The 288,358-nt window shown below is 38.2% G+C and overlaps 1 protein-coding gene across 2 annotated transcripts; it reads right to left on the bottom strand.

Annotated features, from left to right (window-relative positions):
• Window positions 1-82,314: 82,314 nt before the first annotated feature.
• PDE10A (phosphodiesterase 10A) lies at window positions 82,315-273,106 on the bottom strand. Of its 2 annotated transcripts, XM_082049801.1 has the most exons (23): window positions 273,018-273,106; window positions 271,884-272,181; window positions 197,391-197,519; window positions 165,280-165,308; window positions 154,031-154,151; window positions 152,129-152,178; window positions 137,949-138,089; window positions 135,819-135,974; window positions 133,022-133,072; window positions 130,980-131,038; window positions 128,285-128,336; window positions 123,950-124,092; window positions 121,653-121,745; window positions 120,838-121,024; window positions 119,243-119,385; window positions 117,123-117,206; window positions 114,070-114,220; window positions 111,028-111,183; window positions 107,576-107,748; window positions 105,591-105,702; window positions 101,215-101,295; window positions 97,097-97,185; window positions 82,315-89,075 (listed from the first exon to the last, which is right to left on the bottom strand). In XM_082049801.1, the coding sequence occupies exons 2-23, from the start codon at window positions 271,945-271,947 to the stop codon at window positions 88,958-88,960; spliced, it is 2,382 nt and encodes a 793-aa protein (XP_081905927.1). In that variant the 5' UTR covers window positions 271,948-272,181; window positions 273,018-273,106; the 3' UTR covers window positions 82,315-88,957. The 2 variants fall into 2 exon arrangements, with proteins under 2 accessions (XP_081905927.1, XP_081905926.1); XM_082049800.1 differs by lacking the exon at window positions 273,018-273,106 and having other exon boundaries at window positions 271,884-272,970.
• Window positions 273,107-288,358: the final 15,252 nt, after the last annotated feature.

Here is a 288,358-nt window from a genome sequence, read left to right as displayed (position 1 = left end):
GTCTTCTGCCAAAGGCGGGATTAAAAAAAAAAAAGAAAAGAAAAAAGGGGGGAAATGTAGAAGATATAAGACAGTGAAAATAGTACAGTGAAATCAAAGTAGTTATCCTTATAATTCCACTATATGTTATTGGAACTGCATTATGAGTGCCCTGGTTTAAGCACTGTCTAAGGCAGACAAGACTGCAGCTAACATCAGTTTAGTGCCTAGAACAGGGTAGACGTGCCTTGAAAACATTGCCTGAATCACCAAGCCCAGTTACCCACAGAGGAAAGCAATGCACAACAAGAGGTTTTCCAAAAAACTGCCATGAAAGCATCTTCCCCACATGTTACCACAGTATACACTCCACTACACACCACCTCCTGGCAAATACAAGTCCATCATTGTGGCTTTCAAACGTCTAATGCAATGGGTCACAGGAAGACCCAACTCTGTTTCTCTTGCCAAGTGTCTCAGGTCCCCACAATTATTACCAGGTTGCTAGATAAAGGCTGCACTCTCTGGAAGCAGTCTCTGTGCCATCATCACGCAGCAGTTCCCTGCTTAGCCTTCCAAACAGAGCTGTTCACATGGACCTTCTGCTGTGGGAACTTCATCCGGCTGCTCTCCAGAGGTGGGAGGCAGAGTGGGACAGGGGGCGAGGAGAGCTGCAGCAGTACGGGCACTCAGAAATCCTACACCTCTGGATGTAGCTACTTTCTCCAGCATGACCTGTGTGGTCTCTGCTGTCATGTTCAGGGGGAAACAAATAAGTAACTGACAGTCTGAAGATCCAGTTATGGCTCTGGCCTAAAGCAGTATGTCATGTTTCCAGCAACAAAGATGTCTATTCAAATGCAAGTGGCATGCTGTAGTACTTGCTTAGTATTCCCACCTGGTCTTCCAGCTGGCAGGTTGTCACCTCACTTCTGAGGGTACAGCAGGGCTCCAGTGAGGCAGAGCTGGGAACCTTGCCTAGGGGGCACTGCCCAGCTGCTACGAGATGCCACACTGCGAGAAGTTTGCATGTGGTAAAGTTCCACATACAGCAACAGGCAAAGGAGAAACTCATCTGCCATTGCTGCTGAAGGGCAGCCAATGCTAGCTGCCCTTGTAGAAGGAACCTTGGTGCACAAGACACAAGATGAATGCTGCTTAAATGGGAGGCTGTTGATGAGAAAGTAAAAGCTGCAGACAGCTGCAGAAGAATGCCAAGGCTCTGGGATCTCTCTGTGTCTGGCAAAGTATCAGTCCCCAGGAGGATGAGTAAGAGAAGCCTTCAGGGAAAGGGGTTTCTCTGACCCAGCAGCAGCTGAAAGGATCACACCTACATTTGGCCCTGGGAACAACAGCTTCAACACTGTGTTTAGGCAGACCATCTGGAAGATATTATATATCATCTCATCACAGTAAATGATGGAGTAATTCTAGGCTGAGAAACAGAACTTCCAGTCACATCTTCTGATTTAAACTCTCTTGATCCGTTCCTGGTTTACATATAGCACAGAGGACTTTAATGAGTCCAGTACAATCCTGAACAAAGACCTGGGCTCAGCTCTTTGGCACATGTTTTCTTCCTACATGTGCTTCAACTCCAAACCACCAAAAAATTTGATGCAAGTATCTTCTAAGACATTATATAAATATTTTCATACATGGTGCCCCTCGGAAAGTTCGTTTTCTTTCCTTGAAGCTGTGATGTCTCTGCCCTTGCAGTTTGTCAGGTCTGCAACTAGAGTACTAAAAATGTGCTCCCAGGAATCCACTCGTCAGATGCAGTACAGCAATTCTGGTCAAAGCTGACAGGCCACACAATTCATCCACTGTAGTAGACACAGACCGTTTTCTTTATGAGAGCAGCTCCTTGCTCTGAACTGACATACAAATCCCACACCTTTCATTCGGGTTGCTGCAGAAACTACATCCTAGAGTGCATCTTCTCTTGGCATTTCTTCCCTCCCTCTGTTGTTTCAAAATCCAGGGAGAGGAATTTAGGCAGAATCACATTCAAGTGTTCTTCCAAGCTACAGAAATCATGCTTATGCTATATGTTAAATCAACGTGCTAGGCCACGTCTGCCATCTTGTTTCAGAAAACTATTGTTCTACTTATCCATTTCTGCATCCTCATGGGAATAAGACAAAGCATTTCTGACAAACTTTTATCTCCCCCATTTACAATAGACATGTTACTTCTTTATCTTGTTTAAAGATGTATTTTAAGCTCATCCATACTGAAATATACTAGCAAAGCCAACAAGAGGATATACTCTTTCCTGCATTTTCCAAAAGTTTCAGAAAGTTGTGTTTTATGTAACATTAAGATTGCTCATGATATTTTAGTTCAGCATATTTTCACAACATTTTGGTTTTGTTGGTCTGTACTTATGAAGAAAAAGGTCTAAACTGTGGAAGTCTGGTATTTGTATTCTATTGCAATAATGCAGAAGTGGCCCTACCAACCCAGGACAGACATCCATCTGGTTCACAGTTCTGCTTCTACTGTGGCTAAGGAAGAAGGCAAAATCAGAGAAAGCATGGCCAGATGTTCTGAGAGCGTGTCCCCAGATCCTAACAATTAGAAAAGAGGAAAACAGGAAAGAATACTCTCTCTGGGTGGGGTGAAGTTTCTTAGTTCTTAGTTTTTGTACTAGCAGCATACCAAAATGTAAACTGTGGTTACTATGCCTAGCTGTCTTATTTCATAAATTTAATCAGGGGTCTGCATTTTCTACTCTACCTAATGTGGACTTTTCCCACTCACTATACTCTTCCTAGGTGTGAGGAAATTAAGGTGGCTTTTAGTATTCTTTGTACAATATCTCTTCTGAGCTGTTCCCAAAATACAAAGAACTTTCTCGGAGACCTCTATGTTCCTGTGTGAATACCAACTCTTCCCCAAAATCAGCCTCCTATCCCACTTTCTCTTATGGGCCAGAACATTACCTGGAATAATTCCAGTGATTCAGATCTGTCTCTCAATGCATCTCTTGCTCCTTCATCCTTCTCCAGCCCTTCACCCTGCATTAGCTCCCTGTGCAAGGAGATCCTTGTAAAACAGACCAAATTAGGGGAAAAGCTTCCTCTGGTTCCCATCTTTCTTACACAGCAAGCAAAGGCTGAAATAAAGCCTAGTGCTCTAACAGAAGTCCTCCACCACCTATCAGAGCAAAGAGTACAAAAGAGCCTGGTAGAAACATAATATTTCAACATGAACACAAGGAACATGCTAGTTTACATTGTCCAGGCTTACGCAATTCAAAGTCATTCCCAGCATAGAAGTTCATCTTTAAAAAGTTGATTACTCCTCACTCAACAGAAAATTTGAAAAGCAGGTCAGAAATCCCATTTTCTTCTATCTACTTGGTATTTGCTCTTCAGAGGTGTAATAAAAAAAGCTTGCTGTTACTGGAAGCATTAGAAGGCCACAACACCTCTGCTTCCATACCACCACTGCCAGAGTCTGCAGTAGTGACATCCTCCTCAGCTTTTGAAAAATAAGAGCATAATCCCTGAATTACACATGCTCTTTGACTTTTGTGATTCCAAAGGTAGTTGGAGTGCTTTAGGTGCCTATGGTCCATGATATATCTTGAGACTGAGATACAGAATTAGAAGCAGCAACCCATCATCTTTTGACGGCAAAACTGGGGCAGAATGCTGTGAGGAGAAGCCAGAATTTTCATTGCCTCTCCTTTACCCTGCAACAACCACATTTGGACTGACAAAAAAAAAAAAAAGAAGATGGAAGATCTTACATATGACCAAGGGAGGCCAATTAAAAAAAAAGCTGCTATTACTATCTCTAAAATTTTCCAGCTGGCCATGATACTGCACAGAAATGTCGCAGCAAAACCTACTTTTCCTGTAGCTATACAGTAAAGACACTTGTGCATCACAACCCAGAGCTGAAGACACAATTTTCCTGGAACGAGATATTTTTCCGCTCTGAATCTCCCCTCTGGGATCAGCAACATTTTGTTAAGAAGAGACAGCTTCAGAGTGAGGCTTGTGACAGCATTGGGTGATGGGGGAAAAATTCTCAGCTATTAAAAGACAGGGTCTAATCTGATTCTTCTCTGTTTATGAAAAGAGCAAGTGAAAGCTGATGCACCCCCTAAGAAGGCAAGCACTGTCATCACTGACCTTAGCAGGTGATTTGTGTGTGCCTGTTAGAGCACAGCCTCCTATTCTGCTCTCTGGCAGGAGAAAGACCATTAATCATCATCTGGTGGCTTCAGTGGAACAAGACAAAGCTCCCCGCTCCTTCCTCCACCTTGGTCAGAAGCCAAGAGGTGCAGCCTTGGGAACTGGTTCTGATTGGCCTCTAATGTAGTGGATATAACTGGGTCCTGCATGCATCCCTGTCCTTGAATGGATGTAATGTCAGCTGTGATCATGTGCTCGTTATGCCAAACGTATTGAGCTGGCCTGCAAAACAGGCTTTTTACTTTGCTGACACCACATGGAGAGACTGCTGCTGCTTCTATAACAACCACCTGCAACTGCGGACCTGCTGGTCTTCAGCCAGAGCCAGGACCCTGTCTCCTTATTTGCACTGATCAGACATTGCAAAGTAACTGGGGAGCCAGATAACAAAGACCTCTCTGCCCCCTCCCACCCCTTCAGGAGAAGTGCCCATACCTCAGCCAGAGCCCTACAACACGGAGCAAACAGCACACAAGCAGTGCCACAGCAACTTTCCAGCATACATTTCCTCCCTTATATTAAGACTTGAGGTGGGGTGTCTATCATCCAAACTATAAGTTACACGAAGCCATTCTGCAACAGCCAGATCCTTAATTGATTGCTGAGACTGAGGCCATGAAAAGGACAAAGTTTACATGCACTGTGCCATGAACATAGAGTAATGAAGAACCAAGTCTACAGGATCACATATGCTTCCTGTTGCTGCACTTACAAGCTTCCCAAGGTATTACCATACATTTGTCTCTTTGCAGAAACCACTTGGTAAGTTTCTCATAGCTCTGACAATGTTTAATGTCAGAAGCCTTGGGCATATGTGACAATTCCTTTAGTGCCTTGTATGAAAGAATACAGAAGGTGAAAAAATAAGTTTCCTAAAGCAAACTGTTTTCTGTCCCTTAAAAAAAATAGGAAAATGTTTTTTCATAAGCTTTACTAAAAGCTATATTGACTAAGAATCATGCTCTGAATATATGTGAGGCAGATTATGATAGAGTAGGCAGAAAATAATATTTACATTGTTGTATAGCAGTTGTTGATATTAATCACTGGCATACAAAGGGTAAAGATAATGAAGAAGGATAACTGAGAACTTGACATAAAATAGCTATTATTTTTTGAGTGTTTGGGATCTCTAATTAAAGGGATGGGATTTCAATATACACACTTGACAAGAGAGCTCTATAAAATTAATACCAATAGAAAATCCTCTTCATTTTGCTGATGGCACCAGACTGCTTGAAATATACAGGTCAGTTGTAACTGATGGGCTCTTATTTCTTTTAATACAGCAAAATAATTTCCACACATTTGTAAAAATCTACATTTCATAAAGTCCAGAGAAACAAAAATGAGCCCCTGCTGGCCTCCATCATCTTTTTCCAATCCAATACTCCTTTCTTTATCCTCCCTTCTTTCATAGATATTATTTATTTTCCTAAGAAATCTAAAATTAGCACTTAAAATATCCCATATATTTGATGTTTTTAAAATTAGTTGCAGTTTCAGGCATTGAAGACAAGGATATGAACACATCTGAAACCCATGACCAGTCTTTTCTTTCAGTATTAAAACCATATTTTTAAAGTCTTTCACATGACTAAACTGCGAATCCAAAATCTTGTTATACACAGCCTTACATTTCAAGTACCAGAAGGATGCTGAGTGACAGTTTCTGTGCAAGAATTTCACAAGCCTTACTGTATAACCCACTTGTTATTCTTGGACAAACAGCAGGGCTTTTATTACAAAATACTTTAAAATGCATTGCAGTGACGTAGACAGAAACTCATGGTTGTTGTTATACCTTATTACTCATTCAACTGATATAGAAATACACTTTCACTAATACTGATGCTGTTTATTCAGAGGAATATTTTCACTCATAGTCACACAAGCATCATACTCTTTCCACTCTTTCTATTTCTGGCTGTGATCTTATCAGAAACTTCAGGGCAAACAGAAACAAGTCTACACATTAGCTCCAAATAAACCCCAGAATTTAAATATCAATAGATCTCTCTCCAAAACAACGGTTAATAGACAGTACTTGTCAATTCACTGAATTCAGTGGAAACGATGTTTAAGATGAGAACAGCTCATCCAAGTACAAAGGCAGAGCTGTAGGCTAGTTCAAAGACAAAGTCCCTAAACCATTTCTTCCAATATGACGCTGAACGGGATCACACTCCTAAACCTGCACTCACACCACATTGCAACTCAGGTAAAAGTTGTGGTAATTTACTGTTGCACAAAAAGAATGTAAAATGCTCATGAAACAGCTCTGCAAGGAAGGTTCAAGGTAATAAGGTTTTGAATAAAGGATGGCATCCAGACCAAGCAGGTGCAGACTGTCCAGATAAAGGGAAGACTAGAAAACATAGCTGTAGCATGTATAGCATTGCTATAAATAAAATAATCAAAACTGAATCTTCAAAGTCAATTCTCTCCACAAACAATTGTCTCCCTAGAGAAAGGGTGAGATTTAAAAAACAACAGAAAATGTAACCCATGTGACACAAATCATGCTGCTTAATGAACTCAGATATTCTGAATAATATAGTTGTCCGAGAGTCTGCCTAAACCAGAGTCAAATCACTAGCTGAAGATCTGGCCAAAATAAATAGAAGATTCTATTTTGAAATACTAGCGTGGGACCATGCCACCAGTGTGGCACACCAGCTTTTCACTTGTATTAATTACAGCATTGTTTGGGACTCATGCATGATGGAATACATTTTAGTCTGCAAGCAGAATGGCAGACCCGACATGAAATATTTTATCCTGATTTTCTCTGAGACACAAGTCAAAACTTTTTGGTAGATCAGTCTCTGGCACTGAAAATTCTGCTGCTATGGTAAGTGCTATTTGTGTAAGAACAAAAAGAACAAGAAACAAAAAGTCCCAAACACACAACCACCACCACGGAGAGGAGAAAAAAACAAACAAACAAAACACAAACCAAAAAACAAACCAAAAACCACAAAAAAACCCACAACCAAACAAAAAAACTCATAACACCAAACCTGACCAGTGCTACAGTTAAACACAGTACAGTCACTGAAGAGGCTTTTTGTAGATGGAGCCTTAACTTAAATCTGACCTCAGATTTTGATCACCTGAAGTAAGCTTAATATCTTATCACACTAAAATATACTCAACTTCTACTTTAAATCCTATTATTTTGATTAGACTGTAATTCTGCAGAAAGTCTCTAAACCCAAGAATGAAAAAAGCAAAAGGGTATGCATGAAACTAGATGTTCCAAGGCCAGATTGAAAGCCTAGCCTAAGAAAATAATAATACTTTAACTTAAGTTGGTTCACCCAAGTAGCCCTATATTTAGAGAATGTTCCAAGTTTTCAGGCAAGAGGCATTATATTGTGAAATGATGCTCATTGTTCAATAAATATAATACCACATAAAGATGGTGCCCAAGGGATTAATTTGCAAAAGTGTCAGATACTAGAGATATGGATCACCAGCTGGTAACCTGGGCCTCATTAGTGTCCCTCTCTTCACTACTCCCAATTCTGAGAAAATGGTCAAAATGTGTGTTCCAGAAACTGCATGAAGCCTTTGTGTCCTCAGGGACGATGCTTTATCCACCTGCAGCTGATTTGAGACCTATTTATAGACAGATATTATAATACAGCTACCTCCCCCAGAAGAGAAAGCACAACATTTTTAGGTAGCTAATGAGATTAAGGAGTGATAAAATTGAAAAAGGTTACTTTTCCTGACCTTTTGTGCAGGTCTTACTGTCTTAATGGATTCACAGGCTGTAGCAGATGGGCTATAAACACTTAATCCCAGATTCCTTTACAATCACAAGCAGAAAGATCTTCCCAGACTTACTGAAGAATTTACTAATGGTACAAGCAGGCGAAAATTAAAAAAAAAAAAAAAAAAAAAAGAAAGACACAGAGAGGGAGAAAAAGAAAATCATGCAATAGAGTGTTAACCCCAAATACTTAAGTGGTAAGGGGAGGTCTGGCTGGATAAATGATAAGCAGTTATAAAAGCACCCGAGGGGGAAGTTATCTGTTGGAATCTGAGGGAGGGACAAAAGACATGGATGAAAAAGGAAAAGGGACAGAACTCTTGTTTTATAAAAACTGGGAATACAAAACAGTGAATTTCCATAAGAACTTACTAGGTGCAATCCTAGCTTCCCTGAGGTTGTTCATAGGAGCAATGAAGGATCAGTTTCATCATTACATAAAAAATGACATTAATTTTAACAATCTTACACGTGAAATGGACCTACAGCTCCTTGTCCTTCTCTGTAACAGGCACCAGCAAAATAAATAGTTCTTTTTGTCCAGAAATAGCTCTCACACAAATACCTTTGTAATCCCACCCTCCTTTATCCAGCTTTTTGACCCACAGCCACCACTTAGTCCAAAGACTGAAGGAGGACTGCAGTACTTTCCTGTAGCAAAAGCTACTGTTCAAGATGAAAGGTTTGGAGGATCCTTGGGGAAGGGAAAAAAATGAATAAAACACTGATTTAGAAAGTTAGAATTCTAGCACAAGCTTGAGTTAATACTACTGCCTTCAGTAGTGTAGATTACTGTAAAAGGAAATAAAATGTAAGGATGTATATTGCATTGATGGTTTAACTATGTAATTTCACTAATTAAATTGCCTCATGTTTAGTATGTTTTGTGCACGGTTATAACTGTCAAGTGAAATTAATTCACAGACTTCTTTCATCTCCAGGGTTTATTCCATTTTTGTGCAAACGCAATTATCTTCATAGAGTGCTCCTTTTCTTGCATGCCTGTTGCTATATATGTTCCTTGAAAGCCACAGACAGCACCATGCTCTAGAGATACAAACACACAAAAAAATTTTTAAAACCCTAAATATCTTAGTATTGTTGACAAAATGTCCACATTCAGCTTAATGCTCATAAGCTTTCTTGCAGAAGTAAAATATTTCTGAGCCCTAGCAGGGGTGATTTTTAATACAGAGCCAATTGTTATCAAGAGTTCAATAAAACAGTCAAGCTTTCCATTTCCAAGGCAGGATCATAAAATATGCCAACATGGAGTAAGTGGAGACACAGGGCAGATCAAGGGCTAGGTTTCTCAGAAGGAGGCGTCAGCTAACCTTGGCTGAAGATATGGTCTAGAATTTAAAGATGAAAATTCTCTATACTTTGCAAATTTGCAGACCCTGATTAGAGATGTTAACTGAAAGCCGTCAGCTAGTAATGTGAAAGGCAACGTTCAGTATTATACTCGTCAAAAACACACCTTTGGCTAAATCCTCGAGAAATTGTGCTACTAGTAATAGTGCCATCCAATGCTGTAGCTCTGTCTTACATACCAGGCAGAATGATCTGCCTGAATATCTACAGGGACTTGACAAGCACATGGCTATAGCAGTTGCTGAAAAAGAAGCTTCCTGAACATTTCAAATAGCTACATGGAGCTTTACTTACCTTGTTCACCCTAAAGCTGTGTAACAATAGCGAAACTGACAAAACTCATCTGTCAAGAGAAGATCTCCATAACTTTTGCTTCCCATTACCAGTACCACAGCAGCAGAGCACTAAATGATTTATCTGCACCTGGTAAAGCAACAACCATTCCAGACCCTGTGAATGAAAAGCAGATTATTCATTAGGGCAGCTGTATGAGAAGAGAGTGACAGACCTGTATGTCCCATAGCAACGGGTTTTCCAGTAGTGATTATGATTGCATACAGGCTAGTGTCTGCAAGAAGCTCAGAAATCAGAGACCTCTCCCAGGAAGCAAATGGCACCAAGTTTTACTCACTTATTCATTCTTCTGTCCAAAGCAATCCATTTTGTCTGCAGACAAGAGTGAAGATATAAACCCATGAAGATTTCTTAGAACACCTCACATGTGTTTGGTCTAGTTTAGGTGGAAAACCACATGCAATAATTTTAGTAACAAGTGTATTAACAAGTGTATCAACCCTTGCTGAATCAAAAGTAGTTCAATCAAACACAGATGCAGAATAATTTTCTCCATTAAACTTCCTTTATCTCAACCCACATATATTTTAATCTTGTTTTCTCTCCCTGTCCTGCTGAGGATGGGGAGTGAGAGAGTGGCTTGGTGAGCACCTGGCAGCCAGCCACAGTTAACCCACCACAGTCCTTTTTGATGTCTAATTCCAAAAAGACAAATGTCACAAAGAGTCATAGTTTCACACAATCTGTACACAGAATGTATGTAGATAGACTATTCAGAAAAGCATAACTGTATAAAACGTATATTTGCATTTACAAAGATATTTCAATTCCTCACTTCCTGATTTCGTACTTTCCTTCTCTTTTCTGACAGCAACAAGGCAGTTCTGCTCTATACAGGCAAGACTCAGAAACGGTTTTGTTACGAAGAATCAGTAAATCATACAGAATTGAAATACAGTTGTATCCTGAAAAGTGACTTTAAAGTAACATTATGGATCTCTAATAAATCTCTAAAATGTACTTTGGACTCTCCTCTACCAGACTCCTACCCATTCTGCAAGGGATTCTCTACCCCAGCCCTCAGCCACGCTGCACAGCCCCAATGCTTCTTCCAGGGATTGTATTTCTACCTTGAAATTTGGTGTGGATGCAGGTGATTCTTTTGGGGTTACATCAATTTTGCATAATTAACAGTTAAATCAATATAGTTTTTGTATGAACTGCAGCTCCAGAAAATTTCTACACTATTTAGATCTATATATTTAATTGTGTTTTTATGGGGCTTGGGTTGGTTCGTTCGTTTTGGTTTTCTTTGTTTGTGCTTGTTTTTGGTGTGGTGGTGGTGTTGTTGTTTTTGTTTGTTTGTTTTTCTTTTTATAATTTAGTAGATACATTTACATGTTTCACTGTTTCAATAGCACGATGTGGTACATGTTGCTTTCAAGGCTTACACATTTTTGCTTGCAACATAACTTGACCCTAAAAATTATTCCACAGTGATGCTTGAGAATTAGAGAGTAATACCTAAGAATTTGTTATTTAAGTAGCTCTGATTAATCCTGCCACCTGTGTTGGACAGTTATGCTTTTAGTTCACAAGCATGAAACCTCACTCAAGAACATTTGTCTCAGCATAACTTTAAGCATAAATTGCTAGAATCAGTGGACCTAAATGCTCCTCCATAGTATGGATGTTTTACCACATTGGTGTTTGAACATTTAAACACTAGCGGTAGTGTCGTTGAATATAAGATATATCATAAGATAGCAGCATGGAAGGAAATTGAGATGAATGCAGAGATATAAGGTTAATGCCCTTCATAGAAGAAACACTTTTTGCTTCGCACTGAAAACTCAAAGAAGAATCAACAAAAAAAGCTGTACTTCTCAAAGTATCATGCAGTAGTCAGCATTGAAAGTTAATTAAGATAAACAACTTTCTGCTCAAAGACATTAAAACAATTTTCTTTCATATATTCATTGCGCTCCATGAAGCTTATCCTGACTGCCTTTACTAACTTATAAAAAGAACTGTAGTAGCTCTTTCACAAACATATCACTTCTTCTTTATACTTATTCCTCTTTCAGACTTGCAGGACTTGCTGTAGCTTTTATAAAAAGGCAAAACACTACAAAGTCTGGAATAGCAGTTTTAAAACCAAACAAACTGATAATTGCACTAGGCAATTCAAAGTGGAATTTTATAAGAGAAGAAAAAAGGGGAGTCTCTTGCCTCATCAAAGGCTAATATTGGAGCATTACCTTTTCCACTTGTTCAGTCTAAGCATGCAATAAAAATATTTTTTCTATTGTTATTGGGTGGTATAAGAAAAGAATCCTCAATTACAGTTGTTTGGACTCAAGATATTATAACACTGATAAAAGCAAATAGTTTGAACAACATAATATTTTTCTCAAAATAGGAAAAATAAAATTTTAGATATACAAAGCATTCAACAACCAGTCGTTAAATGGGGAAGTGGTGTTTTGAGCAAATGATATCTGCAAAGCATTTGATTGTGCAGCATTATTCATTCCAGTCCTAATGTAACAAACCTGAAAGAATGAAACATGATTTCATCTGAATACCCTCCCTCCTCCACACTTCAATTATTGTGTCAGTATCTTGCCACCTCTGTGGTTGACTACACAGATTTAAGCAGACATAGTACAGTATATTTCCATGTAGAACATCTGATTTTAAGGGCTAGGACTTTAAAGCCAAGAAGCTTAATGGAATTTAAACCAACAAAGTTTCTGTCTTATATTCACAGTTTATGCTATTTAGTCAGTAATGAAACATCAGCATGAATCCACTCAGTTGTAAAGCAATCAAAGAAGCCTCGTAAATGAGAGGCAAAGCCCTTTCTAGACGGGTGAACTACAAATGAACTTAGGACTAACTCAATTTCATTAGCAGCTAAGCATACAGATGAGATACTCAAGGTTCAAGAGTAAACTTACCATGCTAGCGGAAAGCTCACCAATCACTTTTTTATTTCACATTTCCACAATGTGCACACCTGCTCTGCAAAGGTGGATCTAGTATGGCTACAACCAACATCTGTGCTCACATCATGCTAATAGACCTCTAAATCTTGCTTAGTAACACCAAGGAACTGCAGCTTTTCAATATGGAGCAGAACATCTTCCAAAGGTCTACATATGCACAGAAGCAGTTCTCCCAGTACTAGAGAATATTACTGGCATTACTGAAATTTCTGCTTTGGGAAGAACATTGGGTTTCCAGAGCAAAAGGAAGAAGCTACAATCAGCACCCAATTTATGCTAATATGTCCTTTTAGAAGACCAAGCCAGATAAATGAATAAGCTTGTTCCCTTTGTAGCAAATAAGTAGGAAACTAGCATGTCTGAACTCTTGGTCACTTTCTAGAGTTTAGGTACTGAAGTAAGGCCTGGGTGAATCCCTTTCTTCATTCAGGCACCTACAAGTCTCCTGAGAAAACCAAACCAAAATAGAACTAACTTTTCAAACCACAGGTACTAAAAGAAGAAGAGAGGACACTGCTGTTGCCCATCATTCATATAACAGCTTTTTTAAGATGTTTTGGATCAAAAGACCACAGTCAGCCTTCAAAATCTGTCTCAGGTAAGGACAAGTTATCTGGCCAATAAGTAAAGTGAGACACTGTTAACAGTCACCTGGTTCCCACTTCAAGGACTTTTTCCCTTCAGTATCCTGCATTTTTTTTTTTCCACAGAGATTAGAGAAACAATCCTGAGCTACAAACCAGAAATGAGGCCTTCCCAATCCCAGCCTACAAGCCTTACTTTAAGCATTTTCTTCTTTCTCCACAAAAGACAGTGTACAGAACACAGCTTGTAACTCTCATGTCTCGTGAATGTCTAGGCACGTGATGACACAGACACAGCCTTGCTCTGCAGCCCCCTCCTTCTGAGCAATTTGGTCCAGTTTCCTGCAGGAGTGGAAAAGCCCCCAAAGATTTCCAAGGCTGGGTTTTTAAGGTGGGCTGTGAAGAGGCAGAGCTGAGCTCTTCGTATTCAGCAATTGCCTAGAGATTGTTAAAAAGATGATCAGTTGAGAACCAGATCTAAAACACATTACAGAATTAACAGGTGAGACTTCAAACCTTGAGCATATCTTATCTGATCAAGCGTGCCACCTCCACATCAGACTGATGAATGCAGAGCATGGCCCAGCCAAGCACATCAGGAGGATGGACCGAACCCCGTCTGGGACAGAGTGGCAGTGGCAAAGGGCTGCCCTTTCTGCGACAGCTGAAGCCACCACAGGCTTTCCCTCTGAGGCTACACCTGCTCCCACAGGGGTGTGCATAGAAGTGAAAAAGTCAGAGCAAGGGAGGCATCAAGACTGACACAGGAGGAACAGTGGTTTTCCTCCCAGGGCCCCAGTGCCAAAGTGCCATGTTAGAGGCCAATTTAAGTTGTTTCGATGTAGCTGAGCCCTCTAGTCAACAAGGTAATCCTCAGTCTTTTGCCTTGTTCTTTGTAAAGCCTTTTGATACCTCTTGAATGCAGTGCTGAGCATGGCCTTTAATCATAGCCCTTTCCAATTCTTTTCTGCTGAAACCCAAGGCAGAATCTAAAGTGAATTTGTTACAGTCTCCCTTTGAAGAAGATTCAAGACAATGTTGATTATTATGCAGCTGCGTGAGTCTGCTACTGACTATTAATAGTAAATGGAAAACTCTTCATTTGAGACTTGCTATTGAGGTCTATCTTTTACAGTTAGGGTAGAGAAGTAAACTTTAAGAGTAATATAACTATGGATACTATACCTTAACAGGAAAAATACTGTGTAGATCTAGTCACCTTTCTGGTTTTGTTTTTGTTTTGTTTGTTTATTTGTTTTTTCCGGGGTGAGGGGGTTTTTTAAAATGTATTTATATTTAAAAGTCCTGTTTTATTGAGGAGAACAGACTTTGGGGATAACTACTAATTAAATAATTTGGATAATCAACTACCTACTTAACCTAATTTAAAATGTTATACTTGGTTTTGAAAAAAGGCAGAAAGCAAGAAAAATGTGAGCAGGCATTAGAGCCAGTCTTATCAAAGGTCTCTTGGCCTCAAGAGCACTGATTTCATGGGACACATGATACAAACCTAAACATCTTTTGAAAAATGACAACCAAACCAACCATTTTAGAGACAATCTCAGAAGGCTCAGGTAAGCAACGCACTTCATTAACAACATTATGACTATGCAGTAACTACACTAGTTCAGCAGTCATTTTTGCCTTAGTGTGAATGCAATAGAGCAGATGTCAGTCCTTTTCCAGATGTCTCCTGCAAATGGCCCTTGAAGTAGCCATAAAACATTTGGAGGTGGATGAAAGCCTTACCTGGAAATGTTTCGTTCTACATTAAAACCATGAGACCAAGGGCTCCTATGCAGCAACACTTCTTAAAGTTATTCTGAAGATTAGTTTGGGGAGGGAGGGAGAGCATGAAACCCTGACAGATTGTACTCTGAATTTGTGTCTGGTGGAGGAACAAGTAAACAGAACCTAAGCACAGAAACAGCAAGAAGTCTTTGAGATGAGGCCTTCGGGGAAAAAGAAAGCAGTATGGGGTATGAGAATTGGTTGGCTGAGCAAGATTAGAGGGCCTGAATAGGAGTAGCAATGCAGAGAACAATGTGGACAAGTGACTTCCTTAAATCTGAGCTATTCCGAAAATGAAAATGAGCCAGGGCACCAGAGAAGACTTCTCCTCTGCCCCTTTTAGGTGACCCACAAGGACAAGGTTGAAGCCCAGTACCCACCACAATACCAAGTAGCACAGGACCCCCATGTAGCTGCAGCTGCTAGAATGGAGCAGAGATGATGTCCGCTTGAACCCCCAGACAAGAAGTTCATGCAGGAGCTAGGCTGCAAAGCTACTGAGAGTCACAACCAGTGTCTAGAAAATAAGAAGTGAGGCTGAGGAGGCTTGGAGTGCTCTGATTTTACTCATAAATGTATCAGGAGATTCTCTTCCCTGAAAAAAAAAAAAAAAAAAAAAGAAGTCTGGAAACAGGAGGTATTCAAATGGCTCTACTTGTGTTACTTAGGGATATGTCCTGTGCTAATGAAAGCTTAGCTGGGCCAGCCACTTGAAGCTGCTATCTCATCACATTGTGCCATTTCTACTTCTAGTTGTGGCCAGAATGAGGATGTGCAGAGAAACGTGACAGAGGAAATGAACCACAATTATCGCTCAATTCCTCTGCAGATTCCTCTGAGTCAGTTCATAGCATCAGCGAGTCCAGTCAGACTTGCTCCATCTGTACAACTTCTGTTCCAGGCACTTCTTCCTCAGCAAGAATATATAAATTCCTGAGCAGCCTCTAACAAATTATGAAAGACAGGACCACTTTCTAGAGGATTAACCTAATAGTAAAAAATATAGACTAACAGTAGGTATGCACAAACAGGTATATTGTGTTAGTCACAAGCAGCATGATAACTATGAAGTGCCAGAAAAAGGCAATAAGGGTACAAAAAAAGAATCCATAACGTGAAGCAGTACTGTGCCTCCTTTGATAAAAAATGCCTTAGAGCACATAATGGACTTGTTAGGAAGCAGTGAACATTTTGGAAATATAAGGATTGACACTTTTTCACAGAGCCTAACCATCCAGTTATCATGTGAGTCCACTGCAACAGTGAACATGGTGCTGGGCCAGCCTGCAACATTATTAATACCATCAGACAGATTAACACAAGGCAGTAAAATCACTTCAGTGGAGCCAATCTGAATGATCACATTAAAACCTCTATTCATGAAAATTTGCAACTTGTGTATTAATAAGATACTTTGCCTTTTAGAACCACTTAGTAGCATCTCCACACAATTGATTGACATGTATTGGGGGCAAAATCTACTCTGAGCTCTCAGGAGTCTCTGTGTAGGGGGGAGGGAAGCCACACTGATGGAGATCTGTTAATCAGAAGTGAAATGGTGGTTTACATGCCATTTACCACAGGCATTAGCCCATCTTGCTAGCCCTGCACTGTTAGGTTGAAGTTCATAGAGATACATACAGTGCATAAAAACACAAGCGTCAACACAATCTTTGAACGATCCTGACCCTGCAACAACATCAGCAGAAGTTTTAAGAATTGTGAACTCTTTCAGTATATATTTAGACTCTAGCTTGGAAATGAATGTTATGTCAGATAACAGTTCTGGTAAATGCAATATAACAACTGGCACATTTGTAACTAAATATCTTATCTGATGCTTGCATTTGGCTCAGAATACCAAGCAGCACAATTCCTCCCTACTCACTCCTAAAGTTTTGTGTCCTAAGAACAGATTATTTTCATTCCCTTTCTTTCCATGCAGCAAACTGTGCTCTGAAGGCAAGTCTGGGTGCATTTGCAATCCTACATGTGTAAACTCTTGGATCATGATTTTTCTGACAACAGCTCCACGACATGGCATGCCAGTCTATTTGTAGTCTTGTTGTTCAGATTTGTCTGGACAAGCTTGAACTTAGCATATTCACATTTTCACCCAAAATCTTTTTCTACTCTGCTACAGCAAGACATTGGTAGAAGCTCTGCTTGTGGTAATCCTGACAACAAAAGCATACACAAAAAGCTATTGCCACACTGCAAGAGGAACCACAAATAGAAAAAAGGTAAAAAAAAAAAAAAAAGAAAAAAAGAGAAAGAAAGCACTGATGGTCCAATCTAGCATGGGAAAAGGGTAACGTGTAATGAAAAACATCATCCTCCTCGTTCTCCTCCTTAAAGTTAACTCTCATTTAGAACAATAAAAAGTAGTCATTGCATTGCTTATGGTTGAAGTAGTGAGAAGCATCAGAAGAAACAGACAAGAAACAGAAGTGGGTGTGAGAAATAAAGCAGAAAAAAATACCAGAAATTTTAAGCATTGTAATTCCAAGTCAGGCAGTGGATATACTCCAAGGTACACCAACAATATTTATGTCTATTTTATCTGGGCATAAATGCCAGAGACAGGAGTGCCTAGAAAAGAGAAGGAAACACCTTTTTGTCTTGCACTTTCATGGGGGCAAAAATACAAAATTTGTGCATATAAGAGTATGCAATTTTATTTTTTCTTAATCTACCTGGGTATGATGTTTTTTATATCAACAAAAAAAACTGATTTAATTGCTAAACAGCTGTAGATCTCTATATTGCTTCCAACCACTTCAACAGTGATCGTATCATTGCCACAAGTCTCCTCTGATGAAGGATGGCATGCTGGCCACTGCAGAGTGGAAGGCAGCATAGAATGAACCGATCAACACTTTTGCATGGAGCTGTTTGCTTGCCAGCTGCATCCATTGTGCTGAACAGGTTTCACAAGTTGATTTCTTAAACTCAGACTATTTTCAAAAAATGAAAATAGTTTCAAGAGACACTGAAAAATTCTTAAATATCTAGATTTTGAGCTGCTGATCAAAAACATATTTAGTTTTTATGTAAAAAAAAAAAAATCTCAATTTCTGATGATCATTTGGCAGCAAAAATGAAGAACAAAGCTAGTGAAACAGCTTAGCCATTATAAAAAAGGAAGAGTCAGAAAAATCATGTTGGTCATTCAGATAATATTTTTAAATCAAAGTTCTGATTGCCAAGCTATTAAAGTAAAACTGACCTCTTTCTGCTTAGCAAACTAAAAGCAGTCACTTTTCAGCAGGTATCATAGGTGTTTCACACTCAAAAGGAAAAAAACTAAACAAAACAAAACAAAACAAACAGGTTTGAACTGTACAATCTGTGAAGTTGTCATGCTCTGGATATTCACTTTTTGCACTGAAAGGTATTCAGTACTCGCCACTATCAATACCACCTTTTCAGAGGATGAATGATGGCTCCAGAAGTTTGTGCTTCTTACTCAGAAGTGAAATCTATGTTGACTGTCAGTAAAAAACTACTCTTTATACCCAAAAAGGTCTGGAAGAAACTGAATACAGCAAGGCAAAAAGCACAGCAAAGGAGCATCTCCACCTTGGCTACTCCCTACATGAGGGGTCAGGAAGGGTCCATTAAGACTCTCTGGGCCAAATTAACCCAGCAGATAGTACTAAAGAAAATCACTACATGCCATGTGCACTTGAGCAGAGCAATGAGCTATGAACCTAGAAACCAGTCCTTCAGAACATAATTTTCATAGCGTATTTACATCACAAACATCATTTATCCTGGCTGAATTGTGTACATTTAGTGGCCCTTTTCTAAAGTGTGTGATGACTGTCATAGAATTATACCAGTGAGCTGAATCATAGGGCAAATATGTAATTTTTTTTTAAATTGCATAGTGAACTTCAGATAGAAAAAACACTTCATCTTTTTTTCTTTTCTTCCATGCTTGAAATAATCCAAAGTTGCTCTCCCGGACAAAAATTCCCACTCTCCATCTATTTCTCATGTGACTCAAAAACATATTGAAAATTTCCCTTAAAATAGTTTAAATTACATTTTCTCAAAACATATTCTTATTTTGCTCCCCAGATTCAAAGATAGAGATGTCTTGAAATAATTCATATAATGAAGATATCAGCTCAGCTTATACTGTGCTGCACATTTAACTCAAGTAGATACTTCATTTTTCAGGACTGGGAGATTATGAAGGAAGAAATCAAAATAGATTGTGGTGAAAGAGAAGCTAGTTATCCTGATGAAAAGGTCTGACAGAATCACAGCTGTATGCAACTGTGACCCTTCACATTTTCTGTGTAGAGACAGAATTCTGTCTCTGTGTTCAGAAAATAAAGGTATATTATTCATAGATCCTCCTCAAATCTGACTATTGACAACTCTATTGTTGGTTTACTTTATAGGTTCATAACATTAACACCTGGGATTTGTAGAGGCAATATGGTGGATTTCAGTTGTAAGGAGGAGACAGCATTCAGGAGTTTACTTTGTCATGTGGGCAGCCAGATTTTGACAGCACTTTCTGCACCTCTAAACTTTGCCATAACTCATCACTTGCATAATTCATCCACGTTTTGAAAAAAGAATCAGTGGATGATGGCAAGAGGATGAATGAACTTATTTCTCTCTATTTCCTTATATAAAAATGAAATATAAGGGCAGGAGGAAGAAAAAAAAATGAAAAAAAAAAAAATCAACACTACATAAACCAGAAGCAGGTAAGTAAATGTCTCAAGAAATGAATAAATACTAGCAGACTTGAAAGATGATGTGGTTTCCATCAGGCCATGCTGCTGACACATTTTAGGAGAAGAATAGAAGGCCCAGTGAACTAGTAGTGGATTACAGCTCTTCTGCTTCATCTGAATAGAGCCTCAAGGCTACACAAAGCTAGGAAGCTATTGTCAGTTCACTATTTTCCACCTATTTTCCATTTGTGTGAAATGAACAGATTGCTCAAATCAGCTCTGTAGCAGAGTGTGAGTCACAGAAGATATCATTACAAGCCACATTAATCTGCAACTTAGCAATCCAGTTTGCCCTTACAAAAATGGGCATAGTTACATATTCTTTTAAACTTTAGTAGCAGGCTCCTTTGGGTACAATATGTAAGAGTGTCTGAAGAACTTTCCATTGCAGTGTGTTATTCTATGTCTATTCAGAGAGTTCATAGACAAACTTTCAAAATCCGATGTTTTTAATAACAGAAAAACAGAAGTTACTTTCTCTGTTACTTGCCTACACTGTAGTAACCATGGATGCCTAAAAGCTATCAACAGAAGAATTTTTCAGATCAAGTCTCAAAGCAGTGTACAGTGTGTGTTTGGAGTTGGGAAGACCTGCTGCATAGATGGAGCATTCATAGATAAACTGTTGTAAATTTAATCTAAATTACCCACAAGTCTGCTCAGGTATATTATGAAACCCTAGGAATGACTTAAGAGGCTCATAATTATCATATTTCCCTACAGATTGTGTGTTTCTTCCTTGCATCTTGATCTCTAAGCTGAAAATTATTCTTTCCCTTTTGGTGATCTTTACTTTTCCTTTCAATTAAAGAGCATGGGAAGAACAGCAAAAAAAATTATGCTCACTGTAGAGGTGTTTGATACATGGAGCATAGTTCAGAGACTGACGTTATTTCCTGGCCCTAGCAATCAGAGCAACAAAGGCTGCAAGAGTCAATAAACCCCAAGACCCAGCTCTAATTTCACTTGCTCTGCTTTAACAAAGGTATAACTCTGTCTCCCTTTCTCCCAACTTACTTCACTGTTGAAGTAAAAATATTGACTGCAGAAAAAATTGTAGAGAGACTATAAACAAAAGTAGGTATTGTAAGGGAAAACAAATGGTTGAGAAATTATGTGTTATGTCATTTCAAATAAGTCAGAAAGTCACAGCTCTGCTGAAGTCAACTAGGTAGTCAGATAATCCATAGCACAGAAGATGCTAAGTATACGTGTTTGGGGAAGGACAGAGTAGTAAGTTTGTGTGATGCTTGTGGCTAAACAAAATACAGATAACCTTTACCATTCCCTTTTCAGTCTTTGAGAGGCAATGACTCAGTTTCTACAGATGCAGCCAGCTTTGTACGCTATTGCACATGGATACACTTTCAAAGACCTCACAGAGTAACTCCACTGCTGGCGCCACTGCAAAAGGACAATGACAAACTGTACAAAAACTTCCCTAAAAAGTTATCCAGCAGAAAACTGGCTGGCTTGGGAGGACTGGTTTAGGACACAAGCATCTCTATTGTGAAGTCTTCTGCAACGCTCATAGCCTGCTACACCTGGGAAATACACTGGCTTTCAAAGTTTTTGTATTCCAAAGCAAAACTGACATAATTTCAGCTCATGTAGAATCTCTGGTTTCAAAAGGTTCATTGCTTTGCTGTTTCTGAGTCACATTATTATGAAATATCTTTCCATATATAGAATTTTCAAAACATTCATCAAATCACAGTAAGTGTCAGATTTGGTATCCAAGTGGATTAGTTATTTGTCAGTGGAGAAGGCTTTTCCAATCAAAACCCTTTGTCCATCTCTTTCTATAATTAGCATAATGGGCTACTTCTCCTTCCAGCTCATCCCACTTCCCCCTAACCCTTGGCAGAGCCGCCTGCAACACTCATGTGGAGAGCTCTGAAGATTATGACATCTGGGAAAACCTGAAAAGCAGAGGGAGATGGAAATATTGAGCAACAGCAGCTGCATCCCATTCAGCTGGCTTGTCAAAGTACATCCTGATTGGAATAAATTACATCTCAGCCTTTGAACACTGGAGGGGAAACAAGGTGTTTACAACATAACACCTAGTTGGATCAATTCCAAATTCTGACATATGTCACACAAAGTTGCCTTGATGGAGCTAAGCACAGGTTTCTCTTCAAAGTTGAAATCAGTGCATTAACATAAAAATGTTGATCTTCATTTTGAATGACAGCATCATCACATTAGCACATAATCAACATAACTTCGCAGAGAAAAGCAAGACTGTGTTGATGCAAGAGGACTATACATCTTGAGGAAACATGTTAATACTTTATAACTGAATAAAGCCTACAGAAAAATAACAAATTCCCCAGATAAGCTGCCAGTTATGTTTTCCTTAGCTTCTATAAAATGGTCATTCTTTATGGCAATGTCTTTTGGAAAACAAACCAAAAGTTAAAAAATAAATTCTGCCATTGGTAGTAAGAGCAGTTCAAAGCCAGACTCTGGATCCAGGTAGCTTCAGTGAAATCCAGCCGCAAGCTTTCCATGCAAGTTTCTCTTCTCCTTGCCTCAAAGTGGCAAGTGAATTTTGCCTGTTGTCAAACCAAGAGTAAGAGCAGACTGGAAGTTAGAGCCAGAGGCTGCCATCTTACATGAATTCACCATAGTATACCTCAAGACAGACTTATTGCATCTTTATTAGCCATGTGTTGGGCCTCTGCTGATCAGAAAAAAGGTAAAGCCCTCCTGAATGTATGACGCACAGTTATGCCACATGAACAGAAGGATAGATAGGACCCTGAGAAAGATAGGTCTTACACATCTCCAGCTTTTAGGACCATTTTAGAGTATTAATCATAACAAAATTAACAATGATAACCTCTGCACAAGTTGCCTCTGCTTTGCACATAGAGCTCTATCATGACCAAAAAACAAACAAAACACACACAAAACAAAAAAAAAAAAAAAACAAAAAAAAAAACACACACCAAAATGAACACACCCTATGTTACAGTACTACAAACCTACATGCTTTTTTCTTCGGTGCAGTGAGGATTTAGTACATACTTCAGATATTTTACAGTCCCACTGAATAGCTGCATCTGCTCCAAGAGAACAAAGAATTTAAAGATTGGAAAGGAGAGAGAAGAATGTCATAGAGTCCTCGTTTCATTAGATTTATAGCACAACAGTTCTAAGATTATAACATTAACCAAAGATGATGTAAGAAAAGAAAGGAGTTACAGGGACTTATATACATTTAACAAACATTAGCCAACACAGAAAAATCATGTTCATTCTCCCCTATGCCCTCATGAGACATCTGGTAATTTTTGAGCCCAAATCAGATTTGCTTAAGCATGTGTAAAAACATGACGTTAAGCAAATATGAATTAGCACCAAAAAAAAAAAAAAGTTATTTTTCTTTTAAGTTATTTATCACTTATCTTTCTAATTGTAGAATTTTAATACTAGTGATTATTTGTTCCAGGGTGACAGCCTGCACACAGTCCAGTTTTCTTTGTTTTGAAAGACAGCTCAGAGCTGAGACTGCTATCTTCCAGCATTGCACAGCCCTGCTGGCTGCTTTTCCCAATACCTTTCCCAGCAGGTAGTAAAGATTATGGAATAATTAGTGTTTTTGTGCTTACTCAGTGTCCAGGAGGCAGTCTCTGTTAAGCAGGGATCATTTTGCCACCAGTCCTTTCAAGATCTAGCTCAATTATTGCAGAAAGGAAAATTTCTCTCAGTTTACCGCATCAAATGGCAGGTTACAGCAATTACCCTGCTGTCTCCCTGTCTCCAAGTCTCATTCAGATCACCTGAAGAGTCAACCTTCCACCCTCTTTCTGGACACCAAGCATTATCAAGAGTACAAATAGGCCCCCTGACCTAGCCCTGTTGCTTCACCTTCATCATTGAGTTGCTTACTTCATTTACAGATAGGCAGCTGAATAAATGTATTGAGCTGTCTGCATTTAAGCAGAAAATGACACTGATTGTCACTAAATATAATGAGTGCCGTATGTATGTTTCATTGGAACCATAAGCTCAAATTAGCCTGTCAGAATCTGACTGTACCCTGATGCCAGCCTGTCAAGTGACACAATTAGCTGAAGAGAATAAAGAAAAGGCTTGTCAAAGCCATCAAGACTTTCCACTTGCTCAAGTCCTATACCTTTGCTCACTGTCTTTATTAAATCTAACTGCATTTTGTATTTGCAGATAGGTTGATGCTGTCTCTTTGCTCCCTTTTCTTCAACTCCCTCATCACCGGCACTTTCTTACTAAAACCCCTTCAAATCTGTGGAGAAACGAAGTAATTTCTTTATGGGTCCCTAAAGCCTAGTTTTCTTACAGTGAAAGGAAATGAGGTAATGTTTACCTGTAGATAAAACCTTATCAGTGGCTCAATTTTGTTTTTCTTGCGGAGTACTAAAAAGTATTAGAATAATATTGGATTTAGAGATGAACTGAAAGAGCAGAGACTTCAAGCAGAAGAGCTGTCTTCCTTATAATTCTTTCTTTCTCCACCAGCACATACAGAGGCACCACATTTCTTGTCATAGATGTCTCAGAGCAAGATGTCTAGCAAGAAAAAGTAAAAGTGAAATCAAGCTCAGAATTTCTATCTGTTGTCTTAAGGGCATTGCCATGCCTAATGTAAACCGCAAATTCAGTGATCCCAAGCATGTCCAAAACTGCTTCAGTGGCTGCAACTCCAAGCTGCAGTTGGATCTCCAAAGCAGACAGCTTGTTGAGACCTCTCTTTAGCAACAGCATCTTTTCCCAGGGACCACCTCAGCTCTGTCCTAGCTCTCGGCCCCTTGTAGCCCTGAATCCACACCACCTCTTTGTAATGTCAAAGGCTCTGAAACAACACCAGCTCATCAGCAAAGAGGAAAAAAACAAAAAGTTCTAACCTCTCTGTCATGAGTAGGGATACCTTCCACTAGACCAGGTTGCTCAAAGCCACATCCAGCCTGACTTTCAACACTTCTAGGGATGAGGCATCCACACCTTCTCTGGCCAACCTGTTCCATGGCTTCATCACCCTCATAGTGGAGAATGTCTTCCTCATTTCTAATCTAAATTTACCCTCTTTCAGTTTAAAGCTGTTACCCCTAGTCCTATCACTAGAGGTGAGACTGAGTGGCCTGGAGTTCCCCAGACCTTCCTTTTTTTTCCTTTTTAAAAATAGGGTTATGTTTCCACTTTTCCAGTCAGTGTGAACTTCACTGGGCTTCCATGAGTTCTCAAATATGATGGATAGTGGCTTAGCAACTTCATCTGCTGGTCCCCTCAGGACCCATGGATGCATCTCATCAGGTCCCATGGACTCGTGCACCTTCAGGTTCCTTAGGTGGTCTCAAACCTGATCTTCTCCCACAGTGGGTGATTCTTCCTTCTCCCCATCCCCGCCTTTGCTTCCTGCAACTTGGATGGTGTGGCTAGAGCACTTGTCAGTGAAGACTGAGGCAAAAAAGTCATTGAGTGCCTCACCCTTCTCCATATTGTAGGTAACCAGGTCTCTTCTTTTCTTCTTTCTTTCAGGAAAGGGATTACATTTTCCCTAGTCTTACTTTTATCACTGGCATGCCTATAGAAGATTTTCTTGTTGCCCTTGGTGTCCCTGGCCATATTTAATTCTAGATTCAGAATGATGGGATGATATATCCACTTCATCAGTATTTTAGTGGGTTTTCTCCATTGACCATGAGAATATTCATATTCTTCTAATTGTTGAAAAATATCAAAAAACAACAACAACAACAATCACAAAAAAAAAAAAAAAACCAAAAAAAAAAAAAAAAACCAAAAAACCACCACAACCCACACACCACCCTGATCAGTGATCTCTTCCAGAGGCTGTTGGGGTTTCACAAGATGAGGAACAACACTCACTACTGATCATGGAGCCAAGGGCACCTTGTGACATGCTTTGGAAACTGCCTCAGGCTGCCTCATGTCTCCAGGGCGGTAAAGAAGGAGTGCCTGTGTTCTGCTCTTTCTGTGCCAGTGGAATCACAATTCAGCAATGCCAGTTCCTATATGGGCCCTGTAGCTTGGCAGAAAACGCTTTCTAACCCATCACACACATCACAGAACAGTCTTCTCAAGGATTATGCTCTTACCACTGTATTTGGAATGGTTTCCTTTAAAGAAGGAAACACTCCAAATTTGTTGAATCCCCTTGGGGTCACCTCCAGCGGAACCTAAGCATTAACAACTAAATTGGTTTCATTAAGGAAATAAAATCGTATTTCTAGCTCTAAGACTGAAAAACAGGTTACAAATATTAATAAAACATAGCAGCTCACACCAAGATCCAAGGTGGTGTTTACAAGAAGATACCCTGCCAGGTCTTGACTCTCACGTCTAGGTTCTCAAGATGGGGTCTTGCAGAACAATCTAATAGTTGTTTTGAGAACTGCATACCATAAAGAGGTCACACTAATGCTAGATACACACTATATGAAGTGCCGGTGCAGGATTCTACCTGGCAGCAAAGACCAACCTTCTACTTTAGTGGCACATCAACTGGCCTGGTAAGATAGTTGCTCTCCTAAGCTGATACCCTAAACTTTTAGCCAGTGCTCTTGGCCTTACTGCTTGTGACTTGGCTTCAACAGGGAGAAAGGGACTGAGTAGTCTGGGCTCAATGGCTGCCTCAGCTTCCTACTGGTCCCTTTGCTGGATCGCTGGCCCCATGGCAGCAGAGTGGGGCACGCAGCAGGGCTTCCACTGCCCCAGCTTGGCAGCTCAGCATGCCAGCACAGACCTGTAGTCCTCAGCAAGTCCTGATTGACCTGGTGATGGTAGATAACAAATGGAAAGTTACTACGGATCCACATATAGACCACAGACAGCTTTGGGGATCCAGGAAAAAATCTGAGAAAGAACCAAGTCACCTCTTCAGCTATTCTCTGGTTCTGTGACCAAAAAGAGATGGGAAATGTTGGCACTGAACTGCTTGCTTCACATTTCAAAGCACTGCCTGATCCTACACAAGATTTACTCGGAGTCTAGAGTTTCCATCCGCTCCATGTTCTGACAAAATACTGCCAAGAGCAACCAAACATATGGTAAAGAAGAGTTGGCCTCAAACTGATGGCCTCTCTTGACACATCTTGTGCACTAGCATCTCAAATTGGACAGTTTTCCTTTAATACTAGTCTAATACAAGCCTTCAATACTAGTCTAATACAAGCAAATTCTACTCTTGTGGCTGTTACCATTAAAGTCAGCTCTTCTTACAGGGGATGATTACAACTCATGCCCTCTGCACAACTCTCACTTGAATTCCATATTTCCGTATTCATTAGAAAATTTAGCAAGTCATTGGCTGTGATGATGACAGACATTGCCTTTGGAATTTCTGTTATGTGAGGTTGTCATTTTGTATCTGTCACAGACGAAGCTTTCATCCATATTGCATATCCATTTCCAATAGGTATTTTTCATGAAGGTGATGTCTCAGAAGAGAATCCACCCCATCTACCATGTGTGGATTATTTAATTAAAGGCTTCACCTGAAGGAAGGGAAAAAATGAATTGGTAAAGCATCTAGGACTCTTTCCACACTTCCAAAATGTCTGAAGCGGAGAAAAGACAAACAGTGAAGAAAGAGAAGGAAAGTGAAGGGTTGTGTGAAAGTTTCAGAAAATAATAAAATAGGGGCTTCTAGTTTCTTAACACTGTTTTGGGATACGTAGGCTCCTTGATGGTATCACTAATTACCATCAGTGTCTATCAGGGAAAGATTGCCCCAGTGTCTGCATGCAGCCAAGGAAGAAGGAGAGTAAATTAACACATGAAGCAGCAGGCACCCTTGGCAGGACTTCTGTTCAGATGTCATAGTTTTGCACTTGACATATCTTTTCCCTCAAAGACACAACACAACATCAGGTCTTATTTTGGTAAGGACAAGGCTTATAGATGAGACTATGAGAACATTTCATATAGCTCAATCTGTATTTTGTCAAGATATTGTCTAGCTTAGAACCAATATTTCTGCACTTTAACAGATAACAATTGCTCAGCCTAAAGTCTTCCCTTCGGCTTTGCTCTTGAACAGCTTACTATGCTGGCAAGTGCAGCATGTCTTTCAGGAACTAAAATTCAAGAGGGCATTAGAAAACTTGCTTCAGTGCGCACTTACTTTTAAATGCTAGTCAAGACAGAAAAATGCAGGTCTGAGGGATGCAAACTTCTTAAACCCATGTAATACCTCCCAGGCCCTTTTCTGTTTATTTTTTGTGACACAAAATAGCTTGTGTTCATCTGTAACAGAAAACATTCCTCATGACCTTTACACTTCTGAGGTATCTCAGGATCCTCAAGTCTACAACAGGCAGCCTGTATACTCCGTTATATGGCTTGTTGAAGCTTCAACCAGGGGCCATTTTTAGTTGCGTTAAAAAACAAAAAGAGCATAAGTAGTACACTAACACTTAAATATTAATTAGACAGGACTGGAAAATGGAAACATTTAAAATAGATGTTCTTGGTGGTATTATTAAATGTTAAATTTTATGCATACTAAATCATTTTGCAGCCTGATAAAATAGCTTCTTTCTGTGCCCCAGGAGACGCATAATTAATATTTTTTTTCTAGCCATCAGTGTTTAATAATTAAAGAGCTCAACTAACATTTAGATGGCAAAAGCATAAAAGTCCTTTGAAAAATCCTAACATTTTTGTGAAGAACATGACTGAGAGAAATACTTTTTATTAGCTATTTTTTATTATAATTTATTTTAAAGTAGCATATACCAGTCTTTTTAGGCCCTTCTGAAATCTGGGGTAAGGAGAGGGTTTTTGTTTTTTCGCCCAAGTTCATTCTTGAATATACAACTGAAGTATCTTCTTCTTGCACTGACAAACTAGGTGTAAGGAAGAGCTAAATAAATACAAGAAACTAACTTACAAAATAATTGGAATTTTCATTTTTAGATCATCTTTTATATCAGCCGAAATTGAGACTTCTAATAATAGCTAACACTTTTCACTACATATTTCAGTTTATAAATCTATATCCTGTATATTCGATAAATATGTTTGTTTTTTTTTATACAGGATATAAGTTTATTAAGAGAATAAAGAAAGATCACACAAACTTGCAAGGCTGAGAAGGGAACCCAGAGCAGTGTTGCCTGTTTTGACAGGAGTTGTGGGAGCATCCTGGACATTCAGAACACAGGGACAGAAGAAATCTCTGTAGGGCAAGTACTGAACACACAGCTGAGTGACACCGCTGCTTTTATCAAATTGTGAATAAAAAGTCTTCCATCACTGTAACAGCTCGGCACACATCTATTTTAAACATCTGTGTACTCATATAATGGATTTATATCATCACTGGTTATCATTGCCTTTTCTGCTTCCTATATACTGAAAACATTGAGAGAAATTAAATTTTTAAATACATAGAAACAAGGCAGTGGATGGGCATTCCCCATTATCTGTGGTACAAATTTCTTGCCTTCTCACACCAGCCTGCTGGTCACATATCACAGCCCATAGCACAGGTAGACAAGCAAACTGAGCATCAATCAGCCTCCAAGTTTGGGGTCTGACCATGGGCAAGCGTCTCAAAGTGAGGAGAAACCAGCACTCAGCATTGCAGCTGATGCCAGACTGTTGGTGACCCAGCCCCTGGCACCTCAACTCTTGTCAGGTTTCTTGTAGGTATTCAGGGAGTTTTAAGGAGAATTTAAAGCATTTGAAAGAGAGCAATGAAGTCACATCACAGTAGTGGAGGAGAGAACTAGAAATTCTCAAAAGCACCTGTACTAACATGTGACAGCACAAAAGTACTAGTCTGAGAACATTAAAAAATTAAGGTGAAAGCATCTGGAACTTCTGGTTCCAGATGGTTACCAGAGATGGGAGTTAAGCTCTTGGTGCTGGGAGAATGGATAGTTAGGCTTTAAGAGAAAAGTGATGGCTTATATTTGACATGACACATAGAGAAGAGTGGTGAAAAATGGTGTGCAATACAGATGATGATTGCAGCAGCAGCACATAGTTGTATCCTAATGGAAGGGGAAAAACTGCATCCTTGGAAATAGTTTGAAGTGGAAGAGGGAGAGCAACATAGAAGAAAAAAACATTGGGTTTTTTTTCTGGGGAAATAAGTCTCAAGTTAAATTATTCTATACCCAGGAGTGCAGATTCAGTATAAAAAGAGACAGAGAACCAAAATGCAAATCCACAGTAACTTTCTTATCCCAGACTAAAAGCCAATTCCACTTTTTCCATGCTTTTCAAAGTATCACAGCACCACTATTTCAGGAAAGTCCAGTAAGAACCAGCTTGAGCTTGAACAAATGCAGCAGGAGTACTACTGCTTTAAAATAGGCTTTTTCTGGAGCTTTTTGCCCTCATTCTCTGAAGGAATAAAACAAGCTGATAGCTGAATAATGTAATCAAGAGCAATTCATCGCCTTGAAGTTTAGTAAATAAGCAGAAAATATAGGCTATGGGGTAATGTACTTTAGAAGAAATGATTTTATGGAAGCAGACTGGAATTTCCTGTGTTAATTAAAATTTTACGTACATTGTACTTTATGGATACGCGGTTCAAATGCTATACTTCAGCAGATATATCATGGTAAGTATGGAGTTCAAAAGCATTAATGAGAACTCTGGTCCAAGCCTATGGATTTTGTTAAACTATTTTTTGAATAAATGTGAAATTACTAACCAGGAAAGTTTAACTCCCATCCAAAAAGCAATTAAGAGCCACTTTAACTCAATGAATTTGACTTGTTCTGCTAAAAGGAGAATAGGTTATTAGTGAGTAAAAGAACCTGTTGCCTTTGCTCTCCTGAAAAACACGAGAGATAACAAGTCAGAACTGAAGGTTTTGTTTTGTTTTTTTTCAGCACCACAGACATTTTCCTACCACCCTGCCATACTCTACCTGGGGGTATAGTGCTAGCGGAAGGTGGCTTTGATGTCCTACTGCCCAGGTTTCCCACTGGCAGAACCTGGGCCTGCCCTGGTCCACAGCCCCACATAAGCGAAGATCTGGTGAGGAAACAGTAAAGTTTCCCCAAAAGGGTGGTGAGAAGAAAAATCGCAACAACTTCTGAGCAAAATGAAATATATCAGATACAAATTGTCATCCAGGATGCCCTGATGCCTGGCTAACACCAGAAGTAAGTACTTCTGCATAATAATAATTTGTGGACTAATGAATGCAGCCCATTCAGAAAAAGCCTAGGATGGTAAACACATAGTGAGCAGAGGGAAGTCTGCATGCTTTTCATATAAGTAGCAAAACTATTTTAAACATAGAACTCTAAGGTATTAGTTATCAAATACAAGTTAATAGACATACAGAGAATTTAATCTGAAATAAAGTTTATAAAAAACATTTAACCACTGATAATGTGTCTTACATTTCCATAACCGCAACCCACATGAATCTCTGATAACAGACATTTGCAAATCAACTCCCTCTTAACTGAAAAGTGTAACACAGCAATAAGATCTCTTCTGAAAGCAGCTGAAAGCATTCCTCATCATACACAATAACATGAAGGAACAAAACACAAAGTGTCTACAGAACTGTCAGAAAATCTTGAAGATTACTCTCTGGGTTGTGTGACTCTAGGACAAAATTCAGCTACCATCACAAACACACACAGGAAGAACATTGAAAATAAAAATTAATTGTTAAAACAAAACAAAAACACACACATACATACACAAAAAAACACAAAAAACTCCTATTTAAGTTTCTACTCAGTACCCATATTCTTCAGATGTAGAAGCATTTAAAAGCAGACACTTCTGTGTTAGAAGAGGAAAAAAAAAGTGAGACAAATAATCAACCTTGAAAAAGAAAAAACAACAACAACAACAAAAATTTCAGTGGGATTTACAATGGAACTTGCCATTGTAAAGCCAGAATCTGATATGATCATTCAGAGATATTTTTAAATTCTTCTGTTAAATCCACCAAAGAAAACAGAAGAAATCTGCAGGATTTTGTTTAGAGGTTTTTTGCATTTATTCTTCATGAGCATCCAACAGTGAATAAAGCTCAAACTCTCCCTACAAAAGAACAAACAGCATTTTAAAATTAAACTGTTACCTTTAGAAATGCAGATTTCAGGTCTGGCAAGCTGAAGTACTCCTTTCTTTCTGGAAGCCGCTTTGTATCACATCTGGGTATCACAAGCCAACTACTGATGAGTCCAAAGTATAAGAGAGGTGACAAGGGAAAGTCACAGAAATGAGTTTCCCAGTGCAAGAGGAAGATTTCAGATTTGTTGAGCTGTGACATAGAGGTTTCACACCTTGGAATAATACGAGTCATCTCAGAGCACTGATATAATTAATTACAAATGCTACTCCATTAAACAGGTCACTCAAGTACATCATTTCGTTCTGAGCTTGGTCTTTGAGAAGTTAGTCTCTGTAACCTCTTGGTTTACAACTCTGCAAACAAGGTATGTAGCCACCTGCTTGGTATGGGCAGTAGAGGTAACAAATTCAGAATTATTGTTTTGTGAGAAATCCTGATGTTTCACCACAACTCAAAGAAAAATGGTTTTTTGCTATTCCCAGCAATGAAACACATTTTGAATTTTCAGTATTTAATACACCAAAACATTTAAATTTTGTACATTACATGACAAGTCAGCAGTAATACACTACAGACTTTACTACAGTTATCAATGACTCAGGTTGCTTTTATACAAAAGCTAAAATGTTTTCCCCAGCAGTTAATAAGGATTGAAATATTTGCTTCTTCTCAATCAATATCTCCTGCTTCCATTGTTGTGAAATATTTTGACAGAACCATTTGATCGCTTCATGACAAATAGGAGAAAACCTGAAAATTATTATATTCCATTCATTTCTATGGAGTAGCCTCCTTGATTGTTCAAGCTAGTATTTTAATTGAAAGCTAAAACTCAGATGTTAAGTCTTAAAATACAATTTAAACCCAAATATAATATTACTGAAATATCACTAACTACCCAAATCTCTGAGGGTAGAAACATAAAATTTCTAGGACTTCACAGACCAGCCCAGACCAAGTCCACATCCTCAAATAGGTGCAATATTCTTTTACATTGATTCCAAGGGTAAATACCTGAAAACCTTTACAGGGAAACTTTCCATGAAACCAGGCCAGGAGTTTTATTTTCAGTCGTGACTATGACGTAAGTCCCCTGATGAGACAGGGTCAACAGCAAACCCAATTTCTGCTCATACAGTCTCTGTGGAATATTAGAGTGATTCTAGAGTAAAACTAAATAATATCTTTAGATGTCAAAGCGTGAGTAGTATCCTCTTCGCGACATTCCTCAGATGTCTTAGGGTTTTGCATACACTCCCTGAGCAGCGATACCCAAGTCAGCTCAGAGCCTTTTAGCAGGACAGTTATATTTGCTTGTTATTCAGCCTACACTTGTTTTCACTTGCAAGAAAACAGTCACCTTGCTTAGGCAGAATATTATTTAAAACATCTACCAAAGGTCCAGATCCAAACTAAGGTTTAGTACCTGAGAGTGTGAAAACAGCCATTCTCAGTTAAATCAGAGGTCCAGCTAGTCTGATACCTTGTCGCTGACAAGGCATGAGCAGATGCCTTGGAAGTAGTACAAAAAAAGAGGAAGCACGTTTGATGCACAGCATCTCTCATGCCTTCCCACTGCTCATGTTGGAAGAGTTTCCCAGATATATGTGGTGTCCATGTCATTGGCATCCCTTAATCGATTTGTCTTGCAAGAACTTGCCCTTTTTCCTGATCTCCAAGACATTCCATCATTTATCTTACATGTATCCTTTTATTTCATAAGAATTCATTGCTACAACTGGTTCCTCAGCTCACACTCTTACTTATTTGCCTTGCACTGAAAGGACAGCATTACTACCTCTTGTAACTGGAACTCATTCAATTAAAACTAAATAACTTGTTAATAAACAGGATACAGCAAAATACAAGTGAAGAAAGGCAGCAACTTAAACAGATGGTAAGCCATAACATGGATATTTCTTTAACACACACCACCTAACCCAGTACCTGCAGTTTTGGATGTGAAGACATTTCTCCATTTACAAAAACATATGAGTTAATAATTTTCAGACTACGAAAGAAAATGTTACATAAAAAGTGTTGCTTTGATTTTTTTCTTAAGAAGCAAAGGATAAATAAAAAGTTAAAAAAAAAAAAAAGGAAAAGCTGATGTTGGGACAAGTTTGACACTTGAAAAAAAAATAATCTTTCATTTCAGTATGCAGAAAACAATCAAGAGTTCTCCAGTCTGCATTATACTGGTTGATATAAATGTCTGTAGCTCATAACACAATAAACCAAACCAACAGCAGTCATGTTGGCACTAGATTCTGCAAGAAACTTTGTATTCCTCTGGATGGGACTGGAGCTTTGCACACTTCCATGTCATCCTCTCCACGTCCTCACCTCCAGAGCCTCCAGACCTGGAGCTGTGGGGGGTGCCCGCTCAGATCCAGCCTCTGGAGCAGATTAGGGCTCAGATGTGCTCCAATCTTCTCCACTGCAATCCACACACGACTCATTCAAGGAGAAAGAGAACATCTTGGCTGAAGCTGCTAGTACAGCAGAGGCAGGAGTTGTAAGATGTCCTGCAAAACTTTTTCCCACACACAAAATTATTTTCTGATTTTTTTTTTAAGGGTTTAATACTAATAAGGATATTATTAAAATTAAAGCAATGTCCTTTGAATTCATGCAGTCATTCATATAATCATTTGCAAAGGGGAAAACAATACTGCATTGAACCTCCAGTTGTACAAAAATGCAATTAAATTGCACCAGGGGGAAGAAGGGAGAGGAGGTGGTGGATGGGAGTTATGGCTATGAAGCATTTTGGCAAAGAAACCAGTATTTCAGCATGCATTATAACGAAATATAACCTCCCTATTCTTATATTTAACTGGGTTTTCTAGATATATACACACAGGTATTGGAAGGGGAATTTTCTGCCTCAGTTTTTCACTAATACAAAGCCTGACTCCATGAGTCTCAGCTATGTGGATAGCCCTTATAAAAACTATTCATGTGAGGAAGGAGGTAAAGTATTGGCCTTTCTTAGTGCTCTACTTACTTAATTATAGATTATAGGTATCCACAGTATGGGTGTCAGTCACCTGTTGAACTCAACAGAACCATGTTTTTGCCAGCAAAAATAATAGGCCAAAGAAATAATTGAGTGTATAAGCTAACACATTTTTCAAATATGCTGACTATTCCGAGCACTGTGCATGCAGATCCCTAGTGAATATTCAGGCTTTTCTCAGGTTTTATATGTCCAACATCATGGTCTTTCCCTTTAATTCAGCTTCTCTGACCCTTGTGAAACCACTTGTAGGTGGTTTTCATACTTTCTCTCAAAGTCTCCTGCCATTGGTATGTTTTGGTTTTTTACCAATTAAAAATGCTTTCAACCATACCCATTTCTGGTCAAATATGTCCACGGTGTAGTAGGAAACAGATAAACTTCCCCTATTCCTTCCCTTCCCAAGGGAGGTCAATGCCAACCACAGCATTCTCCTTTTGAGGCTTTTGTGTTCTCCTCCAAAAGTGACCTCACTTATCTTTTCTTGTCTCATCACTGTAGGGGTGTGATTTACTGCAACCAGTGTAAAAACTGTGTTATGGGAACTCTCATAGTAGGCTATGCCACCAGTGACATGAAATAGAGAAAATTTGAAAACATTACTGCTACTTTAATTAGTCTTTCATTTTGAGCTTCATTTTCAGCAAATGTAATCATCCACTCCAGGCTTTAGAACATTAAATTCTCTGACTTGCATTTTGGATATTAAAAATCCCCATCAAGTTTAAAGATGAGTGCAGAAAAAAACTGAAAAAAATATTTTAATTGTGCTCACTCCCAGGTCAATAATGAAGACTGCTAAGGGCAGGCATACCAGCAGAGAACAGGAAAAAAATGGCCATGGCTTGTGAATAGTACCTTAGACCAGCAGACTGGAGTATAATAGTCCAAATACTATTTAGTAATTGTTCTGCCTGTGGAGCTTCACTTCTTTTCATACCCTCTTCCCTTCCCCAGACACCCCAATACTTTTTAACTAGTAACCAAATAAGCATCACACAGTATTGTCACTCAGGAGCTAGACCGATTCTACTGCATGCTACTTATTTCAATGACTTAGAAAGACATAACTATTTGCCCTTCAGCTGCTGAAGCGCACATCCATACACAAGTGATCACCATTGCAGTTCATACGCTTCTCTTTATGCTAGACGTGGTAAGAACACCACAGTGACATTATTTATAAAGGAAGTTTGCGTACCTTTAATGGAATCCATAGGTTCTGTTTACATGCATACTAGCGAATGGAATTTAACCAAGCTGGGCAGTGGGAGGAGGGAATAAAATCCATCAGAAAGCTGAAATTTCCAGACTGCACCAAAAATAAAATTGTTCTCATGCAGATGTTGCCTGCTGGGAGTTTTAATTAAGTGCCTTAGGGGGCATCCTCAGCAGATAATCATGCTCCTTGGCTAGACTGCCTCAGTTCCCAGCATGCCTTGTCATTTCCACACTTAACAATACAACCTTCATCAAGTACGGGATCCTACTGCTGTTAGGAACGTCCATTCCAGAAAAAAAAGTGAATGAGAAACAAAATTACAGCTTCCCAGCACATCATTGCTGGATAGCTGAATAGAAACATTCTAACTGACAACATGCATTTTGAGGAGAAAGCTTGAAGTTTTTACCTGTGAGCAGGCATTTTTTCACACATCAACAAGTAATTGAGTCAAACCAATTCAAAAAAAAAAAAAAAATACTTAGGTCTAATACACACACAAACTAAAATTAGTCTTTCCTGGGGAGCAGCTTTCAGTGTTGGTGGGTTGGGTGGAAGAGTGAAAGGAAATCATATCACTCGTTGTCAGGTCTTAAGAAAAGAAAAAAAAAAAAAAAAAAAAAAAACAAAAAACAAACAAACAAAAACCAACCACATACACACACAAAAAATATTAACAAGATTATCCCAGTGTAGACTGCTTGCACAATGCCTGGACACCACTGAAGTCCTACTTAAAACATCAGCAACCTTTTGACTGTCTAGTGGTCCTCCTCAGCTGGGTGAAGATTACCCTCAACTAAGATAATTATCAATAAAAATATCTGCACCTGTATTATCTCTCATGGTTATGGCTATAGCACCATCACTTTTCTTCCCCTCACCACTCTGTGACCTCATCATACAACTTAGTAGCAGGTGATAAAGATGTTTGTTGCACTAACTCCATGGGAGGCCTACTTTCAAAGGTGTCAGCAACAGAATGTTGCCTGGTTTCGTGTACCACTGCAAATACTTCATCTGACTCTAGATGTAACAGCAGGTTTTGTTCAGCCATTATACAATGCAAAAATGAAAATCAGTTGAAAAAATACATGAATGTTACCATAACAAAACGTATTTTCATCTTGGTTCTAGGCTTCATTTCTAGGGGAAGTTAGAAGTTCAAGAGATAATTTAATTTGCTTAAACTTTCTCACAAAAATGTAGCTGACTTGTAAATTAATTTCTTTTGCCTGACAATACTTTTCAGCTGCAGGCTTATTGTCTGCCCCAGGCCCTCATGGCCAGCAGTTTCCAGCAGACTGATGTTTCCATTCCTTTGTTTCACAGTCAGCCTATGAGACTGGAGGTAAAAATTCTGTTTGGGGAATGCACCTTTATTATTTATCAAGAAATACTTTATGCAAGTCATTTCACATCAAGCAGTACTCTGGTCACAGGGGTTAATAACAAAAGTCTGCAGTTATGGAAGGTGGCTTTACAGCCTTAGAAGTTTTCCCTGTTGTTGTCCCAAGGTGACATAAATATGCTTTAAGTGCCCTTATATTCAAATATACTTTGACTTTGCAGCAAAGAGCAACATTTGTTAAGATAACAGTGTGGAAGCATTGCAAACAGTATAAGGTGCCTTTCAAGTTCACACATAATTATGGTGAAGCACAACACACATACACTAAGAAATAAATTAATTTATATATTTAACAAATATAGTATATTGTTTAATAACCCATCACCTCCATGAGTGTACATACTTGAGACAAATATAGAGAAACTTGCCCATCCAAGAGAGAAAATGTACAGCATGTACTTTTTTTCTCCTGGAAGGGCTGATCAACCTAATTTGCATGCACAATATCAAATATGCGTACCACCATAGTACACCACTTCCACATGTAAAACAAATGTCTGAAGTAACATGGTAATTCTTACAGAAAATCCTTTCTTACAGGACAGACAGACATGCCCTTGTTAACCCAACTGGAGCAGTTACAGTAGCAATACCACTGTGACTCATGAATTCCCCAGTCTGTTTTGCTTCAAGGTGGAATAGCTTAAAACAGCAATGATCAGGCCTTACCTGCAATGGTAAGACAAAATGTGGCGTTTTTCTACATTATTCATCTACAGAGCTAGAAATTATCTACCAAGTTAATTGTGTCCACACCATACTAAGCTACTTCATTGTATCAAAGCTATCTTGGGCATGAAGCACCTTGATTGCCACTGTCTAGACATGGGCCATGCTGGTATTTTAGTTTTCTGAGGGGTGAAACGGTTGAGCTTAGCTGAAGTTACTAGTACCGACATGGTTATATAGCACGAAATGCAGAAGATAATAACGAAGATGATCTAGAGGTTTCTGTAACCTTATGTTTTTCTAAATAGCTTTAAAGTGAATTTCATCACATTGCTATTACCCAAATTCTATTTTGACATGCAAATCCTACTATTTTTCCTTCTCTTTTCTTACTATCCACAAGATTATGAGTAAAGGATTACAAAGCTAAGGATTCCAGCTGTTTTGCTGAAACCTCAAAAGGTAATGCTCAACAGTGCACACTGCTGTTGCCACCTCAGGGAAATACCAGACCACACTTGAATGCCAAAGGTGTCATTTAGGCAAACAATTAGGTACCTGCACAAAAGAGAGTAAACAAAAATTCTCAGCAATTCACTTAGGTATCTATGACACCAGAGGATACTAGAAATTCAAGCAAAAACTTAAGACTGTGCTACCCTGCAAGCGCACGGCACCACCACCTTATGTAAGCAAATGCTCAACATCAGGAACTCACAAAATAGATGTTCACACACCTGAAAAACACTACCCAACAGGCAAAAGTAACACACTGAGAGATGTGTGGGGAAGCACCATGGGTAGGTGCAAGCTCACTCTAAGAGGCTGGTGATTACAGGCTGAGGTGAGGAAGCTGCACAATGAGATACTGAAGTGTTCACCAAGTGTGGGAGAGAAGAGTAAATAACTGATCACTGGGACAGCTCAGCTGGTAATTAGGACACGTGGGTTCTGGCAGAATATTCTATAATTCTCAGCATGTACTTGCAGGGGGGAAAGAAAAATGCCTCAGGTGTTTTTACTACCTTATTCAGAGCAGGGATCTGGGATAAAAAATAAAGCATACTAGTGGTTAGGAGGCCTGTGTTTCATGTCCTCAACTAAGCAATAGTAACAAAAGTCAACACTTGGCAACACTGACTGCAAAGACAGAGGAACATGTGACAGCAACGAAGAGAGTCTACTAAATACCTTTGTTTTTACACTGAGACAATATGTAGATACAGATGGTAGCATTATACTTATGCCCATTTGCATGCTACAGAAATCGGATCTTAGCTTAAAGCTTATAAAAACAGTGAATAAAACAACATCTGCAGTTCTCCATCCAGTGGTAGTGTATACAGAAAGGTATTGCTCTATCACCATAAACTAAGCTTTAATTCCAAATTATTAAGTAAACAAATGGCATAGTCGTGGTTTACTGATATTGTCGCTGCCTTTTCATAGAAGCAGACAGGAATTCCTTAATTTCACACACACAGGAAGAAAGCAATCCCTCAGCACCTACCAAACTCCCAGAAGAGATTTCCTAAGCATCCGTACAGATGATTCAGATCAGTCATTTACAGGTCCTAAACGACCACCCAGCCCATACAACTTTTAAAAAGAGATTATTCTTCCCAAAGACACAATTCCACTCAGTGTTGTTAACAACTTCACGCCGAAACTTTTATTTTAAAAAGCATTACCTGTGCCACTGTAACCAACAGCCCAGATTAGGACTGTGAGGCTACTTTAGGAGTCTCTTGGGCCATCTGGCAGACCACAGGGTGTCATTTATCATAGAATAATTTGGGTTGAAAGGGACCTTCAAAGATCATCTAATCCAACCTAAGAGAAGACTGCAGCTGCCAAAAGATGCAAATGGCTCATGGCAGATAAGGAAATACCAAGGAAGTCCATAAATCAGTCAAACTTGGCAGGCACACATGGAAACCCCAAAAAAGGCTACCCTCCAGGAACACTACAGACAAGTCTAAAGAAATGTACTGTGACCAGTAAAGATTTCACCTCCCACACACATTACTGCTCCATAGGCAAAGGAGTGAGGAGCTGCTGTCTTCTAAAGCAAAATAACAAAAGAATACACAGGAAAGACCTCTTTTTGAAACTCATACACTTGCAGAACTCCAGTACAGAGCTACAATTCAGCCCAAGTGGATTTGAACCCCTGCACATCAAATTGGGTACAAGATACAGAACTATAAATTGGTGCTGCATCACCTCCCCACATCATCACTGAAAAGATTCACAGAACCCACCACCAAAGCACATCAGATACTTAAAAAAAAATCCCAAAGAGAAAAAACAGGTTTACCTGTTTTTTGCAAACAGCTTTTGATGTTCCTGTAAGGTGAACGCTTCTCATTTTCTGTTCTGCTTACACCACTTGCTGCCACTGTTCCTCCCCTTATGCAGACTGAAGCACACCACACCTTATCTGCATGGGTTTTCCTTTTCTAACTGGTTGCTTCCCATCCCTATTATTTTTATAACATCTCTAATTAAGATCTCAGTAATTCTTTGGCACCTGAATAATAGGTAACTCACAAAGACTTCAGGATTCTTATTTAGGTTCAAATTTGTCTCCCCACTCCTATCTTCAGTAAAATAAGAGAGACAGGCTTGTGCAGGCTTGTGTATTTCCACTTTTTTAAAACAGCAGAGCATACAAGTGTAAATATTCTATGTAAAAGTCTACCTCTTCCAAAAAGCAGCTTTGTGCATTGAATTTATATTGCTTCAGCAAGCTATGGCTGTTCTCATTAGTGTATCTTGCTCTTGACAACTGCACATTCTCCTCATTATATTTTTTGTGGGATCAGGCTACCTCCTGAGCAAAGTTGTTCTCCAGCTTGGTCCTGTCTTGGAACACGATCACATCTGCCAGACATACTTCAAGGGGAACCATTACTACAACCTTAAATATATGCTATGTGGGCCTAATACTAGGAAACACTGTCTGCAATCACACAACTCTTCCTCTTTGTTACCATCTTCACCAGGTGCTGGTGCTCTTTTATCTGACACAGCTCTCTGAAGGAAACTCTTCTGGTGCAGACCCAGGCCATGAGTGGGTGGCCCCAGCAATTAGACAGGATAATCGACTACCTGTGTGACCCTGAAACAGGGAGGAGGGGCAAAGCAAGCAGAATCTGTGTGAGGGTAGAACCCAATGTCTGCATGGAGAAAGGGTGGTTTGCAGGTATTAGGAGGGGCTGTAGAGCAAAGGTTTAAACCTCAAATAGTTGGAGGAGAGAAAAAGGGGAGGACAAGGTAGGAGAAGCAAAGAAACGAGGAAGAATCTTAACTCACATACCTCAAAGGTGTCATTAAACCATGTGATTTGTATCCACAGCTTCCTAAAACCATTCATAAAATATCACTAGCTGCTCCCCCATCCAGTCCTCTGGCACTACACAGATCCTTTCCATACCCACCTATAGGTCCTGAAATTTCCAGACTCCTCCCAGCTGTTACTCTGATGCCAGGATGTCCTGAACTGGTTCTACTCCAGAGGATCCTCAAGAACACATTACAGTATTTCCTAGTCCAGACATTGGTCCAAAATGTTCTGCTCTATGAAACAAGCAAAGAGAAAAGGATGATAGAGATTTTAGATTCTTCAGTCTGGTCCCAATTAGACAGATAATGCAATGTAGACATTAACAAGTGCATCACTTTGCTCACAAAGTGACTTAATAATTAGGTTTTCACTGCATACACAGGCAGCTATACGTATTCCATTCTAAATTCAATTAGATAACTGACTAATTTCATCACATGTTTGGGTGGGGTGTTTTTGGTTTTGGTTGTTTTGGTTTTGCTGGGTTTTTTTTCTTCATTAGCAGAACTGAATGTTAACTACAATATCTTACTATCACTACCCACTTCTTGCATTTCATTAATGGAAAAATAAAAAAGACTGAATACATCAACTGTTCTAGGTTAAATAATTCAATCACTTCGGACAACAGCTTAATTAACCAGATAAACAACATAGAAGAAATGCATGCCATGCTTTGATTGTATATCATGTCCAGATTTTGTAATGACTTGAGGTAAGGGTCCTCTTCGTTGCAGCTAATAATGTGGAATGACTTGCTCACTTGAAGCAATATTGTGCTGGATTCATAATCACACAGAGTAGGTCCCTAGCAGGGGACAGACAGACATTGCAAAGATCTGAGGAGCTGAGCTCATTCCCTTTAAGGTAGTAGAGAATAGTAGGTCCTTTTTGCCTGCTGATGGTAATCTGCCATCCTGAAATTTATTTCCCTTATGAGTGGGTAACAAAGGTTTTCTGACATAACTGAGCCAAGCAAACCAAGAGACCTGCAGAACTGAAAAGCCATCTGTGACACTGTATAGGCACATATAACTACAATCACTATCTAACATGAAAGTGATAAGAAAAACCCTTTCTGGATGTTTACAAAATGGATATAAGTTGATAACCCTGCAGAATGAGCCATCACAGGAGACCTTCTTCATTTTCTAATGACTCCTGTCCCCAAAGGTCTTCCTCAGTCCACAGATCTCTCTGTGAAGTTTGTTCCTTTTGAAGCAGATGTTTTTCACACTTTTCTATGCTTACCTCTTGTAATCTGACAATAACCACAGTCCTCTCTCTGCATCATTTGGCCCATGATACTAAACTCACAAACGAAATCCTAGTATTGCTGGTGTGGTGGTAAGAGTTTGCCATTGAAAGAGTTCTGCATTTAAGACAGACTGTTCTTGTATTCAGAAGCCTTGGTTCTTTTTATTATTTAAATGATGCTTCACTTAGTGAAGGACACAGTCTTCTCCCTTCCATCAAACTGCATGACTGAAACCTCATTAAAAGGCAATTCCTGTTTCAAAGACTGCAAGAAGAAATCAGCCAGATACGCTCCTAAGAAGACTTCAGGTTGCATTTCAGAAAACTATTCTAGCTATCTAACAGTCAGGAAAGTGAAACACAAGATAAGGCAAGCTATAGAGGGTGAGCATCTACTTCACGTTCTATATTTTTAATGTTTGAGGAACATGTTAGACAGGTATTGAGACTCAGTTATGCTTCATGAGCACTCTTCCAGCTCCACATTTCTGTAATTCAGGCATGTGGCTCACTATTTTGATTTTAAAATTTTGCAAGTTTGATCTTACTGGATAAAGACAGTTTGCTGTATCAGAATAGAATGTGATAGGAAAAAAAATAACAATCTAAGGCTGTGTTATCTTCATCACAGTGTAAATAATGTTGGCTTTAAAAATCGTTCTTTTTTCAGTATAATTTCTCATTTTATGACTATAAATAAAATAATATTTACATATTATTTATAATTGATTTTCAGAGTGAAGGAGAAAAATACATCCAAAAAGAGAATATCAGTTCTGCGACTAAAGAGAAATGTCTCTGTTTAATGAAAGTTCCAACAGTACCTCTTTAAATCCAATTAAGAGGTCTGCTCTCCTGGGACTTAATGAGAGAAATGTTCTATTTTAAGAGTCTTGTGGAAACTTTACCAAGACCTTGAGTGTTCACTAGTAGAAAATATTAACCATATAGGCAAAAGAGAACCTAATTAAAGACACTGCGTAAGAGGTGCAAGCATATACAAGAGAAAAAAAAAAAATTCTTAAGTTTCCATTTTGCAGTAAGTTCGTATCTTAGAAATAGTTTCTGTATTACAAACACTACTATAAGTACCATAAGCACAGTAGGAAAGAGGAGTGCCATGTGCATGTCCAAGGTGGGTTTATGTAAGTTCCTAGACTCGCCATTAAGGTAAAGAAAACTGTCTAGAATACACAGGATTTACTAACTGTTCATATCCTACATGACACTCAGTGTTCCAGGGACTGTATCTCCTGTGGTTAGAACATGGATGGGATTTCTGTCTTAGTTCCTTAAACTCTAGTACTTGGCTTCAGGCTCTTTTGCTAAACTGCTTCCAGGTGTGGAACAGATTTCTTGCTTGCAGAATGAATCAGAGCAGTGCCTTTTCTCTTTTAATACTTCATTTAACATCCTCCACTTCAGTTTGTGTATTCTTCCATTCTTACTTCTCCTCAGCTTATCCTCTCTAGGTGAAGTTATGAATCTTGTCTTATGTTTGTAAATTAAATGTTGGATACTACCAACTTCTTTTAGAATTAAGCTATTCTATACTTAACTAACACTGTTAGCCAAAAGAGGTTTCTATCATCAGCTTGCAAACTGGCCCATGCAGCTGGGCAGGTGCTGATGTTCTGTTTGCAAACCAAGAGCAATAGATTTTCTGGACACTGAAGAAAAAATAAATAAATAAATAAATAAGATGCAGTCAAGTTTAAGGTTCCCTACTCAAAAGTAATGGATCTTGACATTTGCCAGCAGCCTGAAATCAACCTAAACTCAAGTCAAATTAAGGCAAATGTAAAATAAACCATTTATTGGCAGAACTTAAAGAGATAAGAGAGTTACAAATTTACAGAAAAAATTAATAAAATATGAAAAGAAAGCTTTCTACTTCACTCAGCTCTACAGGATCACATGGAACCCACTGTTCAGAGCTCAAGCCCCAGCATCTAGTTGCTTAGCACAAGCAAAGGAAATAATATTTTTAGACAGAACAAGACTTGATTTGGGATTCTTTACTTTCTGCTTCTCCCCAGCCCCTCAGTTCTTCTCTTTCAAATCTTCTTTTTCCCATCACTTCTTCCTTCAAGGATGTTCTTTGATCTCTCACCCTCTGGCTTCTCCCATCTGCTTTGGAAACACTGGTGTCCTCTGGGCATGGTTAGATGTGATTATCTCTTACCCAAATGGCAACAGTCGGAGAGTGACAGCCGTGGTGTTTGACAGACCGCTCACCCCTTGTGAAGCAAAAGGCCAGTCTGGGCCCTTTCAAATCCTTATGTGGATCTTCTTCATGTTATTAACTTTTATTCCTTTATACACAGGTAACCTTGCTCATCACACTTAATAGTCACCCTGCAGGGATTAATGTGTGCATGATACACCCAGATTTCATTTGGGAACAGACATAACTGTAACCAGTCACTTCAGGTTTATATTGGACCTCTATTGACTGCTCCCTAAACCAATATTTGAGGTATAATCTGAGATATTTTTAAACAATAATTCTGCTCATTACAAAGGGAATTATCATAGTGTACCTAGCCATCTGTTCTAATGATTTTACATCTCAGTGCCAAAATCAGAAAGAACTGGCTGGCATTTCTAAATCTCAGGTTAGTAAGGATGACTTTCTCCTGAGACAATGTCCCTAAAATTTGGAAGTTATCAATACAGTAACATACCAAGTTTTCTTTGGCACCACCTTCTCTCCAGGAGAAATAATACCAGGAACTTCCAATAGTGTAACAGTAATGACCCATTTTTCACGTGGAAGTAAATCCTCCATTGTCATAGAGTGCCTACTGCAGTAGTCTGCCTTTATAATTAATATCACACATAAAGGATAACTGAGATGGTCTTTAGACAATACCCACAGAAATTTTAATTACCTGGAGCTGAAATGGAAGGAAAACAATTGTAACAGCTAGAAGCTTTCCATTTCTACCCATAATTAGATGTATCAGCGTTAGGTCGAAAGGGGCTACCAACAATACAGGAATTAAAACCCTACAATGAAAAATAAAATTTAAAAAAAAAAAAAAAAAACAAAATAAAATAAAATAAAATAAAACAAAACAAAACAAAACAAAACAAAACAAAACAAAACAAAACAAAACAAAATAAAATAAAATAAAATAATACTGTAATGAGACCAACTTGAGTGAATACGTGTATAAGAATCCACAACAGAAAAAAAACATCTCCTCATCCTCTTGGGCACATCTTATCAACCAACACTGTAAAATCATTAGAAAATTGAAAAGATTCTGTGCACGGAAAAATAAAACTAATCAAGAAAACTGAGAGATCAGTTTATAATATGAGCATGAGGTACTGATGCAAAAGCCACTGTTGTCAGTGGGAACATGTCTTAAAAGGAACCACAAAAAATTATTTGTGCTTTGCTTGCTATCATCCTGTGCCAGCAGCATACACAAGTGTTAGTAGCAACCAAAGGTAAGGATAAACATTATCTTTAACTATAAATACCAGCCTGAGTATGTGAAACCTTTATTAAAATAAAATGCTGTCAAGTTTTGGATGATTCAGAAGAAAAAGAAATGGCAACTTCATTCATTAAAACAGTCTCAAAATGTAAATAAACAATGTGGCAGCATGCTTACTGGTTAGACCCAACTGTGGGACTGGGAGACAGTGTAAGAAATCTATTCCCAATTTTCTACATGATCCAGGCCACGCCATTTAGCTCCTGTTTGTTTATCCATCTGTAACATGGGTGTAAGAAAAGTTATTTCCCAGATGGCAGCATGGTGAAACTTAATTGATGTTTGTAAACTTCTGGCGGAGTCCCTGATGAGAGGTGAGCACAAAGTAATATCACGTTCACCCTCTGGGAGCTCCTACATTTATTTCATAAATGCAATAAAGATAAATTGAGGGTTACATGAAGAGAAATATTAAAAATCTGCTGTAATAATTAGTGAGTTCAAAATGCAAATTCTTTTTCACAGAATACTGAGCAGTACTTGTACATGAGTATAGATCAGACTTGGGTAATGGCTGGTTTATATTGTGAGGAGAATGCATACTGTGTCCCCAGAAGAAAGTTCAAACAAAATCACCAGAAATGCTCCAAACCAAAAAAAAAAAAAAAAAAAAAAAAAAAAGTAATTTGGGATTTTGTGGCTATGATATTTTAAGTTACCCTCATAGATCACATTTCTGGGTAACTGCAAATTGCAGCAGCTCTCCATTTTCTGTCTCTAAAACAGGACAACAGGACATGGGAACTGGCACCATGGGCCTGAATTCAGAAAGCATTTTCTCCAGAACACTGTCTCCAGCAGCGAGCAGCACCATATGCTGCTATATGATGTTCTCTCCCTACTCCACAGATTAGATATTACTGAGGGATTCTGGCTTACTTTCAATCCTTTTTCTGTATTAAACAGTAACTGTTTTAAGTCTGACTACTCTAGTTACCCATAGAAAATCCTATCCTTCTCACTTCTTAGTGACAATGCTATTCTAAAGCAGGTTTCTACAGCTAAATTAAACCTTGGGCAAAAAAATCATAATAATATTACTTTTTCCTTTTTTCATCATGGATTGTTTAACTGCTCTCTAGTGGCACAGCTAGCAGAAGATGGTAAATTTAAAAAAAAAAGTGGTCCACTAGAAACTGGGAGACAGTAATCAGTGGGATAAAGGGGCAAATCTAAAAGAAAATTTAAAAATAGTTTAAAAACATCTCTTAGGACAAACTAGATTTGTGCTCTGAGATATCTGTGTACTAGACAGGGACAGTAATGCCTCATTGGCGAATCCCATGGGAGCCCAATGCAAGTGAAGTACTGAAACGCTCTGAGACCACATGCACTATTACAGAATTTAGACTTCATGTGTCTCTTGTCTTCGTGGCTTGAGCAAGAAGGGAGGGAGAGGCAGAAGGCTAAGGATAATTTACAGTTACATATTTTTACAGATCTGTGCCTAAAACAAAACAAAAACCTAACAAGTCAGCTTCATGAATTATCTTTGTCAACTTGATGTCTTGCAATGTCACCTACTACAGTGAAAATCTGTTCATGAAATTTGATAAAAACACCTAGTTGAAAAAATATCAAAAAAATGACTGAAATAGCCTTTTAGTTTTCCCAAATAAGAAACAGCTTCAAGGAATCCCAAGACCCCTGGGTTGCTGTGGAAATGGTGGGTTTGGTTGCTCCAACGAATGCAAATACATGCATTTGACACATTGACATCTTTGGGCTTGTCTTGCTTGATGCGAAGTGTGAGTGTTCCTGCCTCCCCTTTCTATTTGATTACTTATTAAGTTGAGAAAAAAGGCTCCATTTCCACCAGGTTGAACCTGCATGGGCCAAAAGAAGGTGTTCCATTTGCATGGATACAGCTATGCAGTTGGTATGATCTGCCTCTTTCCTACTTTTTCTTCACATTCTTTCATAAAGATAAACAGAAACAATCCTCACAGCAAAAGTTTAATTATGCTTATTCACAACACCACCCCTTCCTGTTGAAAGGGCTAGTTCTTTTCTTTGACCTGTTATTTCAAACTTTATGCAAAATCAGGCAGATGCTTCCACTTGATCTGAACCTGACTCACACTTTCAAAAAAAATCTGCTGCCATAGTCAGATTTCATGAAATGAAAACCAAAATTTGGAGATCATGAAAAGACTAACTCTAGGCAGAAACCTACCATCCACCTGCCTGTTCTCAACTGGATGCAGCAGCTCTAGAATGTAAAGGTATGCTGTTCCCCCTTACACCTTTCTAAAGAACAGAGACCAAGAGAGAGACATTTTCTAGATTTGGTGTCATGCACTGAGAGTAAAGATGGTTTAAATTTATGGCACTGGTCCATAAGGTTTTATAATGCTGAGTGTGGACATCTTTGTTTCCACAGCACATCTTGCTTTCCTGCTGCCTTCCTTTCTGAAAATCATTAAGGCATGGATCAAATAGAGCTGTTAAGACCTGACAATAAATACAGGGATTTTTTTATTCATAAATATTTACTCACTTTAGAGATAATGTATTTCATCACATTTTGTAGGGTTTTTTTCTAGTCACCTTCTACAAAGTTCTGACAGAGACACTTGACCAATACAAATGAGAATGGAAAGCTAGGTCCAAAAGGAATTTCATTACTTCCACTAGAGCTGTGGATACAACTGTCTAATCAGGAAAGTAAATAAAAGCATATGACTTAATCCATCCATTTACAGTTAAACAATAGTGGTCAAACTTGTAGATTTTGAATATTTTTAATTTATCAAATGAACATTAAAAATAAATAAGTCTTTCATCAGATAGCTGCTAAGCCTGAAGAAAACACAATCTTGTTGCAGAAAGAGTAGAAACTTGGCTATGAAAATTGTTTGCTGCAAATTATTTATGTATCTGCAGACACAGACTAAATATTTGCCCCAATTCACTGGAGAATATCCTTGCACCTGAGGGAAGCTTCTACTGCAGATATTAAATAAGTATTAATCCCTGCTTTGCCTCTAATTAAATGTCATCTAAGTTATCTTACGTGCATTAAGGGCAAAGATGATACAGTTTTGACTTCAGATAATTAGACACCATCCTTTAATTATGCCTCAATACAGACTTTGATTCAGAAATCTCGTGGCACTGTTGATGTTTCTGTCTCCCTGATCTGTCCTGGAGAAAGAGAATAATGTCAGCTCTAGAAATGTTATTCATAACATTGGGCGGGAAGGAGGGAATTTTAAACCTTCATTTTATAAAGGATCATCTTATGCAAATATCCCAAGACAGCGTGCATCTTTAAAAGCTCTATGCATAAACTCTGCTGGAAGCAAAATGTAAGAGTCTTTCTGTTACATTTTTTAAAACATTTAGTGAGAGCGCTTCTGTAAGTATCCCAGAGCTGATTACTTTTAATAATTAATGTCATAGAAATGAGACTAATTAACCTTGTATTCAACTATATCTATTACTAATTTCCTTGATGTTTTATTTCTAATAGCCTTTTGGCTGACCAATTATTCCATGTTAATGATGTTCCCAAATTTTAACTTTTCACAAAATACATCCTATTATCCTCTCAGACAGAACAGAGCTTAATTTTCTTCCAAGTTTGGTCTGTCAAAGGACATTGACTCTTATCTATAAAGTTCCATACCTGACCTGCAGGTCATGCTACTCTCATTTCAAAATCAAAGAAATACCAGAAAGTAGGTTCATGCACAGTTTGGTAATTTCTAAACAGATGCAAATGTGATCACGTTTTATCATCCTCACTGCACCTTTCCTGTTGTGAATGTTCTTAGATCATGACCCATCAATATCTTTTTGAAGGGAAGGATTAAAGGCCTCTCCTATTCATGCAGGTTCTTTATGTCATCCTTACCACCTCAGCTACCCTGACTTATGTTCAGTTCCTGAAGGGAATGTGACTGTCAGCAACCAACACACTTTCATGTAATTTTGCATATAATTTTAAATCAAATAATAAATTTCTAGATCTACTAGCACTCAGCTCTGGCAAAGCAAGCTTTGCAAATTTAAGCAGGAGGACAGATATATGCCATTGTCTAGGAAGTGCTCTCCACACTGTTTGTGAGGAGACTGTTTATTTAGATTTCATACTTTGCTTTACTGTTGTTCTCTTCCAATTTCTCCCATTTCCCTCATTAAACCTAATGAATGCGTCCATCCTGGAAATTTTAACAGCATAATATACCGTAACTTCATTCTGTGAAACGGGTTACTTTCCATGTTCAGGAAATTATCATGTATTAGTGGTCTTAGATTATTACATAGCAGCTCCTGAATTGAGACCTATTTGCACTGTCACCCTCCAACAACAGGTTACTGTAACTGTACACACCACCTTGTGAAATATGACACTGGCAATTCTCAACTTAAATACCCAGAAACAGTAAATTAACTGAAGCTTAACCTTAATTTTAAGATTCCATAGAGTCCTAAAATTCATAATTTTCTATTTTAAGCTGAAAGTTAACTGAAAATCTTTATATCTAATAAGACCTGAGTTCGGGGCGGGGGGGTTCTGAGACTCAAGTCATCTTTGAAAAGAAAGATAATTCTTAGTCTCCTAATACAATGTAAAAGTAAAAAACTTCTGCCTGTGTCAGCAAATAAAACATCCCCTTTAACACCAAATGTTGGCAATAAGATGAAAACAGAATCCTTCTTTTCTGTATTAGTGGATCTTGTTCTTTGGAGTCTATAAGTACCATTATAGATTTTTACCAACAATCTCATAACTGTGCATGAAAGTTTACAGCTCACAAACAAAACACAACAGGGACATCCTATGACTGTTCTGAACCCTCTTGCACAAAGCACCACCTGCCATCTAAATTTGAGAAACCTATCTCTTAGATAGTGTTGTGTTATGACAACAGTAGAAAACTCCATTATGTCAGCCTAATGAATGAAAACCTACAAGGCTGACCCAAAATGCACTAGGTTCAGTGAGACTTTTTGTGTATTGCTCAAGCCTTTTGCTAACCTGCAATGTCCACCACCAGATGACAGATTTAATCATTTGCATTACACTTGCCAATATAAGATAACAAACTAGTCATGCAGCAAACGAAGGAATTAAAATTATTGCAGCCTACCCCTACCTGGTTTGCCTGGGTGCAGGGATTCCTTATACCACTAAATTGCAGGTGTGAAAATGCCCGTGGACAACAGCAGGGCACATGACTGAAAAGCCACCTTCTGTTTCAACAATGAACTAGACTTTTCAGCTATTTTATAGATATATTTTTTTCAACTCATATGGAGCCTTAGTTATGGGTGACATTTTCTCAGTTTTTGTAAAACTGTATTGCAGGCATGAAAAGCAAACTTGTGAGCAGCACTACAAGCTCACAACCAACCTGAAGCTATGTCACGTATGCTGAAACCTGTACCTATTTGTGTATGTGCATTTCATGGCATTAACAGTGGATGAATAAATAGAAACCGCCTCTTTTCCATGCTGTTTCAGCTTGGATGGCTCCTCATCCAATGCTTTGGAAGATTAAAAACATAGCAAGAATGAACAGGCTAAACTTAAATACTAAAAGCATCACAGCAACAAATTTATTCAGCATTTACTTCTGACAGGCAGCATCAATAACCAAAGCTGCATGCTTTAACCTTTTAAAACATGTTACCTCAAATGCTTGAGGTGACCCCATAATCCACCTCCTTCCAAAAAAAAAAAAGAAAGAGTTGATTATGTAAAACAAGTCAAGCCAGTTCCCAACATAAAAAATTCCACTTCACAAAGATGTTACCAAAATTGGCACTAGTAAGCAATGTCAAGGAATGGAACTCCTCCATGTTAGGTATGAAAAAACATCAGCAGATCACTGTTAGAAAACTTTAAAGGCTTTAACAAGTACCATAATGTGTCTCTTCTGTACCTAAATAAACAACTGAAGCAATCAGAGTTGTTAATCAAACACTACGCATAAGCCCCATTGTTAATTTTTCTTATTTAACACTCTGGGTCATATTGAAGTCAATTCTCTAATATCTGATTATGACTCTCAGCTGCTACTCTACTGTGTGTTCTTTACAAGGAGCACTTGAATGCAGCTGTTATTAATAACTAAGCTGTCGTACTTTGGCCCAGCAAGTTGTTATGACCGGCATTTCCATCACTGTAACACTTTCTGAGTAACCACACTGACACAGATATTTGAGCATTTCAGACTCACCTTTTTTTTCCTGAGTGATTCTCAGTTTATCAAAAATTTCAGTGATATTTTCTTCAGCTTCCTGTAAAAAAAAAAAAAAAAAAAAAAAAAAAAAAAAGACATAAATTTTGAGAAACATTGAAATATCCTTCAGTACATAAGAAAAATCTGCAGTGATACTAATTGGCAACATGTCTGATCAGCATTTAAAATACTCCGATACTTTTTACTCCATTAACCTTGACATAAATTATAGTAAGTAGTTCCTGTGTGACAGGAGTTTTAATTTAGCACTACATCTCAAGTTACACAAGTCTTTGAGTCTGACATAGAGCCTCACTTCTTGCCAGTTCTCGTACCCTGAGGGAAACCTATCAGACAGTAAAACCAAGTCTTACCTTGTAAACAAGAAAGGGTGTTCATAGCATTGCTTTTGCTAAACCGATTACTTTGATACAAATGACTTGATTTAGTCTTTCAGCATACATGTCCATTTCTGGCTTTTAGATGGAGTTGCCAGACGCAACTCTGCATGCAAAAAGCTTTGTACTTTACATTTCACTAACATTTGAAATAATGCCTGCTCTTTTGGCTAGTAACACAGAGCTTTAGATTTCAAAGTGTGCAGCAGAATATCATTTGAACCAAAGATTGTTTTATTCAAACCATTACTCACTTTTCTTCTCTCAAGACATCTGTTAGTCCTGTGTTTTACAGAAGTCTTTCCAAGTTCTTCTTGCTGAGCTATTCCATGGATTTTTATATGTTGGATTTATCTACCACAGGCTCTTTAGCTCATTCCAATGCCTTCAGTACAGTTGAAGGCAGAGAGCTTTTGCAGATTTCATTTATGTATTTATATCAAAGTACCATAATAACTCTTCACAGTAGTTAAAAAAAAAAAAAAAGGAGGTGGTGGAAATATATCTGGTATCTTTCAACTTGCTAGCTGACAAAGCACACCAGACCTAATCTGGAACTTGTTGAAGCCAAAAAGCAGCTTTCTAGTGATTTGGGATTAGACTCAGTGAAAGTAACTCATGTATAAACTAGTTTTCATTATGCCTGAACCACAGGCATAAGGTTCTAAGGAAATAATTTACTTCTATTTGGCCTTGGAGAAACATGTTTGATTAGTTAATTTTCATAGTTTCAGCCTGAAAAGGCAGTAATACATCAGTTAAATTGTCACACAACATCCCAGCAAAAGCAAATGCGTCAGACCAACTTATCCTTTTAAAAGTGCAATCTGTGTGGGAAAGAACACGTTGTACTTATGTAGCATTATGAAATCATGTTTTTAAAAGAATATGGAAATGCATTAGTTGTTTAATTAGATTGCTCTTCTTAAATGATAATAGGCTTGCCCTTTCAAATGAGGGATTTTAAATTCTGAATTGCTGTTACAAATAGTAATAAAAAGTCAGTAAACATACAGAAGCATTCAGCCAAAGTACGCTTGGAGGGCCAACTCTCCAATGGCCTGGAGGGGTCACTCCATCTTCCCTCATGACTTCTTAGGGACTATCAGAGGTTTCTCTACCTTGGTGATGTGGCTGTCTCCTGCTGGAACAACTATACAACATTGCCATCTGCTGACCGTACTTTTTCATTACAGTACAGACAAAGCCCACCCCCCACCCCCTGAACACAAAAAAAACCAAACACAACACTCTAGAAAACAGCAATTTATATTTAAAGACCTTCTGAATATTCATATTTAGTTTAAAAAAGCAAAGAGAGGAAATTCTCAGAGTGGCTATTTTTTAGAGGACCAGATTTCATATACTCATTTGTTATAATGCTGTGGGAGCATATCTTACAGAATGTACACAGGAACATTTCCAAAGGCATGTCGAGCCCAAGATATCCTGTTTGCAAGCCAAAAAAATGGAAGTTGTCACGACTAATTGCTGCTGTTCATTGTTTTAATATCTTGATACCAAGTAATTTTGTCTAGATTAAGCAAGAGTTCATCACCTCCCCCACAGCTCTCTGATGCTGGAGGCCTGCTAATTGCTTCAGAAACAAGTGACAGACTCCTGTCTTCTACTCTTAGATAGTAATGCAAAGGTTTGTTTGAAAAATTTGGCAGAAGAACAATTATTTTAAATATACCATTCAATTTAAAAGCAACAATAGCTGCACAGGTAAAGAAACAAATACACACTTTGGGCAATTTTCATGTTATGTGTTCTTCAGAGGGTTTTTTTTTCAACTTGCGTGTGACTTTCTGGCAGCTCTGTTTTACTCCCAATAGAATTAATTATCTAATTTGATGTCCTGTCAAGAGGCGTAACACTGCTTCAGGGGACAGAAAGTTTGGAGAAATGTTTGACCTTTTAGCTGCTTAGCCAAACAGAAGTGCTATGTAAACAAATGCTGTTTGCCCACCATTAAGAGTGACGCATTTTTCCCTGCTCATGCTGACTGTACTTTTTAGCGTCTATTTAGCTGCATGAAATTGCCTCCTCTCTTCACGCAGCTGGAACACTTATCAGCGTAAACAGTGACAAGGACAGGTTAAAAATGCCTTTATTGAGATCATGTGCTGTTTCTAACTGCACAACTGAGAGTAGGAAAGGAATACTGTTTTTAAATGCCGAGTGCACTAATTCTGCCAAAATTTGAAAGCATCTAACTTTTATAGTTTAAGTGGTCCTCTCAGTATGCAATTTTTAGCACATACAAAAGACTGCAAGTTTTGTTCTTTGGATTGTACAATATTCAATACAAGCCTGTCTCTCACTGTTTGCTTTGTACAACACTAATGACAATGAGAGCTCTAGCAGTAATGATGTATAGTGAATTTAAAAAAAAATCATAACATTTTTCTGTAAACAAGTATTCATGTTAATATTTGTAATTTTACTAAAACCCAATCAATTTGATATCAACAATCCATCACAGACCTCTTTTGCAATGTAGACTTACACCTGACCTTCCTGTCTGTGTCCAAAATGTGTTGACAGCTATGGTCATTTATATATACCAGTGAATCATCTGCAATTATGTTCAGTTATTTAAGCATCTAGATATGTGATTTCAAAGGGAAACAGGACTGCTATTTAAGCATCTAGGTATGGGATTTCAAAGGGAATCACAAGACTATGCTATCTCTCCCCCTTTGAAGTTACTACGCATTTCAGTATTCATTTCAAGAGTAGATGATGCCAACTTGGGATACTTGAAAACCCCACCCAGAACCATCCCATTCTTCAGGCTGAGAAATACAACAAGCTAAAAATAACAATGCTGTAGTCCTTTAATTACAGTTGGTTACAAATCCTCGAATTTGTAACATGAATGCAGAAATAGCCCCAGACCATCATCTGACACAGTGAGGATCAACCTACAAGCTTCCTGTTGCAGGGTCAGAGGCTGGACACTGTGGTGATCAAAGAAGCTCCTGGACTAGGCACATATTATGTTCTCAGAAGAGAAAATAAAGACCACTGAGTGACAGCCTCAGTGCTGTCTACCATGGTAGTACCTGGACATAAGTATTTATCAAGAAACCTTGCTAGGAAATGTTTAGAATGCTTCCATTTCTTTAGGAGTGTTTTCCATTATATCCACCATCCCAGCATAAACCACCATTTCTTTCTTCTCCCTAGTACGTTCATTTCCTCCTGTTTATCAAGAACTTTACACCTTGTAGATTCAAGCTGTTCTGAAACAGAAATCAGTTTTCGCACTACCCTCTTTGCCTCATGTCTGCTGCAGGTTTCTGGAGGTATCAAAATACATGCACAACTTAAAAGACAAAGCTGGTAGTAGAAAGCTAATTGGCATCTAAAGCTGTGTCCATTGCACTTTCAGTAGGCATACCCAATTACTAGCTTGAGTTAACCACACTAAGCAGTCCAGACCAGGAGCACCCAAAAGATTGCCCCCAGTTCAGCTGGACACGCACTCACTGTACCCATGCTTCATTTCTGCCAGTCCAGACACTGATACGTGAGCTATGCTGCTCACCTTTCACAGCCACCGCAATGAAAGTCCCTTGGCACTTCATGCAAAAACATGGTCAGGGGCTAGATACACCGGGAACACAGCCAAGAAGGAAATCACTGCATCCCAGCGTGGAGAATAGATAACAGCATGCTAAGGAGCAGAATAAACATTCTGTACTCCCTTAGGAGAGTCCAGAAAATGCACTTTGGATTTTTATAGGCCAACTTCACTGTCACCTCACCCACTCACCTCACTAAAACAAGTCAATAACATGATCCTACAAAATCCTACAGGGCCAGCTCATGCTTCTACCCAGCTAGGGGCTTATTTGAGTCAAAGACTTTTTCAGCTTTTTACAGCTTCTCAGTGAGCTCATCTGCAGCCTGTCAGTGTCTGGGCTGCGACAGCTGGAGCTGTATTATGGGGCCTTGCCAGCTCCTCGTCCAGGGAATGAGGGGAGCTACATGCACAGACTGACAGTGTACCTCACTCCAAGGGTCTGTACTGACACAAATTATTTTCTTCCCTGGTGACAGTGCAGCTCAAGGTCACGCTGTTTTCTCTGTCTCCCACACCTTGGTTCACCTCTTGGTGTTTGTCTCCAGGGGGAGCTGCAGAAAGTAGAGCAGCCCTGAGAGATGCCAGGATGCAGGATTACACCTCCGAGGCTCTGCAGTTGCAGAGCCAGCAGAGAAGGGAAGGAAGGAGGGAGGGAAGGCACTGGTGAAGGGACTGAGAACTGGGAGAAGAAGAAGAACTGTTCTGTTTCTGCCATGTGAGAGCTCCTAATTGTGCAGCCTGGCCTGTCTGACTGGTGACTCAGGGGCTGCCCTGGGAGGAGATTTTGGAGCCTGCAGTAGCTCATCAGCCACATTTGCAAAGTAACGGCTTTGTGCCATGCTGTCAAATTCAGGACTAGGCCACTGTGTTAGGTAATGACAAGATTTCAATGATTAAAGACTGCCTATTGTGATCCCAGGACACCAAATTTCCTACTCTCTAAGCAGCTTGTCATGGATGGCCAACCCTGCCCTGTCTCCTTCTGCTCTGCGGTGCAGTATCAATGCACAGTCAATAGGTCCAGTGAGAACCGTCAGAGTGGATGAAAAGTGAGGCAGGCTGGAGGAAGAGAGGGTGAGCCCAGCTGGAGTGATGCACCACCTCACAAAGGGAAAGTGCTGATCATGTGTCCTGCTGCTCCCTGTCCCAGGGGCTAATGGACACAAGCTTCTCAAAAACTCTGCCCTTTCATGTGAGCCACTGACACTGATAGAGAGAGCATCCCCCCCTCTGTGGATCAGGATACCAACTGGTCCTGGAAGGGCCTTACAGAAATGCTACCTGGAGACAAACAAATAACTTAAGTAATTGCTTCTTTTTAAGAAAATATTAAGAAAACATTTTATTCCATTTTAAAAAATAGATCTCCATTTTTTTCCTTTGGGAAAACTGTAAAGTTCTCATTTTAAGTTAACTTGCATTGAACACTTTTTAAAATGACTTAGCATTCCACCTCACCAAAAACTAACCAAACAAAAACCTTACCAAACAACAAAAAAACCTCAACATTTGCAGAGCCTTGTTCCTATACTGCCAGAACATGTTAGCATACTTGGCCAAAATTTCTTGGCTTGGGTTTCTAAACACAGCTGTAACAGAAAAAGAAGAACAGCAACATTTACATCTTTCTGACTTGGCTGGTTTTGATTCCTCAGTGTGTAATTGAGGAAGGTAGGGAGGGGAAGTTTGAAGTTAACTGAGTAAGTATTTTTTAAATTAGTACCTGATAGGGAGGAGAATGGGGGAAACCCATCATTTAAATATCTTTTAGCTCATTTTATGCAAAACCATTCCTCAGATATGCCTTGGCCTAGAGATTTCTGATTGTTTTATTCATTAGTCCTGCAGGAGACCCAGAACCAATGACTGATTTTATGGCTTTTTTATTGGTTGGCTGCAAAGCTCCGGAATGCAAAGCCTATACCATGCTGTAGAAACAAACATAGTCAGGGCAGCTGCATACAGGCGCATATTCATTGACAGGAAGACAGTTACATGAGGGAGGAATTTTTTAATTGCTATGGGGGGAAAAAAAAAAAAAAAGGAAAAGAAAAAGAAAAATAAGCAAAAGCTGGTTTGATTGTTCAAGCATTGTTCCTACTGAAGGTCTGTTTGTAAAAGTGAGTTATAGGCCAGTGACAGGAGCTGCCCACAGTGAAGCAAACAACAGTTCACAGCTTGGAACAGGACACTAGGACACTGAGTCACTACACAGAAAGCAGATTTATACCCTCCTCTATCCTCAAGAGGAAATGCAGAAGGCATTTGAAATCACCACTCAAACAGCTATTTCCTTATTTATCACATAATTTGCTAACTGGTATGTTCTCATGCTCCAGAAGAAAACTGTGCTTTGAGTACAAGTTTTCAATAAAGTCCTAAAATGCAGGTGTATTACAGTCAGACTAGTTACACTGTACTCTACCCTAATGGCATTTCACAGGATTTCTCAGTTCATTACTTATCTGCTTTTCTTTTTGCTCTTCTACAACTTTTCAGATTTATGAATTTCATTCTGCTCAAAGGTCCTGATCCAGATTCCACTGACCAAAGGCCTTACCAAAAGACACTCCTTTCTCGAGCAGTACATAAATAGACTGTAAACCTCATTGCTGTTACTGAAGCAAAGTACCCAGCAAGCACCCAAGAGGGACAGGACTATTTTATAGGTAACTAGAGCATCCAGGACTGATACAGTGAAGGCTGAAAAGAGGCTTAGGAAGGGCAGGTGAGGGCATGTGATTCATGGCATAACCTACTCATGATAAGCATGAAAACCAGTTATCACGTCTCTGCCAGCTGAAGGGTTTCATGTACCATCCCCTGGGATGTTTTTAACACACCAGAGTGCTGTGACTCTGACAGTGCTAGAATCAATCACAGACTCATAGAGATGATTTGGTGGTTCCCAGGTTTCTTCAACATTAGAAAGCCTCCCAGTGACATTTACTGCTTTCAGATAAGGCCAAGAGTGAACGAAGTATAAGAAAGATGTTCTGCACCCGATTTCATTAGTTGTCAGCACATTTTGGTCATACTAACAGGAAAAAATCTCAACAGCTGAGGTACTTTTTGGTTGGTTTTCTTTACGACTCTTTAGAACATGTTATTACCATAATTTGTGCCATATTTCTTTTCTGCTTGACTCAGAAGTGTTCTATCACTCACCTGTTCTATCCTCCAGGATCTGTCTCATCCATAGCACCATTACTAATTCATTCTACAGTCCAGAATAGAGAAAAGAGAACAACAGTTTCACAAATATCTTTTCAAGATCATATACAAAGTTAGATGTGAGCAAACAGTTGTTACATATAATGAGGATAATTACATATGTCCAGAGGACAAATGTTGCTCTAGCAGGGCACAGAGCAAATTCAAGCTCACTGAACTATAGCAAAGTGACTCCAGAAATGCTCAGTGATGCAAAGAAGAGAAGAATTGACTCTCTGTGAGGAGCTAACAGGATTCAAACAGTCACCCTCTACTTATTAAAACTGCAGCTTTTTTCCTAAGAGGGGAAACCTCTTGTTCACTGAATGAAAATTCTGAAAAAAATTACACGTTACTTATACACATAGTGAGAGGCATAGGTATCACAATAGCATAAGCGGGCATCTTGGTTCTTTGTTTATACTGTAATATTCTTATTCCACCTTTCCTCATCAGATCTCAAAAATCCTACCAGATATTCTAACATCTACTAAACAATGTTGTTTTAAAAAAGACCTCAGTCTTGTATGAAATGTTTTTCCTCTGTCCACCCTCCAAGGATGGTTTCCCTATACACAGAAAGAACTACACATGGTCCATGGCAAGAGGAAAAATTTGGTCTTGGGCTCCCAGTAGCAACTAATGCATGCAGATTTTGATTATTAGTTTTCATGAAAAGCTAGAAAGTTGTCATTAGGATAGCACAAGTTCCTAGACTTCTTTGGAAATAGATCACTATCCAGAACTGAACAGCCTTGCAGGGTGTTGGATTTTTATACCTATAGCTGTCAAATCTCCCAAGAACTCCTTTCGATCATTCTCGGATGTTTATCATTATTCTCTTTCAGCCATTTGGCAGAAGACAAAATGTCGTATTTTTCCCTTTTACCTCTAAAATATTTATAAAAGCTTTCACAAAAATCAATCTCTGTACCTAGATAAAATTTGCATATGCATACTCTATAAATATTCCACAGTATGCTCCTGATCCATCTTAAATTCATGCCAGTTTGACTTTATCCCACAGTAACACATCATGAATTCTCTTTTGGTAGACAAGTGTAGACATGTAGAGTACTTGTCCACTGTTAATTATCTTCCTGCTTATACTAGCGGAAACCATTGAAGATGAGTCTCTTTCACACTTCTTAACTGCAGAATCATCCAAACTACATTTTGAAAGCATAGTGCACATGTTGTAGTGCGTATACATTAAATACACTGGAAACAACAATTTCAAAGATAAAAAAGACTTCTTAAGTCATCTAGTCTAGCTAGATTAACATGTACCAGAAAAAGGGATGGGTAAGAAGGGGAATCAGCAGCTTAGTGAAAGAGTGACTTCTTAATTCTTCAGGTTCAGACAGTGGAGGGGAGAAGAACAGGAAAGTTGGTAGGGAAGATGTCCTGCTAGGACAGCTTTCAAGCCGAAAGGTTAGAGCTCTAGAATTAAACAACCGTTGAGGGTAGCAAGCCAAATCAGAGCTTGGAGTAGGAGATTTGAAAGGGGCATACAGCAGAGGCATGGAAACACTGGGTCAGTCCAAAGAAGACAGGAAGCCTGAGAAAGTTTGAGAATAAGTTAGTCAAAACAAGGAATTCAAACCAGGTCCTGTCTTAGAGGCTCAGGCTTTCTTATCTCCATAATAGAGAACAAAGTCAACGTCCCGGCAAAAGTGACACAGTCCAAAATTTAACAATGCAGGTGGCAGTCTGTGTGGTCAGGAGACTCCTCTGTGATGACATAAGTTCTTTGGTAGGGGTCAGTTGCGAATGGCAGAAGAAAGCCTTTGTCCTGCTCAGAGCTAAACCGTGTCCCCCAGCGTGACTGGTACAAAAGACAGAAGTGGGACGGAGTTGGACGCAAACAAAAATATAAATTAAGAAAGGAGGAGGACTTTTGCCTAGGACAGGCCACCTACACGGTCTAATACATTTGCCTTCCCTCCGAGACCTGAGGTTTGTAAAAACTTCAAGAACTCTATCTGCTTCTGTTTTATCCCGTCTACCTAGTTGCTACTAGAGAGACTGATAACACTTGCAACACTTACTCTTTTTTTCTTTCCGGCACAGTACTGGCCTTCTTCATCAGAACCTGCACTTCTTACCTGAGTTCCTATATTTCTAGATCCTTTGATGGGTTTGTTTCCATCTCATTGATGGGAGCCTTCAGAGCCTATGAGAATGCTTGAAAAAGAGTAAAAAGTAAAGTAATGTCATTGAATATTTATTTCCTTTGTTACAGGTTCTGGCATTTTCAGTAAAATTCAGTTCTGATTTAAACTTCTGAATGAGCTGGTCATAAGACTAAGAGCTAATATGGCCAGAAATGAAAAAAACAAAACAAAACAAAACAAAACAAATTATGGCAAGTTTTGGAATCACTCAAACTTCTTTCCATTTGTAAATAAAGTTTTGTTACAGATACCAAAGAATATGTATGATTCTCTCTTTGTGTTGCAGCCAGTAAATATGAACACTCAGATTCATGCAAACCCCTTGCTTTTGGACAACACTTTCAGGTGTGTTGCCACTGAGTGGTGTGTTGCTCATCCTAGACAAAGCATTTATGCTGTCAGCTGTGCCACATTCATCCTTACCTTTCATTTTCATTCCAACAGATTGTCAACATCACACAGGAGCTCCCAGGTTAGCTAGGGTTAAATCCTCAGAAAAAGTCCAAAATATTGGTTGTGGGTTGATGGAGAAGACAGGCTTAAAAACCTAACAGGAGCAGAAGGGGCTAGTTTCGAGTAGGAAAAGTGAAAGGAGTAAGAATACAAAAGGGTTAGATAGAGAAAGGGACCAGGATTGACAGGACTGGGACTGTCCAGGCTGGGCTGAAACAAGGTCCTGTGCCATGGACAGGGTGCTGTATGAGCTCTTTCCCAGGTTTCCCCCAATGTACTATGTGAGTGCAAACACACGTATTGCATGTTACACTGCTGTCTTGTAACCTAGGGGACACTGCAGAAAAAGTCAACGCTTACCACTATATGGTTAATTAAAGGCATGAAGTAGGAACAGTGGGACACGTGCAAGGGCTTGTCATCTCACCATTAGGGCCAGAAGCAGAACTGGGAATGCACTAAAGATAAAAATCATATGGCTCTATAGCCATGCAATTTAGTTTGCTGGTCAGGTATGAAGAAAAATTGAGGGAAACAACACACACACACACACACACACACACACAGAGTTAAGGCCCTAATTTGAATGAACGAAAGCAGTGACTGAAAATATAGCCTGCTCCTGAACCACTGAATATGAGCAATTTCCAATTCATCTTTTTCCCGGTGCTTTTTCTTCCAGTCTTGTGGCCTTTGCATCTACACATGATTTGCAGAGGTGTGCAATTCCTTGTGCTTTCTCCTTTCACCATGAGCATGATGATGATTATGGATGGAAATTATATCAGCTCAAATCATTTAGCGGACTGGAAAACAACCTTCTATAGAGGTGTATCTCTTAACACTCCTGGTCTCTGCTCTTGCTTACTTACCTGTGTACAATGGGAGAATGAGTAAAAATTAGGAAGAAATCAGTCATCTCTTTTGAGACCACAAGCGACTAAATAAATAAAAAAAAAAAAATGCTATGACCCCATGAAGTTTGTTAGGTGTGTTTGATTTTTATTTCAAAGCAAGGGGAGTAGAGAAAAGTCTCCTGAAGAATATAAATCCTTGGGACACTCACTTACCTCACTGTATCTAAAAAGAGTTAGATGTCCTAGATGCACCAAGAAGAAATTGACAAAGAGCACTGGGAGATAATGCATTTAAAACTTATGTTGTGCTAAAGCTTAGGAAGATTTCCTATCTTAATTTCCTTTGAATATCAACAAATATCAGAGAACTGTAGCATATGTCTTCAAATACTTCCTTGACAACCTGTCATCACTTGTAATGGAGGGGATCACAGCTATATATTCTCTGGAGCTCCTGTACAATCATCAAAATGAATGACTACATACCTGCATGTGCAGAAGGTGCTCTAAAGCAGTTACTGTCAGAATGTATTAGTCTGTTCAAGTTCATGCCATTTCCCCTGACAGTATGCAGCAAGAAATACCATGAGAATCCAGATCAAGTCATGGTCATAGCACGAATTCTGTATTTTGATCATCAGTAAGACGAAAGCTCACATTCAACAAGACAGAATCTACTAATCATCTAAAACACTTATAGAAAACAAAGAATACACAGATTTGTGTGGCAGAAGACAATTACTACATTATGCTTCAACTTATAGTTTAATATCTTGCTTACATCTTTACAGCCAATGCTTCCATAAGTATAAATTAGTCCACCAATCTCCACTGACTTGGACTGATCATCTCCAGGTTTAGAAGCAGCAGCCCTTGGAACACATCGCATTCCTTAAAGCAACTTAGCTCATAGACATAATTAATATATAAATAACCCAAGAAACCCAGCTAAGAAATACAATAATTAAAATCATATAATATTACAGTTCAACGTACCACCTCTGAGTACCACCTCTGGAAGAGAGAAAGAAAGGATCCCTGAGGCAACCTGTGCATTGTGTTCGTCTGTCACGGGAACTTTAGAGTGCTGCTGGCCTCACTTCAAAGTGCTGTGTTATTAAGATCAAATTTTTCACAACAAGCCTCTTAAGTAGATAGTAGATTATGGCAGCTTTTCACTTTGTGGACATCCTTGTTTCAAGTTAATGCTGATAGAAATTTTGACCATTTAATTAAAGGACAAAGATTGCCATCAGTGCTAGTCAGTACAGCTTTCTGCTAAACTTCATCAGTTACACTCTCTCACAAAAATCGTACAGATTTAAATTGTTTCTGGGAAAAATCTGCTTTAAAAATTACAAGATCAAGCTGTTATCCTGTTATAATACTGCACTTTACCTCTTCTGTTTTCCCTGATCCCCTCTTCCTTTTACTCTGGCCTCTCAGCACAGAGGCACAGAAGAAAGGCTGCTTAGGGGTAATTACAGAGGTAGGAAGTAGTCAACTTTTTTGTTAGGTTAGTTAACTGCATGTCAGATGATATCTCCTAGAATCCAGTGGAATATGGATTATGCTCCTTCTCCAAGAGTTATACTCACAAGAAGATTGAATTAATTTGTTGCCTCACTTCCCTCATTTTGCATAACTTTTTTGGAAAAGCTTTGGTAGCATGTTGGAAGTACACAAGAAAGACCTCTGTTTACTTGCTTGATCATTTCTTTGACAGTTTCTGGTATACATAGCACTACTGTTGGGATGGCTGTTTCAGTCAAGCCTGACTTCTATTTTATCTGTCAGCAGCCACCTCTCCCCTGGTACTGCAAATACCACTGCTTAATTCTCTGTACAACACCCTCAATAAAACAGCTGGCATCTTCCAAAGAATGAAAACCTGGCCATAAGTACCACAGGGAGGGATGAGGTGCCAAATTATTTCAAAAACTACTCTCATCTACATGAAATGCCAGTTCTTCTCCAGCCCACACTAACATGCTAATTTCTTAGTTTACTGACCCCCAACTGCTTTCATTAAAGTCTATCCCTTATTTCTATGAATCCAGTATCTTAATCTCCTTCCTGCACTTGGCTCTGAGAGCTGATGAGATTGTTAATGCTGCCCTCAGGGCAACAACTCAAGCAACACAAGCAACTTCTGCAAGGTGTGTGTGCTTGCCTGATCAAATTCACTCCCCATCCCCCTATTACAAGAGGCCAAGCAGAGTGCAGCAACTGTCTGTGCGTAAAGAGATAGTCCACAGCATACATAGAGAAGGTAGCTTCTTTTACAAATTATCTAAAATGAGCTGCTGTACAAGACACTGAATATACAGTTCCTGCAGAGCTGCTGACCGACAGCAAGTTTTCCCGTACAGATCACCAGCTTGCAAGATCCTGCTTTACTGCATACTTAACACATTTCCACATGATAATAGATGGAAGGTTAAACAGTGGCATACAGCTCTGGGCTCAGGGTTTTGGAGCACATACTACATATGTCTTACAATAACACAACTACGAAAATACATGGGATCATTTCTCTGTCAAGAAGAGTGCGGTGATTTTACCTAAACCCATTCCATTTTCCTGGAACACACATAACCAATCCACTCAGAAAGATGATGCAAAATTTACCTTTCCATCAACTTGGGGACTCTTTTTCTTACCTTAGCCAGCTTTCTTTCACATTTCTCTGATGCTTTGGTCCCTCTGAAATCATTCTGTAACAGGTTATGCCTTGCTATGAACTCCTTCTGGAAATATAGGAACTTGTTAAAATATTCACTTCTAGTTACACCATCCAAGTCTGAAAGTATGAACTGATATTCATCCTTGGCATGCTCCATAACACACTGTTGTCTGTTCTTAACTTGTTTGTTTTTCAGCACCAAAATCTCTGACACATCTAACTCAGCTCTTTTGAGACACATATGGAGGCTGTCCATTCCCTCTTCTACTTTCTTTTTAAGAGCTTTAAACTTTAACATTTCCAGCAGAGTAGAAAAATCTGCTGAGACACCAATGCTGGTCACAGGTGACAGGGGACGTCTGTTATTAGGGCAGGAAAATTCACCTTGTGCTGGAAGCAGAGGGATGCTGGAACAAAAGTTACCTGAAAATCTTTTCATCTTCCTTGCTCTCTCATTTTCAGCTGGGGATTGATTTCTTTCTGTCATGAAACTAGTTTGTTTCCTGGCAGAGTACAATCATCCCTGTTTTATTTTCTCTGAAGTCTTACAAAGCTTGCTATGATTTAAGTGTCCTGAGGTGTAAAGTTTAACATCTCTTGTGTAGGTCATGCCCAAGCTATCAAAGAGATGAGCCAGGCTCCTCACTTATCAAGTTCCTCTTCATGATGAAATGGATGGCCGTAGCATACAACCAAAAGAAAGAGGAAAGACAAAATACACTTAAAAAAAGGAAAAACTTCAGAAGACAAAAACTTTCAACATAGAACAAAACTCTTCCACTTCTAGAACAGAACATTTTACATAGACTTAGCCTATACAAATAAGCTACCTTCCTTGTTATCCACAGCTTTTTACAAATAATTAGACAGACTTGGAAACTTGCGCATTCCTGCCAAGCTCAGCCTCCACCTGCATTTCTTGGTACTACAGACTTTTTTTCCCCAAGGATTCTCCATGATCTCTGCTGCTTGAGAGAGCAGCTACTTCTGCCCATTCATCAACACTAGGTCTAAGGCTGGTCCCTTTTTGTGGTGTGTCAAATAATCCCTTTTGGAAACTCTCAATGTTCTTATTGGTGTGTTGTTTTAGAAATTTAGACTTCTTAATTTTAACTCTAACTTTGTTCGTTGTTAGATAATACTTTGTTACCTGTGAATCTTGTGCCAGTTCTTTACTTGAAATAGTTCTTCCCTTGTCTTCTACTCTTTTATGTCATTTATAGGAAGAAATCATGGCTCCTCTCAGACTTTCACCCAAGCTCAGTGTATGTTGTTTATAGATAAACATATTTTTGTGAGGTAGGCTCATCATTCTTCCAGTCATTTTAGTAACAATGCTTTTCTCCTCTTACAGTTACACTGAGGTACAAAATGGTTGACATCAAAAGGCACCTCAGGCGATCATCTAGTGCAATTCCCCTTCTCAGAGCAGGGTCAGCTACACCAGGTTGCTCGGGGCCATGTCTAGCTGGGTTTTGATTATCTGCAAGGATGAAGTCTCCATAACCTCTGTGGGCAACCTGTTCTGACATTTGACCACCGTCACCATATTAAAAAGTTGTTTCTTGTGTTTAAATTGAATTTCCTGTGTTTTCACTTGTGTTTATTGCCTCCTGTCCTGTCACTGGGCACCACTCAGAATAGGTTCGGTCACCCTTATAACTCAGAAGGCCCACAAACATTGCAGCAGATAACTAGCTGATATTTGTGGTGGTAATGACTTCATCATCCACTTACACACAGCATTACATAATGCAATAAACTCAGGTAACATCAGGATGTCACCAGCATGATCTTAACCCTTGAGAAAAATGGTAGTCTGCTTTTCCTAACATTTCCTGGAAAGTGAACCATTGTTGGTTTTGGTTTGTTCTGTTTTGCAGTGGAGGAGGGACTTTTTTGTAACTTATGTTATTATTATACTCTGGCTCAAAGTGACCTAATAAATGAGTCAATGTTGCACTCTGGTGTATTTAGAAGTATTTGGGCTTGTGCAAACAGATACTGTGGTCCTGCGGGACCTTGTTTCCCTGGGCAACAAGGCAGTGAAGCACACAGATGCAGAATTAGGGGGAGAAGAGATGGGTAAGTTGTCTCCAAATGGACAGCAATTTGGAGGAAAACAATGTGATTCTTTTCAATGTTGCACTGAGGCAAAGGACCAGGCAGCAACCAAGGCACAGGTTGCTGCTTCAGCCAGCTCTCTGTATCTCAGGGAGCAGGAGAAGACCTTAAAACTGCTGTACACCCTGACAGACACCCACACAACATATGAAAGACACTCAAGACTGCCAGAGGCCATGCTAGAAGGCAAGGGCACAGCCTGACCTCAGTATCCCACACTCCAAACCCAATGGCAGCCCACAAGAAAGCTAAAGAGAAAGGCAGGAATATATTTGCATTTTCAGCATGTGCCAGAATGCCCAAGTGGCCTCTGCTCTCAATGCCAGTAACAGGCAAGGCCAGCTTCAAGTAGCTAATAATTCCAAGTGGCTCTCACTTTTGTCTACTTAGCACAGCTGGCTTCACCTCCTCAAGATGGTGACAACCTAATGCGGCTAAAACAGGTTCTATTTGACCCTCCTGCCTCTCCAGCAAAGCCAGTTTGCATGTCTGCTGTATGAGCAGCACACCAGTGCTTCTCCTGGCAAGCTGGCCCTGCCCAATGGTGAACATGGAGGGCGTGTAGCAAGGGGGGACTTTGACTCAGCAAGCCAGCAGTGATGGTACGGTGACAACCTGTGTCCAGCAGCTCTGAAATGAGGGAAGATGTTTCTTTGTGACAGGATACAGTACCTCCACAGAAACACATAGAAGTACTGCCTCTTAATTTCAAGCAGTACAAGACACTATGAGCTGAATGAATTAACATTAATAGCAAAAGCAAAGAAATATGGCTATCCTGCTTAATAGGAGGGAAGGGGGCAGAGAAGGTCAAAAATGCCAAAGTGAGCTTTTTCCTTCAGTCATCACTGAAAAGGTGAGCAGGTAGCTTGTACTGGTAACATCAGCAAGAGAAGGATAAATAAATGCTAAAAAACCTACTAGCCTGGTTGAGCAGGCTAGACAGCACTTAATGTACTGCTAATTTGGCTGAACCTGACGAACATCTGTCTAGCATATGTGAAAAACTGCTTGAAACAGTCTCAGACGCATTAGCAGTTTCTTTCGAGAAGCACAGCTGGGGTCTGGTCAGCCACCAACAATGGGAATAGCTTAAGCACAGGGTCTGTGTTTAAGAGAAGTGGAGAAGGGAGAAAGCAGACGAGTAAAAGCACAGCAACTTTACCTTCAACTTCCAAAGAGAATAAACATCCTGGAAAAAAGTAAACTTGTTCTAACCGCGGAGGTGAAAAACAAGGAGCTGAATAATAACCAGTATGACAGTTTAAGAGTGTTAGTGCAGGGGAGAAGTAGCTGTTGTGTATTTTGACTTAGGCTTTTGGCCTTGTCTTGAGTGGCATTTTTATTAGAAAGCAAAACAAATTAAAAAAAGAAAATAATCTAGAGGGAGATAAGCTAGCATGGGTGCAAAACAAAACAAACCTCTGTAAAACTATATTCAAAAAGTAGTAATAAAGGTTCCCTGTGCAAATGGAAGGACAAGCAGTACTATATGGAGATTCATCCTGAATCTGTATCTAATTTTTCCAGAATTGTTGTTTAGTTGTGGGTGATAAAATACACTGTATGCTTGTTAAATTTGAGGATGACGTGAAATGGAGAGGGTATGCAGATATTCTTAGAGACAGGTTTGGAACTGTAATGCTCTTGATAAATTATAAAATTCTGAGAACAGCTGGATGAACTTCAATATGTGCAGAAACAGTCATCTGCTCAGTGGTCAGCAACAGCTGGATCAGTAGAAAATTATTTAGAAAATATCTGGGTAATATGCTGAATGACATGGTCAGCACAAATCAACAATGTCAGTATGGTGAGCAAGAAAAATGCCATTCTGGCAAATACAGGCTAGTGTTCAACACATACCAAGTGGGAATACTCCTGTCTATGCACAGCACAGAAGAGGCTTCAGCCAAATGTTATGCCCATTTTCAGGCACTGCATTTCAGGAAAGATTGAGGACAACTGGAGGATTCCACAGAGAGTGAGCTGAAACCATAAATGAGAATAATATGTATGTAGGTGGAATAATTAAATTTAGTCAGAAGAAGAGACCAAATAAGGGAGATGTAGCAGAAGACACGCTTGTAGCATGACTGCACAGATTTCAAGAATTCAAGTACAAAAAAACATCTTCACTGTTACAGAACATGCCTTGCTGTTCCCAGTTTCCAAATGAGCAGCCTGGGGTGGCCAAAAGCAGACCCTAACTGCTCTTGCTACCCAGAAAAACAGACTGAGGACTGCTAGAAACAACCAGAAAGTCAAATTTTGACCCATCAGCCTAGACAATACAATAATCCAGAGAATCCACTCACTACTAAATGGTATTTGAAGTGCATATTTAAATGTGATACAGTTGGAGCCTTGATTTACATATCAAGGAGCAATGAATTTAAGTGGGATAGGCTCACTGGAAGAAGGACCACTAGGGAGAAGTAGCAGAAAGTGTGCAGATATGGGTAGGTTTTAGGTAGCACAGGGTAAATGCTATAAACTGGTATCTAATAAGGCAGAACTATACTACTCCTTCAACAAAAATATGATACAGGGAGCAAGGAGGGGGAGAGTGGAAATAAACAATTTAATTTTCCCTTCCTACCACTCTGATCTTATCTCTCTTTTTTAATTGTCACTTCTAATTCCAGAACTCTTTAACTGTACCCATGATTGACTTGCATAGGAAGGATGGAAATGAGCAAGATAATAAGGTGGTGATTTTTTTTGTTTTTCACAGAAACATGCAAGATAAAGAACATACTGCAGCATGTTGAACAGAGGAGTAGCAGCCGATTATATTTGCTCCTCTTTTCTGTCTTTAAACAGACACAAAACCTTCTTGTGGAGATTACCTTCATTTATTCTGGAAATGTTACAGTAGGCTGGCCAGCTATAGGGCAGAAAAGGAAACTAATCATGTTTTCTCATTCAGAATATAGCCTGTTATTGCCCTGAAGGGAAGTCTGGAGCTGGGCTGTGATAAGTTCATACTCAGACGCTGTCCTTTCATTTCCTCTCTGGGCAGATCATGGTTGTCTGAAAACCTCCACACAAAAGCAGTCTTGAGTTCAGTCCTCATCTAAGCTGAAGCTTTTAGGTCTAAGTGGATAGGAGATGACGCAAAGTACAAGGTAAGGTACGAAGCAAAATAAAGCAAATTGTCTGTTTTAAAACAGTTTTCCTAAGCAGTTCAGAGCAGGAATTCACTAATTTGTCTCCTTAGTGACTCCATCAATGAGCAGATAACAAAGGTGAACACCTCAGGGTCTGTGTTTCCTGCTGGGGCACAGGTGTGCATCCTGTCACTATCGTTTTTGGTGGTAAGTGGGAGGCTGATAAGAAAAAGAAAATTTCCAAAGGCATTGGGCAACTTGCTGGGTAGCACAGGCACTTCCCCTTCCAAGACTATAACCTCCACTGCAAGTAAGAGTCTGCTTCTGAAAACTCAACCCACCATGCCTCTATAGCCTATAATCAAAGAAAACACTGCTCTGAAGAGGAACAAGGTCTTTGAACTTGTCTGTATAGAATAAGCACAAGCAGAAGGGAATAGTGGATAGAAAAAACACTGGAGAGACTTTGACAGGCTGGAGGAATGGGCCAGCAGAAACTTCGTGGAGGTCAAAAAGGTAAAGTGCAAAGTCTACAACTGGGATGTCCTAACCCCACACAGCTGTACTTAATAGGAATGAACTGGATAGCTAGCAACTTTTCAGAAGAGTACTGGAGGAGTGCTTTTCGGTAAGCTGCACAAGAGACAGTAGTGTGCCTTGCAATGAAGGCAGCTAACCACATACAAGGCTACACAAAAAACTGCATAACCAGCAGACAAAGGAAAGTGCTTATTCCCTGCTAGTCTGTACTGGCAGGGTCACACCTGGAACATGGTGTCCAGCAAATAAGACATTGGCAAACTGTAGAGAATCCAACAGAGGAACACTTAGATCATTGAGGTTGGAGCATGGGCCACCTGAGGAGAAACTTTTTGCTGTAGCCCAGAGATGAGACCACTAGGGAGGGGCAGGAAAGAAACTGCAGTCTCCTACTGCAGTGAGTGGTAAAGAAGAAAGAGCCTCCTCTCAGAGGTGCACAGCAAAAGGGCAAGTGGCCACAGCCATGTATTGCAATGAGGGAAAAAATTGGTTGGATATAAGGAAAAAAATCTTCACAGTCAGAATCATGCAGCACTGAAGCACTTGTCCAGAGAGGTTGTGAAATCTGTCCTTTGGAAGTGCCTGCAGCTTCACTGGATAAGGTCCTCAGTGTCTGATCAAAATTTCTTAGCCCGACATAGAGGACAGCTGGACTGAGTGACCTCCAGAGGTCCCTTCCAACTTAAGTTTCTCTTTGTTTCCAGTAACGTCTTAAAGTTTGCAAATAAAACACTGTAAAGCTAGGAAATACCCTGATGTGCTTCCTGTCATCCTCTGTCTTGTGCATTCAAGCTGTGCACTGTAGGTGGCAGAGAAGCAAAAGGAAAGAAGATGCAGGTTATTGTATTCACAGTGCCTGAAGGATGGAAGCGAGGCAAGGTCTGTAGGAAGAGGTAATGTCTTTTATTAGACTGACTGATATAGTTAGAAGAACTTGGACAGAATTTCAGGCACGCAAATGCTTTTTCAGCCCAAAAATAGAGCCAGTTCACTTTGGCACTAAATGCAAGTTGAAAGCAGTTACTCTGAATTTAGCTATCTATATTTATCAACTAGACCATCTGAGAAAAAAACACCTCACAGAACTGGCACTTGCAGAGTGGAAGGGATGGCAACTACATTTTCATCTTTCCTCTCAACATACCTCCTGAGAGAGGCAGGATACTTTTCCCTAAAGAACCTGTGGGTGGAAGAGGGGTTTGAAGCATGACAAAGCAGCTCAGTATGGCTGAGCACAGCTTCCCAGAAATTGGGAAACTTTAGGCTGCATACTGCGAAACACAAGCATGTGCCAGGGCCCCGCATGAGGATTTGGTCAAGGCCACTGACTTGGGGCAGCCCCTCGGCATGTGCCACACTGATCCTGCTTACCAGCATGCACCAGATGCCCCACCTGGCCTTCAGCCGTGGCTGGCTGACAGGAACCTGCACCTCAGCCCTGAGGTGCCTTGTCTGATCCTCTCACCACCACCAGCGCTTGGAAGGGTTCGGGTCCATGCTCATCATGACCCCATCCATCATCACAGACAGTGGCCAGAGGCCCCATTGTCCCCAGGCTCCCACCCTGCCCAAACGCCCAGGCCTGAGCCTTACCTTCCCTCACTGCGTTTCAGCCCGACCTGGGCTTGGTTTGGGATCAGCTCTGAGATGCTTGTCTGCTACCCTGCTGCCCCCCACCAAAGCTAAGACAGAGCCTTCAAACCCAACCTAAATCTACTATAGGACCATGTTGCTCCTTCCCAAGCCTTAACCTTTGGTTACAAACAAACTCCTCTACACCATGCCGCCAGCCCTCTCATCGACCCGTCGCATCATCCTGGAGGAGGGGTGCTGGGATGCTCAGTGCCCCCAGACAGGATTTTGGGATAGGCCTTCCAGCTCCCCAAGTACTTCTTGTTCTAATTATTACTGCTTCTTGGACTAATTACTGTTTTCTCCAGTTTTTGCTTATGAATGGCCTGACTGACACTATTTCAAACCCCCACAGACAACCAGCACCATGCATCCTTTGTCTAAAAGTATTTGTTATCAAAGGAAAAAAAGATAGAGAGAAAAAAAATAAATAAAAAAGCATTTCTTCTAGCAAGCCCTGTTTTTTGTAAACTCCCACACACACACCATTTCCTGTTCCTTCCATGTCTTTAATTAGATTTACTATCAAAATTTGTCCTGAATCTATATATTCCTCATGTAAGTAAAGGTCAATTGATTTGGACACAGTGCCTAGCTGTTACTTCTTCCCTTCCTCTTCCTCTCTCTCACTATCCTTGAATATAGGTGGCACATCTACCACATTTTAGCTCAGTAATAATAACCTTTATCTGACATCCCTTTTTAAAAAAGCTCTCAGGCTCCCAGTACCATGTACCAATCCTTTCTGCATCCATGTGCCGTGACCATTCAGACTCCCCAGAGGAGACCTGAGCATGGCTGAGCAGCTGTAGTTTCTGTTCAGACAAGGCTGACTCCTTTCCTCTCAACCTGGTCTCTACCCCTTCTCTTCCTGCCTGCATCTCTTCTCCACTCACCCTCATTTGCCTCCTTCCACCTCATTTAAAGAAAAAACGGTGGCAAAGAAGGTGCAACTCCAGGCCACTCAGGATCATGCTTGTAGCAAATCTGAGGCACCAGCACCCATTTCTGAAGAAATTCCTGGCTCCTGGAACACATCAGCATCCACCTGCTTCTTGTGGTCAGAGTCTGTGGAAGTCCCAGGCCAGCTGTAGAGATCTGAGAGAAATGCCTACACAGAATATATTATTGTTTTGGATATTTCCTGCAGATCTATGACATTGATCCTGTTCCCACTACTTAGCTCCTACCTCTCTGCTTTATTTTCACTGACGCTTATGCCTGCAGATGCTTCTTTTTCACTGGTACAATTTCCCTTCCAAGCCTTGCACTATCCTTCCTGTCAATGTAGCCCTAGAGAGGACCTTGGTCACCTCCTTGAAGAGTGAGGCTTCATCTGTTTCTAAAGAGATTGTGTTACTGAGGTATTAAAAACACAAGGGAACTGAAGGACTAAGATTTTACATCTAGTCCTCTGGTAACGCTTGATTTTTCTCTCCACATTAGCTAACTTCCAAAAAAACATAGTGCTCTTGTATGAGGAGATTTCTCTCCTTGACAGAGGGTTCCCTGCTTTGCTTTGCTGACAACGGCCAGTGACTAAAGATTTTTAGCCTTGAACTGAGCTGAGGTGCCGTGTGGCTGCAGTGCAAAGGACTGGCAACAGGCCTAATGCAGCAAAGCTGAAGCTCCAGTTCCTCACACCATCACACCAGTATCTAGTGAGAGACCAAGAAGCAGGATGAAGTCAAAGCATGAACCTCTCCAGGAATTTGATGTGGGTGAGAAGGACCTGTCATATGGGAAACAGCCTATAAGGAAATCTGTAGTAAGACTCAAAGATGAGTCTGTACACTTAAATCAAACAGGAGGGGCAACACCATACAGTAAAATGGCCTATGGAAGACGTGAAAGAAAACAAGTGATAGAAAGTCTTCAGAGCACAATATCTAGCAAAGCCACAGTCAAACCAAGCCTCTGTGAGTGTCAGACCAGACTGCTGAACCAATGTCAAGTTGTTGAATCAAAACCATAGACAAGCTGATGACAGAGTGAGAGTATGTGGGAAATAAGATTGAAGATGACACGAGACACATCTGAGTGGCTTCAGGACCATGAGCAAGGCCCCATCTTCCTAGCACAGTTGTCCCATCACATATGCTCTAGCTTGAAAATCCCATAATTTGTTCCCAATGCAGGTAGAAAGGAAGAACTACTAAAAAAACAAACGAACAAACAAACAAAAAACACATAAAACAATGATACTGATGTCTATACATTAAACCTACAAGCATACCTAATGAAATCCATTTCCCCTGAAGCCTGAGTAATATTAGACTGTATGCCTAATTTCTAACAAACTAGAAGACAATCATATTTGTGAACATCGAGCACATCACTGATCATCACACCTGCCAGACTCAAAAGGCTGTCCTTGGGATGACAGACACCCATCCTGCAGACCAGCACACAGCAGCCTGAGCCCCTCCTCCTGAAGGATCTTTGGTTTATGCTCAGTAGTCACAAAGTAGTTGGACCCAGTTATAGTTGAGAATAAACATGAGTCCCCACATCTGCACCAGCCAGCATTCCTACATACAGTGACCACAAATCTAACTAAGTCAATCTAGCTTTGTCACTACTGAAACATGTAGGCGCCAAGCTGCAGAGCCTCTCTTACCTCTGAGCTACTGCTCCTGTTCCTCAAACTATATGTTTGTGTAAGGGGAAAAGAAGCAGCAGCATTCCTTCCATTGCTGTTGATGCTATAGTGGGACTTTTGTTTGCAATGAACAACAGAAAAGGCTGTGAAGAAATCAGATCTACTGCTACAAGTTTTATGGATATTATCTTTCCCCTCAAATGCCCTGAAATGCAAATATCTTACGGTTGTTACGTATTTCGTCACAGTCATGAGTTCCTTTTACTTTAATTTCATATTGTCATTATGTAAAAGAACGCAATCAACCAGAGGGCAGGAGGGCCATTTGAAGAGTGGGATGTACTAGTTCTGCAAGCCTCTGTGAGGGCCCCCAACCAGACTACTATGGCTGGACTGACCTTGTGCTCAGCTCCATGAGGCAGTTCAGAGGCTGCCCAGGCACAATGAATTCAGCCCCACAGAGACAGCCCTGCAGCATATGGAAGAGGCAGGATGAGGACAGACTCTTCCTCAGTTATCCCCTGTGGATGCTGTGTTGAGCCAGATGTATAATTGGGGCCATGTAGTGTGCCTGGGCAGGCTCAGACAGGTCCCTGTGTCAAAGGCAAGCTCCAAAGCTGGAGAAAGGGGGCAAAGAGCATTTGCATTATTAGAGTATGTCTTCTGGGGTCCATCACCAACCATCAGTGATTACACTGCTACCTTCAGAGGCTAAAGAGACATTGCACTTTAGGGAATAATGATGATCTAGACATTTATACCCGTTGCAGCCCCCATGCAAGACTGGTCTTTATGAAAAGAATCAGCAGGACCTTCCTGTGAAAAGCCTCCATGAACACAGCCAGGATCCAGCTCCATTTTTTCTGTATGGACCAGGACACAGCTGAAGGCTCTAGGGTACAGAGGGGAAAAGGTAGGAGGCTGAGGAAGGCTTACCGTGGAACTGGGATAATTCAAACCTGTCTGCTATGCAGGACCGGCTTTACACAAAGGACAAAAATGGAGACCTTACCTACTTCCCATCCATAACAAAGTGTTTACAGGACCTGGGCACAGCAACGCAGACCGGCTAGTCAGCAGTCACAGCATTCTCATCAGTACCACCGGGAAGGCTGGTGTCAACGTCAACAGGCTCCAGGATTAGATTTAAGAGAGTTTCTAAACTTAAATTCTTAAACAAAACCAGAAGACCTTAACAAGTCAAAATCTAAGATCATTTTTAAATATGTGCTACTAAGTTGTTTATCTCCATCCCAGTTTTGTAATCGCACTTTTGGCCTAGAAATATAACCTGTACATAGTCCAAAACATTGCTGCACTCAGTCTTGAAACCCAGACTTTTCTGTTAGGAAGCTTTGCTCCCCACTGCAGACAGAGGTAAATATCTCTACATAATGCATCTTAAACAGAAAAAGAACAAGGCAAGCCGCAGGCAAGTTGCATTTTTTAATTTGCTTATTAGGAATGCGAAAAATAAAACTTTGCTGGTATTCATACAGTATGTGGGGCTTCAACAGATCTTGTTCTTTTACCATAGTTCTAAAGTCAAAGTTTAAACCATAAAGCATAGTCTGCTATCTTAGGTGGTTTTCCAGCAATGTCAGACCAGACCTTCTACTCGCTGGCGCCTTCATTCTCCTTCCATAAAACTTTTGAATATATTGGTTGATATAATCCAAACTTCAGAGGGGAACAGTCTCAAAAATAACAGAGTTCCACATTTTGTAAAACTGCTGGCTCTTTAGAGAGAGGACAGGAGTCTACCCCATAACTTTTCATTCTGTTGGCCAGTTTCTACAAAATATGAGTCTGTTACCACAGCAAAGGCTGGATTGCAATGGGAGAGGAGAATTTCAAAGTGTGTAAAGACAGCAGAAAATGCAAGTTAATTTTTTAAACCAAAGGATAACAATGTAAACCCATAGGAACCCAGGCTTCATCACCCTGTGGGTCAGAGGAATACCTGTTTGGGAACACAGTGCTGGCTCAGGCCCTTTGATTGGGATTTCACATCAGCTTTGCTCCTGTGGATTCCACCAGTTAATATTGCTGGGAGCAGAGATAAGCAACACCATGGACTTCTATCCCAAAATCTTTTCTGCACAACAGCCTGTTTGGTTTGGTTGTGGTTTTGGTGACTGGCAGAGATCACCTTACCAGTGGTACTGACCTCTTCCTCATCAAATGGAAAGGACTCTTTTCAGTCACACTGAGCACCTTCTGATCCTATTAATGCAGTGACAGTGACGTACAGAACTGTTTCTGGGACAGATCACTGTAAACAGCCAGTTCTAAATGAGGTGCAGTACCATATAGCTGTACATGACTACAAGAGAGAAAAGTGACTGCAGCTTTGCTAAAGCTTTGCCTGTCCTGCCAACGCCCCATTTCCAACAAGCTGGGGATCTGCCACATGCTAAAAGTAGTTGAGGAAGTTATTTCTCATCATTTAAGCATTTTAAAACACCAAAGTTTTGCTTCTTGTAGTTTGTTTTTCATAGTTTCATTATGAAGTCTGTTTCTGTGTGTTTCCACTCTGTTGTTACCATAAGTGTTGTTACCATTATTTCCAAGAATTGTAATCGCTGTTTGAAGTCTATATAACCTGGAGAAGTAGTGTCCAGGCAGTCTATTATCAAGTTAAACACAACTCTCCTTAGAGCAAAAGAGGGTGGTGGGTTTTTGTTGTTTTCTTTTAGGTTTGTTTTTGTTTTTTGTTTGTTTTAAATACCACTCTCTGTAATGGAGTTTTCCCATGCACTTCCCTCTCACCATTTCTTGGCATGTAGAAATTAAAGCATGTTACAGTTGTCTCTACTTGTGTTTGAAACAGACACCAAATGCAACATGGGTATAGTGCTGGAGAAGCATATAGGCTATAGGATAATCATGTATTTTAGAAACATGTGCTTTTACATACTTACACATGAAAAAGCATATGAAGGATTTGGACCAACCCTGTCGGGTCATGTGGAGAATTACACAGTTCTTATTTGGTTTCTAATCTTATTGCAGAATGTGGAATATTCTATTTATTTGCGCTTTTTGTTTTCCGCAAAGTGAAAGTAACACTAGTGAAAATGATGTTCCCTATCAGTGCAGCTCCTGGATAACTTGATGAACCAAGTTCTAGAAAGGAAGATAATTCAGTCTGCCCCAGCCCATCCTCTCTCTCTTCTGAGGTTACCAATATCCCACTCAATTCAGGACAAGCTTACAGAAGACAAAATATTGGTTGATATATAACCATCGTCCTACCCTGTAGAGATCATAGAATAGGCACTTCTAGGCTGTGTCAATCTCATTAGCCTTGACTGCAGAAGCGTAAGCATTAAACTGCAGCATTCTCAGCCACAGGACTCTCTTGTTTAAAACATAGGGTTGTTACTTTGTTAACATAGCAAAATTGTTAGTTACAAGTCCTTGACATAAAGCTATCCCACATCTGCAAAAGATAGAATGTTTTGCTCCAGAATTCCCATGGTATGGTTTATATTGACTGACTTAACAGAAAAAGATGACACAGATCCTCTCTTAGTACAGGTTCCAGTTGAAAGAATGTGAAAAAATTCTTTCCTGTTTGCCATATGGATGTCTGCCATGGCATTTCCTCTAGCATCAATATTTCTGGGGAGAGTGAACTCTTATCAGTATCAGAAGGTAAGGTTAGATAGCAAACAGAAATTGAACCTCAAGAAAAATTCTGCAAACTCTGCCCTGTTTTATTGCCACTATTAGCTATGCAGCAAGAAGACTAAGATGCACAAACATCATCATCTGTGATGCAGGTTATGCAAGATCAACTAAATTCAGAAAATTGGTAAAAGGTCTTGCAAATTAAAAACCCTCTTGACCTCACTCCGTAGTCCCTTCTTGTCACTTCCTAAACAGACCTACAATACACCTTCAGCTTCAAAAGAAAAGTACCAGGATCCGCAGCCACTTTCATTTCACCTATGCCAACTCAACACAGAGACACTGCCCAAAGCACTTCATAAAGCTCTCCTGCATGGTAAGCGTTACAGGACACTGTTGGGAGGCAGAGGGTGATTCTGTATGAGGCCTTTACACAATTCAGGGCCAAACCTACTGTGCAGGAAGACTGGGGAGCCCAGACTTCAGGTCAGCCTCCCTATTTTAGGCCAGCTGGTGGGTGAGAGAAGCTTTCCCTATATGCAGAGCCTGTCTTTCATTTTAGTTCTGCCCTTGCCTTACTCTGACATGCCACAGCATTTACTTTGTTCCAGGCTTTTCTGGTATCTCTAATACTGCACGCAAACTATTACTCTCAGGGCAGAAAGAAGCTAAAGTCTCTTTTCCACAACTCCAGCCTACAAACTCAGTATTTGGTACATACCCTCTTCTCCATGCTTTCAATAAATCTTGGAAACATAGCCTTGCAGAATAGCTTTACACTTCCAAATCGCTTGGAATTAACTCAGATCACAGGAGTAGAGAGGGCAGAAGAGGTTGTAGAGATGGCAGTCCTCAAAGGTGAAAGAAAAAGAAATTGCTTCACAAGGAAAGCAAATTCATAGGACAAAAAAGCAGAAAGAAAAAAAAGGCAGAAAATGAGGCACCTGCCAACCTTATCAGTAAATTCTATTTAATGATTTCAAGGTGCTGATTTAGAAGCTTTCAGATAGCAACTACATGAGTCCATCACAGGATATTAGTTTTCCTGTGTGCAGGTTCCTTTTAAGTCAGTGGTACAGTACATCTTGCTTTTCTGAGACTGGTGCTCTTACGGTTCACATGTCTTGTGGTAAAGGACAGAAAATGTCTTCAACGGATCCCTTACCAGCTAGAATGGCAACCATCTCTAAACAGTAGGTCAGCTCCCTCTGATCTGTTGGCATTGCAAAGGTTTAGGACAAACTCAATGAAGACTGCTGTCCTTGTGCATTTAGGAAGCAAAACCATACTAGCAGACATCCTGGATTAGCTCTGAGTCCCAGACCATGTGGAAGTTCTCTAGGTTTGCTTGACGGACTCAGCACTTACTTCACTGATGCTTCTGGTACATCACCAGTTAAAAAATAGCTAGCTCTGATGGCAATGATCTGCTGGGGACAAGAGAGGGATTTCAGAGAGTATTTTTCCATAATATGCAGAAAAGCGTAATTAAAGACAACTTCCAAAGGAATATTTTCTGAGTTTTTGTGTGTTATTTTATGTATATTCCCAAAAACAAACAACATAAAACCCCACTATTTATTCCTTGGAAACTTTAGTTCTATCATGCTTGTGATTCTAAGGTACTAGTCCTGTGGCTAATTAAGAAGCTTTGAGAGGAAGGAAGTCAGTACATTATACATGAAGCTCTGCGTAAGGCTACAGCACATCTTAATATATTTGGTAACTAATAATGAAAACCAGGGAGAACTCCACAGACGATAGACCCAATTCCCTAGACAGGTACTCAAAAGCATTTGCCCTCACATAGAAGTCGGTACAGATTCAAAACAAAATCTGGCACTGTGTTAAATTAAAGGAGTTTGAAAGGAGTTTGAAAATTTTAAAGATTGTATGCCACTGTGATAGCTCAAAAGTTGTTAAATATGAAATTACATATGCCAGCTTGAAAGTTTGCACCGTGATTTCTTAAGCCTTCCCTCACAGCTGCAGAAAATGGAAAAGAAAGCACTCATCTATGGTACTCATCAGCAGCATCTGTGTGGACATCACAGCTCTGTGATATGTGTCCTTACCTGAGAGGAAAGTCAACACCATCATACGAATTATAAGGTGATTAACTGATTGCCTCTCTATTTATGTTGAATTCTTGAATGCATGTAACCAGGGATATTTCCAAATGTTCATAACATAAAACAAAGGTGTTCAGAAGCTTGAATAAGTTAACAAAACCCCAAACCATCTACTTTTGGGCAACTTGCACAAGGTCATAATGGAAATCTGTCACAGAACAACCCAGTTCCCTCAAGTTCATGAGTAGCATCTTATCAGACATCCATTGTCTTTCCAAATGTGCTGTAAATATTGTTTTCTGCAAGCTTCAGTAGATTTTCATGTTAAGAGAAAATTCATGTGTCTCTGGCCCTATTCTCAGGCTAGCCACATGAGAAAGTACTTTTTTTTTTCAGCAAGGTCCGATTTTTTTGTCATGAGATATAAAATATGCCCAATATTGAATATTTATTTTCTCTCCATAAGTCAGCAGCAAAAAACCAACTTAGACTTCACTAGCTGGAAACTAATGCTATCATACTGCTTCTTTTCTTTATGATCAACTAGTCCATCAGCACTAATTCCAAACTGCCCATATGCACCACTGCACCACATACACCACTGCTGATGGTAAAATTTTCAAAGGTTTCTGGCAGATACTGACTTTCTTAGGTGCTTCCAAAAGTTTCTTTTTTTGCGTTTTGCTTGGTATGTTACAAGCCTATTTTTTTATTTCCGTATGCTCATTAAATAGTGTTTATTAGCAAGTCACATTGCTTCCATAAGCAACATAAATACAGTTCAAGCAACAGAAGTAGTTCTACAAACATTCTCACCTATATTCACAGGTTTTACATTTCTATAAAAAAAGAAAAATAATTAATGCCAGCTAAATGCTAACAGATGATGTGGTGAAAATCATTTAGCCCTTCCAGCAAAGTTACAAACCAAAAAAATCGTGAAAGAAAAACATTACCTGGTATAATTCATTCTTTCCAAAGTTCTTCGGTCTTAGGTTTCCCCTTTCTTTTAGAAGACTTTTATAGAATATATCTTACACACCTTCTGAAGCATTTCTCTGTAACTCATTCTTCACCCAGAGACAAAGATCTTCATGTTCGTAACCACTGACGGTACAGGTCGCTCTTTCAAAGAGCGTTACTGAAACAAAAAAAAAACCAACAAACCTTTCTCCCTAATCTGAGGAAGAGTGGCTACAGATTGAGGAAGGGGAATTTCTCCTTAGTAATTGTCTTCAGCAAAATAAGTACACCAAAGTAATCTCCAGTGCTTGTTGAGGAGGTGAATTCCACTGAAGTCTGTTCCTTACAATTGACTCAAATGAGCACAGGACCTTAAAGAGCACTTGGATACTTTCAAACAAGCCTAACTCCAAGATCCTCAAAACATAAATGCGGTTTTCCTCCCTAACCTTCAGTGAGCTTCCGTTAAGGTGCTTTTACATTCATATTTTCCAATATCTGCAAGGGAATATATGCAGAGATCTCTGACGATGTTTTTCAAGAACAAAGGGTAAAAAGCATCCTGAGTGGGCCATCAATAGCAAAGCACCACGCTCTGCTATGGGAGATAAGTCTGCATGGCAGGCAGAAAAATACGAAAAGGCATATGATTGCTGGCCATCAGTTTGAAAAGCTTGACCAGAACATTATTGATTGACTTCAGCCTACAGTTCCTTGCCAACAATATAGACACAGGTGGAAAGGATGAATTTAATACTATTCACAGAATATTCCTCTTGTATTGCTCAAAATAATTCAGAAAATTTTATCTTAAATGAAGAAACCCTATGCATTAAATGCCAGTGCAATTTCCATGTAATCACAGAAGTTCACCCTTGCAGCAAACCAAGCTTTCTGGAAGAGCTGGTCACAACTGCACTAACCCAGTAGTTTGTAAAACTCATTTTTGACAGCTGTTTATGGTAGTTAAACCAAAACAGTCGCCCTGGAAATCTCTTTCTGGGCAGGTTGTCCCAGCGGTGCTGAGCTCCTTCAGTGAGGAGGGAAAGCAGGAACATTTTGGAGGCCATGCTGAGAACTAGAGACAGAGTTCAGGTTGAACTCTCTGTCCCAGGCTCAAGATCTTTCTCTGAGAACGGCAGGGTCATGCAGAGACACAAGGCCACTCTGAGATCTATAAAGGGTGAATACTCCAGTTGCTGAGCATGAACAGTGCAAGGGATCTTTGAAGCAAATCAATGTATTAGGTAGATAAATGCGCAGGATATTTTTATCCTTTTTTTTGTTCACCTATTTTATAAATATCTGCTTATGTGTTGTTTAGAATTTATTTCCCTTTCCAGTTCCCTGAACCTACCTTGTATTTTCATGGTATTGGCAGCTTCAGACTAACAAACCTTAAGCATTTGAGTGTGAGATTATTTTTCTATAATATTTTCTACAATATTTTTCTGAGTATCTCCGTAATTCCCCAAAGGTAGCAAATGATTTGGCATTACCTGCACTGCTGTTTGACAGTGGTGAAACAAGGATCTGTGAACAGCAAGGTAAGTTCTCTGGCACAGGAGGGCAAATGGAAAAGTGCATCCTTTTGCAGTTTTTGACAACTGGAACTTGCAATAGGTGATTAAAAAAAAGATTTTTTTTTTTTTTTTTTTTTTTTTTTTTACAGAAATGACCTTACATTGGGAAAACACATCACAAAGAGCAAAATGCAATTACAGGGAAAACCAGGCGCTACCTTCTTAAAGGACTGCATTGGGCTTTGATTCCATTTCTTCTGTGGATTACTTGTGGTCTAAACACTCACATACACATACTCACTTCCCACCCCACACTTTCATGCTCAATAACAGCAAAAATAAACATGAAAAATAATATTAAAAAACTCTGTATTCAGTAATATTCACACCAAAGTATATGTATAGATATATCCATTAAAATTATGAACATTTCTAAATATATTTTATGTATCATACATATATTTATATGTATAATTACATATCCACAGAAGTAGTCTTGCTGTGCTAAAGCCAGCAGAAAAAGCAAAAACAGGTTTCACAATAGGACACCCATATATGCATATGTACTGGCTGTTTGGTTTGTGAATTTATTTACAACTTAACTATATCATAATAAATGCTTACTGTTCTATTGTACAAACGTAATAGTAAAGGTTTAGGTTTGTTTTGTTGTTTTTTTTTCTTTTTAAATACAAAGACTGCAAATGAATACATGAAAAAAATTACACACCATGTACAGTATTTATAATTTATAAATGCAAAGTTAAGACCTCTTTAAATTATTGCACTTGCATATTTTTTTGTTTTTTTACAAAGATAGTTTATATGTATCATATGTGTGTGTGTGTGTGTGTGTGTGTGTGTGTGTAAATATATATATAAAACAAATTTTTCAGCTCACTAAATGTAGTAAAGTCGAATGTTGCTTCCTTGAAGTTCTTTCCTCTTCACATAACAGCCCAACCTGAATTTTGAATATATATGCATCTACTCTACAAATCAGTTTGATCTACCCTAGAAAGCAGTCTGTTAGTTTAGGTTGTTTGACAGAGTATACACCCGTATTACAATCGAGCACAGTTTTTGGTCAGAAAGCAAAATAAGAGCTATGACTTGCCTTTGCTAGATTGGGAAATACAACCTAAAGTTTGACCATGAATCTCCTCATCGTAGTATGCAGAAAGCCTTTTCTGTGCTTAGAATGAACAAATTAATTGTTCCACTTCACACAACTGTTCCTGTATCACAGTGTTCGAGGCAAATGCATTTTTTCAAGAGGGTCATAATTGTTTTGAGCATCTAATAATCTCTGCTTTTTAACATGAACCATGCTATTTGCTATCCCTACACTTTTGACACTAAATGCTCTAAATGCAGTCACAGCAAAATGATCACACTGTTCTAAGTTTAAACACATGAAAGGAGTCTGTGCCACATAAAAATATTAATTCCACGCTGCATGTCCCCTCCAATTGAAATATGTTTTATCATATACTCCAATTTAAAAAAAAAAAACCCATATTGCATTCCTCTAATGTAATAACTAAATGGATACTTTAACAAACCATACTGCCGAGAGTTGAACCCTTACAGCAGAATGTTGTACCACTGTACAAAACCCATCGATTAATTATAACCGTGGAGTTTCTGTCACTGCTGTACTAAACTATGCAACATCTCAGATGAGTATCACGCTATGTCAACTATTTTTCTCATTTAGTGCATACCTTTCAGGCACCATTTCATAATGTATTAGAAACACTCAGATATGGCTTCAAACAGTCCTTTTACCTTTACCAGCCTTAGAAGGAAAAGCAATTGGCACTGTTTACAAAAATAATGCAGTTCTGGGAATATAAAGCCGAACACTTCTAGGAAAGGAGAGGTCTGCTGGCTTTTTATAGATTCTTATTGATCTTGGACAAGATCAGTTTTAGTAGGATGAAAATGCAAGGACGAATGGCTTTTGGCAGTTTAACTTAATGGGCCAGATGTCTTGAAGATCTAGATGTCTTACTGCTCTGTGAGCCCAAGTCCAGAATTTTGAAAAACTAAATCTCAATGTGTACTTGAGCCATGAAATTCAACTGCAGCTTCAAAGTTTTAAATTTTGGTGGTTTTGATTTTGGAAATGCAGTATAAGTTTGTTTCTACAAAAAAATTACACATCTGAATCTGCACTCTGTAAATGTTTAGACAGACTAAACTTGCTTAGAAAATACAGCCCATTGTGGCTACTACTGTGGGTCTATGTTCTACCAAAGAGTAACATTTTGTCATGACCTTTCTCCTTTTACTCACCAGGAAAACAAACCAAACCACAACCACTGGAGTCAGAATTTTTAATTCCAATGGACATTATTCTATAGCAAACACACATTTTATGTGGTTTGGATAGTTCTATATTAGAAACAATGTCTGATTGACTTGAGACATTCCTAGAACAACTTACTGCCGATTTGACAAATTTGTTAAGGAAACATGTTCTGTAACAGTACTTATAAACTTTAAAACATTATATTTTATGTGATCCTGCCAAATATTTTGAATGGTAACTAACAGAACTAGTGAAGTCATTACTGTCAATGAGTAAAAGTTGAATTAAAAGTTTTCCATAATGCAGACACATTGTGATAAGGAATATTTTTGCAACACTTGTAAGATCAGCATTCAAAGAGGGAGAATAACAGAAAATACACTCAACCTATGAAGGAAAAATGTTCCATTCAGTTGTTGGGGTATCTGAATGTCAGACAGCATTTTTGTAGTCACCAAAGATTTGGATAATTTTTATTTAAGTATTAGGAAATGTGGATTGTCTCTCAAATACTTAGTGGATGAAAGGTTGCATCTACGAGATTTAATTAAAACAGAACTTCTAAGGAGTAAAGCAGAGGACACAGCATGATATACTGTTAATTCTATTTTCGTGTCATTGTCTTCTGCCTTTTTTTTAAAATTCCAAAATCAATTGTTGTGTTTAACAATGAATTTCTGCACTTAGAATTGGCAAAACAAACAAAAAAAATTACGAAGCTGCTGCTAGGTAACCTGTATCATACAAATAAGGTAACTTCATATTGAATACTCAACCTCTGGGATATCTATGTACTGCAAAGGCTCAAGTGCATTTATATATTTTGTGATTATATATCATACTCTGCACATGTACAGATACTGGTATGTGCTCGACCATAACAGAAGGCAAAACTCAAGAGTCCAAGTCATTTACATGAAACCCATAAGATGGGGTGCTTATTAGAGCAATACAGCTCCACAGACAGGAGATGGAAAAATAAAACCTGTGTTCTGTCTTTAACTCACTACTACCATTTGTTGCAGTTACATAAATGGCCATGTTATCACAGAACCTCTACAAGTGAATATCATCTGTGAAAAAGCATATAATGCAGTATAGGCTGTATGTGAAAGGTATGCAAAGACTGTCTTTTCACCTACTGTGTGGAACAATATAAAAATTTTTTCTGATTTTTAAGAGAAAGATGAGGGCAAACTAAGTGTTGTTGAAACATACTGTACAATTGCACTAAATTTATAAGAGCGGAGTGGCATTAAATGTAAGGTCCTAAAGTCTGTGCAAAAGTTTGTAAGGCTGAAGCCTAAGTCAGCACAGAACTGTAAACACAATATTTTAGAGTACTTTTCTTCAGTCAGCTATTCTTTCATTGAGAGTTCTGAGCCTGGAAATTTTGCTGAACTAGGGTAAAAAGGCAAACAGACTAATGGAGAAATTTGCTAATTTCACTCATCTTGGGAAAGGGGAAGAGAACAGTAGAAGACATGCAGTGTTACCGTGCAACGCAAGAGCTAGTCAATACAAAAACATTTTTGATTTATTGTGATGGTACCACAATCCCTCTTATCAGACCTGACTTTTCTGACAAGGCTTTTGTTCCCAGCAGATAGCAGACTTCTGGTATGTCTCTGATACCTTTTAAAATACAAGTCAGCAGGTAGAAATAAAAATGATTATTCTGCTTAATTGTGAGCTAGGCAAGGAAATCTTTGCTGTCACATTTAAATTTTAATGATACTTCTGTCACTATGGATGTAAAAACTCCAACCTGAAACTCTCGTATTGAAGATAAATATCCAGTACTTCCAGTGTTTTAAGGAAGGAGTTGTCTAGGTTTATAAATCATTTTGAAGAACAAAACACCATCACTAGTTCTTTCAACATTTGCCTTGTGAGTGACAGACAATTTGCATCATGATGCTTAACGAAGTACTTTAAACCTTTAACCTGAAGGTTGGTTTTCCTTTAGTTTGCAGCAAGAGAATTCACTGTAACCTAAGCAAGAATTATAGTCTTCAAGGATTCTGCTGGAGTTCAAACTGATTACAAGTAGATCACACATAAACATTCACAATAGCAATGGGTATATGTTCTATTTATAGCCAAGAACTCCCAAGTGACACTGGTGTTAAAGCCAGCCACAGTACGGTATAATAAAAGTACCATTGAAACCCTTACTAGAAAGATACAATTTAGAAGTACCCCCTTGGATTTACCCCACCCCCCATCAGTTTTAAATTAAGGCCTCAGCAATATAGCCCATGAGATAAGGCCAGTCTTTTATATTCACAAGTTGTAAGTTCTCTTTTGATAGCTGATTCCAAAACATTTCCCACCGTTCACGTTGTGTCACTGATGTAGGTCAGGAGATTGGCTGCCAGAGTCATTTAGCTGAGGTAACCCCATGGGCGTTACCTTCCTAGGCAGATATGCTTCTCAGTCTGCATTTTGTAGCTTTTCTTTTTCTTTTTTTTTTTTCCAAATAAAAACGAAACAAAACATAAGACAACCCCCAAAACAAGAAGTGATGCTTTTCAGGTTAAAGCAATCTGCTTCTGCTGTTCAGTCATCAATCTTCACAGGGAGTGAATCTGAGGTCCCAGGAGGAAGGGACTGGGCAGGCATCCATATAGAGGCTTCCTCACCTCTTGTTACTTTCTCCCATTGGCTGAGATTGTCCCTGGAGATGCAAAAAAAAGTCAAGAGGTAAAGCATTGTTCATAAGTTCACTGGGATTTCTTCCCAACGAAACCGTCTGCTGAGATGTAGCTTTATGGTGTACATAAATATTTGCATGTCGAATTTCTATCATCCTTACATTATTTCGTCCTTTACCTTCAGGATCTCATATTGTAATTTTGTGTGGATCATACATATGTTGACTACATATAAACGTACATCATACCTTCTCCAGAAGGAGCCCTGGAGCTAGAGGTTAGCACCTGCTTTCCATTACAAATTTCTAGCCCTCATGGCTGCAGAGAAAACTCAGCTGTGACCCAGCAGAGAGATGTCTGCAGAAACTCTGAAACAGCAGTCTGGAAACAAGCAGCCTTCGTCACTTCAGACTTCAGGGATTTTACCACAGCACACTTTGGCCCTTTTCAAAACTACGACAGAGACCAGGACTTTTGCCAGGAAACTTTCTTCATCAGAAACCACAGAAGCGCATTAAGCCTTCCGAAACTCCTGCACATGGGCTGCCTGACAGCATATAAAATTTTGCATGCCAATACCATAGTTACCAACTTTTGAGTTCCTACTGTGGTGATCATATCATCAATCTACTACATTTAAAGAGTTTCCCTTCCTCAAGATAGAATTTTTTTTTTTTTTAGTGTCTCACAGCCTGACCAGCTCCCAAGTCCAAATTTTGGTTCACAAGCCATAAAATGATGAGAAATTAAACTAGTAACATTTGAATGATCTGAAGAGAGTACAAACCTATAATCTTACTTGTTCCACACTACTACCACTCCAGTGACATGGTAATCTATGGTATCCAACAGTGGACCATACCTGTGACCTATGGCCAAATCTAACATTCAGTATTCAAATACACAGAGAAAGAGAGCAAGCTCAATTTTTTCACAGTTTCATACTCTCACATACCTAGTTACTAAAGCAACAGCTCTTAGATGTCTTCAGTAAACAAACACCTTGGTAAAAGCACTAAAGTCTTACATGCTATGTGTCATATTATCGTATTACATAGGAATTTATGTGGCAGAGCTCTTCTGATTTTTATGTCACAGCTTTGCTGAAACCGTTGATAAAACAGCAAATAATGAGATGAAAGCACAGAGAACAGGTAAGAAGAGAAATTGTTGCATTTTCTGGAGGTGAGGGAAGGCAGGATCTGATGGTTTCTACCAAAGAAAGCTGGTGCCCTCTAGGGGAACACTGACACCATTTTCTGCACATAGATGGAAATTTGCTCTGCGTAGTGCTCTAGACCAATTGGAACTCTTGAAGCCAGCTTTAATATGGCACTGAATCTCAGCTAATACAAACAGGCACTAAGGATCAGAAAAACTGAACTGTCACTATTTCTAGGTTCCTTTCCTGAAACTAGGAAAGTAACGAAGAGAATTGCAGCAAAAATATTTTTAAATTATATCAGTTTCAGCAAGAAGTGAGAGACATGAAATCACATGAAAAATGGTTTAAAATTATTTGGTCTGAAATAATTCAGTTCAACTGAGGTGATTCTCCCCCTCTGCTCTGCTTTTGTGAAACCCCACCTGGAGTGCTGTCTTCAGCTCTGGGTTCCCCAACATAAGAGGACATGGACCTGTTGGAGTGAGTCCAGAGTAGGGCCACAAAGATGACCAGAGGGCTGGAGCACCTCTCTTGTGAAGGCAGGCTGAAAGAGCTGGGGTTTTTCAGCCTGGAGAAGAGAAAGCTCTGGGGAGACCTTATAGAAGCCTAATAGTATCTAAAGGGGATCTACCAGAAAACGGAGGATGGACTTTTTACAAGGGCATGTAGTGATAGGACAAGGGCTGATGGCTTTAAGCAGCATGAGGGTAGATTTAGACTAGATATAAGGAATACATTCTTTACCATGAGGACAGTGAGGCACTGGAACAGGCTGCCCAGATAAGCTGTGGATGCCCCATCCCTGGAAGGGTCCAAGGCCAGGCTGGATGGGGCTTTGAGCAACCTGGTCTAGTGAGAAGTGTCCCTGCACATGGCAGGGGGCTTGGAACTATATGATCTTTAAGGTCCCTTCCAAATGAAACCATTCTATGTTTCTATGAAATAAAGGGGAAAAAATATCATGCAACCTCATCCTCAAAACAAATATACTATTAATAAATTTGCCACTTCAGTAGGCCTATTGAGTACATATGCTACAAAACACACATAGTACTTACTCTGAACACTGTAACACAGGTGGCTGGTAGTTTTCATCTATACAGAATGCACAAGATATTTAGAAATGTTCTAAATAAGAACATAAATAAATTGTAGACAAGTGAGTATTTAAAAATGTGGAATGAAACACTGGTCAAGAAAACCTTATAGATTCTCAGCTGCTACCTTACCTCAGGGAAATCAGTGACTGATACCTTTTCTTCTTAAGGATTCAGATAGTACGATTAATTTGCCTTTATGCTCCCAGTGAAGCCCTGGCTCCTAAGTGTCTGGACTAAATGCCCAGAGGCTCTCAAAATAAAAACCTTTATGCTGACAGGCTGTCTTGGCTGTTTCTTCTACTATTATTTGCAGCTGGTGCCTGCATTCCAAACAACTCAAGGACATGGAAGCTTAAACACTGTGTTCCAAGAATGAGCACTGCTAGTGAAGAGGTGATATCAAAATCGTTTCAGTCAGCAGCTGAGGCAATACCAAACAGCAATGAGTGTGTATTCCTATCATCACACTGAATAACATTTAACTCTCTCTCCCTCAAAAAAAAAAAAAAAAAAAAATAGAGTAGTCCTGTGCAGACACTCAGTCCCCAAAATGGGTTGGGGGAGAGAATCAGAAAAGTAGAAGTGAGAAAACTCATGGGTTTTATCACATTAATATGTAAAGCAAAAGCTGCACAAGGCAAAACAAGGGATTCATTCACCACTTCTCACTGGCAGACAAGTGTTCAGCCATCTCCTGGAAAGCACAGCTCCATCATGCGTAACGGTGACTTAGGAAGACAAACACCATAACTCTAAATGTCCTCCCCTTCCTCCAGCTTTTATACTGAGTATGACGTCATATGGTGTGGAATATCCCTCTGGTCAGTTGGGTCAGCTGTCCTGGCTGTGCCTACTCCCAGCTTCTTGTGTACCATGCACAGCATGAGAAGTTGAAAAGTCCTTGACTGATTAATGACAACTAAAACATACACGTGTTATCAACATTGTTCTCACTCTAAATATAAAATACAGCACCATACGAGCTACTAGAAAGAAAACTCTATCCTAGCCAAAAGCAGAACAACCTTAAAATAACTTACATTTCCTTAGGTTGGTGCAAAAGGAATTGCCATTTTTGCATTGTTGACATTTGCTGTTTGATATTGGAATACATTCTTAAATAAATGTGGTTATGTCATACATAATTTTAATGAGTTTTTCTTGCTTTATGTATTTTTTTGCTACTAAATCATTACTTGCTGTGTGTTCTGTACTTATTTTAGACTATGGAAATGATGTTAGACAAAAAGCAAATTTGAGTGTTTTCATTACTCAAGTTCCAAATGGGTCAGAAAGTAGCAGAGACAACTTGCAACATCAGCAACGCATTTGTCCCAGAAACTGCTACCGAACGTACAGGGCAGTGATGGTTCAAGAAGTCTTGCAAAGGAGACAAGAGCCTTGAACATGAGGAGTGTAGCAACTGGCCAATTGAGAGCAATCATCCAAGCTGATTCTCTTACAACTACACGAGAAGTTGCTGAAGACTCAACATCAACCATTCTACGGCCATTGGGCATTTGAAGCAAATGGGAAAGTTGAAAAAGCTCAATAAGTGGGTGCCTCATGAGCTGACCAAAATATCAAAAAAATAGTTTTAAAGTGTTATCTTCTCTTATTCTATGCAACAACAACAAACCATTTCTCAGTAAGATTGTGACATGCAATGAAAAGTGGATTGTATATTACAACTGGCGATGACCAGCGCAGTGGCTGGACCAAGAAGAATCTCCAAAGCACTTCCCAAAGCCAAACTTGCACTGAAAAAGCTCATGGTCACTGTTTGGTGGTCTGCTGCCAGTTTGATCCACTACAGCTTTCTGAATCCCAGCAAAACAATTCCACCTGAGAAGTACGCTCAGAAAATCAGTAAGATGCATCAAAAACCGCAACACCTGCAGCTGGCACTGGTCAACAGAAAGGACTTAATTCTTCTCCATGACAACACCTGACTGCACGTCGCACAACCAATGCTTCAGAAGTTGAACAAATTGGACTACGAAGTTTTGCCTCATCTGCCATATTCGCCTGACCTCTCGCCAACCAATTACCACTTCTTCAAGCATCTCGACAACTTTTTGCAGGGAAAGCACTTCCATAACCAGCAGGATGCAAAAAATGCTTTCCAAGACTTTGTCAAATCCAGAAGCACAGATTTTTGCACTACAGGAATAAACAAACTCATTTCTCGTTGGCAAAAATGTGTTGATTGCAATGGTTCCTATTTTGATGAATAAAGGTATGTTTGAGCCTAGTTATAAAGATTTAAAATTGATGGTCTAAAATCGCAATTCCTTTTGCACCAATGGGAGATCTTTCTAGTTGATTTCCAAATCTGCATCTCCAAGTCTTAACTCAGACAGAAGGCAGAGAGTAACTTCAAGGCTAAGACAAAACTATCAAACTGTTCATCAGAGGACCTTATGCCAGGGTGTGGATTTTCAGGAAGCTTTTTAGTCTTACGAAGATCTTACACCCCATCCACACATCTATACCCCAGTTCTGCATCACTGTAACCTAAATTAAGGAATACACAAGAGCAGAGTAAGGAGCTGTGTCTGTAAAGAGCTGTGCTCAGTCTGGAGATTATGCCAGTGTAGCCATCAGAAGTAGCAGTATTATAAACAGAATTCCAAACAACAAAGAACTTCTACAATAGAAAATATTCATATGACCTCTGCTGGGAGTCTGACTGTCAGACATCACACCCTTTGCAGAGAAAACCACTCTTGAAGAGTTGTTCATGCTTGATCTTCAGAAGCATGGAGAACCTTTCATCTAGAACACATATGTATGCAAGTGCTTGATATCCTAGAATTCAACTTCACATTTCCTCACCTAAGTACAGAAAGACGGACCATCAAGTAGTACACGCCACTTTTGAAAATAAGCCTCATTTGGATACATGGCTAGAAACCAAAAGATATGGGTCTTCCCAGAATCCTTTTCCTGAAAATAGGTTGTGCAGTCTTAAGCACTCAACCAAGCCTTTCTTGGCCTCAGATCCCAGTAAGTGGAATAACAATGCTAACTTCTTACCAAAGATACTGGCAGGCTTATGCAAATATTTCTACACTAAGCACAAACCTATTTTTAAGACCTCCCATTTGATTGTGCAAGTAACAGAACTCTGACAACCAGCGCTGAGGTTACTTTATTAATCATACAGCTTCTGAAGACATTTGCATGTTAAAAGCATAAAGACAGTGATTTGTGGAGTGAAAGCACACCTAAACATTGACAAATGCATAATACAGAGAAATCAACATTTTCACATATATAAAGCAGTTTGACAGTATTCCTTAGCTTGAGTAGAAACAAGTAACTAGAAATGCTCATAATAAGCATTACTGCATTTCTAAATGGTGGGTATCGTAGCTGATGCTATTTAGTCCACATAAACAGTATAAAACTCTTTCTGACTGAAAACATGGTTACGCAAAGCAGAGTCTATGTTCCAGTTACATGGATTGAATGACTGATTATTTAGCTTTCAGCCATCAATACAGCTGAAGCAACATGCCTTCAAGCAAGAATTACAAAGAAAAAAAAAGTAGTAAGAAAATTTACAAGACCTCAGACTACCTCTCTGGATGGATGATTCAAGACCTCGTAAAGACTGAAAGGATTACAAGTAGTTCTATAGCAGGGGTGTCAAACTCATTTTCACTGGGGGCTACATCAGCCTCGCAGTTGCCTTCAAAGGGCTGATTCTAAGTTTAGGACTGTCTAAATAGCCTCCAGCTATTGTATAAATAGTCTTAAAATTACATTCAGACCTTTGAAGGCAACTGTGAGGCTGATGTGGCCTCTGGTGAAAATGAGTTTGACACCCCTGTTCTACAGTTTAGTTCAAGTTCTCTGATTATGCGCTGAAAGCAACTCTATTAGTCAGAGTATGCATCACTCAGCTATCTATAATCAAACTATCAACATGTATATGTTAGGTCAATTTAGCCCAAGGAGTACATATTCCTGTACTGTACTGTAACTCTGAATTCCAAAACAGGATTTGGACTTTAATACCATCGCGATAGTAGCACACTCCATGGCATTTTGAAACTAGGTAAGAGTTTATTGCTGTATTGTAACTGATGGAACCACTAAAACATACACTTACGAATACTTACATATTACTCAATTTATAATAACAAATTACCAAACACTGATACTTTCATAGATTCTGAGGACTAAAGACACTACTATAGAGATCAACTGCATGGAAAAGACAGGCCCTGGAAATTCCATCACAGTAACTGTGCCTCAGACCTGTATCCATTTTACCTTGCATCTCTCTTTTAAGAAGTACACCTAGCCGTGGTTTAAGATCTTCAACTGACATTATTCCAAATGCTAAAAAAGACATTCACCATATTCCTTGTTTGAACCTTTGGGCCTCAAGTAGTCTTAACCTGCTAAATCAATGAGCTTTGTCAAATCAGAAAACACACTATGGGGACAGTTACAGATTTTGACAAAGTCTTTCTCTTGGATAATCAATACATTTCATCAGATATTTTAGTTTCTCGCTACTAAGATCTCAAAGCAATATTTAAGCTCTTTCTTAATCTCCTTTTCTTTATTAGTGTCTTTATCAACTCTTCATAAAGCAAAGATGTATAACAGAATTCCTAATGTAATAACTACCGAGGTACAGTCTCTAATCCTACCTAGTATTTCCTCCCTATCTTTCTAAGGGTTGCAGAGCCATGCCCAGTGGTGGGACCTTACCGGGAGCTGACTATTAACAATGACACCTAGATACTCACTGTTTTTCATAACACAGTCCCTCTGTCCCACTGGTACAGACCTACATACTCACCTCCTAGCTATGTGAAATAGCATTTGGGCGCAAATGAAATTATTTTGCTAACCACTACATTAAATTTCATGGCATTTTAAATACAGTAAGCACCCTTCTGTTACTTCGCACAGATCATTTAGCCCACAAGATCAGGAAAGTGACAAAGTAGGTAAATCTGCTACACAGAACAAAGAAAAGTTCAGTGCTACGTAGAATTTAAGGACCACAAGACCCCCCCAAAAAAATCAAAACAAACACAAAAAGAGAGAGCTGCTAGTAAGAGCATAGAAAAACAGACCTCTTTTCCCTGGATGTGACTGAAGGTTGCTGGCATTTTATGAACCAACTGTTTTTCCCTAGAGAATACTGATTAACCTGAAACGGGAGCATTTTTGTGAAGCATACTGGTTTCAATAGAAGTTTTGTCAGAAAAGATTGCAGGATATAAGTATTGGACAGAACTACACTACCTCCACAAAGACATCCACCATCGTTCCAGGGTGGAAGCAGCCAAGTAGTTAAGGACTGTTGACTCTCCTCCAGAAGATCCCAATCGACATCCCAACTGACTGATAGGACAAAATTTGCATCTCCCACATCCCAACCACATATCCAAACCACATTGTTTTAATGATATAAAATTCTAGCCAACCTTAGCTGTGAGAACCATGTTGTAAAAAGGATACAGAGAGAAATTGCACTGAACCAGCCTACATGGGGATACATAAGCACTGAACCTGTTTGTCTCTAAACGTTTTCGGCGTCAAACACATTTTAATCAGCTGTGTCTGTAGATCTGCATTAGATCGTCCCAGAAAATAGTTATTGCATAGACTAATGCAAGATGTGTATCCTTGTTTATCTGCATGCAAATTCTAAAATTCAGCATCTGTATATCCAGACAAACTTGCAAAGCATGTTTGTTTTCTCTTTAACGAAGCTACAAGCTATGCAAAAACTTGCACATTTACTCACCTGCATGCCCGGAGTAGTGGCCCAGTTGAAGGAAAGATCTTTGCAAGTGTGGTGTAACATGGGATGGCTACCGCATTGTAGAACCCAATCTGTAAAAAATGGCAATGAAAAAAAATAGTTAAATGTTGCCAAACTACAACACAAAGTTAACAGCCAACTATAATGGCTCAAAGCTGTTGACTACTTATTTACTACGTATTAGTATGTCATCCTTCTGCATCTCATCTTAATAACTGAATACTTTAAAATTAAGCACTAACAATGAAGTCTCTGAAAATTACAAGTTGCTTACATGCCCCTCTCATCACTAATGTGGCTGCTTCAGATAGGATTTCCTACAGGACTTTTTATTATTCAACTGATTTGCCCGGGACTTGTCTGGCTTTTTGGCGTCAGTAGTGACAGGAAGTAGGTGCAGATGGTGGAGCCATTTCTGCAAACATTATTCTTGTGATGAATTTTTTTTTTTTTTTTCAAAAGAAAAGTTGTGCAGCATTGCCAAAATATGATGAAATTCTAGATTTTTCTGGTATCTTTTAGAGTATGTATTTCATAGCTCAATGTACTTGAGATGCTGGGGGTTTGCACTTTTGCAAAGTTTCTAAAAGGGATGCACTGTGATGACTAATTGGCTTGCGATTTCTTTTCATGTATATGGTTCTGTGATATTTTTACCATTATCATATAAATCTATTTAGAGAACATCAAATGAACACCTTTTAATGATATCTGAGTCATTCAGGCTTAGGGGCCTACGGCAGCTACCATGTCACAACTGAGTTGTCATGATAAAGAGGGAATTTTTAGAAAATTCTACTTATATATTAGCAAGGATGACAGGTTAAATTCAGATCCATTATAACATCACTCATTTATCCCAGACTCATGATAGTTACAATACTGCACTATGAACCCCTTCTTTGGGCAGAGTTTTTAAATGCCTTTTAATGAAACAACATATATTGTACTGTGACCAAAACATTTGATAGTAAGCCTCTTATTAACAGGCTAAACATTGGCCCTTATTCAGAAATCAAAGAGCAACTCTCGTCCTCACCTCCATCAATAGATTCCCCCCATGCTGCTATGTAACCAAGTCTATTCTATACTCAAAAAAATAAGATACACTTTCTGACCTGAGAACCCAGCAGTCTGAGTTGAAGTAATCATGGTGTAACCAACAGAAAGAAAATGCAGCTGTCAATAAAGCAAGGCAGAACACAGACACAAAGTCTGCTCATCAACAAAATATTTACTATTTTGCATAATGCATTGTTTTCTTCCTATGTGGTGGGGGTTTTTTTGTTTGTTTGTTTCTGGTTTGGGTTGGTTGTTTATTTTTTGGGTGTTTTTTTTTTTTTTTAGATATTTTTTTTAAGGGAGGATATCTTATTTTACTGGAAAAGAGCAGATTATTCCATAGCTATCAAAAATTAGAATAGGACCGTAAGTACAGTCCAAGTTTATACCTGGCTGAATGACAAGTGTGTTGCCGTTGGAAAATATAAAAGATTTAAACCAAACTAAGTTAATCTGCAACATATTCTGAACAAGCTTCTCTTTGGAAGCCCAGTATTTAAAAATTAAATATGTCCTTCAATATTCTTACAGCTTTTAAGTTAAAATGCACATCAGTCAAGGAGGAAAACTCCTAAAAAACTTAATGGATTTAGGTTTTGAACGAAGCCAAGCTAATTAAAAACACTACTTCACGAGACTTTCCATTTCTGACCAGAACAAACTAACACAAATCTCTTTAGTACAAGGTTTAGATTACCTAAATAAATTATTCCAGATTTATTTTAGTGTTGCTGTGGCTAGACAGAAAGCCTAGAGTTCACTCAGGTATGAGCAAACTATCGGAGTCACTGCAGGAAAGGCAGTGTATGCATATCCTAAGATGCATATGCAAGAGGAAATAAAAAATACATTTTGCTTCTGAAATAAAGTGCTCCTGTCTCTCCAACTGTGTGTCCTAAACATACTGCTAGCTTTAAGAGCTGGATCTTTTATGTTCTGACTGAAGTAAGAAATCACCCTTAGCATTTTAATCCTTGCTACATAAGAGTAAACTTTCTATTTTCAACTTGAAAACTGTATTTCTGGGATAAAGTTTGAATGGCTGAAGCACACAAACCATTCCTTCTCTCTCCCTTTTTCACTTGGGCTGGCCTGACTTGCTTATTAAAAGAACTTTCTGCATAGTTTTCGCATTTCTATTTTCTTCATAGGTTCCGTAAGCAGAGGCAGAAAAGAGGGTGATGAGATCCTTGCTGAGTCGGGAACAAATGCTCAGTGCAGGCTGCAGAGCAGACACACACCAAACTCAAGAGACCTCCTTGCACCAGTTGTGCTGCAAAGGGTGGAAAGCACAAGAGAGAACAACTGATCCGGCTGCTCAAGTGAGATGAAGAGCTAAGTACAAGTTATTCTCATCAAAGATGAGTATTTAAGGCAGCAGTAGTTTTTTTCAGAGATTACAGGTTTATACAAATCTTCATTTCCTAAACAGAATTGTTATTTAAATAAGGTATTAATGATTTAATTAAAATCCACATAAAAATACTCATTAATGCTCTTTTTTAGAGCTCAAGGAAATGGATGATAATGCTTTATTAAGTTCTTCAGTCTCTACATACAGATAGGAATGGTCACTCTCACAGAATTCTGTATGTCCTAAATCTCACATTTTGCTGTAATGCTGTTGTAAGATACAGCAGCTACAACTATATTACAGACAATGGCTTTTAATCTCCTATTTTGCTTAATATTTTCCTGCTTTACTATTAAAAAGCACAAAACAGAGCATGAAGTAAAAAAAAAAAAAAAAGAACCTGATAAATACAGTATCTGGAAAAATACTTACTGTGTTTTAAAAAGGAAAAAATAATCTTATTTTTTAGATCTGTGTTTTCACCCCATTAACAATTCTTTCACAAATGCCAAGATGACTACATACTCTAATACTGTGTATTTTTCAAGACGGCTAAAGATAACTGATACAGTGTGTGGAAAAATGAACCAAATGCAGAAAAATGTTCCTTCCATTTTTAGGATTATACTAAACACAAAGATAGAGTAAATTAACTGCTAATTCCTTACTGTGATAAGGGTAATAGTTTTTATGCTAAATATAATGGAGTATATGGAGTAAAGTGTCAGAATAAAAAAAAAATTCCATAGTTTTGCTTTCCAAATAACTAATCTACAGGGATTTTGTGATACTTTGTCATTTCTAATTAATTATAAATATTATTGTTAATTTCACAGTTCACAAAATGCTTTGTGTGCTAACTACTGAAAATCAAGACATCGGAGACCACTGAAATGTAAAAAAAAACAAACTCGCTTATACATTTACATATACAGATGTATATGAATGGACAATTTAAATTTATTTTTCTCTGCTCAGATAACCAAAGGACAATTTACTTTTTTTCATTTACCCAAAAAAGTTAGTTCAAAGACCCTTTTTTCCTCTCAGATTTATGTTTACAAAATACAAATTTTCCCTAAAAAAAGCAGTCATTTCTGCACATTTGTCCACAGGAAAATCAGTACCCATAGAATTTGAAACATAGACAATTGAGGTTCTTAGAAATATATCCTCAAGAAACTTTTTTTTTTTAATTTATTTTTTTAGAAATGTCAAAAGGCAACGGTTGGAGTTCTCCAAGAAACTAATGAATTGGTCTAAAATCACAAATATTTTGAAATCTGAACCTGAATATTTTAATCAGGAACAGGTGAGAATGTTCATTTTGCATTCAGGATAAAACAGTAAAACCTTTTATATAAGGACTGAAGCAACCACTTGGAAGTTGAAAGTGTTATTGACACTTCTCAAAATCATAGGTGATCTTGGTTTTAGCTAGTTATGAGTACAAAGAATGGAACAGGTGACAACAGCAAAGAGCACGTTGTCATTTAAGTAAACATTCAAAAACAAGCTTTCCACTGCTACTTAAAAAAATTAACTTTGTTTTGCATGTAGAACATAGAACTCAGCAGCCCACATACACTAAAATCAAATGCAATATTCACTAACATATAAAATGTTTTTTCCATAAATGTTTTATTAACAGTATAAACGTGTATTTTATAGAGAGAGATCATACCTGACCCTGAGGGACTTCATCTTTCTTGTCTCTGTCCATCATAGGAATAGGCTGAATACCTGTTTTCTTCATCTCATCACCCTGGAGAAAACCAGAGAGAGAGGTTAGGAAAACAGAAATCAAAACTATGGAGATCTTCATTAATATCCATCTTCTAGTGTATGTCAATTTCATTTTATACATTCACCTAAATGACAATGCAAACAGCAGATCCTGAAAAGTAAGTTTTTGTGTCAATATACACACATTTACCTTATTTCCAAGGGCATCTCCACAATAAAAAGCAACTGGAAGAAGAAAACCAAAGAAATCAGTCCCTTCTATTCTGTTCTACTTACAGTTAGTCTCATCTTTCAAAACATTACCTATTTAAAGCACTATAATACAATGACCAGTATAACGCTACTCATCCATCCAAGGAAAAGCTGAGTAAAATAAATTAATTTACAATGTGCCTTCTTTGTCAACAACCTGATCTTTTTGACCATGCTGCTTTGAAGAAGCTGTCAAACAGCCTTCTTAAGTAGGTTATCTCTCTACATTCATTAGAGGAATACTAGGAAAGATGCAGTATATCCAAAGACCAGATATATGTAATGTACAAGAGAAAACCGGCTCCTTGTATTTCGCCCATTACCAGCATAGCAGCCAAAACATATTTCCTAGCATTATACCGGGCCTGAACATAATTCCTCCTTAAATTCCATAGGTAGATGGCTAATTTCTGTAACAAATGGAAGTTTTCCAATAGTCTTATGCCTCAACTGCATTATCAAAACACCACAGATGTTTAATCTTGAGGTTATAATGGCAACTACAACTGTAGAAACGCTTGCTTTTGCCTTCCGCTTGTGTCTGAGATTACAAAGTCAATGTGATCTTCAAACTGCTATAAGCTTGTGTTTTGGGTTTGTGTGGCAAGGTTTAGGTAGCTGGGGTCTACAGGCGTGACTTCTGTGAGAAGATGCCAGAAGCCTCCCCCTGTGTCTGACAGAGCCAATGTCAACACTGTGAGGGCTGCCATGCGGAAAGTTAACTCCATCCCAGACACCTGAGTTAGGGCAAATGTTTATGCAGGGTAACTGCTCATAAAACATTTGCTTATCTGTGTCCTTTAATGTGAGTTCAGCTTACAGAGGTTCAGCTATCTGAAAACTGGGATGTTCCCTAAATCTGTGCTCTATGTTTCTGCTACAGTTAGTGAAGGCGTCTCCTAGAGACAATTTACTACACCTTTCCTGTAAGATTTTATCAAGCCATGTTTCACATGTCCACATACCCTTCAAAGGAAGGACTTTTGCACCTTTACTCGAAGAGAAGTTTGCAATTTAATAAATTGATTCTGGTCTGACCAGAGTATCTGACTGCCTTGCAACTACCTTGAGTGTAGAAAAGATGGGGGCTTCTGGAAGTCAATTCCCTCTTGCATATTTGGCCTCAACATCACCTACTAACTATGATTCTGCTCAACCAACAAGAGGTATAATCAGGAAGCTGGTTTTGAATTGATGTCTGCACTATTCTCTCATATCACATATTTCTTTCTCCAAGTAGAGAGGCTAGAATCATCAAATCTAGTCTCTATTAGACATTTTAGTGTTGAAAGAAACAAAAGAAAATGCTTCCTTTCTCAGATGATAAAAAAGATGCCTATAGCAATTCCAAGCACAGAAATTCAGCAGATTGTTATTTAGGAACTGTAGGCAATTTTTTGTTTTATATATCCCCAGTAAATATTTGATTTTTTTTTTCCATTTGCTTGAAGTACTGCAATTGATTGATCCAGGACTGTCTGCAGCTACCACAGTCTCAGTGATAACCTCAACATTAAACCATTTAGCATCTTATGATTTTAAGCTCTTTGATTAATAGAATATCAAGTGCCTGAGAAACACTTGCAGTCAGAGTTTTGAGGAAGCTGTCTGGCCTGTGACTGATTATGCCAAAACTGAATAAAGCCCAGATTTATGTTCACCATTTCACCTTGAAAGAAAAAGGTATCACAGAATCACAGAACGGTTTGGGTTGGAAGGGACCTCTTGCGATCATCCAATACATCCCACAGACCTATCCCAACAGGACCAGCTAGAGCAGGTGGTCCAGGACTGTATCCAGTCCAGTGTGGAATATCTATAATGACAGAGACTCCACAACCTCTCTGGGCAACCTGTGCCACTGGTTGACCACCCTCACAGTAAAAACATATTATGTGTTAAATGAAAGGCATGCACTAGAAACACAAGTGTTTTCTTGTGATCAGTATGTGTCAGCACATAAATGATACACTGCTGTAAAAATACTGCTTTTATACTCATAGTTATGATTGTGACCAGAAAGTTAAAGTTTTAATCAAAGAAATTTGTATCATACTTACAGTATGATAAATATAATAAGTATCCTTAAAAAATATGGCAGAAAGGGTTTACAACTGCCTAGTGTCTCATATCTCACGAAACAGTCACAGCCGACAAATCTTACAAAAGCTTATAACCCTATATAACTGATCAGCAAATTTATCATTTTGCTTGAGGTGTAGCACTGTGGGAAAGCTTCATGCTAAAGTGATATCAAGGTAAGTCTTAGCTTAAAAAATTAGCTATACTGGGTTTCATTCAATGAAAAAATATCAGCATGACATACCACAAAATTGTTGCGACCTCTTCTGCAGTTATTGTTTTAGTTAATAATAACACAAAGAAGAAATATTATAATAATGTTTTGATTAAATCATTCAACATACTAAGACTATGAACTCAAGTAGTAATTAGAAACCACATTCTATCTGACTTTTAGAACTATAACATAACAACTCAATTTAGTCAAATATACTTTTTTTTAGAGTTTACCTTATTCCCAATTAAGTAAAAAATTCTGCAGTGAAACACAAATCTAAACTTTCTGTTGGTTTAGCTTTCTCAGGATTTTCTCCACATCTGTCTCCAGCTTTCCAGTTTCCAGAAGTGTTTAGACCTCTGCCTGGATTTGTCCGTCATTCTGACTGGATCACAACATATCCAACTTCTGCCACATATAAATTAAACCTCTTCTTAAAGAGGATTCAGTAGAACACCAATTACAGAACCCAATTTCTGTCAATAACTACTTATTTACATTTGCTCCATGAAGTAACACTATAACAAGATCCACCTTTTATTTTTTCATCCTTGGATTACAAAACAGGTTAAAGTCTTTGCAGGCTCCATTACGTCTATAGTTACATCTTTATTATTGTTGAGTAGGAAAATTCATTGTGATCCTGAGTTAACAAGATTTGCATCAAAAAGTCTTTTTACGTGAAAGCATAAATGTTGAGTATGTAAATGAGTAAGGCATATCAACATTGTACCTCCATTATATCACTCATAAGAACTTCCTTTCCAGTGCTGACATTTTAGAGAGTACTGAACTAGGTCTTAGAGTTTATATAGCCTGCATTTTTCAAATATTTTATTGTAAACTGAGCAGTTCAGAATTAAGAGAATGAGAACACGTAAACACAAAAAACACCCACAAGCCATGCACATCTTGAATTTCATAATGAACATGCAACAGGCAAGACAATCTCCACACTATATGCACACTATATCAACTCTGTGGGCCTGATTTCCATTTTACACCAGTGTAAAACAGAAATAATCCCACCAAACTCTGCAAGCTTCAACAGGGCACATAACAGAGAAAAACACTTTATGATACACATGTGCAAGAGTAGTTGTGAAAATACAAGGTTATCTCCTAAAACTGCATAATTTAACTCTATGCAATGCCCTAAGAATTTATTCTTCATATCCCTAAATAGTCACTTACACTTTAAAAATTAAATTATTAGAACATTTACTCTTCAGTGTAAGACGTGAGAGATTGCATCTTTATTTATGAACATGAACGTTAGCACAGTTCAATGCCTTGTTTCAATTTTCAATAAACGTGGAGTAACTTTCAGCATGTTAAAAAAAAAATCTGTCTCTGAGACCCAGTCACTGAGCTGATCCACAAGATTCAAATGGTCAGATCTCAACAATTTTTTGACACATATCCTTTAGCATTTCCTGGACTCATACTATAGCTTTATATGTCTGTTACAAAGCAGCTGACGTGGAGATTTTCTTCAGTGTTCTGCTGCTTGGTCATTTTATGTTAGGACACGTTTTCTAAAGTCATCTTTAAAGAGAATAAATGCTGCCTGAAAATTAGGAAGCTAACTTAGCTCCTCAAATAGCTTGAGAGTAAACAACCAAACACATGCACACACCACTGAAATCTCTTTAAAACAAAGACATCAAGATATCAAATTAAAAATACTTGTGGCAGTTTTTTTTCTTCCTGGATACTTATATTTATAAAGAAAAGAGAGTAAATAAAAGAAACGTGCGTACCTCAGCCCAGAACTCCGCATATATATCATTAGCCGTCAGTCTGGTAACTGGCCACAATTTTGTTACGGAACATAAATCACAAGCTGTCATCATCAGACCAATCACTCTATCTCTAAAAAAAATAACATTAAATTGTAAGTTGGGTAAAAAATTGATGATCACACTGTGATGTTTTTATTTGCCCTTCCTCAGTTCAATCAGAAGTAAAGTATAAATACTACAAAATTTCTCCCACCCTGCTTGCTTCTTCCTCACTTTTTACCATTCATTGATAAGGCATCACACAAATCGTACATTATATTCTCTGTAATATTCCGTGCATTGTTTACAACCAAAGTTCATCGACTATCCTCTGGACAATCAAACTAACAGAAAACTAGACAAGAATGCCTGGCTTGCATACCCCTTCCTTAATTTTCTGAAAATACAGTACAAGTCTGTAAAAGAAAGATGGCACATCCTCCTGCTGCATCTCTTTCTGTTCTTTGAAGAGGGAGTAACACATGCTCCAAGAAGAGGAAAAACTAGTACTGAGTCCATCTTAAGGTACTAGGTCATTGCTTTGTTGGAATGAATTCTAACAAGAATCCTACATGTAACGCTGTCCTGTACACTGACGAACAAGTTCACAGAATCCTACTGATACTGTTCAGTAATTATAATCATTATTAGAACAAGGCACACACAAAAAAGTCTTATTTAAACAGTTTTCTAGCATACCACCAAAACCTATGGTTTATGAGTCTAAGTCTTATAAAGAAAACGGTCAAATTAAATAATGGATTTGTGTGTTTTCCACCCAATGGATAACTTTAAGATGACACTTCAGGATATTTGCATCTTTGTTGAATAATGCCTATTCCATGAAAAAAGCACACAACTTGCTAACTTGCATGCAATGTGATGGCAGTCATTAAAACTGTACCAACAGACAAATATACCAGGGAAAATACACAAATACACAACATAATCAGTAGATAAATGGCAAAGTGCAGTTCTCCTGATTTAAGAAAGAGGATTCATCAGCCACGTAAGTGCCAAATTTGGTATTCCATTGCATGCACAGATACCATCTAGAACTCTTGAATTCTTCAGCCACATCACAAACTGATGTTATGTCTTTGGCAGTGCACTAAAAATGCTCTGAAGGGCAGGTAAGAAAAAAAATAATATAAACATAATAGAATATTCAATCACACAAGTAAACTGTTGTGTACTATTGAATATCCTATTTTGGGTAAATTTCGTTCTGAGATTATCAGGAGCTACTTTATCTTTTCAAGATGCCCAAGTATATTCAAATCTTTAGTTCCAAACAGGGAAAGAAGCTTTTAAACTGCCCTTCCTACAGTGTTGTAATTCAAAACTACTGGCAAAACCCTGTAAAACTCTTCAGAAAGAAGACCTAAGTACAGAAGTTCTTTTTGAAAACAAATCAGAATCATGACTCAATATTTCCCTATATAACCTCTCTAATTTTTCCACCATTAATGACAGAATCCACTTCCCAGTAAAGAAGCTCTGAAAGGGTTCATGGGCATTTTACTGAAGCCTGTTATGAGAGACATCTCTCATCCAGGGTACGTTATGTTTTACTTATGCGGACAAAGAGATTCACGTATTTGTGAATATATGCACATGTGTATTTTTAGAACTTAGAGCTATCTTAATTCACAAAGGTTCACATCTGACCAGAATTCTTTCCAAAAAAGCACGTTGACAGAATAATAGAAATACTGACATAAACATAAAGCGGAATAATAATTGAGCTATATTTTTTTCCCACCTCCTAACTCCATGTGCTCTAACTTTCCTCTGCAGATGGTCTGTCACTGAAATGTGCAGATGACATCCAAAGGTGGTAACATACAAATATGTAAATTATTGCTACATACTTGGAATTTTACACAGAGTTGGTCTTAGAAACCTCATATGTAAGAAAATTACTGTGTACACAGAACTAATACTAGTTTGCTGCTTTTTACCTGTGTGCTTGATTCTTAAGGTTTAATGCTCCTGTCTGATGCAGCTCTTCAAGCTGTTTTCTGTTTCCAAAATACAGGGCCAGGTCTGTAGCAATGATGGCTTTCCGGATGATCTCAAGTACTTGCTCATATTCACTGGAGCTCAGATTGGAGAAGATATTGTGCCCTTCCAGCTATGAAAAAGTAAAAATCCAATAAAAAGCACAAGCTCTAATTCTGAGATTATTTCAGTCTTTACTTCACCAGACAGGTTAAAATGATTTTACAGCCCAATGACAATTTTTGTTGCAAAGTCAAATGTTGACAGCCTGAAATTCCCATTTTTATCTTTCCTTTTTAAATACTGACATGAAACCTATGACTAAGCCACTGACTTGGTTTTGGGACTGCTGCTTCTGAAGCCTAAAGGTATTAATAGAGAAAAATGCTAGCTTTTGTAGTGCTTATAAATCAGAGCTGAAGGCACAGCACTTCCAGAGAGCGTTAGCTTGGGAATTTGTGATTCAATCCTGATCCTGAGTACTGCATTGCCAAGTTGGTCAACTGAGTATCTGATTCACTCTGAAGTACAATTTTGATACTGGTAACACAGAAATATGGATAAGGAAATATCCAATTTAAAGACTAAAATAATTTTGGTTTCATAGTGTTTCAAATGGAATTTGCCTGAAAATGCAGTACTTACTGATAAAATTTTCTCTATAGAAGTAAAGTTAATTACAATAGTTTAATGCATATGAACACTTAGGGGAAAAAGCTGCTTTGTTCAACCATGACTTGACTGGATCATAAAATAAATAAAATGGTTTCCACTATGGAGGTTCTGGGAACATGCCACTGTCATGCCTTTTCAATTTCCACTATGTATTGTTGCACATTTAATTGACAATATCCATGTACTGTGATCATTCATGAAGCTATATCACATTTTGATAAGTCAGCACTATTCACTGTCTCCAAGATTTGGAAAACAACTTATCAAAATTATTCCTACTGTTGGGAGGAAACAGAGAAAAATAAGAAAGAATGAACCAGTCATGTCAAGGTGTGCACATTCACAAATAGAAAATATTATTAATATATCAAATGCAGATGTGTTTTGACATTTAATTGGCATTTCAGCTGAAGCTCATGAAAAGATTCCCTGATATTTGTCAAGAATTTACATATTTTTTTTCAAAATAAATCCTCTGTGGTACAAATAGGCTTGGTTTCTCTCCCCATCCGGAACATAAATGTCATTTTCCAACATTTTTACTTGGACAAGTAGATTCATTGTGAATAATGAATAGAAAACACAATCCTTCTACGTCTCAACTTTCCTTTGACAGTCTCCTAAGTCACAGAACATGATTTAAAAAAAAAAAAAAAAAAAAAAAAAAAAAAAGAAGTTCAGAACATCATCAATACTTTGGGACCAGGAAACTTCTACTACTAATTTTCATGATTTAGGGTTTTGGGAACCCTTTCCTCCCCAAATTCGCTGCTTAGTCCATAAGAACATGCTATTTGTCCTAATACTTAAATTATTCTAGATTTGGAGACATCACCTTTAGGCTTCAGAAGCTGCACTATCAAGAAGACCACTGTGACAGCTTCTGTTCATACTGATAGAAAAAAAACTGATTCCTTTAAGTATTGACGGAAGCTGCCATATCAGTTAAGGTTTTGAGAAGTACATATGATGTACAGATCCTAAAATTTTGTTCTTTCCCTGCTGAGCAAAGCTAGTGAACGGAATCCTCCTTGTTTGTAAGTCTGATGCATACTAGAACTGCAGGTGGGTGAGCAAAGCAGCTATAAAAAGTACTGCAGGTTACTAATATAAAATTAAAATTCACTGAAACAAACCCTAAAGGGTTTGGTGGGTATTGTTTGTGGGTTGTTTGGTGTTGTTTGTTTGGTGGTTTTTTGTTTGCTTTGTTTTGTTGTTTTGTTTGTTTTTTTCTTTTTTTTGGGTGGGGAATGTTGTTCAGAGGTTTTTGTTTGTTTTGGTAACAGTCCAGGAATTCAGTAAGGCTTCTTGATTGAAATGAAAAATAGCAAGTCCAACAGGCTGCTCTAACCTGCCTTGGCTGCTAATCACCACCCCTGGGCATACAGCCCTGACCCACCCATCTCTCTCCTCTCTCCTTGCTCACACCAATGGCCAAGGCCAGGAGACAGCAGGGAATCAAAAGGTTTCCCTACCTTGGGCAAATGGGACTTTCACTGACTACAACATTTCTGCAGGAAAAATGCAAAATGGTTTTTGAAGAATGACTGAAGTCTGCTTCATGTAGCAATAGTGGGACAGAGAAGTGTGAATGACTGAGGAACTTGCTCACTGTGCACAAACTCACATGAAGGATGAACACTACAAATCTAATGCCATATCACCACTGAAGGATTCAATTACAACCTCCTACATGGAGGAGTATTCAGAGATAAAGCTTCTGTTTGCTGATGAAATGCATATAATACCTAAAACCATAATCACAAGATGTGCTTCTGAATACAAGAGAACATGTATTTTTCCTAAAAGGCGATTAATTATTTAAGAAAAGAACTATCTTCCCCCTGAAAAACCAGAAGGAAAGGTTTAATATGAATTAGTGGCACAGTAGCACGGCAAGGCTGTGCATCGAATGTGTGCATGGCAAATTAAAACCAGGGAGCACAAGTATGTTTTGGACTGGCAGGGGTTTCATAGGTGAGAGTTCTCACTCTTCTAATAGAGCATAAAAAAAACTTCCACTGCTGAGAAAACATCTGTGTCAGTAGCATACTAGGATTTCCAAAAATGTGTCTTGCATGCTTTCTTGTAGTTTTCTATTCATTAAACATACAGACACATTACCTCATAATAAGAACTCTCTTTAATAGAATAGTACCTTTCTTAGGTTTTGTTATTTCAAATTGCTAAATAATAAAAAAGCACATGATAACATTATGAAACAAATTAAAACTTTTCATGCGTGCAAAATTAACATTTCCTTCTTCATGCCACATAGTTACTGTTCACAGAATTTATTACAGCACATTTTTCAAGCTTCCCATAAAAAGTTTTGCCAGTACTTGAGATTTTATTGAGAATTTCAGAACGGATGAAGATTTTGTTGAAGGTTATTATGCTGGAAATATCTGAGAAACTGCTTTTTTATTTTCTAAGAAGCCCTGTTGACCCAGAAGCTAAAAGCTCCAAAGGAAGGCCATAAGCAAAGACCTCCGAATACACAATATTTTTTATAATATCAAAGTTTTGCGAATACTATGTTTTGCACTATTGTTGAATGCTTTGGTTGCTAATTGTGGAACCCAGCTTGCTGTAATAAATCTTCCATACTTCTGAATGAGCACTACAATCCAGAAATTAAATTAAGCATGCTTCAGAATAGCTACTGGGTAATGATGTGACTCCTGTTTCCATCACTGGACTCTTCTGCACAGAAGATACATTTCAATAATCCTACCTGCAGGATGGACACAGTCTGCGAGAAGTGGTGCTGTTCCATTGTTGATGTGGAATAGAGAGCAGCTAAGGGGTGATCAAACTTCTGAAGATAGCTGTTGCTGTAACCTCTGTGATCCAGGTCATGACACAGACATGCAACCAAAAGACCTTTTCGCTACAAAAAAATTGAGATAAGCATTAAAAGTAAGATGTATTTCCTGCCCCTAGATGTCACTCTCTTCCCACAGTACTGTAAAAGTCACACTATGCTTACAGTGCCTTCAAAAAGGACACAGAGGAAGTCCTTAAAATTGTGAGAAGCATGATAGTGAGTACACGCTCAATTAAAAATTCTTGGTCCAATTGTAGCTCAAACATTTTACATATTATGAATTAAGAAAACGTTGCACAATCACATGCTATTAGGTGGAATCTGCTTCAGGAAGAAATCTGACTTATAAACAGATAGTCTGGTCATCCACTGATTCATTACCATGTTTATTAAAAAATTTAAAATTGCAGTTATTGAAGGAGAGGAAATATAAAAGATGGTCAAGGTAGTTGCAGTTATTGAAGGAGAGGAAATATATGAGATGGTCAAGGTAGCCCGATGCTAACCCTGCCTCTCCAACACTCCTCAAAGTCACTGACCAAGTCTCCCAGGCAAAACTCTTCCTAGGAACTCACTGATGCGAGCCACAGAAATGCTGGACAACGTCAACTGCAAAGACAGACAGTAACTGATTTTTTCTATTTCATTAACTCCTAATATCCTGAAGAAATGAAGTCCTTGAATTCTCTCTTTCAACACACAAAATATGTGAACGCTTGCAAAAGATTTTCACACAGCAGCTGTGTTTTAAAAACACATTCAGTAATGTTTGTGAAGCAGTCACTGTCGGCATGGAGTATCATGATAATGTCTTTATAGACTTAACAGCTCTGCCTTATAGTTGGTTCTGATGACTGTTCAGTAAAAAAAGGATAAGGCTATAGAATGAAGCAGAAAAAGAATTCTGATTAACCACCAACCTGTATACTGCACTAAAAGATACGTGATACTGTGGAACGATAGCAAACAACAATGTAAGTAAAGAACTTATTGCAAATACACAATGTGCAGAATGAAGGCTGCAGCAATCCAAATAGTATTTTTGATTTTGAGACCTTCACTTTTGTTTTTAATAATGCCTTTTCAATATTGCACCTTGTGACTTGCATTTTAAAAAGCACTCAATAAAACAGATGATGCAGCAGCACTTGTCCACACAGATCCTCCAGCAGAACTGGAACCCTCAGGCACATAACACACAACTTGAAGTCTCATGGTAACAGCTGTAGGAAGCTGGTGTCCCCTGTTCACTGCTATCAGGAGGGGCAAGACATGTAACCAACAGACTTGAAAAACAGTCACTGACAGCAAAAGAAAGATGAATCTCAGAATCCTTTCTGCTACACATTAGATGTAGGAGGCATAAGCTTTTCTGTCCTTTCCTCATAGGTTTAATTCTCCTGTTACATCTTTCATAACCTGTGTTTTTTCCAGTCTTACAATTTCCATCCGTCTGTCCCTTGTACCAGATGTTTTTTGTTGCTTAGCTTGTCCCAGTATCCACATCCCAGTAAACCATACTTGTCTCATTCCTTCACAGAATCACAGAATGTTAGGGACTGTAAGGGACCTCAAAAGATCATCTAGTCCAATCCTCCTGCTGGAGCAGGAATACTTAGATGACATTACACAGGAATGTGTCCAGGCAGGTTTTGAATGTCTCCAGAGAAGGAGACTCCACAACCCCCCTGGGCAGCCTGTTCCAGTGCTCTGGCACCCTCACTGAGAAGAAGTTTCTTCTCATATTTAAGTGGAACCTCTTGTGTTCCAGTTTGCACCCACTGTCCCTTGTCTTCCCATTGGTTGTCACCAAGAAGAGCCTGGCTCCATCCTTGCGACACTCACCTTCAGGATTATACAACGCCTAATCCTAGTGCTCTTGAACTTGTACCCATCGTCCCCACTTGGATCCCAACACTTCAGCCACTGCCAACTTCTGGATCTATTTGTGTCTATACTAGAGTCTCCTTCACAGTGTTCCATACTTCTGTTCCCATCTCTAAGTCTATCAAGGTTCACATCATCATCCCTCACCTGAGACCATCCCATCCTAGTTCTCCAAAGTTTCCTTCAGCAGTTTTCTGTATTCTTGTTGAATTAATCTCCAGCCTCGAGAAAGAAGACTGCTAGAAAGAGCTGGAATATAGACTGGGATAAGGCATTGAAACAGGAGAAAGCTGGCTGGAGTTTGGCCGGGAACCAAGACTGCTTCCATCCCTCTTAACAATTGCCGCTTTTGCTCTCCCTGTCTTTCTTACTTGGCGTCTCCAAAGAGATGAGGCTTAACTACTCGTTTAGTACTGAATATTATTAAAACTTTAAATATTCCCCAAGGTTGCAATCTAAAGATGTTTGTTGTTAAAGGAATAGTGATTTTTCCAAACTTGTACAGTTTTGCCAGCTTTCAGCATATGCCTGTCAAATGCCACTTGCCTATTTCAATGTCAATTTTAAAGTCTCTGCTTTACAGCAGAATAAACTAGAACTTTTCAAATGAAATATCACCAAATTTTGTATTTCTCTTATACACTGAACAAAGACTTGATTTCTCCTATCATGTCTCTTTAAAAGAGCCCAACAGTTTTGGCTGAAATTTCTCCAAATTAAACAGCTTTCCCTTCCCTCAGTACAGATCTGACAACTAAATAATTAAAATAAAGACTGTGGTGATAAGCAGATACAGAGAGCTTCAAATTGTGGATGTGGACTTGTAGCATATCTGCTACTGATTCTTCAGTGGGCAGACCCGAAAAATGTGAGGGAAACACTAGGATTAAGAATCGGAATAATTCTCCTTCCTTGAGCTTCCTATTCACTTACATTTCTCTGCAGGGACCTCTATATACACTCAGCCCAAGCTGACAGCAAAATTCTGGCACAGAAAATGTACTTCTATGATGGCTGATACCTCTGATGTGGTCTAGTAACCAACAAAATCATCTCACCTACCTCTAGATCAGTGAAAAGCCGCTGGTTGTTCTGCAGTATGGCATACATGCAATGTACAACGGTAACAGCGTGCTTCCAGTTGTGGTAGGGCACACGGCGATAATTCTTCTTTACAGACATAGTAAACCGGCACAGTTTTTCAAGTTCAAAGCTAGAAGGAAATTATTTGGTCAGAGACAAGAAATGAGAATTTACCCTCCTTGTTAGGATTGACTCTCATTGCGGATGACTCACTGATTACAAGAGCTGTTCAAGTTTTGGCAATGACAGAGGAGCGTGGATGCCTGGCAATGCTCTTAGTTTAATCTGTCAAATTCTGGAACATAAGTCAAGCTACCCAGCTCAGGCAACACAATTGCATAACCTTCCCTGCTCCCAGAAACTTGAAGTGTGGTTTCTTTATATCATTATCTATTCAACCTGACAAATAGTGAAACTCTGTATCTAAAGGACAATTCGAAAACATCATTTGTGATCAAGATAGAAAATCACGGTTTTTTAAGCAAATGACACACAAGGAATAATCCTGTTTAAATTAAAATTTCTGTCAAACACCAAATGAAGAAATTATTTTGAATAAAAGAAGCTGAGATGCTCCATATTCACATTGTAAAGATTTTACTTTTTCCAAGACTAATACTTTTTTTACACTTTGGCCAAATGAACAGAAATACACATTCCAGTACTTCTTCATTTTTCACCAAACAATATTTTGGCAAATAATTGCCAGTCAACCATGAAAATGCCCCAAATCTATAGGGTTTATGGGATTATTTGCTAAAGATTTTTTTTTTTTGCTATTGCTATAGACAAGTAAAATGAATTATGATCAAGAGTATTTTCACTAAGGTAATAATAGAAAGTAGTAATAAAGTAATTGTTATGTTTGGCTTATGTGATCATCAAAAGCATCTCTGAGAGAATACATATTCTGTAGCACCAGAGCCCTTCATAATCTTTAACAGACTTTATCTAACAATGTTCCCTTGAAAGGAAAGCTGACTACTTTTTTGTTTACGGATGGGAAATTCAGGCACAGATTAGATATTGGGTAAAATTTTCTGTAGTACCTAATCTTACCTGCCTGGGGTGAAACGCTAATATTTCACTTGAGCTCAGAACCAAACAGAAGATGCCAGAGTCCCAGGTCACTGACTTTTTCCCTCATAAACAGATCAGTTTTCTTTTATTCTCATTTTTCCCCCTGTTACTGTGGTTTATTTCTTTTTGGTTGTGCTTTGTTTTTGTTTGTTTGTTTGTTTGTTTTCCCAAGTTCCATGTTTTGATAATTTCTTGGGAATTTCAGGGAAGCAGTATTAATGTTCTAGTTTTGCAGTATATGTGGGCTATGGAAACAAAGCTGAATGGCTCTGATCTAGATGTAAAAATGTAAATATATCTTCTATAGAGTCAGTTACATAGAAAAACATGTCTATGGTTGTGTGCTGAGCGAGGTCATTCATTATTCTTCTTAGCCTTAGTCTGACATTAGTCAAAATGGAGACATACTGTCTTTCAAAAAAAGCTTTATGGTTTCTTTTTTAATTGTAGAGAGTTAAGTCAGACCGCTCTAGAACAATAGTTTGAACTACTGTTTAAAATAGTACATCATAATTCAGAATATCACAACAGTCACTTCCATCTACATCCAGTATCAACTCAATGATTACTACAGGATAGAAAAGCTGTAACCAAAGGGAAAACATTATCAATGATATTTCAATGCAGAATACTATTACTTCCTTCACTGCCATATTTTGTATACTTGATTAAAGCAGTAAAAGATTGTTTCTTCATGAGAGTACAAAATATGTAGTGAGTATCATAGATTTTTCTCCAAAATCCTCCCTGGACAGGGCAGTTACACATTATATAGGTGCATACTTAAAGGCACAACCTTACTCCTCAATATATTAAAATCAAATTTTAGTCTTAAAATAGCTCTACTTGTTTCGGAGGGTTGAGAAGTTTTGTTCTACCAGAAAATAGATACAAGTTCAGTCCCAACAGCCTCTTTCTCAAGTACTTTAAAGAAAAAAAAAAGTGAGGAAAGTACTAACTTTATAAGTGAAAGCTGGGAGTCACTTGCAAAATGTCAAGTAAGCATCTACACTTTCCCATTAAAGTTAATACCTTGAAAGAAAGAGACTGGGAGACAGAGAGGGGAAAGAACAGGACCTAGTTGAAAATTTGAACCCCAGTCCTGCATCCACAGCCATTCAGTCAGGAACAGACACAAGCTAACCACGCTGAGCAGCAGAGAACTGTATTTAGAACAGATCCACTTGGCAGACATGAGTAAGACCCTCAGGTTTCACTGTACGCTCTGAGGGCCTGGAGGTTCATCCAGTTACTTTTATAAGACAAAACAGTCATCAGCAAATGTTTCCCAAATTTTCCGCCTTTTTGCAGGGAGATATTTCTCCTTTCAATTGCCCATCTGTATATTTCTTCCATAATTCAGAGCAGCTCCCTTCCTACAGCAATGGGATATACTTAGCCAACAGACTACTGATCTTAGTAATGATAATGGCCACTGGGAGAAAGGACAATAAATGAAATATATCATTTGAAAATCATTAATTTCCATAATTAATGCTCAATGATGTCAATAATTCATTTATTTAGCAAGATAAGATTTAACCTTGGGTTATTTTAACCATAAACTACATTAATTTCAGCAACTGTATATTTGAAAAATCAGTATTCATGGACCTTCTCTCCTTATTTGCCAAGAGTGCCTTTAATATCTTCTCCATCTTCTGTCTGAAAAGCAATTTCATCTCAGAACCAAACAATACTTCTATATATTGGAAGGACAATCATTTGGATGATATCGTGAGTTCTCTAACCTGGCTGTTCCCAAATTTCATTAACTGAAGACCAAGAAGCTGAAACAAGAAATCCAGCCTGCTTGTTAGAGCTCTGTACATACCCAACACAGTAAATAAATCCCAAATAACACCTTGAAGTAGAAATTAATTATCTCAAAATTTCCTAGTAAATAAACGCTTAAATAGTAGAACTAAAGTAATAAATCATATACGTCATACCTCGCTGTCCCACAGGACTGGTGAACCATGTAGACAAAAATGGCAGGCCAGACACCCTCATATGGGCTGATATCAAAGTGGTATCTAAGAAGAAAATTTAAGCTTAGTAAGGACAAACAATTTTTCATTCTTACTAAAAGCAAGTGAAAACAACTAGGTAATGTATACTCGACAGCATTCACTCGTTTCTGAATATACAAAGAAGATTGATTTTACAGGTTTTATTTTCCAGCAATGTAAGGGAATGTATTTCCACTAAGGTAAATGGAACTATGCTCATAGAATCATAGAATCATTTAGGTTGGAAATGATCATCAAGTCCAACTGGTAGCCATTGGTTAGCCTTTGCCTTTGTTGAGTTAATACAGACATAAATATTTATTTCAGAATCCATTTCTTAAGTAATGTAAAAAGCTCTTTGTTCTACACAGATGATGAGAGCTTCATAGGCACTCCTAAAATATTCTAGACTTTCCTCCCATAAACTGTAAAGATGGTGTTTCTAATAGTATATTTACTGTTGTTTTTTTTTCAATAATTTCTGTCACAAATTCTGTGAGACGTGGTCTAATTTTGACAGAAGAAAAACACATTTTAGTGGCTATTAGGAATTAAGCCCAAACTTCAAAAATCAAACATTCAAAACTGCATTTTTATGTTTCATTAGGTGAGGACTTCTCTCCCGATAGCAATATTTAGGCCTAATATTAGGGACCCACTCAGTAGAACTGTTGTCCTTTGATTATTAATTAACCCCTCTCCCTGCACCTGCTGTGTTTCAAGTCTTGTATTTACTTTCCATTGAATCCAGCTAAACACTTGTGTGTCCATTTCATACTGAACAGCACAGCAGGTGCACAAGAGCTGAAGGTAGCTGAATTGCTTGGAAAACAGTTAAATGTATTCAGATTGCTCAAACTAAATGATGTTAATATAATTTAGAATGAAACCTGTCATCTTTGCAAGCAAAAGTAATTTCTGCTGAGGAGGTGGCTTATATAATGTCATCTAACAAAGCACAAGAAACCGTATCGCAAAGAATAAGCTTCTATTAGGGTGTAATCCTGGAAGCTGCTAGTACTCTGGCTTTCAAGTAAATCACTTCAGCACATAATGAACTTTAACTGCAAACATATGCTTGATAGCATACGTTTGCATGCTTTGCTCGCTCACAGCTACAATACTCAGTGTCTTAACAGGAGTGAGCAAGCTCTGGAGATGAGGTTCACAAAGACAACTTAGATTTTGTGACTCAATGTCACAGAGTTTTGATTTCAGGCACCTGGATAGTAAAATAGAATTTATTGTCCTGGGACAGAAACAGTGATGAAATAAAGGAGATGAGTCCCAGTGTTAGTATTGAGTGGGAACGGACTGATAAAATACAGAGAGAGGTAGATCTTCAGCACACAGTAGTCCCTCAAGAGCTGAAAGTAACTTAATTATTCCAGAGAAGGCCTAAGAGGCTGGATGGGAAGTCCTCCTCCAAATTTAGGCCACAACTCTAAACTCTAGCAGCTGAGATTCATAACTTGGAATTCTTTCCAGAAATTTACAGATCTGTATCCCTTTTCCCCTTCTTCAAGAAACATAGATGCACAAAACACGTACATGAAAAACTCAAACCTCAACCCTGGCCCCCTAAAACCTTAACTAAAAAACACACAATCAAAAAATCCCAGGAATGACCTGAATTCTAAAATATATATTCTAAAACATATACAAGGGGATGTGATAAAGCATGTGGTCTTAACTACTGATGATCCAGCTCAGCCTCCTCTCTGCCTCTGAGCTGTTGGTGACTTGGGACTATCAGAAAGCTAGCTCATATCTACAATCCTTAGATATAAACCAATGCTTCAAGAAACTACTGTAGCTGCTTATGCCTGAGGAAAATGCTATCATTCTGATTAGGTATTATTTTACATTTTTGACAGATAAATTTTCATTAAGTGTAATTAAGTATGAGAAAGTCAGAGATAAACCCCAACGATCTTGAGGTGGTTCAATAATAAAAGTGTTTCCTACAAAACCCTCTACTACACCTAGGGAAAAAACTCCACATTTTTTTCACAGACTGATACAAGATACAGCTGTCGCTATATGAGAGAAGTACTTACAGTTCAATTTCTTTATAAATCTGTGGAGGCAGTGTACAGTGCATGAGGTTTTGCCACTCTTCCGCTGTACAGACACTGTGGTAGGATAGCTTCTCCATCGTTACGCGGTAAATACACTCTGAATGGCGGATTCTGTGGTACATCTGAAAAAGGGAAGTCATTCACTAATGTGAAATTTTTAAAGAAGGAAAAAACATTTCTTTCTTGTATTCAAATGCTTATTCTTAAAATACACAGCTGCAAAAACATTAGTGTTTTTGGCTGCTCAACTTCACATATTAGAAAAGTGACAGATTATATGAAATTTAGTACATCTGGAAAACTGGGCCTCCTATCACATCGTTCTGCATCTATTCACTTAGGTAAAGATCTAAAGTCCAGCTGATTTTTCACTGCATCTGAGCTCTCCCAAGAAAAAGAATCAAAGTTCAGGAATTAGAAACAGAGCTCAGTCCCTTTAAATATGCTGACAGAAAGAAAACTGATAACAAAGCACAAGTCATATTTTGCCCCACTGCATGAATTCAGCTACTAATTGGTACAAATAGATGCTGCCTATGAAGAGTAAAAAGTACATGAGATATTTATCATACCTATATTACTATGCAATAACTGTGAAGAACAACTACAGTTAACTATTGAGAATTTCAGACAACTATTGCAGACATGACACTATTTGTAAATAAGTGGGGACACAACACCACTAGTAAAGATAATTTTTCTGAAGCAGTATGCCTGGGATGGTAACATTCACCATCTAGAAAGAGTGAACCCCCACACAACTGAGTGATTGCATAGTCCCAGGTTTCATTTATATGCAGGCCTTACTACTTGCCTTGAGTCACGTGGAACACATTTCAGTAATTGTTAGTAAAATTTGCCGTCCCAGTATATTGACTGCACAATGCTGCTAAAATGGCTTAATGTTAATCACCAGGCCTAAGTGGCATTGTACTGTATATTACCTCCCATGAACATGACTCGCTATTTTTGCATTACATTTTTATTGCATTTATTGCATTTTTATACTTATATAGTAAAAAACATTAAATTACTTATGCTTCCTACGGGAATCGTAACTTTTGCAATGATAAAGGTTTGGAAACAAAAATAGCTACCCACTCTTATCTAGAAGCATGGATACTTATTAGTGTATAGTGCAGCATATAAATGTAGAAATAGATATCTTTGAATAGTAAGCATACAGAATCGAGATAATACATAACATCTCCATCCCTCCATTAAATTTGTAAAACATATGATCTGCATTTATCAAAGTAAATAAGAATCATATTTCTAACCAAAAAGACAAGACAGACAGGTATCATTCACATCTCAGAGCTTGCTCTATCAGTTTAACTACATTAAATTGATGTATCCAGAGTACAATTATTTCAGAAAGCATCAAATGAATCTCTGTCATCCTCATAAAATATAATTATTCAACAAAGAATTCAATCATTCCCACTTCCTAGTTAATTCAATGAAGCAGATTTATGAATCACTTTAATAATTTGGAACATCAAAATCCTTACGTAGGATTCTAAGTCTTCCTATTGTAACCAAGAGCTTACAAAACTGTAAATAAAACTTACATTAGCACAGTGTAAGGCTAAAGCACAAAAGACTGCAAACATTTTAAAGTTGTTCTCATCAGTTTTAGAGAAGGCACTTCCACTTATTTTGTTCACCATCTGCACAACACCTATTACACTTCCTCGGCTCACAATAGGCATGCACAGGATATTTCTGGTTGTGTAGCCTGTGTAGAGGTCTACTTCTCTGAAGAGCCAGAAAAGAGAAAGGAAAAAATGAAAAAAAGTTAATATTATTAATTAATATTGATTCTCAGAAATGTTAATGCACAATATACTAAATAGTTTTAAGGCAGATGTAATTAGTACCTGCAAGAAGTTTGCTTCCAAAGTTCTCAAATATTTCCATCTACTGGGTCATATCAGAAAGAACTTTTTAATACTTTAATCTTAATTTGCAAGATAAAGAGTTAATATTTCTTCAAACATACTATCAGTTCATTCATAAAATTAAAGAATGCATTTGGGTACTTAGGCATGCTATTTGTTAGCGAGCTTTTTCTTCCTCCCCTGAAACCAATCATATTGCAGGGAGGCTAATAAAAGAAAATCAGCAACAACCTACCCAACTGGGCAAAGTTCAGTAACAGGAAAAATAACTAAATTTTTCTCCGTTATATTTGATAAAAATAATACTTTTTTTTTTTTTTTGGTATCTTTAATATCTCTCTGATGGCTAAAGTTTTTAAACAAAGATCTATAGGTTGTCTCCTCATCAGAGGATCACAGCTCCATGAATGCATTCTAATATGAAATTGTAAATTTAAGTAAAGGGTTTGGTGAGTTATCTTCCCATCTCATGAACAACATCCTACCTATTAAAGCGTGGATCTGCATAGGCATCAGGGATGTTAAGAACTTCTCCTGTTCTTGCCACTTGACCAGCTATTCCTTTTTCTATAGAAAATCTGCAGAAAATAAAAATGTGTGTTAGCCGCAGTATGAACTATCTGAGAAAACATTTTTCCAGTGGAGTCTGTTTCGGGCATGGTAATGGATATTTGTTCACAACCAGTGTCATTTTGATGCTTTTAGGAAAAAAAAAATCTTACAAGACAATAACTGGTAGCAAATAATAAAATATTAAAAAAGCACGTATTAATAGGTACTTTCTGAAAAAAAAATTGTATAACTACATAGCTTAATACAAAATATGCCATAATATGACCATTTTAGCAACAAAAATTCAAAGCCTTTGATAACCCTGGAAGTTATGCCTAATAAACATGACATTTGTATAGAACCTGAGACTCATGTTTCCCTTTACAAAGCTACTGATTTTATCATTCCTTTTACATATTAGCTGTTTCTTTAGACACATCATATGCAATATGGAGCTTGTTTCTTCTGGGGGGCAGATGAATTTGGTAGAATAAACTTTGGAAAAAGACCAGTGGAAATTTCAAAGATAAACATTAAATTCATTTGACATGTACACATCAGAATAACTAGCTTGTTTAATCTCATGACATGCCAACAATGCCATGCTACTAACTGCATCCCACAAGAAACTTAGACACAACAAATATTGTGTAGTTGAATAAAAAAAAAAAAAAATCATCTTAAAGTCTGTCCTGTGAGGGAATAAATACAAATTGTTTGACATAAACCAGTTATGACATACAAGCACAGAAAAATTTGTGGAGAATACTAAGTAGAAAGAATCACATGTGGAATGCTTTCAAATCTAAATGTACCCAGGTAGTATTCTGTCCCCACTGAAGTCAGTGAAAAAGCTGACAGGATTTCACCCTGCACACCTGATTTTAAGGTAGTTTCTTCTGCTGCTTCTTATGATATGTACATCACACCAACTTAAACCTCCTTCCCAATGACCGACTCAGTGTCACTTTCTTACAGATATTTAAGTTGTGCTTCTCTTTCAGTATACAGAATCCATGAAATGGCTCACACCCTTGCACTCAGAGTCAACATTTCAATAATTTTCATACAGAAAAGATAGAAAGATATAAGCAAGAAAAAGAATTATCAAGGAGTATGAAAGTGTATGTTAAGCAGGCCACCTTCTTTAATTTACAGCACCTTCTTGCATGTCAGTACATAAATGGCACTGATTTTGACTCCTTCCATTCACATTCCACTCACGCAATGTAGTAAGTGGGAGTAAGTTTTTCTAAAAGAGTCTAAGTGAAGACGTGAATCACATCTCATCCTGGTTCAGAACTTTAAAAGTATAAGGAAGAAATTAAAAAAAAAAAAAAAAAAAAAGATAAAATCTATCCTGAATATTTTAACAAAATTTTAGAGCAGGATATTTAGTCATACATTTCTTTCTTTTTAAGAAGCTGCAGGTTCAAAACCTTTTTGTCTTTGAAAAAATCTCAATTTGTATCTATTAAGGATTCGTAATTTTTGAAAAGTGAAAAATGTTATATTTACTTTGTTGATTTGCCTCTTTCATTTAAAAAGTGCATGTGTGTAAAAACTATATACTTGTGACGTAAAGCAGAAATACATAGAGTCCTAAGAATTCATTAGAAGTCCACACACATTTTCAAATTCACCACTTCAAGCATACTTCAGAACCACAACTATTCAAAAGTTTGAAAGTACTCTAAATTCACATGAAGTAAATTCACAAGTAAATTCACAAGAAGTAAAATTAAATTACTGGACTTGAATTGTTCAGAACCAACGATGTGTTCTTACTAGATTCTACATATGCCTAATCCATCTATAAGGAGTACAAATTGTGATTTCCTTGCTTTGGATGTGCTTGAATCGCAGAGTTTTAGTTCCTCTTGGGAAACAAAGTCCCATACTGGCAGACTATGGATTAGGTGCACCTTTACCTGCACCTTTACCTACCTCAGAACACCTCTGTTTTATTCCCAACATGATTTCCAAAAGGACCGCCTCCGGAAGACGGCATTTCCAGGAGTGACGTTATAGCTTCAGAGACGTTGTTTCGATGGCACTGCAATGTCATTCCCAGAAGTACTACCTTCTGGAGGCGGGTCCTGGTGGGAATGATATCACAGTATGACAAGTATTGTCAGGGTACCTGCAGATAGGCACAGAGACTGGGTAATAAAATGCCTGCACATCTGTAGTTATAAGGAAACTGCATTCTTCTGCGAGCTGCTCTTACCTTATTTCTTTGGTCTTCTTGAAGACAGGTTTCCCATCATTTTCTTCTCCGCTATCAAAAAGGTCTGAATACAGCTCTTTATTTTTGTGGTCAACCTGGAAGAGTGCACACCTATCTGCATTCACCAGGTTTTTTGCATATATCTATAGGGAAAGAAAAAAAAAAAAAAAAATTAGAGTTAATGATCATGAGATCGGTTTTTACCAGAAAAAATGACTGAAGATAATCTAAGTCTCTAGAAGATAAAAATTTTGAGAAATTATCCAGTATGAAAATCTGTTTGAAGGAACAACCACCCTTACAGCAATCTTTTAGGATACCATTCAAAATGCAAGTGTGTCTTTTATTCAATGGGCAGGGTTTTTTTTGCCCCCCTTTTTTTTTTTTTACTTGTTTTGTTTGGTTGGTTGTGTTTTTTGGGGGTTTTGTGGTGTTTTTTTGTTGTTGTTGTTTTTGTTTTTGTTTTTTTTTTTAATTAGAATGTTTTTCTCTTTGAGAAATGTGGGAATATCTTTCAAGGCTTGAATGTGTTCTAAAAGAAATACTTTTAGTAGTAGTAGGCTTTCCTACTACACTGTTTTTCAAGTACAAGGAATGCTTTTCAAAATGGTACGTTTTCTCACCCTACGTTTAAATATTATGCACTTTAACTTGATTTTGAATAGATAGGATATAGCAAGACCTAAGAAGATGTTTGGGTTTTTATCTTTAACTTCAGTGCAAATATATTTGTATTGAATATCCAGCAAAGAAAGACATAACAGTGAGGCTAGTGTTTGTTTCTAAAAAAAGCTACATGTGCCTGTAGTACATAACAATGAACAAACATGGAAGATGAGATACATCATTATGGATTGCCCTATCCAGCCATACAGGAAGTGTCTGTGCCTTCCTGATGCAAGGGACAGTCCTCGCACAAAAACTGTAACTTAGTTCTACATGAGCTAACCAAAGCCCACAAGGTACCATCCCTAGTCAAAAAAGTACCACAGTACAGCAATAGGCTAGCATGGTATCTATCATACTTTGAACTAGCTGGCTTTATCTTAGCAAAACTGTCAGCCAGCACTGATTGTCAGAACAGAATCTTGTCCCAAGAACACTAGAGAAATGTTTCTCAGACATACAATGGACTTTCTGACAACAAGAGGGAAGAATGAAGCACAGTTCAACATGGATCGCTGTATTAAGATGCCATATAGTCAGGTTTCAAGAACGTGCTCTATCTACTTCAGATAAGCTTTCTATGTTTCTTCTTGGCTCAGAAAGTATAGTAGAGTGCATGGTAGAGCATGATCTGAGGTGAATCTTGCTCAACCTTTTAAAATTGCGTATAATACCTATCTAGTCATTCAGCCACAGAAAGAGGCTGACTACATCTTGGTATACAGTGCATGCAGGTGAGGTATCTAAGAACTCTCAAGACTTCCATGTAAATGAATTAACTTCCCCCTCTTATCTCCTGTCTTACAAAAATAAAATTAAAAAACCCCACTAAAATATTTCATTTCATGTTAATGCAAATAGACAAAAGTTAGACCTTCACAGAAAAAAAAAAAAAAACCACCACAACTTATGAGATGATAAAATCATTAGACATTAGGCTTTAATCTTGTGCCATATGAGCTGTGTAATGGGAGCTTCACAGAAATCATAGAATGTCCTGAGTTGGAAAGAACTCACAAGGTTCATCAAGTCCAACTCCTGTCCCTGCATATGACAACCCCACAGTTCACACCATGTGTCTGAGGGCATTGTCCAGTCTCTTCTTGAACACTGTCAGGCTTGGGGACATGACACCTCCCTGGGGAGCCTGTCCCAGTGCTCCACCACCTCTGGGTGAAGAACCTTTTCCTAATGTCCAACCTAGACCTCCCCTGGCACATATTTCTGTCGTTCCCTTGGGTCCTATCATCAGCCACCAGAGAGAAGAGCACCTGCCCCTCCTCCTCCCCTTGCGAGGAAGCTGTAGACCATGATGAGGTCTCCTCTCAGTCTCTTCTTCTCCAGGCTGAACAAACCAAGTTACTTCAGCCGTTCCTCATATGGCTTCCTCTCCAAACCCTTCACCAACTTCGTGGACCTCTGCTGGACACTCTTTTTATATCCTTTATATCCTTTTTATAGAGTGGCACCCAGAAGTGCACACAGTACTTCAGGTGAGGCTACACCAGTGCAGAGTAGAGCAGGACAATCCACCCAGACCAACTGAAAGAATCTGTGCTGGAAAGATTCTGTTGCTTTCTTCTCCATTTACTCCATCAGAGCAGTAGAAAGTTGGGGAGACTGAAAGCTAAGAGGTGCTTTTAAAAAAATATTTCCCATTTAGGGCATTAAGAAGCTTAAAGTTCTCGACTACTCACAGCATTTATTCCTTTTCTCAAAACAGAGTGAATATTAACTGTGCACAAAAGGACCAGGGGTCCAGCAGATGCTTCTCTACACTTACTCAGAAACTATCAAATTTCTTTATAAAATCAACAGCACAGTGTTGATTTTACACAATTAAACTTTTGTGTTCTAATGCACATGACTCAAGATCTTAACTTGGTCATGACTCATCTTTTCAAAAGTAACTGCCTAAACACTCCTTAATTGAGAGAAATAGTTAATGGAATGAGAAAGTCTTACTTCTCTAAAGCCCTAGCTCAAATTAGTAGCTGAAGAGGAACACCAGTACAAAAGGTATGTTTTGCATTGTCAACAGGAAGGCCAGGGTAGGTTGCTTGTAACTACTCAAGCACACTGCTAAGAAAATTTGCAAGACAACTTGAACTTCTGCTTCCCTTCCCTGCATCTATACCCCAAATCACCCTTATACCACTAACTTTGCTGAGGGATATTAATGAAAATAAAAATTATTAGAATGCTAAAATCCCTGTACTTTATTTTTATAGGAACAAATCAAACTTAAAGTGCAATCACCAAAGGATGACATAGTGAGGTGAAACTGAGTGTCACTCTTTTCTCACTGGGAGACAAAAATAAGCTACATAATGATAAAATCACACTCCCATAAAATGCCAATAAATGTGCAAAGACGTAATTCAATTAATTGGCCTAAGAAACAGCCAACTGCTCCAGCTTACAAAGGAAGCTGAGTATGAAACATCTACGCAGGTTATAATGCAGAATCATGATGCAGCCAAGTGCTAGAAAAGAACATGACTGAGTTAGCGTATTTTACTGCCAATTGTGTTTTCCACCAGACCTCTATTCATAGGGAAGAACAGGGAAGAATATCAATATTTGTTATAAATGCCGTATGTTATGTTACACCAGTTCTTTTAAATATTAAGCTATTTTTAAGCAGTTTATTTAAATTGGAAAAGTCAATATTCAGAAATGTGTCCTATGTGCAGAATTCTTGACTGTTTATTAACTAGAATAAGACAAACACTGCAGAATATTTTCCATTATTAATTCAAGTTTCTAAATAAACCCACTGTTATATTGTTTGAATACTAAATGTATTGTTTTTTAATACTTTAGCTAAGAATATCACTTCAAAGATTAGGGTAAGTATTGGAGTACTCTGAGACAGTAACTTTTTGAATATGCAAATTGAAGCAATACTATCACAGACCTGATTAAGATTTACATTCAGGAAAAAGAACTGCAGTATTTGATGGATATGTTTAAAGCTAAAAACATAATTCATATTTCAAACACTCAAGATGTGCTATGAACAACCAGTCCATTGGTATTTGTAAACACTATTTAGGAAATAATTCTGAATTCAAAAGAGATTAAAAAAATTATAATCCATTTCTCAACTACTTAAATTCATTGATTAAACATAGTCTTAGTTATTTCAGTGGCCTTGGCTTTAGTGGGTTTTATAAAATATTGACTGTCACTCTAGTTATGGGTGTAAATACTTTTGTAAAGCAAAATGGATGTCATTTCTTGCACATCTCATTCAGCAAATGGAACAAATACTAATGTAATGTTTGACCTCTAGTCCTTTCTACAGACAATAACTTCTTCAGAAGTGTTTCACAGCATGTAGCTGCAAATTAATACAAGCTAAAATAAAAGGAAATACAGAAGCTCTTCTATTACAATATTCAAACCTTCTCTAAAATATAATAGTAGCTCTTTAGTTCAGAGACAGTCATGTTCCATTACTTATGAAAGCACTGAAACAAAGTTGTTATTGACAATGAAAAATCACGCTGACCTTTGCCACTTTATTCCATATAAAGATGTTAATACTGTTTGTATTACGTGTCCATTATAAACAGATCATCTATTTCAATGATGTAATGTCTTATTTCAAGTAAAGGTGAAGGAAGGACTCTAATAAACTTAGAAGTGAAAAAGACAACTTACCATTATATGTTCAAGTAGTGAATCTATTGCAACTATATTATCAAAATACGTTCTGCAGAGAAAGAGAAGTCAGTAAATAATGGCATTTAGTGAAACATTTTTCAAATGGCTATCGCAGGCTCTTGTTTTACAACCACTTAATGGTGGAGCCCAAACAGGTAAGGACAAACCCCTGAACCCTGAAAATCACTGACTGGCTTGCTATAGCACAAGGGCATTGAGAAATGGTCCTAGCTCTGTTCATTTAAGCCGTTATTCCACAATTACAGAACTGTAGAATACTCTCTAAAATATGTAGAATTTTCTTTGTAGAAAAGGAAAAGACTACAAAATGTTCCCTACAATGGATTGAATAGGCCCCTGTTCAGCAATACCAAGAATGTATCAAAATGCTTTGACACCCTTTGCACGCTGAAAATTTTAAACAGAAAAGCAAAAAAGCAATCCAGAAGATTAAAAAAAATAATTTCTTCTATGCTGACATATATTATCTATATGCTTTTGAAATATCTCATTAGGTTTTTGCATAGAGGGCTATGCACTGAGAACTAATGAAAACTACATATTGTAGCTAAATTCGCATCATGCTATCCAACCCTTGGCACTATATACAAGGCAACAATTTATAAAACTCTTAATGAGTCTTCTTTATCAACCCAGGTGTAGCATGTTGAAGCTGCAGAAAATTACTGATTTGTTCCTTAAAAAAAAAATCACACACAAAACCAAAAAAAAAGTATCTCCGTTTCACAGCAAAGTCCAAGAGTCCAAGGACAGCCAGGAACATTGAAAGATAAAGGTCAAGCTTATTAGTAAAAGAAGTCTAAATCTTCCACATGCCAAGTCTTAATAACTTTTGGATTACAATGTTCCCAGCAGACAGAAAGGCATTGTCCCATGGCCTTGAACATATATACAGTTCAGTATAATATGTTAGCCTTACATTGTCAGGGACTTGAAGAGGTGGAGCACTGCATAGGATGCCCTTTGTAAAATGTTACAGACCATGTCCCAGTGACATTGCACACTAACAATTTCCTTGCTGAATAGGAAATGCTCTTTCCATGTAAGAGAAGGTACAGACCATTTCTAAGAGCAAATTAATTCTTTTCTTGCTAGTGTAAGTCTTCACCTACATGAAGTTCATAAAGTTGTTATTAAATGATAACCCATTTTTGTGGCTCAAATCATAAGGTTTCTTTTTTATGAAAACTTAATTCTAGTAATTGATAATGCTGTCTGAGGTATTTTCTCACAGAAATACGTATTATACATTTGCAGTATTTATTGTAATTTTAATCTTAACATTTTAAAATAATTACAAAGTTTTTTAAAACAATCTCAGTATTATGTAGCATGAGTACATTGCCAGCCCATAAGTGTGGGTAGATTAAATGAGCTCAGTACAGATGTTAGCCACACAAAAGCACTCTGGAAAGGAAAATAATGGTGCTAGACAATTGAGCAGGAAGGTAACTCTGGCAAAGGAATGATGAGAGTGCCCTTTAGGAGACACACTCTGAACCTAAACTGAAATTAGGAAAAAAAAAAAAAAAAGAAGGCCATCCCTTATGAGAAAAAGCTAGGACAAACATCTGGATACTGCCCGCTTGCCCTTCTTGCAAGAGGCAGACTCCTCACTGATGTGTTCACTCCTCATTCTGCAGCCAGGGCAACTGAGCTGCCTGCATTCCTGAGAACAGGCACAGGAATCTTGGGCATCTTCTAATCTCATCAGTTTGAAAATTGTTCTTGAAGACCCACAGAAGTGTTTGTAACAGCAAAAATCCAAAACATCTCATTTTTACACAGTACCATCAGTCCTTTGTGATGCACTTAGAAATTCTTCAACCAGCTTGTTTGATAAAACACTGGTAAGCATCCTAGACTGCAATTTACCAAAAGTACTATTCTGTTTTGCCTTTTAACTTATTGGCTCGCTTTACTATTTAAAGATGCTAGTAGCAGGAAAAAAGAAAAAGGGATGAAGGAAGAGCAGATCACCTAAAACACTAAACTGACTTTGAAAGTCTAAGCTCAAGCTTTCATACTTTTAATGTCTTTTCAATTTAATTTTGCATTTATTGTGATAAGAAATTAAAAGAAAACCTGCTATATGCAGTTACAGCCTTTGAAAATGAAAACAGAGCCTCCAGAACATGCGGAAGAAAAAGAACTGTGTGGCAGCCCTAATTCTTCAAGGATGTATCTCTGAAATGCCTATACTTATGCATGCATATTGTATGTTCGCACTCGTGTCATAAAAAAGGCAGGGATGGGAAGCTGAACCTAGCTAACTTGTCATAAAGTCCTTTCAAACCTTCTAAAATTGGCCGTGAAACAACATATCAAGCCTATTTGTCACATCTCAAAAGAGTGTCACACAACTCTGACAGGAAAGTGGAAAAACAGCCAAAAAGCTCATGCAAAAGATGACAAGAGGAAATAAATTCTGTAAGGTATAATCATATGGTCCATTTTCTTCTGCATAATCACCAAAAATAACATTTAGCAGGTACACATCATGCCACCCACATCATTAGTTCCTGTCCCTGTTCTGAAGATTGCCCACCCTCCAAGGTGTGCCTTCACACCCATTAGTGAGCTACAGGGTGGAACAGGTGAATTGAAAGAGCCAAGTTAAAAAAGGCTCATCAAAATAAATCAACAAGATCATAATGCAAATCAGACTTACTTTGATACATCAAGCAAGAAGTCGTTCAGTTCAGTCTGCTTGGCAAGGCCCCGGCACACCTGGAAGCACAGATCATGTTATCATTTGCTCCAAGAGAACACTGAAGTCAGAGGGAAACCGAGGTCATACAGTTGACCCATTTAACGAATATGAAAATATACCACTGCTAGTATATATATGTTACAGGACTGTATAAAATGAAAAGCTGGATTTGTGTACTGGGCTTCAGTCTCAGCCAGCTGCTGAGTTAAAACTGTGAAACACAAGTAACACCTTTCTTAAGACTCTCCAAAAGATATTGGTTGTTACATTTGTTCATGCTGCCTCAAAGGCTGCCACTGAATGTGGTTATGGAATCAGCTCAACTACATTTCCCTATCCAGACCCTCGTCTCTTCTCAGAATGTTGTTGAATATTATTTTTGTTTCCTTTTTTCCTCACCATACTCTTTTACCACTTCTTTTCCAGTTTGCAAAGCAGCATATAGGCACAACTGAAGACTTGACATCAGGCAAGCTTTAGCTAAGTAGCAGATGATACATGTTTATCTTTGGGAGAAATCAGCATGAACATGAAAAACAGAATGCACACTGTATTTTAGAAGCAAAGCGTTAGATGAAGCAAAGTTTTGAACTATATTTTTACTTCACCTAATCGCAAACTCTGTATTCTAAGGTACAGTTGTATACCTGTATACTACTACCAGAAGCACTGAGGTCAAAAAAAGAAAAAAAGCCTCTACTGTTGGCACCTTTTAACAATAAAATACTACTCCAAACTAGTAATTTCTTTCATCTGTGCAATGCAGATATAAATAAATATGCAAAATATTACAAACTATATCTACAAGCCTTTCTCTTGCATATAATTAGGTAACTAGGTACAACTTCTTGATACACACTACTTCCTAAAGCCCAGCTGTGAGCCTGGTAGGTACAGCCCAACATCAGATCAAAACTCTTGCATTCTTCTCATGCAAAAACTTGGGAAGGGCAAGCCTTCTGCTTAGGAGGAGAGAAATGAAAATGACCAATGGACTAAACTTTCCTGGTTTGTTTTGCAGGTGTGAAAGGTTTCTCAGTTAAAGAGGGAGTCATTGTTGCCAGACGAAGATAAAACATCATGCAATTGCAATTCTACTGGCACACAATAGTGTACATCTGCTAATTCTGCCTAAATGTGCTTGACTAAAGGATGATCCCAAAGAAAGTCAATGACTTCCAGCACCAAGGTGGCAAATGGTAGAGTCTAGAAAAGAAAAGTGGGAAGCTTTGTGCAAGTCTTCTGCCACTTGTATGAAAGACACCTTAAAAGTTACTTGTGAGTTGAGAGAAGACCCTATTTTAGCATCTTCTGTGAGCTGATAGAATATGTTTAGTTTCTGTGTTACTGTCTTCTAGTAGCTGAAGTAACAAAACCTATTACCAAAGCTGCTGGAGTTTGCTAGAGCAGCTTTCACTGTGTGGAGCTTCATTAGGCACCTGACCAGAGACAGCACCAAGTATCTTTAGTGGGAGTAGGTATAGGACCACAAAGCAGCTAGCAAGGATGGCTTAAAGTAGTCTTAGCAGGCAACACCTAATAATCTCAAGCTGAACATCAAAGCAGGAGGAATGCAACCAGTTGGCCTAGCAGATGCTTTCTTACAAGAAAAATAAAAGAAAAAACAAAACAAAACAAAAAAACACCACCACAAAAAAACAAAATAACCTCACAAAAAAACCCCAAACACACAAAAAATCCAATATCACAAGCAAACAAAACCCAAACAAAACTGCAAATTGTTATCATTCTGCTTTAACAATTATTTATCTACTTTGTTAGAGCTTCTTTTTCCTTTAGTGAAAATACTGTTTGTTATTTGATCCACGGTTGCAAGTTGAGGAAAACTAGCTCAATGCACATGAAAAATGTTAACATTTTTCCCAGGTTCAGGGAAGGAGCTTGAATCAAAGTTTTAGTAGTGATTTGATCATAATCTATGTTCCTCCTCATCAAGTCCTGGTAGAAGAGTTATGCAATGAAAAACCACCCACACTTACTTGTACTTGATGTATTGCTACTGAAGCCCATGCAAGATTTGCTGTTGCAACCTGAAACAAAAGAGAAGAATCTAACTGAAGAAACCTTGAAAACCATCAGTTACATGCTCTTTTTCTCTATCTAGATGTGAAGTAAATTAACTGAGCTGTTTTAGATTGGCAGGCAGTAACGATTTGCAGGTAGACAGTTACTTTGTGAAAGTCTCAGTGTTTCAATTTTATTAAGGCACATCCAGTCACAAAGGAATCATTTTTTGTATCAAAAAAAGGCTTACCAATTGTCTTCAGAAGCAGTATTTGGAACCCATCATCTTAGAAATACAACATTAAAACAAACATCTCCTGAGCCGAGGGCTTTAAAAATTACATTATAGATATTGTTGAAAGGTATCTGCCATAGAAATAAAATATCGCATAACAGCTTTCTGGGGCTGTATCTCTTCAGTCACAGCTATTTCCAGCTGTAAACAGGCACTGTTTCTTTCACTGCCACTTTGGTGGCAGAAGAACCAGACCTGATCCCTCAGCTCAAGACTAGTGTTTTAAGTATGACAGTTTCCAGGCAACATTTCAAACAAATGTAATGTAACCTGCAGTTAACTAAGATGTGCTACCATGTATAATCTCCTGTCCTTGAAACACAGGAGCTTTGTAAGAACACAGAGGACAGAAGTACAAGAGGTCTGCTGCTGCATGCCCTCCTAAGGTATTTTTTTAATTTTATTTTTTTTTAAACAGAACAAATTGTACACATTTTATGAAAACTGTTAATGGTATCCAAAGGCTTTCTGAAATCTGAAAATGAAAAGAATGCTTTAGAGCACTCAAAAAGTGACCTTAAAATACTTTTAATTTACTAATAAAATACTTATGTTTAGCAGCCACTCTTTTCGAACCTGAACATTCATGAACTTCAGTTACAGAAGGTATTTCATGTAACACAAAAGATTCATATTTGCACAGTATAATGTATGTCTGAGACCTATCTGAATTTTAGATTGATTAATGTAATAGGATAATTATAAAAAATAAATGTGTTACGTGTAAGCAGCAGAATTAACGAAGCCTGGTTTTGTATGAATGCCAGTTCTTCGTTCTGTGAGCACCACCATACTAATCCAGTCTCCTACCATGACCTCTGCTTGCTGCTGAAAAAATACCAGTTGTGACAGTGAGGCTGAAGTGATGTGACTGCCCAGCTAATATACATATACGAGCACCACATGTATGCTAGGCTAATTAGGTTACTGATAAACAGAATATACAATTGACAAATATTGGTGGGGTTTTATTTCCTTGAGAGGGCTAGTTTTAATATCTCTTGATTGCACATTTTCTGTTCTTTTCACAATAAAAATTCCAGTTCGGTACAGCCAAACTGCCCCATGGTGCATCTTATACCACTATCCAGACAACAGAGCTGGCTAGAACTCATGCCATTTTGTCCTAACCTCTGTGTTCAGGTTCCCTTCCCTGGGAAAGGGCAGAGACAGAAACAAATGGTACATTCATCTTAATGCAAGAGCCATCCTAATTTCTAGATTGGACAAAACAATGATCCTCACCCAGATGTGACAGCTAAGATGCACTTCTAACACCTTTAATACAGCGACAGCCTTTGAGACATCTGCTCCATGTTAAAACTTGTTTGTACATGGCTAACAACTCATAACTTTGTAGTGACAAATGGACATGCATGGACAACATAACTACACAGGCCTTATACAAACGCATTAAACCATGCAGTATAGATAACAGTCACGGAAATACAAAGATGGTTATGAATGGAAATATCTGGATTAGGAAGCATCAGAAGTAAAAGAAAAAGTAGAGAAGAGCTTTATGAATGGCACCTAGATTAGGCAGTCATCCAGGTATCAGCACATCTACACACAGTTTCCAAGAACATCTAAGGACAGTGAGTAAATCTTGATGACTCACAGAGAAGGGACAGGCTAGAGAGACAAAAGATGTCAGCTCCTAAAGGCTAAAGAAAAGGCTGACCCAAAACCAGCACATGGTTTTCAACCTAGGAAAGAAACCAGGAGACATAAGGACTCAACAGCTGGCATCCCTTGTCTTCCACGTCATTGCAAGGCATCCTGGCGAGACTACTTGGATATCTGTACCTCTGTGCACAACTCTTGGAAATATCACCTGGACACATATATCTTGGTGCCTGAGAGTGTGTGGAGGTAAGAATGCAGATGCAAACACATGAAATCTCTGCTGTTCACTTTTAAAATAGAATCACTTTTCCCTCCTACGAGATCTAGCATTCAGACTTGATGTACAGTTGCTACAATGTTGCAAAATCGTGTTTAACAATAGGGCTCATTCACTAAGAAGCCACATCAAAAAAGGTGAAAAATTAAAAAAAAAAAAAAAACAACAGTCCTTCCATACTGAAATAAAACCTTACTTGAAAGTTAAAATTGAGACTCAGGATAACTTGGGAGTGTCCTTTTTATACAAAGCGATTTCGGTTTTTGACATTCGATTTACACTTATATTTCATTCACCTGCTCTGCATTAACTTCTCGAACAACTCTAGAGCAAGTTTATAATCAACAGAGAAATCTTAAACCTGATTTTCCATAAAAGAACACAAGGCAAAATTCTTGAGGTGTCCCTGTACTTGTATATGTATATGTGAATGAGTAATATTTGATGGGAACAAAAAAATCAAGTACAAACAAGGTAAGAAACACATGAAAAGAGTGACAGAATAAAGTTGGGGAGGGGCTGAAGTGGTGACCTTTGTGGGGAAGTGGGGAGAGGCTGGCTGTGAGCTCACCTCTTGGTGACTAAGACGGAAGGCTTCTTTGCCCCAGTGACGGTAAAGCTCCAGGATACCAATCAGATCACCAATTGCAGTGACAATTGGCAAACACAGAACAGATTTGATACGAGTCCCTGATTCCAGTCCAGTACCTTTGGGAAATCGCTCATCCTATAAAATGTAAACATAAACTGATAAAATGTAAATATCGTAACATTAACATGAAAGATACTCTGACATTTTCCTCCCTCTCCCAGTTGATCAAATCTACAGGAAAATAATAACACTCATAAACCCCATATCTCTTAGTATAATTTCCACACAGTATTAAGGCATCTACTAAAAAATTCAATAAAAAGTCTAAGCATTAATTTACATATAGAAATAACCTTATTGATGTAAAGTCAGAATCAGCTTTTATATTAGACCAAACTTTGGGTTCATTTTGATCATACTTTTTCCTCTAATCTCACACGCAGCAAAAACAGCACTTAATTGCTAATGCCAATCCAGATTAAGTAAAAACCCAACTAAACACCACTACCGCACCATCCCCTCCCCCCGAAAAATACCCCAAAGCATTTGTAATTATGAAGTGGATTGCTCAGATTTCAGTGTTACCAAGCGGGAGAGTGAGAATCTTTCTGTTTCCCTTGCTTATGCATCCTTAATAACCTGGTTCAAAAGTTACAGGAACAAATACGAAAATAACCTACCAGCTGCTATAACAGACCCAAATTCTTAATTTTTTATCTATATAGGGAATGTTCAAGGCTTTATAGCTTCAGTTCCCCATGTATGAAAATTCACAAAGACCTGAGACACCACCAGGGTGTTACAGCTAGCAAGGCAGTAACTAGCCTATGTCAAGTGTGAGAGACCCATTCTGTCACACGTCAATCCTTTAATACTTGATTCCTGCCAGATGTTCTCTGCCGGCTGTGATTAGTCAAGACAGACACTCCTTCAAGGCTGATCAAAATCTCTCCTTTCTCAAAGAAAACAGCAAGTAATCTCTACCTTAATTACTAAGATGACAATCAATTTGAATGGCTGGGAACAAATGACAAACAAAAAAAGAGTGGGAAGCACTTTGCAACAGGAGCCTCCTGATTTCACTTTTTAATTCTGCCCTCAAAAGAAAAAAAGTAAGGTCTAGCAAGACTACCTGCAAGTGCTTCCTTTCACTGCTGAGACTCTCCTAAAATCCCTGGAAGGCAAACCATGTCACCAAAATCCAACTCCCTGTTCATTCAATAATTTGCTGATACTGTAAACCAACAAAAAAAGTCCAAAACTCTCCCGCACTAACTCTTCCTGATTTTATTATGAATGTAAAATCAAAACATACAACCCTCATATACAAAGATATCATGATCTTGATTGGAAATTACCAGTGACAATTTAATCCCTACATGTGACTGAAAAAAACTAACAACATATACAACCTTTATAGACTATGTATAGAATCTTACGTAACAATGTAACTGATTGTTACTACACAGAAAGTGATTTCTGCCTTATGTTTTTGAGGTTTTTTTAAGTCTACTCACGTTAGGCATTTAGCAATTTGTTTATAGCCTGTGTTTGCCCAAGAAAGGTCATGCATTTCCTAACAAATATTTTTTTAAAAATAGAGACAGCGATGTCCAATTTTAGCCACAGTATCTAAAGATTGTTATTCTGGACAGAGCTCAAAAGAACAGAAAACACTGAAAAGAGAATTTAAACTTCCCTGATGCTCTCATAACCAGCTGATCATAAAGTGTTCTCATAAAGTACAGTTTAAATGCTAGTCTGATACAATTGCGTAGATGCAACTCCAGAATGAAGTTTTTTAAAAAAATAAAAAGTACAGACATGCAGAGTGCCAAGAATTATAAGAATATCACCTTAGGGTTTTCTGAATCCTTTCATGGACAAAGGCCTGTATTTTGATATTGGTTACATTAGTGTGCCTTTGATGTAGGTCTACTGATGTTGTAAGTATTCTAGCTTTACACTAATGTAAGCAGAGATCAAAGTCCTGGCTAATAACCCAAATTCTGACTGACATTCTTGTCAGCTCAATATACATTCCAGCATCAAAATACTCATTCTAAGAACATGCTGTAAGCATCTCATTAAAAAGAGAAAGCTTTTTACCCCCAGAATATCTTCTACTAACACCGTTTTTCTGGATCTGGCTACATAAGCAGATACTGTAGTGCCATGTGCGATGGGCCCTGCAGGAATGAGCCGCGGTTGTCCTTCTTTAGCTCCTGGTGGTGTAAATACACACAGACTCTAGTTAGAAGGAAGAAAACAAAAAGAAAGGAATTAGAAAGTGTGGTTACTTTTACAGAGCTGCTCTGCTACCTATGGAATGCAAAAGCTTGAATAAAGTAGATAATATAGAGAAACACAGCTTTTGTGCTTTTGTCAGTGAAAAGTAGTTGGACAAACTCCACTTAACTGTTTTGAGATCTTAGGAAACCCACATCTAAAGTCACCATTCAGAAAGTGGATAACTCTTCTGCTGATTTTTTTTTTTTCTAGGATGCACTTTTTAATTTCAATTAAAAAATGCTCAAAAAGCAGACATAATCTTTTAATTTCTTGTTTATCTCATCTCAAGGAATGCTAATTTTAAAATTATCCTAACACTACATTTCCAGAAACGCAAGTGACTTCATTTGTCCCCTGTAGAAGAAGAAACATCTGTCTTACTTGCTGCCTAAAACTCTGATTTGTTGCAAAGTCAAGCATGACAACATTAACTTCATGAAACTCATCCAGAAACATCTGATAATTGTTCTATAACAAAAATATTACACAGGTTAATGCCACTGGAATGAATGGGCTTGCAAATATTATTTTACAAAATGAAAATTAAACACAAATATAACGAGGCTGAAACCACAAACACTTCTATATATCAAATACCCTTCAAATATAAAATTTCCTCCATTTGCGGGTGAAAAATAAACTTTATGGAACAGTAGAGTGCTGGAAAACAATGTCCTTATCACAGTCTCTTTAAAATTTTCCTTACTTTTCCCTTCAGATAACTTGAAAAGAAGCAGACTGTCAGCAACAACCGATTTTAAAGTCACAAAACCACAAAAAACCCTGTTTCCAATACAATCAGCAGACAGTTCATTTTACAAGCAAATAGTTTCATCTGTTTCATTTTTCTACCTGTCTCATTACATTCATCAACTTGTGTCTCCTAATGCTACAGAATCAGACTCTCAAAATTCTAAAGCATTTATTACCGTCACACCCTAGTCAGCATAGCAGAGCTATTACTATTTAAACAAAGGAAATTTAGGTACATGATGAATAGATGACATGGCAAAGGTTACACAGTGTTAGAACAGCAGGGATCAAACCTCTGTTTCCAAGACCTCAGCTTAATGTCTAATCTCTTGAGCTATACTTCCTTGTACATTTGCAATATTAACAGAATCAAAGCACCATCTCAGAAGACCCACCTTCTGCTAACAAATTGTGTTTTCTTATTTACTATAATCAGTGATCCAGTTTATTTCACTGACAAATATGTAAGAGCAGGAGTTCTAGGTAGGTAGTTCTACTACTAAATAGGTAGTTCTACTGCTAAATAACTCTATGATTTTAAATTATGAACTTGAAACATAAAAGCTAAGATGAAATATTTTAAGCAAAGATCCTTTCTAGGAATAGATTTATTTTTTTTTCTAATTTACCTATATAGTGACACAGATAGATGGTAGTGCCACAACACAATGTATTACTAACGTTCCTGGTAAGAACAGCCCTGTGTTGTACCAGTCCTTTGTATTGGTTTTGCTTTCATTAGGGCTGTTACAAGGGTCAGTCATCCAGAATTTGACAGCATTGATGGTTATGATAATTAATATTAGTTACATCTAATCTGTCTCCTAAAATCATAAAGGCTTCTGTAATAGTAGGCAAAAGCAGGTGCACAGGTACTCTAGATTCCAGTAGCTCAGAACACAGCATTGCCTTGAAAGACTGAACAACGATCTTTTAGTTTGTTCAAATAAGATTTCAGTTAAGGTTTAGCAGTAAGCAAGGAGCCTTATATTGGAATTCTTATTATTTAAATATTATGCCATTATATGCATAATTAATTCCCTTACAAAAAAAACAAAAAAAAAAAACACAAAAAAACCAACAAAAACCTAAACAAAAAGAAAAGTCTAAAAAAAAAAAAAAACCAAAAAACAAACAAACAAAAAAACCCCACAACCCACTATGAGCCTGGCTCATTAAAGAAATTAAGAGAAATCCAGGCAACTATGAAATCAATGGCATTTCTCTTATTTCACTCTGCTAGACCTCTGAGGTCAGTACCACTATAGCATCTGAGTACCTCACAATCTCTTACTGTGCAGGATTACAGCTCCCCTGTATGCTGGGTGGTGATGCCGTTCTCATTTTATACATAGAAAATACAATAAAAATTTTGTATTGATACCCTTATTTTAGCTAAGGCTTCAGTTACTATTTGAGTACATTCACAGCTCACCACATAATGAATGCCTTGCACTATGTCTTAGTGCTAGAGCAAATGGATCACAAGATAAAGAAAACTCAAGTGTGAAACAAAAGAGACAGACTTCAGAGATCGATAGTTACCAATTTGGGCCCTGTGAGATCAGGTAAATTACTCAATAAGAGCAGTTTTCTAGCACTGAATATTAAAGGTACAATTTGCATGTGAAAATTAATAATCTACTGTCAGATGTAGAAAAAGAAGTGATTATATTAAATGTATTCTCTCTGAATTAATATTTCTTTATTCTGCAAACATGTGAGGCACATCCTAAAACATACTGAACAATTGCCAAAAGAATACACTGAAATGTTCAGAAACAGAAGATGAAGGAGATGCACCATAATGCACGGTATGCAGGTACTCCTGCAGCGATGAAAGTACCTTATCTGTAATGGATTAACAGTGTTGTGGAAGAGGAAAGTTGGACTTTATGCTGAGGCATCAGCAGTCCAATGGTCAGGGTGTGTAGTGAGTTCAAAAGAAAAACATTCCAGATTCTGACAAACCCAGTAACTGAGTATTTGTCTTGGTCATGTGCAGAAAGTCAGGCAGTCTCAAAACGTTCAGCAAGACAAGGAAGGGTTTTCCATCCAGTTATTCATTTGCTAATATTGTGATACAGATGAGAATTAAACTACCTTAAAAGAGAAAATAGAGTTGCCACATAGTATTTTAGCTCTGACAGGTCATTTCAGCATATTTATTTCATACATCTCGTGCAGTCAGAAGGAAAGATACTTTTCCATGGAGTAGTTCTACTGAACATGCATGGTATTTGCCTCATTTTGACGCCTTGCACTGTGGTACCAGTGCACGAAATCTTGAAATTTCACATTTTTCTTCAATCCCAAACCTCAACCTTATTCTTCAAACCCATTTACACTCACAGCTTCTTTAAAGAGTGGCCTTTAGCAGTGAAAGACACTGGGAAAGCCAGAAATGTTTATTTTCCATACTAAATTACAAAAATGTGCTACAAAAAAAGCAACACACAAAAAAACTCAAACAACAAAATCCATTAAATCAGCACATTAGACCTGCCAGAACAAAACTGTTCAATTTATCAGAAGGAAAAACTCCATTTATTCTTACTTTCTCATAATCTAATCAAATAAAGATACATATAACTCTTAAATGAAAACTTAGTTTCACAGTTACTTGCCTTCATAAGGTTCAGTCTCATAATTTTACATGCACTTAAATAGAATGAAAAAGAACACCTTACATAACAGATCCAAGAAAAAAGTATTCTAATAAAACTAAAGAAACAACAGTTCATGAGTTATTTAAATCCATGTTCTGATTTTTTTTTCTTTTTTTTTTCTTTTTTTTTTTAATTCAAAGAAGCTAGGAAAAGTTTTAGGATATAAAATACATAGAAATACTGAAATACATATCTTTACAAATGTTTGACCTGCTACACTACACAGTTATTGGAAAAAAAGTACTAATGCAGCAGGAACAGTAACACTACAACATTTTCAATACTGAAAAGGTGTTTCATATTGCAGAGTGTTGTAAAATACAAGAGATGAAACATAATGGTTAAGGTCTGAATTACATAGAAGTAGTGGAATGAGTCAAATTAAATTAACAGGACACTGGAGACCAAAGCTGATCTCCAAAGATTAACATTTTTATTCACATCATTTTTCCTAAGACCTATTTGGTTTTTTATGCCAAGATAGCAATGTGTGACACTTAGCAAAGTAACTGTTATTTAAAATACATATATAAAATGTGCTGTTCCACACTGGTCTTCTGAGTCATGCCTATAATGAAATCGAAAACAATTTCTCTTCTCAGAAACAGCTTCTCGAAGCAGAATACAAGAAAGAAAGACAAAACGAAAAGGCTGCTTTCACCAGAAAATAAAGAACTCACTGCTTCCACACATACATATTCTTCCATAGAAAAGGCATCCACTGGATCTGCGGTAGCCAAAACCAACACCATGAAGTGCTGCCAGCAAAAGTAGCTTTCACCAGCACCGTCTCTCCTGTGTTCTCGTGTAACAAGCAGTTTAGCTGGTAAACCCCCCTGCTGCTACCACCATAAAGCACTGCTGTGAACAGGCAGCCCTACACTGGGAAAAGTTCATGGACATCTTTTACTTTCAGTGTTAAAAAGACTTTTCCAGGAGCAATCCTCTCCTGCTTCTGATGGGAAACTACAAACCCCACTACTAAGCAGTCAGTGATCAAAAAACGCTTGAAATTACCCAGCAGGTTCTAAATTTGCCACTATTCCTCCCGACCCTGTAGAGGTAGAAAAGTATGACTGTGCAAGGACAGACCTCCACCCAGACCTCAAACAACAACCCTTGACCTCTAAGGCCACGTAACAATTGATAGTCTTACGCTGATCACGCAGCACTATTAAAAAGAAAGGAAAATTTTCTCATGACCATGTATAAGCTGCAATTACCCCATAAGCTTCTCTAATACCATTCCGCATCGACTTTTTACATACACCTAATAAAGTTTCATGATTGTTGATACATTCCATATAAGGTCAGTTTAAATCTGAATGAGTTTATACAGTTATCACCAAAAAAAGGATGTGGAAACGTCTTGAGTGTTTTTGGAGTTCTGTTAACAAAGCTTTTAAATCTTAGAAGCCATCAATGGCAAGGTCAGTCAAACAAAATGCAGTAAGAACAAAAAAGCTGTGCCCTAGTCTGCTATAGCACGCTACTGAAATAATCTCTGAGGCATCCCACAGGCATTTCCTTTAGGGGAAACTCTTTAATTACCACTGTCCAAAACCACCAGGTTTTTCACATAAGTCATCCAGCTCACATTGCCTTTTGTGTAAGAAAATATTTGTAAAATAAAAAGTACTGCAGTAATAATAAAATTTGGGGCTCACCTACTCTCTTCTAACTACGAATCACTCCAGCACCCTTTTATCTTGCAAATACACATTCAAATCATGCTTCACCAGCTCAAAAGCTAATTAGAAATGTTACCATGCAGACATCAGATATATTGTATACAGCTTCACAAATGAATTAAGAAATTGACAGCTTAGGCCCTTTCAAATTACTTTCATTTCTTTAGTGAGTTTGAATATTTTACTTCAAAAATGGACTGACAGTTTCCATTTCTGTTAGTGATACTGAACTGTGATTAATAATCAAAATAAGGAACACTGGACTTTCAACCATCACTTAAAGAATATATAGAGTCAATTAAAAAAGAAATATGAGAAAATAAAGTCCTATAATTACCCAAATACTATACTGACAACTCACAACGCAGGCAGGATACCTGTGCACTGCTCACAGTATCTTCTGCTGCTATAAGCACTTGGCAGTGAGACTGTAAGTCATTATCAGATAAACACAGAGCTCTTTACTGACAGTGCAATGTCACTGTCTCTCTCCTGGCAAAACTTAAGTAATAAAAGATACCTAGTGCAGACAGAGCATTAGATATCCCTACCACTGATACGGGAGATGGCAACCAAGACAGGACAGTCACTCTGAGTTTGATAAACTATCGAAGAGCAAACATTGGCTTGAAGAGTAAATCCTTCGGAAGGTTCCAGGTTCATGCATTCTGGCAGCCCATGGCATCCTGCAGTTCCCTATTTTGATCTGTTTTCTCTCCTTCCAGACACAGATAGAATCCCCTTACCTACAGTAAACTCAACTACCTTATTACCAATCTTTTTCCAACAAGTTCCATATCATGATGGACCTCTTTCTTTCAATGTAGTTAGGCAAGAGAAAACTAGAGTCTGACAGCAGAAACCTCCTATACTTTGTTGGAACCTCAGAGCACACAAAGTGCGTTCTTTCATGTCTTCTGTGACAGGTTGTTCCAGCTGGGCCCAAAATCTTCAAAATTATTCCTTACCTCCTAGTTTAATCTCTTAATTAACCATGACAAAGTCTTCAACTAAAAAAAACTTCTAGTAACTTGGACTGATGTTATAGTGGGGCTTGGAATCCACTAATTGCCTTATAATGACCACAGAGAACAAGAGATGCTTAAAAAACAAAACAAAAACAAACTGAAACAAAACAAAGTCCAAAAGAAAAGAAAACCATAAAAATGGTTCAACCACTGATGAACACAGACAGACAAAACAAAATTCACTTCTACATATTTCATAGGCACTTTAGGTATAAAGTTACAAACTAGTATATATGCAATAAGCCATAATACCATGGCTTTAGGTGCTCTTTTCTTGGTGCCATTCACACAGTCTGTTGAAATTATGAAGTAATTTATGTTGAACCCCTTTTACTGTAGCTGAAAAAAACCCTCATTACCCCTCATTTGTAACAGCTAAGAGCATGTGCATGAAGAATTACTGATGTTCATCTTGTCGTGCTGTCATACCTTGGCCCCACAGCTGGTTTTTCTAGTGAAAACCTAATGCTTGACAGAGGAAGCAGATTAAAATAAAAGATGAGGAGCAGCAGCTGAAGTTTCATAACACAATACCATCATCACCTCCTGACAGATATTCTTACAGTGATGAGAAAGTACCTACAGTTTTTAGATGCTTTCAGTCTGTGGTTCTTCTGATGAAGACTACAGGTGTAATCAATGGTATTTTTCTAGTGGCCGTTGGTGTGTAGCCTGTGGGAATCTGGCAAAACACCAAGTCCCAACCCACAAAGGCCATAAACCATTCAACTCACTAAAGTTTGCCAGGGCTGGATTTGACCAGCAAACATGTATTGCTCACCATTTCAGAAACTGCTCAGTCATTTCTTCTTTTTTTCATAATACTCGTCATAACTAAGCAAACACCAATCAGACTGATTTTTTTTCTAAAATTTATTTGCAGAATAGATGTCAGAATGAGGGTTAAAGTACACATGTGATGAGCATTCACATAACAAACTGTTTTGGTGGTAAGGGTGACTGGATCCTGATCTAGTTTCTTCCACAGCAAATTTTGCTGATAAAACTGACCCTAAATACTCTTAATGGAAAATAATTTAATATTCAACTGAAATTAAACGAAAGCATTAATACTAAAGCATTGCTATTCGACTTGACTCTTGGAAAAAACAAAACAAAACAAAAAACACATTAAAGAAAAATGGGGATTAACCAAGTTGATATTAAGAAAGCTTGATGGTTTTTACTGCTCACACATTTTTCTGTTCAGTAACAGTAATAGATTTTTACTCTTGGTAAAGGATGTAACAACCTACATGTATGACCACACAGCCTAACAATAAAGTCAGATAGGTATATAAAGGCTGTGACCTAAGTCTAGTTTTTTACACGAATAAAATTCATCACAATAAGTAAACATGACCAAGAAAACCAAACAAACAGAACTAATTTGGCAAGTATGCACAGGCAAAAGCCTTGGATTTGTCAACAGGTTAAGCTGAAGTAGTAGCCTAATACTACCATGCTAAAATATTAAAGAGCTATACGAAATTTTCTTCTGTGTTTAAACACAAGTGCAGCAATCCTACTACGTGAAACACAATGGGGTAAAAGAAGAAAAATACAAAAAAAAACCCCAAACAAACAAACAAACACAAAAAAACCACACACACAAAAAAACAAAACAAAACAAACAAAAAAAACCAAAACCAAAACACAAACCAAAACAAACCAACCCTCAAACAACAAAAATAAACAAAAATCCAAACTAAAACAAACAAAACCCCACCACCCAACAAAACAGCAACTACCTCCATTGCTTATAAAAAAATGTCTTATTTCCTTCTTGATAACTGACAGTGTAATCGGCAGGACATTTGCATTTTTAAACTAGATAGTACGTACAAATTTTGGATACTTGGGAAATATAGATGATATATTTATATGCTGTAAAACAACTAGTGGCTGTGGGGAGTTTTCTTGATGTTTTCATCCTTCTGAATGGTATCAGTTTCTAACTGCACTTCATTCCTGGAAACTTTCCAATTGATTTACACAACTTAAAAGCACCACAAGAGTTATACCAGTTCATTGACGCAGAAAACTAAGTTGACATGCCTCTCCTCCATCCCTTCCATTTCAAGGCACAGTCAGCTAAGCTTTTCTCTGAAAGATGTTTGCCCAGACAGTTCTCAGACACCTCCATGGATGAGGATACCTGAGCTTTCACAAGCAACACACCCTTCTTTCACTGCAGCCACCGCTGGGGAAGCTTTCTTCATGCCAGTTCAAGCCCACTGCTGCTTGCCCTACATAATGCAGGTGTGGGGATGATTCCCTCCCTCTTTGCCTTGTCCAGGCGTATCTTCACCCCTCAGCTTTCTTTTCTTTTGACCAAACAATATGAGTTCTATTGTTTGCTGACCATTCTCCCTGCTCTCTCCTGCACTCAAGTTCCTCCATATTTATTTTTTTATAAATGCACGGTGCTTAAACCAGACATATTATTCCACCTGAAACCTTAAGGGTGGACAGAAGAATGGGAAGATTACTTTACATGAAGGCTAGATTTCTGCTTCTGTGTCTTTTTTTTTTTTTCTCCAGCAATGATATTGCTAAATCATGTTTACCTTCAAATTCCCTGTAAACCCCACAATCTTTGTCAGTCATCAACTACCCTACCCACAAAGAGGCAATCTATGGAGAGCCAAGCACTTGGGCTCACTGAATCACTGTCCAGTTCCTTCAGACCATTTTACCAAGATCATTTTGAATTCCAATTTATCTCTACAAACACAGCTGTAGTCCTTCCCAATTTCATGTAATATGCAAATTTAATAACCTTATAGTCTTCTTTCACCCATGCATTAATAAAGATACTGCGTAAAACCATGGTAAGATCCAGGACAAATCCTGAAGATTTGTGCAAAATACCCTCCCATTTTGATAGTGAACCAGAAGCAACTAGTCTCTGTCTAGGTTTCTAACAGGGCCTGCATTCTACGTATAGTATATTCATCATGACCATATACCACAAGTCCATCTACCTGAATACTACAGGAAACAAGACCAAAATTTCACGATAATATAGCTTGATGGCTATTTATCTAATTTCTTTCAGATTGAAAACTTCTCCACTCAAACACTGTAACTTACCAACAGCTTTCCCTCTCTGCTGAGTATTCAGTGGCAAATAAGAAAGTAACATTTCTTCCATTTTATGTAGAAAAATAGTATATGATGTTAGAATTGATTCAAGGATAGAGACCAAAATTTTCTCAACTGACTTGCAGCTAAAAGGGTTTCACCTGGAACCATGCTTAAAAGACTTAAATCTCAGAGATGTCTACACATTCAAAATAGCGTACATTAGCCTGGCACAAAAACCTGAGACAGCAAGCCTTGGTTCCTTGGTTCTTAGTAATTCGAATCACCCACCCCATATACTCACTAGGTGGCACTGCACATCAAGCTGCAGCAGTTTTTCTATGGGATCAGAAATTCTACAATAGCTTAGTAAAACACCCCCTGAAGCACAAGATATGTACACATATTTGTGGTCTCACATAATTATTTCTTACAATAAAGCTATTGGAAACTTCAATCTGAAGCAAGGATGATCTGTTCGTCACCACAATTTGCAGTTTCAGAAACCAAGTAACACTCACAAGACCTAGTAAAAGCTACTTTAAGTGTATGCCTATTACATTCGAAGTCATACATCTTTACGTAGGAATCACAATGTAATCATGAGGTGAATTACTCACACAAATCAGGACTATAAACAAGAAGCTTCTGAAGAATCAGATAATACAATAATACATTAGAAACTGTAGCTGTGATAAGTATTTTGGAAATATCACATTGTAAAGATGTCAGCTTATGGGCTTAAATCTATGCTCAGCTAGCATGGTACTTAGGCACATTAATTTACACAAACACACCATTCAGTATGAGGATTTCAGTAAATGTTTTAAGTCATGTTTGAAGAGGATATACAATTAAGGTCATAACAGGAGAATTATGAACTATATATTCGTCCCCATAAAGAATAAAATAGAAAACTGAAACAAAGCCCTTCTCTTGAGAGTTGTGAAACATTCCTGTTTGATTTGGAAGGGTTTCTGGTCTTCAAATATATAGTATTTGCAAAATGGCTGTTACATACCTTAAGAATAAATCATTTTATTTGCATAACTGCATTAAACCACGAACAAAGAGAATTTCTTAGATGTCTGTTCAGATCATTTGACCCTGATGAGGAAGCTATCTTGTTGCTAGTAGCTGTGCATCTTGCAATACTCTCTACCATACATATAGCAAATGCAAAACCAGATTCTGACACACAGGACAACTTTATAGGGGAGCAAAGACTTAAGCATGCGAGTGGTACTTCCCTGCTTGGGGCAATCATTTGAAAAGCAGAATCATACTATCAAAACATTCTTAGTGAGTAGTGTGATGAGTGCTAGTTCTCCCAAGTAATCGGAATAACCAGGACATTGCTAAAGTAACTGAACTGGCCACACTCATCTGGTGCTAATTTTGAGAAATACTTGCATAAAGAAATGCCCTGCAACCTGAATTGGTGCAGTATCTTCCATATCAAGCCCATTCACTCAAGTACAGATCCTGAAAGCAATTGACCTGACCTGTCAGACAGAAGTTACCTTGTCCTTAGGCTGTTACCCAACTCTGATACAAGTCAAGATATAGTTTTGTATACTTCAATAGAGAGGAAGAAGATAAGGCCATTAAGAAACTTTAGATATGGACAGGCATTTTACCAAACTAATTTGTGCTGTTAAACACCAAGGGAATTTTTTCTAAAACCAGGTGCTCCTTTAAAGGCCAGCATCTCATCTATGTTTTGCAAAAAGAAAAGGGCAAGCTAATGTAAAGCTTTTCATCACACTAAACAAATTTGCTTTCAGTTTTAATAGAATTCTCATGTAAGGGAAGTGCTGCCCGTATTAAAAATTGCACCAAAGAAAGATTTACAATAAATTCTTAGTAACTCACCAAAAAAAAAAAAAAAAAAAAAGCAATAGTATGGCAGTTCTTTCAGTATAAAGAAATAATAGCACACTAGCACACAGTATGCAGTAATCATTTGCTGGCTTTCATTTTGTAAATATTTAGAATTTCTGTAAAAGGAAGTTACCTTCTATTCTAATCAGAAACTCACTATTTAATCTAGGCTAAAGGTAGTTATGGAAATTGCATGTTGCAAAAATGTTCCTTAGCTGAGATTAACACGAGTCAAGATTCTCAAATCTGAATTTCTTCAAACAGGCACAAGTGTACACATACAAATTTACAGTGAGAGCTGAAATGAAGTAGAGTTAATGCATTTGCTTCAGTTTTGATCCAAAGATCCCTTATGAAATATAGTCAGAACACACATCACTAAACATTACCAAACCATTTGGGAGAAAGTAGATATCTACTTATCAACAGGATTCAATCCATTCTTACACAATCCCCTCCCAATACCTAATTCTCAAAAAGACATGGACACACATTCCAGAAAAGCTGTATCAGGGACAAATAATTTCTTTGAAAGCATGGTGGAAACAACTGTTACGTCAGGTCTAGTTCTGAAACATGAGATTGCCAACTGGATAAACACCAGCAGATTTATGTATATTTCTCAAGCTAACAACCAAACAGACAAATGCTAAAACTGGGGGGGTGAAGCTGATTTTGTGAATATTAAGTCAAAAAGCAAGCATCAAAAAACTAAGCCACAAAAAATAGAAGGCCTTCTTCAACATGCGGCCATGGGTGTTCAGCAACTATTTTGTCTAGGCCTAAGACAGGGGTTTTATCATTTTTGAAACTTCACCATAAAGAATTACTTCCTTTCTGCCATTTATATTATGCAGAATGTTTTCGTTCCCATTTTAAAAAGATATTTAACAAAAATAGATAAAAATGCACTGCCAGGATCTGCTGGTCAATGGTTAATCTCACTTGGACACATCCTTTGAATTAAATACTCAAGAGAGAAAGATGTCCAAATTAACTCTCAATGACAATTTCTTACAAAAAGTAGGCTAATGCACTGCTACATAGCTACAAGACTAAAAACATGGGTCTGGCCCAAAGCCCACTAATGTGAATGGAAAATCTCACACTAACTTCAAAGGACTTGGGATCAGTCCCTATAATAACTACATGAAGAACATTCCATTTTGGGAGATGCTGGTACACAGCAGTGGATAATAAAGTCAATGTGTGTTTTCAGTTGTTGGAGATTTTTTCAGGAAAGAGTTATATTGGGAAGCAAAAGAGATTCAACTGCATAATAGGCTATTAAAAAAAATAAAATTAAAAAAAAAGTAGAAGGTCATAAAGTACCCAGGCCCTCAAGGTATCAGGAGACTGGGAAGAACCCTAAATTATGCCATGCTAAATCTAATAGGAAAACCCCCACCACAGTAAGGATTCTCTAGGTCTCAAGCTGTAAAGTTAATTTTACTGTAATCTTTTATAAAGCATTTAGAGATGAGCATGCTCAGCTGTTGTGCAGTTACTGCCACTGAAGCAGCCACCGTTCTGCAGTCAGAATGTTTGGTGGCATTTCCTGCAAAGCTCCTGCCCTTGGCAGCAGGAGGAAGCTCTTCAGCCACCATTTGCATCACCCTCACCCCCCATGACAGTGGACTCCACCACCTACCAATGTGAACCAAAGATTGCATTCACAAAGGACGAACAACACATTACTTAAATTACACTCCTCAGTGAAAATGTTAATTAAAAATATTTGCTGTTTACATACTTACAGAATTCATTCAGAACAGACCCAATTTCTGAATAATAAAATCATTTATCTTTATTATATGAAATAATAATTAAATGAAAAGGAAATACAAAACCCACTTCCATTTCTTCTAGGATATTTCTGTATGGGCCTTCTTCCACATCCTTCAAATTAGACACTATCTTTCTGAATAAGTAAAAAGTATTCTCAGGCAAGGCTCAAGTCACCTGCAGGCTTGTACATTTTTAGTCCGGTTTCCGTTATTTCAAACATTTATTTCTTTCCCTTTTTCTGAATGTAATCATTTCACAAAATGCAAAGGAAATTCACTAATGGACAACACAAAAATAAACTATTAAAACTGGCTGTGTAAAGTAAGGAAACACAACCAGTAAGAAAAATATCTTCCTCTCTAGTCATTTTTCAGTAAGAAAAGTTTCATTTGTTTCTTGAACCAATAAAAGACATAACATTTCTGACAAATTGTGATCCTTCTTAGTAGCCATCTGAAGTAACTACAGTTACTTTGCATAATGGTAACTGTGCAAGTTAATCTGGGTAGAAAAAAAGCAGTGTGCTCTAAATGCCAAATAACAAAACAGCAAATACTGGACTCACTCAAATTATTACACCAGAAACTAATTCCATTCAGAAATTCTAAATGTATAATTTATTTTATGCTAATTAAAATGTACATCTGAAATTTACATTATCTATCAAGTTGCATCTGGCAATTAACAAAAGCCCTGGTAACATTAAAAAAAAAAAAATCAAAGAGAGAACTAGATAAAAAGAGCAGGCTATGCTGAGAGTAAATCCAAGTTAAGTTTTCTGTTTATAAAAGACAATTAACACCAAGGATAAATTGCATGTCAAGTTGCTACAGTCAGAGAAACAGCAATACTGCCAAATCTCAAAAAAAAAAAAAAAAAGACCACGGTTCTAAATACAGGAAACATTTTTTTTCATTACCAGCATGTTCAAAAAAATTATATTTTATAGAAATAAAGGTAACATAATGCTAATATTCAGCAGTCAGGTAATATTTCCTGCTAAATGACATACAAAATAAAATCAAAATATCATTGCCAAATGGAAAATGTATTTGTAACTGTACAGAAAAATCAGCATCTTAATCTAGTATACTTACATTATTGCATTCTCCCAGGAAATATAGTGCAAATCCATCAGCTTTTGTAGCTGCCAAAGCAATAATAAAAGAAGTAATTGTACTCGCAGGGGGAAAATCAAACTCACACAAGATCTCTAAGGTGAAACCACAGATTCAACTCCTCTTAGGACAAACATCTAAAATTCTACAGTTGAGGGTTTGTTGCTGTGTCCCTTGAAACTTCCCAGACTCTACTAAGTTAGAGGTACAAGGTAATTCTTGTTCTGCCCATTAGCATTAAATACATTCTAAAAGATAAACAGAAACAACCTCTTTATACATCTTATTCTTATTCCAAGGCCAAATGTCTAAATTCAAATCAATTCATATGACAGTATAGAAGTAACACAACAGGTGTTAACAATGTAATCAGCCAAATAACATACTAATTTCCATGAGTAAAATAAATACCATTCATAGATGGTAAGCTATATTTGTCCTTGCCTTAAGATAGAAAATTATGGGAAAGTAGAATGTTGCAAATATCACCATAAAAATGTGTTTCAAAACAAACTGTTTCTATTTCCACAATGAAAACACTGACACACATCATTAAGTTTATTTTGTCAGATTTCTGCCAGATGCAGATACTTGCATGAAACAGGGCAAAATTTCTTAAAACTCTCTTAAAACAAAAGTTTAAAATCAACCAACCATCATAACTCACTGCTAAAATAAAAACTCTCAAAATCAGAAGAGGATAGAGCAATGTTTTATACCATGCTTTATGCAATAGACTTCGATACTTCCAGCGCAAGTCTTTATGTCTTTTCAACAGTGAATAAACATTCTAACCAGTAAATGTACATATCTAATAGCCAGGTTTTATGAATGAACACAAGAATCCATTTAGTTTGTTTCAGGGGAGTGATTATACTCCTGTGTGATAAAATCATTTGGCTTTCTGCATTTCTTTTTCAAAAGAAAAAAAATCCCACTGTGTAGTTACTTGCTTATAGTCAACTGTGTAACACCAGTGAGAGTTCAGGGCATGGTAATTTGCATTCTGTTCTTAAATACTGTTTACAAAACAAAAAAATATGTAAGAGATAAGCAGACCTCATCTCCTATAGCTTCTCACTTGCTGTGTATTAACAAAATCCAGTTTGATTTGCTGTGAGGTGGACATCAATATCCAAATAGCCACTTAAGCAAAATCAGTAAACAGAAGAGGTCCTTTTAAAACACCATGTATATAAACCAGAACTATTACTCATCATTACAAAATTATAAAGTAGCAGAGACGGTAAAACCTTTCTAAAGAGCTGACTGAAATCTACACTGAATGGAGCTAGTGATACTTCATATTGAAGTCTGAGTACATCCACTCTGGCTAAAAAGAAGCCAAATTACACTCATAGTGTTATCTGGAAATTTTTTTATGTTTATTTTTTCTAACTTTTGTTAATGTATAGTACTTTCTTGCCACAAAAGACACCTACATCAGATAGAAAAAAAAAAGGTTTAACAACTGAATGTAATCTGAAATCACACGAAAAGGTATACCTTCTTTCAGTAATATCTCAGTTTTGTTTCAAAAGGACTTCAAGTATGCAGTGATATTACTGATAGAATTTTTTTTTTTTTAACTTTCAATATTGACATTGTAACACCATCATAACTAGAATAGTCTATTCTTTGGTTCATTTAACAGGGGACTCTAATTTTGCAATTGGATACACAGCTCTCTCCAAAGATGAAATTCACTTTAGTGCAGTCAGGGATTCACTAAGGGACAGAAGGCAGAATAAGTTCATACTGAGACAACATCCAAATAAAACTGTGTTATCCCTCAATCCCTGTCTTTATTAAAAGATGTAAGAAATGTGCAGTGCACTGATGCTAAGTAATAGCTCAGAGACAACTGATTCTCTGTCTTACCTATTTTGATGATGCTGCTCAATTCGTACAGCAATAGTTGGTTATCTCCTCCAGCATCCAGGCGCTGTTCTATGTAGCTGTTCAATTCATACACTACACCTTGCATATTTGTATCCTGGTACTGCAGAAGCAAAGATGAGAAGAACATCTTAGAATAATTCAGATGTATTTTGCAGGTTTTGAACATTCATTAAAAATAATATGTTGAAATTTCAATAAAGAGTCATTCGTAACTGTCCTAATACAGCTGTCTGAAGAACAGGGTCACTGCCAAGCAAGAAGCCCAGAACTCCACTCTATGCTCCATTAGACACTTGTTCAAGATGTACCAAGTAAACCACTGAGCAACTAGTAATCGCCTAAACTTGGCCAATGTGACAGGACAATGTCTCAGGCAGAAACCAAGATGCAACAATCATAAGGTAAATAACCTTCAACCCCTTTCTTTTAAGCTCCTACTCCGCCATGAAACGAGGCAACTAGCTCTATTTGCCAGCATCTTCCACCTCAAGTTCATGAGTCAAATGACAGAACCGTGCCAAGCACCAGAGCTTTGAGGTGGTAGCTCAAAGAGCTCAGCCTTTCAAATACAGCAGTGATTAACACCAACAGAGTGAAGGGCAGAAATCACAAGCCAAAACCATGCTAGCCACTGTGGCCTAATGGGCATTTGTTTCAACTGAAGATGGCAGACAATGCCAGAAAGAGATTACAAATCAGTTAGGATAATTAGATGGGAGCAATGGGGTGCTGGTTGTTGGTACGATGAAAGAGCATGACATGCCAAAACTTCATAGGAAAGGAGATGCGGCCTCCCCAGCTGCCTTTGGTTATGCATCTCCCAAGCCCTGAAACCAAGTCCTGAAGGGCCGATAAAACTGGCTGTAAATGTGCATGTGTAGCGTGACAGCAGCATGAACAATAATTCCACAGAAAGCAATACTTGGCAGTAAGCAAAGATTCATTACCCTGCCCAAAACTGGTAATGTGGTAACTGAAGAAAGTAATACGGTCAATTACTTATTGAACTCAGTGACGCAGTAAATTCTGTTGCTTAAACTAAAAATGAAGCTGGTGATATTTAGATGAATCGATGTTGCTTGAAAGATTAAGACTCATTCTCCCGCTCATTCATACTTTAGAGACAAATGTAATATAGACCAGATTAATGTACACAGTACTGTGGAAAATGCTACAGAAGTTCAGAGTATCACTGTCTACCTACCACTCCTGTGCTTATGTGCACGTATGTAACCACTTCATATCTTTCTAGATCTTCTGTCTGTAACTTTGGGTAAACCTGTACCTGTACCTGTGACTCTTACTGATGGATTAAATACCTAATTTTCACAATATATTCCACAATATAACTTTTATTCGCACTACTACTTTCATGCATTTCTTCAGAAAACACACTCTGTTGTGAATACAGAGGATACGGCCATATACATTGGGGACACATTTGCCATCTTCATCTCAAAAACAAACCCAAACCCACCAATAAAAAACCCAAGTGCTTGCTGGACAACACCAATTCCCAGTTCCTTTAAATTAAGGAGCTCTTAATCTCTACCTTAAAACGGCTCCTGAGAACATACAATCTTTGCCATAACTCCTTCTTAACACATAGCGGTGTATTAATCTATTGCTCCACATGGACATATTAGAACATTTGAGACCTAGCATACCTAAAATGTTCTCAATGTATAACAAGCTTAACACTTAATAATTCTTTCTATAAATTGACGTGATGATTATAAATTTTGACATAGATGTAAGGTCACACTGCATACATACAGTTACTGCTTGGGCAAGTCTTGAGTTTACAATCCAGCATGCCATTACCATTATTGGCAGCGTATGGCAGCTAGCAAGCTTCCACTGACTGTCCTCTGTTGTGTCCCACATTTACTACTGTATGATTCTTCAAATGGAAAAAAATAGCATAGTTTCATGAAAGCGAATTTTTTATACTTAAGATACAACCGTAGGTAGCCATATAACAGGAAAATGGTGAACAACAATCTGTATTATTCATATGTACTAACCCATATCTTCAAAAGTAGATGTAGCCACATATCCTAAAGCAGCAATAGCTCATCAAGCACACATACACAAAACCTTTATTATGTGGAAAAGTGCCTTCTCAGAACTTGTAAATGAATATATATCTCTTCACCTGTGATGCAGAGTCAGGATTTAAATCAAATCTTCAAAGGTTGAAGCTAATATATTAAGAGAACACATCATCAATATACACCCACTGGCATACAAGCCATGGCAAAATAATAACTTTCCTCATAATCAAGCAGGAGTTCCATATGCATAGTAATTACATAATAGGCTACATGATCTTTCTCCTCACCTCTGCAACATACACTTGCAAACATTTTGTAAGCAGGGCAAACCATTGCATGCATGGACGTTACTAAAAAGATGGTAGCTGCATAATACATACAGTAGTAACACAACAGATTTCTGTTACTGACAATCTGTGGATCCACAACTAGCCAGCTGAATAGAATTTGTCCAGATTCACAATTAACTAATTCTATGACAGCTCAAAAGCCAGCAAAGAATCACTCCATCATGTCGCAAAATGGTTTTATTGTTATTACAGTGGAATGAAAGAGGTTTATTTATTTGGTTCTAGGCATTTTAGATTGGATAACCACAATTATGTTTGGTTGAAAAGCCACAATATTCTTTACGAAACCATGTATTTAAACACTGAACAAGTCATCAGCAAACCTTGGTACAAGCATTATCCAATGTGATTGCTAACACAGACCTGTGCATATTTGGTGTAAAACTCACTTTAGGAAAGTAATTCCTCAAAATTTGAACACACTCAGTGGAAAAAGAGTATTTTTCATCAGATACAGTATAAATAATATTTCTTAATTATATTTTGGTATCTTAGTTTGCAATTTAAACATTATTAATACTTAATTCATTCTTCCCTTTGCTGATTTCCTTCTATTTAAGATTCAGTGTCTACAGGAATTTTGGCATATTTACTGTAAAATTCTGAATTTCAGTGACATTAAAATAATTCATGTAGACTAAAAACTGATTTAGTACTATCAAACCAGCACCATATTTCAGTAGCTGCATATATTATAATGCTATGAGAGAAAACTAACAATTAAGAAGGGAAATCCTGTTACAAATATTCATATTCAGATGGATAAATATGAAAGGACATTTTTGCAGGATTTATATAAAAATATTTCTATGGCAATTTGTCTTTAGAATATTGTGGTGTAATAGAGGACAGCAACTCATGACAAGTTATTTAAGAATAGTCCTGTGACTTAGATCTAAACAAAGAGCCTCAGAATCAGAAATATTTTACTCCATGAAAGGAGATACCGAAATGTCATAGAGATGACTTTTAACTATTAATTCTGAACAATTAAGACACAAAAAAAAATATTCAAGGACATAACTTAATATTCAAAGTAAATTTTATGTATGATAAACTAAAATTAAGATTGATTTCCATGCTTTCATTCTTATAGGGTAGCTGTGCCAGGGGCATTTTATGCTCCTGCCGCAAAGAAAAAGCCCTGCTGCTGCAACAAAAAGCCTTCACTAATGTAGCACAGGGTCAATAAGTGCCAACATAATCTAGAAGTTGATCTGTTTTTTCTGTAACTTCTTAAAATGTCTTCCGAATAACAATGAGAAGAGCAAGTTTATATGTAATACTTACTGCTCCCTACTATAGAGCTCCTTCTCGCCTGGTTCTGCAGAAGAAATGCACCTTATCCACCCTTTCAAGTATTATCAGACTGAAATGTAGAGAGGCCATGGGAAAGCACTGGATCATCATAACTAGTGCTTCAGGACCAGCCACTGGTGCTGTCACAGAAACACAGAATGTTAGGGATTGGAAGGGACCTCAAAAGATCACCTAGTCCAATCCTCCTGCCAGAACAGGAGGTTACACAGGAAGGCATCCAGGCAGGTTTTGAATGTCTACAGAGAAGGAGACTCCACAACCCCCATGGGCAGCTTGTTCCAGTGCTCTGGCACCCTCATTGTGAAGAAGTTTCTTCTCATATTCAAATGGAACCTCCTGTGTTCCAGTTTGCACCCCTTGCCCCTTGTCTTATCATTGGTTGTCACCGAGAAGAGCCTGGCTCCATCCTCCTGATACTCACCCTCTACATACCTATAAACATTAATGAGGTCACCCCTCAGGTCTCCTCTTCTGCAAGCTATAGAGACCCAGCTCCCTCAGCCTTTCCTCATAAGGGAGATGCTCCCCTCCCTTAAATCATCTTCATTGCCCTGTGCTGGACTCTCTCCAGCAGTTCTCTGTCCTTCTTGAACTGAGGGGCCCAGAACTGGACACAATATTCCAGATGTGGTCTCACCAGGGCAGAGTAGAAGGGAAGAACAATTTCTCTCCACCTACTAACCACCCCCCTTCTAATACACCCCAGGATGCCATTGGCCTTCCTGGCCACAAGGGCACAGTGCTGGCTCATGGTCATCCTGCTGTCCACCAGGACCCCCAGGTCCCTTTCCCCTACACTGCTCTCTAATAGGTCATTCCCCAACTTATACTGGAATCTTGGGTTGTTCCTGCACAGATGCAAGACTCTACACTTTCCCTTGTTATATTTCATTAAATTTTTCCCCACCCAACTCTCCAGCCTGTCCAGGTCTCGCTGGATGGCAGCACAGCCTTCTGGCGTGTCAACCACTCCTCCCAGCTTGGTGTCATCGGCAAACTTGCTGATAGTATACTCTAGTCCCTCATCCAAACCACTGATGAAAAGATTGAATAATACTGGCCCCAGTACTGACCCTTGAGGGACTCCACTAGATACAGGCCTCCAACCAGACTCTGTCCCATTGACCACAATTCTCTGGCTTCTTCCCTTCAGCCAGTTCGCAGTCCACCTCACTACCTGATCGTCCAGACCGCACTTCCTCAGTTTAGCTGCAAGGATGCTGTGGGAGATTGCATCAAATGCTTTACTGAAATGAAGATAGACCACATCCACTGCTTTACCATCATCTATCCGCGTGGTTATGTCCTCATAAAAGGCAGTGAGGTTGTTTAAGCATGACTTCCCCTTGGTGAAGCCATGTTGACTGCCCCTAATGACCCTCCTATCCTTGTTATGCCTTGAGATGGCACCAAGGATAAGTTGTTCCATCATCTTTCCAGGGCTGGAGGTGAGGCTGACTGGTCTATAGTTACCTGGGGCCTCCTTCCTGCCCTTTTTGAAGGCTGGAGTGACACTTGCTTTCCTCCAGACACCTCTCCCATTCCCCACAACTTAGCAAAGATGATGGAGAGTGGCCTAGCAGTGACTTCAGCCAGCTCCCTCAGCACCCGCAGGTGCATCCCATTAGGACCACTTCCCCTATTGCATTTGCTATGTGAGAGGAGCTGGGAGGTGACAGGTACTGCCTGAGCCTCCCCACTGTGCAGGGTGGCAGGACAGAGCATGCAGCGAGGACACCAGCAGTGTTGGGCAAGTTCCTGTTACATGTGTTGGGTCCAATGCCACCCTGTCCCTTTGCAAGGCACTCTAGAGTCTTCAGAGAGGCCACACAGCCAGCTGTTCTGTCCCTAGGCAGTTGAAACTGAGGTCAGAAATATAATCTGAGATGTGTAAGAGAGACAGGGGGTGGGCCGCAAGAAGAAAAAAGACAAAGACAGGTCATTTTTATGTGTATAAAAGTTAGGCTGTGCACATGCTTGCTATGTATGTTGATATGTATGTTTACACCTATTGTTGCATTCTGTAGGTCTGGTACCTTTACTGGCTGTGATAATTTGCATTGCTTAGCTGCACTGATGCCTAGAGTTCACATCACTGGTGTTTCTCATTTTTGGGCACATATAACTAAGAGATAACTGTGCCTTAATAACAGTGAAAGTACATCTAAACAGCACATGTGAAGAACAACAACAAAAAAAAAAAAACCCACTACACCCACCAACCAAGGAAAAAGAAAAAGCCTACAAGCCTACAGAAAAGGAATAAAATTGCTTGCTTGCTTCAAGGTGGAAATGCTGAGGTGAAGGATGTCAAGTCCTCAGACTGAAAAATAAAACTAGAGAGAACACTGTAAGCAAGCTTGCAGTGCAGAGTTGCCTTTCAGAGAAGCAGCGAGTTTAGAGAGCTCAGAAAAATCTCTCTGTTCCAAAAAATCAGAAGTAACCAGGGTTGACTAGAGTTACCAGTTTTGTTTAAACTTAGACACTGGAAAGCAAGAAGCTATAAAGAGCAGACTTAGCCAAGGTGATTAATTTTAATGCTTGTACATAGCCTCAGAGGAAACTTTTTCTACACGCATTTATCTGACGTCTGTTCTTCTTGTTTTGACTGAAGAGGACATGGGTTAGAACTTGCTCCGTAAATAAAGTTTAGCATTGTGGCACTGTACACAGATATTTATGAATTGTTTGTTTACACATCAAATGCTGTTCATGACAAAAGCAAAGAAGGGAAAATATGAGATGACATTTGGCAGGATGGGTCCTATTATGTCAAAAGATGCAAAGCAGTTCCCAGTCTGCACAGAAAGAGTTCACTGATTTTGAAGTCCTGTGTTTCCCAGCCTGTTTATGTAGCTGATTTCCAAGCTTTGGAGAGATGGTGAACCCCTTCCCTAGTAGAAGGTACTTGCCATTCACTGGCATCCAGTCCTAAACTTTCCATCAGCTCCTTCCCTGTTATCAAATGGTATCATTGAAATAAATTGCTTCACTAGTAATAAGAAAAATATATTTTTTTTAAAAAAAGCAAAGATTTGGCTTACAAGAAAAGAATGTTATGATCAGAGAGAAGTAACTATTACAGCTGTTTTTAACTGTAAGGCTCATAAAACTGCATATCTCAATTATATCACCTCTCCAGATTATATAATAAAACAGCATAATGAGCTTCATTTTAACTTGACAAGGCTTAATACTGCTCCTCTTTTTAAAATGCTTTTTATAAAAATCACATTCCCTCCTAATACTTGACATGCAAGCACTCTAAAGACATGATGTACAAAATTAAAAATAAACTTCCCCATTTTCCTACCACTGTTGCTTATCACTACCATAGTATCCACAAGATTTTCTTTATAAAGAAATCAGCTTATACAACCATCTTCTTCTCATGACAATGGGTGCAATGCCATTTGTATCACTACTAAAGGCCAAATCTGTATGTTTGTTCTAGTTCTCCTAACTTGTAGATTAATTTGTCACAGTCTTCCGTTGTGGGACTGTGCAAAAACATTTAAAACTCATCTTTAATAAGGAAATATTACAAAGAATGAGCTTGCTTTGTCAACGCCTCATTAAAAAAAAAAAAATCTAAACTTTTATTAACAGTTGCATGGCAAAGATACATGCAATTACTTCAACTATTTACTGAAAACACACTTGCTAATTCTGTAACTGTCAGCGACACACTGTGCTGGGTACTGGCTGGTGCCCAGGCAGCTGCCAAAAGCTCCAAGTCCAAAAAGGGGAAAGGAGAGGATTAAAGGACTATTCCTGTTTCCAAGAATAAAGTACTGTAAATGAGCTAGTCACTTGCTAGGTAATAATTTTCTGGTGTTTATACGGTAAACTTCTGCAAAGTGAATTGCTGTTGGCATCACCAGAGTTTATAAAGCAAAGGTACATGCCAAAAGGCAGCTTCACTGGAAGTATTGTTCAAGTAAACATGGAATGGAAAGTCATTAAGCAAAATGAACAACAGCTAATTTCACTGTGATCATATCAGGAACATTACGTATTTTTGTTTAAACCTCACAATCTGAGGTACAAAAGAGCACACAGTGATCATGGGAAACTTAGCAGCACGTAGAACAAAATCCTGGCTATAGTTCATGTAGGAATGGGGTTATTTTTGCCAACTGAAAAGAATAACATCTCCAATGCACATTGTTTTCACTAATACTGTCAAAGAAATATATCTTTAGTCTAGATATACACGAATACATACGCACTTAGTGCTCAAACATACTCCTCTATTTTAGTTTCTTTTGCGGATAAAACAGCAAAAACAAAGTATAAAGTTCAGCTTAGTTTTCTTCATCAAGGTAGTTCACTAATTGGTTTTCTTTCTGAAGTCCTTCTACCCAGAAAACCACTTCTGTAGCTAGGATGGATGGGATCAGCCAACACACATCTGCACAATAAGTAAGCAGAAGAAACTCAGCATTTCCAAGGATGTTCCCAATACTACACCACGTGAAAGGAGATTCGGTCCCTAGTTACATATATTTCATAAATACTGGAATCTAGCATGCAGAAAAAAAGTTCACAGGTTCACTGTTTGGTCACAGATACTCATGAGATATTTTGTAACCAGAGTTGTTCTTCTGCCAAAAGCAGACTACAGGACTGGGGAATTAGTTTTTCCCCCCACACCCGTCAGCCATGGTCAGGCCAATCCGGGTCATCTTTACATATAACTTCAAACACCAAAATACCGATGAAATTGCCATTAGGCAAACAGATTTAGAAAAAACGCATTTTGAAAAGTTTCTGTTCTACAAATCTAAAAAATTAATATATGTGGAAGGTTTCTCCTACTGTCTCCGTACTTCAAAAACATGCAATGTAACACTGATGGCCAAGATTGATACTTTATTTTCATTTTTCTACTAAACTGTTAAAAATATCAAAAGAATAAAAATGCAGTTCCTATACAACAGTATTTTTCTAGAACTTGCTCTGTTTTTGAAGACTGTAATTGCAATACAAACCCTTGAAAATATCAAAATTTCCTCACAGTAATTCAAGAAGTGAAAGATTTTTTTTCAATAATCTGGACACCATTCATCCCACTGCATTGTGCTGACAGAACGAAATAAAGGCAAATGAACAAGTTCAGCATTTAGAGCCCCTAGAACAACTCTATAGTCTTGTATGTTTATAAAGAAAAAAAAGTGAGGATTTTTTTGAGATGGGGGTTAAATAAATTTAACAAAAAAAAATCTGCCCCCAATTTAAATCTCTTGCTCTGTGTAAGCACAACAAAAAAGGAGACTATTGAAGCAACTGATGTCACAGCATATGACTGCTTTAATGTTTTTACTCTGCTCAACTTTGAAAGATGGAAAAAGAAATCCAGTGATAAATATACTTTTTTTCAGCATATTTCTGCCTTGGTTTCTAACAAATATAATATTTTAAACCAGTTGGTGATTTAAGTCTGCAATAAATTTCCTTTCACTAACCTTTATTTTTGCTTACCTATGATGTAAGCTTCTTCTTGCAGACATTTTCAGAAATTAAAAATGCAACACTTAATGACTTTAAAACTCATAGTTCTTCAGTCACCATGAACATGTCTTTTTGTCTGAAAAACATTACTCACATACAGAGCTTTCCTAATTTAAATTCTGATTTATGTTCAGATTTTAATTAAACTGGCATCTGTTTGAGCTGCTGCTGAAGAGGATGTATTATAATCGTCCACATTATTATATGCAGCATTACTCAAAAATACTATAAACTAACATGTTCATTTGTAGCACAGTGCATTACTGAGTGCCCTCAAGTATCGTACTTAAAAAAAATAATAACAGTAGTATAACAGAATATACACCCAGTGCACGATGATTGATAGCTATAAAAAAAATCAGGGAAGAAAATATTTAGTTAGGGACATGTAAAGTATCATGTGCACCGCACCGACTCCAGGACATGAAATGACAGCCCATCGATCTTCAGGAAAACTCTATGTCATATGACTTTGAGGGGCTGAGATGGCTGGGACCAGCATGTCTGAGAGTCAGAGGTGACTGGCAGGGCATATTTGGGAGGTTTCAGGGTTCCAGAGCTTGTGCTTTTTTTGGCCTTTTTTTTGGTTGTGTTTTTGTTTTGTTTTGTTTTTTGCAACCTAGAGATGTTTTGTAACTCCATTTTAGTAAAATGTGAATTTCTTTACCAAATTAACAACTAAAAGTAACTTTCTTCCACATAAATAACTACAGTTTCTGAGCTTTTTAGGAAAATCTTTTATTATTTGGAAAACAAAACAATATATACAGATGCACTAACAACAATAATCTTTGGTTCCACTGAAAGATAATCAACTGCCGTAACTCCTGAATACTAAGGAGTAACCAAAAAAAAAGGTGTTTTAAATCAATAAATGACTAAAACATTAATTTTTACCTAAATACCCTTATACATCCATAGCACATCATGTATATGGAAAACTTCTCCTTAAATACACTTGTTTTGCACATCATTTAATCTCTTTTTAACAGTCTCGTAAGAGTTGAATTCAGTTCCCCCTTAAGCCAGACATTGGCTCTCAGGGTCACCAAACCGAGGTTTCCACTACCAGCCTGTTTCCACTCCTTCCATACTCCAGTAAATTCCAAAGGACTTCGACTGAGAGCAAGGCCACCCAGCCAGCTTTCAGACAGTCTTATTTTTAATATGTGTCTCCTAGGAACACGAAATAGATTATGCAAGACATTAAAGAAGATGAGCAAAACAGGACTATGATTTTACCTCAGAAAACTGTAAGTGGCTCCCTCATCTTATATGAAATAACATTTGGGTGCTTCAGGCTGATGGGACACAACTGAGGCCAACAGATTGTCCTGTACTGCTCTTTTGTCATTCCCAGCAAAGGCACTAGTTTCTAATAGAACCCCCTAACTCGCCCTCGACCATGGACTGACAGGACACAGTGTCAATTAGATGTAAGGCTAGAGTTGGGAATTTACTACTGAATATGTTTTTTAAGATTTTTCATTATATTTCATACAGTACACTGCAAAATATTTCATATTAAAGAGCTTAGCTCATCTATAACACAGTACATCTCAAAGGGAGTTATTAAATGGGGCATACTCCTTCCCTTGTTTCCTCTTACGCTTGCCATCTCTCAAGGCAGTAACACTGATTAAACAGTCTGCTGTTATGCCTAAGCTCAAAGTCCCATGATTTTCCTGGGTTCTGTGAAGTATCTTTTTAAAACTGGATCGCAAAAATAGCACTGTGACAACTCTAAATTTGTTAATGCAAAATACCCTTTAATTTATTTACTGCCAATCAAGTGTTCTTAATACTTATTTCCCTTATTAACTGTTCTCTAGTCAGTCAGTACACCAATTTTTTTTCTCTGGAGATCCACTTTGTCCACAGAATAGAGTCAAAACTTGATCAGAAACTGCACAAAAATCATCTCAAGTGAACAGTGGGCCTTCAGAGACTACACATCTTTTTAGAGGGGATGAAGAGTAGCACTTACCCTGCTGACTTCTTTGGGAGTCGATTCATCTAAGAGAAAACAAAACAAACCATTAGGCACTCAGGGAAGTTTCTAGACTGCATGATAAATAAGTTACTGGACTTCAAACAATTTTTGCAGCATTGTACAAAACTTCTAACATGGTTCAATAAAGTAAAAGAAATCTGAGACTGGTGTGCATTTACAAACTTTTCAACTTCTAAATCTAAAAATGAATTAAAATTAAAGCATCCAAGAATATTGTCCTGACTTGGTAAAAACAGAAAATTTCCTACATTTCCTAAGTCAATTCACAGGCCAGCTAAATCAATAAGTTCTATATAATTCTCCTACATTTATATTCTAATTCAGTAACACAATTGTTAGTATTGCACAGTCTGAGAAGTAAAGGCTCTTTTGCTACCAAATATATGCCAACAACATCCTACATAGACGAGCAAGTTAGTCAATAGAGTCAGACTTTATGAAGATCAAAGATGCTATTCCTGCTGACTTCTTTGGATGTGGAAAAAAAGCCTTGTGCCCATAAGACTACAAGACTATGACTGATGTGATCTGGCATAACACGTTAAAAGCACATAAGATTATGACATTTTATATATATATTTATACATCAATATGTGTATATATATCCACACACTATTGTATTTTGGCTTTTCAAATGCAAGCAGACTCATGCAGTTTTTGTAATTTAAATATGTAAAAAAAAACCATAGGAATGATACCAGATCACTAGCTAAAACATTCTAAAAACAAAGGAAAAGCAGTTATACAGCAAGAACGCATCTGCCACAGGAAAGGTTTCCAACTTCCAGTTCAACCATACTAAAAGCAGCTTAAAGACATCCTTACAAATCTCCACTTGGTTAGCTGTTTTTGAAAACATAAAGAGAACTATTTGTAACCTTTTATTTGATACCAGGAATCAAATTTCTATGCTTTGGAAATCAATTTTAAGTCACCAAACAGATTTAATCTCACAGAGAAAGATCATACGTTTCTATTTGTGGCCCTTAATTTTCACATATTTTGATTCACCTCTACTGAGTGGATTTTCAGATACCTCTGTCAAATACAGACATAGTATCAACAGGCTGCTTAACAACAGATACACTACATTTTCTCCAAATTCATCCCTAGGTGAAGAAGGAATCTCAACTTGCCACTTGAGAAGGGCACATTTATAAATATTTCAATGCTATCACCAGCAAAGGCTCTTCATATTTTACCATTTAAGATGACCTTTCAAACAATAAACCTAAAAAAAATTTCTAGAAAACAGATCCAAGACCCAATTTCCAGTGAAAGAACTCTTAATAATCATACTGATTTCTCCTCAAAACTAAATGATACCAAGTAAAATAATTTATTTCACAATTATGAGTGAATATTAGTCTTCTCTTACCCCCAATTAAATGATATACCAGTAATTTACACATGCAGAACAAGGAGATATTTAAGGTAGTTCTGTCGTTTGCAATGCAATGTATAACACATACTCTTCAATGTCCAGTCATCATAATATCTTCTTTGACTCGACAAATCAAGAACAGTTCCAAGAACAGCCAAAGTCAGATTCAAAATCCATCTCCTGTACTACTTTATTTCTGACAGCGGGCAACAGAAAATGTGAACGGAAGAAAACTGAGTGATGACATAATGATGTCTTCTCTGAAATATACCCTCAGTTTTCAGTAACCACTAGATCAAATGTTTCTTGAATGAGTGGTGATATTTTTCTGTTTAAAAGACTACGATGGGGTGGTTTTCCTCAAACTTTTGCAGAGGTAAGAGGGGTGTCAGATTTTGGTTGTTTGCTTTTCAAACCTGATCCACCATCCTTGAGCATTCACAACATTCTCCAAGTTCCATGGTCTAAATATGTATTATGAGAAAAACTACGTCTATTTTAATTTGAATCTGCACATCATGAATTTCATCTGATGCACTCTATTCACCTTATCTATGAAGCCTGTGATTCTACAAATCTCTCAAACAAGCCATTCTCTGCTTCACAGCCCATCAAAACCTTTCCTGGCTTGAGAAGTCTGGTCTGGTTTACTGCCGGTGCCAAGCAAGCTGCTGGGCACTGCTGGTTGCTCTCGCTGCTCCTACACCCTCTGATTCCACAGTGTCCTCCCGGGGTGGGAAGTCCAGGACTACGGGCAACACTGTGGCTCACAAAAACACAACCAGGATTTACAGAATGACACAGCGGCAATTTAGGGCTCTGTTCTCTCTTTGAAAGGAGTAATATCTAACATTTTACCTGTTTCTTGATGGTTACTAAACACTGAGCGAACATTTTCAAACATTTGTATTTTGCAATACCCGTCTCTCTCTCCAGAGCTCTAACAACTAATTAAGATCCCACTACTGCAAATGTAAAATTAGAAACATCTTCCCCCAGCAGTCAGCATTTGTCCATAGGAAGCAGAAAAAGCAAAACATGAGAAGGGCGAATAAAAATATCAAATACTCTGTTAATACATCCAGATGGACATTAAATTACTACACAATGAACTAGAAAATAGTTTTCCATATTAATATATATAAGATGCCTTTTTCTCCCCCATAGAGAAAAGGAAGAAATGCAACCCCATGAACCTGAACTGAGTCAAATTGCTTTTCTGGAGATGCAGTATGTAAGGCCCGGGTACAGGCGGGGGGACAGGGATGCACGTGCACCTCCGTGCTGGCACTACCTTGCTGTGGTTTTATAAGTAGTGCAGAGCGCTATACTTCCCTTATGACGTAGTTTCTATGAGCTAAATACAGGGAAAAATCACTAGAAGAGAACCTTTTCACACAAATTACTTTAATAGCCAAAATACAGCATTAGTCGATATATGAAAGAGCGGGCTGATGAAAAATACCCTCATTTGCATATTCTTGTTTAATTTAAAAGCCATGAATTTTGTTTGTTTAAAAGGTACAAACAGATGGATCTCTTGTTTGTAAATCAAGTTCCATGCCTGTAAAATACAATGCTTTTAAAGAAACAGATTAACCACTAAAATAAATTCAGAGACATTGAGTACATTAATAAATAGCAGTTTGCTATAGATTTAAATCTCTTGGAAAAAGTCTGTGCTTGAATATAAAGGTCCCCATTTATGATGGAAAATTGCATGGGAAAACAGTCAGATAGGGGAAAATGCCTTATTAGTGTCTGCACTGAGGGAACTAAACACCCTGGGAGAAAGTGTTTGTGAAAGAGATCATACAAATGCTCCAGACACTAGAAACTTTTCAGTTGAGAGTTCACTTTTTCTTTAGACATCAAATACAATCATGATATATTAATAAGTGTCACCTTCTCAATCGCACTTGTTAGTAGTATTGCCATTCACAGAACTTAGGAGAATCATGTTAACTTTTTATGATACCTGACATAATTATTAACACAAGAGTAGTACAAGAAACATGTATGATTTAGTTCTGGCACTTTGAACGTGCCAACACTGATCTTAACAGTTTCAAAAATAATGTGATGAACCCTTGAAAAGAAATCACTACACTTGAATAAATTAACTTGGCTGTACTGCTCAGTTGAGGCTGTTGCAAGGTGTATTTTTAACACCATGATTCTCCGCATGGCCTGATGGACAGTGAGGTAGGTAGTCGGCTGCAGCACAATGGAAGCAGCTCAGAAGAGCCCACAAGCCAAGCAAGAAGTAATTTTGTCATCCAGAAGCACAAGGCACATGTCAGTAATGCAGCAGAATGCTTTGGTTTAGCCAATGCTATAAACTCCATTATGCTGTTAATTTGAGCATAAACACTCACTGATACCACAACTGGGAAAACAAGGAACCGTGGGGAACAGAATCAAACTTCACAGACCAAAACCTTTGCACCAGCAATGATGTTCATCTAGCCCACGGTGAGCCGGTGCCACCCACTAAATGTGCACAAAATGGCTCACTTTCTAAACTTTCAAAAGGAGGTATTTATCCTAGGCCACGAGAATAAAACTAGACTCAGTTTTATCTTGACAACTTTGCAAACATTACTATTTAAAATGCTCTCTTCAGAGTTAGTGATATCAGGAGGAGGCATGGAAGAATAAGAAGAGTTCTGTTGTAAGATCTGTGTTTAAGAAAAAGAACTAGAACTTAAAAGACTATAATACCTCAACTTTACTACTGTACAATTCTAATTAACAACTGCGCAACACACTACAGATATGCATAATAATTGGTATGGTAATTAAAGACACTATTCATCTCAGAAAGCTTCCATGCTAAACCAAGAGAAGCAAGATAGGAAGAAGCAGAAAACAAGAAAGGGAACAGACAGGAAAAAAAAAAATCTCCACAGGTTTGGCATTTGGCACAGTATAAATGAAGCCAAGTTTGGTATTTGGCACAATATACAGAAGACCAGGTTTAGCTTGATTTGGGGTTCTCTTTTTTGGGGGGAGTGTGAAGGGGTATTACATTGTGTAACAGTTCATTTAATAGGAAAAAATAGGATTTATTTTGCACATTAAAAAAAAATCTCATATCATACTTGTTCTTCTATACATGCTTTAACCAGAGTATTCATGCTTTAGCCAGAGTAGTCACAAAAACAACTGTAATGCTAATCAAGCATTCAAACACCTCAGATATGATATTTTGAAGTGTTTATCAAAGAAGCAATAATTCTAATGCCTAGTTAGTTTTATCACAGGAACTTGTTCGGAAAAATAATTTTGCACTTTCTGCCTGGTCTTATGCTGTATTTGTTCTATGTGGTTAAATACTACTGCTCGTCCACCATTGTTGTTGCTGACAGCAAACAAATGCTTAGGATTAATTCTGTTTATAAGATCCCAGATAGCTGTACAGTCACATTTTCCCAAGGAATGTTTTCCCACACAACAGATGTCAGATTGACCTAATAATTTTTCTTTTCAAAATTTGCTTTAGGTTCCTTTTCCTTCAGCTAATAAGCCACAAGTTGTTTGGAATGCAATTAAACCAGCATAAATATCTTTGCTGCTTTTTTTCCCCTTGAAAAGTGTCACACACCCACGTCAATAGAAATTCCACATCAATAAATGTAGATTGGTTAAAGATTAATCTCACCACCATGAAATAAAGTTTACTAGGTTCAATTTATTTCTGTGGTAGAATGGCATCAATCAGATTAGTTTGTCAGTCTATTTTAATTGTTATTTGCATCTTTATTTGAGACACTATACATCCTTATTTTAGATACCTCATATCTGGCAGGTTATGCCTCCACTTCACAGAGACACCTTAGGTAAGTTTCCTAAAGCGGCAACTATCACCTATATAACAGAAATGCTAAAGCCATCATTCAAAAATATTCTCGCTTCTTAATGCACAATCTCACCAAGAACACCTAAACAGTTCTCCCTACTTTCAGCTGTCTGGATTTATGTCACAGTTCAGAAGTACTTATGATGTTACTTCATTGAAAACTAAGGCAGTTTGTTTAGACGTAGACTTAGACATTGAAAGGGAAAACTCATTAGTATTGATCCTCAGTGGCAGTCTAGTTTTCTTTCCTTTCAGGACAAAACATGATTTTTTAATTTTTTTTTTTTATTTTTTTACATCAACAGTGAGATCGACATTTTTTTAAAGTTCCTGAGAAAGAATGCTCCATTCTTCCTCTTCTTAAACACAAAAGTAACACACAACAGAAAACAAGTCCTGAACCAAGACTTCATTGAAGATGGTAAGCAGAGAAACACATTGTTGGCCTGCCAGGTGTCCTAAAATTGTTATACACTCCTTTGTATACAAGCAAACAGCGCACTAACGTGAAAGAGAAGTCAGAAGACAGTGCATATGACTTCATTAGAGATACCTAAATATTTGGAAGCTCATTGTTTTTTCTGGTCTTAGCCCTCACAAAATTGATGAAACAATTTTGCAGTACAACCCATTTTGACCAGAAAATTAACAAAGAGACCTTTTAAAAGTATCACCATCCCTTGTGAGAACAGAAAGGCAAACAAAGATCCAGATTTTGCTCTTGTTTCTGAAATTGCTTAGCAGTCCAAAACACACTGATAGTAGCTCCACACTTTACATATCCACAGACAAAACTTCTCAAGTGTACACTTCATGTGACAAATTAACCAGGGTATTTCCACAAAATTATGATCAAGAAAATTGCTTTATAGTTATCATAGACTTTCTCACTTCTGTTTAAATAGTGGGATGATGGATATGCTTCTGAGTTCATGGAATGACAACTTCCCCACATCAGCTAGAAGTGTCATAATGTTCTGAAAAAGTCTCTCAAGTTGAATACACCTCAGCAAAAATCATGTTGGAATCTGGCACCAGACCACCAGGAAGAAACTTCATCGTTTCCAGCAGTGAATGTATTTCACCAAGACAGTCAACAATTGTGTTTTATGGTAATTAGCCTATGACTTCATATCCTACTCAACACAACTGCTGAATGAAGAGTGTTAAACTGGTTAGCTCATCTATCTTATCAGTCAACAATGTGCAATTATAATTGTTTATTACCAGAATACAGCCACTAGACAACTGGCTGAAGATCATGTATAACAACTTAAGATTTTTGTCATACTTAACAGTTCACAACTACACTGTTTTGGCTATATCTAATACTTTCCTTGCCTGACACTCAATTCTGTTTGGCATTCACTGCACTAGCTGTTGTAGGCAGCTTTCTTTAAAATTGGTTACAGGTCTTGCAAACATGTTCAGTGAAAGAAGTCTCTCATCTAGTAGTAATACAATTTCAGTATCACTGTTGTTAAATCAAACTTGATTTTCTCCTATTTTTGGCTCTCAGAATCCTAGTGGTTGTTGAGCATTAGGTATCCTTGAAGTTTACTGCAATTTATGTGTTTCAGAAACGGCATTAACACTACTAAGCTGCTCCCTCACTGTTGAATAGAGCTGTTCCTTCACATTTGAATGTGTTTCAAATATACTGCACAAAGGTTGCAGTTTTATTGTGTTCAGCAGGTGTTTTCAATGAGAAGGAAAAAATTACATCCCTGTTGCCTCAAATACTACCCAGACACGTACCTTAAGCAATTCCATGGAAATCAATAGAACTGCTACACTGGAAACCAGAAACGCTTTTATGTATTAAATGTCACAGCATTCCTGTTATGTGTAGTGATCCAGGGCTGAAGGAGATCATTAAGAGAGAATGCTACTTGAAGCAAGTCCTACAAAGCTCCAACAACATGAGAAGGCCCCATTGGATCTCGTCCATTGCAAGACACCAGGATATTATAAAACATGTATCCATACTCTTTGGACCCTGGTGGGCCTCTTGAGTTTGGCTTGCTCATTCCTAGTCCATGAATGCCTGTTCCTGACTGATAAGCTGTCTGGAGGATGTTAAGGAAAGGCAGTCCCTCCTCCTTCCCCAAGACCTGTATCCAGCCCGTCCTCCACTCAGCCCTATGAGGCCCAGGATGGGATCACAATGCACACACAGCTCAGTGCCATGAAACTCCCATCCCCGTCACAGAGTGATGCTTCAAAGGTTTGTTGACCCAAACAGGCCAAAGAAGTTTCAGCTTCTGAAGCAGAAAATACTGCATATGGCTCATATGGCTCAGTGACAGCAAGAGGATATAGTAGTCTTACACTTCCCTTGCAGAAAAAGAAAATTGGATACACTTTCTTCCCTTTAATTCTTTCTATTTTGTACTCATCCTTATTTTTTTGTTTACTGTATTCTTACCTTACATATAGGATTTTGTTAGGGAAAAACATGTTCATGTAATAAAAGCGTACGCTATTGCACTCCAATGAAGTTGTTTGAAATTTTCAGATTCCAGTGTTTATGTGCTACAGAGAATCTAAAGTAGAACAAGAAGCCTTGCAGCCTGCATGATTTTCTTCTTTCTGTGTTTCTGCCTACATTGAAAACAAATGTCAGTTTATTGAACTTTGCAGTAAAATCCTCAACATCTGCAGAAAAATCAAGACTGAGCAGTTTTTTTCTCTTTAGACCAACTGACAAAAGAAACAAAGGAAAATGCCCCAGAGGAAAAGTTTGCTAACGTCAACAAGGGTTAGGGATCATTAGTGCTTGAGATGATAAGTTACCACATGGGAGGGTGTAGTGATCCGGTGTGAAACATGTTTATGTCAGGGGAATCATTTCAATCCCTCTGAAGAAACCCGACTGTAACTACAACATATGTACATTTGTATTAGAGATGTATTTTATTTATTTTACCCTGGAGACTGAAAACTGAGAAACACAGAAAATGTTCAAATTAATCTGGATAATACTGAAGACGAAAAAGTGAAAGAATAAAATTTACAAATTAAGCCTTTTTCCTTTTAGGCTATTGCAGTTGATTTGTTTGTAATCATAATCAAGCTCTCAGTGGCTATGTGTTAAGTGTTACAGAATAATGATGTGCAGATAATTCAGGATTTTGAAGTCTTTGAAAAATAACATGTTACACGAACACGATACACAGATTGAAACCAAGAGAAGATTGAACTATTTACTACTTAAAAGTAGCACCATCATAAGTGAAACATTTTGCTTGCAAGGAAGAGACTGGTGGGAAAAAAAAAATAATTATAACTTCAGGGAGCATAAAGGAACAGAATATGTAACTACAAAATTACAGACAGCTCTCTATGAAAGACAATGATAATGACATCTGAATTTCTAAACTAGGTAGTTTTACTTTAAAAATATTGAAAATGACAGATAATTACAATCCTCGGGAATTATACAAGAGAAAAATAAAAAAAATCCAAGACAGGTTGTGAAGTTCAGTGTTCTTACACTGGCATTTCAACAAATGAAAGATTTTAACACTCTGTAGTAGCAGCTATGGTATTAAAGATAGTAGGCCAGACTTAGAAAAGTTTTCAGGCAGTGATACATGCACTAGGATTTCCAAAAATCTCTAAACAAGCCAGGCACCCAATTCGTTGAAACAAAAGGAAGTTAAAATCCCCCAGCTATGAGTAGGCACAATGATTTACCACAGCTCAAGGCAGAGTGATAATTCATGAAGTTGTGGGGACTCAGTCACTTGTGATCCTACAGCATCATCTTAAGGCCCTGAACTATGTCATGAATCTCTGATATAATGCTTGACCTAATTGATGAAAGTTATAATATTGGACAGAGATCTTCCTAAAATGACACATAAAAAATGTAACACATACCAGATGTTCCTGGCTGAACACAAGAATGTTCCAAATGTTTATATACCTCCAATCAGTCTTCTCTAAACCTCAGGACACGCTGTGACAGCAAACATCAGAGACTTCAGCACTGGTACACGTTGCAAAGTCATGGCACCTAACAGTCCACATACATCAGGAGTTATGGTCATTAAATACTTCGGCACATTAGCATACAGATTACTCAGTCCTTTTATCCATCCATAGTGGTTCTGTGAGATTCCACCAAAAAAAAAAAATCTACCACATACCAACATTAAGTAGAGAAACTTTGAGAACAGCTTCAACAGAGGACTGGCTGTACTATCAGACACAGGTGGCTGCCCGCAACACTCAGCCATAAGCAAGGGAGGTAAACCACAGTACCTCTGGAGTCAGAAACTTAAGACAGACTTGGTTACAGAAACTATCCCATTTTTAGAGGTTGCAAGGTAAATGTGTCTCAGACCCGCACCCATACAGAGAACAGATTAACTGGCAGTTTCATAAGGAATTCTCTGCTCACAGTCCACCTGACAGATACCATGAAAAGGGAAAAAAAATGTTGAAACATCGAAAACTACAAATACAGATGTATAAGCTTAGAGTGAATGTAGAACTGGATGTGTTCATGCAAGACAAAATTACTTTCACGTGCTTTTTTATTTAACTAACAAAATCCAATGCAGATGGTAAATTAATTGAAATACTAATAAGAACTCAAGAAATATATCGAGAAATCAGCTGGGAAGCTAATAAACTGTATCTAACACAGCAGTAAGAAAGGGTGCAAGCACCACTTCTGTTGGTGGAATAAAGGGAACCAGAGCCAACCGTGCCTCCTCAGCATGGCTGAAGTTGCCACCTGCTGGGATAAAGGAGCTGTGTCTATCTCCCAAATTGTCAATCTAAGAGAACTACTAATGATCACACACTGAGAGTAGGCAACCAAGTGAGAAATAAATTCCTGCAAGTATGAAAAGAGTAATTCATAATCTAAGTCCCCTCTCCCCATGCCTTTAAAACAGTTTTGAAATAGTCATGACTGAGGAATCTCGTTTTTTGTCAGTTACAGCATCATTCTTCCCAGCTTCCTTCATCAGGCCTGACACAAAGTTCTGTCCACACCAGCAGTAGTTTCTTACATAAAGCAAGCACCACAAACCTCCCTGGAAGAGGAATTTGGAAAAAAAAAACCCAGTGATGCTCCTTAGACTCTTCCTTTATATTTGCATTAAGGAACACCAGAGTTGTGTTAGTTAATCCATTTGGGTCTCACATCGGCATACATATAAGACCATCTGATTTTCACAAGCAGTAGACGGCCAGCAGCACTAATTCATTCAGGAGCTGCTACAGACTCAACCATACCTAAACATCAGACCCACTCATTCTGACACCCAACTGCAGGAGTGAGATTGAGTTACACATCAGTACACCAAAGAGAACAGCCTAGTAACTACATAATAAGTTGGTGATTCGAAAGACAAACATTAAAATAATTGAAAAAAGCAAAACTGAATGTGGAAAGAAGAGCTGAAGAAAAGAACTTCAAAACAGTTTCAAAAGGACGAGATGGAGGTAAAGAGGGACAGAGATGCCAGGATGAGTAAGAAGCTTGGAGAAATATGTCAGATGCTACCGTGATCTAATTTACTGACCTCTCTAGGATTACTTTACTTTCTGCCAATTAAAGTTTGTGCAAAACCAAATCCTTTTGTTTGCAACATTGTTGAGTGCTGCTGTTTTTAAAAAAACTGGAAACTTAAATATTAAGCTTAAAAAATACAGCTGTCTAGAAAAAAAAAAAAGTAGTTGCTTCAATGTTCTTTGCGATTTTTGAACAAGTGAACAGATGGCATTATTAAAATTCTAGTAGAATTAAGTATTTATAAGTTCATTAGACAACACTAACTATACAAAAAAGACAGTAACATTGCAAACAAAATTGCAAGATTCAAAATAGCATAAAAGTACAAATAACAGTTACAAACCCACATTTATGAGTTAGTATAAAAAACCTATATTGCCAAATGAAACATAAACACACTAAAAATGCCTGAAGAAGTCTATAAAACAGTAATTTATCTTCCAGGGTCACTTCCAAGTTACTTCATGCATTCTGAGCCTGAATTCTATACAAAGGGTTTCAAATTAGTTTATAAGACAACTGAGAGGGGAAAAAGCTTGTTGGTTTTGCTACATATATGTAAAATTCATACTACAATATACAATAAGTAATAATGAAATTATTCTAGAAATAAAACCCCACAGAAATTTCAGTCTTATTCTATGAGGTGATGTTCCCAGAAAATAAATAAAAGGTCAGCCAAATGTGTCTAGCACATGTATTAGTGCTTTTAAATGCTGTGCCAGACTGGCTTATTTGATACCTGAGATGCTTTGTTTGCCGTTCTCTTCATCATCTTGAATTATTAGCCTATACAGAATTCACTTAGGAATACTATAATTCGCAATTGCTTGTCTTACTTTCTATTGTCTTTCTTCCAGCCACAGCCATGTCTCAATTTGGTAAAGGGGTGTCTGTTAGTATTCTAATTTACTTGAAAAAGATGCAAATTCCTGTCACCTTCAAAATGTGACAAAATAGATTCACTATAAAAAGAGATAGCTAACACTGAAAATTGAGCTTTCACTCCAAACTAATTTATACCAGTTCCCATATGTGCTGATTTATTCAGATGTACACCACTTTTCTCTGCAGTTTTTATTAGTACAATCTGTGTTAGGGTTTAACTCCTTTAAGCACCCTGTCCACTGTCTATATTTTATCCAGTCTAATATATCATTCTAGGAAAGTCCTCAATTTAGTACCTACATGGAAAATGATTCAGACAGATGTATATTATTTCAAAATGTCTATTTGATCCAGATTTTAAAGAGTTCCATGGCACTTTTTTCTTTTGATAGATCTATTACCTAAACCTTATCCATTTTTTTTGCCAACGTGTGCCTATTGCTCAAGCAACTACAACTGATGCAATATCAGACTAGAACATTTGAAACTGTTTCTTCCTGAAGAACCAAATCTATCTAGAGAGGAATTGCAGGGTGCAGGTCCACACCAGCAAAAAGCAATTGAAACCTGAGCTGCCACCTCTGAGCTCTCCCCACTGTCTTGGGGCAGTTTTTGGCTGCTGTAGCTCAGCAAATTTTAGACATAACTTAAAATTACGCGGGTACAAGGACCAACACAAGGGAAAGGCTGGATATAGAAACCCAGGGATGGAAGCTGAGGGAAGGCAGCGCAGGCTGGGATGGACACAGTTTTTTCTTGGGAACCAAGAGGTGTTAAGCAGTGTTTGAGTGAACACTGCTTAAGCAGACAGGACTCATTGGGATCTCAGCTTCTTAATGAATGGGCTCTTCAAGACTAGTTCATGCCTCCTAAAAGAGCCTGAGAATCTGAAGATTCTTAAGGAGGCATTGAAAGTTGTCTTTGCCAAGATAATTGTTTTGTTTGTTTTGTTGGGTTTTGTTTTGTTTCTGTTTGTTTGTGGTTGGATTTTTTGGTGGGTTTTTTTTAGCATGACAAATTCTTTCATATGTGATAGTTTCAGATTTAATAAAGGACACAATTATGGCAACCTTGAGGCAGGAGACACAGACAAATCCTCTTTAGTGAAATGTAGCAGTTGCAGAGTCATCTAGATTTAATAGGTTCTTCAATTTAAAGGGTATGATGATCTACATCAACATTCATTTCTAGTTAATAGTTTTCTCTAGCACATTACTGGAAAGAAGAAGTTTTACTATGTTTTAGATACCTCTACAGCATGCAGAGAAAGGCTTAGGTAAAAATTCACACTTATCTTCAAATCTTGAAACACTGTTTTAACATTCAAGACAAACACAGCTAAGTAATACCACTGAGCAACTTCTGTTGGTCCATCCTACACTTAAATGATTTAGGATTGCCTCTTCAGACACTAAGATTTTCAGAACAGTCAAAGGAAGGAGGAGATTAAGATTCAGAATTATTGTTAGCTTCCTGGATTCAAATTATTTAGTGAAATCTCAAGAAGAAAACAAGCATGGAGAGAAACTGACTTTGGCAGCATAATGGCAGATTCCCTAACTCTGTTCTGGAAGATGCCCGTGATTCCAATTACTGATTGACGCTGAATTATTACCTTTAATGCTTTGTTTTTTTTCATTAATTACAGGTATATTGAAGCAATGCAAAACTACAGCCTATTTTACTTTTGTTTGCTTGCCTACTATAGTATGGCAATGAAACTGGATGAGGTATACCTACAATGTCAGTGACATGTAAAAACATGTCCATTTCTAAGAAAAATCCTGGCTAGAGACTATTATTTTTACAAAGACACTTGAGGAATGAAATTAGTCTACCATGTTTCTGCTTTGGCTTGGGAGAAACATAACCTATGCGGCTAGAGAAAATTTATTCCTGTGAATATATAATACAAATTATTACCATAAAATAAAAAGCTATGGCTAAAAGCTGTAAAGTGGTGGATGCATCGTACTGTGCAGTAGAAAGCAGAAAATATTATAATAGCTGGCTTTTCAGTGGAAAGACTTGGCAGTCAGCCACGTGGTGTAGACTGGGTTCTGTGCCCAAAGACACATTCGTGTTGGCAACATATTGGGAGGTTGTTTAGAGTCTAAAGATTAAGACGAATAATCTTTCAATTTAATCTATCACCTGGTCAATGTTAGCCATAACCATATTGTACATAATTTGATCCTAAGATAACACAACAACTACTCAGAATTCTTTTAATGACAGAATCCTGTGTTCTTGTACTAAACATCACTTTGTAATTATCAAAACAAGCAAAAAATCCTAATTAAATATTCCAGTTCTGTTTTAAAATATTATCAGTCACTAGACTTATTTATCATTCTATATATCATTTAGCCATAGTGTTCTTTAATTTGACATATAAAAGGATTTCCCATAATCTTAAAACAAGCTATATAACTTCAGGCATTCTTTTAGAAACTCTAGGTTGTCTAAGCTAACTGCTAATATTAATATAAGTAGTACGTATTACTTGAATTGCAACTTGTTAAATTCTGGAAATTGTGTTTTCTTTAAGCCCAAAGAAACCCCAGGCTCTGTAGTATCCTACCTGACCAATTCACGAATAGCTGGAACTGAAAACCAGCAAGAAAAACAACAAATAGTCCATATTTGTTGGAATGTATGAGTTAATTGAAAGTGACCAGTCTCTCAGCCTGCCACCAGCAATACATACACAAGCCACTCCTCCTTTTTGTAGTCGAAGTGTTATCTACTCCCCCTGTTTTTGCCCATGTCCTATGTCACTGCAAAGGGCTCCAGTTTCAGTATGTCAGGGAATCTTTAAAGAAAGCACTAGACAAAACTGCTTCATATTCCTATCTTTACTGGGAGAGCAGCCAAGGATGTTTACCAAAAGCATAAGTGGGATAAGCAGGTAAGCTGTTTTCTAAGCTTCTCTACTGACAGAGCAGCTCAAGTTTGTCATGTATTATGCCACAAAGTCTCTGAAACACTGATCTTCAGAGCAGCAATTTCTCTAGTAAATGCTAAACCTAGAAGTGGAAAATTCGTAAGATTCTGAATTTGTACAAGGACTCAATTCATAAACAAGCTAGGAGATTTCTTCAGATACAAGTTCAGTAGGAAAGGCAGGAGTAAATGCTTAGGTACTGACACTTTCTTAACACAATTATTCTTCACACACAATATCTTTTTGGCCAAAGTCACAGACTTCATCTTTAAATGTGTTTTAGGAGCCATACAACACCACTTTTGTCATCAGCTCAAAGAAAGGCACCATTGTTCAGCATGTATTCTCCTGCAGCAGTTCAGTTTGCCGTAAGGAAATCTAGGTATCCTTTTTCTTAAAAAATACAGTCTGCTTTTGCATAAACCTAGACTTTTTTAGTAAAATTCATGAAATGAAACAGAGCTATGTGATTTTTTTCCTTGTCTATATGGATGTTGGTATTTGGAAATTAGCATATACTTTTGTGCAACCACTAAAAGGAAAATTGTGAGGATTAAAGATGTAAAATGAAAAAAAAAATTAAATAATATCTCTCTGGCAAACAATCAGAGGTATTTTCAAAGCAGAGGTCAGACTGAGGTGATAACAGGAATACTGGAAGGTCAGAACAGAAATTCAATACCATTCTCTACATTCCTAATCTGTTTCCTCAAGGAAACACAGGGGTTACAAAGCCCGTTTTCACTGATACCTCCACCAGGTTTGGATCCTTAACATGTTCTGAAAACATTTTCAAAAATCAATGTGGTTATCTGCTGCAAAAATCCTGAAACAGAAACATACAGTTTTGTGGGGCCCTGGCAAGAATGAAGTAAGACCTGCCCTCCTTTTACTTCATTCTTGTTATGCAAATGTGTGTCCTTATCACTTAGCACAGCAATGGCTTTCCTTAGCCCTTTGAGAAGTACAGATGAAGACTCAAGGATATGAAAATCGGAATGACAGAAGCCCTTATTAAAGATTTTTTTTTTTCTTTTCTAAGAGGTAAAAGTAGAGTCAGAACTCACCCAAGCTGTATTAAATGAAGCTTGCTATCAGTCAGCCCCTGACTACTTGGCTCCCAGACAAATCTCATCTAACTACTGTACAAAAAAACGTTTCAGACAAGTGTCTCCATTTCTGCACTCTTTAAGAAAATCCATCCTCAGAGAGAGCACTAAAAGGAAAACAACCACATCTGAGGGATTTGGACATATGAATACAGGAAGAACCCTAAAACCAAAGGAAACAGTTTCATCACTATGACATTAAAAAAAAAAAAAAAAAGGCAAGACTTTGAAATGAAAACCTACTAAAAATTCTAAAAATCATATAGCTCCCAATAATCTTAGAATTACAGAAATATATTGTGCTGGCTTGACTGAAAATGAGTTAATTTTCCTTCATGCAGTTAGAAACCTTTCTTTTTTGTAGCTAGCACAGTCATCATTTGGATTTAGTGTGAGAACAAGAAGAAAACACCCTGGGACAGAGTTATCTGAGAGTCCACAGATGTGAGGCAGCTAGTAAGGGGAGCATAGATGGGGCAGACCTTGACTGACTTCGACTGATCAATATGAATATTCCATCCCATTAGCGTCATGCTTCGTATTTAAAGAGAGCCGGGACCTTCTGGCTAGCTTCAGTAAGAGCCAGGATGGAGACCTGTTCAGGGGAGTTCTGTTCAGGACTTTCCTTAGTTCGGCCTTTTGCCATCCTGCTGTTTTGCAGAGACCTCTGGGCCTTTCTGCCTTTTTCTCTCTTTCCTCTCTGGGATCAGATGTTTCGAGCCAGGGTGCTGCTTCCATTTCTTAACAGTCTGCAGAATAAAGAGTTCTTCAAAAACTCAACTAAGAAATTTTGGAGTTGAGAAATCTTTCAGAGAAAATATTGTAAGCCATTGTAAGCCATTAATGTGTATTTTAAGATGCATCACAGAAGTACAGAAAAACAAGTATAATAACTCAAGTACTAAGATAAATTCAACCAAGATTTTATGAACATTTATTAAGAATGCAAAAAGCTAAATCAAATATCTTCTGCCACTTTAACTACAGATTTACAGGAAGAGAAAAAAAGAATAAAAGAAAAAAGTTGAACTTGTAGCCTGACATTTACTCCTAAGGATTCTGTGTACATGACAGGTTTGGTGAGTTTCTTTTGAGTGTATTTAAAATAATCTTATTTATGTTCCTATATCAAAGGGCCAATCTTGGCAATGCTTACATAAATCTGTCTTTGAGGAAAGTTGTAGTATGTATTCCAAAATTTGAGTTTACCTATTCTCATAAAGACTTACTTGTGAAATACAAAACTGCCATCATGGGCCAGTGATCTATTCATCAGTATTCAGTTCTAAAAATGATCAATAAAAAATGCTGAACTAGACCATGTTAGACAACAGTATTTCTGAGATTTCCTATGTTTCTGTGACTCTCCAATACTGTTCCATGCCACCTATTGTGAATGGAAATGTCAAACATTTTGAAGAGTCTAAACTGTTTTGCAAGACCTGCTCAAACCACGTTGATTCATAATTCGATAAGTCTTATTAATCAATGCAACCAAGTTTTTGATTGAAAAACAACCAACCAACCACAAACCACAAAACAGAACTTGAGAAAAGGCTTATAATACCCTTTTCCTATATTATATGCTGCCATTTTCACTGTACTTGGTGCATGCAGTTGGTTGTTACAGTACATACCCCAAACATTCAAACATATCAGAGATTTACTGTCACTGATGACTGCTCAAGCTTTTTGAGCAAAGCTCAAGCAAAGCTTTTTGAGGAACACAAGTATGTTGGCAGAGGGGAGGATAACAAATGTTTTTGGCCACAGAACAGTTGGAAAAAGCAATCTGGTAATAGTGCATGCCTGTAAAAACACCATGATTCGTAGAACTAAAATTTTGCTTAAGAAAAGTAACAAGCAATAGGGAATATTCATATTATTCCTAAAGCACATTTATGTGATATACCATGAAATATATACATGATGGTAAGCCAGCAGGTGTCACAATGACACGGCTTTCTAGGTTATATAATGCAAAGAGAGGACATACTGGTAATCTAAAAACTTGAAATGAAGTAACCTTCTCCTGTCCTAAACAGGCATCCACTGTGTGGGTCATGACGACTCTGACTCAAAAAGATGGGTCACTGTGTAGTTAATACCTTTAAAAGTTGTTTTGATAAACCTCCACAAGTGTTCCACAGTAGATCTAAAAAACACTGCCCAGCAAGTCCCCAGGAATAAACATCTCTATTGCTATGGAAATAGCTGATGCACTGTTAAGATATTTCTGAGTATTCCACATTGGACACACTTGAACTGAATTAGTATAATCGTAACAAGTCTGTTGTCAACCACCAAAACATAATACCACTGTTACACCCAATTGCTATAAATCCTTCAAAACTCACACACATTCCTCCTCCCACGCCTATTACTGAATTGTGTCTTATTTATTTCCTAACCCTTGTTCCTCATCAACACAATAGTCTCCTTCCCTTTCACTCCCCATATTTATGTAATGACAAATGAAATGAAACTTTCTGCGTGAGGACCAAGCACCTTGTAAAAGAGCTCCCTTCTGTTAGCTGAAAAAACAAATGAGCACACAAAACATTCTACCTTTGCATTAAAATATAAGAAAGTTATTCATTTGTTCAGCGTTACTCAGCAATTTCAACTGGATAAATAAACTTCTCTTTTTCTGCAAGCCAAAGAAGATTGACAATCATAATTGATGGGTATCTCTGCATAATGCAGGTTGGAGGAGAGAATAAAATAATTTAGCTCAGTACTGCAGCTAAGCAACATAAGTCTGGACAAGGTGCCATCTCCAAAGGGTTTGAAAGATTCCTTAGTATTACAACTAAAAAGCCTTATTGCAGCTTATCTAAAAAGATTCATAAACAATGTGTTATAAAAAAAACACAAATTCTTTTTCACTATATTCAAATGTGTTAAGACAAATTGATTCACAATTCTAACAATGGACGGTAAATAAATCCTAGAGAGGCAGCAGAAGCATAATCATAGAGTAGAATGGTCCTACCCTGCTAAACTAAAAGTTCACCTACTTGAGTTCATTGTCTATGACAATGGCTAGTAACAGTTCACTACAGAAAAAGTCTGAAGAAACTACACTGTATGAAAGAGCACAGACTACAGATGCACAGAGTAGACTTACGCCAGTATGTCCTCAGAGCAATCAGACACTTATGAATTTTCTCAGTTGGAGGCTGCACCAGGATCATAGTATGTAACAGCTCTTGATGAAGTATTTCTTCCTTGGATTGTGGCTAATCACTTTTTGAACCCATTTACATTTTTAACATCTAAAATAACTTATGCTAATGAGTTCACAATTCAGGCATGGGTTGTGTGAAAAGAGACATCCTGTTGTTTCAAATCTGTAGCCAATTCATTTCTCGGGGTGCCCTTCAGATCTTCCATCATGAAAAAGGTAAATCTGTCAACTGTCTTCATCATGAAGCTATAATTATAAAACTTCTGCTACAGTTAAGGTCTTTTGCAGAATGAAGAATCCCCCTCTGTTTGGTAGCAGTACCATAAAAGTCATGAGAGCACAAAGATAACAAGCAAGGTAGGCTTTGTAAAAAAACCTCATACTGTTATCAGAAGCAGAGGGTCATTTTGTAGCTGAATTGAACTAGATGCACTAGCCATTTAAAAAAAAAAAAAAAATAGAAAAAGAAAAAAAAAATCAGACTATGCTAACCTTCCTCCACCACAAGCCCCCTACAAAAGAGCATGAGATCTACACATACTAAACAAGAACCCTCAAACATAATCTGTTTAGTTCAACAGACCTAAATGGCTTCACAGAATTTATGAAGAATAGAAACTCAACATCACTGTTGAGAAAAGATTATTCCTAAAACAACTAATTCTTTCTAAGCTTTTCAGTCCTGATGTTCAAAGAAGACAAGTCTTTCAAATAAAATTTATACCTGTTATGGAGTCAACAGCAGTTAACACGACTTTTATAATGCATTTAATTTCCCCCACAACCTCCTTAGTCCTGAGCTTTAAGTGTTCCAAAGGGAAATATATATCTCCTTCCCTCTCAGGCCCACAAAGATGACAGTCTATAGCCTCCTCCTATTCCATAATCCATAGTCACTCATTTCACTGAAATTGTCTAAATTATTAAAATAATTAAACATAATTAAACTCAGTATGCTGTTACCTAAGTACATTCTTCATTGGCAAAGTCAGGTTAAGTGGTTCCTACAGTGCTCACATTTCATTGCCTCCCTTGGGTATGCAACAGAACTGCTTACTTGTCTCATATTGGATCAACAAAAAGATCTAAGTTAAAAAAAAAATAATATAATCTTCCTTTTTTTTGCTTCTATTTCTGACTTTCAGAAATACAGCTTATAGACTTCTACACATCTGGTTATCTTTGTTCTTCTGTGCATCTTGAGAAAATGACATGACGTCCACAAAGCATCTGAACTTCAAACTAATCACAGTTTCCCTCAATGACTTAATGATGTTTCCTGTTTGTTTGTGTTTGGCTGAAATATCTATTTGCTGCTAAGCTCTAATGGCTGATTTTTCCACTAAATTCCCAGCACCTCTCCTTTAGCTGTATTAGCTTATTCAGGCTAGGCCTAAAATAAAGAGGAAATAAGGCTGAAGACTGTGCTTGAACATCACCAGTACTTGATTCACTGTCTGCACCCACAGCATGGCTTGGACTTTGCCAATTTGCACTTTCCCAAAAGAACATTTGGGCCCAGCTGAGAGGACTAGCACCTGCACAGCACCATTCCAAGAGGCAGTCTGGATGCAACATCCTATTTGGGAGGGAGGGAGAAGTAATTTTGCCTTGTGACTTCTGCCATGCAACTTGGCTTCAGAGGTAAAGATCAGCCAAAACAGATTTTTATCTGCTAATTTATTCTTCAATTACTCAGCTTTATGAGATTCTTTTAAGTCTCTATACATCTGGTTTTAATTTTCACAGCATGCCTGAAACTTTATCATCCTCATATGCACCCACTTTTACAGAGAGCCTATAAAATACTTTCTCAGACTGCTGATGACCTCTGCAGTGAAAATTGTCTAGGCATTTGTATAGCTTACTTCCTAGCTTTTAGCAACTTAGTAATCTATAAGAGGACTTTTTCTCTGCCTGTATCTTTGAGTGCCATTGAAGAAAGCTCATGTCAAATCTTTGTGGGTTGTTTTGTTTGGTTTGTTTGGTTTTTTTTTAATCTGAAACTTGAGTACACATTTTCAACTGAATAACTTCCATCCATATGCTCAATAATACCTTCAAAACATTTGAGTAATATTTGTGACATCTTTCTTCCATAGAAATCTATGGCAGCTAAACAGAGGTAGCAGTGTTCATTTATGTGCAATAAACTTCTCCCTCCCATAACATACTTAAACAAGTATCATCACCTGAAGCAATAAGTTATGGAATGTACAGCAGTAAATCAATGGTAATGAAGTCATGCGTAGGCCTTTCTCTCACTGAAGTGGGAAGTAATTTAACATATGTAGATAAAACATACCAAAAAGTATTTTGTTTTAGTCTAGTTGAAAGTTAATTGTCAGGGTTTATTTCACTATACATAGTATGAAGAAGTAATTTTTGGACAAAGCTACCTCTTCAAAGCACTTGACCTACCAGTGACCACTAGGACAAATAAAGTGAGTACCTATGACTCACCATCAAAAGTATGAAAAGTACACTCTTTCAATCAGCTGCACTAAATCTGATTGATGAGCACAGAACGACTAGTTAAAAACTCAATCTAATCATAGATACTTTGAAGGATAAGGTAACTGAATTGCCATCATCATTAGCTAAATCATTATAGGATGACACACTGAAAATTGATAGTCTTCATTAAGCCCAAACTATGGATATGCTGATGTCTGTGCTTTCCTTTTCTGTCTTTACAATCTGAATTCAAAGTCTTAAGGCAACAGGGCCATTTCATAAGTAAACTTTCTGCTGAAAATCTTCACTAATAGCCAATATAATGTAGAAACAACTACCATTATTTGTTTCCACCCACAGACACATAAAATCATCCATTTAGAAAGCATACTGTTATCATTTATATCCCACTAGCCATCTTCACAGTAAAAGATAACTTTCGCTTGTCCTTGGGGCTTCCTGTACTTCCTGGGAGATAAAAGAGATGGCAGAAATTCACACATATATTACATATGGACAAGGCATCAAGAACTTTGCTGAACTGAGTTTTCACTACTGGCATACAAAAGATCCATTAATAACCTACCCTTTCTTTGTGCACATGTAGTGTAACAGATTATTAAATTGCATGATCACATAGTATCTTTTTCACCAAAGATGCAAGTCTCATTTAATGGGGAGAACAAGCAATGCTAACATTATTTTACTTTTTTTTTTCTCGTTATGCTTATTGGTCAATGTTTGATTACAGGCCTTGTCTAGCCAACATTTCCTAAATTAATACTTTTCTACTTGGATTAAAAAGCTACTGTCCCATAAAAGTTAATGACTATTCCCTTGTTCTTATTTATTGCTTTCTCATCTTACAGTCCATGGGAATGTTCCTACTCCATTCTAATGCAGGTAAAACTGGTTAGCTTACACCGCCATAAATAATCGTTATTAAAAAATATTTGCTACATTGGTATACAGTCTCCACACGTGATCAGAGTGGAGCTTCTCCTTCAATTAGTGAGAGGTTTTGTTTGTTTGTTTATTATTATTTTGTTTGTTTGTTTTTCTTCTGCTTTCTTGATTTTTACTGTAGAACCAAAGATCCCATGTACAGGAGGGAAACAATCTGAAAACAAAGAGCAGTAGGGCCAAACATCAAGAAGGAGTACTCTCTTGCATAGTATGGAAATGGGTCTGTACTGCATACAATACTGATGAATGCATTATTGCAATGCTATCCCTCTTAAACTGACTACACTTTATGGAAGACATTGATAATTTGGAAAGGTTCAAAATGTAAACTGATGAGAAACAATAAGAAAACTGGGAAACCCCTTTCTCAGTAAGATACTAAAAGAAGATCCATGCCCCAATTTGCTTGAAAGATGGAGAAATGACAAAAATAACCATCCGTTTACTTCCTAATATATCTAGCAGATACAGGTACAAAATGGTTCAGTGAAGCAAGGACTATAAAAAAGGAGAAGCAGTATTTTGGAATTAACAGAAAAAAAAATGCAGAAACTCTTAGAAACTCTTCATTCAAGCCCAACAAAGACAAAACAAATATCAGTTTAAGTATATGTTGAGAATAATTGCTCCAGATACAATGTGATTAACATAATTAATTCAAGAGGGAAATCAGACCAAGCAGTGATATCTACTTCCTAAGGCTAAACATCATATCATTAAAGGATCACCCTCTGCAGATCTCTGATCATCTAAACAATTCAAAATATGCGGAAGAGCTCCAGAAAAACAGAAAAAATGCCTCCTTCACCTAACCCACTCAAAAAAACCCAACCAACCAACCAACCAAAAAAAAACTAGGAAAACTCTCACGTACTTCAGCTAATTAGAAGAAAACAATCCTGAAACACATTCAAGTAATGCACCGGGCTTATATTTGCAGTTGCTTGGAGTTTGCTACTGATGGCCATCCAAATAACAAATAATAATTCAAGATCAATACTTCGACATCAAGACACATACTGAACGTAAAACATCATCACCACTCGAGACCCGATTATTATCTACCAAGAGGCCACTGCTCAATATTTCTGTACTATCGGTACGTAAGAACAATTCCAGATCTGTCTGACCTACATATCCTTTCCACCAGACTTTTTTTTCTGCCCAAAAGAACAGCCCAACAACACAACAGAGAGAAACTTTTTCACTAACTCTTCCTCAATATTTTCATAGCCAAAATGAAGCCACTTCTAAGCTGTTTCTCTTCAGAATAACTCAGGGAAAACAATAAAAACCCATTGAATCGGACACACAGGAAAGAAACAATTTCACCTTGGACAAATATACTGACTGTTCCAGGAATGACTCAGTGAATGAAAAAATTTAAAAGCAATGGCATAATACAACAGTCTCTCCAGAAATCAGTTCCAAAATTATTCTGTACCTGTGACAGATGTATGCCATTTTCATCATCTGGACTAAAAGGGCATTCTCATGGAAAGTTATACCACAGTGCGGGGAAGTGCCATCACTTCATCCCTCTGCCTCTGAAACACTGATATGCTAATATAAGCTATCTAAAGACATGAAAAAATGTCAACCTGTAAACTCCTCTATACAAAAGTCTACTGATGCGTTTTTATCTCTGTGGAAGTAAACATGATACCAAATGCATGGAGAAACAGCATCTATGGAGTCCAACCCCAGATATTATTGCAACTTTTTTGAGAAAAACATTCACAATAAAGACAACTTTTATCAGTCTGGATATTATCCCATAAAGTAGCACCTGTCAGCATCATATCCGTTACATTGGTTCAGACCAACAAGACCAGCTAGTCCAACATCCTGGCTCCAGCTGGCCCTTAGCAGACGCTGAGGGAAGAGTACGAGGAATTATGTCACTTGTACTAGGGGGAATGGTACTGTGGAAAAAACAAACAAACAAACAAACAAAAAGAAACACCTCTAAGAAAGGCATCAAAATATGTGTGGTTTCCTAATAAGAAGCATTAAGAGCTACTACTATGGTGTCAGTGGTGCAAGTCACACATTACCCAAATCATTCCCATATTCACTCTTGTTTTCTGGCAAGCATGTTGCCTGCTTGGATATCACAAACGTAAGCACAGTAGGGCTACATCAGACTGAAACAGCATGTCTGCAGCATCAATGAAATATTAAGACAGCCTAATTAGAAATCAAGGAGGTCATTAACATGTTGCCATCTCAGTTCCTCTAGCCTAGGTTGGGAGATGTCAGAATTGCAGCAAGCTGCAGAGTGTCACACAGTGATGTTCTTCAGCTTCTGAGATCCTTCATCTGCTATGCTATAATACAACTACTACCCTACTCTACAGAACAGTTATTTCTGATTAGTGTGGAACTGCACAGTCCCGAAAAAACTTACAAGTCAAGCATAGGCTTGATTTTTTTTTTCTCTTTCATTCTGTCAGCAAGCTGACATATATTTAGCATACATATGCTCTTCTTGCTTACATTTATCTTTTCATATACTCTATCACTGCTTATGGAAATGCACGTTAGCCATCCTTTCACATATTTAACAACCTTAGCCAAAGTGCAAATAACATTCCTCCACAGCATCATTTAAAACCAGGAATGAATTACTTATTTAAAAAAGCAAATAGAGCAATAACTCTGATTTATTGTAGAAATGGGTACTTTAGTATTGCTTAAAAAGAAATACCTAAGTATAGACTTGCTCTCTAAATAGAGCCACACATCAATGTCTCTCTAACACTCACTGCTTTCTCTCTCACCCAAATGTAAGAAACTTTAAGGCACATTATGCTGGTATCTTAATATCTTAAAGTGCAGCAGCAGAAAAGAAAAAATTTCCATCTATTTTGTATCACAGAATTTTTTTTTTTTTTACATTTTAATGCTGCAGCTTAGTGCAGCTTAGCACACTTTCTGTTTTAGTACTGGACTTAAAGGTCTAGTAACAAATGCATGCTCTGTATATGATCTCAAAGTCTGGGTATGATGAAGTCTTCTGCCACAGATTCTATTCCTCAAATCCCTTCTCTTGCACAGAAAAAAAAGACAGACTTATTTTTCCTAAGACCACAGAAGGTATCAGGCTTAAAGTAACTAGCTCAGGCACAACAACCATTTCAGTCACCAGTATCTTCAACTCAGTACAGACTGTAAAGTAAGAAAAAAACACAATCTTTTAACTAACCTGAACAGATGTACATTCTTTCCGTGCTCAATTAGCTTACTGAAAGCTATCATAGGTATTGATTGCTAAAGTGTATAACATACATCCATACATATATACACACAGGAAAATATCCAAAGGAACATATGGGTGAGGGATTTTATGCAGATGTCTTTCCTCTGGAAGCCTACTCAATTTTCTACCAAAGGGAAGCTACAGTGATTTTTCAAAACTATTAAAATGAATGTATCCAGAGACAACTGCTTCCATTCCTCTGCCAAACTTAAAGCCATCCAGTGCACCAAATCTGATGCAGACAGAATCTGGGCTTAATCTGAATTCTGAACCCACACACTATTGTCATATTCGCTTCACGAGAAACATCAAAAGAATGAGACACACCATGAGAAAATCATGCACTTAAATGACTAATGAAGAATTAAATTTTGTATTGCAGTCAGCCAGACTGCTTATAGTAATTACATAAAACTAGCAATGAATACACTCTGATTTATTGTGTAATGATAAATAAAAAAAAAAAGAAGAAAAAATACTTTGAATGTTCATAAATGTCCATAAACTGAAACAACTAAAAACACTCATTTAATAATTTGCATCAGACTAGCAACAGCATATCTAGCAAATAGCATTTATTTAACACTGACAGTAAATTAACAGACAAAGGAAAGAGTAACAGGAAAAAGAAATTCAACAGTCCATAAAAGTATATATGTAAAATCACTTAAAAAGTAATTTTGCATTTCAGTTTAAACAACTCAGGTAAGGAAATACCAGCAAATGCTAAAGCTACGGTTTCTAAAGCAGCAGTACTTCGGTCATATTGCATTACACATTCGCTTCTTACTTGAATGTGCAGCGGGTTACAACGAAGTATTATATTATGAAGTCCATAAATGGAAATGGAATAATAATGGAAATATTAGTATTAGAATGGCGGTATCTTGGACTTATCCAAAGATAATCTATCTTACTGTTTTTCAAAGCCCAGGAAAAAATGTGATAATTTCTTGAGGACTATACATCCTGAATAAACATAAAAGCAATAGCACGGTAACATTTTATTAAACAATTAATTTTCTAATTTCTTAGGTTTTTTGGTTTGTTTTGTTTTGCTTTTTAAAACAAGTCAATTATGAAATTTTGATCTCCTGTAAATGCATTAAGACCACTGCACTTAACAGACAGTAACATATGACTGCGTATAATCCGTGTCATACTGTGTACTGAATGTACTCTTTTATATACAATTTTCCATTTTAAAAAATGTTAAATTCCATTTAGAAATTACTTAGCATCAGCATCTGCATGGTAGCAAAGAACCTGAGGTTCTCACTATACATAGCTTTACATGGTTTTACAAGTATTGGTGGAAGAAAATAACATATACAGCTGTTGTTAATGTGTCCAGGTTCAGGAGAAATTAAGCACATGATCATGCACTTCGATAAGCAAGGCTCTGGAGTAGAAAGAGGAAGAAGTGGCCAAGAAAACTAACGTATGGATCAGAAAGAAAGGTCCATAACCAGCAGGACAAAATTCTGTGGAGGTTGCTATACAGACATATAGGGTGAGGGGGGAACAAAAAGAAAATGGAATGAAGACCAACGTGAGTGTAAGAAAAGCAGCAATGAGAAGGTAATTTCAAAGTGACTTCTTCCCATGGTTTCCATTTTTGTATTCTATAATCAGACCCTTCCCAGTAGAGGTCTGGCCACTCAGCCGGAAGATACAGTGATATGGAATATATTCATTTAGACTCAGGGAGAACCCTGTGATGCTTTAGAGGTATCTGAGAATGAGACAGATCAGGGGATGCAGATTTCTGCAGTAATTTTAAAAACCCAATGAAACTATAGGGGAAACAATGTCTGCATCAGAGTTTAATGCCCTACCAAGAAAGCAATTCTGGATGTCCTTACATCTTTCATAGATGAATAATTTTTGAAAATTAAGATTAAACAATATATTAATAAATATGATCATTAATGAAATTTTGTGGTTTATATTCAGCTGATATTTACAGTGTCTTCAGTACAAAAATCTCTTGGCAACAATCAGGTTTAGCCAGAATCACATAGCTTGGATTGGGTCTAAAGAGTTACTTAGTTTATTAGTTTCTTCCACCATTGTGAGTAAAAATTCACAATTGTCTTCATGCCTGACTTAAAAACCATTTATTCACATGATTTCACACATATTTGACAATTATAATGTTGCTTCTCATTTCTGAACTACTAATTTGGAAGCAGTGCAATTTTTTTTTTCTCATCCCAACCCTTGTAAAAAGCCTAAGAATTACATGTTCAGGTTTTCAAAAGAACTAAATATTTGCCTAAAAAATATGCATTGATCATTCAAGATAAAAAAGATACTTTTAAATATAAAATTAAGAACATCTGAATCCAAACTGCTACTCACTGCAATTGTTTTGAAACTTTAGTTATACCTGCCAAGGGAATACAAATTTAATCGCAAACTCAACAAATGTGGAATATTCTCCACATGTAGAATATAATCCAAGAAATCAATTCTAAATGTTCTGACTTGTCCACAGATGTTCAATACTCTGCATTTGCTGAGCTAGAAGAAGGCAGAACTGAAACTGTGTGTCTTCCGCTGCACCATGCAGTTATTAGTATGACTTTTTTCTTCTATACCTGATCCCCACTTGACCTAAAACCAGGAGAGCCATCCCCTTTGGGAAGTGAGGACCTTACTCGCACAGAGTGAGAGGTGATACAGGCAGCTTTCCACGTAGAAGTTCTGTCAGTACAGTTTGTCCTTTCTTCCTATATAAAAATGCCATTAAAAAATTCGGAAGACATCTGTGAAATTCAGTACCAGCTGTGTAAAAGACATGCATCTGACTTATAACCAATGTGCTTAGCCTCATTTTACTGTTGTGGCAGTGAAGCTTCAAATAATACAATGAAGGCTGGAGTTCATAAATACTTTTCTGAGAAATGTGTTGGGAGACAAGTATCTATCCAGCATAGCCTAAAAATTCCATAATCTTACAGCTCTTGCTACAACCATGTCATACTTTTGCTTGAATTATATGGAAAGGGCAAACAGAAGAAGTATTGTGAGTTCTGAGAGTCTTATAACTGGCCATCTGGAAAAAAAAAATCTTCTTGTAAAGTCCATTGAAAAAATCTACTTCTAGGAAGATGTACATTTAACTAATTTTTAAAGCAAGACCATGTATCCTTTTGATATAACTTACACCAGCACCTCCAGTAAGATTAGACATACGAGCAAAAGAACTTTTTACTGTGTCTATACGAAGATGTTTTTCTGATCTTTAAACTTCATAAAACATCCCATGAGGCCATAACGCATGAAGTACAGACCAGACCTCAGAGTACAAGTAATAAGCTTAACCTGTAAACAAGTTCACTTCACAGCTAACCTGTAAACAACTTTAAAGAAGAGTTAAAATGAACGCCTAAATATCTCATCAGTTTCTTTAGTCAAGATGCCTTTTTACTTGGTTAAATTTTGCTTGCAAAAAACAATCAAAAATACTTTGCATAAGAAGCAGTCCAACTTGTGATCCAGTTCCATTCAGAGTCCTGCCTAATTCAGCCATGATCTGGATATGAAAAATTTAAAACTCAAGTATTAGTTTATTACAAACAGAGTTCTTTGGGAATGCTGTGTGCAACAAAAGAGGCCTGGGTGTGTTTTGAGCATGTATTTTATTGGTAGGTAATAGTCAGGCTTCAAAAAGTTAATGTGAATACCCAAATACCAGTATGTGCAGCATTCCTTCCCAGGGCTGCCTTTGGAGGTTTTCTCCAATTAAAAAAAAATAATAATAATAATCTTATATTCCCATACAGATCACCATCAACCTGTCATGAGCAGCACTCAGTCTAATATTTACTGTCACATGTACAAGATTTATCTGGCACACAGTGATAACATAACTCATGATATTTTGGTGTACAGTTATACCTTAAACATCACAGTGTTTACTGATTGCCTCCCTTTCCAGTATTTTGGGTTAAAAAAAAAAAAAATACACGTAAAGTAACTTATTCAGCGAGTCTCAGTCACAGATAAATTGCGTTCACTGAAGTCCAAATCAGACATTTCAGTTTATATTCATGCTAATGAAATTCTGATAAACTACCCTGGCTGCAGGCCCACTGACTTCTGGCTGAAGGTCCACACAGCTGGATGCCTGTAAATTGGGCAGGACACAATTTCTGCATATAGGTTAATGACTGTTGTGCGTCACCAACATATGAGAGTATGGACACTACGCCAGAGATCTGAAAACAGCACTTCGCCTGCCTGGCAACTTTCTAATAAAAACAAAGCTTATTTTTCTGTCTGTATCACATTATGTGATATAAACTTTTGTAAAGTAGACTACACTAAAGCAAGACAGATACAGAGAAAATTATATCCCTGTTGATGTAAAGTGACTTAGGCTACGTGTTCACTTTAAGTCACCAGAGATCCATGCTGAAAACAAAAGAACTGGTTCCATCTCTCCTCCTCATTTTTCACTGGCAGTAGGATTTGTACATATCTAATGTAAACCAAGTAAATCATCTAGCAAGTCTCTTTCCTAAAAATGTTGCAATCTGACAAATTAAGATGTTTTGTTATCAGAGACATTTTATTTGGCTATAGCCTTTATCTTTCTAGAAGAAAATCACAGCTTAGGCTAATCAGCATCTGTTTCATTTTATAAACAAAATGCATTCAAATTACTCTTTTTGACTCTGCCAGTGTAGTCTTAAATCTGGTTCTGCTTATTTTAATCTAAAAATAATACACTACAAAAGCCACATCTGCCTAACTGTCTTTAGTGTAATAAATACGGCCACCTTAAAGATTACTGTCAGCACAAAGAAGGCAGAAATGCAGGCCGAAAGACCCGCTTGATGATAACAGATATGAAGCTGAATGATAGTGATAGCATAACTATGGCTTGACATTTTTAATTCAACAGTTTGTGGAGAGCTAGCCATAAAAAAGAAGTTTTAAAATTTAAGAAAACAATGGACAAACCATACTATCGCAGCTATTAGTGTTAACTAAGACAATGGGCAGCAGTTACTTTGTTTTTGCAACTGGCTTAAAAAAACTGTATGAGCACTTTCACAAGCGCACTTTTACATCCTCCCAAATAAAGGGAAACCTTGAGTAACTTATTATAAATTCAACTCAGCAATATAAGATTCTTGAAGCTGAAATGCTATCCAAAGCATTCATTCAGTTTTAGCATCAAAATCCTTGACCCATAAACCGTATTTCAAACAAGGAATGATTTCTAATAATGATTTCAATCACCATAGAAGAAAAAAATCATTTCCACATGAACACAAGTCTTTGAAATAAGTAGTATTTGTTTCTGGTAACATTAAAGTACTTTTTCTGTCTACAAAAAACATTGTCATGTCTTATTCTCTTGATTCATAACACTGCTTTTCTGATTGCATTTGTGGATTATAACAATAGTCATCCTGCAGTACTGAAGTTTGTAAACCATAAAGAAAGTAATAAACAGGTGGTCTATTGCTACATACTGTTACTCTTCTATTAGGTAACCTCTTTAAACCAAGAACAATATATCACTTTAGTATCAGAAACATAGATTTTGGTGGTGAAGCCTATCGCAATATAGTCTTCTCTGTCCCTTGCCCACCATTTTCTTCTTCCATAATTCTTCAGAAAACACAGTTATTGCCTAGGGAGTAGCCATAGGCCCTCTATTTAAAATGGGAATTATCAGCAGAACCTAAACACCAAGCAACTTAGAAGTCAGCCACAGAGCAATGCACATGCAGAGTAAAATCTGTGTTTCTTTCCTCACCTTCTTAGTAATCTCCTCTTTTGCATCTTACCTGGTACATTCCAAATCATTGTTAGAATTGCATGAATCTTATGCTTGCATATAATCTCACAAAATTTAATATCATTGCAAAATTTACGATCATTGTCAACCCAGGTCAACTGATAAGAAAGTTTTCTGAGTCTAGGCGGTGATGCCTTATACCTAAAGCAACCTGACAGAAACACCCCCAGAATTCAAGAGATTGTTAAAGAGCCTCTGTGTCAACGTTCATACCTAAAGTTGACTTAATACATGTTGCAAATAGGAATGTTGGAGATAATATACCCAGCTTATATCCTGTATGTACTGCATAATTTTAATTCAAAACTTACCAAATCGAGATCCAAGAAGATCAAATTATGTTCTCAAAACATACACTAATGTAGAAGATATTACAGATTGGTGGGAACAGTATTTGTAACTCAAAATGGGTAAAAAGAACCTCCAAAATAAATACCAGTATATTCCAAAATAGAAATGCCAACAAGCTGAAAAGATTAAGGCAAAGGGGGAAAAAAAAAAAAAAAAAAAAAAGCTAACCTCTTTTGGCATTTAAAAAATGGTGGAACCTAGGTATAAAAATTATAACAGTCAAGTTTTACCAAAACTAGGTTTCCTTTTTAGAGGTAAAAATAAGAGCTGAGCTGTTCAAAGCTAAATATTAACTGCAAATAAAATGGACTTACCTTCCTGTCTGTTATTTTTCCTTTTTAGCCATTTTTCCACAGTTTCTGCACTTACACTTTCTGACACAAACTCATCCAGTACCTGGGGGTGAAGAGAAAGATAGGCCTTCACTTTTTCATCCGTTAAACCTGAAAGAGAGAATATTAATTGATTACACTATTGGCATGAAATTCCTTGCATGAAACAACACCTAGATGCCAGCAACAATCAACATCCTTTTGTATAACATGCTGATGGAATACATGCCTATTTAAATTGTCTCCTCCCAGACAGAACAATATCCCATAAAAAAAAAGAGCTGTCATATAGAAAATAGTAGAAGCAAAGCATATCCAACAAGATACTGTGTACAAAAAGTCCCCTGCAGGAGTACACACAAATATTCCCTAAGAAAAACGGCCACGAAGGAATTTATTGCTATGATTATGATTCTAAAATTACTTATTTCCAAGATATGAAAGATGATATATTGATAAAGAAATAGGTGGTAGGAGATTAAAAAGTGAACTGGTATTTCTTGTAGAACATCAAATTTAGCCTTTGCACTGCAAGTGGCAGCAAAAGCAACAAAAACTATTATAGAACATCAAAATCAACTGCAATTTTTAAATACTGTAGTTACTTCAGTAACTTTAGAAATATAAACTGTTTTCACATGCATGCTTCCAATGCCTTAGTAATTGAGTTATCAAAATAAAACTAATTGTAGGTAAAAGGCCTTTACAATATTTGCAACATAAAGAAAATGCCAGTACACATCTCAAGAAGCAAAGTTCAGAAATATCAGATCCCAGACACAATCAAAAATACATTCCCAAATTAAAAAATAATTACAGTGTGATCATACTCTTTGCAAATGCCCCGAATAAAACCATTGGCCGCAGGGAGGTGAGCCCCGGAGTGCTGGGGCTGCCTGAGGGAGGGCAGCAGCGCAGCTGTCCCGAGGGACTGAGCTGCCACAAAGGAAGCGCGCACGCCCAGTACAACGGCCTTAATGAGATCTGAGGGAAGAGGAGTAACAACCGCTCTAATGACTACATAAGTCTTTTCCTCTTGGGTTGAGTGTATACAAACATACGTGTAAATTCTCCACAAAAAGAAGGCTAGGTTAGACAGAAGAGTAACTCCCCTCCAAGCAACACTGACCTCTTTTGGAGGGTATTTGTGCTATCGAATAAGATCAATTTTCCTATTTTATGCTTCACACAGTCTCAGAACATGCTGAAAACAGCTACAGTGTAATTTAAATGGTAGTCAACAACTATAACCTTTAAGATGTCTTACAAATGTTTACTATAAAAGCCTTCAAGAAGCAATATCAGAACACAAAGCAACAGCTCCGGCCTGCAGAGTGCAGCCACATGTCACCCTCCCACACCAACTGCAACACATCATTCCCACCACATCAGCCCAAACCTGCCTTAAAAATACCCATTTTACTCTTAATCCATATAGGCAGCAGGTCCCAGTGGATGTCACAGACTCGAATAACAGCATTCCCACTTCATTACAAGAATCTCCAGACCTGGATCAGATGTATTAAGAGAGCTAAAGGAGTATTCCTGATTTTCATTAGTAAAGAAGAAAAATCGCTTTCTAAATCAATGAAATCAGGAGACTAACAGTGTGGGGACAACAAAACAAAACAAAAAGCCCACTACTTTGATTGTTTAACCTTAGGTGAAAGTCTATAAATTTAGATCACAATGCATCTAAAAACAAGTACACGTGTGCCACATGAAAGATTTTTCAGCCAACAGAGGTATCGCCTCACATACTGGAAAACCAGAGTAACTAATAAGATTTTGTAATATGCTCAGCTAAGAAAAATGTAGTATCTTGAAAAAGTCCAAACAACAGCTCCCCTTGTTTCTTTCCATGCATCCTCAGAAAGCACTGCCTCTTATATCTGGAACCTGTCTCCAGTCTGACAGAGCTGTGGAAGTTATCATGGGGGACCATCACTTGGGAGGGCTGAATTCTGGCCAACAGCCTGGCATGCAGCAGGCCAGAAAGCACAGAAGGACTGGAATGAACGTAATTCCTCTGGGAATTAAAGGAAGAATCTGGAATTTGGGTTGAATGTTCATTCATTCCTTCTATACACTGGAGTTTGCCTTCCTGATTTACACATACATCCTGTTCAATTAAACACACTCACTTCAAACCACCTTTCTCCCATGTGTTCGTATTTTAAAGTGATAAACTCACATTTCAGTGCTGATTATCTTTGTCATGTTTTACACACGCATTAATTATTTGTTCTGGATTTGTGATTAAATAATGAAAATGATAATAAAAGTATCATGCAAAAGGACACGTATTAGATAATCTTTCCCTTTTTTCATTTCCCTCTGAACAAACCATAGGCAAAGAAACAGCTCTGGCTGTCTGCCAGTTGTGCAAGCTCAGCAGCTCCTCTCTTCCTGACCATCACACCCATTTAGGTCCTCTTTGTACATCTTGATTTGAAATGCTCTCTTTGGTCTTTTTTTGCTCTCTTGCTCTGTTTTTAAAAGTTCATTCATCAACACGGAAAACATTAATCAAGGTTGGTTTGGTTTCCTTTTTTGCATTTCTTGGCTAACCCTGTCTGAATAGTAAAGTTGAAATACAGCTTTTCAATAAATGCTGGGTTTTATGCAAGTGTTTCACCTTATTGTGTTTTTTGTGCACCTCATTTATTATAAGGTAAGATGATACAAACTTGACAAAGCTGCACACAAAGCAGAGGGCAGAAGATAGTGTGTCCCCAAACACCACCCAACAGGCAACTCCTTGATTAGCCAAAGGCTGATTTACTGCCAGAGGGAACGATCTTTCTGGCAGGACAGTAATTCTGAGATGTTAGGAGTGCAAAGGGTAAATCAAATGATAGAACAGAAACCATTATATTTACTTATAGCACTTCTATAAAATGATGTATTGGTGCACTCTACCAAATAAACAATAGCCGTGTTTTTCCACTTTGCATGTGCCTGAGTCTCAAACTGTTCATCTAACTGGCATAGTTCATGACAGGATATCAGAATTTCAGGTTTGTGTTTTGTGGTTGGGTTGGGGGGTTTTGATTGGTTGACTTCCTTTTTTTTTTTTTTTTTTGGGGGGGGTGTGTTGATTTGTTTTTGTTTTGTTTTTGTGGTGGTGCTTGTGTTTGGTTGTTTTTTTTTTTTAAAAAAACTCCTCAGCTTTCAATGAAGCATGTATAAGAATGTTCTGGGCTTCAGGGTTTGGGGTTTTTGGGAGGGTTTTGTTGATTGTTTTTTCCTTCACAATCTATTAGATAGAGTTTCTTTTTCACAAAAATTAATAGCAGAAATATATATAGTTAAAGACAGAGTTGTGGGTGGATTTCTTCCCTTTGTTATTTTAGTAAACTAACTATAGAAAATACAAATATTGCTACTATATATTAGAGTCCAGTAATTTCAACATAAAATTGGAAGTCAAACATTTGTGATAGTCTGGTTTAACAAGTAATTATCTTTTCAGTGGTCCTATGATTAATACTTAAAAAATGGGCTTCATTTAATTAGGGGAAAAGAATAAAGAAACCTTTATTTGAAGGTAATTTAGCAAGTTTAGTAGAGCTATTTGAAGAGGAATGGTTATTCACAGAGATTCCAAACCACCACCACAATCTGTTTTTTCTTTTTATATATTTCAGCAGGGTACTAGGACTAGATTGATTGATTTAGTGATTGCCTGGCCCAGTCAAGCCTGGATTCCCCTTTGCATCTACCAACAAAGCTGTCACTTCAACAACTCCAGCATTTCATAGTATAAAACCCTGAAAGAGATTAAGTGAATTCACAGAGAAATTTCCTACTGCCCAGTGTAAGTAAACCAACAGCTCCAGAAGTCAAAAAGAAAATCTGTAGCACTAAGAAAAAGAACCCCACTAACAAACAAACAACAAACACAAAACAAAAAACTAAATAAGATGATTGAAAATTAGGGAACTTTCCTTGCAGCTGGGCATGCTATGCAAGCAGATGATTTCACAGGTACAAATATTTTTCACGAACCCTCAAGTGGGTGAAGACAGTTTCCAAATGAAACGCATATTTGAATGACCAATAAAGAATCAAGCGTAACAGTGGGCAGAGCTTATGGAATAGTAAGATTAATGTAATAAATGCGTTCATGTTCACCCAGTTGATTACCACAATCTTCATAATGCCTTTGTTAGGGTTTAGGAGAGATAGAAACTGTAAACACTGTCACAGTCTGAGATGCTGTTGTCCTCTTAAGATGCCAGTGAAATGCTCTTTGGAAAAAAACTGGATATCAACACTTGGGAAAAAAAAAAAAAAAAAAAAAAAGGTAAAAAAGGTATAACACACTTATATCCTAAGGGAGAAACTGCTTTTTGAGCAGATGTGACAAAGTATACCAAACTCAGCATCTTAGCAACTCACTTGACTGGTTTAAACCATAATGGCACTGTACAAGGCAACACTGTAGGTTTGTCTACACCAGTAAGTAAACCAAGTATGTCTAGGGCTGCTCACTGACCTGAAACCAAGTGGCTTACAAATTCCTCCATCCTTACTATTAAGCTCTCTTGACCTCCAACAATGAAAATGAGGGAAAACTGGAACAGGAATACATGCTGACTGCCTGCTGGGAACCATCCTCAGCCTGACCCTGCTCCAGAGCAATTTTCCAGGACCTGCCTGGGACACCACTCACTGGGTTTGGACAATGCACAGCCAAGAACAATTCTAGCAGTGTACCAGCACAGACAAAAAAAAACATCCAGCGCATAAGAACGCTCCTTCACACTGTTTGTTTACTATCCCAGATACAGCACAGCTGGATTCCAAAATAAACTAAGAAACAAGACCTCCTTCAAACACCAATTACCAGTAATTACTCCTTGCCTTTCAGCCAGCCACCAGCAGCCTTCCCTTAAAATAAAAGGCAAATAAACCCACTTGAAAATTATATTTTTGCTTTGAAATTTTTATGCTGCCTAAAATATTTAAAACATTTCTTAGATATTAAGATAACCTGTGTAGTACCGAATCAACTAACGGCTCCACTCTCTGACTCTCAATCTAGGCTGCACTCTCCTCTGAAAACAGCTTCACAGTGTAAGGCAGAACTGACTGAATGAGCTAAAAAGAATTGAAGCCTAGAGCTGTGTTTAAAAATCTGCTCCATTTAGCAACAACATGAGTCAGTCACATCATTAGCAAGTCTTGCAATTTTTTCATTAGTGTTGTGATATTTGGTCTTTTTTCTAAAGCCACTAGCTTAATCAAGTCTCATAATTGGGCAAGAGTTTTAGTTTTCACCTAAAGTTTCTGGTTCCCAGGCTGGGGGGCATATGGGGAGGCAGGGGAGAATAGATAAAAATTGATGAGCTGGCCGAATATTTATTGAGTCTCAGCATTTTATCCTAGGTACACTCTAAAAGACTGCAGTCATTGGGATCCTCGAAGCGCTGGCAACCGTGTTTGATGTATATACTTTTTGCCCAGTTAGACAAGACCCAATGAAAACACATTGTGAAAGTATATACTGGTCAATATTTAAAAAACCCTGGATGAACTTTAATTATCAAGAAAACTATTGTTAATAAAGATGAAAGGAAATAACTGTAAATGTTGTAAATGTTGCATCTGTTAACATTAAAAAAATAGTTAAGTTAAAAAACACAACCAACCAACCAAACTCAGCAACAACAATTGGCTTGTTTGGTTTAATAAACAACACTTCCCTGAAATGAGAGTAAGCACAGAGTCACAGTAAATATGGGCAAAGTCATAATTTCTCAAAGTAACAATATTTTGTGCTACATAGAAAATTTGCAAGCCATTAAAAATAATTAAGAAAATAAAAATCAAATCACGATGATTAACACTTTCCAGAAAAGGTATTATCTGAAACAGAAAACAACCTTACCTCAAGTTAAAAAAATATGTAAAGTATTAAAATAAATCTTCTAATTTGGAATATGAAAATGAAGAGACGTGTAACACTTCCTCAAAATCAGAACTTGAAAATAAATGCCATATTTGTACAAAAAAGGAGCCTTAAAAATATCTGAAAGTAATCCAGAAGAGCTAATTTGAACACAACTCTGCCTCTGTCCTCCTTTATTCAAAGCTGTCTTGACCCATCTCTTTCTTACACAAATATCACCTCTCTGTATCTTTCTACAAAACCTTATAAATGATATTTGTAGTTATTTTCAAAAGCATTCAAGGCATGTGTGTACATTGCTTCATCTGGATTAAGCATTAATCCCATTAAATGAATCCCTTCTTTGTTCAAAGCATCAGGATTCAAAACCACAGGCACAGTCAGTTTTGGAATATCCTTTTCAAGTCAGACTTTTTATCTTAATCCATTTAAATATACAGGAATGTAACACAACCAAGTGCCCAGACTCCGTGAAACTTGACGTTACTGCTCTGGCAAAAACTATAATAACTAACAAGAACCCATCAGAATGGTCAAACCTCTTTTTCATTTCTCTTTTCTTGAAAAAATCAACTAAAAACCTCATCTGTGAGACACTCCCTTCACTTTTCTTGCCCCTCCTACTCCAACTCCCACCTGCATTGCTAGAAAAAAAGGCAATGTGCAGTTCCGGTGTGGACAGCATTAGCAGTGAAAAACAATAATGTGGTACAGAAAAAGACTACGCTGTCAATTTTGGAATTTAAAAAGGACATATGTTTTCTTCACCTACATTTCAAATCTTCATATAAAGATGAATGCCTAATTATGCCAGCCTCCAGTCACTGCATAACACTGCAAGCTCTGTTTATGTTTAGGTCAGAGTTTCATTCACAATCAAGTGCAGCAGCTACAGCAGCACATGATGCAACATGTCAGTCAGGACACCAGCAGCATTGCTGAAGTTCTACAAAGAGAATAAAAACCGCTCGGCCAAACAGAGATGGAATGCATTCATAGAGAAAGAAGACAGCCTCATCTTGTATTCTGTAATTCAAATCCCCTTTTCCTGATGAAAAAAAAACATGGTTGTATCTATCTCAGCACCTGACCAGGCCAGATGCTGAGCAACATGTGGACATAAGAGCCTACAGTCCCCACCAACTTCCACAGTATTTTTTCTGATATTAGCAGCCTCTTGCAAGCTTGAGCCCTGGACATCTACTGATACTCAGCTGGTCATGTCTCCCAAAATCCAGCACTCAAGAACTGCATAGTACTGGCAGCTCTGAGCACTGCTTCAATATTAATTTAAAAAGCAAAAATGGCACAGAAGAGTGTTGATGAAATCAGTTTTCATTAGCTAGAGTTAAAAGGCCTATAATCTTTCCACAGGAATTATATATACGCTTGAGATAAATGTGTTCCTAATTTGAATCATCACTTTTCATAGGGTATCAATACACATTCTGATTGTCTGAATGGCACAATCCTGCACAGGACGCATATAGTGTAATGCTGTAATACTCTCCATTATTTGATGTATGGGGCTTTTTCAAACTCTGTTACTTTCTTGGTTTGAGAGTAGCTTCTCTCCAGTTCTAATCACCACACTGGAGTAACTCTGAGGTAGTTCCAGGTGGACCAAATTTGGGAATTTAATTAACACTCTGCAAAACGCTACAAGAGGAATACAGACATGTTTAAGGACTTGCAAACTGTAGTCAAATTAATTTCAAGTTTTTGCTTGAAGAGAAAGCTATGTATCATCTCAGGGTTACTGATAAAAATAATTATCAACGTAATTAAAAATAACACATCACACAGAAATAAAAACGTATTTGTACACATATAAGGAACATCTCATTATGGCTTATAATTATTTGTTCTTTTTTATTCTCTTATGCAGCACACACAGCCAGGATACCTTGCCTTCTGCCCAAAATACACCTGACCAGCAATACTCAACTTAGTGGTGACAAGTACTAAAACGCAGTTCATTCATAACTCATGATGAAAAATGTCAAGACACTCAGGACTTGCACATATTTAATCTCTGGGAAGATCATATGCAGCTATAAATTAAACTACTTAAAATCTAACGATTAAACAAGGCAAGAATGCCTTAACTCTTCCCTTGGGTAGAGGTGTTGCGACCAAGTTCTTGTTTTATGACTTCTCCCGTAATACCTTCTGTCTGACATAATGTCTTCCTCCCATTTGACACCTGATCCTGGAGTAGTTTCCTTCTTGAGTAAACTTCTGGGTCAAGAGTAGTCCCATTGTCTTTATTACTAAATTTTACTGCTGATTTGTTTCTTCAAATGAACTCCCATTAATAAAGTTCTGCAAATGCTTTATAATATACTTAAAATGTATAGTGCTGTTCACTAAAATGCTACTTAACTTCTACAAACAAGATCCAGTATGGTGAAACTTCCCTTGAAGGATACTGCATGCCCATGTCAAGTCTCGCTTCACCAAACAGGAAACAGAGTGCTCTTCCTTCTGAAAGGAGCATCTCACTTCATCTTAACAATTACATTAGCAGACATGTTAGGACAATTTCCAAGGGCACAGAACGGTTTAAATAACAACTGCACATAGTCAAATAACACACTACCTACCAACAAGACTGGACACCTGAGTGTTCTCTACTTTGGTAGTACTAGGACCTTACCTAGAGCACCACAGATCAGGATTTGCTATTCTTACCTGATCTAAAGCACTGTTAAGATCCTGACATACTGATTAACCCAAAGAGTATCATCTGCCAGCTGTACGTTAAGCCTAATAAATTGAAGGCTGAACCAATGTATATATGTTAAAAAAAGACATCTAATTTTAAATAAAAGACTCAAGCTGTAGAAGAGTTTAGCACATTTCCCAGTTAATTTCTTCAGGTTACTAATGAATTTTCTATTAAAAAAAAATCCACTATGAGCTTTTATTATTTCAGCTTAAAGCAATCAAGGGTTTTTTTCATATTTTAACTATCATCTTTTCATATTTTAACTATTACCTTAAAAGATTTTTTTTCAGCATTAGAGATCATCTCTCTGTGAAGGTATCACTAGTCTGAATCAGTAACATCTATGCTCTTTACAAAGTAGAATAGGCTCATTTTTCTAAATTATAACACTGTATTCTTACAGCATCTCACAATTCCAAAGATATCTAACTCCAGCTATTCATATGCACTATCTTACAGCAGTTTCAGAAAAGTCTCTGATTCCAAAAGTCTCCAAAAAATCAGGTTTTGTAGCACAGATTCTGGCTTTATCACTTGAATGTTAGAGAGTACAACACGATCTTCCCCCAACCCCACCAAAAGTGCTACAGCAGATGTTTTACCAGTAGAGTTGATATATGAAAAGTTAGTACCAAATAATTAATCTTGGAAAATGCTTTTTTTTTTACCTTACCTTTGGTACTACTGTAAAGTATAGATACAAGATGCCTCATTATAAAAAGTTAAACTTTGACATTTAAAATATACAAAAAACCCTATTTAAGTCTTTGTGGAGAAAAGAAAGACTACCTTCAGACTAATTAAGCAGTGAAACTAAAGTAGTGACTCCATCAAACTGTCAGAAAAACGTCAGAAACTCCAATTTATTTAAAACACATAGGAAGAGAATGATTTTCTTTTTCTGACACCCCTTTTTTCAGCTGTGTAAATGAACAGAAGGAAAGATGATTTTTCAGAGATGCCATCTCTGCTCCATTTTATGGTAATGGATGTAATGATATCTCTGTGTCAGTAAAATACAGCCTAGGAAAAGCAGTATAATTTCAGATATTTAAATGAATATGCCACTAAAATAAAAGGGTTTGAAGTGATAATTAAATAGTGTGTTCCATACGCTTGTACATTACAGACAAGGACACATTGTGCAACCCTTACTTGCATGGGTGAACACTTATAGGAGTAGTCCTACTGACGTCAATGAGACTACTTACGTGGGTAAGAGCTCACTAACATGTGAAGAGTTGTGCAACAAAGCCCCAAACACATTTCATTCCACACATTGTTTCAAGCTTTGTTCCTCAACCACAGGTTTTCCCCTAATAGCATTAATAATATTTCATTAACATTACCGTTCAGAAAAAATATGTGAAAACATACAACTTGGTATCTGCCATCGCCCAGTATTTCAGCTAAATACCGAATCAGAGGCACACAAGAATCACAGATTCCCCGTGACTGGCCCTAGCAATCACCTAATCCGCCCCTGCTCAAGACGGGCCAGCCAGTGGGTTGCTCAGGGTCCTGCCCCACTGGCTTTTGAGCAACTCCAGGGATGGAGACTCCACACCCTCTCTGGAGAGCCCCTGCCAGTGCTCAATCACCCTCACAGTGCAAAAAGTGTTTTCCTGTGTTCAGGTGGAAATTCCTGCATTTCAGTTGGTGCCCATTGCCTTTCATCCTGTCGCTGGTCATCACCCAGAAGAGCCTGGCTTTGCCTGTTTTACTTTCCCTCCATAAGGTATTGATACACATGGATAAGATCCCCGAGTCATCTTTTCTCCAGCCTGAACACTCCTAGTTCAAATCACCTTTACGGCCCTTCGCTGAACTCAACCCAGTATGTCTATGTCCCTATCACACTGGGGAGCCCAAAACTGGAGCCAGGACTCCCGATGTGTCTCACCAGGGCTGAGCAGAGGTGCAGGACCACCTCCCTCAACCTGCTGACAATATTCTTCCTAATGCAGCTCAGGATGCTGTCGGCCTTGTTTGCTGTGAGGGCATGCTGCTTATTCATGTTCAACAGAGAGGAATTACAAGACCCAATGCTATAAGGATTTCTACTTCCTAGCAGGTGCAATAAAGGTATATACCCTCTACTGGCTTGGATGTTGGCACGAGAGAGGAAAAAACAACATATGGGGTTGGCTGCTTTTCCACAATATTTCACAGGTGTGGCAACCTTCTACTCACGCAATCTCATCTGGCAAAACATCTATCAATACCATTTTAGACAAGAATTCAAATAATCTATTTGCTACTATTTTAACATTTTCTTGTTGGCAAACACAGTAAAACAAAGATGTAGAGTTTCACTGTCAAGCCCCTAGTTTTTATTATAAAGCTTATGCAAATGCTACAGAATTCAAGGCTAGTTTAAAAAATTAAAAATTAGCAGCTGTATCTTTTCCCTGTCCTCCTCCCCCTCATCATCTCCCCACCCTCTTTTGTTTGTTTTGGAGACAGTGTAGCTCAATAACATGTGTTCACCTCAAAAAAGCATCCTTAGAAGAAAAGGAAGGGTGCAGGAGGGAAAAGAAGATTCGGAAAGAGCAGAATTGAAAAGGAAAACAAGAGAGATGGAAACTGAGAACTTTTGTTTGTATAGGACTCAGGAATCACCTTAAAAAAAACATTTTAGTCTACATTACCATATTCACAGGATGCACATTCTACATTGTGCCTCTGCATAATGATTTATATAAACTTTTCACAGACAAAGACAAAAAAGTCAATAAGAAAAAAAATCGGGTAGAAACACTTCACCTTTTCTTCTCAGTGAAGTAACACTTCAATGTAATAACCTGATTTTATCTAAATTCTACTTGAACTTGGCCACTGGCTACATTCAGAAAACACTTTAAAACTATAAAGATATCCGTATAAGACACACACTGTAATACAGGAATTAAGGCATGTTTCCACATGACTGGTCATAAATTTCCACTTCAATGCGTTACAGTTCTGGGGGCTGAGATTCTGATTTCTGCCCACCACACTGATTGACCAAAACCATTCTCATGAGACTGTAATAGGCCTGTTACAGTAACATATAATGACAAAACAAAAAGTCTAAAAACATACCTAAAAAATCACATTTATAGCACAGAAACAGACCGATCCACTGTTAAAACTAGACAATTAAAAGCTGTATCATAAAATATCCAATAGAAGAAGTAAAGAAAAGAACTTCAAAAACTTCAAATCAGACAAAATAAAGAGATTTAACAAATAGGTAGCTTTCACCATTCTTAAACTCCTTCAGATCCACTTCAGGAAAGCATCCAAGACTGCAACTTCTGTAGACTGGAGAATATAAATTTTAATACTATTCAGTTTAACTGACAACAATATGGAAGATCTGGAGAAAAATTCAGTGGTTCCATGTTGTACTTCAAGAAAAATGGCACCAGAATGTCTCTAGAAGATACGGTATCAATGATGAAAAGCAGTCAAAAATGACAGTATATTACTGTTTCTGTTTTAGTACCACTGTTGAATTATTTTACAGAGTAATGGCTTAGTAATTTTGTCAACAGCAGTTTTGGGGACTTAACAGTGCTGGTGCTTTGTTTGTGTTACTTTGTGAGCTAATGAATACATCAGACACTCAAACTCATCTGAATCCCCTGGTATGTCTTTCCAGCAAACAAGCAATCCTGTAACGCTGACATTGAAATGACAGTGACACACATACTGTAACTTCATTGCCAGATATCCAAGCATACTGAAGTCATTAAACACAAAATATTTTCATAAGTAAGTTGAGTGCATTTAGCATGACAGCCAGCAGCTGAGAAAATCTTAACTCATAGGTATTTTCAATGGGGAGGGGATGGGGCAGAAAGTAGTGAAAGGAATGAAGGAAGAGACAAGCAAACGGCTAATGAAAAATTAATCAACTCCAAGTTTTTAGGCATAGTCTCTTTCTCTTGTGACTGGCAGGCTCAAGAAATACTGGATCTATTATCAGCAGGAAAAGGTCACAGGGCCCCCTCCATGACCACTCTTTCATCATGGATAAATGGGCAGAGTAAAGCTGGGAGAAAGCACAAAGAGTAGACAGACGCAAACTTGAGGGGCATGAGGATGAACACAGGTCAGGAAGAGCACAAAGACTGTATTCAGGAGGTAAGGGAATGAAGCTTCTGCATGGGCAGGCACTACACAGAACTGGAAAGAGGAACCAAACCAGTTCAAAATTAACAAGGAAAAAAAACAAACAATAACAACAAAAAAAACAACACACACCACAACTCAAAACCCAAAGTAACTGCTTTTGCCACAACCAAGTTATCCTGTCTACATGCATTAACCTTTATGTTGTAGCAAAGAATGAGCAGTAAGAGGGTGGGAATTAACAGCCCTAGTTGAGAGAAGGTAGGGTCTCTTCCTACAGCAACTTTGTTAATCTCTTCTGGTTTACAATGATTGTGATTTACAGCCTGAAATGTGAAAGAATAAAAGCATGCCAACTGAGAAGCACATAACTACACATTAACTTGCAAGTATATAACATTCAGAAAAAAAAAAGCTAACACGCTTTTTGGATGCAATAAACAAGTAACTCACACCACAAGCCGTTCAACAGAGGATAAATCTAATGTATAAAGACATTGAAAAATAATAACGCCAAAGATTACTGGATCTCTCTTGCATGCAGACTCGACCTGTTCAGCCTTTCTGGACCACAAAAACAAGCAGATGCAGAATATAAAGGGTATTCTAATAATATGTATGCTTACTGCACAACACTGTCTTACCTATTGCACATTGTTTCCATGCCAACAGTTATAACAAAGTATTTCATTCTATGTAGTCCACTCTATGAAGCTCCTTTGAACAATTCTTTTCTGACAAAAGGAGAGGTCTCCTAACCTTGAAAGTCCAATTTGAAGATACAATCTAACTGTGCAAGGAATTGCCTTACAGCCTTGGAAACAAAACTCCTCCAGACACTTGGAACACAAGAGCAAGACAACACAAGTCTCTCTACAATCACCTGATTTAAAAGGGTCATTTACAAGTGTGAGAGCAAGGTTTGCAACTCTTGGTCAATGACAAGTATCCTTAAGCTCTTTCGAGAACCACTCTTTTACCAAGGACAATCTAGCAAGTTTAAGATTTGAACTGATAAAAGCTATTGTCCCTCTACCTCCCTTTCTGCTTGCTTGGAAAGACAAATTCATTACTCTGTTGTTCATGAAATCCTGGGGTAGGGGGACATTGGGTTTTATTTTCCAGAAGGTCTACAGGCCAAGAGAAGCTTCTCTTCTCTTCTGCTCACAGCTTTTCCTATGATCCCTTAAAACTCATGTAACAGCAGATTACCACCAAAACTGATAGTGTTGATTCATCTTTCACACTCAACTGCATATTCCTGATGCCTTTTTCGTATCATTGCAAGCTATTGAGCAATTGTGAGGTGAACTGCATGCAAAATCCATCCATCTGAAAACTGATGCAGAAAAAGAAGTTTGATTTTAGCAGACTTCTTCTCTGGGAATGAAAAGTTTAATGAGGATGTCCTATCTGCTTGTATCCTATCTTTGTATTAGTTTTCATCAAACTTCACTTATTGGAAAAAAAAAACACAAACAACAACAACAACGAACCTCTAAAGTGTTGTGATTCTCAGCAGGTTTCTGATGACCCTAAGAGCTCTGACAGATAGCAAGATAATTGAATATAAATTTCTTATTTTATTTTGAAGCTGCACAAAGTTGTGCCTTTCAAGGCACTGATTCTGAACTTTGGAGATACTGAATCTGAATTTTTAGTATTGGGCTCGATGCCTCCTAACAGCTGAAGTTCTCTTCTCCTCTCTGTCAAGAAAGGTATTGGTACCAGTGTTTTCAGGATATACAAAATACTTATTCAAAATATCCATATCTAATCAATTAGTTTCTTAGAAGTAGCTGGAGAATTTCCCAGAAAACATAAATATTCCAGCAAGCTGAAATTTGTTTTCATTCGTATTAAAAAGACAACTTTTGGCCATTTAAAGAAGAAAGAAAATTAGGGGCTTTTTTGTTTGTTTTTAATTTTATGCAACACAACAATTGTTCCAGTCATATCTACGAGTGGCGAGAGCCAAAGTCTCCACGCCACTCAAAGTCCCTCTGTTATGCAATATGCAGACGTGTGTTTTTCTTCAACTTCTCCTTAATAGAAGCAACGGGATGAGTTGAACCTTACTAATCAATTTACTTGGCAAACCATTAAAAAAAAAAAAAAAATGACAATCAGTGAATCCCTGTAGAGACAAAAACACAATTGAGCTTCCTAAGAGTCAGATTAAGAAAAAATAAACTGAAGCCAAGCACTGTTTTTCAACATAAGCAGGCTACCTCGCCAAGCTGAAGATGCCATCCAAGAGACACAGACACACTGGAGTCAAAAATGCCATTCAAGAACTGTTATGTGCATAACCATCCCTCACTGAATGCTTCTGTATTTAATTATGAACTTTTAAAACTTTAGTCAGTCTGTTAGTTAAAAATTTATTTAAAATTTATTTAACATTTAAAATAAAAATTCATTTAAAAATAAAAATATAACGAGTCAGTCCACATTTCCCTGTCCACTGGAAGTTTTACTAGCAGAGTTATGTGTGGATTAGCACTTGCAGCTTTTCTTCAGGAAAAGAACTATGTCATATAAAAAAAAATCCTGCCCATATGAAGCACTTCTGTTGAAAAATAAGTCCCAAATATTAATGCATGTGATACATGAAAAATTGTGGTTTTAAGTATATAAAGAATAAACAATTTAAATATAGTCCAATACATGCTAGGTGAAATTAGTCCTTAGTAGCCTCAATTTTGCAATTAAGTACAGAAGTAGAAAAACACAGGGTAATTTTTGTAATAGTGTTTGTTTTTTTTTTTACTTTAAGAAAATTAGCAAATATTATTTGTTGGAACTTTCTAGTTATTGTCAAATCCATTTTGAATTTCAAGTGTTTTGATAAAGAATACAAGCCTCTCACCACTACATGTTTTATGACTGACAACTTCCCAAACTTACAATTGCCATTAAATGAAAATGAAATGTGGCTTTGGGCCAGTTGGTTTGTTTGGTTTTGTTGCACTTTTATGCTAGATGATAATTAGAACTCAAAATGTGTTCTTTGGAAATATATTGTACTCATCCAGCATTTTTCTTTATCCCAAAGAAGTTATGTCCTAAACGTTCAAAAATGTATATATAGCACAAACTTTGTACAGAGTGAAAAAAAATTTAAAAATCAGCTGAAATTGTAAGTATCTCCGTAAGAATATACCAAGTTTTAACTGTACAAAGCTGTAAACCTAACCATCAGTGTGATATCCTCCTCTCCCTCTGATGTGGTATGGCATGTCTTTGAATTTAAAAGATAAATCAGTAGACTAATGGCCAACATTACATTATTTCATTACATTTTATTATTTTATTATTACATTATTTCAGATTATCATAAGTACGACACAGAAACTTACTGGGTTTGTTTTGCAGTCAACTTCAGTCTAAACAAAAATAAAAATAGAAAATCCTTGGTGAGAGATCGACTGCTAAGAGATTCCTTGAGATGTATCTAGCAACCCATATAAATGCAACAGGCACTTCTCCTGTTTTCCAAACTAAGAAAAATCTTTCTTTTTTTCTGCAGTCTTGAAAAAAAACATGTTTGAGCTTTGCCTTCTCCTTCATGCTCAGGGCATGCACATATAATACATCTTCAGCCCTACCTTAGTTTACTCTAAATCAAAGAAACACAATTTGGAAAACCTCAGGGGACACTGTCACCTACTCTTCTGCCTCTGTGACCAGAGGGTTGCAAAGAGATGCCTGAACAACTAAGAGAGCCTGGAACTATGGATGTGGTCAGCATGGTGCTACCATAAGTCAACTTGAGCAATCAAAACTTCCTCTTTATACGACAGCCCAGTAGCAGGAACACCGGCAGATAGGGCAGAATGTGTGGTACCGTTGCGGTCCATAGCCAAAGCTACTAGAATGAACAGTTCGTAAACCACTGCAGATGGCCTTAAACAGCATACAGGGAGGAGCTCCAGTAGGACACAGGCAAAGGAGCGAGGTTAAACTTCTGAAACAGGTCTCAGTCCTTCCAGACATTGAGAAGTCACAGAGCCAGAAGCAGAGAAGGCAACAGTATTCCAGCAGAGGGACCACAGCTCTCAGCTGGCAGTGGGGAATACCTCCTTGTCTTGGTTCGTTCTCCTAAAACTATTTCTGCTTCCCATACAGTGACTTTCTACTGCACAATACACATAGAAGGTAACAACATAGGTGTTTTTTGCTTTGGTTTAAGAAAGTCTCCAAGAAAAACTCACATCCATGCTGCACACATACACATTTTTTTATTGGGCCTTTATTTTAAGATATAGCAGGAAATACTACTAAATCACTGTATCAGTTAAGGATGACACTTTCCACTTCCCTAAAAGAAATAAAATGCACATGCTGGAAAGATGTTCTGCCATTACAATCATAAACATGGCAAAACCAGAGAAAAAAAAATTACTACTTTGTTCTCAGGACCTAGTACTCCCCTTCACCACCCTCCCCACACACCTCCTAAAAAAGAGAAATTCAAACTTTTCATTGTAGGAGGCCATTATTTCAGAAAGTTACTGTACAAAAATCTAGTGTACAACCTTTACACACACACATCACAACAATTATTCCCTTGATGGAGCTTTAATGAAACTGATAAGAAATCTACCAAAGGATTAACTTCCCCCTACTACTAAGGATACATAGTAACACTTGCCAAACTAACATAGCATTTAATTTTATAGATATATCTGCTTATTCTATTAGAAAAAAGCATGAGGCTTATTTGCGCTACTAAGTGAAAGTATTAACTGAAACATTAGAACTATGGTTATAATGTAGCACATACACATCCCAAATACCTGTCCAGTCATTTAAAGAAAAAAAAGCCATAGAAATTGACAAATTGTGGGTTGGTGTCATGATCAAATCATGGCAAGTGGAAGAAGAATCAGAAATATGTTCACTCACATTAGCATAACTGAAGCTTTTATGGTGGACTGCAGCAACAAGTTGGTAGCTGCACAGAGTCTCTATTTCAGAGAAATTCTAATTTGAGAGAGGTGGTAGACACATACAGCTCACTTTGGGGAACGTCAAGAAGCAGCTGAACAGTTGAATTCAGGATACTAAAATCTGGCTCTAAATGTTTTGAATATGGAGAAACCTCAGCAGAATAGTGGCACTTTTGTTGGAACATTAAAAGTGAAATTCTTCTTTCCATCCAATCAGATAGAACAGCAAACAAAAAGCATTAAAAGATAAACAATTCTCTTATGTCCACAACAGCACTGATTTCACCTTGCTTTTATCTGTCTCAGTTTCTTTTAAGTAGCATAATGAAAAAATGTGTTACTTAATCAAAATAAAAATTACAGCAGTACCACATGCAGCAACCAAAAAAAACCAACCCAGCCAATACTGATGCTTGATGTTGAAAGTTGTTTTTCACTTCAGAACAATGATATTGAAACTAAGAGTAGTGTCTTCTCTGTTTAATGACTGTCTTATTAGAATCAGCATCTTCAAAACATCATCAAGCCTTTCTTTGCAAAAAATATGTCTCTGAAGATACAAGAAAATGGCATTGCAGAGATTTGTATACTGTTTAATGTTGCTCCTTTTTAAACAACATGAACCTTGTCATAAGCAATAACTAGTTTTTAAAGCTTTGTCCTCTGTCAAGCTGTAAAAAACACCCAGTAAACTTTGATTTTTAGGCCCTAGAGTCACTACCTTGTTATTTTAAAAAGTACAGACCTCTCTTAAAAAAAAAAAAAAAATTAAGCTTTTCTATGTTTGCCTAAAAAGTAGTTTCTTTTCATTTAAATATCACCTTGATGTACTACAAAAAATATTTAATTAAACCTACAGATATTCAGGAATATCGATTTTATGATCATATAAAAGAAATCAAGCATTTAAGTGATTCCTGCACTTGATTTTCAGTTAAGTTTGGAGGAGTTCAAATTATTACTACCTCATTATATGAAATAAACTCATACAGCTTTAAAGGCTTATAATACTCCTGACAGTTAGAGATGAACTCAGGACAGTATTTTAGCCTTAATGTTATAGCTATATACTCATATCAGTAAGAAATATTTCAATTTAAATGTCTCTTACCATACAACTTATATGTTATTTACAACTTGTAAAGACAACATCTAACAGTATTTATACTCATATACACAATGACTTTGCTCTACACACCCTGCAGGAACATTTTCAAATGAGATTTGTTTCAGGTCCTTTTAATCATCTGACGCACTGTCTGTCTTCCATAATCCCAAACAAATTGTTAGTACAACTAAAATACTGGCTGCTCACAAGCACTCATCACCATTAATTTAACAATGTGCTGTTACTGACAAGAGAAGCAAGAAATGGTTTTGCACACAGTGACCAGCTGGATTATAAAGTTATAGCATAGTCTGCCCCTAGCCAGAAACAGCAGGTGCTGACTTTGGTCTTGAGTTTAGAAAAACAAAATTTGCTCCCTCACTTCCGTGTGAAAAGCACCTGTAATGGTGCTTGGCATGGCAGAGATGAGATTTCATTCTTTGTTCTTACTTTACTTTGCTGTCAAGTACATCAGTGAGACTGAGTCCAGGCTGCAATGACTCCCCTGCTCTAATTAACCCACTCCATGAAGACAACTGTTTCTTTTGGTCATTTTCTTCTACTTTCCACATTATTATACAGGCAGCAGTCTATCCCGAGAGCCCAACACCAGTCAAACTATAAGGATGGACATCAATTCTCACTAATACACAAAGTTCCATGAAAATACAACTCTCACACAAGAGAGGAATTACATTTTTAAAATGGTATGCGTGGGGCCTTATGTCTGTGATCCTAGCATTTTAAGATCCTCACCTAATTCATCCTATTTTCAGAAGTGCAAAGCCTTCCGGCTAACTTTCACTTAACTCAATGGGAGTTAACTGTAAGGTTACCACATCGGAATGTACAGCCCACTTTTTCAGTACTACCCATCCAAAACCAATATCATCAAAATATTCAGAGCTTAGTGATTTTTCATATCATCTATAAACTCTTAAGAACAGTGCCAAATTTTCACACTTTCCAGTTCACTCCAAAAGGTAGGCATATATCTAGCAAAATGAATGCAGTCTGAAATACAGCAATGATTCTACAAATGAGATACAGAACAAACCTTGTGTCTAAATTTGTGAATTCACTTTAAAAAAAATAGTGAATTTTCTACCTGCAGAAGGTTATACATTCTCAATGAAAGAAATCTCTTTGATGAGATAAAGGATAAAAATCAAAAACCTTACACTAAAGGGAAATCTCACTGTTTCTGGAAAGACCAAACTGTTCTCACAGATGTCACACCCACAAGAAAGTATCCCAGCGCCTCCAGCAAACATAGCATAGTATGACCATAACAGGGACTTAATCTGGGACTTGAAAACAGTGAAGGACAACAAGCCAAATTTGCAGAGATTATACCCTCACATAAAGATGGCAGATGCTTTACTAAGCTTTTTAAAGGTGGTATAGCCCTGTAGAAACCTAAGAAACATTTATTTCTATGACAGTCATCCAACTTGCTCCAGTTCTTTTGCAAATCCTACTGCTAAGTGGAAAGAAAGAATTGTACATACTTGGATACCGATTTATAATACAGTGTTGTAATAACATTCTGGCTTTCAAGTGATAAAAGGAAAACTGTCAGTTTAAATCAATTTAAATCATAGGTGACCAAAACTTTATTTTTAATGTGCAAGCAGAGCAGCAGAACAGCTTGAGGCTCTAGGTAACAACTGTCCTGTCACTGCTTCCCTCTAATGCGGGAGCATCAAACTCATTTTCACCAGGGGCCATATCAGCCTCGTCGTTGCCTTCAAAGGGCCAAAAGTAATTTTAGGACTGTATAAATGTAGGAGTAGTTACATATATACAGTCCTAAAATTACATTTGGCCCTTTGAGGGCAACCACGAGGCTGATGTGGCCCCCGGTGAAAATGAGTTTGACACCTCTGCTCTAATTCATATGTTGCATTCCTCCTGTCCGTGAAGTTTGAGTTTCCCTGCCTTTAATTGTAGTCTCACATCTTCTTTTGAAGTGAAACCTCCTATTACCTCTTCATTTTGTTTTAAGGTATTTTCTTCGGTACTAAGAAAGAAAGAGTATTTTTTTGCCAGCCACTGAAAAAAAGAAAGGCGCCAGCACGGGACTGATGGGACTGTACATTCAGGTGCTGCAACTTGGCCTTAAGCTCTCTATAGAGTACTAACCATTCAAAAAAAAATCATCCACCTTGCTGAATTGATGAATACTATTTTGAACTGGTGCATTATAAGCATTGGCAGCCTATCTACTACGTCCACCAAGATCATATGCAAAAACATAGCTGTTTTCTCCAAAGCTTGTGTTTTACATTTACATCCATCATTTTATATCAGAGTAAAATCAATAACACATCACAAATGTGCACCAGAGTATCTCTTACATCAGGCTTCCTTGATACGCCTTTCTTTATATCAAAATTGTTTCTTGCTCAGACTTCTGCAATTCCCCACATACTGTATGAAATGCACCCATTTTTCAATGCTGTGGCTACATTCTACTGTCATGCCAGTTAGTAAGTTTTTAGCACCTCCCTCCTTCTGCTCCACCACACTCCTCTTACACCTCCATCACAGCCTTCACACAGTCACCATCAGGGTGCCAATTTTAAAATGGCACACTGGTTTCCAGACTTCCCATAGCCAGATTCTCTTGTATTCTGAAATTCAAATATTCACCTAATCTCTTTGCCTGCTCATTTTGCTGCTTCTGTCTTGGCTTCTCCTCTGTCTTCATCTTGCATTTTTCTACAGCTGAGGACTTCTTCCAGTTTTCTTTAGTCTGCATACACGTCAAGAATATTTTGTCCCCTTTGTAAACAATAGGTTCTTATTTGAGGTAACATTTAAGTAAACACTGTCTGAATTCTTTCCCTCTCCTAGATTATAAATGCCTTCTAATAGATTTTGGAAGACACTTTATTAAAAGCAGAAAGCAGTTCAGTTTGCTTTTACTAAATCACATTAATTTAACAACAGCAGTGTTCACATACCAAATTTTGTTTTTGAAACAGTAAAAAAAGCTGTGAAAGATGTTTAAACTATTGTTCTCTGCAGGGGGAAAAGAAAAAAAAAAAAAGAAAAGAAAAAAAAAGGAAATTTCGGCATTTTCCTACTTGCTGCCAAGTTTCAGGGGAGGAACTAAAGGGCTAAAATACAAGTCAGTCACCAACTGTCTTTTTATTCTTATTATTATTTTTAATTAGTGAAAATGTAAAGCCAAAATTTTCATTTTCACTGTTACAAAGTTTCTGGATTCAATTCCTTATTTGCATACATTCACAGTTACACAATAGAGGTAATTTAAAAAAAAAAAAAACACAGTAAACAGCACAGAACCAGAATACAAGAGAATGTCTAAGTCTCTCTCTGCTCTGAATCAAGATTAAGTAAGTACTTTTAAGCATGTCCTTTTTCAGGTGTTACTTAATTTTCCTAAAAGAAGGCATTCCAATTTATATTGGTTTACTGTTGATGTACGTCTTACTATTTAATCTGCATTTTCTTGATGTTTTCTCTTGTGATATCATGACCTCCTATGGAAAAGTCACTGTCTTGCTTCATGTAAAAAATTATCTCAAACTGACTGCCACATTTTATATGCCCTTTACAATCTATTTTCTCTTTTCCAACTGGATCAAAATGCATCATGCTTTCTAAACCTCTTACCAACTACGTTGATTTCCTTTGGATGCCAACTTGTTTATACCCCCAGAGCGTGCTCTTCCAACATACATGGTGTGACTGTGGATACAGCCTCACCAGTGGTCCACAGAGTGGAATTGTTATTTCTTATTTCACTTGTAGTGTTTCTGTTAACAAAACTTTTGCCATGTTTCGTTGACTTACTCGTTTTGCTATCCATTATTATCCCATATCTAATTCTGCAGCACCTCTACCTAGCTATTTCTAATTTTCCATTTACATATGTTGTATTCAGCATTTTTGTTATACTTCGTTGTGTTTATTCCTGATCACTACCACAGTTTTTCAAGATTCTTGAATGGTAAACCTTCTTTGCAACCTCTCCCTTGATTGGTTGCATCCACTGGTTTTTGTATATGTATCCTCATGTTTTGCACACTCTTCAATGAAACATACGAAGCCAAAGAAAAAGTTTGCATCTGCTGTTAAGTTCAAAAGCAAACAACTGATAATTGTTTTTTGAGTAATGTTGTTTACTTAGTGAGCTCATTATAGTAATTTGAGTAAGAGATCCCTGCTTTACTTGTGATAACACACAGAATAACATTAAAGCTGAAGTTCTGTAGGTCACCAGAGCAGCTCTCAAACCAGGCATCAGAAAAGCCTGAAACGGTGTGGGAGGAGGAGGAGCACAAGAAGTGTTCAGTGTTCAGACCTCTGGGACAAAGAATTTGAGAAGAACTTAATCAGATCCTACTCCTTAAGCTGCAACTAACTTCGACTAACGTTCCTTGCCTGCTGTGTTCCTACTGTGCACTGTTATTAATCATTCAGGTGTATCAAGTGTTTGGTCACAGCCTTTCTATAGTCATTACTTCCACCTTAAGTGCTCCGTTCATTTCTAACTTTCCCCTCACTTGATGGCTAAGCTTTTTCTAAGGAAGATCTTGCATTTCATTTCATGTCATTTCATTAAAAAAAAAAAAAAAAAAAATCAGAAACGGTGAGGTGTAAACAGTTGTAATTTTTTGCATTTATTCTACATACCTTAACTTCCATCTTCCTTCTTCAATGTCATGCTGTATGTCCTATATTAACATTATAGAACACTTAAAATATGTTCCAAATACGTTACTAAACCCTTCAGTCACACAAGAATCTGTCTTTCTCAATAACTGAGTTATTCTAAAAGGGGTTTGATCAGTGAGATTCAGCATCTGTTTTAAAGTTGCTTCTACTCAGAAGAAATTATTTTATAAATTTTAAGTAACATAAGCAATACAAAAATCATTATAGAAAAAGAAGAGTACAGAACCTGATGCTTCCCTTAAAGACGATGAGATAATGCTGCTGACTATAATGAAATCAATTTCAGCTTCCAAATTGCTAAAGGACCAAAATTATGTAATTACTCACATTAAAATACAATTATCTTGTCACACTATTATTAAAAGGATGCTAACTGATAAAATGAGAATTTAAGTTATTTTGTATTTTATAAACATTAACATTTTGTGAGTATGAAGTATCTAGAGTCACATTACATTGGAAATTAATGCTATGTATGATAGTTTCCCACTGAGGAATTATGAAGTGTTTTTAACTTCAAAGTAATAATCATAATTCTTTCCAAAATTATCTGAGGATAATCATGCTTGAATCCCTAGAGTAAAACATCATCCTGCCAAGCAGGATGGTGAAATTTGGCCTCTTATTAATCACAGTATCTATCTGTACTTCCTCTTGCCAAGTTTAAGCAGAAGAAAAGATTTGTCAGAAAAAAGGCTCTCGCTAAACATGATAATTATGAAAATATACAGGTATGCATACAATATTTGGATCTCTTTTTATATTATCATTGTTGTCAATAGTTAATACTGGCCTTTTAAGTCATGCTTCATAAGATATTCTCTTTAATGGGATTCTACATTGAATACACTCTCTAGAAACCAGAACCAGCAGAGGACCAAGGGAAAACCTCACCTTTTTCATAAAGGGCATCCACAAAACACTTCTTGTAGTCTTCATCTTGAGAAACGAGAATACAACAACCAGATTGAGAATGGGAAGAGAGCTAAGAGAAACCCTACCACACAATCAGGAAATGATGCCCACTATTATCTGGAAGAGAGGAGGCGATATGAGAGAAAAATGCTGCATATTGATGAAATTCACTGCATAATTTCTTCCTAAATAGTAATTTCCCAAAAAGTTAGAGTTGCACATAATTTAAACCACTCCATTCTGACTTCTTACATGGCCAGAAAAAATACATAATGGATCACCTGATGCCCAGTTTCACTTCAGGATGATTTAGGTATCACTTAAAACAACTACTTACTTGAGAAGTTACACGGGCTTTCACAACAAGTAATATTGTACCTAGCATTCCCATCTTAATAATAGATTACATAAACTTCTGAGAACACGAAGTCACATCATTTCTTAAACACCTATGCATCCAGTCCTTACAGAAATGAAGCATGATTGTGTTTTAGACTTAAATGCTGTGCATCGAAACCAACTCAGAGCCAGTGAGGCACTAATCCTGCAAGCTCTTCCTAATCAGAAATTCAGCTGAATTTTGCAAGCATCACCTATGTAGACAGGGGAGTACCAGCCCAAGGAGAAGTTATATTTTGAGAGACCCACAAATGCGTGGGTCTCTCAAAATATCTCAAAATTTGCGTTGGGATGATGATTTCCATCCCAACAAACCAAATGTGTGGCACTGAGATTCAGCACCACTCTGTCAAAGGCTGTTTTGCATCAGACTTCTACATACGGCACTTTAAACACACAGACACCCACATATGCCCTCCACTTCTCAGGTAATTTTTGATATATGGATCAAGTTCTACAAAAAAATTACAAGTTGTATAAATGGCTTTATACACAAAGTAGCCCAAAACAAGTCCAAGTATTTTAGTAACTGCTGCATAACACCCACATGACAGCACATACACCACATATTCTGTTTATCACCTCTTAACATTAGCATCAGCCCTGCACTTCACAACACAAGGATATATTGCCTTCAGTCAAGGTGTTGCCAAAAGTAGAGCCCCAAACACTGGTTTAAAGTATTCCCTTAGACCACGAAGCTTCCCAAAAACCTTTGGATAAGGATTTGAATAGTTAGCCGACGTTAAGCACATCAGAGACTTTCTGCCTCCTCTTCACTATATGCGGCACCAACGTGTCAAGGCTGCCTCCTCCAGCAGCCGCTCAGCAGCCTTAGAGTGGCTTCAACAGCAGCAGCCACTGCGGCGGCTCCTCAGGCCATTGATACCTCTGATTAACTGGGTCATCTTGGCATGTCTGACTTAGGTTTGGCTTCACAGCTGTGTAAAATAAAATTGTCACTGTGTATTCCTATTAATACATTTGTAAGCACACTAAAGTGTAAAAAAAAAAAAAAAGAGAGAAAACACAAGTTGCAAATCACTTAATGCAAATTTTGCAATATTCATAGATAGATGGATGTACCGTTTTCAATCAAAAGGCTTACACAAATATATAAAAATAAGCATGTGATTATGAAACATTCAATTTCATATCGTATATACCATAAAAAAATGCAAGCTAATTGTAATCACATAAGCCATCTTCTAAACGTTTTCACATTCTGAAACATTCAGAAATAAATTATTTTGTTTGAAAAAAATAAGAGAAAATATAATACTTTTGAAGCTTGCACACGTCTCAAAATCTGAAGTACTGAAACTGCAATATAATATGGAAGTTCATACAATAAGGACTACAAAGATTAAGAGAAACAAAAAAGGTGAAGGACTTCAGAGAGAACTATTCTATGTTTACTATGGAATTGTTTTGACAGCTAACTCATTTTTTATCATAAATTTAGTCTTAAATTTGTGATTTTTATTTTTCTGTTCCATGGTAAGATAGATTCTTGGAAAGCATGCTTCATATAGCTTTAAAGAGCATTGTAACTTGGGCTTTACAAACACTACATGTTGTATTGTGTGTCTGATGCTGCAAGTACAGTCAAATATACATCACACATGATGAATTAAACACACTTTTTTGAGCGGACATCTATTCTTGCCAAACAATTCAGAAATAATACTAAATAGTTTAAACAGACAGAACTCTGGCGTGAATTCAAGAAAAGCAGCAAGATGTTAAAAAAATATCTCAACAGAGCTGCCTTTTCCAGACAAAGAGCCTTTTTTTCCCCTCTTGGCACAGAGGTTTGGGACCGGAGCCAAAGTGCTACTTATCAGTTGTTTGACATCAGGGGAGGACTGCGTGCGTCAGTGGACCCAGTGGGGACCCCTGGCTTATGGCAATGCACTGTATGGGTCTTATCTTATCAGTTTGCAGGGTCTGGCACTTCAACTTCTGCAGTGTGAAAAGGGAAAAAAAAAAGGAGGGGGGGAAGGAAGGAAGGTGCATATAAATGGGAGGGAGGAGGTCAAAGGGGATTTGTAAGCCAGGTTGGACAGCAGAACAGAACCCAGATTATACTTCGGCCTACTGTGCTGCGTATGGTTGCAGAAAATCCTAACAGAGGTTTCTCCTGCTTTCCACATATGCTTGTAAAAGAGAGGAACTACTTCTCATTTAATTTCAGAGATGGCAAAACAATGTGCATGTCAGGGGGGCCAACGCTCCCTTTCACATACAGCTGATGGGGGGCTTCCAGACAAATGAGGAATATGATACACTCATGAAAAAGCTTATCAAGGTAAGCATGTCCTCCAGGAAATCTCTGAACTGGTGCAGTTTCTTATTGCTAACAAGATTTATATGGTCCCAATTATTTCTTCAAATGTACAGCTTCAGCAAGACTTATTGTAGGAAATTATTCTCAGGGACAAATGAGACATCATAAAGTACAAGTTCAAGCTTAAAACTTGATTGCACAAATGAAATTTTGTATAGTACTTAGAAAAACATTCACCCAGGAAGGTAATCATCAAGTAAAACATCTGCTTTCCAAGGTTTATTCCAACTGAAAAATTTATAAAATTACTCAGAAAAATATGATTTGTCTCACCCTACCCTTCCTACACAATGTGCATGAATCAGACAGCAAAAGAAAAAGTCACCTCCTTCAGATTAATTTCCTTAAATTAAGCACTATTCTACCTCTACAACTGCATCACCAGGTATAAATTACAGGAGAAAATGAGAAGCTGTTAAAGTATCTGTGGAAATTAGTGGTTTTGTACCCCTGACCAATCTTCATAATTATTTCGAAGTACTTTCCTACAAAAATTTCTCATCTTATACTACAGTAAGCCAGACTAACATTAGTACAGAACAAAAGAGAACTGCTCAACTCTTGCACAGAAACCTTATTTGCTAAGGATTCAGGAGAGTTCTGAAAATACCTCCTTGATGAAGGACCAGGACTGGGCAGCCTGTCATGGGTTTCTGTTCACTCTGATCAAAGTTCTACATTTATTACTGCAAAACACTCTTTTGATAAACAGTACTGTCAAAATTGTTATGTTTTGCTGCATACAACTATCCTGTGTTCCCAGGTTCATTCCTCGTGTTATGTCAACTTTTTGAAGCACAATAATATTGTGTAGTCTGTGGGACGATCATTCATCTGAAGAGGTAATAAGGCTTTACGGTCAAAACACACTACCAGAAATAAAGAATTAAATGAAAGCACATCCAAAACCTTTGCCAGCATTGCCAATAAGAGGCTAAAATCTGCACTGTGAGTTTCGTGTACCTTGGGAAATTTTCCGATACAAGTAGTACACATCCCTTTCCAAATAGAACCCAACTATCTATTAGGTAAGTACCAATAATGTATTCTTATATAAAAGACAAAATAAAAATTATCTAAAATCCGTACATTTAAAACACTCTCTATAGAGCGAAATACTACATATCCACTGTTTTGCTATGAAAATCTATGAAATCATCACAACACGAGATTGTTTTTCTGATTTCAATTTATTTTTCTGTTTTCCTATTTGATACATTTTTTTCTTGGTCAAAGAGGTTTTTACTTTATCAGGTTTAGGAGACAGGGAAAAATAGAATTAGAAACCTGAGGAGAAACATCTACAGTCCCACCTTCACTCATGCATTTAGTATAATGAAGTCAATAGGACCTCTTCACATGCTTAAAGATTAAAAAAGAGAAAAATATCTGTTTGTACCCTGCATAGGTTGAACAACCTATTAAACAAAATGTGGCCTTGATCTTGACCATGTTTGCTAAAAATACTCAATAAAAAAAAAGAAAAACAACAAACACACCACACAACCAACCAACATGCCACTGATTCTTCATTTATAACCACTTCTATTGATTCCTTTACTTGCCACAACTGTCTTCTCCAGTCTTCAAAATGTTAGGCAAACAGTGGATCAAACTGCTATGCAAACAATGGATGAAATTAAGGCTCCCAACAGCCATGGGAAATGGATGAAGTGATCCCCAGGCTTTCCTATCTCATTAAAGAAACTCCAGACCTTAAGGTAGCACTGTTTTTTTGACATTCTGATGTAATTCAGTTCAACAGCCTCATGTATGTAAACAGGAAAGCATTAGGAAATCAAAATTACACAAAGAATGCAAATCAGAAGGAAAAGAATTATGAGTTAAAAGTGATTAAAACAAAGGACTAACACATCCTAGCTAATGAAGTACCCTGAGAAAGTTAACAACCCCATATAGTACTATTTGTTATCTTATCCAAAGATAAGACATGTCCACAGCTAGAAGAATGATTCAGCACAGACTGAAGGAAAAAATTGTTTCTTTAACCATATAAAATTCATTCAAAATACTCTTCAGCACGAGATTCCCTCAAAATATCACAGCATGAAGGATATTCATTTGGACAAACACCATTTCAAAACCCCCTGGAATGTGCTCAAAACATATTAAGAGAACAACATAAGATATCAAAGCATCAACACGTGCTCTCTTTAAAACTAATGTGAATTTGTTTGTTTTCTGTTTTTACATCTTCATTTTTTTTACTCACAGATCTTGGTCAGCTTTGGCAAGACAAACAACTGTAGGGCTGTACAAAAAATGACAACATTATTCGCATATAGAAAGAATTTTGAGTCTATGACCACGTTGTACTTGGTTTTAAAAATCAATTGTGTAAAAACATCTAAGATACAGAATTACTGGATGTTCTACTCTTCTTGCATTCCAGCATGGAAAATACTACAGAAGTAGCAGAAAAGAGTCTACTGTGCTATTATTTTAACAAGCCTGACAGCATGAATGCCTGCAGAAAAGTTAACTTTATTTAAAGTAACATTAAAAAGAAAAATCTTTCATAAAGATTCAGTAGTATCTATAAAATCTTATGTTTTATCTTCATTGAACTAGTAAGACTGATCCACAAAACATGAGTATGGGAAGTTAAGAATATTATAAAGTACATTTGGATACAGTGATTCTTCTCCCTATCACTACTTCAGCAAAATATTTGTTACTTCACAAAATTCAGTAAAACTACCTAGACAGGTTGATTTCAAGAAAACACCATAGATGTGTTCATAATTATGACAGTTGTTTTTAGTTCTCACTAAGATGAAATTACAGATTGTCTTAACACTCATTACTTCTTTCTCACAGAAAAATGCAGTTTCTAAGGTTAAAATCCCAAACTAAACATCTTGCTTCAAGACAATTTTAAAGGACTCAAAGAGAACTCACATCAAAACCATTAGCTGTTAAGCATTCTGGTAACTCATTTTATCCACCTGAACAAAACCTGTTCTAAAACAAACAATGCTGTCTTTAGTTCACCACTGTCAACTGATGATGTTCTAGACCTACACATTGTACTACCTGACTTTTTATTGCATATCTAAATCATACTTTTCTGGAAATTCAGAATCATGGAATAGTTTGGGCTGGAGGGGACCTTCAAAGGTCATCTAGTCCAACCTTCCTGCAATAATCAGGGGCATCTTCAACTAGATCAGGTTTCTCAGAGCCCTGTCTAGCCTGGCCTGGAATGTCTCCAGGAATGGGGCATCTACCACCTCCCTGGGCAACCTATTCCAATAGTTTGCCATCCTCATTGTAAACAATTTCTTCCTCATGTCTAGTCTGAGTCTCCCCTCTTTTAGTTTAAAACCATCACCCCTTGTCCTATCACAACAGGCCCTGCTAAAAAGTCTGTCCTCATCCTTCTTATAGGCCCCTTTTAAGTACTGAAAGGCTACAATAAGGATTCCTGGGAGCCTTCTCTTCTCCAGGCTGAGCAACCCCAGCTCTCTCAGCCTGTCCTCACAGCAGAGGTGTTCCAGCCCTCTGACCACCTTGGTGGCCTCGTTGGGACCCTCTCCAACAGGTCCATATCTTTCCTGTACTGAGGGCTCCAGTGCTGGATGCAGAACTCCAGGTGAGATCTCACCAGAGCAGAGTAGAAAGGCACGATCACCTCCCTCAGCCTGCTGGCCATGTTCCTTTTGATGCAGCCCAAAAGACAATTGGCCTTCTGGGCTGCAAGTGCACATTGCCACTCACATCCAACCTTCCATCCGCCAGTACACCACAGTCCCTACCCACAGAGTTGCTCTCAATCCCTTCATCCCCAAAGCCTGTATTCATACCAGGGGTTGCCCTGACCCAGGTGCAGGGTCCTCATGAGGCTCACATGGGCCCATTTCTCGAGCTTGCCAAGGTCCCTCTGTGTGGTATCCCATCCCTCAGGCATGTCAACTACATCACTCAGCTTGGTGTCATCTGTGAACTTGCTGAGGGTGCACTCAATCCCACTATCTATTGTCATTGATGAAGATATAAAACAGTCCTGGTCCCAATACAGGTCCCTGAGGGACACCACTTGTCACCAGTGTCCATCCAGACATTGAGCCATTGACCACTACCCTCTGGATGCAACTATCCAGCCAACTGCTCATCCATTGAACTGTCCATCCATCAAATCCATATCTGTACAATTTAAAGAGAAGGATGTTGTGGGGGACCTTGTGTACCCTAGACAGTTTGGCAAAAGAATCAACTAGACTCTTGTTAGCAACCAGTGTGCTCCAATAGAACATTCCCAGCCAGCTACCTTTGCTTAGGTAGTTTTCACAACATCAGTTCAGCTCAGCTGAAGAGCCCTGGCCTTGTTCTTGGGCCTTCTCTTGTCACCAACCACTGCCAACTAACACTCCCCTTTGGGGAAAACTTACCCAGGACAGACAAAGCTGATGTACTACACTGTAGAAAATGTTGACATCCTCTCAGGTAAATACAGCAACTTGCAGTCAGACTCCAGAAAGTTCTATTTCAACCTGTTAACTTTTTAGTCACATTTTTCTTTGATAGAGAAAACACAATGACATACATAAAACCATAATCTCTCAAAGAGAAGTCTCTAGACATAAACATTCACTATGCAGTGGGAGAATAACAAACAGTTTGGCATTAGTAAAGCAACTCTATTAATTGTACTCTCTTAACTGCATCAATTAAAATTGCATTCTGCAGTAACTATGGTTCTACATCATTCTTAACAGTTCTCAATGGCTGGCTGACATGGTATCATTTTCGTGCCATTTTTGTTTACAGGCTTTTGCCCAGAAGCTCCTGACTAGCTACAGTGCTTCATCCAGTATCCTACTGGATGCCCACAGTGATAAAACCATCATAATTCAAAATGACACTGAGCTGCTCTCTTCAAGGGCAAAGTGCAAAGTTAAAATGTGGGATTGTACTGATCACAGTGATCTCTGGATTGCAGAGTTTAAAATTTATCCAGAACAGTCATTCCTGCACAGAGACTGCATTGCCTATTCATCACTGGAGAAAGGGTAATACTGACACAGGTACATGAATAATACCATTGCTAGCAGACTAGAAAAGGGCTGCAGTTTGTTCATAAACCTGTCAGTAGATTTGCGAGAAAAACCTAACAGGCACATGAGACAATGCTTGCAGAATAAAATTTTTGCTCAGAAAATATTTTCTGTGCTGAATCCTAGAACTCAAAACCTGCAAAAATGTCAGCATGTGTCCAATTTTAAGTACTACTGATTTCAGTAGGCATGTTCACATATCTAAGAAATTTTAAGTGACTCCCACACACAAATGCCTACAGCAGCACTAAAACTGTGAAAGAGATCAAAATTGTTGTACAAAGATGACTTTTCATCTTCGAGTTTTAAAATAACAAACGTTGCAAGCTTTTAAAAGTATTTTTAAAGTAGAAAATGTAAGAACACCTGGTGAAATCTAGCCAGAGGACTGTAATGTTGTAACTCTCTAGTAACACCAGGGCTTGCTTTTAAAGCAGCCTTGCTCTTAGAGGATAGCATCAACCAAGATTCCACCTGTCTTTGTTTTTCATAAGGTTGGCCCTTCCTTCCAAATCAGGTAGGGACAGATAATCCAAAGCTGGGCCAAGGGATGGCTGTAGAGACTTTTCCTTGAAAGGTATGCCTCCCCTTGCTCTGCAGTACTACGTCTCTGCATTCTCCAGTTAGACAATAAAGCCTTGTCTGCAAGAGGCTTTGAAAGGTGTCAGCCTTCCAGTCTCAATAAAACAAACTAAACCTTAGCCTTTCAGATCTGAAAGTTCTGGTGGTTTCTCTTTGATTTGTGGTTTGTTTTTTTAAGCTGAGTCACAATTAGGTAGAAGTAATCAACACATTCGCCATGCATGTTCCAAGTAGTTACCCTAGGCTCAAGTGTCTGTGGTTTGTCCAAAAGGATTCCAAGGCAAGCCGCAAATGTTTGTAGCTGGGAACAAACATTTAAAGAGTGACCAGATCATCCTTTCAAATGTGTTGACAACCTTGAGAAAAAAGCATGTAATGACTCAAGTTGCAGGGCTGGTGAGGACAAATGCACAGGGAACTGTTCTGGGAGACAGACCCTGGTAATTACTTGGGCCTCCCTGTAAGAACAGTTGTGCAAGTAGCAAGACCCGAGGAGCCCCCAAAGTTCCACATAAACTTTTATGGATGCTTCAAGTTGGTCACATCCTTGATTTCACATGCCAACTCATCAATTTTAAAGACACAGCAAAAAATAGACTGTGCTAAGCAATCCTAGGCTGATATAGAGACACCACATGAACAAAAGTTAAGTCTTGCATCTTAACAAAGGATTTTTTAGTATTAAAACTATCAGAATTTTCATGCGAACATTGGGGAGGCAGTTGAGTTCAACTCAGGCCAAGTACTGCAATAGAAGCACTGAGCAACTCCATATAAATCAGTGGAAAGTACATGTACAAGATGTCAGCAGGATTCAACTTCAAACACCCAGGATTTTACGCAGGAGACAAACTAATTATTAGGTTATTCCTTTTTGAATGTAAAAGAAAGAATGAAACAAAATAGTGTGAAAATTATAGGACCTATATTTGATTCAAGTTAACGTGTCTTTAAAAGAGAGCAAAGCAACTCCATAAACTGATAAATGGTCTGTTACAGAAGAGATGGATTTTTAACTCTTCAGACACTGGAAACCGAGCTAATTGCATGCTTGGTACCATTTTGTCCTTCAGAAGTTATGCCCACCAATTACTCTTAAACTAGATTCCATGTTTCCTCTTTCCTTCACTGTACACATTCTTTTTGTTCCCCACATTTTCCCCTCTTAAGAGACATCTATTATTAGCTATTATATGGGGCAAACAGAGCCTGGATACTTGTGAAATGTGGAATGTGAAAAAATCTGACAACAGAGGAACCTGGTAAGGGGAGCAAAGCAAACATACAAGCAAGTAGCTCCAGGCGAGACTAGCCACGGTTTGGCTCTGGAGCACTGAGGAACTATTATAGAAGAGACATCCAACATTTCTGCAGTAACCACCCATGTGTGTAGTATCTGACGCCTCATTATGCTAAAGGAGCATAAAATGAAACACAAAGATAACTGTTCATAAATACAGCTCGATCACATATTGTAAAGTCTATTTTCTGTGCAATTCTAAAAACATGAAAGATGACAATATGACCCACTTGTTTGACATTTATCTTAGCTGATCATTCTCATTACTACATGATTTAAGAAGCCACAAGAAAGCCATCTCCAAGTCCTGCCTTATCAGTTACATCAATACAACAGAGAACACCGCAAATGCAAGAATTTTAAGAGGCAAGTAGAATAAACTGATGTAGTTCGAGCAAAATCTGGGTTCTTAGACGCAGAAAAAAAGTGATGTACAGCTAAAGTTGAACTTTAGCCAAGCTGTATGCTCCTTGCTTTTCCAATCCCAAAATGTTAACACAACCTCAAACACTGTCCTTTATTTAAAATAGCTCAGTTTGAGCTTACGTAATATAAGTAATAACTTTCAATTCCAAGTCTAGGCTGACCCCAGCCTCAGGCAAGGAATGAAAAGCTGCTTGTTAAACATACATGTTTACTAAGTATTAACCATATGTGCTTAACTTCACTCAGACACTTTTAGGCTCCCCTTAATGAACCTTCTCCTACGCAAATGTTTCCACTTGCATACAAAAAAAGTATCACCTACAGCATGATAAAAGACAAAGATTATTCCTAAATGAAACTGTGCTTAGTTTCTTGCATTTTAGTAATTAAGAGGAGACTCTTTCAACAGTAAAAATCTACATAAAGTTATATTTAAGACTTCTGCTTCAGTTTGCATTCTTAAGGTCTCATATTAATCAGTCCCATCAAACATTACTGACAATGCTTGCAAAAAAAGAATTAAAGTAGTTTTTGAAATTAAAATTGTCAATGTTCCTATTGCATACATAAAAGAAAACTTAAGATTAATAATACTTAGAACTGCAAAATTCATCCATTTTTAAAGTGAATGTACAGTGTCTATGTCAAGTATAGCATGCATATACAGTACAGCACTATGGATTCGAAGGAAGGAGCACTAAAAAATTATTTTGAAAAATAATGGCAGGTTCTCTACAAAACACATTAGTACTCTTCAACTGATGTTCCCAAGAACCTGGGAAACTATACATTTTAAATCCTGAATACATTTTCTGCTCCAATTTGTAGATTTATATTGCTATGATTGAGTCCAGGCCCATACAGAAACACAACTAGTCAACACTGCTTGGAAAGAATTGTCAACAGATCACAAAAAATTGAGCATGAATGTTCTTTAAGTAATTATTTAGAATATAAAACAAGATCTCAACTGAAGGTTTCATTATTAATGCAAAAAGAGAAACTATATTATAAAGAAATGCACTAAAAATAACATTAAAATAACTTTTGCCACCACGTACTCTGATTTTTTGCATTCAGGTCTCTGGGTTCCAGTGTTTCCTCTGCTGTAATTGGCAGCATCAGTAGAACCTAAAATCAGCAGAAAGAATGCAATTCCCCATAATTTAGGTGTGAGTGATGTCAGCAGCTGGTAGAAAAAAACAGCAACCCCTTGGGCTTTCCTCATGTGAGGAAAAAACCTTTCAATTAACATTAAAATTAAAAGCTGAAGCATTATTTAATTAAAATAATGTGGTTACTTGGCTCCGCTCCATCTATAGTTTGTTAAAATTCCTCTCCTTGAAGTAGTCAGCAGCCTTAGTTCATATGCATCCTTCTCATAGCATAAGGAGAAGACAGAAGCATTGAAACACAATATACAAACCTCACAATCAACAGGAAGATCCAGTGTTTTCAAAGTCTTTTGGGAGGGCTGAAATTATTTTTAACTCATTAACTTGAAATTACTTCCCGAATGACAATTCTGAAGATTACTTGTGTCAGTAAAAGCCTTTTCCAGTTAACTGTAATTTTCACTGTTCAAGACAAGCTTATCAAAACGTTTGCAGTCGTGAAGACCAGACTTAGAGATAAATAGTTCAGTTTGCTTCAGAAATGGTAAAATAAAGTTCCCATTTTTGGGGGGGAGGAAAGGAAGCAACAAAAAAAAGAAACAAACAAAACGAAAAACACCAAACCGCCAATACTGTCATGTGAAACATGAAAACACACATTTGTAAAACACAAGGTTATTGAAATGTGTAAGCGGCAGACCCTCTCTAGCTACTCATTTTATACACTTGGCAGTGCTTCAAAGGGAATTCTGCAGATACATCAGCTTTCAAAGTATGTATAGTAGTCAAATCAAAACCTGAAACACTTCAACAGGTATCTCCTTAGTAAGCACAAGCTTCAACATTTGACTCAAAGTTTTGCTTTAATAAATATTAAAAAAAAATATTAACAATAACAAAACAGCACCATCATCATTCTCCATCTCTCCTCTCCCTCAGAAAACTGTATTAATGTGAATTCCTAAAATAACCATTTTCAGCCAGAAGAAAAGCCTGGGAATTGCTACCTAAAGAGCATGAAGTTTCAGATGGCAATGAGCATTTAAACCAGAACTTTGAGTGGAAACCATGATGAAGCCTTAATTATAACATTTTCATTAATAAAAATAGATTTGCTCTAGAGAACAAAATTCTGTTTCCATTTCTGACATCACTTTCCCATGAGAACTTGAGGAAGTTATAAAGGCCAAACCACTCAGTAGGAACCAGCAATTCCAGATGTCATGTTCTGGTACCCATCAGAGACTTCTTCAGCCTGACTGTCAGAAGTGCTAGTTTGTTTTCTCTTTGGATTCACTCTGTGATATAAAAGTGATTTTTAGAAGCCAAGAATTTTCAGGAGAGACAATTTAGCAGAGCTAAATGTAAAATTTGTAGCTACATTTCACAATACGAGTCTAAATGTCCCGATTTCCCACCTTTAAAACAGCCTTTGTGCTAAAAGACTACAGTAACGAGCTTGACCAGGAAAAAAAAACAACCAACCAAGTGTGTAACAAAGCAAGAGTCAGTTATGATCTTACTGTCATTCACTTATTTTTAGGATTTTTTTCTTAAAACTCTTTCACATGGAGGAGTGGCTGTTGAATACCATGATTAATCTATGCTGAATAATTCCATTAGTCAATCAACCAAGCAAGAATATGAAAGCAAAGCAGACCAAGTCTTGGGTTTTTTTCAGTCAGAATGGTCAAATAAGCTGTTACTGAGTCAGGATACAAAAATCCCTATCATACTTAGAAGGTTAAAGCGAGTTGAATTATTTTATTAGTAAGAACTTATTTTTTTTTTCCTCCTCTTTTTCTTTTTTTTTTTTTAAATCATCAGCCTTTTAAGCCTAGAATATTTTGATAAGCAATGATCAACTGTTACCATGTTACAGCACAGATTAATTCTGTCAAAAAAAGCTGCATGCTTGATTCAGATTCCTTAAACAGTAAATAAAAATTTAAAATACATACTATTATGTTATTTAAGATTATCTTCTCATACACTTTTTAAAAGCTAATTAGACCAAATATTTAATAGATACGGATGATAATAATAGCAAACTACAGGAATGTGAACTGTTCAAATTCCTCATATGTTAGCTTATTTAAGACTCATTAATATAAAAATGTTATTAAAAATATGGAAAGTGTTTTCCCTCTTCACTATGTACATGGCTTACAGAATTCACAACATTGGTACCGCTTTTATTTTCAGCAGCTGTAATTGTCTTGCTATTAGCTTTTAAAAAAAACAAACAAACAACAAACAGCAACACCACAAAAACATGAATACCAAAGCCTGTTACTAATCTGCTAGTTTGTACACTTGAGGACTGAAAAGAAGCAATATCTGTCTAATATGACACATCTGTTATAACCTCTTGAGAATAACATTTAACTGTGAACTGATAGTCAACTGGATTTATATTTTACTTACATTTCCTTGGTCTAGCCAATATTCCTCCAATGACAGAAACTATTCCATACCATTTTTTTCTATTTTCTTTAATATTAACCTTAGTATTACATATTGCTAATGACTGCTAGATACACACCATAAATAGCAATACAGTCAGCAGGCTCATATGAAAGCATCTATACCTATTCTCAGCTTCAGTATGTAAACAATATTCCTTGTTCTTTCCCTACCCTTTGCTCAGAAGTTGTAAGTAAACTGCAACTGTGACAGAGTCACAATTTACAACTGATCTTGCAATAAGCTGCCTATCAATGATCCAAGTATGGTTTCAGAGTAATTTTGCCCTCTGGACATGCAGGGTCTGCCTCTGTGGGGCTGCTATTAGATTATTTACAATTTTGGACAGTATTTTGTCTGTGGTCATCTTTAATTAACTTCATGATGCAATGCTAGGGGCATGATTTGTAGCACTAGTCCCTCAGTGAACTGTTTTCATGGAAGTATCACTGAAGAGAGGCTGAAAACATTAAGGAAAATTAAATACTATAATACACAGTCACACGAGTGTTACTGTGCAATTGTCAGCACCCACAGAAAGTGACACGGGATCTCTGAAGGCCATTTAGAGACAGTTTGGGAGCACAATGCCAAACCAAGCTGGGAATCCTGAGAAATACTAGACCAACTCAAGCTACAGAGAATAAGCTGAGGCTCTAACTAGTAGGTTAGTCCTCCTCTCTAACACACACTGAATTAGGCATGCAGATTTAGTTTTCACAGACATAGATATCATTTAAGATTTAAAGTAGTTCTCTGTGGAAAGTGGTTAAGATTCCCTCCAAAATGCCACAACCAACCAAACCCAACAGGAAAAAGAAAACAAAGAGGTTATTTTCCTATGTATTAATACATCTGGTGCAGTAAATCTGGACAACCAAATGAGCCCAATTACAAACACTTAAAAGTTATTCCTCTCCAGTTGTAGATTCAACAGCACTAAATGCACTCCCAGTAAAACATAAGCTTACAAAGACCATGCATTAATATTTTTGTTAGTAAGGCTTAGCAAAACACTGTTTGACATCCTATTCCTATGTAATAGGGCTGGTATTTTTTTTGTTATAAACTGCAGAATGTAGAACACTAAAATTTCAAGAACTTACACAGATGCATCTGTTAGCAAAGACAGCACTACCTCTAACCTTGCATCAGATTAGATATGCACTAGTGCCTCTGGCAGTGGCAAACTGCCACTGAGCATGTAATTTGATGTGTAATCTTAGTGGCAATGTCTAGAAGCATTTACACAGTTATCGCAGTATAACCAGAAAAACTAAAAACATATATGAAGGGCACCTGTCTTCTACATCCCCACCTATCCTCTACCCTCTTACTTGAAAACAGCACCAGCTATTCTCTTTTTGGTGCTGGTTTGCAAATGCACACCAGGTCATTTTTTTCCTCTCACAGCTACATGACAGCCAGTAGACCTTTAGGAGCTATTAGGATAACTGTGTCTGTAGCACTACTAGTAGTAGAGCCATCACACTGCCCATAGCAGTCAGGTCATTGCTCATAGGTCGACAAAAAGGAAAATATGACCAGGGCTGAAAAAGTAACATGAAACACAGAAGATAAACCAGTATTACTCAAAAGCAGAAGACTTTAAGATTGACACATTTTCCTGGTCAGCTTCCCAGCTCAAAGGTCACCACAGTTCTCAGCAGTAGGTGAAGCACAGAAATGGGACATCTAGTCCGAAAGTTGTGTGCAGTCCCTGCGGGCCTTCCAGTATCCCAGTAATTACATCCATACTGCAGGCAGAAATTAGATTGTTTTAGTATATTATTAAGTATATATTTATGTATATTTTCTGGATTGGATATGTTCCCTCAAGGTTTGTTGGTTTTTGTTGGTTTTGTTAGTTTGTTTTTAATAAACTTTCCCTTCTGCTTTTCCATGTATACATACAGAAGGCAAGTAAATGAAAATATTAAGAAACCTCAAGCATAACATCAAAAAGTATTAACATTTATTTTTCATCTGGCCTGTGAAATACCACCTTGTCTACATCATCCGTCATTTGCTTTCTTGTATATTTGATACTGCTGCTATAAGTTCAAGAAATACAGTATTATAAATTAAAAACACCAGCAATGTTAGTTTCTAACCAGAACAGTATTTTCAATTGATAAATTAGTGAAAAGGAGTGCTGCATGATCCCTTCAGTTATCAGACATTTCAGATTAGATCAGTTTTAAAATAATAAGCTATGGGCCTTGTTTTCACATCTGTGTTTTGCCTTATATTTTCCCATCTACCTTGGGAGTGCAGTAGAGTACCCCAAGAGGCATCTCTATAAAGCATATAACCTTGCTCTGGGAACAAGACTTTCAAAAGGAACAACTGTCTTTAAAGTGAAAGAGGGTAGATTTAGATTAGATGGGGCTTTGAGCAACCTAGTCTGCTGGAAGATGCCCCTGCCAATGGCAGGGGGGTTGGTATTATATGATCTTTGAAGTCCTTTCCAACCCAAACCATTCTATGATTCTAAAATGCCAAGGATTGGACAAACCTCAGGAAGAAAAAAAAAAAAAAAGAAAAAGTTTCTTCCTTGCTCTAATACAAAAAGTACCACTTAATTCTACTGTGCTGCTCCTGAACACCACACAATGAACAGTGTATTGTATTCAGAGGATTTATTTTACTGCCAATTTTTTCTGCCTTTAGCCAAGAAGTAAAACTGGAACAAGGAATTTAAAATTTCTTACTTAACATTTAAAGCTATTGCCATTGTCAAGCTGATAATGCTAATTTGTTTTATTATTACTAACCTGCCAGACCCCAGCTGTTGTCTTAGTCAAAACCTGAGTTTTCCAATAACTAGGAACTGCAGCTGCTCAGAATGGGTCACCAGGGATTTGAACCACCACAAACATTACTCATCTGGTCCTGCCCTGATCAGACTTCTTTGGCCAAGAGGCAGGGTCAGGCCTGCCTGAGATTTGAGACATACAGACTAAAAGCTTGCCTTCTTTCCCCCTCCCCACCCCAATTTGCAGAAAAATAATATTTCTCATTCAGCCTTTGAAAAGTAATCCATGATTCTCACCTGACATGCATCTGATCTAGCAAGGTCTACTTTTTGTGGATTTTCTAGGCTAATTAGCTTTTGGGGAAAAAAAAAAAAAAAAAAAAAAAGATAATGAATTATAACTGAAGATGCCCACTAAGTTAATGCTCCCATTTATCATTCAGTCACTGTCAAAAACTCAAAACCAAGAAAGTATTACTTATTTCAAATACTCTTACTTAAAACAATTGAGACCCATATGTTTCTACACTATGTATTTGCCAGCTGCACATAACAGGTGTAACCATAAACATTAGAAAATGCTGCATTTTGATGGGCAAACAGCCAAAGCACTGCATGATTTAAACATCCCAAATTGGAATTATTTTTAAAAAATGTTATCACCTGAAGTACCTTCAACAGAGCCCCAGAACTTATGGGAAATGACTATTTGATGTTTGACATTCCACTAATATTCATTGTTGGTTCTACTTTCATATATTAGCTTCAGATGGGAACCCTTGCCAAAAAAACCCTGATTTTCCATTCCTCCAACTCTTATTACCTGTTTCTGTTTGGAACACCAACATCACACATTTTAATTTTGTCCTTTCCTTTCAACAAGTTTCTCTCCAAAAACATAATCAAGCAGAACTGCTCCCTGGGCTCTGCAGCCCTCTACTGCTTGCCCTTCCTCCTCCATATTTTCTTTCGGGTTATTCTGGCTTTAACTGCAGAATACCACTCTCCTTGCACTTTTCTACCATTTCTGCATTGTAGAGCATCGTAAACTCTCCTGCAAAGTAGAGGCACTTGCTAACAAGCAACTATCTAATCAGAGAAGTCAATGTAGCTTGTTCAAACTCACTGAAGACAGAAGTATTTCAACCACAGAGAGAATATAAATATGGATTTTCCCTGTGGCTCTTGAGATACGTGTACATGTACAAGCTACAGACCACCCAACAACCAGAGCCTGTTGCCTGCAGAGGGGTGAGGAAGAGCTTCTCCTGCAGCCAAAGTATACTGAGCTGAGTTCAGTGGGGTACAAGCCAATTGTTCAGAAAACACACTTAAATGCAATGTCATACAAACGTTTCATAACAAATAGACTAAGCACCGTTGGTTTTTATCTTAGCAATTTCAATATTCAACAGCACACTACCCTTCAATATTATGCTAAGCTCCTGCTTCCTTAGAGACAAAGGGGAAAGCAAGCCACACACTGGCCAAGCCAGCTCCAACCAGTTCAGTTGGAGACCTTTTCTCTTCAGCATTAACAGGCTTTTCATGTTCAAAATCTGCATGACTACAAGCTGATACTGTCTTTTTCATCTCCAAGGTTTTCAGGTTCGACAGAAGAAATAACAAATTATTCATTAATCTCCACAGAGAAGCAGACGATTGTGATGGAAGTGGCAGGTCAGTCAAGTGAGTAAACAAGCCACATCTTGTCCAGAGGGAGGGGGAAGAAAAGGGTGCAGGGATAGAGATCTTTTTGCCAGCTTTATTTGCCTGTCACTTTTTTTTTTTTCAAGTTAAAGTGGAAAAATATGAACAAGCAAACCTTGAACAGCGAATTTTAAAAATACACCTTTCACTGACCTTGCAGAAATTGAAAGAGAAAAATTTATCCATTCTGAAGCCATTGAACTGTCTACTACAAACAACGAGAACTGAAGCCTCTTCAGGAAAACATCCCTCAGTCATAAATAAATCAGTGAGGCATACTTATTAGCAAAGGTTTCTCACTTTAAGTCCCACAGTCTTTACAAGCACTGCCAAAATTTTTAATCCTAGAAAAGCGGATAATTCATCCCATTCAGCTGACCAGCTCTACCTTTCTCTCCCAAAGGAGCTAACACCTTCGCTCTCCCCACAAAACTAGCTAACTCCTCTCTAGGAGCAGCCAAGACCATGAACAGAGTTTACTCAGCATTAGCTCTTTTGTCCTCACACGGAAGACTGACCTTTACATCCACCAAGATCTGGTTGGCTCTGGTTGGTTGGTTGGTTGTTTTCTTTCCCTTTCGCTAGTTTTCTTCCCATCACACCTCACTTGGCCCTGCTTTTGTCTTTGTATTTTCTGGTGGTCTGCAAATACCTGCCAAAAGCTGTCACTGGTTGCAGTGCTTATAGTTTGGGATGTGTCCACCAACTTTGCTGCTGAGAGCTAACCACCACTGATACTAATCTTTGGCTTCCTCACAGGTACCAAACTTTGGAACTTTTTTGAAGAAAAAGTACTTTTTTTTTTTTTTTTTTTAAAAGAGACTTTAAACATGACAAGTGAAAATATTTCTTTTAAATTCACAGAAGTAACTTAGGTCCTTTCTTCTGGAAGGAAAATGCAGAGAGCTACCATGCATTTATTTCAGCTAATAGGCTTTTGTAGCGTCTTCTCATCAGTGGCAGATGTTTTAATTTTAAAGCCAACAAACCAACCAAACAAACCACTGAAAGACTTTCAAATGCAGTAAAAACTGCCCACTCAGGCAACAAATGAAAAAACAAACAAACAAACAAACAAACAAACAACAAACAAACAAAATAGCCCTGAATTTTAAAAGCTCTCCCTGTCTCAGCACTTGTTTTCCATCACTTTTCACTCAACTGGCCAGACCTGCCCGCTTGGTGCTGCTCACAAGCCATGGCTCCCAAGCATTTTCTCCTCACCTGTTTCTCCTTCTTATCATGGGCAAGATAACAAAAAAAAAAAAAAAAAGTCACCTTGCCCATGGGTCCAGGTGTCACACTTTTCAGTGCCCTCTGACACACTGCTTTACAGATTTACACCACCTTGGTGGATCAGAGGTCAAGGACATAAATGCTGCATGCCCTATAAGGGCTGGTGCCACACTGGGCTCACTTAGCTGGCAGCAAGGACCAAGGGTTGGGCGGAACAGCCACAAGGAAAAGCAAGTGCCCTGCCCCTCGCCTGCTGATGGGCAACACTGGCGAGCTGCTTCACCGGCCTCCAACCCACCATCCCTGTCTGGAAGCCTTTGCTGTGGGCCTTCAAGAAGTGTCTGCAGCCTAGGGCTCACCCATGCAGGACAGCTCAGCACCAACACTGGAGGGAGGGAAACCTGAAGAAAAGCACAACTGGAAGATTCAAGAGGTATCAAAAGTGCTCTTTAAGCACGTTAACAGCACTGCCAGAGGCACCCTATGGGGTGCATATCCATGCCAGCACACTATTTGTACATGAAGGGCTCAGAAGTTTGCTTCTGCAGCAAATCTCCCCATTTCCTCTCCTCACCACACCCTGGTTCCCACAGGCAGCAGTCTCAGAGCAGCTGTGTGGGGGCTCCCCCACAGGCTGAGCTACACAGAAAGATGCACTGCAGGAACTCCAAGGGTATTATAATACACAGAACTAAAGCAGAGGCAGGATGAAGTGAACCTCACTGAGAGACACAGGATCAATGCTGAAACCTTAGCACGAAGTGTTTTACCCTGCAAATCCACTTAGCATCACAGTACTCACCTTCTTTTTCCAAACCTCCTTCCCTGTAACATACATCCCCTTCAGTGCCCTGTTTCCATGGTTATCCCTACATACCATCCTGGAAAGCGCTAGACCCTCAGGCACTACACTGCGTTAGTTCTGAGCAACGTGATTCCTGTTCTTCATCAATATACTGGGAAACATTGCACATCACCAGTAGTTTTTGCCTGAAATAGCACTTCGTCGCCAACACAAAAAGCACTGAAACAATAGTGTGGGTGGCAAATGAAAACAAGATTGCAGACAGACTTACCTCTCTAGCTAACAGAATTCCAGTCCATTTGCTCAGGTATTATGCAAGTCCTCAGGGAGTCACATGCTAAGCACTCCTCTTGGTATATTGAGTCACACACCAGGGGAAGATAAGTGCATTTTTAACTAGTTATACCACAACACACATCCAACTCTGCGTTGCAGGAATAGTCAGTTTGTTGACCCACGAGAGTTTGGCACATCACCTTCTCAGGAAGGAAGGCGGTGACTACATGCTGCCCTGCAACTTGAGATCGGGGATACAAATGCCACAACACAGGAGCGTAAGGCGAAGGCACAAACTCTGCATTCAACGCATTAGACTTATGCAAGCCTAGAAACACCCTGTGCAAGTCAGAGCTGCTGCAGGAGGCTTCACAGTGTTCTCATCTTCAACCCAGCTCCTCTCAGATTGGCCAAAGGAGCATCCTCTCTGCTTTCATCCCTTAGTAACTTCTGGATTTGCGAGCCAATTTCATTTATACCCAACACAGGACAACAGTAATCCAAGGATAACTACATTCCTGAAAGTTTTATGGCCACTGGCACCTGGATAATTGGCATGCCCATGGTTAAAAAAAGCTTCAGATTTTCTCTTGCCTGGCCAGGGTTTGGTCAATCCATACACAGGCAGCCAGTCAACCCACATCATCAGTCATGTCACATGCTACATCTCCACATGGCCACCAGGGAACATGGGAGGAAGAATACTTGGGGACACAGGCCAAAAGCATTACAGTGGGGAAGAGGCACCACTAGAGATACTAAGTTCAGAATGTGTAATTCATCTTCATGTGAAACAACTTTACTTTTGCATGATTTCCAAAAGGAATAAGCAAATTTGATAATCAATGTATGTGCAAACATGCAAATGTATGTGAGAAAATATTAAGTTCTATTCATTTGCAACTAAAAGTATTCACCTCTTTCAGAGATTTAATCTGTTTGAGATCACCATAGAATACTGTATTAATGATCAGCCTGGTATAGAAAAGAGCATGTATCTGTGCCTCTACTGAGAAAAAAGGGTGCAGCTAAATCCTTGCAACATACAATGGCATGTACAGAGAGAGACCATTCAGCAGACAAAACCAGAGGAAAAAAAAACTTTAGTAGTCCCACTGTTGAGTTTCGTGGGGCTACTTAATCACTTGTTCTCTCACACAGGAGTGGACCAACCCTAATGTCACCCAGCTCAACAGATAATGTGATCCGGCATACATCAGCATCTCTAGAGCACCTCTTAACTGTTAACTCCTCTCCCCACAGTCTTCCCTGTTGTTCTTAGGCACATCAACACGCTCCCTCCTTGTGGAAATGTTTTGCCTTGCCCTCCCTTGAGCTGGCAAGCAGATCTCAGAAATGCCAGCACTGACTCTTTTAGCAGCAGTGTTGGCATATGCTCGTTTGAAGAATTTGTCAGACTGCCCTAAAACATCAAAGTCCAAGGTCTCAGTGGTCCAACTGCTGTCTAGCTTTTTTCTTATTGTTGTCTTCCCAGAGCTTAATGAACACAAACAGGCATCACACCTAATTATTACTACTATAATTACTGCTAAATCATTAGGCAATTTATCAAAGTAAAAATAAAACCCACAGTTAATAAGTTTTCCAAAATGAATGACTGGGATAACAGTGTCTATAGTTTAGAGTGCCCAACACTATTCTTTAAAATCACTTCATAAATCACAGATTTTAAATAAAAATTTTCCATGACTGGTTTTAATTCAGTGGAACTTACATTGAACACAGAGACTAAAATAGCAAAGAATTATTTCAGAAAATGATGCTAAAAAATGTACAGATTTGCCCACATTCAGTAGACTCTAGTCATTTCCACATTTGTCTAATTAGTTCTAGTGTCTCTTGAGGTTAAAAACAGGAACAGGGATCACAACAGAAGTCAGAGCGATACACAGCTATGGGTAAAGACTTCACCAAATATGGTTAAACAGTAATCAATGGGTATTCTTAATTGAATATGCTCAGAACTTCAACACTTGTCCCAGAAACTGCTTGATGTTCCACCTGCATTAAATATGTTCCCAAAGTATGGTAAGCCTCAGCGAAAACATCCAGCTCCACAGAAATCAGGATAAAATCGGTAGCTCTGCATTTTATAAGCATTTTCTTTATCCACACAGCATGGTACAACATGGATTCCTTGAAATCCTCTATTTGTAATGTTCTGCTAAGCTTCTCCTCACACTTGCTTGGGTTGAGGCTTCACTTCACCACCTTTGTTAACGAACAATGCCACATGTTGCTTAATTTATGAGCCCCATTTTACAAGTTAGAGATCTGAGTATTAGTTACAATGAAAATATAGCTAAATTTTGCTGGCTCTTCAGTTTTCTAGTTATTTTAAAAGGGAAATTTAAGATAAAACCACTATTTTTTGTCATAATTTCTCACTTGTGTAGTGCCAGAATTCAGAAATTACAATACACCAACTTCAGGCTCATCATTCAAACCTAACCTCATTTTCCAGTGCCTATGATCTATCATTAATAATTACAAGAGCACATACTACTCTATCCTAAGGACTGTCTTAGTGGGTACACAAAGAATATATTCCTTGTGGAAAGAGATGACTGCACACACTTTATGAAAGTGTGATCTCAACACCCACCATGCAACAGTTAAACAATGCAAGGAATGTGGAATTACTACTTTCTCTTGATTGTTTTTTAACTAAGTTTAAAGAAAGAAGAATTAAGATTTCAACATAAATGCAAATCAATCAATTAAATGTCATAAACAGTTCCCATATATTCCACTGTCTTTTAAAATTATTTTATTTACATGTAGTATTGATGTTATATAGACCACTGTTAAACACAGCAATCCTCTTCCTGTCCAAAAGGTTTATAGCTGTATGCTTTCAAATTACTACCAGAAGGAACATAATCTAAAAGCAAGTATGCTACTCCAGGTGGAACTTTCAGATCTCACTAGGAGGGCATGCACCTGAGCTTTATACACTTTCAGAATTAGAAAGTATACAAAGTTCGAAGTATAAAAATCACCAAAATATATAAATCACCAAGACTACATTACTAGTTTAATATCATTATACTGTAATGGCTTACATATCTATTTATTACAGCATTTTTCCTGCAAACTCGTTACAATAAGTCAATCTGCTTCAAAATCAGCATGTGCAAAATAGGCAAGACCTGAAGTCAGACTGAATTAAGTATCAATCATCTTCAGCTAAGCTAACCTCCCACCTTCCCCTTCCCACCATAAGACTGTTTTTAAATGGGGGGCTGAGGGGTTGGGGAAGAGGCTTAGATAAAAACCTAATATTTCAGTGACTATTCCTTTTGTAACAGCTCCCAGAGAGAGAACAGCATTTATTTTGTGCTTACATCCATTTTCATTATAATGGTCAAGTGCAGTCTATCAGCTCTATCTTCTGCAGTTGACAGCAAGAACTGCTTAAGAATACCAAATTAATGGGTTTTAGAGACATGGACATTAAACAAGATCAAACATGTGTCTCTTACATGTCAGTGTGTACAAAATATAATGCCAACAAACCTGGATGAGAAAATAAAGAACCCATGCCCAGCCGGACTCCTTCATCACCACCAATCAGTTCAATATGATTTAAATCCTATTCAGGCTCTACCATAACTTTTCAGGAAAAAAATGGCATTTCTCAATAACTGTAGCAACTATTACAACTGGGAACACCATTCTCAGACATAAATCCTTACAGTGCTGTTTTTTCCAAAACACAAAATCCACACCTTGGGGGCCTGATTCAACATATGTCTATAGCAGACAAATCTGACGTGACTATAAAGATAATGAACGGGTGGGTTGATGGTTCAGTTCATCTCAAGAGGGCATGGAAAAATCAGTCACAAACTCTGCGTGGTTAATGTATGCGCACAAGTATGTTCACTTAGTGCTGCATGACATTCACTGCTTCCCACCAGCACACTCACAAACTCCACTCTGCTGTTCTTCCAGCTAACAGACTACAACATTGTACAACAAGCCACACCTGTGACAAATGCCATTTCTATGTCTTTTAACATGCGCTCACTGTATGCAAATGGCAAAGACAGAATTATAATAAAAAGTACCAACACTGTACCAATGCAAGTAACATTACACAAAAGAGCAATTAATAACATCACCTTATCTGTGGTTAAAACAATGCTGCCAGTGTCCTGCACTGGCAGTGTCCAGCACTATTAAAATTCAAAAATGCTGAGCTCGTTAGCTTCTGTTGTTGGAGTCAAAGGTAGCCTTGGATAACTTAGCCGAGACTGGTATAGGTACAGCATTTATCACACAAGAGTTTGTATAGTTTCCTTCCTAAAGCAACTTCACATCAGAATCTCTTGATATCAAAACCAACCAGTAAACCACTAAAGTTGCCACATCGGCATTGACAATGCTTGGCTTAACAGAAGAGAAAAAAAAAAAACAAAACACACCACCACACAAACACCACAAACACACAATCAACACACACACACACTCCCTAACCTTAGGAGCACCAGTCACGTAATATAAATGTCAGTGTACACAATGCTTTCCAAGTGCTCTACTGAATTACTCCAAGAAGTGAGAGAACACCAAGCTTTAATATATTTCTGTCAGTGCAGTGCTTGCACTAGAGATTGTTATAGTGCTTGTAATTAAATACATAAAATTGCAATATAAAATAGTGATTTGTTATCAGTCAATAAAACCCTTGCAAATACAGTAACTGTGACCATGGTTACATAAAACATCAGTATTAGGAGAACAAGCTGCACCTGCTGAAGGTAAAACCAGTGATTTTCTAAGAACAGAAAAAGAGAAAAACAGTATTTAGGAGTAGAATGAATTACAACACATGCATGGTTGGTTTGGTTTTTTTTTTTTTTGGTCTTATTCAGCATTCCAGCAAATATAAGAAAAAGGCTTCCCATCAAAACACAAATTATTAAATCCTAGCAAGACAGCTAGCATCATCCTATGAACATCTCCCCATGCCATGAAGAGAGAAGTAAGAATAGCGCCAGTGCATCAGACCATCAAGGGATTCATCCCAGCTCCTGGGAGACAAGGAAAGCTTCACTTTAAACTTCAGCAAGAGTAAGGTACAGCTCATGCTTATTATAACATCGGTTCTGTGCTTCACTGCTGAAACATGCACTTTCTTGGCAGCAAATATAAGTTCCTGTTAGATATATGGTGTTACACTGATGAATGGCATAAAATATCAGATCAGACAGGTCTTAACACAAACAGGAATCTAAATAAATGGTATCAGCACAGCCCCCAGCAGAGAATGTGATGTTCAATATTATTTCTGTTTACAAATATGAATGTTTCTATGGCCTGCCAGTGATACTGTGCACTGCCAAATGGGAAGTCAAGTTTGAAGCTTGAAATTGGCCTTTTTTTTTCTGTTTGGGAACATGAAAGCAGTAGCTCCCAGTATGTGATCCAGCTACACACCACTTCAAACACCACATTCACTCTCTTCCAACAGCTTCTTTAAGAATCAGGCAAGCTTTGGACTATTTTCATTTAGCTTACCTAGCCAGAAATTACATTAAAACAAGGAGAACACAAAGTGAGCCTTATTTATACAAAGGACAGTCTGAAGATTAAAATAAAAGATGTATTCAAAATTAAATCACACCACTGAAAACAGAGCCCACTGGAATTATTCTGTACATGAGAAGTAGCAGCTCATAATTGGGATCGCACAGTTCACGAACAAGTGTGATCTTCAGACCTTTCTGATTAAGGTCATTTTACTTTTAGCTAGGTTAGACAGTCAGAAAAGAGTGCGTAAGTTTGTTCATTAGCCATTATGAGGCTAGAAAAAATTGCACTTAGCTAGATACAGGAGAACTGGGGGGGGGGGAGGGGGGGGGTGGAAGACACGCCACAAACAATCCAACATTCACAAATTTTTGTCAAGAAAGCTTTCATTATATAGTTTAAATTAGGACTCTTCTATCAGATTCAATATTGATATAAATACAAAAAGAATGCACAACAAAGGATCGGTACTTCGTTCTATTCGTTCTACAAAATCAGTTATAAACCAGAAAGGACACTGAGTGGCACACCATTATTTAAGTGTAACACTCCTCTTTTGGCATTTGTGTTTTGAAAGTATATTGGATTTTTTTTCCTTGCTATTTCAGAGTCATGGCATTTCATAACCACACTTATTTGAACTTTTCATAACTACATCCGACATAGTGCGTAATGCTGTTTTCTTGGTTAAATAAAAATTCTTAGTTTCTTTGCAAGTAGGCTCATTTCAGCAGGATCAAATTTATAACATAAATAAATCACCAAAACTCAAGACAGCATCTCAAAACAGTGTAATATATAAGTCTTCGCTATGTTTTACAAACACATTAATCATGAACAGATTGAACAGGCCCATGGTAAAGTGATCCTTCTTACACAGCCATCTGATTTCCTTTTACTGTTTGATGAAATATTCTTAAAGCATTATTCTGTACTATTTCTTCCATGCTTTGCCAAAGCTCTTCACCAGACCCTGGTGTTCAGAGGACATTTTTCAGACAATTACATGCAAACAAAACGTCAGTCAATGTATAACATACACCTTGGGTCCCCCCCTCTGCCGCAACCACCACCACCATAAAGGATTCCTGTGGTACTGCTGAATTTTCAAAGCAAAGTGAGCTGCAAATCAGGGCTGTGCCTACAGTAGCACATAGCACAGCCTACAAGGAGTGATTTCCAGGCCAAAGCAGGTGACCATGAGGACAGAGCATTCATACTTAAAATGGTTTGATGCATTCTATTTCAGACTAGATCTACATGGTCCTATGCTCTAAACCTGCTTTGTTGGGTAGAATGCTGTAGCTCACATCCCAGCTTTGTTTTGTCTGGAAAAAAAAAAATCCAGTTAATATATGGATGCTCTGTGGGACCATTTTCTGATATGAACCAGGAAATAATAAGAACAATTAGAATTGTCACCTCAATTACATTTGAGTCGGGAGATATTGAAAAAGCAAGCTACCAAACACAAGGGGAGAAGGACTTTGACTCCAGAGAGTAAAGTTGCCTGGGACAGAATTAAAACAGAACTTGGAAAGTGCTAAATGCAACACAGAAACAGAAGAAAAAATGAGAAAATATACACAGGACAGATGCGTATAATTTTTTTAATTAGAAAAAACTAAAACACTATTTTGCTATCCTTTAACAAAGTGCTTCTCACTAACATGTCGCAAAATCTTCAATTTAGCGCTAAATAAACTTATTGAATGAGTTTGTGCTGGTGGTGGAATGTAGCCAAGCTACTTCTCAGTAATGACTAATACACAGTTTAATAGATCGACTTAATATAAACTAAGTATTAGTGCAATGTATGAAGAAAAGCATAATATGCATGTTAAAAATCAGCTAAATGTAAAAATAAAAGGAACGTACACCTTATTTTTATTCATTTATGTTTTCACATTCATTCTCCTTGAAAAATGAAACAATTACTGTAAACTTCACCTCCAGCATACAGATTTGTGTAAAAGGGGGAAAATATTTAATTTTATCTGGTTCAGTTGTTTTTTGTTAGCTGAACCCAAGCTGGCACCAACTTTTTGCCTAGTGAAAAAGGGGTCCAATGTTTGCTATGGAACTATGAGCAGATACAGATTTTCTTTTCAAAAGAGGATTAGGCATTTTTGAAAGCAGGAGGCAGTAATAAAAAATTCTTTTGTGGCACTGTCTTCTGCTTTCAGCAAAAACTGTAATAGTAAAAACAGCAAAAGGCTTTGACTATCTCAGTCTAGTAAGAAATACAAGAAAACAAAATGACAGGTTTCACAGCTTAAGATCTGTGCAAGTGTTATAAATCAGATCTGTAAGAAGAAAGCACTGTAAGATGACCAGGAAACAGAAACACTCACTGCTAAGTGTAAAATAGAAATGAACCATTTATTTTTTTTACATTAAAAAAAAACCACACAAAACAAGACAACTCAAAAGTCGTCATAACTCAGAACCCACATATAAAATCCTTATATACAGAAAGCACTTTCACCACAGCTTGGAAAAACTCAGGGTCAAAAATTTAGGCCAAAGATGAAGAGTTCAACCCACATCAATCTCCTGTTGATTGAGGAAAGTTAAGGCTACAGAATTCCACACATTTACAGACCGACTATGGAAACTGCATTATTTGATGTCCTGCCCAGTAACACAGTCAGTCTGGGCACTGTTCCTTTATAACACTTAAACACACTGGTCTCAAAGACAGGACGCATGCTGCTCTCTTCCCCTATGTCCATTCTGTCCTTTCTCTCTCTTTTAACTTGAATACTTTCAATAGTCAATTTCTTTTTTAAATCTTTTTTGATCCAACCTGTAAGACAACAAAAAAAACTCTAAGGGGATTTCCCTACTTTTGGGAAGACTCCTACCTACTGTTAAAAAGACAGATCATTCCATTTCAAGGATCTGTCAAATCTTATTTCTGTGTAAGGAATTCAGGTGGAATTTTCAGTGATGCCTGAAGCAAATCAGCTGCTCTATTCTCACTACCCTTAAAAAAAGAACAAAAAAAAAAAAAAAAACCACCACACACAAACCTTGCCTACTTTGTCTTCTCTACCTTCTCCTTCCAAGTACAACAGGTGGGGGGGAGAAGCCACTCTAAGCTTTAATATGCCAAAAAATGTAATCTTCAAGACTGTCAACAGAACAACTCTAAGTGAACCTCCAGAACAATAAGAGTTTTGCAGAGCATTTTTACTATTCAGTATACTGCATGGTCTCCCCTCAGAACTAAACTAAATGTCCCAACCAGAGTGCCTCCAGGCTTGACAACAGAAGCAGTTAGACAAGCCCTATACACAGTTCCTTATCACATATGAAGGGCTCTTTCTACAGTCCCTGTTCATCAGAAATCAAGGTCTCTGGTACTACACCTGGAACAAAGATAATAAACATAAAATATTGTAACCAGTTGAAACTATATTAGCAGATAGAACATAATCCTACAACCATGAGTTTGACTTATTCCCTCACACTTCCTGTCCTCAAGTCTGTCATCTGATGAAACGCAGAGATAACAGCATTCCGAGAATGGCTAAAAGCAGCTCATTTTGTGGTGTTCTATGGTCCATCTGAGAGAAACCTATTTGACTGCTTCCACATACATACTCTGTATTTCATAGCCCCCTTGAGTAAAAACAGGAGGACTCTATACAGACCCCAAATTTCTTGGATGAACAGAATTTAACACCACAATTCAGCAGTCAACTCACAATTTGTCCAGCTGTTCTTGGATCTCCTATGTGATAATACCTAGCCTGATCCTCCAACTCATCAAGGAATACTATTAAAGGTCTTTAAAAATTATAAACAAGTGTACTACTAAGCCACAGATGGTCAAAGACTGAAACTTTCTTGTATTTTACTGTGCTGTAAATGCCTCCCTATTCTTTACTCCAAAGTTAAAAAAAAAGGCAGGGAAAGTCTACAAGTATAGTCTGCACCAGCATCAGCGTTGGTCCCTCTCAAAGCCAAGGCTGCCAAAAAACTAGGGTAAGAGTTAACACGCACACTTCACATCCCCAGCTGCAATTCTCCAACACACTTCCAGGATACAAACCTGAGCCCGTGCTGTTTTGAAGTTCATCAAACAACCATCTATTATTTTGAGCTAGACTTCTGCTTATAAAACCTGCTCTTTCCAAAATCCTGTAACATTCTATTCTTTCCTGAAAGATGACTGTTTTTACTTAGCCCGGCAAAAGATTTGTCCATATATGGACAACCACGAAGACAACAAATGGCTCTTTTCCCAGCGTATTATCAAGCCAGGAAATTAGACTGCCTGAGGTACTCTGCCTTACTTACTCGGTTCAGAGCCGAAAGAGGAAACATTCGTGAGTTCGTCAATCATCCAGTTTCACACGAAGGTGAATGGATGCTTTTCCTTTACAGCTTTAGCAGCAATCACCGCCACCAATTATATAGAAGATTAAAGTCCACACACACACACGGCTGTGTGAGATAACAGAGTGCTAATGGTGACAGTCGAAGTTACAGAGCGGACAGCTGTGTCCCCTTGTCAGAGGTGAAAAAAAAAATAATTATAAAACCCCCATACAATGATAGAGTCAGTAACACCAAAAGAACAGAAACAGGAAGAAAGCAAAATCCTTTGTTTATTTTTTAGTAAAGCCTCAGACATTTCCTTGCCCTTGTTAATATTTAAATCCAGTTCTATATAAACCTAAAGTCTGAAGAACACTATTGGTATGAAGCACTTTACCCTCCAGTACTCAGGTGCCTGTAAAGCTCTTCTGCCTTTCCATGCTCAACTTGCAGTTGAAGACAATTTCTTTAGGAAGAAAACAAATATATGAGGAATCTATACTCTGAATGGCTCTGGAAAATAGATTCAAGGTATCAAGAAGTTAAGACTTCCTAAATGGCCAAGAAATACCATCCTCCTTTCACACTGGAAATCCTGCAAGGAAACTCCTCTCTTAGAGCCAGATCAGCTGCCTAGAAACTTAGTGGCAGTCTAGTCTTTGCCTTTTTAAGCTGTAGCAAAGGAAATAATTAAGGAAGCATTAAAATCTAAGTGCACCATAAAAGGCATCAACCAGAAAACTAGCTGCTATCTGCAATAAAGAATGGACCTAAAACAACACCACAGTCCCTATATCATCCTAACATACACAGAAAAAGAACATATCACAAGAAATATGATCGAAGGTTGATATTTCAGACTGGCAGATTTTCTTTCAGAAACTTGAGTAGGTGGGACTGTATATCTCCTCAATGGAAAAATCTGAACTGATGTGTCATCATCTATTTTTATTTTGTTAGGATTTTTTAAACCTCCCTTTTCTGCCAGAAAATTCCTTACTGCCCCTTCCATTTCTTGATGTCCCAATTGTCTTTCCAGCTATGTTTATTTTCCAATTGGCAAGGAAACTATGAAATTCTATCCTGTTTCTTTCATATGCTTTCCTGCTCTCTTCTGTTCTCCTATTACCATATCCTGCACACATTAATATTTTGAAGTACACTTTGCAGTAGAATCAAGTAGCCCTTTATGCAGCCAGCATTAGTCAAGATAATAAATAGCTGTGAGATGGTTACTTAAAGCAGTCACAGAATTGTAACTACTAGATATCAATTCCTGATATTTCACAAAAAGATTATGGGTATCTATAAAACTAACAATTTCATTCGACAGCTGCCCTCCCTTGGTAAACCTGTCAACATGGCGGCAAGTGTTTGGTCTTTCAGAGAAATGTCTCTTCTGAAATGGAGTTGTGATGGGATAAAAAAAACAAACAAATAAAAAACCCTCTTCCTGAAGATACTGCAACTACTAAGAGGCTGTGGTAGGAATCAACTAACAAAACATAAGAGAAGTTTGGGAAGGAAGAAAGGCAACTGAAAGCTCTTTCACCATTCCAGCAGCTAGCCCTAACTGGGAGGCAGAGCTGTCATCTCACCTCACCAGGAATCCCACCTCTGTATTTAGGAGGATATGAACAGATCAGTTTATGTTGTTAAAAATATTGTTACCAGCACTTGTAGAACTCTGTTTCCTTCCCTAGCTTCCACCACCTTCTACATGAATGATACACGGGAATTTGAAAAATGTACAATAGATCAGTAAAGAAAAATATATTTACCATAAAACTAAATCTAAACCATACATAACTCAAAATCAGTATGGGAAGGGGGCAGGTCACTAAGTGAAACTACAACAGCTCTAGCAACTCACAGTCTTTGAAAGCAGGATTTCCCTTCTTCCTTTTGACCATTGTATCAGTCAGATGAAGAGTTACTTCATCTGCCCCACATAGTGGTCTACTCCAAAATGCCACAGAACTGGAAAACAAATGCTATCTACATACAATTATGTGAATACCAAAAGAAAAGCTGTAGAATATTAGACTAGCTCACAGTCATATTTTGGACTCCAGTCTCCCAACCATAACCAAGAGTACTGTTTCCTCACCACAGCCCCAGAAACAGCAACTACCATTTCTTTTCACAAAGCCTGATGATTTTCAAAGGTGTCACAAGCCCATCCATTGAGTCAAAGAAAGTCTCTGTCACTTCTTTTTTAAAAGAAGTCAGCAAAATGAAGCTGAATTCAAGTCAAATGTAGCAAGTGCCTGAGTATGAACTATTGCTGTGAACTGAGCTAGAAGGGTAAAGGGTCTTAAAGACACCATCAACCAGACATTCATTTCCTGAAAAACAGCAGCTTCTTGCCTTCCACTTTCAAGAGAGGAAAAACACAGTTAAATATTATATAAGGATCTAAAACATACTCAAATGTCAAATATTCTGGCTTGGGCAGTGCCACTGTGCTTCCTTCAAAGCCTGAAATGAAGTCAATGAATTTTCCTTATCCAAGTCATTATCCTAGCAGCTTTTTAGTGTTTGTTAGGGAGCTTTGATGGTCTGCGTCCACAAGTGTCCCCTTGTGCCCGTCTGCTGCATCTGATCAGGAGAACCATCTCTATAATATTCCAATTGCTATGGGATCAGCATTGTCATTAACTCATTTTTAATACTTGCCACGAACACTGACAGAATTAAAAAAAGTCTGTTTGAAGTACAAAATGCAACTTACAATTCAGAAATACACTTTTAATATATTTTACGACTGCTGCCTCTTTGTATAACAGCTATTTGAAGTTTTGTTTTCTTAAAAACTTCCATAAAAACATCAAAATCCTTTCATAAGTAAAACTAGAGTTGCCATCCCCACCCCTCCAAGCTGCAGGCAAGTAGAGAAAAAGGCCCTATTTTTTATCATGGGGGAAGTGATGAAGGAAAGGTGTTTTCCATTTTCTGTCAGACATGCACATAAGGAAAAATCAGCGGCAGAGCTGTGTAAAAGTTTCATTAGAAAAATCCATCGCTGCTTCCAATTCCTTCCTTTCCCTTGATTTCCATTTTCTTTATAAACACGAAACACAGTTCATGCCCTTAAGCTTGTGTAAATGTATGATTTTACAGAAAGGCCATGTGAAAAACTTAGTGGTGCAATATGATTTAAATGGAAAAAAAAAAACAAAACAAAACAAAAAAAAAAAAAAACAAAAAACCACAAACCAACACCACCACCACACAAATAAGAGGATGCCAGTTGTTTCCAATGAGATTGCTATGAAGCAGGAACTGAGCACCCCAACATCTGAAAAAAAGAAAACTTTCACCAGTTTAGCATACCTTATTCATGTTCGTTCAGACCACTCAGAGTCCTTTCAAGTTCATTTTCCTGAAATCTGAAGCTAAACCAGACCAGGCTTCATTTAATTCACAAATGTGTTCAAAGAAACATCACCCCACTTAAAAGAAAAGGTTTATTTGAAAAGAAAAATAAAGCTATGTACCATTCTCATCTGAGAATCCAACTCCTATTTAGAGTTTTATTGGGATTTGAGTTGCAAATACATCTTTGGCCTAGAGAAATGAACAGCCACAAAATGACCAAAACCAGAATAAATATATTCAAGCTGTTACAATAACATAATTTGTTTTATTTTACAAAATCATTTTATCCTACTGTTTTCAAACCACTTGTAGAAGTTTTCTTCAGCAAGATTTATGCAGAGTTAAGCACATAAAAACCCGACCATTGAGTCTTCTGCCCTACGGCATACAGAAAGAACAACTGTCTGTCTAGTTACCATTCCCTTCCCATCAAGGCTGCCACAAGGTTCAGCCAGTGGCTTGCCAACTTCCTTAAGAACATGAGCTATAAAACAGCACAAGAAATTAACCATAACAAAAATACTTACCAATATTTTTAATAATAGAGCCATCAGAGTACCATTATGACACAGAAAGATGGGAACCTCTGCAAGCAGTCATTTTTGCTTCCGTATCTGCATACATAAGTAAATGATAAAGTGCCTAAAAATTTCTACAGAACAACATCACAACAACATTGTGCAGGTCTGGCTGAATTCTGAAAATAACACTGTGATCAAACTGTCTGTACATAGGAGGGACTTTTTTGATAATTGGTTGTTTGGTTTTTTTAATTGGCCATATGCTTTCCCATCCCCTATACTACCCTTGCCTTAAATACAGCAAAAATCATAAAGTTACTAAGCACCAAACCTGTCCTCTACTCCACTGCTATTGATCCCCACTGAAATTAAGGATAGGCAAGTATAGCTAAGAGAAGACTCTTCACTTTGGAGTGTTCTTGGAGATTTTTCCAGTCACAAATTCATTACACATAATTATTCACTCTACAAACTACTACTAAGGTAAATTTCTGTGTGTTGTATTGTAACAGCTGTGACAGGATAAAAACAATTTAGGGAACCGAAGCATTCAGACCAACCACTTATGTATCATGGAGCTCACATTCCTCTATATACTGTGATAACTTACTTTTTCTTAAGTCAACAGAGAGGAAGCCATATTAAAAAATAGCAAGACAGTATAATTTGACATAGACCAAAAAATAATATTCAGAAGTAGTCACTGAACATTTCTGGTTTGAATCTTTGAAAGAATACACAGCATTTGTGCAAGTGATGAAATGCAATGTGATGAAATGAGTCTTGAGACAAAATAGTTAAAATAGTATGTAATACAGCAAAGTGATTTGGTTAAACAGACACTGTTGCAGCAGACAGGATCAAGGTGATACTGGTTTAACTTAACACATTTTAGTTTCCAAGATAGACCAAAACAATGCATCTTATTCAGAAAATATATTCCTGACAGGAGTAATACTCATTAGGTAAATAGTTAATCTATTGGAAGAATTGATCTATGAAGTCTACACAGCTTTATGCATCTAGTCCCTCTTGCTCTACCAGTTATGTTGAACCCCTGTTTTAGCATAGTCTACACAGGAAGAAAGTGGAAGTCTTGTTGAAATCAGATTTGGCTGTGCTGTACTTCAAAATATTATGTAAAATACTCTTCATGAATAAAAACTTTCAACACTGCTTCGAGGGACTGATGTCAGAAATCAGACTCATGAAGCATGAACAATCCATTACAACAAAAGATCAAACGATAGGAGTAAATATCACATGGTAACCAAAATCAATGACAAATCTTGCATTAAATGAGGCGAAGCTGCGATTTTGTTCTGTTTCCAGGAAACACAAACGCATTACATCAGTTGAGATGCACTTCCCATCATGATGACTCAATTGCAGAGTCCCTTGTTAAATTACACTTCAGAGGAAGAAGCTACTGAAAACATCATTGACCTCTCACCCTAGACGTTATGCATCTCTGCCTTGTGCATAAAACATTAAAAAATTTAGGAATCCAAACAAATTGGAGCCATCATTAATAGAACCTCAATGCTACTGAAAGAACTAATAAAGATGCAACAACAACAAAAGTCCAAATGTTTAGCAGGTCAAAAGAAACAGACACACAATTGTCTTAATGGCTTTTCAGCCACAAAATTTGCTTCTACAAATACAGTTTGACCTTATGACTAATTGCAACCAAATCTGACCCAAAATATATGTATCAGATGAGTTCATGAAAAGCAGCAGCTAGAAAGACCACAGGGACACAAACAAGTGGCTGCTAAAGGAGAAGTTCTGCCCATCTTGTGAGATGGCAGAGGTTCCAGGGAGTACAATGGCCAGGCAGAAAGAAATGAGAGGAAGAAGCAAAGAGAGGAAAAAAAGGGAGCAGGAACATCCAGACTTCAGATCTAATACCCACTGAATTGCTTGGGGTTTAGAGGTTATTGGTCTTTGTTTTACTTAATTTGACTTGTTCTGTTACAGGTGCCAAGTTAACCAGATTCCCAGTGTTTAAGTAGAAAAATAGTGCAAGCAAATTAGCTGAAAATATGAATACATATAAAATAGGAGACCAGCACTTTGGGTGGGACCCAAATTATACATTGCTCCAAAAAAATAAAGTAGTATGGGAGTAAGATGACAGTATTTATATCATAGTGTTTTACCAAAATAATTCGTGAATACATAGCCATTTTTTTTCAGAGCAGCATCGTTGCCAAACAAGTGTTGGATGGAAATAAACTGCTGAAAACTAAATAAATAAATGCCAAGCCTGAATTCAAAATGTTCGCTGATCTCTGCATCACCCGATCAGTTGTTGAAACTGAAGGACTAAATCTTCACATGCAGATTTTGACAGCAAACCACTATAAAAGATACTAGTAAGTAAAGGATCACCCAATAGCCTCCAGCAGTACAAGACAGGAAATCGCTGTTAGCCACACTCCTGCACTTAACTGACAGCGTTTCTGCGGAACAGCAACATAGGAAAGTATCAGCAACCACTATCTAGACCAAAGACACATTACTTTACAATCACTGTACAATTTTAAACATGCTTATCTATTCCTCCTTATATTCACCCTATACTGACGCTCCTCCCAAAAAAACAACAATAATTTTGAAGTTCAAGAGCTTTTAAGTAGTTTCACAAAGACTTCCCGACTGAAGCAAAGATGCAGCTGCAAATTCTCATGCTCAGAATTGATAAATGAGCAGAAAACACCAAGAGCCCGGAGAACCACCAATTGTAAATACATCTGAAGGATATCTTGTCTTCTGTCTTTCATCTTTTTCCTCCCTCCAGTCTTATTGATGCTAGCGAGGTAAACTTGTTGTCTTTATTTTTCTTACAATTTCTCAACAAATATAATGCTATTTGCTAAAACAATAACTCTTCCCTCAATTAAAGTTTATCTTAGGAAAGGGGAAGCAGTAGAAGTAGATCCAATCAAAACTAATCATTACCTCACGTCATGGTTTTAATACAAGCATATTTAAACTGGTTTCACTGTTGGCCTTGAAGAGAACGATGTACCATTATGTTTTGCATTCAAAGCTCCTACATGTCCAGTGTCTGGGAGCTGTTTACAGAAAAAGATAAACATAAGAACAATTTAAGTCACAGGAAGCTATAGAAACATTCTCTTTGGATCACCAACTCAATGTTGTCTGGCAGAGGTATCCCCAGATTAGAAGCCAGGTCGTGAAGTCTCATTGTGGCTCTGACATTTTTCTACTTAGTACTCACTCATCTAATTTGAAATGTTTTTCCCAACTGCTTGGAAAGATGGCAGAGGTGCCTGTGTTGTCTAAATTTTAGACAATCTCCTGGTTTAGAAAACTTCCAGGTTTGTTGGGAGAACTAGTTTGTGCTTACCCAGCACTTAGTGGCAGGGCAATAGGTGTGGTGGATATTGTTATTTCAGGTTATCTCCAATCACTGACACGCACAAAATGAGTAAATATTCTTGTACTTCTGTCTAAGAGTCTTTTACTGCCGGTAGTAAAAAAAAAAAAAAAAAAAAAAAAAAAAAAAATCATGATCACAAAGCTTTCATACAACCACCACCAGCAGAAAAGCTCATAAGACAACTAGCAATTCCACATTCTGTGGAAGGCCTTCACTACAGAATTAGGATTCAGTGCTTGCTAAGAAAAAACAAAGATACCAAGTAATACCTCCTATCATCAACACCATGCGCATTCCGGGCTGGGTAAAGTACTGGGCAAGCAAAGCAAAAGACATGTGGAGGAAACAAAAAACAAAAACACACACAAAAAAACAAACAACACCCACAGCAAAACCCACACACACAAACACCAAACCAAAAATACAAACACTAAGCATGCAAGTAGAGACCTTCATAAAGCTGACTTCCAAGATGGCAAAATCTACATCACATAAATCATGTTATTTCCTTATTTCCTCATCTCTGAAGGACACTTCCAACTTCACTAACACATTTTAAACACTCACTTCCAGCATATTTTCAAAGTTCAGGAGTCCTTTAAGGCATGCATCATCTCCCTTTTTAATCCTGGTCTGTTTTAATTGAGAGCAGGTCCTCCATGGAGCCACACAAATGTTCCTACACAAGGGAAGAGTATGTAAGTACATGAAAGAGCAGCCTCAAGGAGGAAGAATTAGGCCACTTCTTTAAACAGAACGTTTAGTTTACATGAACTTTGAGTGACCACGAAACTCTGGTGAAACTGTATCAAGCACAGCCAAGCTGATCTAAGATGAGCTGTTGATGAAAGGCATTATCAGCTTCCAGCAACATGCTGACATGGCTTGTTATCCGAACAGCACTGGAGATCCTCCAGCTTCCACACTGAATTTATTCATAAAGTCAACCAGCAGAAAACTTACCCTACACCAGAGAGAGTCAACAAGCACCTACAATCTCCTGTCCCTGAAACAGTTTGCTTTGGAGTCAGGCTTGTTCCAGCATTAAGAGACAGAAAGGGGAAGCAAGCAGCTGTAGCAGTTTATGCCCTTATTGGTCCTAACAGCCTTTTGCAACCTGCTTCCAGAGGTTACCAGCATACAAGTAAGACCCAAAATCACTTTTACAGTTTGATCATCAATCACCACAGCCTAGAGTTCAATATATTATCAGAATTTAACATCACATGCACCAGAGGTTAGGAAGCCAGGCAGTGCGTGTGAGCCCTTCTGCTGCTAATTCTGCTAAGCTGGTGGTAACTTCGAGCAGAGCAGCACAGGTTAGGGATCTCAGCTGCCACTAGTAGACCTCACACAGCTCGTCTCTGAGAAGTCTAAAACCTACCAAAATAATATTTGTTTAAGCCAATATAAAAGTCTTTATACAAACTTCCAAATTAGTTTGACAACTCAGTTTTAAGTTCCGAACTGAAGCTCAGCACAGGACATTTCTATATTTAAAGAAAGCTTAAGCCACTTTCCAATTACCAGCTTATGTTTTAGCAAAAGGATTTCAGTATTCCAATATTACTGAATATAACTGTTCTCATGTTCACTTTTCAATTTTGATATATATATATATATATATATATAGCAGATTTCAACTTCTTTACTATTCCTCCCTTCAGCTTCATAAGCACCAAAAGAATTGTTGTCAAACAAGCAAAACAAACACCCCCTTTTACAAGTGCTTGGGTAAAAGCATTTCTTGGCACAGCAAAACAGCTAGTTGCTTTGATTCAAACTCACATTGTTAAAACAAGATGCTGTGAAGTGCTAAGAGAGTAGTTCAACATATTTTTAAGAAAGGTACACACAGCTGAATTAACAAAAACAAATAAAAAATTAGCCTTGCAGCCAAACCAGAAGGCATCAACTGCAATATCTCCTTGTAAACACGAATCAGGGCTTGTCATGGACAAGTAACAGGTCACCATCAGCAAAGTAACCAGACATGGTGATGTTAGCTGTACTCACAACATGGCTAGAGCCATCCAAGACTATTCACATTAAGAGAGGCAGAGAGGGGGCATGTGCTCTACGTGTAGTCAGATTTATGCTTTAATAAGCTGTTAGAAAAAACAGGAACAAGGTGGATAAGTTATTAAATTACAAATAAAGCTTTTAAAAAAAGTACACAGGGTAGTACAGTAAAACTTTCAGAGTGAGCTAGTAAAATAATGGTAAAAGACATGGCCAGCTGGCATACACGAGAGATTATCAAATAGCAATTGGCTGATCAGTGAAGATAATATTAAGCTACAAAAAGTGAAGAAATAAATTAAGAGGTTATCTGTTACTACATTCAAAAAGTAGGTAAGAATCACCAAGAACTATTTATGTTGTTACTAAAAAGAGCAAAAAAATATAGTTAAGCAGAAAACAAACACTGGTGATGTTATAAAGAAAAATATCCCTCACACTTTAAAAAAAACATAATCTTGTACTTCAGTGAAGTCTTACACTCCAGTGAAAAGATTTCTTCAAAATTTGGTGATTTCCTGAGAGAGATTTACATATCAAATCTTTCATCTATCCCAAAAGAAACCTCTGAGAGTTCATAAATAGCTTTCCCTATAAGGACGAACATTTTCCTCTGTTGTGATAACATTCCTTTGAGCAATAAAAATGTTACGTTTCTCTAACCATTCCAATCTTCTCCTTTTTCTATTTCTGATTTCTACCCCTTCAAGACTACTGCCATAGGCAGATAAGCCTCCATCATTTTTCATTACCATAAAACATGTGATATTACCACACATACTTCATTCATGACAACTTACAAACCCAGTGTCTTCCCACTCCCCTATGAACATGCATTCACAAATTTTAATCACAACTTTTAAGAAGCCTTACAAAGCAGTAAGGTAAAGAAATTCACTAGAAGAACTTGGTCTGTAGAAACAATTTCTGTCCCACTGCCACTAACAGCATAAAGATTCCTCTCCTGGTCCATATGGCTTTGTCCCTACGTGAGTAAATAAAGCAGCCCAGAGCCTGTTCTCTAGCCACAAAAGGGCATGACACAGCTTGTGTCCACAAAGCTAGTCTTCTCCCTACACCAGGTCAGAAGAGACAAGTACCTTTCCCACTGCCTTATGGGAACAGTCCCTTGTTTGCTTTCTCCCAGTGCACATGCAGGCAGCTAGACATCAGTCTAAACTGGACCAAGGAGCACACTAAAAATTAAGCAGAAAAGACAGGGCAAGAGCTTGAGCCCGCATGCTCTGTGCACTTAGTTCAGAAGTATAAGCACTGCATATAGCTCCAACACAAGTCCATGAAAGAAACAGGCAATTGACAAGCACATTCCTACCCACCAACAGCTTATGACAACACACCAGATTATCCTTTTCTCTGTACCACCACAACAGCTAAAGCAAAAGTTGTAAGGGGAATGCACTGTTCTATAAACATTGGAGACCACGGGTCACTCACAGTCTCTGACCTCTTGAAAGCACTTCTCAAAAGGACATGTCTAATCCCAAGACCCTCTTGCATTCATAATCATGAAGACTTAAGATTCATGAAAAAATAAGCTTTTTAAGGGTAGTTGTCTCAGGAGTCTTCACTGCTGAAAACTCAAGTCAGAGGAAACAGGAACAGAGAGACACATCCACACAAAAGCGATTTGCTCCCAAGCACAAGACGTAGGCGGCCTGGCATGGTGAAACCTGAGCACACTGGCCAAGGCAGTGCCTGTTTTGAGAACAGATGAGTTCAGTTTCCTGTTACATCAAACAGTAACTTTCATCAGCCCTACATTTGCTTAAAAAAAAAAGGCAAGTAAAAAAAACCTCTACTGACATCACACTTAGGGCTGGGCAGACAGTAGCAGATTAGGAAATACAATGAGTCACTGCAAATACAGAACACATAGCAAGAGTTTTCAGACTGCCATGCAAAACTTAGTCTTACAAAAAGAAATATATATATAGGCAATACAGCCAAAGCAAACTACATCACAAGAAAAATAACAGCAGCATACTGCCTTCACACAACCAAAGCAGTAGGGGAAAATAAGAACATTGTAAAAAGGACAGGGTAAGACATAGGCCCACTGCAGGAAGAAACAAAATCAACACAATCGAGCAATCAAGAAGGAAGCAACACCTGAAATAAGCTGATGGGTGGATAAGGATGAAATAATATTAACCCGAAAATACAGATACAACTGAAAGAAAGAGAAAGCCATGCGAAGAAAGCACAGGCAACAAAGCTATGTTCCAAGAAAGAATTCACTCTGGAGAAGTTGCCAAGGTATCTGTATGTGCATGAAAGAAAACCATAATATAAACACACACACACACACACACACACACACACACACACACACACACACAAAAAACCTCACAGTGTAAGTAAAAGAACGAGATATCATAAACTTAACTGCTATGTGTTAGGGAAAAATTATTAGTGAAATACTAAAGCACATGACTTCTTTTTTTCTTTTCTTTTTCCAGAATAACTCAAAGACCATTAGCAGAGAGGGTAGTAGCTTTACAGTTTCTAAGTAAATAAAGTAAGATGCTACGAAATAAATAAAAGGAAATAAAAATTAGGCAGTGAGTAAAACTACAAAAGAATACATGAAATGCACACTTATCCACCCTTTCAGCCTAATCATCTTATTCTCTGAAGCAGCAGAACATCCCCAATTTGCAGAAATGCTATTAAAATATTTAGGGCAAAGAAAGTGACATCTTCCCTGCTAATGACAGAATTTCCTCACAGAATGAAGCAAAGTAAACAGTATTATTAAGGTGAGCATGGCAACGCTTGCCAGCAGTTAGAATTATCAGCTCTTTTGGGTACATACAGATCTGAAGGATTAGAGATGCGAGGTTTCTGTATAAAGTTGTTAGAACTTTCGACACAAAAAATTTCTTTCCTTTAGTGCCTTTGTGCCTTCACATTTTGGGGATTTCTTTTTGATGCAAGTGGAATGATAAAAGGAAGAATTTAGGAATTATTAACAGCTGAATAAACTTTGTTAAGAGAAGCACAACTCAGCTGCACAGGAGCTAGTTGATAATGCAGAAACAAGGAATCAGATCAATAAGTGCTAATGCAAGCATTAAATCTCCACAGTTTCCCGGTAGAAGGTGGATTAACTGGTCTCACATCCTGACAGCATCTTCTTTGGGTCCCAACATCAAAGTAGATGAGATTACTATTGCTCCTTCTATGCTAAGGTTTTTTTATTATTATTTTAATCAGAAACTACTAAAATGAGTATGAGTTCTCTAAAGGTAGTGAGTGATATCAGAAGCCTTCTCTTTCAATATTGAGTCAGAACTACTTCAGAAAGCCTTCAAGTGATACAGAGACCTCAATTCTAGTCTTATTGAGCCATAACCCGAGGGAATGTCAGGAAGATGTGCCAGGGGAGGTTCGGGTTGGACATTAGGAAAAGGTTCTTTCCCCAGAGGTGGTGGAGCACTGGGACAGGCTCCCCAGGGAGATGTCATGGCCCCAAGCCTGACAGTGTTCAAGAAGAGACTGGACAAGGCCCTCAGACACATGGTGTGAACTGTGGGTTGTCACATGCAGGGATGGGAGTTGGACTCGATAAGCCTTGTGGGTCCCTTCCAACTCAGGACTTTCTATGATTCTATAAGATTTGGCATCTCTTAATGATGTGACGTTTTAAAAACCTCACTCACACAGACTAAAATTTACTATCCACATATTTTCTGAAAGAAAATGAAATTTGGAAAGACAGTATTTCTTCTTCTTAATGCCACCTATGACAAGGTGCTTAGGAGCTGGGAATTAAGCAAGCTCTCTGTGGCGATATATCACTGGGAAGAAGATATATAAAAAGAAGACTGAAATAAAGAAGTTCCTTGTAAATATGTAAATTATACACTTTTTTGAACTAATTCATACTCTTGCCAAGTTTTTTTTTTCTCCCTGAGAACATAATTACCATGCTTCTATGTTGAAATAAAGCATTCTCAGTGTGCACTAACAGTAAAGATTAATTCATCTATTTACCATAAAAATTTAGAACTTGTTAACCAGATTGTCTTTCTACCGTGCAAAAACAAACACATCATGAGCATTTTGGAATGTTCATTTGTTAAGAAAGTCATGATTGTGAGTCTGTTACCTGCTTTTTGAACTGTCTCATTTGACTGTGCAACGCATCAACGCATTGTCTGGCATAGCAGAAGCCAAAGTGTTGTATAAACATCAGCCAAGCTGGTTCCTCCCACACTAATTGTGGCAGCTTGACGTGAAGTGACAACAAAACCACAGAAATGCAATGCTTTCTCACAAGTGTTTAAAAAGGGGATACGGGGAAGCTCACCTCCCAGGATGAAAATCCTGTTTCCTCACCTTGAAACGAATCAGAAAGAAAAGATAGCATCTCTTAATAGAAGAGGTCAAAGCTGAGGCTTGATTCAACACAGTTGCCATGTTCAACCACATCAACTTTTCACATCCCACAAGATAAGCGAGGCTGAGCTGGAAGAGCCTTCAGATGGCAAAGGAAAAAAGTGCTGGAAGGAGCTGTCATTCAGTAGGTGGCACTCTTCAAACTGACAGTAAGAAGTCAAGTACCAGCACAAGTGAGGACACATTACATAGCAAAGTCTGGATCTTCAGCAGAAATATAAACAAGAAATATTGCACAATTTTAACCACAACTGACACCCATGGGAATGCAATGGCTCTGTTTCAATAGCATATACAACAATCCTCATACATAACCTCTGAAGTTCCTAAGAATTACAATTTTTGAGTGCTATATATATTTTGGGTTAACACTGCTGGATACTACTGCTGTATACTAACGTAGTAAAACCAGTATCCTAAGAAATAATGCATTACATCTGCAGAATACTTCCAGTGCAGCCTTATGTACATGTTAGTCAAACTCATTATTGATTTTTCTTTGTTTAACATAACAAAACATGGCATAATTATTTTGGTTTTGCCACAAGTGTTCTTCAAAGGTCCATAGTAAATATGTTACAATATATGGAATAGATAACTAAATCTTTTAGAACAATACCTGAAATGCTATTCATGTTAATATTTACTGGTAAAGATGTGACTCATCTACCAAAATATTCAATTGTTTTTAGAGTTCAAATCAATACAAGGTATAACAAAAGTTTGCTCCATAAAACAGGTATCAAATTTTCCATTCCTGCAAATAGCTTTACTTCATTTAACAAATACAGGGTTTTTTTGCATTTAAGTACAGATTGAAATCAATACGCGTTACTGCTCATTTGATAAAACAGTAAAGGAAGAGCAGATTTAGTAACGAAGTTCAAGTACAGGCACTTGTAATTGAAACAGCCAGCAGAGGGAGTATAAAAACAAATTTTTATACATATATATCTATTTTTTTAAAGCCCTTCTTTATACATATATATAACTTTTAACTTATGTTCTTACTTTTCTTTTAGATTATGGCAATAGTGCCAAAGTGTAAAGACTAGAATACTGTAAAAAAACAACGAATTTTGAAGTATTAAACATAATGACTTGAAACTTTGATAGTTTTTAAAGTAGTGTTAAAAAATAGCTCATACAAGCCTCACCAAACTGAAATATTATTTCAATCACAGAAAAGGTTAACATTGACCAACAAGCTGCATAAGCCATTTCCAAGTTATAAATACACATATACCCAGACTCTCATTCTTATTTTCTGAATCTAAAATTAAATCCATTATTTGAGATCATTGAGAGAAATTAGGTATAATCTATTTGTATTAGAATACAGCACAAAAACGTCAAAACTGAACAAAAGGTACTGTTGCACTGTGCTGTACAAGAGATGATGTAAAAGCAAGTAAACCAAAAACATACTCTAGATCATTCGAGGAAATTAGCGCTTACATGACTGTTTCAAAATCAAGTCACTAAGTCATGCTGAAACAAAACCTTTACACTTCTGGGTTTTCACCATGTCCAACTAATGAGTATGGCTTACACCTAAGCAAAAGAAGGAAGGGACATGAACAGGGTAATCCAAACTGCCAGCCTTGTGTTAGAACCTTCAATGAGCTGCCATCCTCCTTGCACAAGTGACAAAAAGAAACTACCTCCCAACTCACACTATCCCACCGTACATAGTCACACCTTCCACAGCCCATCTTACTGAGTTAGCAGTGAAAGCGTTACCTCCTTTCTCAAGGCCTGTGAGTGCTGGGTGCCCCCAAGCCATCAGGCAAACATGAGCAGCAGAGCTGAGGAGTCAAAGGGACAGAGGATTAGTTATTTCAAAAGTAAACTGCATGCCTTATAGAAAACCATTTGTAAAAATATCCCTGACTACCAGAGACAAGCCCTCCTTCACTGTTAACTGCTTCTGCCCCCACAGTTGCCATTCCCTTTCCATGCCATTCCATGCTGTCTGCCCTATGCATTGGTCCCTCTAAATACAATGGCAGCACTTCAGAATAGATGGTGTTCCTACAACTTATTGCAAAATGTCATATTATGAAATAGTAGCCTGATGGGAGTCTCTAAACAATATCACTTAACATGATAACAATACACCGCTTTAGTGACAATTTCACTTTCCATTAACACGGAGCCAGAATCCCTGGAGTGAAAACCAGAGACAATTCAGTTTTCTACATCAGCATCTAAATTTTAAGTATGATTTCATTGTAAAACCAAACCCTGTCCATCTTTACACATGAGATTCATTGCTGAAGATCAGCATGTGGCTTACAAAACCCTGATCGCAAGTAATGAATACACAGACTAGGGGAAAAAAAAAAAAAAGTCAAGCCAAGAATAACTTTCCCATTAGTGCAGGTAACAGAAATACTTTTAACTTTATTTAAACCTTAATTGCTATTTTATTCTACAACTACAAATCTTACTACATCTACTCTTTCTTAGAGCCATTACTCAGAAAGTCTTAGCAACTGGTACACGAAGGTGCAGAATAAACTTGCTGCATCACACACACACACACACACAAAAAGCCAGATGAAAGGTAACTTGGTATAAAATACCAATATAGTGATAATACTCTGAGAAGCAGAAAGCCCCCATACTGTAAAATACTCATACCTGTGAGTAGACTCATGAGTCACAGATAAAATACGGTATACATGTGCAGCTTCAGAGACCTTGAGTGTAGAAGGAACATGGGATGGTCCCCTGAAGGTAAGACATTTGACAGAAACCTGGAACATCTGACACCTTGTGGTATCCTAAATATGGTAGAACTCCACTGGGGAATTGATCCAGCATGTTAGACACTAAAAGTTTCTCAAGACACTATGTTATGCAGCAAGTTACAGATTTTAAACAGTTAAGAAAAACAACACAAAGTACATACATATAAGCTTCTCAAGTCTAGTCCAACACTTTATTAGGAATCTTAAAACAAAAAATAGCCAGATATGGCAGAGAGTATTGCAGAACCTGAAATATTAATAATATCAAGAACCTTCTAACAAAATCCTGACTAGAGAGCACGCAAGCCTAAAAAGCTGAGAGGGGAAGAGCATATCTCTAGCAATTTAATTGTTTTCCAATCTTGAAGATTCTGTTAAGTCACTTTCAAATCTCCATCCCGAAAGAGCTCATCTCAATTCTCCTCCCTACAGAACTCGTCAGTTTCCCTGTAAAAATATTTGGACCTTTTTATCTTTAAAGGTGATCAGCGCATATATGTATAGACATATGATTAGAACCTAAAATACAATTCAGGAAACAAAAGCTATGAGATGCAGTACCTTATTTCCATTATTCTACATGATCTCACCCTCCTCAAAACAATAATAGCCTTTCGGCTGCAGTGTAACAAGGACTGCGCACAGTACTGCAAACAGTTGGACAAGTGCTCTTTGCAGTAGCTGCACTGGAACTGAATAGTATCTTCACTCCCCTCCACTCCTTTTTTTCAGCCCAGTTTCCTAAGGAAATCAGACTTATGCAATCATTTGGGGAGGGAGGAAAATGTACGCATATGTATATACGCACACACGTGGATGTCTGTCTGACCTCACCAATACCTTTTGAGCCCATTGGCCGATTTCAATCATATTCAAAAGAACAGAGATATCAGACATTTAGGTTCTTGAAAGTTTCATGAGAGCAGGCTGCAGAGCACGGAAAAGCGTCTCCACAGAGAGAGAGGCTGTCGTCTTAGACGTCAGTAAACTCACAGGGGAAAAAACTGTTCTGCTCCTTTCCTGCCTGCAGGAAAATCTTCAGTCAGAGGTCACAATCAGCCAAAGATGACCAGGTTTCTTGTGTTCAAGAGTTCATAAAATAGCTTAAGTTGAAGTCACCACTGCTTTCAAAATGGTGTTTTGAACAGAGCTGATGTTTTTCCATGTCATTTTTTTTTCTTAGAGTAGCATAGGAGAGAATTACACTGCATGACACACATTCCCCAGCTTGGTCCTTCACTCCCAAGACCACTTATTTTAAAACATCAGAGTTGTACCTAACACAACAGCTTTCTACCCCTCTCAAACACAGAGAAAATAAAATCTGGAAGAGCTTAGGATTCCCTTCAGGCCTCAAAACTAAACAAGTATGTTGCTCTGTAACATAATCAACTATTGAATAAAGTTTCAAAAAGACAACGCAGCAAACGTATAGTCATCTTTATTCACCTCGACTGCTAAGCAGAACAAGTGCTACCACACTCACAGCCGTCTTCAGCACAGTAGCCTGCAAGACGACAAATAATGAGGTTTCAGCTGACACCTCTACAGTTCTTCTCACAACCTCCCAAAATACACACTTGTGAACTGTGTGCTATTAACCTACATTCAAAAAGCTACCAAGTAAAAGTATGCTAGAAAATTAAGATGCAAGTTTACAGACGCTTTAAGGCATAAATTTATTATTTAAGAAACTGTCACAAAAAGAAAAAAAAAAAAAAAATCACAAATAACCACAGCTGATTGTGGTCACCATAAGCATCGAAATATTAGGCGGGGGGGGGGGGGGGGGGGGGGAACCACACACAAAAAAAAACCCAAACAAACAAAAAAACCCCAAGCAAACAAAAAAAAAAACACAAACCCACACACAAAACACTGATTTAAAAAAAAAAAAAAAAAAAGGAAAAATAGTATTTCAGCCCTAATACTTGCTCTGCTTGGAAAATCATTAATTCCATGACCAAACTGATCAGCACATTTCCCGGCGGGGTGCTGGAGCTGAGAGGCTGGCGGGAGGGCACGAGCAGCCCAACACCGAGGGGTTTCAGCCCGAAGCCCCGGCCGCTCCAGGGACGCCCCACGCTGGGGTCGCCCGCCGGCGGGGCGCGGCGTATCGACGAAACGCCTCGGAGAGGGGAAGGCGGCAGCACGCTCGGGGCAAAACACCCGAGGGGGAGCCGGGCCGCGTCCCTGTGAACGTGGAGCTTCTGCCATGTGAAACCCTCCTCCCCCTCGCACAACCCGCCTCAGCGGTTCGGGCTGGCCAGCGGCCGCCGCCGGGCTCCCCCGGCCCAGCGCGGGGAGAGCACTCGCCGAGCTCCGCACCGAAAGGCCGAGCGGCTGTTCTCGCCCCGCACCCGGCACGGGGCGAACGCGGCCCCGCGCCCTTCCCCCGCCTTTGGGCTCGGTGGTAGCCGGCAAGGGTTTCCTCGCCGGCAGCGGAAGAGGCTCGCTGCGGAGCGCCCTTTATGGGGCACCCCCTGCACCCTTTATTCCGCTTTCCGCGCCAGCCCCCTCCCAACAAGGAGCACATGTTTCCTCGCCGGCCTTACAATGAGCCACGGCTAGAGGAAGAAGGCACCCAGAACCAAAGCCGGATCAAAGCTACGGAATTGGCAGGCATGTGGCGGATCTGACAGGGGATGCAGGAAGAAGCAGTACATTTCACCATGTTCGGTCCTCCGCCGCCGCTTTTCTGTCAACCACCGATACCGTAATGCTTCCTTATTGCTACTTCAAGTAAGTAGAGGAGAAAGTCTCCATTCCCCTACGTATCATGCCTGAGAAAATGAAGCATGCACCAAGTAAAAAGCTGACACACATATACGTAGCTATCTGATGCCGAAATGATGCCCAAGGCGTTAACAGCCAGCTCCCACAAAGAGCACTCAGTTACACCGAGCATCCCCTTTGTCCGTGCATCCTCAATACACACCCGGCCGCTCCTCCATGCGTCCACGCACGCCCCACGTATAAGGCCCCTTTCTGTCTTCGCCTTCCCCCCACTCACAAAGAAATGCCCTTTCCTCGAGGCATGCACCCAGCCTCGGACACAGCCCTTCGCCCTCCCCCGAGACACGCGTGACCTGCCGCCGGGCACAGCGCTCCGGTACCTACTTGTGTTCAAGAAACAGTCCGTAAACCTCCTAAAGCAGCTTGCAGAATTAGATCCATCTTCCATGTCTGGCCCTAGGAGCAGGGGAGACGAGAAGGAGAATAAGGCGCCTCTCTGCCGCTGCTGCTGCCGCCTAGGAGTCCTGCTCCCGCCGGGGCCGTCGCCTCCTCGGATCCCGTCGCCGCGGGCTGCTGCTGCAGCACCGAGGGAATCGCAGGACCACGGGCCAGAGGCGGGTGGAGAGAGGAGGAACCGGGAGTGGTGCAGGTTACCGCCGGCTGCGGAACGGAGCAGCAGGCTCTGGATGGAGAAATAAGAGAGGAGTCTCCTCCTGCCGCTGCTGCCTGGATGGGCGATCAAGTGAGCTGCTGCTGCTGCTCCACCAACATCTCTTCCTCCTCCTCCTGCCGCTCTCGCTGCCTCTCCTCCTCCTTCCCTCCCTTGGAGACTTGTGAGGTTAAAGGAAGATGAGGAGGGGAAACGAGGAGGAGGAGGCAAGAAGTAAAAAGAAGATGGAGAAGCGGAGGAAAAGGAGGGGATTGGAGCGAGGAAAGGAGCCGCTGCCGCTCTGGGGACGATGCTGGCGGAGGCGGCGGAGGAGGCTGTCCCTGCAGCACGGCTCCTGCTGCTGCTGGTGGTTGTTAAGAGGAGAGAGAGGGAGCTGCAGGCAGCCGAGCCGCCTCCAGGAGCGGGGGGAGGAGGAGGAGACCCGCCGCTGCCTCCACCTCCGCTGCTCTGGCCATGGGAGTGGAGCGAGCGGCTGCCGGAGCCGAGCTTTTCCCCGGGTGCTGCAGCCAGGGGGGCCGAGGGGCGGGATAAGATCCGCTTCTCCGGGTTGGACATGCTTCCGCTCTTCCCTCCCTTTCGCGGTAGTTTAAGGCAGGACGTACAGGAGAGGTACCAGAATAAAGCGAAAGGGGAAACCGAAAAAGGACGGAGCCAAACGAGGGGCAACCGTAGTTCGGTCCTTCGTTCCCTCCAGCAAACCCCGGGCAATATTTCCTCTGCACCCCAGCTTCCCGCCCTCATAAAATCCTCACATTTCCGTTCCCCCTTTAGCCGGAGGGAACAGAGCGCTACTGACCGCCAAGCGGCTCCGATCCCCTTTCAAAGTCCTCTTTTTCTCATGCTCCCACCTCGCATTCAAAACAATAAACCGGCAACAATCTGTATTTTCTTCGAGAAAGGCAAATATTGCCCCGTATGTTGGTGCGCGTCTGCAAAGAGGCAGATAAAATCACTGCAGTGCCGGTTCCAATACCAGCCCCGGCCGCCAGAAAACGCCCACGGGCGGAGCCAGCGCTTCCCAGGCTGCCTCCCTCCCTTCCTCTCATTACGAGGCGCGCACACAGGAGCTACAACACAGCGCTTACCTAAAGGCAACGCAGGGAGAGGCAGCGGCACGAGAAAAAGATCCTCCCTATGCGGCCTCATTATTTTAAACAGATATTTCCAGCCACCGAGATCAAAAGGCAGAGGCCCTGCGGCGCCCGGGACGAAGGTGCCAGGAAACTGACCCTCTGTTTCCGTGGGGTATCAAACCGCCGTTCCCATTCGGAGATGCACAGTTCCTCCCGATGCCCCGCACCACACGTGTTTGTTTTGAGCCCTCCTTCCCCCCCCCCGGCCCTCCCCAATCTCTACTGGGCACAGCCGCAGCCACCTACCCCTCAGCCCCAGCCCTCCAAGCTGTCCAACTCCCCGAAGGGGCTACCTCAAACCCCAGCCTCAGGTGCGGTGTGGCTCCGGGGCCGCCGCCGGCCTTGCTCCACACGCACACCCGCGGAGCCTGTCGCGCCGGCCAGCCGCCAGCCCGACTCCGTGACGGGGTTCCCAGGCAGGTGGGGCCCGCTCCGCAGCCCCCAGGCGGCCGCGCTCCCCTCGAAGGAGCGTTCCGCCACCGCCGCGGGCCCCCGGGCCGACGCCTCGCCACCCCGCCCCGACGGCCCAGCCGTAGCCCGCCCGTCCCGGCGCCCCGGCGGGCCGCGCTACGGCGTCGCTCAGCAGAGCAGCCGCCGGGGGAACGCCCGGCCAAGGGAAGCCCCAGGGCGGGCTCGGAACGGAGTGGACCCGAGGGCTGCGCTGGAAGCCCCCGCCCCACGTATTTCGTTTTCTCCCCAAACTCACTCTGCTATGGGCGCCAGCCGCCGCCGAGAGGCGGGCGGGGAGGTCAAAGTCTGACCGGAGTTTACCTCCACGGCAAGGAAGAGGTGAGGACATCTCCGACCGGCCGCGGGGCTCCCCTCAGCCCGGCTGCGGCGCTTCCTTCGGAACGGGCCGAGCGGCACGCGGCCGTTGGGGACCCGTTGCCCCGCGCCACCTGTCAGCCTAACGGCACCCGGGGCAGCGGGCAGCCGCCGCCGTCCCGGGACAGCCTCTCCTCTCGCCTCGCAGCCTTGTCAGCGCCGTTAACCGGCGAGAATCGTTCGTAAACCGGGCGGCTCGTAGAGACCGTGCCGCCTCTGCCCTTGCCCTGAGGCGGCGGCGCGCACCTGCCCTCGCCTCCCCCCCACCCGCGGGCGGCTGCTGGGCAGTGGGGCTGTCCTCGCCTTCAGCGGGGACTCTGGACCACAGATTCTACTGCCCGAGCGCCGGGCTGGCAGCACCACGTCCCTCCGGGGAAGCCTCGGCGCCAGCTGCCAGCGCGGGGGGGCATCTCCCGTGGCTCCGCTGCGGGGCCGGGCGGCCCACGCTGCACTGTCCCCCCGCCTCGGCAGGACGTTCCGGTCGAGGCTTCCTCTTCTCAAATACCTTGACGGGGCGGAGGGGACCGCGCTCCTCAGGTAGACGGCCGGTTCTCACGGTGCTCCCCGCCGCCCGCGGGCGGAGAAGCGGTTTTGGCGGCGGTGCCCGCCCGGCCGGGGCTGCCGCCGTGCCCCTGGCGGCAATTTTTGTTACGGTGCGGCGGGGACCGGCTCCTCGGCGGCGGGGAGATGCCGCACGGCAGCACCGGGGCTGCGCTGCTCGGGGGGCCGGGAGCAAGTACCGCGGAAACCGTTGCAGATATTCGCGGGAAAGATGTTTCTTTTGCTGCTGCCAGCGGGGCAGCCGAAACTCGGGAGATTCTGTTTTCTTCCTCTATCTTCCGGGAGATGAAACCTCCGCGTCGTCCGGTGCGAGTCCCGGTGCTGCGTTAGCGGGTCTGCGGTCCCAGGTGCCTGCGGGAATCCTCATAGAACGACGGCGATCTTCTTATTACCGTTCAAAATTAGGCTCTTTTCTTTCGAATTTTGACTACTGCTTTGAAAACAATATAAACCTACGCTTTTGGTTTTATTTTTAATCGTTGAAGCATTTTATATATATATTTTCAGGACTTCTGTTAATGCTAAAATACACACTAACTCCAGTCAAAGTTAGTCTTCGTGTATCCCTGTGAATCTGGAAGGCTGCAAAATCAAATGTTCCGCTAAAATTATAATGCCTTCACATTAAAATGTGTTTTCAGCTAGTTGAATGTTCTGTAACAGTAAGAAACAATCCACAGAGTTTGCAAAAGGTTTAAAATGCCAAAACAGATCAAAGACTCTCAATAAAACCCCAAACAAACCCCGCTCAAAAGAAAACAAACTCAGAGAAGGGAGGTTTTACTAAACTGTTTTCATCTGCATGATTCTTTAAAACTGCTGTTGCCTAAAAATCCTGAACTAAAATACAGAAAGCTGCATCTGCTTCTCTAATTTTCTTTAGTGTATTTGACTGTATCAGAACAGTTGAATAGCTTCAGTTTCATGTATCTATTTGTGTGAGGCGCTTTTATTTTCCAAGTCCAACCGTTATTTACTTACTTTACATTTAGAGCTTTTCTCTCATAACTGCAGCAGGCTGACTAGAGATCCAGCAAATACTTAAATTCTCTGAGAAAAAGCTTAGCTAACGGAAACAAAACTTTAGTGAATTGTGTTTCATTGTTGCAACCTGTTTGCTTAGCAATTAACAACTCCTTATTAGAAAATCTCTTTTACTAAAATATTTACATTGAAATAGATAATCAGATTGAAATGACTGACAAAAAGCAAGAGCTATTCACCTGAAAAAAATGAAAGGTGCTCCTCTAGACAGATTAGTTCCAAATTGTTCTGTCAAAATCGACAATAAATTACTGAAACTTTACATCGTCAATTTATACTTGTAGAAATCTTGTTTGACTATGCCAATCTGTGCTAAATTCCTCAATTGTCGTTCATCCTAAATACAGTTGTTCAACTATCACTGCCTGAAACTGGATATCTGTGTATTTATACAAGGAATGTGAAATGTGTACATATAAATATGTATGTATATATTCAACAAACCAGGAAAAATACATTTTGATTTGTGAGAAATCATCAGATATTCCAGACAAGCAGTTTTTAGGTTAAGGGTTATTTACAAGCTGTTCAATCTGGTTATTATTCATTAGTCATTCGCAATTCATACCTGATTCATCACCTGCTTCTTGGCTGGGTAAGAAAAAGCAATTGCAGAAGAAAAGTTAGATGACAGTGAAAATTAATTTTTAAGCTCTGTGCATATATATAGATTTGCAGACAAGTCAAAGATACTTGGTGGCCGTCTCAATACCTGAGGATAAATTAGTGGTGAATCACATTTGCTCATTCCCCAATGTATGTGTCAATCTAGGTTTCCACTGCTCACTCAGCTCACGACAGTTTCCATTGCCACCGAGCGACGATGTCACTGATGCCACTGTGGTAATGACCATACATCCATATCATTTACCGGAAAAGTCTCACCCACTCCAATAGGAATTTTTGATGTGAAACAGTGAGGTTTGCTACATCATCCCCCCAAGTAGGGATTTAAAAAACTCTGAAACAGAAAGAAATGCAAATTAAAACACTCAGATCCATCCACTTGCACCAAGTGCAAGGGTTCTGCCATGAGGACATTGTGTCAGTGCAACAACAAGCAAAACTCTTTGGTTGTATTTGCATGGGTAAATGTGATTTCACAAATTTAGGAGTCAGAGCGCTCACTGAAGCCATCAGGAGGTCTAGCATGCATCATACTTACATGAACAGGCCTGGTCTGAAAGCAGAAAATAAGCCTGTTTGGCAATAATTTGGCAATATTAATCAAAATACTTGAAGGAAAGCATTGTAGGGAAAGAGTAAAATCAAGTTATAACGACGGTTGTTGGGTATCAAATACACCTTTCCCAGTTCTGACTGCCACATTTTAAGAATGACAGTGACTCATTTTTATCTGGTCCCACTCTTTTGCCTGGTAAATCCTCTTAGCTCACTCATCGTCTTTATATCATGAGTCCCCTCCATGATGTATGATCAATTCTTTGCAAAAAAATAACGAATAAGACAGATTATGGAGAAAGTACGTTTAGAAAAATGTAGGGTGATGGCAGTAGAGGAGATGATGGAACCAACCACCTGAATGTGGGTCAGGCAGGAGCAGCTAAAATGAAATACAGAGAAAGCAACCTGCTAGAAAGGTGGGATTGGGTGGAGCAAAAGCATAAATCCAGCTAAAACCCAAGCTCTAGAGCTCAGTAAATACAGCCCCAAATTAAATCCTTTAGGGGAAAGTCCTGTGCAAGTTAATAAAAATAATTGCATTTTTTCTAGGTATTTTCTGCTAAATGATCTTACAAAATATAGTATTTATTACCCAGATACTGAATTACCATCACAAATTAGACACTTACAGAAAATACATTGTTTCCTAAAGCCTTATTCTATAAACCTTTAGAGTAATTTATAGGCAGCCCTATTTCATAAGAGATTCTTTTTACAAAGGGTTATTCTCAAATACTGTACACATGCAGTAAATTGGTCTAAAGGGAATGTAACAGCCATTTTCTTTGATTCCTACAAACACACTTTTGCAGAAGCCACTTCTTTTCCACAATAATATTAATGATGAGCGCTGATAACATGCTAACATATGCCAGCTGCCATCTTGAAAGTGGTTTTGTGAATTACCTAGTCCAGATGCAGAAGAAATACTGTGAGATCCAAAATGAACTGCAATTTGTTCAGCAAATCAAAACAACTTTTTTTTTTTTTTTTTAAAGTAGTCCAGGTTTGTTCAGAGATAACTAGCATACAGAACAAACAAACTAACAAAAACAAATAAGTATACAGTTTGCTTTCAGTAGTTTGTCCAGCTCAGCTTATGTCACTTCACTTTTGGCTCTGCAAGGTGACAGTTGAAAGGTTATGCTACTGGAACTACAAAAACTAAAAGTTCCTCTAGACATACTGTGTTATATGATGGATGATGGTGGGTACATTAATAAAGCTATGAAGACTGTGTCTTTTCCAGGAATTTTTTCCCTTTTAGAAACACTCAAAACTATGCAAAGTTTTCAGTATTATTTTTCAGGGAAAATTTATAATGATTTATGGAAAGAAGATGCCTCATGCAATTTTTAATCACAAATTTTTCAGGTAGACATATTACTACATATTACATTGTAATAAAAAGCAAAACGTATTTAATTTCAAAAGGAAAAAAAAACTTGTGTCAATGTACAAAGGGAAATATCTACAATAATTGTACTCAGATTTGTTTCCTACATAAGACTACGAAAGAAGCTAATGAAAACCTTATGATGCCATCTACCATTCTGTGCTGTCCTGTACTGCACAAAGATCAGATATGTATTGGTTTTATTTAAAGGGCGTTCAGAAAAGGAACCAGCTGTTCGGGCTTAAGTTACTTTTGTTAAAGAAGAGGACCTCCCCCATTTAGATAAACCGTCCTCTAAATAAATTAAAACTCCAGCAGCAGCTCTCTTTACCGAGATGCTATGTTATAAACCCAAAGCACTGTAAACACTATAAGCTAGGGGTGTCAAACTCATTTTCACCGGGGGCCACACCAGCCTCGTGGTCGCCTTCAAAGGGCCGAATGTAATTCTAGAACTGTATAAAAGTAACTACTCCTACATATATTTATATACACATACGTATTTATTTATATATTTATATATACATTTATACAGTCCTAAAATTACATTTGGCCCTTTGAAGGCAACCATGAGACTGATGTGGTCCCTGGTGAAAATGAGTTTGATGCCCCTGCTGTAAGCTCTTTGATACAAAGGGCATCTTCTGAATCATGTCCAGCACAACAGGATCCTGGCTTGGGACCAGGGCCTCTTGGGTAGTAATGAAACGCACACAGCAAACGATGTAACAGTTGGCATCGTAGGCAACAGCGCTGCTGTTACCTAACACTGTTGGAATAGCCATTTTTTATTGCAAGAAAAATAAATAGAGCTATCAGGATTTTTGTAATTTTATCTTTCTGTTTTCATAATGAAATCTAGAGTTAATTTATGATAGAAGAATGTTGTTATAATTTGCTGTCTGCTAGAGACAAGTAAGTTATTTCAATTCTGTGTTCGACTGGAACATAGAAAGTCTAACCTTTACAGGAATTAGAGTTGCTTTATAGGTATCAAATTTAAGAAAAATCAAAAATCAAAAGTTAACACTGACTTAATCTTTTACACCTTCACCTCAAGTTGTGCATCTTGCTAGCATGTAGCACAGACCATACATTGCTACTGTCACAACAGGGATGTCAGCTTTCCCCAACAACTCTCTTGCAACCCCCTTCTTCACTTTCCCAAATTTTCCAACCACTAAAAACAAGCAGACTTTTCCCTAACATGGTTCAGGAAAAATCCTGTTGCCCCATCGCTAACAAATTATTTGATGGAACTAGCAGTCTCAGCTCTGAGTTTACATGTAAGGCTTTGTTCTAGCCTAAGCCTACAGCAGATTCCTCTTTGATCTTAACAGCAGGTGCTAAAATAAATGAAGAGACTGTGGCCAGCCTCTAGAATTATCTACAAAAACCCCAAATTTTTGTTGAATTCAAGCACCTTATTGTGACTTCTGAGCATCACTCAAGGGAAAACAAGTTTCTTTCTGGAACAATGCTTCATCTTTTTCACTTGAATTCTGCCTTTGTTTTACAGTTTCTGACAAGCCCCAATTTGCTCAGTTGCAGTAACTACCAAGTTACCTGCTGGGAAGAACAGGACTTTTACTCCTGCCCCATCTGTTAAAAAAAGTCAATCCTGAAACTGTGGCTGTTGATAGTGAAATGTAGCCATTAACCTTCAGAGTTAACACTCTGTTGAGACAAAAAGTGCCAAGAAACACATACCTCCAGCAACTACAGGCTATTTAACATGTTTTCTAAAACGCTTTGATTTCAAATCCATGCCCTGTTTGAATGCAGAAATATACTTTTGCAATCCTGAAAACTACAAAGCTTGACTTTGAAATGAAAGCTTGAACTCCTCAAGTTTGTTGTGCACGCATAGCTCTCCTGTGTGGACTCTCAGACTGATGCCGCTGTGACATGCATTCATTCAATACCACAATCAAGCAGGTAAAATTGAGAAAAGTTTCTTGTCTAATTAACTTTTCTCTATCCCATCCTCACTTTAGGCACCAAGAAGTTCAACCCAGCTTGTCTCCCCACAGCAGGACACACACACACACTATGAACATGCACCTGCTGTCTTTACATCTCACCCTACGTCATACTCGCTATCTTTTTCTTGCCTGTTCTTCACACTTCTCTCTCTCTTCTTTTCTTTTTCTCTTCTGTTTTTCTTTCTCCCCCTCCCTCTCTCTCACACACACAAAAAAACAGTATTTCTCTAGCTACAGGATCAACATAACAGTACAGATTTCCTTTGGAAGATACTCTAATATCAGCCTGTGACAAACACCATGTAGAAGGCTGGGGTATTGCTGCATCATCCCTGAAAACTGTCTCACGTATGCAAACCCAGACCACTGCAGACAAGCTTATTCAATTCAGTACAATTATTCTCCTCCAGAAATGAGACACCACTACCCTGTACTTTTATTCATTCTCTTTTATCTGTCTGTTTACTCATTTCCCATTATCTCCTTTGCCCTGATCCAGCAGCCCCTGTTACTTCATCAGCTTTCTCTTCCTCATGCATGATCCGTACTTCCATCCTTGTCTCCAGTTCACCATTTCTCCCCACAGTACCACATCTGCCACATCTCAGCAGACATACTTCAAGCTGGCAGCATCCCTGCTTGTCTCAACTGCAACAAGCTCTTCATCTGCCTTCCCTTCATGGCTTCCAAAGGCTTTCCCCAGCAGCAGCACTTACTCCTGCCCTTCTGCTTGCCAGGTCCCATGAAGAGCTCTGGTGCTCACAAAGGGAGGGGGATTTTTCCCAAGCCTTGGGTCTAAATAAAGGGCAGTTGGTAAAGCAGGGCAAGAAGGAGGACAGAGACTGCTTGTGCTCTACCAGAAGCCTGGGGCTTCCTATGGAGGAGGTTTTAGGATGGTAGAAATGAAGTGGCATTATCTTATCAGCCTGGCTGCAGACACAGGGAGTCATGCATCCCTCCTGCTTGATATAGGTTCCCTAAATGAATGACTGGGAGATGGAGTACAGACCACAGAGCTCAAGGGGAACAAACAGGACAAATCCTACCCTCATGATAATACAGGATCAGCAGCTACTTCAAACCAGCCCAGAACTAAAATAAGCACAAATAATTTCTTTATGAGTTTTCCTTAGAAAGGTTCCATAGGTATAACTGACAGGAGTCCTGTTCAGGCTAAGTAGCTGTGTATTCATGCTAGCCAAACAGGATGGGGATGTTAAAAGATATTGATTGCCTTATTACATACAACATAAATACGGAGCAGTATACTGCAAAACAAAGCAATCACTTTTGGAAGGAACAGACTTGAGCATCTTGTGGGTTTTTGCAAACAGTTTATTTGAACTGGGTTTTTTGTCTGTTCATTTTTCTGAAAATCTCCTGCACCTTTAGGACAAAAGCAGAAGAGAATGCACAGTGTAACCCACTTGAAGCAAAGTCTACAGTATCCTCAGCTCAGCTTTGTCTTACTGGACACAGTCTGCAGAGATGTAAATACTGCACCTGTGGGTCTGATTATTTTCCAGACAAAGCATCAATGTGGCTCCCACCAAATCCCATAACTCAGAATCCCTACACTGAGAAAGTTTCTGACAAACTCTCTAGTTTGTAGTTTCTAAGTGCAGAAAAAGTAAATCACACAGTAGTCCCTGCACCCAAGTTACATCACATTAGACCATCTCCACATCTGATCTGGCTCATGCACACTCAGATATAATTATCTATCATTACAATTTTTTTTTGAAGTACAGATTGACATCCAGACTAAACAAGCCATAAATGCAGGAGCAACTCTGGGTTTATTACTGGAGAATGGTTCTTTTTTGAGACTGCAAACCTCCCATTTCACCTAAAACTCTATGTAGGGTTTATCACCCACGGTTACTCTAACCTAAAGTGTGGTTTGACTGGATGTGGCGTCGCTACAAAAAAAAATCTAAAAGATTTTATTGGAAAAACAGATTTTCTTTTTCTGCAAATAGCTTTTGTTGCCTGCCAGCCCTTGTCCTGCACATGGCTTATCCCAATACACATTCAAAACTATTTTTCTCACCTATAAAATTATTAGGGTTGAATTTCTAATTATTTCAACCCCTTGGAACTCCAAAATAAGAGCCTGCCATTAACACAGCTTTAATTGATCCATGGGACAAGTGTTTAAATGAGGGGGAAAGGGAGCCACACAAACCTTTGAAGGGGGAAGAAAGCAAAACCAAGACAATTGGGCAGAATTTTGGCATGAGGGGAAGCTTGAGAAGCAGCATGTGCCATGGGAGGGAAGCCCACTCACCAGCCCCTTGCCTAGAAGTTGGGCTCCGGCTGCAGGCACTGACCCATGGAGTCTGTCACTCTCTTCCAGGTCAGTGGAGTTCTGAAACAGAGGCCTCTGAGGGATCCCCTGATCACTGACGTCAGTCCCTACTATCGTAGACTGGTCACACATCCAAAAATCAGTTACACATCTTCCAGTGACCCAGTAAAAAGGTCATTCAGAATCTCATTCTTCTTTCCTCCTATTTTTCAGCCGAAATAAATGTATGGCCATTTCTTTTGGACCAGTTTTTTCTTCTAGCTTTAAATATATTTTCTGCCTTCCTGACCTTTGGTATTTAAAAGAAGCAGTAGTACCTTCCTCAGACTTCATTTTCATTGACTAAATGAGGCACCATCTTTCAGTTCTTTCATATAACAGTAACTCCGACCTCCTGATGGATCACCTTACAAGCCCTTCTCTACACCTCTTCCACCTGGAATTCATCTTTCCTCAATACTGGTGCATGTTGCAGACATGCTCCTACTAAGGTTTTATGGATGGCTTAAATACTTGCCCAGTTCTTTTGGAGAATTTTTGCCTGGTATATCATGGTTGCAATACTGGGGGGGATGGGAGAGGTCACTGTTGCCCAAGTCATTTTGTGATGGTCTTTATTGGTTGTTTCCAACTGATGAGCTCAAAGACAAAATTCATATTAATCCCTAGGTGAATGATTTTGCACTCTGTACTGCTACATTTCATCCTACTCATAGTAATACAGACCTCAAAGCTCTCAGAATCTGCTCCAGTTCCCCTCTGTGCAGACAATGGTCTCTCAAATTTTATAATCTATAAACTCTGCTAACACAGCCTTGCATGCAGGAAAGAAAATATGAAACCAGTCCAGTCCTCAGACAAATTCCTGCTAAATTCAACTTGCAACCTTCCTTATGCCAGTGGGGCAAATATCCTCCCTTTAGCAATAGGCACTTCAGTCACAGGTGGTCTACAGCGCCTAGTGTTTCTGCAGACTTAAGAAATACTCAAGACATTGCCTGACAGCTCTGCGAAACAGGGAAATATTGTTCATGAATGCTGCCCACAGAAGAAGAAACAGAGTTTTGTTTTGTTTTGTTTTTTTCCCCTAAAGTTATGCAGGAAATTAAAAAAATACTTGTAAAAGAGCATTGAAAGAATGACAGGAAAGTATCCTGGTCCCCCCTCCATTCCTCTGCCTGCAATATCACTGTTTTCTCATCCATCACACATATGAGGAAGAAGTCCAGGCTGGGGCTGGCTTCAGGCAGAGGCAAAGTAAGCAGATCCCAAGAACCGCAGACTGCCAGAGGGCACCTGGCTGCCTGCGCTGCCCTTCCAGGCAGGCAAGCAGACGAGCTCTCCCAGCATGGTAGCCACCCAAGGAGCACAGCTCCAACCCTGCCTGAGAAGCCTCCTGCTGTCGCAGCCACGGAGGGTATGATCACAATGCGCAGCTTGTCCTTAGTGCCTGCTGCCCTGCTTTTTTAAGGAAAACAAATTTCTGCTCTCTTTTGTTTTCCCTGTTCCCATGGCCATTTTTCTTTGTTATTCGTGACACTAAACAGTTTTTAAAACAAGCCCTCACATTCTACAGCAGCGTGATTTCACACAACCGCACTCATTGCTGAGATCAAACCGTCCCTCCTTGGCTGTGAACGACCAGCCCTCTATGCCAACTCACTCTACCAAACATTAAATTCCAATGTACATAAATGACTACATATAATCTGAGAAGAAATTTAGCAGCGGTAACTGATCTGTTATTTGATAAGAAAATCTCTTGGTTTATTTGTTCATAGTGAGATGTAAAAAAGCTCCCACCTCCCCAGTGATACATACCTGCTTCTGAGTAAGAACTTGGGTCTTTTTTCGTTAAAGATTCATTTTGTGGAAAAAAAAATCTGCCCTGGCCTGGGCTTAGAAGGAAGATTCCCACCTAGAGATTTGTGCATTGTCAATATTAAACAGCTTTCATGAGCTTGCTGTATTACACTGCCAAGTGAAAATATTTGATCCACGTGACCTGTGTTGAAGCCTGGCACACAGTTTGAGATGCTTCTGCAGTTTTTTCTTAGATTTTTCCAGTAGTTGGGTTTCAGGCAGCTGCTGAACATAATGGACACAGCAGCAGCTGCTGCAGTTGCACTGACCTGTACTCCTTTTTTGGGACACAAACGACCCAGCCACAGCAGGACTTATCACAGCTGCCACTTCTGTGTGCGCTGTCAGATTAGGTTTTTTAAAAGACATTTTGAAATGGCTCTTGTCTTGAGTAACAACAACAAGTTAATTCACACTACTACTCTTCCATGAAAATCAGCATAGCTGTGTTTCAGCAAAGATATTTCTCTATAGAAAAGATATCTCAGCGTAAAGCCCACACTACATCCCTAACTCTCTATAGCTCTTCAAGGAATGCAAGAATAAACGTAGGAAGGAATGGAAAAGATCTAGAAATCTCTTGTATGAAAGTACATAAAAGAGAAAGGAAAAAAAAGCTGTCCTATCAGATAGCAGGTTAAAATTCAGAAGGAAAGGAAATGCAGAGAAAGGTATTGGAAAAGCAGGTAGAGTCAAGTGAAGTCATGATCTTGGAGTTTTGGGGGAGCCCTGGGAAAACATGCATCATTTTTATTTAAAAATCAGAACTTTTTTTTTTTTGGCTCTTTAGCTAGCAGTTATTGTAAATCCCACCACATCCTTGCAGTAGATACAGGCAATCAGAAACATGCTTGTCTAATAGACCCTTCATGTTCTGACTCTCTCATCCATAGAACAGTTTTCTTGATAAGAAGTTCATGCTGAACAATAATTCACTCATTTACCCACCAAAAAGATTGTTTCCTCACTATGCCTGAAACCCTGTGCCTGATTCTCTTCTGCTTTATGCCAGCATAAAGCCATGAACTTCAATGGGTTGAGTTATTTCTACTGCAAACAAAGAGAAGAGCCAGACTGCATGTTTTTGGACTTTCCTTCCAGCCCTTCTCTTGCCCGCCTGCCTCTTTTTAATACTTTTTTTTTTCCATTTCAAAGCCTTTCCAACTGCAGCTCACTAGGAGCTGGCTGAGATGAGTTTCTTTCTAGGGCACAAAATCCTAGGAGTTCTCTAAGTTTTTTACTGCAGATAAGTATGCACTGCAGCTACATGGGACGAGTACATCCACATCTCCACTGGATGTGGAGAGAAATTTGGGAATCCCCATTCAGGTAACACTGTTCAAATTGTGTGAAATGAGCAGCAGTGAACAGCTTCAAGCCCACCATTCCAATTAGATGAGTCTACCAGATGGAAAATTACTTAAAAAGCTAACAAGACTGTCATATTTTGCTGAGTTGTCAACATGTCCCTTCCATGCATTTTTGAAAACAAAATAAAACAAAAACCTCAGAAAGCCAGGAAAAGCAGAATTACAACTGGGCTTTTCACACATGAGACTGGAACAAACTGCTCACATTTGTAGACTCAGTCTTCGCTGGCTATTGATTTTAAAGCCCTGCATTAACTGCTGAACGAAACAGATTTCTTTATAAGTTCTTTAAAACATTTTAAAAGAAAAACAGGTGGGATAAAAGGAATAGATGCTATATGAAAGCCCATATGTATTTAATACACCAAAGAAACTGTTTAAGATTAATTACTCCCTGGTGTCATTGTCTAATTAGGTAACTTGCCACGAGTTACAACTGGGATAATTCTGACTGCAGATATTTTCAAAATCATTATGTCCTGCTGTTTGGGAAATGCTTTGTGTACTTGAAAAAAAGCCTTTCTGAATTTCTTTACTTTTTGCATCATTTTTTGTATTCTGCTTCCCATAAGAACCAAGTGGAATAGGCTTTTTTACTCCATTGGTACCCATTAGCATCATGGGTTTGCTAGAGGTTTGCATATTCTAAGCACAAACATTGACCATCCTCAGCTGACAGGTCATTTCAGCCCACGTCTAATCCTTGGAACATTTTGTTCTTGTGTGCCTAAGGACTCTGTGAACACTGTGTTTGTACAAATGGCTACGCACACAGAACTAACTAAATAATTAACACTAAATACTGAAGTATACCTAAGCGCTTGTGCAAGGTGATTGTACCTGGTTGTTTTCAGAAACTTGAGGAGTCAAGCTAGTGTAGTGTAGTTAATAACTAAAAGGGCTTGTTTCTTTTCCAGAAATGCTAAAACTGTATAACTGGTTAAAAATATTCAGAATACGCAATGTGTAACCATGCTGTTGGAATCATTGCTATTTTAAAAATGAGGTGTTTATAGACAGCTAACAAGGTTAAGCTTGAATTAGAAAAGAAGTTAACCTAAGTTTCAGAATTTAGGCTGGCAAATCAATGAATGAGGCTAGGAAAAATCTTCTCCCATAAGCAGTTCATTCCACAGGTGCCTTCACTGAGATTTCTTCCCAAGTTTCTTAAAGTGAACTCTCTCAAAGAAGGGCAAGACCACTAGACAGGCTTATCTGCAATTGTTTGTCCTATGTTTCCAGTAAACCTAGATTTGGGACGGGGCGGGGGGGGGCAGGCACAAAGAATGAAAAAAAAATGCACTGGGGAAAGGGTAACCAGAGAAATGGAGAACTTCACATGAAAAAGAAATTTGGCAGAACAGAAGATGAATAAGGACTTCAGAATATAGCCTGACGAACAGACTGCATTCCCAAAAAGTACCTAGCTGGAACAGTTGGTTTAACTTGTTCTGTGTGATATAACAGTACCTAAGAGTAGGAAGCGATCTAAAAATATTAGTGTTCATATGTTAGCAATAGTGTTTTTGCAAAACATTAAAATATTGTCAGAAAGTAGAGATTAAAGCATGCACCATAAGTGTAGTGGTTGCCAAATGTCTCTGTCCCGTGTTGTTAGAAACTTTGAAACGTGCCTGTTCACAAATGCTTCTGGACATCGATTTTCTGCTTCGCTGTCTCGCTCCTTCCTCCGCCCCCAGTCATCAATTTTCCTTTGCAGCTCCATGAATCACAAAACTGAACGCACTCTGAATCACCCCAACACTCATCCAAAAGGTAATTCCCCAAGCAACAGTTTGCTTGATGTGGTGATTGCAAACAACATATACATGGCTGAGGCACGAGGAGCTGCATGTTATCACCAGATAGTTTTGGCCACCAGGGCCAGCTGTGCTCAGCTAGGAAAAATACTCCACCTTTTTAAAAGTTCAGTTATTTCCCTCCCTTGATTTTTTTTCCACAAAATGAATCTTTAACAAAAAAAAGACCCAAAACAAAAAACCCAGAAAAAAAGCAAACCAAAACAAAAAGTTATTTTAAAGCTATCTGAAAAATAAAATGTAAACAAGAGACTGAAAAGGACACAAGGATATGGACACACAAAGATCCCCAAAATCTCTTGACATTTTAGCTTTTAATGACCCCATCTTTATGTCTAAGAACATGCACTTCATAATCATGCTGGGAGACAGCACTGTGCCCCTCATTCAGTCCCTCCGAAAACATCCTAGCAGTACCCTGCTCGCCCTTCCTGCTCTCTGTTGATAGAAGGACAGTTAAATTCTAGCTAGTCATCCAAATTGTCAACAGTTTCCTCCTCACCATTTAATAAGGGGTTGCAATGATGAGGCAAAATTGACAATCCCTTTTCAATTTGTGGCCCCTATCTCGATTCTTAATGCAGTCAGGCAGACATGCCTCTACCAGGATGCAAGAGTTATTCCTCAGCAACAGGTCACAGAAGTTCCTTACACCCTACTTTTAAAGTTAGAAACATCTTAGGCATGTTTTATCTC

The sequence above is a fragment of the Streptopelia decaocto genome (assembly GCF_964273445.1).
Source record: "Streptopelia decaocto genome assembly, chromosome: 3".
Taxonomy (NCBI): domain Eukaryota; kingdom Metazoa; phylum Chordata; class Aves; order Columbiformes; family Columbidae; genus Streptopelia; species Streptopelia decaocto.
This window is presented reverse-complemented; position numbering and strand designations above follow the sequence as displayed.

Coding starts and splice junctions, on each gene's coding strand:
- PDE10A (XM_082049800.1), bottom strand. CDS start 272,910: ATGAGGGCGGGAAGCTGGGGTGCAGAGGAAATATTGCCCGGGGTTTGC. Junction 133,073..135,818: donor TCCGTCTTAGTCACCAAGAG/GTGAGCTCACAG, acceptor CTTTTGTTTCAG/GTTGCAACAGCAAATCTTGC. Junction 105,703..107,575: donor CTTAAGAATCAAGCACACAG/GTAAAAAGCAGC, acceptor TATTTTTTTTAG/AGATAGAGTGATTGGTCTGA.